A 286,418-nucleotide genomic window follows, 5' to 3' on the forward strand; every position below is an offset into this window, starting at 1 on the left:
ACAGTTGGGGTGTAGCTCAATTACACAAACCCAGAGGTGTAATGAATGTTGTTTTTGCAACTCTTCACCTGGAACGCTTCAGGGGGAATAACATCAATCACTGCCAATAGCAGGTTTATGGGAGTTGTCATGGAGCACGATCTTTTTTGCTCTAGAAAAAGCTGGTTTGAACTATTTTTGTCAGTAGTTTACATACACCTTGCAGAATCTGCAAAATGTTCATTATTTTACCAAAATAAGAGGGATCATACAAAATGCATGTTCTTTTTTATTTACTACTGACCTGAATAAGATATTTCACATAAAAGACATATACATTACATATAGTCCATAAGAGAAAATAATATTTGAATTTATAAAAATGACCCTGTTTAAGAGTTAACATACACTTGATTTTTAATACTGTGTTTTTTTTTGTTGTTGTTGTTGTTTAGTGATAGTTGTTAATGAGTCCCTTGTTTGTCCAGAACAGTTAAACTGCCCGCTTTTGTTCAGAAAAATCTTTCAGGTCCCACGAATTCTTTGGATTTTCAGCATTTTTGTGTTTATGAACCCTTTCCAACAATGACTTTATGATTTTGACATCCATCTTTTCACATTGAGGACAACTAAGGGACTCATATGCAACTATTACAGAAAGTTCAAACGCTCAATGATGCTTCAGAAGGAAAAACTATGCATTAAGAGCCGGGGGTTGAAAATGTTTTGAATTTGAAGATCATGGTAAATTTAACTTATTTTGTCTTGTGGGGAGCATGTAAGTATCTTCTGTAGCTTCTAAAGGGCAGTACTAAATGGAAAAAAAAGATATTTAGGTAAAATAAGAAAAACGTACACACATTCATTCTGTTCAAAAGTTTTCACCCAAGGCTCTTAATGCATCGTGTTTCCTTCTGGAGCATCAGTGAGCATTTCCTTCTGTAATAGTTGCATATGAGTCCTTCAGTTGTCCTCAGTGTAAAAAGATGCATCTCAAAATCATACAGTCATTGTTGGAAAAGGTTCAAATATACAAAAATGCTGAAAAAACAAAGAATTTGTGAGGAATGAAGGATTTGTGAGGAACAGTGGGCAGTTTAACTGTTCAGGACAAACAAGGGACTCATGAACCACTATCACTAAACAAAAAGGTAACAACACAGTAAGAATCAAGTGAATGCAAACTTTTGAACGGGGTCATTTTTATAAATTCAACTATTATTTTCTCTTGTGGACTATATGTAAACGTCTTATTCAGGTCAGTGCTAAATAAAAAATAACATGCATTTTGTATGATCCCTGTTATGTTGGTGTAAATAAACTTTTGACTTTAGCTGTATAAGCATGTTTTTGACATGACAGGCATGCATTTAACACATTAAATGCGTGTAAAGTTGGGCAACGTGTCACATCCTCCTCTGCTTGGTCAGCCATCGCCTGTTAACTGGAAAGAAAATTGCTGATCAAGAAACACTGACTCACATTTTAGAAAGTTTGTGAAATTTGCAACATCCTTTTGGGTGTCTCAACAGTGTTAGAAAAAATTAACTCATAAATGAAGATTCTGTTATTAGTTACTACACCTGTATTTTTTATATTTTTATATTTAGCTTTTTGTGCTGAGTGAGTAAGTGATCTAACATTGTCATTTTTGTGCAAACTGTTGAAGGTATACATGCTTTCAAGTTCTCTTTTAGTGCAGGATAATTCACTTTGTGAGACAAATGTTCTGAGAGAGAATCAAAGTCTGTTCTAGTTCCACAAACACTTCATAAAAGTCCCTCTGACCTAGACCGGTATTGATCTTTGACTATGGTTTCTAGCGTGCCAGTTGAGACCGGACGCCTCCTGCTGTGATGTGTTTAACAAGAGTCCTGCTAGAGTGCCTCTGGAAAACTACAAAGTCAGAAGTCCTGACCTTTGCAGTTCAAACAGGAGCTAATGGGCATCAAACAAAGACCAATATATTTATTTTTTTCTACAGTTAATTCAGGATAGCATCAAAACACAAAAACCAATTGATTTTGAGTTCACAAATAATGGAAGCTATCGTTTCAATGACACTTGAAAGCAAGTCACGTCTATTCAAAAGCGTCTGTGATGTGTTTCATGTGATCTCATTGGCTGACAAGTTCCCCACAAGGTAACGTATGCTTAGCAAACACCACTTCCTCCCGCTACTTCTGCATAATGTGCATTTCCCATGTCGACCAACAACTGTAAGTTTTGCTGTTGTACAACTATACTTTTAGTTTTAATTGAACTGTTTGCAAGTTTCTCGTTTCCAGGCTGAGAAATATGGGGCATTGCTATTTGTGTTGGCACTTGAACTGATTTAAATTTTAAAATAGGCTTTGAGATTCTCAGTTGACCTTTCATGCTGTACGTTTGAAAACAAAGATCATATTATGAGAATGAGAATCCAAGAATCATGTTATGCGGAATATGTAATTGGTTGATGCTTCTTTCATATTGAATTCTGGCTAAAACATGTATTTTTAAGAAGTGAAGACCTTTGTTTTGAGCGTCCCAGGTATTTGCAGGAAGTTGAATATTTTTAAAGCATTATATATTACACCAAATATTGACCAGTCATACTTTGGCCTGGCTGGAAGCTGGTACTGTTACTATGGACAGCATATGCATGTGCAGGTCCACTGTGTTCAAATGCAGTGCCTGGTTTCCTGGCAGCGAGACAGGAAGTGGGGGCTGGGTGCAGTCTGTGCTAGTCCGATAACATGCACAAAAACACTGATTCTTGATGCCCTGGTTTGTATGTCCCACTCGCTCCAAACCTTAGGGAATTATTCATGTGGTTCTCTCCCAAACCAGCCCCCGATCTATGGCAAAATACAGGAGTGAAATTGTCAACACTGGTGGTGTGGTGAACAGGTCTCTCTCAGTCCTCTGAGAGGAAACGTGTTGTTTGGGTCGAGTAGCAACAGCGCTCATTCATCTCCAAGAGGGTCAAAGACCTTTGTTCTGTAAAAACACGATCGCTGGTTAGAAAAATGAGACTGTTGTTTATGGAAAATATTGTAGAAATGTTATCTCACTCCATGCCAGTGTTGATTTTAATCGGTGCCAGTTGATTCTGTAATATTGTTTTGTTTCAAGAACAACATATTTTCCACACATGCTCCTGACATGGACCATTTATCTACAAAATGAGAATTAGGAAATTTTTTATTTGCATTTTTGGAATAAAAAAATAGTCCAAATACAACTGTATTCTAGGGACTTAAGTGGGTCAAAAGCAGGCTAAATTTAGTCTGGCTTTTATGTTGCATTACATCTTTACATATGCCAAATCTACACTGCAAAGGTGGTACAGAGGCACCTCTGAAGTGGCATTTAGGTGTAACAAACTGTTTGCTGCTCAGAGGTGGCATAAATGCATTTACACAGATATAAATACAACTCTGTTTTTTGATAATAGGGACTGAGGCGGGTCAGAGCAAGCATAATTTAGTCTGGTCTTTACAAAGAATTTTGAGCAGGCACAGAGCAGCCTTAACTCAGCTGTGTAAAGATGCAATGCCGCATCAAAGCCAGACTAAATTATGCCTTCTCAGACCTACCTCATCCCCAGTATCAAATTACATAGGATGTTTAGGTCCCTCCTTCAGTGCAAGTATATATTTATTTTCAGATCGCTCTGCCTAATTTACATTGCAAATGTGGCAGAGGGGGACCTCACATACCAAATTACACCACAAAGGTAGCACATAAGCACCTCTGAAGCGGCATTTAGGTGTCTTTACGCAGATTGTTTAATAGTGCTCAGAGGTGGCATAAATGCATTTACACCGATATGAATACAACTCTATTCTTTGATATTAGGGACTGAGGTGGGTTAGAGCAGGCTTAATTTAGTCTGGCTTTTATTTACACTGCAAAGGTGGCACAGAGGCACTTCTAAAGTGGCATTTGAGTGTCTTTACACAGACTGTTTAATGCTGCTCAGAGGTGGCACAAATGCATTTACACAGCAATGATAACGGTATGCTTTAACACTAGGGTCTGAGGTGGGTGAGAGCAGGCTTAATTTAGTCTGGCTTTTATGCAGCATTATGCCTTTACACAGAATTCTGAGCAAACACAGAGCAGCCTTTAAAACTGTGTATAGACACCTAAATGCCACTTCAGAAGTGCTTTCATGCCACCTTTGTGATGTAAATTCGGCATAGAATGTTTAGGACCCACATGTAGTGTAAGTATATTTTTTGAAAATCATAAGTCAGATTGCTCTGCCTAATTTACATTGCAAATGTGGCACAGGGGGACAGTCTTTACACAGAATTTTGAGCAGGTGCAGAGCAGCCTTAACTCGGTTGTGTAAAAATGCCTTTAGGAAAGTAATAGCTTACCTCTACTCAATAGGCTGCATGAGCTGAGCTATCATTCACAACTGTAGCACAGCCTGGGACAAGTTATGTGCTGAAGTTTGATGAGCAGTAGTAATAGTGATGCTTGCTGAGATTTGTTGAGTGCATTTTGGCACTACCACAGACCACGGCTGTTCACAGTAGAGTGTGAGCGCTCTTTGTGCTGTGAAGTGTAGCTGCTCTGTGTGTGGAGTGAGTGGGCCAGAACTGTGGCTCAGAGCTCCTGTTGTTGTGAAGACAGGCCTCAGTGTCATCCAGTACCAGGTCTCCGTATAGTCTGCAGGAATGTCTGCTCGGTGGCTTTGTTCACTTCCTCAATACGGTTTCCATATACACAGGTGGCCGTTTAGCAAGACCCAGCACGTAGCAGAAGCTCAGTGTTATTATTTACTCACTCTTTTGTCATTCCAAGCTTGCATGACTTTCTTTCATCCATAGAACACAAAAGAAGGATTTTGTGGAATGGTACCAGTTGCTGTTTTCCATACAAGTGCAATGAATGTGTGTTGAAGCTTTCAAGCTTTAATTAAATGTCTTTTGTGAACTGAATTGTAACTTTTAGTGAATCAGTTGATCCAGTTCACGAAACTTTGTTCACGAATCAGACTGATTTGGTAATGACTCACTGAACTTAAATGGAAGATTATCAACATTTATGGACTCTTTCAATCACACAAAGCTATTGTATGACCTTACAAGACTTGCAATATTGCACACAAGTCTCATGGATTACTTTCATAATACTTTAATATATGGGCTATTCTACAGAATTCAAATCTTGGATGTTTATCTATTGAAACCCACAATAATATTTAAAATATCAGTAAGCTTAGTATATTTACAATCATCATTTATTGGGTACTTTCAATTGGGAGGTGGCTGTCCTAAACCCTAACCACTACAGTAAATTTCAGGTGTGAGTAGATAGTTTCCAATATTTTGAGGTAAATGTGTTCAAAAGTCAAAAAAATGTGTGTGTAACTTTAAGGAATGTCAATACCGAACATCTTTTTTCTGCAATAAAGCCAATTTTTTGGAGTTATTCCATAACATCATTTAGTTTTTTATTTGTGCGCCACTGTTCAGAACTGTGCTAGCTAACCATTGCTGATTAGCATCTCTGAGCTAGGTTTAAAAGTATCTAAAAATGTCACTACCAAAAACATTTGGTGGAGTTTTAGTAGTGACATCTTTTTTTTTTTTTTTTTTTAAATTGTCGCTACCGAAACAGTCCAAAGGAAACACATATTCCTCATATTTGAGGAAAATAAACAAAATTTTAGTACAGTTACACAAATTTTTAGTATTTTAGTATGTTTATTATGTGGATTAAAATTTTGTAATGTGATTATGGTCGTTACAAAAGCATTACTGTTACTACCAAAAATGTGCAGTCACTACAATAACATGGGATGTTTTGATAAAAATAAAGTATACTGAATGATCAACTAAGATGTTATGATATTTTTGGTCCAGTGTATATTTTAAACTAATAAATCCTTAACTTTGATATCAGTATGATCAACTTTTTGCATTTTACAAAGAAAAATTGGATTCAAAATACAACAAATCTCATAAATTACATTTGAAATATTGTTAAAATGTAATTATTGATTTACCTCTGAAAATGTTTTTTATTGATAAAATAGCAAAAAATATTTTTTGCAACCTAGATGTAAGCCTTCTAATTAAATTATTATTACTGTGTTTCAGTAGTGACAAATTTGGGGAGAGGACAAATATTCCAAAACTTTCTGAAAATACAATATGAGAATTAACTGCCAAATTACTAGAAAATGTGTATCTTAGATATTATACATTTTGCATACATACAAAATTTTTGGAAAAAGCCAAATTTTTTCCCAAGACGTTTTTAACTTAGTACTAATTCTGTAGAATGGCCTATATAATAAATCAATTTTAAGGTGAACTATTCCTTTAAGAAACATTACATACATTTTAAAATAAGTGCAAGTCAGGTCCAGTCCTTTTCTGTGCTGACAAAACTGATTTGTCAAATCAGCAACATGGAACAGTATGCATAATAAATCTGATGAATAGGCCCTGAGGACAGGAGCTTATGTAACTATTGTGGTGGTATGTTTTGGAAAAGGCTTTTTGAAATTCGTTTGAGCTTTATTCCTTTTATCCTTTTATCTGAAATTTATCTAGTTATCAAAGGGCTAATCACAATGGTTTGCACCTTAACAAACATTATTTTTATTGAATGTATCTTGCCTTTGTATTTTTCCCATTATTAAATAACAAAATTTTGACCAGAAGAATAATAATAAGTATTAAGGATAATAAAAGAATAGTAGAAAGTGCCACTAATATTTTTGTCAGCGAAGCTGTTGCATTTAAAACCTGCTAATTGTCAGTGTTGTCCGAATAGGGTATTGCATTTGAATGAATGTTCATAATATTGAGATCATGGGAAATTGAACCAGGATAATACAGTTATTGTGCAGTCTTGTTTTCCCTCACCTGCTGATATAGACCCAGTTAGGACAGACGACTGACCATTGTTTGATGAGCTTTAATGAAATTTTATGTGTACAAAACGCATCTCTCAAATTGTAGATATTGCATGTCATGGTGTTGAGGAACCTTAAAGTAAACACGACTTGTTTCCGGAGCAATCGTGATAATTGTAGATGTTATGCCATGTGTTACCCAATACGGATGTTGTGACAAATCACAGCAGCAATCCTTATGTTTTGTACATTTGTATGTTGCACAAGAGACAAAAGCAGATTTTCCTGCAGCACATGAAAAACTCTCAGTTAGTTCTTTAATGAGACTCTTGTAAACTGAAGCTCTTGGTGTAATGAGACAGCAGGGTAAATAGAGGTGAACGCTACAAAGGAATGTTCAGAAAGGAATGGCCCATTTGGGCAGCCTGGACAATCACCCTAGTCTGTCAAACAGGTGTGGAGTGGAAACAGCCTCAAACACCCTGAAATAAAAATAGTTCTGCTCTGTTTCCCCGTGAAAGAATGTGCCATCTGAATGGGGGTGAGTGTATTTGTTAATTCGAACCATGGGCACATTTAATTTTATCCACGTAAGTCCCTGGCAACAAATACCAGTCTATATTAGTATAGGTAGCATTTTAGACTAACTTTAAATCATAAACATATTTAAAAGATCCATTAAAATGATCAGTTTTGCATTTGCTTATATTTATATCACCTCTGTTCATATAGAGGGTTAAACTTATCACTTTTGGTTAGTTACCTGGATGCACGGCCATATTGACAATACTCAGATGTAAACAATAGCATGGATTGCATGGTTAACTACTACTGAATACGCCGTTCTGCTAATTTATGCTGTCTAAACCACGGAAAAAACATGTAGAAGCTGCTAAATCATACAGAGAAGGACTTAGTAAGCAGGAAAGGGCGCAATATTTTGACAAGCTAAGTTAAAAGGTGGTAAAGATGCGTACGAGCAGTATTAATTAAGATATTAGCCTAATATTTCACCTACCTGACCGGAAATTATAAGAACAAACGTGAATGTTGTCAAGATTCTTTTCCCGGAAATCTTGGTTCAGTTTGGCCAAACACCAACGCCTTTTGTTCCCCAGTTTTTTTTTTGCTCTCTTTTTTTTTGATTTGTTATAACTTTTGCCAGTCTATAGTCTCCAAATGTTTTTTCCCAGTCTGAACGATTAGTACAGCCCAATACATGACAATAATTGACCATTTTCAGCAGCATTAATCAGCAAAATATGTGAGTTTTGTTGTGTTCAGTGACATTGTTTACATTCAGTGGCGCCATTATTGCCAGTTGATGACACGTCATGAAAACACTCTATATTTACATCCTGCATGGCATCTAGTGTTTCTTGTCTGTTGTTTGTAAGCTCTTTCAGAAGCTACGGTCTACTAAAAGCCTCAGAGGCATCAGGGCTAAAGTGGAGAGGAAGTTTTATTCGTCCACAGGCATCTTCCCATTCTTTTCTCCACTTCTTATTGCTAAGAAAAAAAAAGCAGTGGTGATTAAGAAATTAGCGTAAAATTTCACCTACCTGACTGAAAATAAGAACAAACATGAATGTTGTCAAGATTCCTGCCCTGGACCTGATCCTGGTTCAGTTTGCCAACTACAAACACCTTTTGTCTGAAACTTTTTTCCACTCTTCTCCTTAGTTTGTTATCATTTTTGGCAGTCTGTAGTACTCCAAATGTTTTTTTCCCAGTCTGACCGATTAGTACAGCCCAAAAAATGACAATTGACCATTTTCAGCAGCAATAATCAGCAAAATGTGTAAATTTAGTTGGGTTCAGTCGCATTGTTTACATTCAGTGCCGCCATTATGGACGACTGATGACGCGTCGTGAAAACAATCTGTAAATTGGATTGTAAAATTGTAAACAAAATTTAAATTACAATAATGTAGAATATTATATTATAATATATATCGCTATAGTTTAGATTTAAATATATGAAACAAATAACTGGGGAAAACAAAATGTACAATTGTAAACAAAATATGTTTTCTAAGTGGTGGTGTTTTTGAAAAAAAGCCGTTAATTAATTTTCAGACCAGTGTTGCCAAGTCCGCGGTTTTCCCGCTTAATTGGGCTACTTTAACACTGTTGCCGTGGATTAAAGTAATATTTGTCCCCTGTAATGCTAAAAACGTGTATTTTTCCCCCCGGAACGCGATTTTTATCGGGGGATCCCCTTCGAAACTTCGAAAAGAAATTGGGCAGGTTTTTTTGTGAAAACCTGGCAACCCTGTTTCCTACTCGTATCAGAGGAATTCTTGGCCGTTAAAGGGTTAAGCCACTTTTCACCCGTGTGACAACTAGCCCCGGTCTTTCCTTCATATACTTACAGTAATAGTGTGGCTGTGGCTGTGCGTTCGGTGGGCGGAGCCAGTGTCGCCCGCTCTGACTGTGATTGCGTTTCTTCGCGGATCTCTGGAGGGAGCTGCAGGCAGTGAGATCACATCCTCGCGATGCAGCTGCCAGCGAGTCATAGAGCGAATACTAGTTCATAACTCCGGCTCAAATCTGCGACATACGCGCCAGCCTTTCGGGACTACCGCGTAGCGACAAATACACGCTTCGATTTCAGATTCTACACGCAGGTTCTTCCAGTCATTCGTGGCTATGGAATGCGGTTTCACTTAAATACCTCCCCCTCCTCTTCTTGGTGGGCTCTCGCATTTTGTCTCGGCTCGTTGTGTTGGATCTATCGGTTCAGTGTGTGCGAAACCGAGCGCGATGTGGGCCAGGAACGATTTTGAGGACGGATTCGACGCTTATAAGATAGGTGAGAGACTAGCGCTTGTGTAATGACACAATGTAAGCCAGATATATGTTCATAGGAACAGCCATGTTTAATCTTGGACTGGCGCGTGTAACGGAGCGTGTATTGTTGTTTCGCACGGCCAGGCAGTGGGTTATTAGATATGTGGTGTTCCGTTATAAGCGTTCTGATGTTATTGAACTGTGATGGTTTGACAGCATCACTCGTGTCACCTTCAGCTTTGTCTTTGAGTCAGAAATGGACACAAGGGTCTCTAACGTGCTCTGTCTCTTTAATTGAGGGGTCTCTTTAATATATGCAGTGTTGTGGCACCCAGAAGAGATATACATGTGTATGTGTGTGTTTTTTAAATATATATATATATATATATATATATATATATATATATATAAAAAGAAGTCTTTTCTACTCACCAAGCATGCATTTGTTTGATCCAAAGCACAGCAGAAAGAGTAAAATTTTAAAATATTTTTTTACCATTTAAAATACCTATTTTCTATTTGAATATATTTTTAAATGTAATTTATTCCTGTGATTTCAAAGCTGATTTTTAGCATCCTTACTGTAGACACAGGATCCTTCAGAAATCATTGTAATATTCTGATTTGCTGCTAAAAAACATTTATTTTTATTATCATGTGAAAACAGATGAGTAGAATTTTTTTCAGGTTTCTTTGACTAGAAAGTTTTATATATAACTTTTGATTTAAAGCATCCTTTTAAAAAAAAATTATATATATATATATATATATATATATATATATATATATATATATATATATATATATATAGTATAGTGTATAATGTTACAGAAGCTTTTTATTTCAGATAAATGCTGATCTTTGGATCTTTCTATTCGTCGAATCCTAAAAAAATGTGCTCAACTGTTTTAAACTGATCATTTTAATTTCTTGAATAGAAAATAAGCATGTTAGAATGATTTCTATAGGATCATGTGACACTGAAGAGTAATGATGCTGAAAATTAAGATTAAATCATAGGAATAAATTACATTTTTAAATATATTCAAATAGAAAGCAATTATTTTAAATAGTAAAAATATTTTACAATATTACTGTTTTTGCTGTGTTTTGGATCAAATAAATGCAGACTTGGTGAGCAGAAGAGAAAATCTTACTGTTCAAAAACTTTTGACCAGTTGTGTGTATATATAAAATTTAGAAATGCTATATTATTGCATTAAAAATATTTACATATTTACGTAATTGTTTTTTCTCTTAAATGTTGAAATTTAAATGGCTTACATGTATCTTTAGTCCAATCTACTTTCTATTATTTCATAGATTGTAAAGTGGAATCAGTAAAATCCAAACAAACACGTGTTCAGTATTTAGTAGCTTGTGTTTTTACACTTTGTGTGTTGAAAGCTGTCTAAATATTGAACAGTGATGCAACGGATTCTGACAAGTCTCTCTGCCAGTGTTTTTAATAATTCATATCACGTTGCATAACTGTTGGTGGTCTAGAAGTTGCTGGTGCCTCATCAACAACAAGCCCTATGTTTACCCGGGATATTTGCAGTTTTGCTACTCTGTCAGGATGGCTAATGTGGATCACTTTCATATGAACTGGTATGAACTTGAGGTTTTTCCACCCACGAATTACGGAGAGCTAATTTTGGTTTTGACCTTAGTGATTTCAGCTGGATCATGAACGCTTGTAGGTTTGAGAATCATATAAGGAATCTGAAGTATGTTTGGGTTTTCTGTATTATCTGTTCCGTTTATGTGCTGTTTCAGGGAAAAGTGCTTTAAACTATTATAGATATATAGTCAGATTTTGCTGACTGTACCTGAAAGGGAAAGGATAATGTTAATACTTTCTTTATGATCTGCTTGAAAATATATTTATAGTAATTTTTCATTAAAACGTTGTATTATGATTTTTCTTTTCTCCACTGTTTGGAAGCAAATCAACATGTTGAGAGATGTTGGCAAGGGTGATTATGTATTCCACTTTTTTCCCTGTCAGGCATTACTGAGGACAGCCTAAATGGTGATGTCTAAACGGATTACACCTCCGAATAGATTAGGCCAGCAGATATTGGGGACGAGCCCTCTAGGGCAAGACTGACCATTTGGTTCACTGAACTTCACCTTGTTTTGGTGATTTAGTAGTTTTTGGCCCTTTAAATGGGGTGATGGAGTAAGATTTTTAAATGTTTATTTAAAAGAAGTTTCTTATACTTGTTTATTTGTTTAAAAATACAGTAAAAACAGCAATATTGTGAAATATTATTACAATGTAAAATAAAAGTTTATTTATTTCAATATGTTTTAAAATGTAACTTATTCCTGTGATGCAAAGCTGAATTTTCAGCATCATTACTCCAGTCTGAAACCATTCTAATATACTGATTTGCTCCTCAAGAAAAATCTTTTTTTATTTATTTATTTTTTTTATTTTTTTTTTAAAAACTTACTTACCCCAGACATTTGAATGGTAATGCATATATGCACTACCAGTCAAAAGTTTTTGAATAGTAAGATTTTTAATGTTTTTTAAAGAAGTTTCTTCTGCTCACCAAATACAGTAACATTTTGAAATATTTTTTACTATTTTAAATAATTGTTTTCTATTTGTATATATTTTAAAATGTAATTTATTCCTGTGATTTCAAAGCTGTTTTTAGCATCATTACTGCAGTCACATGATCCTTTAGAAATCATTCTAGTATTCTGATTTGCTGCTCAAAAACATTATTATTATTATTATTATTATTATTATTGTTATTATGTTGAAAACAGCTAAGTAGAATTTTGAATAGAAAGTTCAGAAGAACAGTATTTCTGAAATAGAAATCTTTTGTAACATTATAAATGTCTTTATCATCACTTTTGGTCAATTTAAAGCTTCTTTGCTAAATAGAAAAATAAAAATATTAATTTCTATTAAAAAAAATTGAACTGACTCCAAACTTTTGAATGGTTTAGTGTATAATATTACAAAACTTTTTATTTGCTGATCTTTGGATCTTTCTATTCATCAAAGAATCCTGAAAATGTACTCAACTGTTTCAAATATTGATAATAATAATAAAAAATAGACTGATTTCTAAAGGATCATGTGGCACTGAAGACCGGAGTAATAAAGCTGAAAATTCAGCTTTGATCACAGGAATAAATTTTATTTTTAAATATATTCAAATAGAAAGCTGTTATTTTAAATAGTAAAAATATTTCACAATATTACTGCTTTTGCTGTTTTTTGGATGAAATAAATGCAGACTTGGTGAGCTTTAAAAAACATTAAAAAGTCTTGTAATATAAAAAAAGTCTTGTAATATAAAATACCAAAACAAAACCATTAATAATAATGTCTATTAATAAAAAACAAATGCTATTACCATTAACTATTATATCAATATTAAATGCATAATTTTCTTAGCATTTCTGTTTTTTTCTGTTTAAATTCTAGTTTTTTTTTTTTCTGTTTAAATTCTTCTCTCTTTTTTTTTCCCTGGAAAAAGAACCAGTTCTATTTACACAATCATCTTATTTTCTTCAATGTTATGGTGTAAGATTTGCAGCATGAGTTGTCTTATGCAGTATCCGTTTGCCCTTCCAGCTCTTTTTAAATGCTTACTTAACTAAAAGGCTCTCATTGTGAATAAACAAAGTAGTTTAAATGCTGATACAGTTTAAAACCATGTGTTTGTTGGACATGCCATCCCTCTGTTTGTCTCCTCCTCTTCCATGGTAACACTGTTCTGTTTGTCTCCTAGGTTCGAGCACGTCCTCTCCTGGATGGGTCCCAGGCTGCGACTCGGCATGGCAAGCTTCTTCTTCCGCCACTGGCATTAGCAGCCGCGGGCGACGTCACAGCGCTGCCTCGGACAGTGGCGATACCGGCATCGGGACCTCGTGTTCTGACAGCGTAGAAGGTACAAGACGTTTATGACCCTGCCTGCTTTCGAACAAACCACATGTGGCTTAATCTGTTTTGTGAGGTGTGAAACGTGTTATTGATCGGCTGTTTGTAATTCATGGCTGGTTTTCGCAGTCAGACATTTTCTAGCAAGCTCATTACAAAATCAGCCTAAAGTCATGACCCGTCTCCTCATGCTTCGCTTTAGTCAGACAAAACCTCAAATAGGATTGGCTCTAGTTTCGCCGTGACCAACAAATGTACAGATTTTGATGCCTAAGCGAGGTCAAACCAGAGCTTTCTTCCTGATTTTTGAGAAGTTACCCTGAGCAAGCAACGGATTGTAGAAGCCTCTGAAAATAGGTCATGCTTCAGTGTCTCTTAAATATATTTAGGCCAATGTGTGCAGTGGCTTATGGGTAGAGATTATAAGATGATGAGTGATGTGAAATCCATTAGTTGTCTCTCTTTCCAAATGATTGTTTGCATCCAAACAATCTGATCATTGCAGAAAATGATCCTTTTCATTGAGTCAAGCTTTTTTTTTTTAACCTTTTAGACAATATAGGAATTGTAAGACCAACCACTTGCATAATTTTCCAAGTGTTTAGGGCCTCATACATTTAAAACTGTGGTTTATTCATTTGATGGCGAAAATGAATATTGTGTGTAATAAATCTTAGCTTGGAGTTTTGGCAGTAACCTAAATGTGATGTACCTTCAGTTATTGTAATGCTTTCAAGGTTGGGGAGATTGATTTATGGACTAAAGGCTGTTTAGGTTTCACTTTCAAATTGCAATGGTGATTAAATGCTGACTGTCAAAACAATCACACCAGATGATGTCTGCGTATATTTCTTGTATGGGATCTCTGATATAGTCATACATATTTCAGTGTATATAACTACCAACAGCTTAGCAGCTATAATCACCGTAAGGCAGCTTGGTCAAAAAGTAGTACATTTACTGTGAAACGCTTCATGCATTATGCAGGAGAATTCAGTGGAAGGCCGTTCCTTTACAGTTACATTCAAAACAAACCCATGGAATATATTTACAAGCATAAATTGAAAGTCACTTAGATTTAGCAGCACTAATGAGCTTTATTTACTAGATGCTGGTGGTCAGTATCCAGTATCTCAATTCCAGTTCCTAAGAGCACCAAGGCCATGGGTTCAATTACCAGTCAACACATATACTAAATAAGCTGTAAACCTTGAATGCTTATCCAGTTATTTTGGATAAAAATGCCTGCCAAATAAGTTAGTGTTAATTAGCAGTGTTGTTGTTGTTTTTGTTGTTGTTGTTAAATAAAACTATTAAAAAACATTTTTTGTAAATGAAATAAAGCTGAAATCAAATCAAATTTAAGTACTGGATAAAAAACTTTAACATACACTACCAGTCAAAAGTTTTTGAACAGTAAGTTTTTTTCATGTTTAAAGAAGTCTCTTCTGCTCACCAAGCCTAAATTTATTTGATCCAAAATACAGCAAAAGTGATATTTTTTAAATATTTTTACTAATTCAAGTAACTGCTTTCTATTTGAATATTTTTTAAAATGCAATTTATTCCTTGATCAAAGCTAAATTTTCAGCATCATTACTCCAGTCTTCACCATTCAAAAGCCAAGAGTCAGTATCATTTTTAGAAATTATAGAAATTAATACTTTTATTTAGGAAGGATGCTTTGAACTGATCAAAAGTGACGATAAAGACATTTATAATGTTACAAAAGAGTGTTTCAGATAAATGCTGTTCTTCTATTCATCAAAGAAACCTGAAAAAAAACAGCTGTTTTTAACATTTTGACTTTTATTGACATTACGTATTTAAATATTTGATGACTAATCTCCACAACTTTAGCATAAAACCTGAATATTAATGGCTGTCATTCACAAGTTTCCATTAGGTGTGTTTATTAAATATTTTGGCTGATTTGATGATGCTTTTAATAATAATTGCACAGATTTTCCCCAAAAATAACCAAAAAAAGTGCAAAAACATGTTTTGGCATAATATTTGCATTAAAAAATTGTGTCTAGCGTTAAAAAATGGAATTGCAAAAGATGTTTTGTCTGTAGAATGTGCCACTTTTGGTATTTCGTTGGTTACTCGACATTGGGCAAAATGCAATTAATGATATATATATTTTTTTTTTTTTAAATCGAGTTTTCAAATTTAATCAAGGATTCATGACAGCCCTGGTTTCTAGTTTGTTCTGGGGTATTGCTAGGTCAAAAAGCTTCCAAGCCTCCTGTTATTTTGTGGTCACTAGACCAATTACTCAGTTCCTCCTTCAATAGAAATCTATGAGGTTTTGTTCGCCCCTGTTTTATAATCATAACTGATGCCTAGGGCTATGATGGATTTATGCTATGGCATATCATGTCTTTTCCAGTGTGATCTCCCAGCTGGAGGCGCACTGTTCTGCCCTACATTTCGGCAGCCAATAGCCAACATCTCTCTCTCACCATCCTCACCCTGCTTCCTGTCCCATTGCTGTCTAAAGGGAGTTGACGTTTGCCTGGCTCGGTGCCCTTGGAAGACAGAAACAAGCCCGTCCTGCCATCGGGCGGACCGCGGTCATGCTCGTATTGATTACAGCTCAGTGGTTTAATTGATCTCTTTATCATTAGCGCAGTAAATACGCCTCCGCTTAGGGCTCAAGTCAAGGTCAAGCACAGAGCCACAGGTTGTACATTGTGATTTTGGCTTTTGCAAAAACTTGTGATGGTACAAGAGTGAGTCCAAACCGGCTCAGTCAAGCATGATCTCAAGACTTTGTCTCAGTGCCGATCTAGATGCGAGCAGCCGGTGTGAGTTGGCTCCAGAAGTAGGGCAGATCTGCTATGGAAACATCTGTAATCGCTGTGTAGGATGAGAGCCGTGATATCACCGCATGGTAGAGAAAATAACTATAACCACCCCTGCACTGCTAGACGTGATGACTAATCTGCAGAACTTCAGACTCAAAGCTGAATTTTAATGGCTGTCATTCATAAGTTTCCATGACTTGTTTGTTTATCAAACAGTTTGGCTGATTTGTCAATGCTTTCAATAATAATTACACAGATTTTCCAAGAAAAATAACCAAAGAAAGTGCAAATTTCCTGATAATATACTCACACCCATGTCATCCAGGATGTTCATGTCTTTTTTCTCCATTCTTCAATGGGAGCTTCAGTTGAAATGAAATTAATCCCAGCCAAGGAATTTTATCTAGAAAAAAAAAAAAAAAGAAAGTTTTTTTTTTTACCACAAATGCTGATCTTGCACTGGCTCTGCGATGCACGTCCACAACGTAATAAGGTTGGAAAAGTCACATGCGGTTAGTTCTTCACCTGTGTACTTTGGTTCCAAAAACTCATCTCATTTTCTCCTCCAACTTCAGAATTGTCCGATATCGTTGTTTTACCTTTTTTTGGTAAAGGCCTTTTGACTTACTTTATGTTTAGATACAGTTTATAGGGAAATTTGGATATCTTGACTGGTGAAATAGCCTGTTATCCAACATAACAGTATAATGTCAGTTATCGGTGGATACTTTTATTTTATTAATTTATCATATGATAAAAATATATATTGGTATTACAAATTTAACTGTGCTTTCTCATTTCTGTTTCATTTAGATACATTTTAGGTTCTAAACTGCTGTTCAAAAGTTTAGGATTAGTAAGATTTTTAATGTTGTTTTTTTTTTTTTTTTTTTTTTTTTTTTTTTTTTTTTTTTTTTAAGAAGTTTCTTATGCTTATCAAGGCTGCATTTATTTGATTAAAAATACAGAAAAAACTGTAAAATTGTGAAATATTATTGCAATTTAAAATAGTGGTTTTCTATTTGACATCTGACATCCATTTGACTTTCTTTGCACATTTGCTTTGTAAACACTGGGTTGGTACCCAGTGACCTTTCCAGTCAAGCTAGTGCAAGATGAGCATTTGTGGTTAAAAAGTGAGTGTGTGTATGTATATGTATATATATATATATATATTTGTTTTTGTTTTTTTTTTTTTAAATAAAACGACCAATCGTTTCACTAGATAAGACCATTATTCCTTAGCTGGGGTAGTGTAGAGGCCTTTAAAGCTGCATTGAAACAATTGCAATTTGGACCTTCAACTCATTGCTTCCCATTGAACTCCACTATATGGAGAAAAACCCTATTGTCACTGCACTGAGTTTTGTTGAGCCTGTAAACAGGGAAGGTTCTTGTTTGTGGTTTATTTTGTTCTAATAAGAACTGAGTTCCTTTTTTTTGGTCACTTAAATAGTTTAATACAACCAAGCTTAAGTATGACCGTTTCACTGCAGTGAGACCAATGTGATTTTGCCGACAATGCACTGTCGAGCTGTGCAGGGCGAAGGAAATCTGATAAAGAAAGGTTTACAAATGATTCTCCAAAATAAGCCTCTTTGTTTTAATCTGGCCATGTTGTACTGTGCTCAAGGATGGTTTTATGCAGGCCTGAAGTCCTTCTCTCCAAAGTCTTTCTTTCATGACAAATTCTAATGCAGACTTGCTGGCTGTAATCTACATGAAAAAAGAATACTATTCTGGGAGACTCTATAAAATCGCTATATCTAGTTTTCAGCTTACAATTGGCTTATTTCATTTTCACTCTATAAAAAACAGTCTGGTACGTTTAGCCATAATGTACAGACAGCGGCACCCTATAATTTAATAGCTGCTGTCCCATTTTCTTTTTTCTGTGATGATTTAAAGCCTGTGTAAAGGCAATTCAGAGAATTGTTTCTAAACGCATTATAAATGTTAGAAATGTATTGCTGAAAACATTGGAGTTACTGATCTAGTTTCCCTTTTTGCATGTCTATAGCCATGCTATTGCTAATTGCTAGTCAAAGGCCTTAGCTTTTTCTGTGTTTTTGTGCTGGGGTGTGCTCTCCTCATGTGGGTTTCATAATTAGCAGACGGCCTCATTACGGTTCGTTAGAAAGTGCCGTATATCTGTGAGCTTGGGGACATGTCCTGCATTGAGGACATCCTGTCATATTGTCACTTTGAGCACATGTGACCTCAGATGCAGAGTCACCATGCCTCAAGCCATTTTTTTTTTTTTTTTTATATAATTTATAGTTGATATGATATATTTTGGTTTTGAAAAGTTTATTCGTGCTTTCTTATTTCGGACTATTTTTACACTTTAGGATCTACACTGCTGTTCAGTATGGGATCAGTAAGATTTTTAATGTTTTTTTTTTTTTTTTAAAAGGTGTTTCTTAAGCTTATTAAGGCAGCATTTATTTGATTAAAAATACAGAAAAAGCAGTAATATTGTGAAATATTATTGCAATTTAAAATTGTGGTTTTCTATTTTAATATACTTTGAAATATAATTTATTCCTGGGATGCAATGCTGAATTTTCAGCATCATTACTCCAGTTTTCAGTGTCACATTATTCTTCAGAAATCATCATCATGATTTGGAAACAGTTGTGCTGCTTAATATATATTTTATTTATTTATTTTATTTTTTGAACCTGTGATACTTTTTTCAGGATTCTTTTATGAATAAAATGTTAAAAAGAACAGCGTTTATTTAAAATAGAAATCTTTCGTAACTATACACTACCGTTAAAAAATTTGGGGTCAGTCAATGTTTTCTTTCTTTTTTTGAAAGAAATTAATACTTTTATTCAGTAAGGATGTGCTGAAATTGATAAAAAAAAGTGATAGTAAAATGTTTATTATTATTGTGTAATAAAAATAGTTATTGTTTAATGTAAATTCGTTTTCATGAAATTATTTATTTATTCATGCTTTTAATATTTTTTTATTAATAATTTAATAAAAAATAAATATTTTTATTTTTAAAGCTATTTATTCTTTTTTTTAATAACAATCTTTATGTCATAAAAATCTAGAAAAATGTATTATTGTTGAATAAAATGATAAAAGGACTACCGTTCAAAAGTCTGGGGTCAGTCAATGCTTTCTTTTTTGTTTGAAAGAAATTATTACTTTTATTCAGCAAGAATCTTTTAAATTGATAAAAAGTGATAGTAAAGACTTATATTGTTGGGAAAGATTTCTGTTTTGAACAAATGCTGTTCTTTTAAACTTTTCATTCATCAAAGAATCCTGGAATTCTCAGGTTCCCAAAAAATATTAAGCAGCACTTTTTCCATCATTAATAATAAATCAGCATATTAGAATGATTTCTGAAGGATCATGTGACACTAAAGACTGGAGTAATGATTTAAAAAAATTCAGCTTTGCACAACAGTAATAAATAATATTTTTAAATATATTAAAATAGAAAACCAATATTTTAAATTGCAATAATATTTCACAGTATTACTATTTTTTTCTGTATTTTTAATCAAATAAACACTTAAAAAAACATTAAAAATCTTACAAATCCCAAACTTTTGAACAGCAGTGTATCTTCAAAAACATTAATAATTTAATTTAAATTAATTTAATTATACTTATGTGAAACCTAGCATTTAAAACTATTGATTTTATTTTTTATTTATTTATTTATTACAAAGAAAACCCTAAAGTTTCTTCCTTTGATGTATTAAAAAGTTGTGTATGTATATGTATATACATGCATATATATGAAGTAAATGTAACCTGTTAAGTCTAAAGGTTGCTTGACGGTTATTAGTTGTCATCTTGCCCTTCGACCCACTGGCGACTTCTCCCTATAAGACGTCTTCATTCTCAAAACCCTGTCCTACCAAAGTGTCAGGCTTTCCTGTGACACGTTCAACCTTGAGAAAAGTGCCAGAGACGTGTCCTCTTGCAGATTAATTTACCTACTTTCGTCCACCTTGAGGATCAGAATTCCCTCTCTCCAAATGAGCTGCCGGTGGCTGACCTAGAACAAGGCACAGGAAATTCCTTTCGTTTTGAACCAGGACGCCTCATGACCTGAGTCACTAATTATACCTTTCCATGGGCAGCAGCAGCAGCTTCGTAATTACCCCTGGGGGGCCGATGGCTCCTTTCAGAAACTCTTGCATGGGATTGATGTTAAGACAATGACATAGCTAGTCTTAATTCATCAAGAATCTGCCCTACTTGCCTTACTTCTGATTTGTCTGAGTGTTGTTTTTGCTTGGTACTCATGGTACATGCCTATCTGTGGAGCATTTACGCAATGTAGTTCAGGACGGTATAGGTGTCGCCTTGCTGTGTGAGGATCAGCTGTGTCCGAAAGAAACCTGAGTCGCATGACTTATTAGCCAAGAATAAACACAGAGGTGCCCTAAGACTTGCTGGAAGGGATGCCTTGGATGCCACTGGAGCATCCATAAATACACGAGGAGCAAGTGACGTGCATGTCGGTGTATTTGTGCCACTGTGCTGTTGCATTGTTTTTTAACCTTTCGATGGCACACATCAGTGCTTATTTGTAGGGAAGAGCGAAGAAGCAATTATCTGTGTATGACAAAATTATGTGTCTGTATTTAGTTTAAATCAGATGTAGGGTGGGTTTAAACTAGAATATCATTCAAGATATAGCTCTGTTTCTGTATTGTAGCAAATATTTATTATATTATATGTTTCATAAAGAGTGTAATAATAACAGAATACAAGAAAATATTTATTATTTTTGTTCAATATAAAAAATAATTTTGAAGTAATTATTTAATTATTCATGCTTTTAATATTTTGGAATTTTTTATCAAAAGTATGTCAAAAATAAAAATCACAGTTTAGGTGAGCGCTGTTCTATTTATAATTTCTTTACAGAAAATATGCATTATATACATTGAATACAATTATTTATTCTTTTTATAACAATTATTGTTCAACAAACAGCTCATTTTGAAGTGAACACCTTTGTGTTTTAAACCAAAAGTGTGTCAAAAATAAATAAAAATCACAGTTTAGATGTAGCTGTATTCTGTTTATAATTTCCTTACAGAAAATGTGCTTTACGTATATTGCATAAAATTATTTATTCTTTTTTTTATAGCAATCTTTGTTTATAAAAATCAGAAAAATTATTATTATTATTATTCAATGGAACAATTGTTATGAAGTGATTTAGTTATTCATGCTTTTAATGTTTTTGAATTTTAATAAATAAGGTGTAGCTCTATTCTATTTATAATTTCCTTATTGAAAATATGCATATATATATATATATATATATATATATATATATATATATATATATATATATATATATATATATATATATATATATATATATGTATATATATATATATATATATATATATATATATATATATATATATATATATATATATATATATATATATATATATATATATATATATATATGTATATATATATATGTATATGTATATGTATATGTATATATATATATATATATATATATAAAACGTAAATTATTTCATTTCAACTATCTTTGTCATAAAAAGCTAAAAAAAAAAATATTGTTCAATACACAGTTATTAGTTCTGAAGTAATTATCCAGTTATTCATGCTTTTAATATTTTTGCATTTTAAACCAAAATTGTGTCAAAAATAAATAAAAATCACAGTTTAGGTGTAGCTCTGTTTTATTTATTATTTCCTTACAGGTATTATACATTATATATATTGCATAAATTGATTTGTTTTTTTATAATAATCATTGTTATAAAAAGCTAGAAATAATATTATTGTTCAACAAGCAGTTATTCATTTTGAAGTGATTATTCATGCTTTTAATATTTTTGAGTTTTAAAACAAAAGTGTGCCAAAGAACCAAAAAAAAAAAAAACAGTTTAGGTGTAGCTTTATTCTATTTTTAATTTCCTTAGAGAAAATATGCATTATATATATTGCATAAAATTATTTATGTGTGTTTTTTTTAGAACAATCTTTGTTATAAAAAGCTAGAAAAATATTATTATTGTTATTATTGTTCAATAAACAGTTATTTGTTTTGAAGTGATTATTTAATTATTAATTCATTGTGATTTGAATAATATTTTTGGATTTTAAACCAAAAGTCTGTCATTAAATTAAAATGAAACGCACATTTTTAAGGTGTAGCCCTTTTTCATATACTTTAAACAAGTATTTGTTATGGTTATTCAGCTTTGAACAGATCCCCAGAAGTTACTTTATTGTTTTTGTTTGTCTGTGGTTGGATGAAGATTTGAGAGTATTATTGTAATTCACATTTACATTGATGTGGCAATTTTTGATTTTTGACAAATAAATGATCTTTAACATTTTCCGAAACTAGTGAACAATCTTATACAAGTTGCTGCTCTATTAAAAAAAAAAAAAAACTAGTATCAATCTAGTGTTATTAATCAAATCTCTCTGTTCAAATCTGAGTGATCTTCACCGATTATTTTAGTCCCAAGGGAAATCCAGGTCAAAATGTTAGCCTCTATTAGATTTGTGCTGGATTAGCTCCTGGCACTGTCTTATTAGCCAGTTGGGACTAGCGTATTAGCATTTGACTGAGAGTTGGGTAATACATTTAACATGATTAAGGGGGGGTATTGTTTGCTTATGGCCTTCTGTGCCTTGTACCCCATAACCCCACCCCGAAACATATTTCATACGCCAGCTGCTCCCAACTCATCGCGCTAATGACGGCTTAGACTGAATGAGGAATGAGTTTGACACAACGCTCAATTAACATTCTCTTCTTAGTTTACATGAGAGCCAAAACTGTTTTACTCAAGTAACTGCTAGATTTTTAGGTGATTGTAAAAGTAATAAAGATATGAGGTATTTCATCAATGAGTTTGTAATGAGGCATATGGTAGACTAATTAAATTTAGTAAATTGCTCATATCAGCTCATCCATATATGCAAGACGAATTTGTTAATTTGCCTTGCAGATAAGTCCTACGAATGGGTGTGCGTTGCTTCATGGCAGTTCGCCTAATAGCATTTCCTCCCAAAAACAAGCCAAAAACAATTACTTTTTATACCAGTAACAGAGCAGCCAAATGTACCGCTATCAAAAAAAAGCCTTTCACTAAGAGTCCTCAACCTTTGTAAGTATAACAGAAACTATTCTACTTCTCAGCTTTGACTTGCCACACTCTGAATAGCTTAGACTTTGAGTCGTCTTAATAAAAACTAGACCTCTAACTAGGCAATTTATTTAGTCCAAAAAATGAAATGAATAAATGAAATATATGTAAAATGAATAAATGAAATATATGTAAAATGAATATAATATATATATATAATATATATATATATATATATATATATATATATATATATATATATATATATGTATATATGTATATATGTATATATATATATATATATATATATATATATATATATATATAAAAAAAATATATATAAAAAAAAATATATATATATATGTATATTGCTTTAAATTCTTTTTACACATATATTTTATAATGCATACATATGCATATATATATATATATATATATGTTTTACTTTTTATTTATATGTTAGATTAGAAAATCAAAAACAAATGCGTGATTTTATTTAAATATGTAAATATTTACATATATTTTTATAGATTTTTTTAGTTAAATGCATGACATGTACATAGACAAATTGAAATAAAAATAAATGTGTGTATATATATATATATATATATATATATATATATATAATGTATATTATGTATATATTTTTATTGAAATAAATACATAATGTATAGATATACAAATTAAATGTATATAATTAATTGTACTTTTTTAAACTTTTTTCTACATATATATAAAATTATAAATATCAAAGATTAAAAACAAATGAAAACAAATGGAAACAATTTTATTTAAATCTATATTTACATTTGTTCATACATACATGAGATATATATCACTTATCCAATTTATTATGATTACGAGATATAAATAAATAAATATATACATATATATAAATATAAATTCAAATAACTGACAATGACTGAATTATTGATAATTCATGACTGAATTATTGATAATTCATGATGTGGAATATCTTTTAGGAAACTACAATTTCTTGATTAACGCCTAACAATCTGCATATTAAAGAAAGCTTGTAGACTATATGACTGATCCTTTTGGGTCTTTTTTTCCTTTTTTTGTTTTTAAATTGTAATGTATGATGATGTAACTTGTGAAGCCCCTTTACTTGATTTCCCGAGTGATATTTCTCTGGCATCTGCTTTGAGACATCTGGCATCTTCATTTGCTCGTCTGACATATTGTGTTGTATTGAAAACTCCGTGGTGTCAACCAGTGTTAAAAATCCTGCCAGCTTTGGGTCACCCACAGCTAACGCACCGTTTCACCTTTTGGCAGAGTCATCAGGATTTTCTGTGCATGTGAACACCGGCTTAATCAATTCTGAATTAGGGGTCAAGCAGAGCGTTGATTAAATCGCACCCAAATAGGATTTTCCATCACAACTCCATAACTTGGAGAACCAGTCTGCGTAGTATGCGAACGGTTAATAAGATGCTGTGTTTTTATAGATGAGGGGAGCGTGAAAGGATGGAAGTCTGTCAGTGTGAAGCTTTCTAATTACATTTGGAGAGCAGCCACACTCGCACTTGGAAGCTCCTGCCCTGCCCTTTTTAATTAATAATCTCTCTGGGTTTCAACCACACAACCAGGATGGGTTAACTTGCATTTTTGCTCTCTGTTGAAAGCAGATCTGTTTAGTATCCAGCATATCTTGATCGTATTATGGAGGAAAAGGGAAGGTAAGGACTTCCTTATGAAAACCACTTTGACAATATACTATCATAAGTAATAGGGCTAGTTAAGGTCAGTATTAAAAATCACATGGAGGCTGAAGGATGAGTTAACAGAAAGTTACATATCATTAAAATCAACAAGAAACGGCATTCCCAGCCTTTTAGTCTTGCAATATGTTGTATTTCCAAATGATTTGGGATATTCACTGTGGATATTTATATTTCTGAGACCAAATCTTGCTATTTATACATATACAACAATGTTGTTTAGTCAAGAAATGATATGGCTTTGAAGCCTCTAAGCTCCCCATGTTGGTGACCTACATTTTCTGTCATAGCTATTTGCTAGTATTGGCTGTTCCATTTTTTCAGTTCAGTGGAAAGCAGGAAGCTGTGTAAGATCACTGAAATATCTCCTTACCATATCACACATCATTCACTTCCTGTGGACTGATATTTGTAGTTGTGTTTATGGAAACCAAAACCACCTTATTTTTATTTTATTTTTTGCTTTTCTTTGCCTCTGTTTTAATTGGTTATTATCATGAAGACGAATTCATAGGGCCCTAACTAGGTAACTGCAATTAACCACAAGTTTACCACTAGCTTTTTAATGTGCTTTTGTTGTTGTTCTTGTTTTTCTCTAAATTAATCTCTTTTACAGCACCATCATAATCAGGGTAGCACTTGGTAACAAATGTATCATCTTTAACAATACTAAGTCATAACTCATTGTCCAACCAGCTAGTTAATTAGTGAGTTTGACTGCTTCCTCTTGTTTTTCTCTAAATTCATCTTTTTTACAGCACCATCACAATCAGAGTAGCACTTGGTAACAAATTTATCATCTTTAACAATACATGTTAACTAGCTGTCCATCCAGCTAGTTAATTAGTGAGCTTGACTATTGCTCTTGTTTTTCTCTAAATTAATTTCTTTTACACAACCATCACAATCCAAGTAGCACTTGGTAACAAATTCATTTTACAATATGTGTTAATTAGTTGTCCAGCCAGCTAGTTAGTTACTGAGCTTGGCTACTTACTCTTGTTTTTCTCTAAATGAATCTCTTTTCATCATCCTTAACAATACTAATTGATAACCAGTTAGTTAATTAGTGAGTTTGACTATTTCCTCTTGTTTTTCTCTAAATTCATTTCTTTTACAGCACCGTCACAATCAAAGTAGCACTTGGTAACAGCCTCGTTATTTTTAACAATATTAATTGGTAACTAGTTGTCCAACCAGCTAGTTAATTAGTGACCTTGACTATTTCCTCTTGTTTTTCTCTAAATTTATCTCTTTTACAACACCATCACAATCAAAGTACCACTTGGCAACAAAGTCATCATCTTTAACAATATATGTTAACTAGTTGTCCAACCAGCTAATTAATTAGTGAGCTGGACTACTTCGTTTTTTTCTAAATTCATCTCTTTTATAGCACCAAGTAGCACTTGATAGCAAATTAATCAACTTTAACAATATATGTTATCTAGTTGTGTCCAACCAGCTAGTTAATTAGTGAGCTTGACCACTTCCTCTTGTTTTTCTAAATTCAACTCTTTTACAACACCATCACAATCAAAGTAGCACTTGGTAACAAATTTCTCATCTTTAACAGTATGTGTTAATTAGTTGCCCAACCAGCTAGTGAATTAGTGAGCTTGACTATTGCACTTGTTTTTCTCTAAATTCCTCTTTTTTACAACACCATCACAGTCAAGTAGCACTTGGTAACAAATTCCTCATCTTTATCAATAAATGTTGACTAGTCCAACCAACTGGTTAATTAGGGAGCTTGACTACTTCCTCCTCTTGTTCTCTAGATTCATCTTTTTTATAACACCATCACAATCAAAATGGCTCTTGGTAACAAATTCATCGTCTTTAACAATATATGTTAACTAGTTGTCTAACCAGCTAGTTAATTTGTGAGCTTGACCACTTCCTCTTGTTTTTCTCTAAATTCATCTCTTTTACAGGAATATCACAGTCAAAGAAGCACTTGGTAACAAATTCATCATCTTTAACAATATATGTTAACTAGTTGTTCTACCAGCTAGTTAATTAGTGAGCTTGACTATTGCTCTTGTTTTTCTCTAAATTTATCTTTTTTACAGCAACATCATAATCAAAGTATCACTTGGTAACAAATTCATCATCATTTTAAACAATATATGTTGACTAGTTTTCCAACGAGTTTGTTAATTAGTGAGCTTGACTATTTCCTCTTGTTTGACTCTAAATTAATCTCTTTTAGATCAGCATCACAATCAAAGTAGCACTTGGTAACAAATTCATCATCTTTAACAAAAAGTGTTAACTAGTTGTCCAACCAGCTAGTTAATTAGTGCGCTTGACTATTGCTATCATCTTTAACAATACATTTGAAGGCATTTATTGTAAGTTAAAATATTTTTGCAGATTCATGTCTCAGGCTTTTTTGCCTTGTTTTATTTTTTTCTGGATTTTTAAGTGTTTATTTTTTCGCCCTGTGCCATTGCGATTTTAAGAAGTCATGACAAGTAAAAAAAAAAAACAACAACTTTATAATTTATTCAGGGCTTCCTTATGACTAACTATTTGATTAATTGTTCAGACAGCATGCAGACTAATTGATTTTCAACATCTCTAATCATAGATGTTGAAGCAGGACTTTTGTTTACTTCTGCCGCATTGGAACATGAGTCATATCGCCACCCTCATAGAAAAACAGAATGAAATCCAGCACTGCTTTGCAAAAAGGATAATCCTCTTGCCTTAAAGGAACCAGATAAGAGCTTTCAGCTCTTCAAACACTGAGATGTAGTCCTGTGGAAAAACCTCCCCGCTGAGATTAGGTAATTTCTCTAATTACGTACCAAGGGCCAGGCTCAAAAAAGTAGGTTAGCACCTCTAATCGACGACTATAAAATATATAGTTTTTGAGTTCGTGGAAAGATCACTGGTGTGTTTTAACTTTATCCGTAATTTCATAATCATATGAAATGTCACTTGCACTCGCAAAGGCCACACGCAAGTAACAATTCATGTTAAATTTACTAAATCTGGTAGCTTCACCACAGGAAGGAAACTATTTGGGCTTAAGTGCCTCGTTCCACATATCCGGAACAAAGCTTTGCTTGACTTTTCCATCCTCATTGGAAAAGGGAAAGATCAGATCTCAGTTATTTTATGTAATGTTGTTTTGCTGATTTTGGCTTCCCCAAGTCACATTTGAACACACTGTTTAACTCAGCATTTGTGGTTGTAACTCAAGTTGTTTTTTTTAAAGAAGTCTCTTATGCTCACCATAGCTGATTTATTTGATCAGAAATACAGTAAAATTGTGAAATATTATTGCAATTTAAAATTACTCTTTTCTACTTAAATATATTTTAAATTTATTCCTGTGATGCAAAGCTGAATTTTCAGCATCATTACTCCAGTCTTCAGTGTCACATGATCCTTCAGAAATTATTCTAATATGCTGATTTGCAGCTTAAGTAACATTTTGAATAAAATTTAAGCTTTGTTAGTCTGTAATATGTGTAGCTCTTGAATTCATTGGCGTTTAATTGATGAAAGACCGTGGATGTAGAAAAGGAGAGCGGCTTCTCTTGTAATGAATGAGGTCAGCGGCAAATCCTCTCTCGTCTCAGCACCAGACTGGTTTATTCTCGTCTTGTCGGGGCTGTTTCACCATTTTATCCAAACTGTTCCATATGTTTTCTGGCACAGCTCAGCCATAAAGGGACCTTGTACATAGACCTTCCTTTATATTGACCTCCTTTCATCTGTTTGGAATCACATGTAAGCCATTACGGCTGTGACGATGGCCCTTTTGTGGTGAATGTGATCCTGTGCGTTAGGTCTCTGTTATTGTGCTCCCTGAGGGCTGGAACGTCTGTCATCAGGCTCCAGCTGCAGTGCGCTCGAGTATGAGGTCTGGAGTGATGTTTGTGTGAAAAACCGTCACAAAGAACTGTAACTAGCCAATGAAAACTGGACAATTTGAGACGCAAAAGAAATGGATGAGAGGCCGATCGTTGCATATTTAGATTTATCAATTTGAACGACCTAACATTCAAGGCATATTAGAGGAGAACAATTATGCAGGTTTGCTTGCGTTTGTTTCTTAATTGCTACCTAATAATCTTAAGAAATCGTTCGTCTGTGATCTGCAGTGTTTTCAAGTGAAGGTTAAAGTGCTGCATGATGCTTGTGTTGAGAGGTAATTTTCTCTTTTTATCATTTTTTCTTGTATCTCAGTAGAGGAAAAATGTAAATGTCAACCTTTTTAGTGTGATTTTTGCATAGTAATCGATCAGTTAAAAAGTTTTATTGTGAATAGTTGATATTAGAAATGAAAAATATACTATGTATAAAAATATATTATTGGTTAACTGAACTAAGGTGTGGTTTTATCTTTTAATTTATTATTCATATTTTTAATAATTTGTATTTTATTTTGTAAGTGTCACTGTAACCCTGCTGTTGGCATATTTATATCCAGACATTGTATTCATAATAAAATTTAAAATGAATGAAAAAGTAATAATGATTTATTATTACTTTTTATTAATTAAAAAAAAAGAAATCTTTTGATTTATAATAATTTACCTTTAAATTAGTAGAATTAATACTATCTAAAAATAAAAGTATTATTTGTTATTCAATCATTGTTACTATTTATTCATTTAAAGTATTCTTAAACTAAAGGTGTCTTTTAATTCATTTAAAATGTAATTATTTTATTTATACATTAACAAATTAAGTGTAATTTTTAAATAATAATAATATTATTATTTTAAAACTAAATTAATACTTTTTATTAATTAAAAAAATAAAAATATTGTTTAAAAAAATGACAATTTACCTTTAAATTAATAAAATTTATACTGTATAAAAATAAAAATATTATTTTTTTTAAATAGTTAATATTTATTCATGTACAGTAAATTATCATTTTAAACTAAATTATTTTTTATTAATTTAATAAATATATATATATATATATACTTTAAATGAATACAATTAATACTATAATTAATAAAAAGTACTGTATATAAAAATGTTACTATTTATTCATTTTAAGAAAATTATTATTTTCAAAATAAATTAGTTCTTTTATTCATTTAAAATTAATTATTTTATTTATACATTAACAAATTAACAATAATGTAATTTGGTTGTAAATGATTAATTTAACTAAATTATTAATAGTTTTTATTAATTAAAAAACTATCAAATTAACACTATATAAAATACTGTTTATTATATTATTGTTACTTTTTATTCATTTTAAGTAAATTATTTTTAACTGAATTAGTTCTTTTATTCATTTTTTTTATACATGAACAAATTAACAATAATATAATTTTAAAATAATAATAATATTTAATAAATAAATAGTTTTTTATGCATTTTAATTTAAATGTTTTAGTGATTCAGTTTTTTTTTTTTTAGATGTCACAATGTTAACCTCCTTTACATCCATTGACAACATTTGTCTTGAAGAAATTAACTTCAAAAACAACCTTTATTTTGATGTCTTGACAATTTCCTCACCACGTCCCGTAAGGCCCATCCCAGTCTGCATTACCTCAAACTCATGAATGAAACGAGACACGCTGTGCAAAGAGAGAGGCTATGAAAGACCATGTGTGATGAATGAGAAACCGCCACTTGCTAGTACTGTATTACATACTTTATCTCAAAGGAAGAAGGTAAACGAATTACACCGGAGCAGGATGCAGCCTAGGCAGACTTATGTCTACTGGACATGGATATAGATCAATATGGATGCAGCCGTAGTGCTTTAAAAAGCTGCTGATGGAAGGATGTGAAAAACCACATAGGAAGGGATTGTATCATTGATGCTTTTGAGAGGAAGACATTGATCAGTTCTATTACGGTAGTTTGTGAATGACTGCACAGTTGTCATTTCTTTTCATAACAAGATCAAGTGGCATGTTAGCGCTTCACGTTCCCTCGAGTGCGTACAGATACATGCACACAGACACCTCAGCATTTCTGCTCCCAAAGCTGATAATTAGCCTCACCAGTTTGAAAAGACACTCTGCGTCATCTCAGTCCTCATTAAAGCTCTGCTGAGGCTTGTGTTTTTTCAGCTTAGAGTTTAACTGCTGTGCTCCTCCTGGTCAAACAATTGTGACCATGTTTACTACACTGTGGTGAATTCATTCTAATGGCTGGTGGAGATTATACACCGCCATCTGTCTGTCTGCTCACTAACACCATCAACAATGTTACCAAGCTAATACACAAGTCTCCTGTCACTTACCATGGAAGATCGTTTTTGGATGAACTACCACTTTAATGGTGTAGTGATTCTAGATGTGGAGGGGTTTGTGTCAGTAATTGGCTGTCTGGAGCGGTTGAGCTCAGATGACATGTAGCGGTGTTGCTGCAGTGTGCCGCTCGTGTTTCTAGAGGCTCGTCCGTGACCTCTTCTCGGAGTCGTTACATCAACTCTCGCGTGTCGCTGTGGAATCCTGAGCAGCTGGTGATGCAACAGCGAGCGGGAAATACTGACTGCTGACAGAACTGACATGTCAGGAAGAGTTTTCTGCAGCCTTGGCTGAGTAAGGACATCTCCTCTATGTTTCCAAGCACAGACATTAATTATCTATCTATGGTTCTATCTATTGTTCTATCATTCTGTCATTCTATCTATCGCTCAATCTGTCTATATTTATCACTCTATGTCATTCTGTCACTGTATCTATCGTTCTATTGTATCATCCTATCAGTTTAAAGTTCTTTATATATATCTATCATTCTGTCGTTCTAACATTCTATCGTTTTAAATTTCTATCACTCTGTTGTTCTATCGTTCTATCTATCATTCTATCTATTGTTCTGTTGTTCTAACATTCTATTGTTTTAAATTTCTATATCGTTCTGTCATTCTATGATTCTATTGTAACATTCTATCATCTTAAAGTCTAGAATCTATCAGTGTATTGTTCTATCTGTCATTCTATCTATCTCTCTATCATTCTGTCATTCCATCCTCTATCTATCTATTGTTCTGTTGTTCTATCTATCATTCTGTCATTCTGCTTATCTATCTGTCATTCTATGTATTGTTCTATCGTTCTGTTATTCTAACATTTTGTCATTTTAAATTTCTATCTATCTGTCATTCTATCTATTGTTCTATCGTTCTGTCATTCTATCGTTCAATTGTTGTTACATTCGATAATTTTAAAGATCTATCTATCATCATTCTGTCGTTCTATCTATCGTTCTATCTGTTGTTCTATCTATCATTCTTTTGTTGTAGCTATGGCTCTATATATCGTCCTATTGTTCTATCGTTCTATCATTATATTGTTCTTTCTGTCATTCTGTCATTATGTTAATCTGTTGTTCTATCATTCTGTCATTCTATCATTCTGTCGTTCTATCCTCTGTCGTTCTATCTGTCATCCTATTGTTCTGTCGTTCTATCTGTCTGTCTTTCTATCTGTCTTTCGTTCTGTTTTTCTGTCGTTCTGTCATTCTATCTATGTATTGTTCTATCGTTCTATCATTCTGTTGTTCTATCTATCATTCTGTTGTTCTGTCATTCTATCTATTGTTCTGTCATTCTATCTATTGTTCTATTTATCTGTCGTTCTGTCATTCCATATATTGTTCTAACGTTCTATTGTTTTAAAGACTATAAAGTTCTATCTATCATCTATCTATCTATCTATCTATCTGTTGTTCTATCTATTTATCGTTCTATCAATCTATCATTGTCAGTTATATCTGTTGTTCTGTCTATCATTCTATCGTTTTAAAGTTCTGTCTATCTATCGTTCTATCTTTAGTTCTGTCATTCTATCTATTGTTCTATCTATCACTCTGTTCTGTCTGATGGAAATCTGTAGTGTGTTCCAGCCAATCACCTGTGATTGTCATGTGACAAATTTATCAACACTGATGACATCACCTGGTTTGTACAGTGTCCTTATATGTTGTGAACAAGTAATAATCACTCTCCCTGATTTAAACTTCCCATTTTTGTCTGCATATTGCAGTTACCAGAAACCATCACTGATTCAGGAAGCTCCCATCATGTCCTTCTCTATTTTTAATATGTCTGTCTTTTATTAGCCGCATCTTGGCCCGGGGCCCTTACGAGTAAGGCCCTTGAGTTCCATGTTGGTCCCCAGCAACCGTCTTTTTGGCGCCAGACTAATGGTGATAGACGTGGCAGTGAAACCCAAGAGCGGTTGCTAAATATGTGCTAATGTGGTAAGAGAATCGAGTCCACACGCAGGCGGCACACATTTGACAGCAGACGTCACAGTGTGTTGTGATACTCTAGATATGGAGTACTCACATGTACACTTACTCATAGCCATGTGCAGTTGCATATTAATGTTGAGTGTATATGATCATTACGAGCAACAACACTGTTAACGTAGCATAAAAGTGACTCATGTGCTATATTTCAAGTCTTCTGAAGTTGTACGGCTGCTCTGTGTGATGTACAGGACAAGATTCAACCTGCTTTTCGAAATTTTTATCTGAACTGTGAAACCAAATAATTGAGTCATTGAGTCATCTTAAAAACCAGATCAGCCAGAATCAAATGAATCATTCACGAACAAAATCAACTGATTCATTGAACTGAAGTTTTCATGTGAAGTTTCACTTCAAACCAGTGGTTCATTAAAGACCTCAATTATAAATTCATCTCAGTATTCTCCAGTGGGGAATATGGAAAACATGTTCACTAGAGGAATCCTGTGAAAAACGCATTGATCTCATTCTCATTGATCTGTCATGCTGGTTTTCATTGTTTTTTTTTTTTTTTGCTTTGCTGCTCAAAGTTGACTTTATGCTGTTACATAACAATTCTTAGTACATTTGCTTGTTAGCGAGCACTAAATAAAAATAAACCCGTGTGTTCCAGCTGTGAGCAGCTGTGAGGGGTTGATTGACTTGCTGAGAGGGCGGCTGAAATAAAACAACTTTCTGTTTACTCTGGCTCAGGGAGATGATTTAGCTTGAAGACTCATTTGGACACAGATTGCAGATGTTTTCTGACAGTGTCTATATGGACGTCATGCTAAACCATGTTACTGAGGAGGGTGCTGGTGGTGGACAGCTGTTGTGATATGACGTTTGTGGCACAAGGGTGTTAGAATGTTGTGTGTGTTGATGCGACCGAGGCATTCACATTGTCAAGTCAAGAATCTTTGACTCTGTTAGTGTGGCAACAGAGGCTAACCAGAGGCAAATGTATGTATCTGTCCGTCTATTGTTTCTGTAATTTTATCTATCATTCTATCGTTCGTTCTATCTATCATTCAGTGATTCTGTCTGCCATTCTTTTGGCCTATTTATTGTTCTGTTTAACATTCTGTCATTCCATCATGTGTTCTATTTTTTTGAACTGTCTGCCTGTTTTTCTTTCATTCTATTTTTCCTCTAAATTATCCATCTACGCTTCCATCCATTTTCCTCCAACGTTTCCATCCATCTGTGCATTTTTCATCTCTAAAGTCTCCATCCATCCATCCATTTTCCTTCAAAGTTTCCATCTGTCTGTCCATTTTCCTCTAAATTATCCATCCTTTCATCCAATAATTTTTCCTCTAAAGTTTCCATCCATCCATCCATCCGTCAGTCCAGACATCAATCCATCAGCCCATCATTCATTCATCCATTTATTCATCCAACAGTTCATCTATCCATTCATTTTTCCTCTAAAGTATCCATCCATCCTTCCATCCATCCATAAATTTTTCCTCTGAAGTATCCATCCATTCATTCTTCCACTAAAGAATCCATCCATCCATTATCATTCATCCCTTTTTCATCTAAAATATCCATCATCCATCCATCCATCCTTTTTTCCTCTTAAGTATCCATCCATCATCTATCAATTCTTCCTCTAACAGATCCATCCATCCATCCTTTCATTCATATTTTTTTCTCTAAATTATCCATCCATCATCCATCCATCCATTTTTTTAAATTATCCATCCATCCTTGAACAGATCCTTCCATCCATCCATTTTTCTCTAAATTATCCATCCATCTGTCATCCATCCATCCATTTTTCCTCTAAAGTATCCATTCATCTATCCATCCTTCAACAGATCCTTCCATCCATTTTTTTTCTCTAAAGTATCCATCCATCCAACCATTTTTTCTAAATTATCTGTCCGTCCATCCATCCATTCATCCATCAACAGATCCTTCCATCCTTCCATCCATCCATCAACAGATCCTTCCATCCATCCTCCAACACATCCATCCATCCTTCCATTTTTCCTCTAAAGTGTGCATCCATCCATCTATCCATCTTTCCTCTATAATGTCCATCCATTTTTCCTCTAAAGCAACCATTCATCAATCCATCCATCCATCCATCCATTTTTCCTCTAACATATCCATCCTCAATCCAAAGCTTTTTGAGAGAAATTTGTCACAAATAAAGTAGGTAAGAAAACATGCAGAAAATGCAGGTGGTATTGCAAGAAAAAAATGTTTTTGATGATTTATAAATGGCATGATCTCAGTAGGAGGAAGAGCTTTGTAGATTTCGGTGACCCACATTTCAGAATTCCACAGATACAAACACACTGCATTTATCACGACGCATCCGACAGAAACACAGCAAGAAACCCAGATCACATGAAAGTGCACAGAGTATGTTCAACGACCTAAACACAACAATTCATACCTAGGGAGATGTCGACCTGTCACAGATCAGCCCACCCTGATTCCTCCTCACCTCTGCTATCAAGAGCTTCAACACTGAACTGATTTTACTTGAAATGTTTTGAATCTGACCCTGATTTGTTCCATGCTGATCGATTGGCATAGACCGATCTCAAACCCGGTTGTCACATTTATTCAGCACTGATGATAAACAGCAGACGCTCATCAGTGGGTTGTTCCGCACCCCCCTGCTGGGAATTTAGGGACTGGAGCACCCGTAGCCCAAGGCTTCAGCAGTCCTGGTTTGCTCTGCCTCATTCTCCTCCACCCCAGTGTAAATTAGAACCAGATGAGGTTATTCTGGGCAGCTTAATCCAACCTCTCTGGAATGGCCCGTCCGGCCCGTTTTACGACACGGCACTCCAAATTTAAGGAGGTTTGGAGACCACTTGACTATATAAGGATAGAAAGTGAACATGTTGTACAGTAAAATTCTTTTGTCATGTTGAAAACGGCAGGTTTTCAGTATGAAATCATAGCGTGTGCATAGAATAGTTCATTATGTCTGGTTTATGTTGTTCACTTCCATTTTAAAGAGTTGTATGTGTGTTTTCCACATAAACCCCTCAAATTGTAAACAGTCTGTCACATTTTACGCCTCCTCATTTGCTCCTTCAGAAAGAAACAAACTGCATTTGTTTATTTGCATTTGCATCTGAAAGCATTTCTTAGCTGTGCTTTTGTAATTTGTCAGAATTTCATATTGACATAAATATACACTGCAAGAGTATTTTCACTTCTTGCTTTTTGTTTCACTTTACCTTTCCTAAGAGATGAAGTAGTTCATCTCAAAATGACCATTTTCGTGGACTTTTCGTGTGCCTGTTCGTTTACATTGAAAATAGCATTTTGAAGGCTCAGAGAAAACTAGGGATGAGAGAACTCATCTTGTTGGAAAAAATCCTTGATTGCATTTTGCCCGTGACGAGTAACCGGCAAAATACTGGAAGTGGCGCGTTTCACGGATGAGAATTCATGAAATGCATTATTAGACCGTTTTTCCAAGGCTGCATGATATATTAAACCTGTTTAAAAATCATCATAAAGCATTTTTTTGTAACTTCTATTTTAATTTCACAAACGCTACAATTAAATTAATATATATGCGATGCAGGACTGTTACCATTTACATGCGTGGAGCGTCTCAAACTCCATCTCTGACTTTTGTTGTGAGTTTGGGTTTATTACAACATTCATCTGGGAACACAATGTGCACCATTTCATCAGCTTTGTAAGGTAAATTTTTGTCAGTGTGCTAACTGTTCATCACGATTTCAAAATAAAATCTCAAAGCCTCAAGACAAACTTTGAAGCTGGTTTAATAAAGCCTGACCTGAAAGTTTTAAAAGTTTGACAGTTCAGTCTGAAAAAGATTGAAGTTTACAGTAGTTTTAAAGCTTAAAGCTTGAATGTTTTGAAGTTAATGCTCTGTCAGTTAGACAGAGATGGATGGATGGATAGACAGACATATAGATAGATAGATAGATAGATAGATAGATAGATAGATAGGCAGGCAGATAGACAGATAGATACATAGATACATAGATAGACAGACAGACCGACCAACAGATAGATAGATAGACGATAGATAGACGGATAGAGATGGATGGATGGATGGATGGATAGACAGACAGACTGACAGACAGATCGATAGACAGACAGACAGATAGATAGATAGACGGATAGAGAGAGAGAGAGAGAGAGAGATAGATAGATAGATAGATAGGCGGATAGAGAGAGAGAGAGATAGATAGATAGATAGATAGACGGATAGATGGACAGATGGACAGATAGATAGACGGACGGACAGACAGATAGATAGGCAGGCAGATAGATAGACATAGATACATAGATAGATAGACAGATAGATAGACAGACAGACAGACCGACAGATAGATAGATAGACGGATAGATAGACGATAGATAGATGGATAGAGATGGATGGATGGATGGATGGATAGACAGATAGACAGACAGACTGACAGACAGATCGATAGACAGACAGACAGATAGATAGATAGACGGATAGAGAGAGAGAGAGAGATAGATAGACAGATAAACAGATAGATAGATAGATAGATAGACAGACAGACGGATAGATGGACAGATAGATAGACAGACAGACAGACAGCCAGATAGATAGATGATAGATTATCATGTTGCTAACATGTAGTTAGCATGATTTGCATATTGTTAGCATGTTTCTAGAATGATTAACATGTTTCTAGAATGTTTCTAACTTGCATGTTGTTAACAGTTAGCAAGTTACTGCCATGTTGTTAACATGTTCTAGCATGAATAGCATGTTGCTAGGATGTTTCTAACATGATTAGCATATTAATGTGTTGTTATCATGATTAGCATGTTGTTAACATGAATAGCATGTTGTTAACATGAATAGCATGTTGTTAGGATGTTTCTAACATGATTAGCATTTTACTAATTTTGCTAGCATGATTAACCATGGTTAACATGTTGTTAACATGTTGCTAGCATGTTTCTCATGTTCATGATGTTTCTAACATGATTAGCATATTACCAATGTGTTGTTAGAATGTTATGTAGTTACCATGATTAGCATATTGTTAGCATGTTTCTAACGTGTTGCTAGTATGAAAGCATGTTGTTGGCATGATTAGCAAGTAACTAACATGTTGCTAGCCTGTTTTAGCATGATTAACATATTGTTAACATTATTTCTAGCATGATTATCAAGTTACTAGCATGTTGTTAGCATGTGTCTAGCATGATTAGCAAGTTATTAGGCTTGGCTAGATAGATCGATCAGTCTGAAGATGTATGGCTGTAGCATTTGTCGTAAAGAAATGGCCAAATATTAACCTGAATTAAATGTTGTTTAGTCAGTAGTCGTTGTCGCCCTCTGCGGTCATTTGTTATGATACATAATGTACATTAGCTCTACTATTTATAATGCATTATGTATTTGAACGGTTTTGTTTAATAAAACTATATGCTTATTTGCTTTGAAAACTTTATTTGAACTAATTACTATTGCTTCATTGCTATTATTTTGAGGTCTGTATTACCTCAAACAAATGTATTATAATTATCCAGTTACTCAATCGTCAGAAATCCATATTTACACCTGGTGAGCTTTGTGATGCAGTAGTCACAAACACAAGTGAGTGTGTTGCATTGTGCCGCACTTGAAGCAAAAGTGAGAGTAGTCTTGTCAGTCTGGAAAACCAGGTAATTCCCAGGGATTTGTTTGACGGTTTGTTGAGTACTGTATGTGTGTACATTACATGCACATTTGCAAGAGCGCCGTCTCTTCTGTGGAATGTGCTGTCTCAGTTCTCCTCTGTGTCCAGCTGGTCTTCTGTTGGCAGACTCTCTCGTGCCAACAAAGAGATGCATTGTTCAGATCTCTGTATAGATAAGCATAAGTTTACTTTAGCATAAGAAGTTAGTCAATAAGGTTGCTTATGACTTAAAATTGACATCTAGAGTTCAGAATTACTTGATATGATCTCTAAAAGTCAGTCAGGTGTCTCTAATAGGACTGTGGTTTACTAGATCGTTTCACAAGGAGTTTTTGTAACGAACAGGGAAAGTGAGAGAGTAGGTGGCATGTGAATGGAGAGGAAGGGGAATAGCAGAAAGACAGATGACAAAAATAAGTGCTTTAAAGTTAGGTTTGAAGTCTGATGATCTTCTATAAGGCTGGTGTATTTGATGAGTGTTTTTCTCCTGCAGTGACTCACAGTCAGATGAGTTCTGTCACGGTTTATCATGACTTGTTTTCTCGCAGTGTTTGTGGTGTGTTTTTGAAGCTTGAAAGAGAGGCTGTGATCAGGGGAATCTCTAGTGCATGATGGGGTATTGGAGGACTCTGGGTGGGGTCAGTATTAGGTCATCTCTATCCAGTTAGTTTCAAACACTGCTGTCTCTCAGGAAGAATAAGAATGGAATGTGAAATGCTCCGTTTGTGTTCCAGTATGTCTCATTTCCTGTGATCATCAACAGAGGCTTGTGTCACTCCAAACTTCTCGGTGTAATACCTTTGGGACAAGGGCGTTAAAACAGTTCTGAGGGGAAAAAAAGATTTTATTTTATTTTATTTTATTCTTATTTCAGTCTACATAATAATAATAATAATAATAATAATAATATCCAATTATTTTAACAAGATTATTCATGTGTTTATTTATTTTTACTCATTCCAGCCCTTAGCACCTATTTATAATTTATTATATTTTATGTCAGCCTTTATAAGAATAATATCCAATTATATTAAACCCTTATTTACTTATTTGAATCATTCCAGGCCTCTTAAGAATAATAGCTGATTATAATTAGCACTTATTTATAATACTTATTTTAGTCTATTTTATTTTATTTTATTTTTTATTTATTTTTATTTCAGCCCTTATAAAAATATCCAATTATTTTAACACTTTTTAATATTTATTTATTTATTTATTTTTACTCATTCCAGCACATATAAGAATAATATCCCATCATTATTAACACTTATTTATAACACTATTTTATTTTATTTTATTTTATTTCAGCCCTTGTTAAAAGAATATCCGATCATTTTAATAGTATTTATAACAGTTTTATTTATTAGTATGATGTTTTGTTTTGTTTTTTGGACTCTGCCCACATAAAAATAATATCCAAAGATTTTTATACTTTTTCTTAACACTATTTTATTTTATTATTTTATTTTATTTTGTCACTCATTTCAATTCATATAATAATAATAATAATAATAATAATAATAATAATAATAATAATAATAATAATATGCAATTATTTTTAAAAAGATTATTTATGTATTTATTTTCACTCATTCCAGCCTTCATATAATAGCTGATCATAATTAGCACTTATTTATAATTGCTATTTTATTCTATTATATTTTATTTCACTTTTTTTTTTTTTTATTTGCCCATGTAAAAATAATATCCAGTTATTTTAAGACTTATCTATAGCCCTTTCATTTATTTTTATGATGGTTTATTTTTATTTTTTTTTCACTCAGCCCACATAAGAATAATACCCAAAGATTTTATACTTATTCTAAGCATTTTATTTTATTTTGTTGTTCATGGAAACATGTAGTTCATTTCCATTGGATATTTTGTAAAGCTTGTCTGAATTAGTAGCAGAAACCAAAGGAGGTGGATCTTGTGAAATGGTCAATAAATAAAGTCCTCATAATTAATGACCTCTTAAGACACACACTCAGTAGAGGGCGCTCTTTGTTCATCCATAGCAAATGTTTTCCTGCTGAGAGTAAAGCAGTGACACCCAGAATGTGTTTACATTCAAATTAAAGTTCTGTTTTCTACTAACACCTGAAATTAGGAGGAAAATTAACATTGTTAGTTAAGCCTAAAATCTCTCTTTCTGTCTGTCTCCAGACCACTCCAGTTCCAGCGGCACATTGTCCTTCCAGCCTCTGCGCTCGCAAGGTCCCATCCCCACGGCCCACGTCATGCCATCTCCGTCCAGCTCCAAACTCAGCGCGCCCTCTGCCCCCACCAGCCCCTGGAGCAGCTGCCAGCTCCCTTCTTCCCTCGACAGCCCCCTGGACATGAAAGACCCCCGGCCGGTGCGCCGCTGGTCCTCCCTGACCCGTCTCACCGGCCAGGAAAAGTCCACCCCTTCCGGGAGACCGTCGTACCGCATGGACCCTCACGGCTCCCTGGATCGCAGTGTGCTCTACGGCTACCGACAGGACCCTCTTTATTCAGACGGCTATCTCTCTGAGAGCCTGCACAAACTTTCCACCAACTCTGACTTTACTAAATATGACCTGGGCAGCAGTAACACCCTGGGTAAAACGGACTCGTCTTGCTCCTCTCCGCTCAAGCCCAGCACGTTAGACCTCACCTATAGTGCCTTACCAGAGAGCAAAACGCCCACCATCGGCCTGGCCGGGCCTGGGCAGAGAGGTCCCACACTCAGGCACCAGGCCGTGGGAGGGTCGCCCATCCAGCCGGCCGTACGGACTCAGATGTGGCTGAGCGAGCAGATGGAGTACCGGCCCGGACCGGAGGGATGCGGATCGTGGCAGCAGGAACAGCAGCAGCGAGAGCGACTACGACAGGAAACAGAACTCCCACAGGTCAGTTTGCAATTGCTTTGACAAAAATGGGAATGCAAAAATGGCAAAAAAGCAGAATTGGTTCTCCTGTGCAAATGAAGAAATGCCTTGTAAAAGTGGGTTCATAGCGCCCTCTGCTGGAGAGACAGTGGTAGGGTGAATTATCCTTCTGTTTACAGTACAAACCACAGAAAAAATGTCATGGCTAGCCTATGTAAATATGCTTAATTTATCAGACTTGTATATTTATTTTTTTGTATTTTATATTTTTTTGTAACTTGTATTTTTATTTTTTATCAACTTTGAGGGATGGTGTTTGAGGGATGTTACAATTTATATCCACACCAGTATTTAGTATTATTTATATATTATGAGTAATTATTTATTCATTATTATTACTCATTATTAAAATTTTTAGTTTATTGTATTCATTTTATATTATGTCATTTTTCTGTTATTTTCTTATTCAGATTTTTACAAATATTTCTAAATAATTTCTCTATTTGTTAGTTTTTTCATCTAATATTTATATTTAAGCTTTATTTAGATTTTTTTTTTAAGTTTTCATTTTAACTTTTATTTTATTAACTGTTTTTGCCATTTTTATCTTTTACCTTGTTCTAATTTTTTAAAATATTTCAAAATATTTCTTCTTCTATTATTATTATTATTATTATTATTATTATTCATCTCATATTTAAATTTTATTTTATATTTTTTATATTTAATTTTTTTAATCTAATATTTATATTTTATTTCAGCTTTATTTCAAATTCTTACTTGGCCTCAAACATATTCTTTTAAAAGATTTACATGTGAAATTATGAATTTAAATTTACAATTTAATATTTAGATAGATAGATAGACAGACAGACAGAATATTTACATTTTACTTATTTATTTAAATTTAAATTTTAGTTTATTTTATTAAATTCGTTTTTGTCATTTTTACCTTTCACTTTGTCATTGTAAGTTTTTTTTTCAATATTTATAAATATTTCTTCTATTATTATTATTATTATTATTATTCGTTTTTATATTAATAATTCAATTTATTTCTAAATTATTTAAAAAAAATCTAAATATTTTTTTCTTTTTTATTTGTTTTTATCCAATATTTATTATTTCTATATTATTATTTCAGCTTCATTTTTTTAATCTAATATTATTTAATTTCAGCTTTATTATAATTTAAATATTTTGAAATATTTTACTTTCTTTATTATTTTTTTATTGAATATTTATATTTTATTTCAGCTTTTATTTCTTTATTTTTACCTTACCTCCAACATATTAATTAAAAAATTGTCAATTTAAATTTATGAATTTAATAGATGATAGATTTAATATTTCAAAAATTATACATTTAAAAATTAGTATAATGAGGTGAGTGCAGATTATTTGCTGTATTGACCAGCATGTCTCAAATGCCGTAGAGTTGAACTTGTATTGCACTTGCATTGAAATTCATTTGAAATTGAGCTTTAAAGTCAACGTCAAACTGTATTTTCTGAAAACTGTGCATTACCTACCAGAATGGAGGTAATGCACAATGGAGAAAAAAATGTATTCTTGGCGTCAAACGGTAAGAAAAGTCATTTTAGAGACAGAACAAGGTTATGACTGTGCGTTGTTGAATCATGCACAATATGACCAAGAGCATGCATTAACAAATTTTGATTTCATGTTGATTATAGTCTCCTAAGCCAATTGTCTATTTTTAGACGTAAAGACCCAGTGTTTGTTCCAGATTGACTCTGCAGGACTGAAATATTGAGACTCAAAATGTTCTACTCAGCTCACAAAGAAACACAAAAACATCTTGTTATCAGTGGAAGTGTTTTATTTGCAGCGCTCGCTTTCATTGTCTTGTTTCTCAAGTGCCTGCACTGCACACTAATTACTTCCCATTTATGAGTACAATTATTTATAAATACATTCACACAGATATTAACAAGAACACAAGTGATTGTATAAATAATAAATGAAGATTACATTTTTTGATTATATTATAAGCAAACCAGTGTGTATTCTCATTAAAACCATGACTGTGTCCTTCAGTTTATGAAATACATCTTATTCAGAGTGCATATCTACAGCTCTCATTGCAGGAGAAATACATACTGTTAAGAATCACGTCAGTGGTGTGTCATATGATTTGAAAGCTCACCGATGTTTTCAGTTTTAATGCATTTGACTGTACTTGAATTCATTTGTTGTTGTTTTTAAGAGCAGTAAGGGACGGAAACCACTAGAGGGCGCAAAACATGCACTATTTCTACTTCCCGTCACTGTTTTAAAGCCTCATCTTATTTTGAGCTAAAACGTAGCAGCATTTTTGATCCGTTTTCAACTTTTGATTATTGTTTTTTATGAGTGATGGGGTGGAAATCAGTTTTAAGCATTTAGCACTCCTTCATTAAAGGGTTAGTTCATCCAAAAATAAAAATTCTGTAATTAATTACTCACCCTGACATTGTTCCAAACCCTTAAGACCTTCTTTCATCTTCGGAACGCAATTTAAGATATTTTTAATGAAATCCGAGAGGTCTCTGGCCCTCCCATAGACAGCAAGGGTCCTACCACAATGTACCAAATGGCCGACAGAGTAGTCCATGTAACATCAGTGGTTCAGCTGTAATTTTACGAAGCTACAAGAATACTTTTGCGTCAAGAAAACAAAAATATCGACTTTAATCCACATTTTCGTCTCCACTGCGTCACCTGTGGACGCGCGTTCATTCTCATTGCTTCGTAAAAATACAGATGAACCACTGATGTCACATGGACTCTTTTGTCGATCGTCTTGTTACTTTTCTGGGCCTTAAACGTGGTAGTACCCTTGCTGTCTATGGAGGGTCAGAGACCTCTCGGATTTCATCAAAAATATCTTAAAATGTGTTCCGAAGATGAACGAAAGTCTTACGGGTTTGGAACAACATGAGGGTGAGTAATTAACGACAGAGTTTTCATTTTTGGGTGAACTAACCCTTATGTATTGCAAGTTAAAGGAATTATTTAACTGATATTTTTTAACACTGGACTTTCAAAACATCGCTACTGATTCTGATTCAAATGTGTTCATGAGAAATAATAATAATAAAAAAAAATAAAAGTCTCTGTAACAGTGAAACGATAGTCAGGGGAACAGCCCACATCAGAAAACTAGCCAATCAGAAACATTCTTTGCCTGTCAGTCAATTCACACAGGTTTGTCTAGTGTGTAGTTGAAGTCAGAAAATGTATACAGGTCAGTCTAATGTCACGTAAGGCACCTTTAAAATAAAAGGGAGGTAGAAGTCTCTGAAACAAGTGTCCCTCTTATACCCATTCTTCTTGTTTCTGGCCATTTTGGGGTCACATGAGCTTGACAAGGATCAGCATGAGCAGTAGAGCCACTACGATAAGCAGGAAGTTGAGCAGCAGGTTTAGTCCTCGGTTATTGGTCAGATCCATATTGATGGGATGGAGATTTGCAGGGATGTTCAGATTCAGCTGTCTCCTCGTGTAGCTTGAGCGCGTTCGTCCCCAAGTGTCGGTTCTTCTTGTTCGCCAGTGGGCTGGTTACATCACGCCGGTCTCTCATATGCCACGGAAAGAGCTAAACATGATTGACAGACTGACATGAGCTTTGCCGACAGGACAGAGTTATATAATAACACAATAACTTGTTCTCTTAGGTGTTAGGTCTCATAGTAAACCAGTTTAAAAGCTGGTTTGGATTGTTGAACTGAATTAGTACAAGTGGGAGTATCAGTCAAAAACAGAAGCGGCACACTTTTTATTCCACACAAGTGATCTTGTAATGCTTTTATTGAGCAGGTGTTTTTTTCAGTTTGGCACAGTGTGTAACAGAAGACGTGGCTCAAGTCAAAATCCATCCGGTGACATGCAGTGATGGGATAGTGACAGAAACATGGAGAAATACTCGCATGCAGCATAAGTTCACAGTGAAGGCTGGTCAGTTCTTTAAATTGTCCTGTCCTGTCCTGTTTTAGTTGGGCACTGCTTTAACTCTGCACTATTGTTCGAAAGTTTGGGGTCAGTAAGATTTAAAGCATCTTATGCTCACCAAGGCTGCATTTATTTGATTAAAAATACAGTAAAAATTGGAAATAATTTTACAATTTATTATAACAGGTTTCTATTTGAATATATTTTAAAATGTCATTTATTTCTATGATGCAAAGCTGAATTTTAAACTTGTTTGTTTTTAATGAATAGAAAGTTTTTAAAAACCGCATTTATTTAAAATCAATTTTTCGTAACGCATTACAGGAAGGTTTCATTTGTTAACGTTAGTTAACTACATTAGTTAACATAAAGTAACAAAGAAAAATAAAGCATTTATTAATCTTAGTTAATGTTGATTCCATCATTTACTAATACATAATTAAATTTAAAAGTTGTATATATTAATGTTATTTAATAGACTTGAGCTAACATGGACTAACGATATTTATTTATTTATTTTATTTTTCCAAATTTTATTATTTTTTATTGTTATTTCTTATTTTACTAATGTTAACAAATAAACAATAAATACTGTAACAAATGTATTGCTCATTGTTACTTAAAACATTAAATATAGTTAACAAATGGCACCTTTTTGTAAAGTGTTATTTTTGAATGTCTTTACTGTCATTTTTGATCAATTTATTGCATCTGTGCTGAATTAAACTTCTAATGCATTTAAAATTAATAATAATAAAAACAGAACTTGCTGAGCCCCCAAACTTTTGAACAGTAATGCCTTTAGTTTTTTTTTTTTGAGTATTAAATACAATATGTGTGTAGTTATAATCTATATATAAATTTGCCTTATTAATTTAGCCTCCCCTGCTGTATTGGATTTACTTTTTCTGGCACAGTGCATTACGAAATTTGGCTTTTCTCTCTAAGGATACATGGCTGGTGCTTTATCATTTGGCCCAAATTAAATTAAACTAAATTCTATAATTAAACTGTGTGAGACATTATAAAATATATTGGCATTTTAATCATCTGACTCTCAATTGATGTTGGCAACATCCACTAAAGAACTCATATTGTTTAACCACTAGTTTATATCAGTATTGCCTTTCTTGTGTTACTCTAAATGTGCTATTTACTAACACTTTAGATGGAAATCATGCAGTGTGTGACCCAACTACTCAAAACCCTCTATAAAATAATAAATAGCCCAGCCCGTCCCTCCCCTTAACGCGATTGACCCCTATGTACAATCCTTTGCCCTCATTGGCTAGTAGGAAACCCGTGGCCCCTCCCGCTCACATTAGCAAGACAATGATGTAGATGAGCAGCAGGCAGATGAGGATGAGGCAGAAGTTGACGAAGAGATCCTGCATCTTTTGCTTGGCCTGCTGGGGAACCTCCATGGTGGACGCCCGCCGAATGGCCGCCCGCGTCATGTGCTGCACCTTCTCCATGCCGAGGCGGGGTGGGTGGAACGGATTAGTGCAGAGAGAGGGGAGATGTGCGGAGGAGAGAGAAAGAAGGACAGCAGAGAGCCGTGTGGGATGGAAGGAGTACAGGTTGTTGTGGTGATGGAGGAGGTGATCCGTTTGCCAGTGGACACGGACGCTGAGGGAAAGGAGCAGGAGATGAAAGAGTGAATGTGCATGCAATGTTCACACGTGACATGCAGGTTTGGTGGATGCTTCAGAAGATTTTGACACTATATAGTGTCCTTAAAGTGATAGTTCACCCAGAAATGAAAATTCTGTGATACTCACCCTCATGTTATTCTGTAAGACCTTCATTTATCTTAAAATATATATATATTTTTGATGAAATCTGAGAACTTTCTGACCCTGGTTACGTTAAAGAACCAATGAAAGTAGTAAGGACATCAAGCTTCATAACGCTAATGTCACATGTACTATTTTATCAATGACCTTACTCTCTTCTGGGCCTTAAACATGGTAGTTGCGTAGCTGTCTATGCAGGGTCAGGAAGCTCTCAGATTTCATCAAAAATATCTTAATTTGTGTTCCGAAGGTGAACAAAGGTCTTATGGTTTTGAAATAACATGAGAGTGAATTTTCATTTTTGGGTAAACTATGCCTTTAAAGATTTGTCTTGTTTCCAGCCAAAATATCTAAAAATTCTTAAATTAAGAAGTAAATTTTTTTTTGCTTACCCAATTTATAAGTTCATAAAAAGTTAACAGAAGTTTATTTTTAATCATTGCTTGTTGTATTTTAATGTGACAAAATCGTTGCATACACTACTGTTCAAAACTTTGGGGTCAGTAGGATTTTTTTAATGAAAGAAGTCTTTTATTCCCAATAAAGCTGAATCTTGTGAATATTAAAAATATACTAAAAGCAATAATATTGTGAAAAATGGTTACAATTTAAAATTTGAATGTACATTTTTTTTTTAAATGTTTTTTTTTTTAATGTATTTTAAAATGTTGAGAAAAGAGTTTAATATTATTTTTGTACAAACTGGATCTGTTGATGAATAGAAAGTTCAAAAGAACAGCATTTATTTGAAATAAAAATCTTTTATAAGTTTTTCGGCCTTCATGAGCGCACCTGATTTAGTTTGGTGCTTGCACTGCACACAGTGTAAAATTATTATTTTTTTTTAATAAAAAATAAAATAATGAATAATAGTAATAATAGTATTATTGCATTTTATTTAGTTTAAAAAATTAACAAAATATTAAAGACTGATAATTCTATATTTTAAAATAAAAAATAAATATGAAAAATACAATTATTTTATGGTGTACTTAAAAAAAAAACAATGCTAATATTTATATTTTCATTTGTATTTAAATTTTTCATTTACATTTTTATATGAATTTGTAACCTTTTAAAACCTAAAATCAGCAAGCTTTTATTTTGGCAGGTTGCCAGTAAGTATATGCACTGTCGGTTTTAGTGCATAGCCTATATTCATACGCATAGCCTATATTCATGCTTTCTGACCCCAATTTTTTTTTTAACAGTAGTGAATTTTCCATATGAATTTTCTGTGCTTTAAAATGTCATTGGTCAAAGTTGCAATAGTTTGACTATTTATATCATTCAGTGCATTTAATGCAAGGTTTTAGTCCCAAACAGAGCATTTTTATACCCTGAATAGTTTCAGTTTCAGCTGTGTCACCTAAAAGGCAGATGCATGACAAGTTCCTAAAATTAAAACCCCAGGGGTCTCAGTTCCTCCTGATTCTTCTTTCAGACTGGATTTTGCAGTCTTACTCTTGCTTTTTCACCCAAAGATGCACTTGTACAAAGCCTTGGTCTATCGCACTTCGAGCAGAACATCATTAACCTATTATTTTTATTGAGTGCTTGCGAGATGAGACTTCAGCAGCACATATTGTGCGTTTATATAACTGTCTTTGCGGTGTAGGAGTGAGCTTATTTCTTTTCATTATCCCATCTTGGCTCTGAGTAAATAAAAAGAGGTGGCTTCAGAAAGACGTTTTATATTGGTGATTTTACATGTGTACAAAACAGCCCAAATCAGGATTTAGCACTTCGCCTCCGGAAAGATTAGATGAAGCCCTGTTTTCGCTGAAAGATAAAGTGGCCTTGATTATAAATCTCATCTTAGATGAGCTTATCTCTCTCTTTCAGACTGCTGCTCATTCCTGTCTCCTCAAATCTGTAGGAAGTTCTGTCTTACGGATGCACTCGTATGCAGAAGCACCTGTGGCCTGCGTTCTCATTGGCCACTACTTTGCATTATCTGCTTCGCCTGCAGTAACGTTATTCTTAGGAGTGACCTTTGCCGGTCACAATATTCCATTGAAAGCGTGGCCAGGACTTACCCAGAATCCCTCAGGAGCCTAACTCTGTTTTACCACGTATAACTTATCACCAAGAGAGTAATGAAGGCCTGGGATGATGTTATTGTTGGGTATGTAGGCTGTCACTACTTGCCTGATGGGAAATGGTTATATGGAGGATGTCTGGTGTTTTTGGGAGATGTTGGATTGCTTGTTGTGATAGTGACCTGTCTAATCGTACTTGACAGAAACCTGTTCCTTTGCAACAGCTTGTAAAGACATAAAACAGGCCTTTAATGGCGTGCATGCTATGTTCAACAATTTATGCATTTATGCAATTTATGTTGTTTAAAATGGTTTTGAAAGCTTCAAGCAGCAGCTTCCTGTCAGGAAAATGACAAACTTCTTGTTTTAGTCTGTTCCACTTAAAATTACAACTGACTATTTTGTTAGCGAGTCTGACTAGTTTTGGTCTTTTAGCCTTTCCCTGTTTCTTGAATTATTTTTAGCAGCAACTTCAATTATCATGCTTTCAGCGTTTGACTTTTTAGCTAATTTGTGCTGTTTTGAACACCTCACACCGTAAGTTGATTTTTACATTTTAAAAGTCAACTTTAAACTGTCATATAACAAAACAATCCATCTTGTATAAATGCCCCTAACTGGAGTCACATAAAGCCAAAACCAGCCTAATTAAACACTTGTTTACAACTGTACCTCAAAGTCTGGAAACAGTTCATTTCCAAAGTTTAAGTATCAGGAAATTTTAGGAACCATATACAGAGCTTCTTTAAGACTGGTTGTTCAAACTGCTGTAGTTCTGTCATGACAGCTCTCTGAGAGGTTAGCATTGTAATGTACATGGCAGAGAATAGATTTGCTACTGAGACTTGCTACTGCCAATATATCCACAGATATGCGGCTGTGAGCCTGTAAGAAATATTGCTGCTGCACATATAACATAGGACCACAAAACCATCATAAGTAGCACGGTATATTTGTAGCAATAGCCAAAAATACATTGTATGGGTCAAAATGATCAATTTTTCTTTTATGCCAAAAATCGGTCGGATATTAAATAAGGATTATGTTCCTTGAAGATATTTTGTAAATTTCCTACTGTAAATATATCAAAACTTAATTTTTGATTAGTAATATGCATTTCTACGAACTTCATTTGGACTCAACTTTAAAGGTGATTTTCTCAATATGTAGATTTGTTTGTTTTTGTTGTTGTTGTTGTTGTTTTTTTTTTTTTTTTTTTTTTTTTTGCACCCTCAGATTTTCAAATAGTTGTATCTCTGCCAACTATTGTCCTATCCTAACAAACCATACATCAATGAAAAGCTTATTTATTCATACATCACAGTTGACCCTTATGATGAACCACCCATAGCAGATCTACAGTATACAGGTGGAGCTGGGGAGGTGGAGGGATTCTGAAACACGCTGCAACTGCTACAGCAAGCACTAGCCGAGTATTTGAATGTTGAGCAGCTAGCTCATTGGCTGCTGATTTGAAAAGAAACCAATCAGCTGTGCCACGTGAATGATGATGTCATTATATCAGAATGAGTTAGAACCTACTGGCCTGCGCCATCTAGAGTTTCGTGCCTGAACTTTGTATTGTACAGGATCTTATTTAAAATTTTGCACACCCCTACTGGAGTTGGCCATTTGTGTTTAGTGACTGAAGAAAAAAAAACTTAACTCCATTTTCACCATATGTGACCCTGGACCACAAAACCAGTCTTAAGTTGCATTAGTATATTTGTAGCAATAGCCAACAATACAATGTATGGGTCAAAATGAGCAACTTTCTTTCATGCCAAAAATCATTAGGATATTAAGTAAAGATCATGTTCAATGAAGACACTTTGTGAATTTCCTACTGCAAATATATCAAATCTTAATTTTTGATCTGCAATATGCATGGACATCTGTAACGGCAATTTTCTCAATATTTAGAATTATTATTATTATTATTTTTAACAGTTGTATCTCAGCCATATATTATCATATCAAACCATACATCAATGGAAAGCTCATTTGATGATGTATAAATCTCAATTTTAAAAAATTGACCCTTTTGACTGTTTTTGTGGTCCAGGGTCACATTTAAGGAATTTTGAGATGTTTCCCCACCATTAACGGAATTTTCTTGCTTTCCATATTTTTACTAGTATATAACAGTATTGACAAAGTATTGAATCCCTGGATCAAAACATAGCAAAGAAGCAGAAACAAGCGTTCATGTATAGAAGCAAATGCATATTTGAAATAATGCTATCAATTGCATTAAAACTGCAATTTGGACCCGTTGAATGATTGACACCAAGCCATGCACAATAGTGCTTTCATAGTGTTGCTTGCGTCCAGCTGACGGGTGTCACTGAAAAAAGACGTTAAGTATACGAGTGACTGACAGTGAAGCCTGGAGTGGAGCTGTCCATTTAGGCGCCCATCGCAGGCTGCACGTGACACGGAGAGATTGGAGAGATGTTTGTCAACACCACAGGGCAGCAGCATTCCAGCACCCTAGTTAGCTGGTCAGAAGTCATGCCCTCCTTCACCACTGGGAATGATAAGATCATTGACAGTCTCTTTAGGAGGCTATCGAGCAGGTCATATGTTTAAAAGACCCTTCCTCATATGGCTATTCTGAGCAGAACTTTCTCAAGCCATCCTTTGGCAAAAAACGGCAGCACATCTGCTGAAACGCAGAGAGGGAGCCAAGAAAGTTGTGAAAAAAATAGAAGCGGAGCAAAAATAAGATGGAATCGCACCGAAGAAGGAAATCATCTGAAAGGCTGGCCCGGAGATTTCCCAAGCCTGTGCATGTTTATGTGCATAATTTTTTACCCTCTGCTGTACAAATAAGTCGACGTGAGGCAGAGCGAGTGCACTCATTTGGCCTCAACGCTGAACTTTCCATGATGGCATTGTAGAGCAATGCAGTGGGGGTTTTTTGCGGCATGGTGACGCCTTTGAGGGCATGACTCTTGACAGGTAGGACAGTGCCTGCTGAACTGGCTTTAGGGGAGGCATTTTTGGCCATGCACACTAGGGCTGTGCCGATACTGTTGTATATTGATACTTCATTTTGCTACTTCATTGCTTTGAAGCTACAAATCTTTCAGATATAGCATTGGTACAATTTTTTACAGTTCAGTTAGTAAAGAAGCAGGTCATCTAAAATGTGGAAATTAGTGTTTTAGAGATGCAATACTAGACAAAAGTGATGGAAATAAGTTTGAAACTCATTCTGCAGATTCATTCTGTCACTGAGAGAATTTCACATTTATCGCAGTTTAATTTGCAGTACAGTTATGAAACCTTGATGCATCCTTTAAATTGTCACATATACTGTTGTGCAAGTTATTCTAACATAAATTACATTAAACCAACTTAAAAAACTAATCTTGTTGAATTTCAGATAACTAAACTAAAAGCTTATTTTGATGAGTTAAAGTAATATAAAAACATAAGTTGCCATAACTTACTGATCATGTCATTTTTACAGTGCAATATATATAAAAAAATAAAATATAAAAAAAATAGCAGTATTATATAGTTAACAAAATTAAGAATCGTTTGTGACAAAAAAGGTCATTTTTATATATTTTTTATAATTGATATACACAATAAAATATATATAATGTTTGGTGATATATTAAAATGTTTTTTTTTTTTTATATTCCACATACTTATTACATTTATATATTTATTATTTAATAGTGTTAGTATTATAGCTGTATTATTTTTATTATTTGTGATCCAGGGTCACATAACCAGTCGTAAGGGTCATTTTTTCAAAATTGAGATTTATACATCATATGAAAGCTGAATAAATAAGCTTTTCATTGATTTATAGTTTGTTAGGATAGGACAATATTTGGCCGAGATACAACTATTTAAAATCAGGAATCCGAGGGTGCAAAAAAATCAAAATATTGAGAAAATCACCTTTAAAGTTCTTCAAATAATGTTCTTAACAATGCATATTACTAATCAAAAATTAAGTTTTCATACATTTACAGTAGGAATTTTACAAAATATCTTAATGGAACATGATCTTTACGTAATTTCCTAATGATTTTTGCCATAAATGAAAAATCTACAATTTTGACCCATACAATGTATTTTTGGCTATTGCTACAAATAAACCCCAGCGACTTAAGACTGGTTTTGTGGTCCAGGGTCACATATTTATTTATATATTAATTCACTTTTACTATAGTCTTATTTACATTTGAATGGGCAATTCATTTTAATGTAAATTATTTTTTATTTTTTTATTTGAATTAAATTTGCATGTATAAAAATTTATAAACTGTACTTTTTTGTGAGAGAAAGCTTTTAACTTTTTAAGTAATTTTTTTATATATATATATATATATATATATATATATATATATATATATATATATATATTTTTATTTTTTTTTTTTTTTGATCAAATTTTACATTGAAGGCAAATAAAGATAAATTTAAAGACAAATTGGACAATATGGACAAGAACTAATTTTGTGTATTGTAAAAATTTATAAAATTAACTTAATCATTTTTTTTCTTACTTTTTTTCATGGTTTCATGTTTCACTTATTGTAACATGGCAAAAATCGTGCATATTTTATATAAATTATATATAATGTTTGGTGATTATATTAAAATTTATTTATTTTTTTATTAATACGAAACTATAAAATAAATGTTACAAATGATTAATTAACGAATTAATAATAATATAAAATAATAAATAATGCTACATTAATAATAATAATAAATTATGCAATCATATGTAATTAAGAAGTGAACATGTATTTGTAGAATAATAACCCTTTTGCCACAAATGTTGCTGTAAATACGTACAAATACGTATAATGTATATCATTTTTGTATAAGCATAATAATTTCTTTCATGCATATTTATTGCTTCAGTATTAGAATCGGTCCTATGCAAAAGCCAACACAATTGGACGTGTGCAACCTGTGGTGTAGTTCTTGCTTTAACACTCTTCTGTATGCAGTTAACCTTTCCTCCTCTGCAGGGCTGCGGTGAATGCAGCCAGCTCATTTGTGCTAAAATGAAGGGCTGTCAGATCTCCCAGCGGAGTGCAAATATGGGGCGTTGTGTATAGGTTGGAGTCAGTCTAGGTCACGTCTCCCCGATTTGTGTTCGGAGAAGAATGAGTCTGGCTCGCTGTTTATCGTGGGCACACAGAGCAGCGAACAGACCCAAACATCAAAAGTCTGATTAATCTCTGACTCCATGCAGTCGGACACGTCAAGCACTGCTGTGTAAAGTTATGAATATAAAATACAAAGGCTAACTGATGATTAACCCTCCGATTGTTTATCACCAAAATATATTTTCTGCAGTGTTACTGATGAAAATGTATATGCGTTGAATCGTAAATAGCCTTGTCAACGAATTGATCTTAAAGTTCTGTGAACTTAGGCTGGTTTTGGATTTTCCTTACTCTCGTTTTTTTCTACAAAACTTGCATTTTTAAAAGTCAGACTTTTTAACGCCACACGTCGTCATAACAATGCCATGTTATGAAAAGATCCTCATCAACAGCACTAGACACAATAGTCAAATCTAGATTAAACTGATCTTTGATGACTAAGCAACCATTGTGGGCCGTCCTGAAACTTATATACAAGAAAATGTTACCTACCTAAAGTGTAGATGGAGAGTATTGGGGTTCAATCCTGTTGCTCTGGTTTTAGAGAAAGGCAGGGTCTGTGGTAGCAATGTGAAGTTCGAAAGTTTATGGCAGAAAAGTGGAGGGGTGGAGTAGAGGAGGAGAGAGAAAAGAAAAGAGATGCGTAGGAGGGGTCTGAGCTCGCGCTTTCTTTCTTTTATTTTTTATTTGGAAGCAGATTTACAAGGTTTAATACTTGCATAAGAACAGCGTACCAAAATTAGATTCTAATGGATAGTATTTATTTATTTTATTTTATTTATTTATTTGCTGGTCAAATCTTAAATTAAGCCAATTAAATGTATCCATGTCTAAAATAAAGAAATTATTTATTTATGTTATTTATATGTTTATTAGCTGACAGTAATATTTTTTTAAAATAATAATTAAACATTTTAAATTAAGCAAATTGATGTGAATTTATCCAGGTCTAAAATAAATTATTTATTTAATTTATATATTCATTAGTTTATAGTGTATTTACTTATTTATTTATGAATTTTAAATTAAGCAAACTGAAGTAAATGTATCCAGGTATAAAATAAATAAATAGTTTTTTTATTTAATTTATATATTCATTGGTTGAGAGAGTATTTATTTTATTATTTATTTATGCAGGTCAAATTTAATGATTTAATTTAAGCAAATTGAAATAAATGTATCCAAGTCTAAAATAAATAAATGATCAATTTATTTCATTTATATATTCATTAGTTGATAAATAAACTTGTAAATTTGTCCAGGTCTAAAATAAATAAATAATTTATTTATTTAATGAATATAATTATTAGTTGATATTTATTTATTTATTTATTTATATATGTAGGTTTTGTAGGTCAAATTTTAAATTAAGCAAATTGATATAAATTTATTTTGTATATATTTGTAATATTTATATATCTATCTATCTATCATGGGTCCAATTTTAAAGTGCAGGCAAATTTATTTATTAATGTGTAAACCCGATAAATAAATAAATAAATAAATAAATGTTTTAAATAAATAATGAGATTTTTTTAAATTTAGAATTAATTAAATGATTAATTTTGTTTACTATAAACGTATATAAATCTGAATGTACATAAAATAATTTTGCCTACAGTGTACGAAATTAACTTTCTCCTGAGAAAAAGCTTTTACCTTTACATTTTTTTTTTTACTCTTGTTTTTCTTTTTTCCTCATGTACATCTCTTACTTGCAAATAGCTGTATTACAGGCCTTGCCTACAGTAAATTTAGTGTCACATGACAAAAATAGTGCATTTGTATTAACGGTGGTGACACATTTTCCTTAGCTCTTCCCTGCTGCATGTGCAAAATGCGCAAAAAAACGTCTAACAAACTCCCAACATGAGATCATCATTAGACAGAAATATACTAAACAGAAATATTTGCAAACAAAAACTATGCAGTAACTTGTGTTTTCTTGCATTTGCATGTTTCCCCATTACTGAACTGTTCAGGCCTGGTTGAATTTGCTCTGTAACTTTATCCGGCAGCTCTCTGCCTCACTGGTGGATTAATACAGATATTCTCTTGATGTTGCGGCCAGAACAGCATGTGCTCTAAATGACCGGTTCCTTTGAGAAGACTGTCTGTGAGATCTATATCCTAACAGACTACAGTATAACCATCTTCGACCTGTGGTTTAAGAGCATCCCCAGGGGGCTCCGTGAACTTCATACATATTTGAGCTTTTTTCCCCATTGTTTGAGTTCTATTTTGAGATAAAAACATCTCGTAGTTTTCTTCCTTATAAGGAGCTCTGTTCGCTAGTCAGAGAAGCTCTAAGAGCTCGAAGAGGACATGAGGAATGGAAAGGGCACGATGAAGGCATCCGATTTCAGCAGACTCCAGCAAATGAGGAACTGTTTTTGGTGGAGTTTGGATGGCCAGCACTTAACCAAAACCATGTTGTGTCTAAAAAGTCTTTAAAATGCACTCTAGATGCCTAAGTTCAAGGGTTATGTTGATTAAAAAAAAATCATGTATGTGTTTCCACCAGATTTCAGCTTCATCAGAGCCACTTTTTAAAAGGTTTTGGTACAAATTTCATGGTGCCTGTCATTAATTTAAACGTTAAAGAACAGTTAAAATTATAAGGAATATGTTATATGGTGCATGTATTTAGCAAAATGCTCCTCTCTAGGGTTCATTTTTCTAGCTGACTAATGAGTTTATGCTCACCGAATGTTTTTCTGAGATAAACGTGACGTTATTGTTTACAAGCTGTTATACTGACGTCTTTCCATGGTTGAAACACTGATTGATTTAACACACCTTCGGATGTTTATTCATATTTATTTTGTGCTGAAACTGATATTGAAGCGAAGGATAGTCAGTTCAACCACAGTTTGTGTTGCTGCTTCTTTTCCTGAGAAAAATTTATTAACTTTTTCCTTTCTGTTTTTTTTAATGTTTTTTTTTTATATTTAAAATATAAAATAAATTTTATCAATTATATATAATAATGTTTGGTGATTTATTAAAACAGATTATATATACATATGTATATTATATATATATATATATATATATATATATATATATATATGTTTTTTTCACATACTTATTTTTTTACACATTTTTTTGTTGGTCAGATTTTACATTGCAAGGCAAATGAAGGTCTAAATTCGATATATTAAAAAAAAATCATTTTCAAAAATTTATTTAATTTATATATTAATTAATTTTGTTTACTATAATCCTATTTACATTAGTATGGACAAGAACTAATTTTGTATGTATTGTAAAAATTTATAAAATTAACTTCATCTTTTTTAATCATTTTTTAAAGTTTTTTTGTTGTCGTTGTAATTTAACTTTTTTCATGGTTTCATGTTTCGCTTACTGTAACATGACAAAAATTGTGCATATTTTATATAAATTACATATAATGTCTGGTGATATAATAAAATTGATTTTTAAAATATATTTGACATTTACATACTTTATATGAAATTATAAAATAAATGTTACAAATGATTAATTAAATTAATAATAATAAAAAATAATGCTACATTAATAATAATAATTTATGCAATCATATATTATTAAGAATTGAACATGAATTTGCAGAATAGCAACAAATGTTGCTGCAAATACGTTGCTTTTGAACTGAGGCGCTAACGATTACAGTGGTCTGTCACTCGACATTAAACAATGCCAAAATGGCATTTATTTGAATACTGTAAAAACACTGAGAAGATTTGATATCTGAGACTTTTTTGTATCAAAAGTAATAAAGCACAAGTGTATTGCGGTTTATTGGATGTGAGGTACACTGTAATGTTCCGTTCGCTAGCTGAAAACAGGCTAGGCTAATCGATTCTTGAGATTTAAGAATCGACTCATAGTTTCTCAGATCTTTTTGCTTTTTGAACGTACATTAGTTAGCATGTTAGTTGTTCTCACTATCATAATCCCAATGCAGAAGGACATCGTGTGTGCCGTTTGGCTCGGTAGACGTGCTGTTCTTTTTGGACAAGCTCATTAAAATGGAGGAGGTCAGTCCTCTCTGGTGACCTTGTCCACCGTACCTCATTTACAGAGTGTTTATGGCGTATAAATGCCCGGTTGCCATGTGCATGCATACACATTGTCCGTTCGCCTGTGCCATGCCCTCTGGCTAGTGCTGGAAAGTTTGCTTGTTAGGTGCAATACATCCATGTGTCACCTCATCGTTCAGCTTAGCACACTCTCTTCCCGGATCCAACAGCTGTCACTAGAACACACAAACAGAGGTGCCTTTGGGTTATGACAAAGTGTGTGTGAATACAGTGACCCCCAAAAGGTATTCAGACACTCAAGTGATACTTGAAATGTCTAAATGTCATTTCATTACACACAAGTGGCATCTGTAAACAAATGCTGTGTGAGATTTTCTGAGAATTAACTTTCTAAATTGCTATTTAATTGCATGTACTTTTAACCAGTCGGGGCCACAGTTATTTTAAGTGGATGTATGAAGTAATTTCTCCTCAAGTTCGCCTGCATGTTGAATTAGCCAAACAGGTTTTGTGGTTTTCATTTTAAACAATGTGTTTTTTTTGTTGTTGTTTTTTTTTTCAAAAAAATGTTTTCTTTCAGACTAAAATCACTTGGTTTGGTATTTTTTTACTAAATCAAATCTCCAATATATCAACACAATTACATTTTTACACGCTTAAGTGATTAATTTTTTATATTTATTATTATTATTATTATTATTATTATTATTTTGAAGAATAAATAGAAAAAAAATACTCAAGTAAAACTGAATAACAAATTTGACAGAAAACCTGAAATAGTATTTTCTTGTAAAATGTACACCAATAATTAATTAACCGCATTGAAAAATCATTTTTACATTGTTTATTTGCTGTTTTATTATTTGAAATGTTAAACAAACCTTTTTTTATAAATATTTAGCTTAAAAAGTGTGCTTGTGCAGTGTTTCTTTTTTAAATAATTATTTTATTATGTTATAATAACTTTGTTGCCAAATTTTATGCAGTGACATTTCAAGTGTAAATGTAAGTGTAAAAATTTTGCTCAGAAAATACCCTTTCAAATAAATATTGCTTGGTTTGATATTTAGATGCCTAAAAAGCGTGCTTCTGCTTTTTTTCTTGCAAATAAATAGCACTTTGTTTAATATTTTGTAATATTTTTATTTTATCTAATGCCAAGACATTTTTAAGCATGTCTTAAGTGTTTAAATTAATGCTGTCAAATCGATTAATCGTGATTAATCGCATCCAAAATAAACGTTTTTTGAAATTTCTTAAATATACACATTGTATTTGTGTGTATTATATATGTACATATAAATATACACAGTACACACACGTATATTATGTAAACACAAACTTTTATTTTGGATGCGATTAATCGTGATTAATAGATTGGATGGCACTAATCTAAACTATTTTTTGGGACACGGTATATTCAGTTTTATACAATTGCACTGTTTTTACGTAGTGAGTATTAATATATACATATATACACATTACACGCACATTATGTAAACAAACTTTTATTTTGGGTGCGATTACTGGTTTTATGTAGTGAGTATTCTAGATTTAGAATAGCTTTAAGCAAGCACTTCAAGATAGCACCTACCTGTGCTTAATATCAACAGGTGATTCTTATATAACACACTGCTGAGCTCCCCACTGCATTACAAATGGCAACAGCACTTCCTTTATTGGCAATTCTGAGTACCGCCACCTCGAAAGGAGCCAGCGTGTCTCCCTTGTGTTGTCCCAGAATGCCAAGAGGTTGATGGACGGCTGTCTGGAGGGCCTTAGAGAGAGCGCAGTGGCAGGGCGTGATAGAGTTCAGGGAATTGGCACCAGATTAGCTGTGCAATGTGACAGAGTGAAACTGTTCAAGTGCTGTAGCCGAAAGGCATCAGACCTTTCCTGTGCTCTTTCCCGCATTTGAGAGAGTGGATCTGACTTTTATATTCTTCACCAAGGGCGTCCGTCCTCTGTGGAAGAATCACTCTTTTTTAATGACTACCAGCTACGAGTCTTTTTTAGATATTTTAGCTTTTGCATCTTTTTTTCCGTGTCTGTTAGCTTTAAGAAAAATAATATCCTACTCCTAATCACTGTAATTATATAATTAATATGTATCTGATTTACATTTATGTTAAATTCACTAAGAATACATATTTAATACATTATGTATTTAGTGGAATGAACCAATATTACATATTTAATTGCTCATTTCTGCCTGTTTTTATATTTAGATTATTTTTGCCACATCTAGTGCTTACTTAAAGTAATAATTTATGTTTGTTGCCTTGCATTTTGAACTATTGATTTGGTTTTTGTATTTTATTTAATATTTATATTAATATTTTTAAATATTTTTAACAATATATAATATAGCTTGTTTTTTTAATATAATATTTTTACACAAAATTGTTGGAATAATTGTAAGAAGTATTAGAATACCAACTATAAATATAGCTGCAAGTAGCAATTAAGGAGCCAAGCACAAGAGAGGTAAAATGAAGAGCCAAGGAGCTGTCTTTAATTACTCAGTAAGACGAGGGTTCTCAAAGTCCCCATGTAATCAAAATTTAAGTGTTTTGTTTTTTAGTATGAATATGTTAGCCTTGAAGGTTATCTGTGAGCTTATGTGCTCTGAAACAATGACAAAATTTGCATTTAGAAGATATAAGCATTCGAAACATACTGTCTCCAGCTTCCACCAATATGGATCAACAATTTTGATGACATCACCCTGCACTTCAGTTTCACATAAAACTTTCTGTCTGCTCAAATGCTCCTGTCCTCTACACTATAAATAGATGCTGAAGCTGAATAGCACGTACTGCACAATATGGGGGATAGGGAAGGATTCAGACAGTGTAAATATGCTTTCTTTTAGGGTGATTGTAAACCAACTTTATGATTTTTGTTCAGACTATTCAGAAATTATTACAAAAATGTCCCCTTTTTATATCTTTTGACCAGTAGGTGGCGCTGTGTCATGTGCCCTCAGGTCATGCTTGGTATAAAACATACCAAGTTTGGTCCAAATCCGCTAAAGCGTTACAAAGATATAGCCTCATGTCCATTTTTGCGCAAATTTCGTCATGTTCATTAATGTGTGTTGTGAAAGCGGTTTGGTATATCTTGGTAACTTTGCCAGCATTGTGTAAAGATGATCTGAGCCAATTTTGGTGAAAATTGGACAAACCTCAGATCATGACTGGTATAAAACGTACTAAGTTTAATCCAAATTCGTTAAGCACTGTGAATATATATATATATATATATATATATATATATATATATAGCATCATGTCCATTTTTGCGTGAATTTCACCTAATTTTGTTAATGTGCTTTACGCAAAATATGTTCTGAGCCAGTTTTGGTGAAAATTGAACAAACCACAGTACATGCCTGGTGTAAAATGTACCAAGTTTAGTCCAAATATGCTAAACCGTTGCGAAGATATAGCCTTGTGTCCATTTTTGCACAAATTTCATCAAATTCATTAATGTGCTTTATGAAAAGAGTTTCGTATGTCAAAAAGCTTTTGATAACTTTTTGCCAGCAGAGTCTGAAGATGATCTAAGCCAGTTTTGGTTGAAATCTGACAAACCTCAGGTCACGCCTGGTATAAAACGTACCAAGTTTAGTCCAAATTCACTAAAGCGTTGCAAAGATGTAGCCTCATGTCCATTTTTGTGCGAATTTCGTCAAATACATTAATGCGCTTTACGAAAAAGACGATCTGAGCCAGTTTTGGTCAAAATTGGACAAACCTCAGGTCATGTCTTGCATAAAATGCCTCATGTCCATTTTTGTGCAAATTTCATCAAATTCGTTAATGCTCTTTACATAAAAGACTATCTGAGCGAGTTTTTCTGTCAAAAGCGGACAAACCTCAGGTCATGTCTGGCATAAAATGTCTAAGTTTAGTACAAATCCGTTGAAGCGTTGCGAATATATAGCCTCATGTTAATTTTTGCGTGAATTTCATCAAATTCATTAATGCACTACACGAAAACGTTTTTTTGGTAAAGGGCTTTTGGTAACTTTTTGCCAGCCGATTTTGATGAAAATCTAACAAACCATTTAGGTCCATAAGTTTGAAAAAGTTGATTTATTTTTTTATTTATTTATTTTTTTCACCAAATTCAAAATTGTGAAAAATCTTGAAATGTACAAATTAAGATTTTGGTTTGCGTTCGACTTGGTATGAGCCAAGTAATCAGAGGAAAAAAGTATTTTGCTTCTAGATCTTACGGTTAAAAAAGTTATGAGCAGAAACATGAGTGCAAATTTGGCCTGTTGGTGGTGCTAGAGAGCTTGAGATAGAGACCCCAAATTTGATATGATTAATACTGAGTGTGGCCTCAATCTGTGTGCCAAATTTCACAACTTACATCTTGGGCTGCCATAGACTTCTAGAGTGGAAGAAGAAAACTAACAAATACCTGATTGTAGATTCCAGTCTCAACCATAACATCAACATAATTATCAGCTTATTGGTATTGAAGTTTCAGTATATATGCAACTCCTCTGGAAAACTCGTTCCCTGCACTATGTCCTGCCCAAACGTCCTGTTTCAATAGGAAATGCATTTTTGCTTAAGTAATTTATTGGGGTGTTTAATGCGGATTTTCTTCATGGAGTTATTGCGGTAGTAGTTAATAATAGAATCTGCAGAGGAGGTTTCTCCATTCTCAAACGAAGACCTATTCAAAGCTGTTGACTCGAGGGGAACGAGGACCAAAGGGAGTATAAAATTAAAGACGCAGCATTTTGCATTTTGTGGCCTCAGTCTACTGTAATGAATGAGGTTCCTTCCTCAAGCAGCTGTTTTTGTCTTAGACTATTTAAATGGCCGCGTGGAGGGAGACAAACAGTGCTGTCACGAGTTTTGAGGAGCAGGTGGAAGAACAAGTTTAGACAAACTCCTGACTCATAGAGCTTTTAGTTTATATAACAGCATAAAATTTGGTAAACACAGACGTTTATTCCCAGTAGGTGCCCACTTACCAAGAGAACAGGCGCTATAGTGTTTTTGGGCTGTCAGTGGGACTTATCAGCTGTGATGCAAGTTTTGTAGCTTGTTTAGTTATTGGTAAGTAGGCCTATTATTTGTCGTAAAAACAATGACACATTTTGATGTCATATAACAGCCTGCGTTTATGACAGATTTGTGAATGCCTAGGGTATCTTATGTAAGTGTAAAGGTCCTGGTCTTGATAGGAATGGCGTGGTGCTTCTGGCATGTGGTGACAACACCCTCCGAAGAGACAAGCTGGTGGGGAATGACAGCTATGTCCTGGTCTACATGCTCTCGGCTCTTTAACGTAAAGCCTGCTGGTCAGATGCATGGGCTGCTGGGCTGCTGATTTTCATTTGGCTGAATGGTTGACCAACTTCCACCTGCCACAGTTGCTTTAAGGAAGCCAATTAATGTTATTAAACAAAATGAGATCATTAATGTCTAAGGAGTTCTTGTAACCCTCAGATGGTCTGTTAGACTGATCAGACTGCTTTCATGTTTGTGTTAAAGGATTATTTAATTCAAATAATGAACATTTTGTCATTTATTCAACAAAGTAAGATAGATTAATTATGTGCTGGTATGTTTTTTTATGAATATTTTGCTTAAAAAAATATTTCTTTTTGGTAAATATCACTGGGTTTGATACTTTGTTGCCAAATCCATTCCAGTGACATTCATACATTTTTAATTATAGCTTAAATGTCTACACAACATGAACAATTTGTCTGTTGTTTTATCATTTGAACCTTAAAAGAAAGTTTTAAGAAATGTTGCCTTATAAGTGTGCTAGTGCTGTCTTTAAAACACGTCATTTTTTTTTTTAATATCATGTGGAAAAAAAAAAAATTGGGACTTTCAAGCTTAAGAAAGTATGCAAACGCATAATGAAAGAAGTTTATTTAACTTGTGCGCTATATTACACATTTTTTGAAGCCGGTTGATAGATATGTGTGATTAACATATTGAATTTAAGTCTTTTTGACTAAAAACCTTGTCATTCACCTTAGATCTCCTCTTATGAACATTTATTGGACTGTCCAGCTGAGTATATTATTATATCACACATAAAATATTATTATTGATATTTTTATTTTATATGTATATGTATTTTAAAATATTTTCTGAAAAATATTTAAATTATTTTTTTATGACAGGTATATTATTATATTAAACACATTATTATTAATAATATTTAAAAATATGTATTTCAAAATATTTTTCAAAAAATATTTTTCTTAGTTTTTCAGTTTATTTCACATTTATTATTATAAACATAAAATATTATTATTCATACTTGTTTAGTTTAAAATATATTTTAAAATATCTTCTATAAATATTTTAATTACTTTTTAAATGTATTATGACATGTATATTATATTAAACACATAAAATATTATTAATGTTTATTTATTTTAAAATATGTAGTTTAAATATTTAAAAAAAAATAATGACAAGTATATTTTTATATTAAACAAGTTATTATTAATGATATTTGTATTTTATAATAGTTTTTGAAAATATTTTAATTATTTTTTCATTTTATTATGACAAGTATATTATTATATTAAAAATGAATTATTATTATTATTATTATTTGTTTTTATTTTAAAATGTTTTTTAAGATTTTTTTTTTTTAAATATTTGAATTAATTAATGTTTTCAGTTTATTATTACAGGTGTATTATTATGAGAAACCTGCAAATCCTGAATATAGATCTGATTATAGTATATCAATAATGTAGCCACTAAATATATATGTTTGTAATATTTCATATATTATATTATAAAACTATATTAAATATATTGAAAATATATTTTTATATTATTATATGTTTTGTATTGAAATGAAATGAAATGAATTGAAATTTACCCTAGATCTCCTCCTATGAGTATTTATGGGAGATTTAACTGACCAATTAATGGCTGAATCGTTCGTTTGTGATAAATCTTTTTAATGAATCATTTGACTGATTCACAAGACCACTTACTTCAAATCGGTGGTTCTTAACCTTTTTGATTTCAGGACTATATTCAAGTAATAAAAATAAGAAACTCAAAATATGACATCAGTTCAGTGTTTTTAGTGTTTGCTAGGATTTGAACCCATGACCTTGATGTTGGTGGCGTTATGTTCTGCTGTTTGAGCTACAGGAAAGTTTATTCATCTGGAAAGTTGTCAGGGCCCTTAAACTTAAATTTCCGTCTGTTATTTACATAAATGTCCTCGTACTTTTCTGACTTTTTATGGTACTTTTGCATCCTTTTATGCAGAAAGAAAGACAGTCATTCTGTTTTTGATTTTTGTGTGAGCTAATCCTTTAAGAGCAAATAGAACGAACCGCCTACTCAACTTCTCCCCATCCAGTCTCTGTCATCTGCTTCCCAGCCTGTGTTTGTTGTCATTGCTGCCAACCACCCAACTGGTGATGGACTCCTTCTGCAGAGCTCCCGTGTGTAAGTGGTTGGTACTTGGAGAGCACATACTGTGGAGATTTGAGCCAGCTCGTTGTGTTTACCACACACTGACTGTTAAAAATATCCCCAACTATGTGAAGAGTTGAGGGAGGCCTGGCAATGAAAGCGGCACCTGCTTCTTATCACCACGCAGTTTGCTGCTGGGACGAAAACCTCTCCAGAGGCAAATAAAGGCATGTTTGCAGGCTCGAGTGCGCCACTTATATGCACTGCTTTTATAGGGTTGGCATTTGTGAGCTTGGCGGCTGGTCAAGTCTGCAGAGTCAGGTCAGGGAAACAATACGCACTATTTTAAAGAGTTAAGAGATGTACATAAGGTTTATATATATATGATAACTAGATGTGTAACTGGCATCTTTGGTCGCTCCCGCGCAACCCTGTCGGTTGAACACATAGCGCGTTGGTTGTGGAAAAAATGTACCATATCCTATTCAGTGTCCAGTGCGAAACGAACAAGACCCGTAAGAGTTGGTTTGATTGCGAATAGTTGCTCAGTAAGAAAAGAATCAGTAACTATGAACCTTATAATTAAAGTAAGTAAATTATTTAATTTAAATAAATTATAAATTATTTAATTAATTAGAAAATATTACATAAAATAACATTTAAAATAAACATAATTTGGAAAAAAAAACCCTTATTTGAAAGTGGATTTTTTAAAAATAATTATTCATTCTAATTTTTAATAAAGTAAATAATTTATATTAATTGTAAATTATTTAACTTGAAAATAGTAAATAAAATTGTATTTTATACTGTATAATAAATGATTTAATTAATTTAAAAATATTACATAAAATAATGTTTTAAATGGTTTTTTTTTTAAATACATACAAGACTTTACATTTTCTAACCTCATTTAAATGTATGGATTTTTTTTAAATTAATTCATTAGTTAAAAAATATTAATTGTAATTTTATTAATTAATTAAAAAGTATACATTGAGGCACCTTATGATTAAAGTAAATAAGTATTAATTAAATTAAAAAATATTAATTGTATATTTTATTTTAGAATTAGTTTTAATTAGTTCTAGAACTAATTCATTTATTTTTACATTTATTATTTTGTGTATAATTTCTTATATTAAATACATTAAATTACTGTTATATAACAACGTATAAAAATATCTAAATATATTATAATATATTACAAAATTATGTTAATCAAATTATATTATATATATTTAATTTTTTTTAAAGAAAGATTTAGAAAGATCTGAAAATTGAGCAGTTTCACATTAAAGAGGTGACATATCTAACCCCAATCTCATATATATATATATATATATGAGATAATGTATCATAACAATAATGAAAGTCTCAACAGACTCCCTTGTGCTGTAATGTGTTATAGAGTCAGGAGTTCATGTCTGGTGTATATTTAGTGCAAACCCTGGGATGTGACATCATCAGTGAGCTGTTCAGTGATTCTTTCAGCACTCTGATAGCAGCTCAGTGGGCCATTTGCAATGCTTCCTTAATGATCTTTATGTTAAAGAGCCAGGATCTGTCACCCCTCACTCAAACCTGCACTGCTGGTGATTGTGTACATACTAACTTTATTTAGGGACACTGTTATGTCCACCATTATGAGGGCAAAAAATAGTAATAATAATGGATAGATATATTTTATTACATGTATTTGTCATTCAGATCACCTACTTTCAGAGAGTCACGCATCTCCTTGGAAAAACCATGCATGTTAAGTTATAAACAAATGCATAATTAGATTCAGTAGCGCAAAGACTTGCTGTCATCCTCGAGGTGAGAAAAGACCTTTACAAACCCCCTGGAGTTCTTCACCGTAATGCTGCGTGGCTTTGGTGGCAGTTTGTTGCTGATGGTGATTATGATGACAGAGTATGCTAATTACAGTGTGCTTACCATAAGTACACGCTAGCCTGACCCCGCGTGTTCAGCAGATGAGGAGTTCTAATGCTGTAATTATTGTTTCGCGCAGATGCTGGGTGGAACGTCTCTCCCTGTCAATACCCTGGTAAAGATTAAGGAGGGACTCCTGAGGCAGAGGGAACTGGAGATTGACCGGTGAGTAAACAAAGACGCTTTGAGAGTGCTCTTGAAGTTGTATGCAAAAAATGAGACCATTCTCAGGTTATTGGGTCAAATATATAATGAAATGAATGGCTAAATTGGGCCAGAATGCTCCACAACCACTCAGTTCAAAGATAAAAAATCTTATAATTCAGATAATATAATATTAATGAATTAAAAATTGAAGGTTCTTCATGTGGCAAATATGAAATAAAAAAATCAACAATATATATTTATATATATATATATATATATATATATATATAGATAGATAGATAGATAGATAGATATAGATTTATATATAGATTTACCTATTGATTAGGTATATTATGTTTGATATATATGATTATAAATGGATTTTAAATTAATAGATTTTATATTTGCCACATAAACTTCAATTCTTAATTCACTAATATGTAAATATTAAATTATATTTTATTATAGTCTTTTTTATTTATATTCATTAATATGTGTATATGTGTGTATATATATATATATATATATATATATACACACACATATATATATATATATACATACACACATATATATATATATATATGTTTTAACCTCAAATTCATGTCATTAATATGTACATATTATATTTTATTATAATCTATAAAAAAAAAAAAAATATATATATATATATATATATATATATATATATAATATTTTAAAATAATAACATTTTAATATAATTATAAATAGGTTTTAAATTAATATACATTTTACATTAATGTATTTAATATATTATATAAATAAAATAGATCATTTACATTATTAATTACTGAAATATTACATTTATTATGTTTATATATTTAATGTTATTATTAATTGAATTTAAATTATACATTTTAAATGAATGGATTTCATATATTATATAAATAAAATATAATTTAGATAATTAAATACAGAAATATTTAATTACATTTATTATATTTATATATGTAATATTAATTGATTTTAAATTAATACACATTTTAAATGAATGGATTTCATATATTATCTAAATAAAATATATAATTTACATAAATACAGAAATATTCTATTACAGTTATTATATTTATATATTTAATATTATTATTAGTTGATTTTAAATTAATAGATTTTACTTGCCACATGAACCTTCAATTCTTAATTCATTAATATGTAGTTTTATTATATTACATTGTATTGTTATATTCTGTTACATTATATATGATTGTGAATAAATAATAAAGTAATTATATAATTTTATATGTACATTATAAATGAATAGGTATTAAATAATAATAATAATAATAATAGATATATAGATATATATATAATTGACATGTTTTCATTGTATATATAAAATTATATATAAGTATATACATAAATATTTTTTCCCATCAGATAACATGCTTCCAGGCAATAATATGCCTCCTTAAAAAACAAAGACTTTTAGAGTGCTCAGAATTTTTCCAAAGATCATTTTGATCATTTTTCAAGTTGTGGGCTCAAATATTTATAAAGATGGGGTCAAAAGATGTCCGTCTGATGCATGTATACATAGTCTAACAATTTAAAAAAATCACTCACCCTAGACAAAAAATGCTGTGCCACTGCTTCTACGCATAATTTCCTGTCATCTCTCAACTGTCTGTGTCCAAACAAGGCCTATCCTGACCTCCCGTGTATACAAAGTAATGGATTCATCCATTTTTGTCTGTATGTTCGTCATTAGCTCCTGTTTCTGAGGATGTGACAGATGCTTCATTAATAGCGTTTCATTAATTTAACACGACGTCGGCTGTGTTCAGGACTGTGACCCTGTAGTGATTGCTGTGACCTTGAGCGGCTGTAATTATAGTATCATGCCGTCACCCGTAGTGTTGCTTTGCTTTTAGGTGAGATCTGACAGACGGGGAAGTGCCGCAGATGCCACAGAGCAGACGGACACTGTTGAGTCTGCGGTGTCTGTGTTCAGACGCAAACGTACCGCGTTTTCCTGCCAAGAATTACACATGAGGAAAAGCCTGAGAATGCGTTTAGCTAGCTATCAGTCTGGTTTTGCTCAGGGCATCTGCATCACGTGACAGATTAGATGTCTGTTTAGATATCGCGTATTTACGTGTTTGTTTGCTTTATCAAAGGTGCTGTAAGCAATGTTTGGGAACTTCAGCCAGATTTAATCACACCCCCTCTTTTTCCCAAAACCCTGCCGTACAAAAATAACGCTGAAGTCAGTAGAGAGGAACAAAATGGCAAAAACAATCGAAGCAAAAAAAAAAAGCAGGGATTTTTAACCATAACACATAAACACAGATACATATTTTTGTGTGTAAAGATTTATACTGTGTGAGAAATATAGTTGATATTATAAAGACAACAAAATAATTCACTTTTTATGTTGCCATTGTACTAACGGCAAAATAATGTATTCAATTTCAAATAGTATTTTAAATTTTAATTTAAGTATCATCTTTTTATTTGTTACTGTTACTTTAAAAAAATGGGGAAAAATATTATTATATGTATATATTACACTTTTCAGAAATTTCTTATACTTATTTCCTAAATTAAATTTTTTATACCATATGAAAAATATAGTTGATATTATAAATTGTGATATTTTAATTAAAACTAATAATGTATTAATATAATATTTATTTTTATTTAAATGTGAAGTGTATTTATTATTGTTACTTAACAAAATTGTAACAATTTTATTATATATATATAATGTATGTGTTACACTTTTCAGAAATTTTCTCTGAAACAATATCACATTCATGAATTACTGTTTTTATATGTATTATTATATTTTTATACTTATGTCTTATACTTATGTTATACTTTATACCATATGAGAAGTATAGTTGATATTATGAATTGTGATATATTAATAAGTTAATTCATTTTAATGTAAATTGTATTTGTTATTTAAATTTAAATGTTAATTTAAATGTAAGTTTAAATAATTTGTTTGTAAAATTGTAAAAATTCTATTATTATTATTATTATTATTATTATTATTATTTATTTATTTATTTATTTTAAAAAAAATTCAAATTGCATTGTTCTTATATTATTATTATTTTATTATTATTATTATTATTGTGTATTAATCATTTTGTATTTTATTTTATAATAGTTTTATATTTGTTATTAAATTTTTTTTATATTTATAATGTTTTATTTATTGTTGCTGTAAAAAAATATTCTTTTATTTGTTATTTTTATTTTTATTATTAATCTTTAAACATTTATTATATTTTATTTTATAATTTATATTATAAATGTTTTTGGGTTTCTTTATTGTTTTATTTATATATATATATATATATATATATATCTATGATATAATAATCATAGATATGATATGATATAATATAATATAATAATCTGTATATCATATTATTCATTTTTGCAACCCCTCATCCAAAAAAATCAGGTACCACAAGATAGCTCTGATCTTGCTTGTTTGTTCTAGTAATGTTTAACCACACAGCCTCTCTTATTTTGCTCAAAGGCAGAAAATGTCCAAACCAAGTGCAACAAGCCGACTTTAATGTGTCATTACAAGTGTAAAAACATTTCTTACCAAAGTAGTTGTGCCTGCCACATCACAGCGACTGCCTCCAGCTAACATATCCTTCTTTCTCAAAAGGAATTTTTCAGCATGCTTGTTTTTAAAACAGCTTTTCCACAAGGAACCCCGAAGAAGTGCAACAGACTGTGAATGCCAATAAAATCAAAGTGAATATTGAATGTCTTACTGATTTGTGATTTCTAGGCAAAAGCAGCAAATCCTCCAGCTTCACGCAAGGATCAGGGAAAACGAGTTAAGGGCACAGCAAGTCCTCCAAAACCAGAGGGGGCGCTACGATGACTCGTATCTGCTCAAAGCTAAGGTGTGTCTCCTTATAATGAATCAAATATCATAGAAAGCTTCAATAATGGCAGTAAAAAGATTGCTTACCTACCGCTGATGCTTCTTTCCACTATTTTAGGACTCTCCGTATGACAGTCCGGTATCCAGCCAGAGTCCGAAATCCCAGCTGCCGGAGCGCGTGAGCCCACTGTGCTGTGAGAACGGAGAGCTGGGCCGAAAATTAGCCGCGGCAGAGCTGGAGGTCATCCACCTCAGCGAATTTCTCAAACAAAACACACAGAAATACACTGAGGATATCAAGAAACTGGAGGAAAAGGTGAGAATTTTTAATTCAAGACATGTGCATGAGTATCGTAGGTCCGAGGTTATCCGGTTTTGAATAAATGCATGGATTATTTTGGATTTGTATGCACAGAACAACTTCTTACGAAAACATACAGCTAATTCACAACACGTGTGCACGCACATGAATGTGTTCTTAACCTCTTTCTGATGTTAATGAGTTTGGAGTTTTGTAAATGAGCGACCACATGCCTGAAGATCGTTATTTGCATAAAATACGCCCAAACCATCAAAACAGATGATAGACCTATTATTAGCCAGCAGTGCATTATTCTATGTGAGAAATATAGTATGATTATTATAAAGACAGCCACTGTGCTAAAACCAAATGAAGTGTCTGTTTGTTTAGTAGTTATTGATTTATTTTATTTTATTTTCTTTTTCATTTTTAAATATACGTAGTTGTTTCTTAAAGTTAAAAACTACAAATAAAACAATTACAATTAATCTCAATATTTCAGATTGAAATGTCAAGTTCATGGAATATTAATAATATTTGACAATATTTGACAATTTAAATATTTATACTTTTCAGAAATGTTCCCAGAAATAAGAGTACATTCATTCATTCATATATTATTATTATTATTATTATTATTATTATTATTTTTATTATTTTATTATTATATTTTTCTCAGACATTTTTTTTCAAAAATAACATTTTTTTTCAAAAATAAATACATTATCATTTTCAGAATAAATAAATACAATAATAAATAAATAATTATATATATATATATATATATGTGTGTGTGTGTGTGTGTAAATAATATTATAATAATATTCATTACAGCATTTAATTTTATTATACATTTTAATTTTAGGTTTTATGTAATGAATATTTATCAGAAAAATTATTTACCAGAATTCATTTACCGTAAAAATAGAAATATTCAACACAGTATTTCTAAATTATTTTAATTTATTAAAATGATAATTCATTTTTCATAAAATTATTTAGATTTTGATTATTAAAATGTAATGAAACCATTAAAGTGGAATCCAGAAAATAAATAGAAAACAATTTGCCAAAAATAAAACTGAATTTGACCAAAAAAAAAAAAAAAAAGTATTTTATAGCTCCTTAAAAATTCATTTTTGTCAGACTTTTAATAAATTGCTGTTAATTTGTGTAAACTTCATGATTTCAGTTAATTAGACATGATTTTTTTTATTGATATTTTTTAAGTTAACCATTAAAACAGAATCTAGAAAAATTAAAACTGAAATAAATCCAAGAAAATTAAAATGTAAAAAACAGAATTTGGGGGGAAAAAAATAAAACACATTTTATAGGGCCTTAAAATATAATTTATGTCAAACTCCTTATAAATTGCTGTTAAATTTCAGAATTTCAATTAATTAGACATGCTTGTTGATTGATATTTTTTTATTTAACCATTAAAAAAAGTTAAAAATTGAAAATTAAACAGAATCCAGGAAAAGGTGATTACAAACTGATTTCATAGGGGCGTCATAATGTGATTATGTGATTTTGGCGTATATGTGGTTTCAGTTGTTTAAACATTTTCTGTGGAATAAGTTTTGGTAGGAAATTTGAATCATGATTTGTTTGTGAAAACTTTCATGCAGATTTCACACAAATTCATATGTAATGCAATTGGTAAACGAGTAACGAGATACTTTGTGCTTCCGTTCAGATGAAAACACGTGACCGCTACATCAGCAGTCTGAAGAAGAAATGCCAGCGGGAACAGGAGCAGAATCAAGAGAAGCAGCAGCGCATTGAGACGCTGGAGAAGTACCTGGCAGACCTGCCCTCGCTGGACGAGGTCCAGACACAGGCTCAGCAGGTATGGACCATCCTCTAGCGTTATTTTGAAGTCCTAAACTGCAAAACTAGCCGTGTGTTAGCCTGATTATCATTCCAGCGCCCTTAAATGCCACTTTTTCCTAGTTTATCATCATCCTTTTCAACCTTAAATCTGATTGTCAGCCCCCAAAATCAAAAGTGATGGTTGAGTTAATCAGGGCATAATTAACATCTCCTTTCAATGCTAAACCAGCACAGCACAGTCCCCACGGCGTTCTGCTAACAGATCAGCGCAAACAGCTGCTGATGTGTCAGACGCTCTTCATTATGGTTGGGAATATTCTTAATTGTGGGTTATTAAATCATTGTTTTGTACAGTTTACTAGTATGTGCAACTGTAGGAGGATTAATATTATCTGACAGTCAACAACAAATGTTTGGGTCATGTTTTTCTTAGCTTCGTAATGCTTTGGTGCAGTTTGAGGAATTTGTCACTTTGAGCCAGACCCAGATGACATGTATTTTCCTGTATTTTCTATACTGAAATTGGATTAAGTGCAACAGTTTACTAATAAAATCATTTTACTCATTTATATTTTAGCCTACCTTTTCAATACAAATATCAGAAAACCCTAAAACAATGTGTAAGAGTTGTTTTTAAAGAACTGAATTTATTGTACATTTATTAATTTAATTATTAATTTTTATTACATTTTTATTTTATTTTATTTAAAAAATGGAAGTATAGGAATTATGTAGTGACCAAAAATGGCTAAACAAACTAAAACTAACAGTTATTTTGTATTTTATTTTATCTTATTTATTTTGTTTTATTTTATTTATTTTTTTTTTTTTATTTATTTATTTATTTATTTATTTTTTTTTTTTTTTTTTTTTTTTTACAAAATGTAGTGTGGTTTATAGTAAAAACAAGAATTGGATAAGCGAAATAAATTTCGAATGGACTAATATTTAAACTTAAAACTACCCGCCAAATGTAAAACATTTGTAAACACATTTTATTATTTTGTACCTTTTAGAGAAATAGTGAAGTTATCAAAACTAATTATATATATATATATGTGTGTATATATATATATATATATATATATATTATTTATTTTTATTTGTTTGTTTATTACTTTTATTTGTTTACTTTTTAATTATATTTTTTTTTTACAAAATTTATTATGGTTTATGCTAAAAACAAGAAGTGGCTGAGCAAAATAAACACACACATAAAATAACTTATTTCCAAAATACTAATATTTTATCTTAAAACTACCCACCAAATGTAAAACATTTGTAAAAACACTTTAATGTTGTATCAGTATTATATCAGTATCTTGTACCTTTTAGAGAAATAGTGAAGTTATCAAAATGTAAAAAAAAAAAAATTAATTTTATTTAATTGTGTTGTTTTTATTTTATTTATTTTATATTTTATTTTACTTTATATTTTATAATTGATTTCGTTTTTTTTTTTTAATATATATTTTTCCTAGTTCATTGTCATATAGTTTTGTCTTGCTGTAAGCATAAATCTAACAAAACTTAAGAAAGAAAAAAAAGGAAAGAAAAAAAATGACACATGGAAGGATGGAAATTATGTAGTGACCATAAATGGTTGAACAAATCAAAACTAACATTTTATTTTATTTTACTTAATTATTTTAAAAATATTTTTTCCTAGCTCATTGTCATATAGTTTTTTTTCTAACAAAGTCTAACAAAATTTAATAAGGTTTATGCTGAAACATAAAAGAACTACTTGTCAGTTGAACAAGTAAAATTAACACAGAAAATAAAATATACCAAATACTAATTTACTAATATTTTAATAATTCGCTTGTTTCTGAAAACATCATCTCAACTAAATTTTTCTTGACTTTTCTACATATTTCAACATCAATTAGAGCAATTTTCTAGAAAGGCAGAATAAAAATCAACATTACAAAATGGCGTTTATATACATGCCTAAAATGTTTGTGGTGCATTACTGTACTCATCTCTATGTCGTGGCGTATCAGTTGCAGGAAGTGCAGGGCAAGAAGCAGGCTTTGGAGGACACCGTCGCCCAGCTGGAGAAAACCCTGGAGGAAAACCGAGCTCTGCTGCAGGAGAAAGACGCCCTCATCGAGACCCAGTCCAAGCGGGAGAAAGAGCTCGTGGCTGCTGTTCAAAGGTACAGCACTTACACACTCACTCTACCGAGACCAGCTCACAGCCAGAAGCATTGCTTTTGATTTGCTCCCTTTCTGAAAGCCACTTTTTATATTTAAAGTGCTCTGTCCTTGTTAAGTGAGCTGAAGATCAAAGTGCGGTGCGCTCTTATTAAAAACATAGAAAACCTGCCGTAAACACGGGAATGAAATCAGGCCAATCATCCGCTCGGACTGAAAAAATAATGGAAGGCCACAGCGGCTTTGATATAAATAATGAGGATCTGAATGATGAAACTTCTTTTTGCAGCCTACAAGAGAAAGTGGAGAAGTGCTTGGAGGATGGGGTACGGCTGCCCATGCTGGACCTGAAGCAGCTGGAAAGGGAAAACACTCGCCTGCTCGAACAACAGAGCCAGAACAGCCTGGTACTCATCTCCCATGATGCACCTAATGACGCTTAAAAATACATTACTGTAATCATGTGCTGCTTTTCTTTCCAGATGTCTCTGCCTCGGGTGTCTTATAGTATATTATAATCAGTAAATTTAATGGTAGAAATTTTTTCACTAAAGACGGAACATTTCACAGAACATACACTACACTAAAAGTTTAGATTTTAATAATTAGGGTTTTTTATATTTATAATGCTCACCAAAATATAATATAACAGTGATATTGTGAAATATTACGATTTAAAATTGTGTAGGAATAAAAAGACACACGGCCAGATGTTTGGAAACACCTAGTCGTTCTGTATTATTAAATATATCCTATATATCTAAATATATCCGAAGTTATGAAATAACACAAATGGAAGTAATTGAAGATTTTTAAATAAATTGAAAAAACAAACAAACATTATTTTTTCATTTTATTGAAGTTATAGTCCAAACCAGTGTCCAAGTTCTTCCCACACTGCTGAAATAACACTTCAGACACATTAGTTTTTTATTATTTATTTAAAAAATATTAATTTTATTGTATTTTATGTTTTAGTATGAAGTGAAAGTTACCAAAAATTGAAATAAATCAGTGTAAGTGACCAAAAATTGATGAATAAATCTAAACTAATCTAAATATTTTATTTTATTTTGTTGTATTTTGGATACTAGTATGAAATAGCACAATGCAAATAACCAAATGACCAAATATTTTTTTATTTTATTTTATTTTATTTTATTTTATTTTGTAGTATGAAATAACCCAAATGGAAGTAACCAAAAATTTAAATGAATCAGTGGAAGTGACCAAAATTGTATTTTATATTGTTTTATATTATGAAATAACACAAATTGAAGTAACCATAGTTGAAACTAATCAATGGAAGTGACCAAAATGTTATTTTATTTTATTTTATGAAATAACACAAATGGAAGTAACCAAAATTGAAATAATAAATCAAAATATTTTATTTTATCATTTTATTTTGTAGTACGAAATAACAAAAAGTAACCAACAATTTTAATAAATCAATGAAAGTGATAATTTTATTTTATTTTATTTTATTTTATTTTATGAAATAACACAAATGGAAGTAACCATAATTGAATCAATGGAAGTGACCAAAATTTTATTTTATTTTATTTTGTGAATGGAAGTGACAAAAATAAAATCAAAATATTTTATTTTATTATATTATTTTATTTTGTGAAATAAAATAACACAAATGGCAGTAACCAAAAATTTAAATGAATTGATAAAAGTAATACATTTATTTTATTTTATTTTATTTTATTTTATTTTATTTTATTTTATTTTAAATACCACAAATTGAAGTAACCATAATTAAAACGAATCAATGGAAGTTACCAAAATTTTATTTTATTTTATTTTATGAAATACCACAATTGGAAGTAACCAAAAACTGAAATAATAAATCAAAAATAAAATCAAAATATTTTATTATATTATTTCATTTTGTAGTATGAAATAACACAAATGGAAATAACCAAAATTTGAAGTGAATCGATGAAAGTGATAACATTTTTATTTTATTTTATTTTATTTTATGAAATAACACAAATTGAAGTAACCATAATTGAAACGAATCAATGGAAGTGACCAAAAATTGCTGAATAAATCAGAACTAATCAAAACTAAAATCAAAACATTTGTATTTTATTTTATTTTATTTTGGATACTAGTTGGCTGCTTTTCCTTCTTTGCGCATTTAAATTACACAATTAAAACGTACATTTTGTGCACACATACATATATATATATATATATGTACAATTTATGTTTGCCTACAAGACTAATTTTTAAACATTTCATGAAAAATGAAAACATTTTTGAGATCAACTGGAATTGTTTCCAGACTTTTGGCTAATAATGTATATACATCCAAAAATGCTGTCTAGGTAGAAAGTTTTAAGACAAAAGACACCTAAACCAAAGCCGTGTGAAATTGATTAACTTGTGATTTCTTTTGTTTCAGCTGATTGACAATCAGAAGCAGCAGATTGACAAACTCACTCCAGAGATGTCGGTAAGATGTCATTTTCTGCCCTTTGCTATGGAAGCTTTAGGATAAACATTGTGATTCGCTCATTGGCTCTTATTCTTGGATGCGTGCTGATGATTATGTTGAATGATGTAATCAGAGAAGGCTTGCTTAAGACGCACATGCGCTAACCACCGTCTTCTCTCCTCCTCGCAGGCCCTGGAAAAGAAGTTGCAGAGGGAGAGGGGAATCACGCAGGAGCTCCGCAAACAGCTCTTGGAACGCGAGGAAGAACTTGAAACCCTCTCCAAAACTCTTCAGCAGGTACGGCTCTCCAAACCGCCCCCAAAGGGACTCTAAAGCTAAGTCTTTTTCCTCCTAAACCATACAGATGAGCCTGCTAGCGGAAGTTAGAAGCTTGATTGAAGGCTCATTTTTGTGCCCTGCTTTTTCATGGCGGTCGAGTCATGAATAACCCAACCGGCCCTCGGTGCGTTATTAGAATTCAGGACGTCATTTTTCACCGCGCCGTCTCAAGGTGAGCGAGAGCAGAGAGTCTGACAGAGCCGCAGTCATGCGTGATACAGCCGCCCTGATCCACACAGAGACAATGCAGGAGCCCAGCACTGAGGCCGTACATCATAGCGCTGCCACAGAGACACCACATTATTAGCAAGCATGCTCTTGCTCGACTTCTCATGCGAGACCCATGGAGCATTGTAAGGTTTAATTACCAAGTATAAAAAGATCCTGTGTAAAGTATGACTGCGGTGAACAGCGGTTTGGTTCCCTCATAATTCAGTCACAACTGCTTTTAAAACACAGATTCGGGAACCTTAAACGAGAAGTGTTTCATTTCCAAGCAGCTGTTACAGTATTAAAGCAAGCAAATCTATGTTAACAGATGGGTTTTTTCCCCCCTTTTTTTATTTTTAGTATTTTAAGTATTTTTAAAGTCTTGTGTCTTATTCTCACCAAGCCTGCATTTATTTAAAAAATGCAAAAAAAAAAAAAAAAAAAAAAAAAAAAAAAAAACAGTAATTTTGTGAAATATTTAAAAAAAAAATTAAAATAGCTGTTTTCTATTTTAATGCACTGTTTCTATTATTTTATCTATTAAAATTCTGTTCTATTCTATCATGTTAATTTCTATTTTAATTACATTTTAACATATTCAAAAAAAATCTTAATATCATCAAGATTTAAAACAGCTGTGTTGCTTAATATCTTTGACTAAATATGATTTTTGTTATTTTTCAAAATTAAAATCAAAAGTTTATTTTGTTTTGTTTTATTTTATTTTATTTTGTTATCAAGGTTACAGTCCAAACTGTCTAAATTCTTCCCACACTGCAGCATAAAATGCTGAAATAACACTTCAAGATTTTTATTTTATTTTTATTTTTTTATTTACTATTATTATTTATTATTTTTAAGATATTAAAATTCTGTGCATCCCTAGTCACTTAATGTTTAAAATCATTATGTTTAGTGTTATTAATATTAAAATTTAATTTTATATTTCACTTCTCACTTCTATTCTCACCCCAAACACTCCTAAATGTGATTTCAGATGTAGCTTGTTATTTATTAATTTATTTAATACATTATTTGTTTTATGTGTTTATTTTTATTAGATTTTTGTATGCAGTTAGTATCACTTTATTGTGAATTATAATTAATAGGCCTTTACCGTGTGCACAAGTTTTATGAGCCCTAGCAGAATATTAGTTTCATAGCTGCATCTACTAAATGTCACATAACTACATTCTAGCTGTGTAAAATGACTTTCAAAGCTGATTGATGCTGTCCACTATTATTTCACAATGTAAAATAACATCTGCATCTTCTATAAAGTCCGTGTTTTATTATTTCTAATGTACAACGCACAAAACGGTTCTCTTTTGGCTAGATGTGAATGAATTAGCAAGCGTTCTCCCCTGATGTGCAGATTTTATCCCGCCGTCCCTAATAGATGACGGCACACTTTGTCTTCGGCTCTTGCTTTAGTCCCGCTGTGTAAGTGCTGGTAATTCCACCTCTCACTGTTTAATGTGTTGGACCACTTTCACAAACAGCTGCTTATGAATTTGTAGGGCTTGTTTGAATACGCTCTAATAAGTGGCAATGACTTGCGCTGAAAATCTGTATCAGGACGCACACAATCGGTAAGCTTAGTCATCATCGTTACAGTCCAAACTCTGAAAGTTCTTCCCGCACGGCAGCGTAAAATGCTGAAATTACACTTCAGGCACATTCTTTGTTTCCGTAATAGCATTTGAAGGTGAAAATAACCATTCTCTCAAACCTCCAGTGGCAAACGCGACAAGCCGGGTCTTCATTGTACCTCTATAATTTAAAATTAAACTCTGAATGTTCCCTTGAAAGCCTCTGTCCTGATTCACCCTGCTGTGTGTGTAACGTGTTTTTCTTTCTGTATTTTTATCTCCACAGAACCAAAGACGGCCAGACGAGGAGACGCTGAATGTGACCTCCGGGTCCTGTCTGAAGGAGGCCGGACCCCTGTTGAAGGAGATGTCCCTGTGTCTGCTGGATCTGAAGGGCCTGTGCAGTGTGCTCACACAGAGAGCTCAAGGCAAAGAGCCCAACCTGGCCCTGCTGCTTGGCATCAAATGTAAGTACTTACTCAGAACATATTAAACTCTAGCCTTAGCAGCATACTATCTTTTTACTGGGGATGAACTGAAATTTTGACTGCCAAAAATTCAGCTGAAAATGGCATTTTTGGTTTTTGGCTAAAAAAGAAAAACAGACAAAAATATGAGCAGAAATGACATAATAAATGGATAAAAGCTTTGTAGGACTATACATTATTTGGATGATTAAACCAAAAAATAATAAATCAGTTAAATTTGATTCTGTTGCTTAGAACTGAAAAGAAAAATAATATATTGATATTTAATATGACTATATTTTATTGGCTTGAATTTTTAAAATTCTGTGTAATTAAAATTATTGAGTTGAATTAAAAAGTCTTATTTAATAGAATAATAAATAATTCAAAAGTCTTCAGCCAAGTGCATCCCAAATTTTTTGATTTTATCCTTGTTCCTTACTTTTTACAGTAGTCTTTAATATTTTGTTTATTTGCATTATTAGTAATCTTGTTTCTTTAAATTTGATATTAGGATATTACAATTTTGTGCATCTCTAGTCACTAAAAATGTATATAATAGATTAGTATTTTTAATTATTGTTATTAAATGTAATTTCATATTTTAGTTCTCATTCATATTTAAATGTATTTTTAATTAAAAATCAATTGTTAACTCAGTAAAATCCGTCGTTTTAAAATTATACATCACAGTATTGTATTGTACAGTATAAAAAAAAAAAATATTTTTTTTTTATTTTTTAGATTTGTGAAAGATTACATTTAACAGTGTTTTTGATTTGTTTTTTGTAAGTTTGGAGTCAGTAAGTTTTATTTATTAATTTATTTATTTATTCTAAATGAATACTTTTCAGCAAGTAAATTAAAACCGTGAAGACATTTTATAATGTTACAAAATAGTTATATTTTAAATGAATGCTATTCTTCTTAACTTTCTATTTATTAAAATAATTCTGAAAAAGAAAAAAAAAAGTTTCGGTTTTCAGCCAAGGGCATCCAGAATTTTTGGTTTTAGCCCAGAATTTTAATTTCGGTGCATCCCTATTCCCTGTACTTTTTACAGTAGTCTTTAATATTTAGTTTATTTGCATTATTAATAATCCAGAATAAACTTGACTTCAAATTAGATATTAAGACATTAACAGTCACTTGAAACTAGTCACTTGAAATTTGTATTGCAGTTTACTTTTAGTATATTCATTAACCTATTTATAATTTAAATGTAGTATTTTATTTCTCATTTCATGTAAATGTATTTCAATTAAAAATAATATACTAAAAATCAATCATTTTAAATGCTGCAAGTCAAATTATGCATCACAATACTGTAAAGTACGAAAAATTGATATTCCCTTTACATTTAACTGTTTTTAAATTATTGGTGTTTTTTTTTTTTTTTTTGGAGTCAGTAATTTGATTTTTTTTTTTTTTTTTTAAATACTTTTCAGCAAGTGTTCATGAAATTAAAACTGCAAAGATACAAAGTGTGTTTTGTTTCCACAAAAATATTAATCATTGATAATTCGTTTGTGTTAACATTTTCATAAGAGTAAATGCACTTTGTGACACTCAACCCATTTCCTTTTGTTCCAGCTATGAGCTGCTCGGCGGAGGAAAACGAGAAGCCGCTGATGGAGGACGGCTTGCGGGCCAAGCTGGTGGAGGTGTGCCAGCTGAGGAAAGACATAGACGAGCTGCGGACGGTCATCTCGGACCGATACGCGCAGGACATGGGTGAAAACTGCGTGACGCAATGAGGCTTCCCTTTCCACCTTCCCAGAGCTCATAAAGGGAAAATAAAATCAACCTGATGGAAACAAACAAGGTCTTTCTGACTACTAACGGTTGGACCAAGCTGTGAATCCAGTTTACAAGGACGTCTTCGCAACAAGCGTTTTGTTTTTTTGAATTTTAAAGGAGTTTGAATGTTTTAATGTATTTATTGAGACTGCTTCTCCTCACACTGTTCCTGTCAGTCGTCTTTAAGGAGAAAGTAGAGCAACTGGTGTCCTAAAGTGCCTTGTGTTCCTGTTTGTGTACCTCCAAACTTCATGAAGCCAGTGAGTTTTACCCAAAGAAGCTGGTCCATCATCTACCCAACAGCTACAGGTCGCAGGTCGACGTTCAGGACGCTCTACATCGAAACACCGAACAGGAACAGCTTTGAAAGCTTCGAGTTTTGCGTCTGAAGTGTCATTTGTGTGGTTTAGTATATCTGAGCTTCCATAAAAACTAGCAGTGGTTCATTTCAAGATAAACAGCAGAGGAATCCAGGTTAATCTATTCAGGACACCTCATTTTTAATTAGAATAAAATATGAGCTGCTTTTTTAACGCTGCAGCACAGTTCACTTCAGAACAGAAGTTGCACATGTTACGTTCCAAAGGCAGACAGGAAATGGAATGTTATGCACTTCCTGTGACCTCTTAACATGCTTATGACATTTTATATACTCCGGATAACACATACACTACCAGTCAAAAGTTTTTGAACAGTAATTTTTTTTTTTTTTTTTTTTTTTTTAAACAAGTCTTCTGCTCACCGAGCCTACATTTATTTGAGCCAAAGTACAGCAAAAACAGTGAAATTGTAAAATATTTTTACTATTTAAAATAGCCACTTTCTATTTGAATACATTTTAAAATTCCTGTGGACCAAAGCTGAATTTTCAGCATCTTACTCCACTCTTCAGCATCGCATGATCCTTCAGAAATCATTCTAATGTGCTGATTTTATTACTATAACAGTTGAGTATTTTTTTTTCAGCATTCTTTGATGAATAGAAAGATGCAGAGATCAGCATTTATCTGCCATTAAAAAAAAAAAAAAAAAAAACACTGGGTAGTAACCAAAAATGCTTTAATTTTTTTTTAATGCATTGAGATCTTATAGATTTTAACATAATTTTTTTTGCAGTTAAATGTTTGTGAATTAGATTAAATTTAAGTCTACATTTATCCCAATGTTGCCTTTACAAAACAATAAAAATACATTAAAATTAAAATTGGGCAGTTTACTTAAATTAGATTTAAAAATTTAATTAAAATTAAAAAAAAAAAAAAAAAGTCTCAGAATCAAGTTCCTGCAGATTTTAAAATAAATCTAATTCACATTTTAAACATTTAAAAATAAAAAAAAAAAAAAATAGAAAGTCTGTCTTTTAATTCAGTCATTTAAAATTTTGTATACACATTTACACATTACAATAAAAAGACATTTTGAAAATGTATTATGCAAAGATCAGCATTTATCTGAAATAAAAAGCTTTTGCAGTATACCATCTAAAAGCTTGTTTTTTTTTTTGGAAAATACATTTTAGAAATTAATACTTTTAGCAATGACGCTTTAAATTGACCTAAAGTGATAAAGACATTTATGTTGTTACAAAAGATTTCCATTTCAGATAAACACTGTTCTTCTGAACTTTATATTCAAAGAAACCTGAAAATGATTTCTGAAGGATCATGTGACTAGAGTAATGATGCTGAAAATTCAGCTTTGAAATCACAGGAATAAATTACATTTTAAAATATATTACAATAGAAAAGTTATTTTAAATAGTAAAAAATATTTCAAAATTTTACTGTTTTTGCTGTACTTTGGATCAAATAAATGCAGGCTTGGTGAGCAGAAGAGACGTCTTTAAAAAAAAAAATAAAATAAAAAATCTTTTGACTGGTAGTGTATATTCCTTGTTACTGTTAGGAATATGGACAAAATCAATGCAAAACGTGTTCACTCAGGTATTTTAAGCGTTTCTTTTATTCGTTGTGCTTGATCTGAAGGGATTTAAGTGTCAGTAAGTTCATTTTGACCCCAAGCTCAATTTTTTATACAGTAGTTGATAAAGTCCAGCGATGCGGTCATGTCAAGCTGTGCACACGTTATTTGCACCAAGGTGACGAATGTTTAAGATATTTACAGTACAAGCGTTTATATACTGCTTATGTATGGTAACTGTATTCTCATTGTATTTAAAGTATATTAAGCATGTTTTCAAATGTCATAATGTGCTCATAATATCTCGTGCATGTGCGTAGGTTTAGAATTGTCTTTTTATTTAACGAAGGGAGTAGATAATTAGACGTACGCTGCGCTATGCAACCTCACGTTAACCAGCATTTATGACGCATTTCTGCAGATATGTAATGTTATTCTGTGCCTTTACGAATCTATGCAGCATCGAAGGGTGTTTTCTCATAACTGGCAGATATGAGACGTTTCTTTCATAAAGGTGCAGACGAGCTAAGCCATATTTCACAAGCAATGCATATTTATTCTCAGGCGGAGAGCTGCTCATGACCTGATGGAGAATGTACAGGACAGTGATTATTGACAGCTGATAGCATGCGGATTTGTGTATATATGAATACAAAAGCAATGTGCACTGATTGACATGACCCCACTCACTGTGCACTGGAAGCCACTGGTTGGCTTAACAGTACGTTTCTCATTAGTCTATGAATTCTTAAGCTTTTAATTTTCCAGCTAGATTTTACAAATGCCAAAGGTCTATTTATGTACCATTTTTTTCTCAAGAAGTATTAACTATTTTTCCATTTTGTAAAACGCTTCTCATTTGTACAAATGTCAAATAAAGTATTTTTCTACATTGGTTTGTTTAATGTTTTTGATTACAATAACAGTCATTTTAAACAAAGAGGAGTAGATTAACAAGTTTTATTATAAGGGAACCAATGTGCATCTCAAATCTTGGTGTAAATCTATATAGTAAGTGCATTTTTTTTTTTTTTTTTTTTAATGTAATTTTAGAAAAGAAGCATATTTCAGGGACTTTGACCATTAGAAAAAAAAAAAAAAAAATAATAATAATAATAATAATAATAATAATAATAATAATAATAATAATAATAAAAATAAAAATGCTTCAAAAAAACAAAAACAAACAGTTAAGGCATCAATTTCTTGCAGATTTTAAAATAAACATTTACTGTAAGTCATACTGTACACTTTTTTTTAATTGAAATTCTACATTTAAATACATTTAAAAAAAAATCGTATACATTTAACATTTTTCACAAAACAAAAATATATTAACATTTGAATATTGAAATTCTGCAGTTTACTTAGTTACAATAAAATAAGACTAAAATATATATTTTAAAAATAGTTACAGAATGCAGTGCATGCAGATTTTAAAAATTATATATTTATATTTATATTTATATATATATATAAATAAACTGAGAAAAAAAAAAAAAAAAAAGTTATCAGGTTCCTGCAGATTTTCAAATAAACTTTTAATCTAATTCCTATTTTAAACAAAAACAAATTTACATTTTTTAAACATTTTAAAATTTCTAAAAAGAAATGTCTAGTTTTAAAATAAGTTAATTTTATACCAAAAAATATATATTTGAATAACATTAAAGTTCCTGTAGTTTACTTAAACAGAAATTCCAAATTTAAGGGAAAAACAATGAGACTTGCGTGGAGTGTAAAGGTGCTTTTAATAAGTCAGCAACCCTGCAGTTTACCATGGTAAGACTAATTCAAGTAGAAAGTCACATGATAGTTACAATAAAAGCATCTCAAAAAGAGACTAGTGTTCATTTGGCAGGATAAAACCAATACAACATTAAAAACAATTATTGTCGCATACGCACTGCATTTACTCAGACATAAATTGAGAATGAACGCTTTAGTGCAGTAAAGCCTTAAGACTAACAACTTCAACAGTGAAAGTTGTTGGGGGAAAAGAAAAAAAAAAAAAAAAAAAAAAAAAAAAAAAAAAAAAAAAAAAAAAAAAAAAAAAAAAAAAAAAAAAAAATACTAATCTTCGGTATGTTTAAAAAAATAAAAAAAAAAAACATGTTAAAACACTTCAAATGTTGGAGTGAGTGTATGTGGTCTAAGCCACAGGTACTTGACAGGCCTGAAGCGCGTTGAGATGCCCGAGACAGGCATGAGCGCACTGCAGCACCATTCCCTTCAGCGCCTGCAGATAGAGCTCCTGGCCAGAGTTCAGGTACAGCCACATCAGCCGACTGAGCTGCGCCGTCACACAATCCCCGTGCAAACTCTCTGTTCAAACACAACACACACCACAGGCTTGAGAAAGTCTGATGACTATCAGAAAACAAACAAACTTTACCTTATTTATTCTCTAAATGGCCAATTCAGAAATGATATATAGACAGCAAGGTGACTGATATACACAATACAATTTTCATACTAAACAGAAACACAACTTCTGATTTTACAAATAAACAGTTAAGCAAACTCATATCTTAAATACTTAATGTGTAAAATAGACAAAGCATCTCAAAATAAAATAAATAAAAAAAAAATTATATACATTTCCTTTTCAATATTTCTTGTACATTTCAATATTTTTCAGATATTAAAAACTTTATTGTAGTTGCAATTTAAAGATGAAATAATTTTTTTTTTAAAGATAAATTACTTCATCTTAAAATTGTTTAATAATAAAATGTACATACAAATATTTTATTACATTTTATACATGAATAATAGAACATTTTTAGTAGTAGTAGAAAAGATTAAAAAAAAAAAAAAAAAAAAAAAAAAAAAAGTCTTATTTACTTTCAGTACACTAATAAAAGTGTTAATTTTTTCCATGCTATGGTACTTTAATTTATATAATTTTACCATAAATTTAACATTATTGTCTTGTTTAATAATAAAATGTATATACATTTTATACATTAATAGAAATGGTCTAGTATGGTTTAGTTATGGTTTTAGTTTGTTTGTTTTTTTTTAAATGAAAAATATGTGTTACATTTTATTTTATTTATTTTTATTTTTTGTTTTTTTCTTCTTCTCCCCAGTCTTATTCACTTTCATTACACTCATTTCATTAATAAGAGTAAAATTATTTGTAATTTTTTTAATGTTTAACTAATGGACCTTCAAAATTATTTTGTCTTAAAATAGCTTTTTTAAATAATAAAATGCATATAAATTATATAATTACTACATTTTACACATTATCAATATAAATTATTACTACTACTACTATTATCATCATCATTTATTATCATTTTTATTATTATTTTTTTTAAGTTATTTTTATTATTATTGTTAGTTATTTTTATTAATATTATCACAAGACACTGTTGTTTAATGTTTCCTTTCATTACATTGACTAATGCAATCAAATAAATAAATAAATAAATAAATAAATAAATAAAAATAATAATAATAATAATAATAATAATAATAATAATAAAATAAAAAATAAAAAAATAAAACACTTGTAAGACTCTTTGATACGAACGATCCTGCTAATGTAAATGTCATGAACTGTGTGTGGTCCTGACCGCTCGCAGAGGACTGCATTAACACCAACACACTTACAAAAATCCGCTGAACCCAGATGAACTTGGTGAGCAGCATTTAATAAGACAGCATCAGCTAAAAAAAGATGTTAATGAGACGATCTAATTGAGCAGAAATACACTAAGGGCAGCAAAGACAAGACCTGAGGCTCTCAGAAGACTACAAAAGCATCGGCAAAGTTTAGAAATTTAATATGAGGGATGAATACAGGGTCTTTTATGCGTGTTGTTCACATCATGTTAGCTGAACCCACCTTGAGAGATCTTGGTGTCAAACTCCAGCAGCGTGTAGAGCGATTCGGGCAGCAACTGTCTCGCCCAGCTGTTCTCCTCCATGTAAATCCAATCTCGGATCAGCCTCTTTCTACGCAGGAAACCTTGTACGTGATCCAGGTACACCGAGTTACCAGACACCAGATACAGCCTTAAAAAGAAAAAAAGAAAAATAAAAAGATATGCATGAGCTGGAAAACCATTATGAAAGTGGCTACACAAGGCAAGGCAAGTCTAATTATTTGTTTTTTCATTAGCTTGGGAAATAAGGCAACCTTTATTAATAAGCCACAATGAGAATTAAAAACCAAAAACAATATAATAGCTTTTGCAGGGAAAGTAATTTTCCAAGCACTTCTGAACAACAAGGCATGCATCTTTACGGTCTCTGGAGATTTGTTCCTGTAAAATGACTGTTACAGCTTCAAACAAAACACCCTGGAAGAAAAAACACTTAAGGAAACTCAATTTGTTTGCAGCAAACATGCAAACGCATGCTCAGACATATAGCTCCTTGAATGTGGATTATTAGCTAAATTTAAAACCAGCCAAGCAAGAGTAAGGCTTTGAATGCTAATGACCAATTAGAGAGATCAAATGGTAGAGAAGCACTAAACTACACAATTTATGTAAATAAATATTTTATTCTTATTTTTTTTATTATTATTATTATTTTTTTTTGTATTTTATTATTATTATTATTTTTTTTTTTGTTATTATTATCAATCATCAAAACAGTTCTTAAAATAAAACAAGACAATCCTAACATATTAAAAAAAAAAAAAAAAGGAAAAAAGATGTTTTATTTTATTCATGCCATGGCACTTTGAAATTTGTTATTTAAATTTAGGTGACAGGACAAAAAAAAAAAAAAAAAAAAAAAAGACATTAATGAAATAAAGTGTGGGAAAATAAGTGCAAATAAAATGCACTAAACTCTTACAAATACATATTTTTAATTAATGTAAACATTAACAAAATGTTTTTTGAAAAAAAAAAGTCAAAGTAAAATGTAAAGTAAAAAAAAAAAAATCCATATTTTACTGTAAGTTTATTTATGTATATATTTATTTTATTTATGCCAAGTATAAAAAAAAAATACATATTCAATATAATAAAGTCTACTTAAAAATATACAGATTTCTAAAAGAACAAAATGTATTAAAACAAAAAAAAAAAAAAAAAAAAAAAAAAAAAAAAAAAAAAAAAAAAAAAAAAAAATTATATCTAAATATTATATTATATATTTTAATTCTATGGCTCTTTAAAAGAAAAAGGCCCACAGCATGAAAATGCAAAAAAAAAAAAAAACAAACAAAAAAAAAAAAAAAAAAAAAAAAAAAAACAACACACACACACACATAAAATAAATAAATAAATAAATAAATAAATAAATAAATAAATAAATAAAAAGAAAAAAGAAAATACAAGTTTTAAAATAAGTAATAAAACAGCAAGGAAAACAAAAAATGCATTCAAGCTTGGAAAAAAAAAAAAAAAAAAAAATAATAATAATAATAATAATAATAATAATAATAAATTTATACAAATTGTACAGCCACAACATGAAAACGCAAACTTTGAAATAACTTTAGCGTGCCATAGCATTGGAGAGAAAAAAAAATAAAAATAAAATATAAAATAAATAAATAAAATTTTATTATATATATATATATATATATATATATATATATATATATATATATATATATATATAAATAAACAACAACAACAACAACTAAAAGATTTTAAAGTGCCATAGCACGAAATTATTTAATCATCCAGTATTAGTATCTCTGCATGCCTAAAAAGCACTATAATATTGGGCTCTTGTTTGTTCAAGTGAGCACTTTACCTCTTCAATCACTCACACATCTGCTTATGTAAGACGACGGGCCTCAAGGAACATCCCACTTAACTTCTCACACTACTGTTCTCTAATGCTGTGGGATCAGGCTGACTTTAGAGTGGAGTTCAGTCCACGCTCTTTGAGATCAGTCGCCATACACTTCAAAGATGTCATCGACTGGCTGCGGATCTCAGGCCGTAAGTTACTGCAGGCTATTTGTTTGAAGCTGCCAGCGGTGCTCGTATCTCCACCCAGCGCACTCTCCAGGCTTCAAAGCCCGGTCTGAAAGCCAACCACTGCTAAAGCTCAACGCTTTCACCACTAGTTTTTAATGGAAACGACAGCAATTCGAGTAATAGAGCAACATTTACAGTCTGAAAATAGTGGTCGATGGGAAACGATAAAAGCAAAGCTTCTATGAGTACCAGCAAATAAGAGTGTCTCTAATCTAACATAATTGTGATCAGTTCAGATTTATCACCATGTTATAAAAATAAGCTTTGCAAAGCAGTTGCTTTATATTACGACGGCGTTTTAGTGCCACCTTAAAAAAAAAAAAAATCTAAGATTACGAGATTAATCTCGTAATATTTCGAGAATAAACTCGAAACTACGAGAATAAAGTCGAAATGTTACGAGAATAAAGTCGAAATGTTACGAGAATAAAGTCGAAATGTTACGAGAATAAAGTCGAAATGTTACGAGAAAAAAGTCGAAATATTTCGATTTTTTTCTCGTAACATTTCGACTTTATTCTCGTAACATTTCGACTTTATTCTCCGAAATTGCCTCTTTTGTGCAGTCTGAAATGGCGACCAGTGGTCGACTCCACGGATATCGGTGGTTACATCTGTGTGCTATTCGAACAGGATGTTGTTTCTCAAGAGACTTTAGCCGCTTTTCCACTATCGGGCCGAACCGTTCTCTTCGCTTAACCGTTCCGTTCCGTTCCGTGCCGATCCGGGCCAGTCAGCACGGATACGGCTTCATTTTCCACTGTGGTGCTGATAACGGAACTCTTTGGAATGTAAACACAAATGTGTCAGTCGTTGCCTTGGTAACGCAATTGTAATATAAACAGAGATATGGATGATGATCAGATGTTTGTGTTTTTGGGACTTTGTTAAATAACAGAAAAAAAGGACACAACTACAAACAACGCAAAAATAAAATAAACAAAAGGCGACGACAGGTATAAGGTTACCAACAAATGCTGAGGGGATATGCATGCCAACGGAGACGGACAGCGTTTTAAGAACCGTTCGGCACGACAGTAGAAAAACGGCTTCGCCAGTACTTCAGCCGGGGTCCCAGCGCATTGTGGCATATGGATTCATATGATAAACTCAAGCCGTACGGCATTGCAATTAATGGTTGCATTGACAGCTTCAGTCGGTTTGTGTTGTGGGTGGAAGCGTACAATACATTCACGTAAAATACGACTTTCTTTTCCTAATTTTGACATTATTTCTCAAAATACTACGATTTTAATCTCGTATTACTACGAGTTTATTCTCGAAATATTTCGACTTTTTTTCGTAACATTTCGTAACATAACATTTCGACTTTATTCTCGTAACATTTCGACTTTATTCTCGTAGTTTCGAGTTTATTCTCGAAATATTACGAGTTTAATCTCGTAATCTTAGATTTTTTTTTATTTTTTAAGGTGGCACTAAAACGCCGTCGTATTATATTGCCATCAATATTACTATAGCACTGCATAAAATTAGGCTGATTAACTAATGTTAAATTAGTTTAGCAAAATAGATTTAAATATACAGTCAACATTTGACGTGAATCAAAAATGATCAAAGTTGTCCTAAAACCAAAACACCACCCATTCTTGTTTTAGGACAACTTTGATGAACTTTTTTTGATCCAATTCAAATTTTGACTACTGTAAATAATTATTTAAAAGTTCACTTCATTTATAGCTTTGCATTTAATTTTTTTTTGTAAATATAAGTTTGCATTTAATTTTATTTCTATTAAATATGCAAATTAAAAGAATATCTAGCTTTATTTAAATAACGTTAAGCTAAATATATTTTTTTTTAAAGAAAATAACATCTGTATTTGCTTTAGCTCAAATTAGGCTTATTTGTATGTATTTAAATACAAATAAAATCAACGTAAATTTAAAAAGTTAGATTTTTTTATTCAAAATAAAAAAAAAAGCAAATCTAACATTTATGTATTTAAATAAAAATATATTTTACTTATGAATAGATTTTATTTTATTTTATTAATCTAAAATAATGTTGGCTTAATTAAATATTTTTAATTTATTTTAAATTAATATAATAAAATCTAACAAAGTACTTATTTTTTAATATTGTTTAGTTACATAATGTTTGCTTATTTTATTAATCTAAAATAAATAATGTTGGCTTAACTTAATTTGTTTTTTGTTTTTATTTTAGATTAATAAAAATTAACCATAAGTGTTTTTATATGGTTTATTTAAATACATTAAATGTTAGCTTAATTGATTATTAATCAAAAACAATGTTGGTTTATTTAAAGATTTTTTTTTTTTAGATTAATAAAACTGACCATAAGTATTTAATAATGTTTATTTATATACACTAAAAATGGTTTCATTTATTTTGTCAATCTAAAATAATGTTGCCTTATTTGAAGATGTTTTATTTTTTTCATTTTAGATTAATAAAACTGACCATAAGTATTTAATATTGCTCATTTAAATACATTAAAAACATTTACATTATATACATTAAATACATTTAAAAGTTATTCTAAAATAAATAATGTTGGCTTAATTGAATATTTATTATTTATTGTAGATTAATAAAATCTAAGTAGTATTTAATTTTTTAAAGTATTGTTTATTTACATATGCAAGAAAAATGTATTAATGTAAAATAAAAAAATCCTTACAAAATAAGCCAACATTATTTGAGATTAATTGTATTGTATCTAAACAAACAATTAATTTTAAATACTTAAATGTCAGCTTAAAGTTTTTTTTTTTTAATTTTATATAAAACCTTAATATTTCACATTTAATTTGTATTTAAATACATAAAGTCAGACTAAATCTAAGATTTTTTTTATTTTAGATAAATCTTAACTTTAATATTTTGTTTGTATTCAAATAAATTATGTCACCTTAAACTTAACATTTACGATCACTGTAAACGTTTAAAAAGTTAGATTTTTATTTTACACAATTTGAAACAAAATGTTAAATTAAATAAATAATTAAAATTAGTTAATTTAATTTTTCAAGGATTTTCAGTGAGTCCTTCTCATTACATTATACTGTGAAAGTGAGACTGACAGAGTAAGCAAACAGACTCTAACAGGACTGACTTGTAGTAGGGGAGCGTCTCAATCATCTTCCAGTTGACGTAATTTGCAGCAGTCTCCTCCAGCGTACAGACACGGGTCATCTGGACTTTGGCCACCTGCCAGAAGCGCTCGTGCTCGACGAGCGTCTCCTGCATCTCCCGTCTCAGCAGAAGATACACACCCTCCAGTGTGTCTTCATAAACCTGCCAATGACACATCACTCCATCAAACAATATTCCACCTGACCTTGTTCCTGAAAAAGTGCATGCATAAGAGAACAGGATCACATTTGCATAGAGCGCAGAAGGAAAAAAAAATAAAGAAATAAAAGAAATAAAAGAAGTGAAAAAAAATTTAAATTGCACACAAAGTATGATCAAATTAGCATTTCTAAGAAAAAAAAAAAAAAAAAATGCTGATATCAAGCATGCAGGTTACACAATGCACATACGTGAAAACCATGAAACCAAAGAGATTACATTAACCTTGGTTGGAAAACATAAAATGCACATTTAATGTCTCTCTGGTCCTTTCTGTGTCCTTGGATGGTCACATGTGTTGTAAACCAGTGTATAATGGCAGGAGCGTCTGTACGCTCAGACGTGCGATATAATTGACTGGGACATGCACCGATACGTCTATAATCCATTTAGGCAGCCATTAGATAGGAGCGTCTGCTCACGCCGTGACCTGTGAAATCATTTTCCCTGGCTAATGAAATGCAGAAGATGAGCACTTGCGGAATATTTAAGATCACGTCCTTTGAGGAACTTATTCTGCATTTTTTGAGATGGGGAAGAGAGATATCAGCTGGAACAGAACTGGGAACAATCCTGTGTGAAGAAAAGTTAGTCCCTGGAAAGATAGCATGTCAAATTTATTCAAACATCACAATGCACACCAGGGAGAAAGGACTTTGTCAAAGAAAAAAAAATTTGGACTGAAATATTGTTCAGCTTCCTGCATGCATTCCGTAGACGTACCTTTCTTCGCTTGAGTCGGCCCCAGTCCCGGCCCAGGATCCAGGCCACGAGAGACTTGCACATGGAGAAGTAGTTTCCGACAGTCTGAATCCCTGATGGAGAGAAACAAGTAAGAGTCAGAACACAAGATGATATTCCAGGAGACTGGAGGAGTAACATTTGATCTACAGATGGATTTCCTGCCAGAGAACTGGTACAGGCATAGTTCCTCAAGAGAGAGCGCCACACGAGACCAACAAAGAACACAAAACACGATCAAAGACAACAGGTTTTGCTCGACTCTGAAAGGGTTCTCAGACCAAGCCAATTCTCTAGCAGAGGCTGACCAATACAGCAAATGCTAATAACCAAGGTAGGTATGTGCAAATAATAGGCTAATACTTTTGTTAAAAAAAAAAAAAAAAATTATTATATATATATATATATATATACACATATACACACACATATATACATTATAGCTCTAATGTAAGTAAAATTAATCATAGCTTTAACATACTTTTTTTAGAACAAAATATATGCTATTAGTTACACTATTTTCTTATTGAATGTATTTTAGCTTTTAGTTTTATAATTATTTACACACACAGACATAAACAATAGTTAACTTAAATATTTAGAAACTATAAGAAAAAAATAATACATTTATGAATAAGTATGCATTGTTTATAACAAAGACTTAAAATACTTGCAACAGCAACAACAGCAAATTAAATACATCTAATAAGAAAATAGTGTAACTAATAGCATATATTTTGTTATAAAAAAAAAAATAAAAAAATAAAAGTACATTAAAGCTGATTAATTTTACATACATTAGAGCTATAAATTACCATTACAATGTATAAAATAAATAACAGTATGCATTGTTTAACACCACCACCACTACCACTACCACTACTACTACATTAAAAAATACGTTATTAAAAATAAAACTGCTCAAATAGCAATAAACAAAAAGCTAATAATAATAATGCAACTAATTTTATAATGGGATTCATTTTGAAATAATAAAAATACACATTAAAGCCATTTAGATTTTTATAACATACAGAACTATTATTAATAATAATAATAAAAATCATCATCATCATCATCATGTTTATAATAATACAAAAACATTAAAAATACATGCCATTACAAATAAACAGCAACAACAAAACTTTTAAAAGAGCTGATAAAAATGTGTAACTAATTATATAACATGCATTATACCATATTTATTTATTTTATATATATATATATATATATATATATATATATATATATATATATATATTATATATATATATGTAGTAGTTCTATCATATATATATATATATATATATATATATATATATATATATATAAATGATAGAACTACTACATAAGGCTAAAATGGCAATAAAAATAATAACACAATACACATGCTATAAAACTGCTGAAATAGCAACAACAAAATATTAAATAACGCCAATTTAAAAAAAAAAGAAAAAAAAGAAAAGCTACATAATAGCATGCATTTATTATAATAAAAACACTTATTATTTTTACAACAGGCATTAGAGCTATTAAAAGAAGAAGAAAAAAAAAAGAAAAAAAAAAAAGATACAACAACAAAATAATACAACAGTATGCACTGTGTTTATTAAAAATACATAATTTTAAATTCTACCACTACTAATACTACTACTACTAAATACAGCTATACAACTACTTATTATAATTATTATGATTAAACCAAATAACTTACCCAGGCTCTCATCTCCCCGGGCTAATTGGCCTCTCCAGTAGTCTTTGGTAACGGGGTGCAGGGATGCCAGGTACCTCACATCACACAGAGTTTCACCCCAGGTGGCCACTTTTCTCTTGCTGTGCTTTTTCCACTGCAGGAAAATGGATCGCAGCTGCTTGTTGTATGGAGCCGGCTGACGAAACAACCAATATGTGAAAAGCCACTGGAACCGGCACTGGACGTACTGATGGTACATGGACTCCAACTCTGTGTGCTCTAAAAACAGCACATAAAATGGTTGTAAACACCAACAATACTACAGATTGAAAGCTAACAGGCCCAAAACATCTCATATGGAAGTAACACTGTAATAAAATACAGATATGCATTCATAGAGAAATCTGCACAACCTTACAGAAACTCCAAAACTTCCAAAGTTTGAAAGACCTTTAGATCATCACTGAATAGGATGCACTGCATCCCCTTCAAAGCTAAAAGCTATAGAACATAGGCCTTTTATATACTAGAGTATTAAAAGAAACCAGAAATACCAGGTGAGGGTGAACTATGAGTCACAGTCCTTCTCCAGACACATCACTCAAAAACTGTGTGTTATATCCCAACTCCCCGATCAAGGGTCCATCACAGCAGTTTGAAGTGAGCCACCAGAGCAAAAAATTGGATTACTAACATCTTTCTTCAGAAATCCCATTACTTTTAGAGGGGGAAAGGAAACATATACAGCTAAGACATATAAAAGGTCAACCAGACCAACGAGTGCACCCAGAGACCCGTGTCCTTTTGGTTAGGAAGACAACACAATACATCTGCTGTAAACAAACCATAAACTTGTTTGCCATTTTTCAGAGTCTAAACACAATGCACAAGTGCCAGAAATTTAACTGCAGTTGGCTGGATTCACTCCAGCACTCAGAGAGAATTAAAATAAGGTGTTATAATGCATAATATATATTTTTAGCAATATTAAATCACAGTATTTACAGCGTTGGTTATCACACTTCTTATTTGGCCATTAAGCTTCTTAAAGACCAAGTTTCATTAAATGGGATGCAGATCTCTCACCACTGTTTTGGTGCTGGCTGAGAACATGCTGGAAGACCAGAGAGATGCTTCCATGATGCTTCAATGCAAGATGATACAGCTCCCTCCATTCAAACTTGAGGGTGTCACAATCTTCAGTTTTCTCTGAGAAAACAGAATAAAGCATGTTAGGCTAAAAATAAACATGGAAAGTCTGTCTGACAGATGAGAGTATGAACACCTTGGAGTTTGTCCTGGAACAAATCTGCAGTGATTCCCCATAGTTTCTCTACGTCGCTGCAGGGAAGCCTCACTGAAGGCAAGGGAACGCTTTCTTCCAGCACGAGCCACTGGATCCAGTACTTGTGCAGCGCAAAGGGGATCTCCACAAAGAGTTTCTCCTGAAATGCACGGTTACAGTGGATGTTTCTGAAGAGGGACCGCCACATAAAAACCAAGCGGAAGGCAGTTTTGGCTGGTACGGGACACCGGACGTTGGTATATGACAGACTGACCCTAAACGAATCCTATGGAGAGCAAATTTGGAGAGAATTAGCATGTGAGTGACAGTCTGTTAGGACCACTTTAAAAATAAAATAAAATAAAATAAACATAAATAAATATTAAACAAAAAATAAATATGATACAAATAAATAAATATTAAATAAAATAAATATTATATGTAGTAAAAGTGTAAAATAAAAAAAAAAAAAAAAAAAATATATATATATATATATATATATATATATATATATATATATATATATATATATATATAATCATTGTTACCATTTACAAAAAAAGAAATAAAAAAAGAACCTTACTTAAAAAAAAAAAAAAAAAAAGCCTTCATTTTGTTACTTTTACAAAAAAATAAAAAAACCACAAACAAAACAAATAAATACATAAAATAAAAATCTAATTAAAAGTCTTCATTTTGTTAGCCTTGACTACAAAAAAAAAAAAAAAAAAAAAAAAAAAAAAAAAAAAAAAAAAAAACCCAAACTAAAAACAGCCACTCATTTTGTTACACTTTACTAACAAAATACATTTAAAACACTAACTATTCGAATAATATATTCAAAACTTTTAGCTGAATTCAAATCTGTATTTTTTGTTCACTTAAGCTTTCCGCGCATTCAAAGATTGATTATAACAGAAGCTAATGTCATTTGTACAAGTTATTCAATAACTATGGAAGCCCGTTTCCACCACTGAATTTAAAAAATAAATAAATAAAAAAAAAAAATAGAGACTTTTACAATTCTGACTTTTTTTTTCCCCCCTCACCCTTACAATTGCGAGTTTATATCTCACAATTCTGACTTTTTTCTTAAAATTGTGATGCAAACTCAGAATTGACTTTTTTCCTCAACTGCATGATAGTCACAATTGCAAGTTTATATCTCGCAATTCTGAGGAAAAAAAAAAAAAAAAAAAAAAAAAAAGTCAAAATTGCACATTTATATTTTTCATTTCTGACTTCATAACTCAGTTTATCACAATCCTGAGGAGGAAAAAAAGTCAGAATTGTGAGACTTTTTTTTTTAATCTATAAAAATATATTTAATATATATATTCACGACACATCATCATTTGGCTGCACAGAGTTTAAACCATACAAAACAGCATTTTATGCTGATTAGTGCTGACGATAATGATCAGTTATTGTAATGTTTTGGGCTGTACTAATCAGTCGGACTGAAAAAACATTGAGTACTACATACTGCCAAAAGTTATAACAAATCAAGGAGAAGAGTGCAAAAAAAAAAAAAAAAAAAAAAAAAAAAAAAAAACTGTCTGAGGAACAAAAGGCGTTTGTGGTTGACCAAACCGAACCAGGATTTCCAGGGCAAGAATCTTGACAACATTTGTGTTTGTTCTTATTTCCAGTCAGGTAGGTGAAATATTAGGCTAATATCATAATTAATACTGTTCATATTTATCTTTTACCACATATTAACCATTTCACCCTTTCCTGCTCACTGGGCCCTTCTCTAAATTAATTAGCAGCTTCCAAACGTTTTTTCCCGCAGTTTAGACAGCATAAACTAACAAAACAACATATTCTAGTATGTGCAATAAACGCTATTGTTTACATCCGAGTATCTGCCAATATGGCCGCGCATCCGGGTAACTGGGAGCAGCGCTAAATGACTAAAAAATATAAAACTAGAATCGTTTTATAAACGAATCATGCATCTCACTCTTATATATGAATTATCTGACAGATCATTGACGTTAAAACTTAGGATTCTATTTCCTATTTTAACTTGGTTTGACTTGATTCTGAGTGGGGTGGTTGCAAGATTTCACCTGTAACACGCTGTTCACTACCTACTCGCTTAGGTATGTACTGAATTAACTGATAATTGGTGTGTCTAACCATATTATTAGGTATGGGACCGAATTAACTCATTTAAAAGCTTCGAGTCACTGTGATGAATCAAAAATCTAATTTCAAAGCAAATTATAGGCCTACCCGGAAGTGTGTGGTCCAGAGAGAGTTGCAGGAACAAACTCGGAACAATAAGCTACACGTGCTGCCGAGCCTCAGCAGCGACACTGGGTCCAAGTTCCTCAGTATAACCAAGAGAACTTCATCACTTAAATGCAATAAGCCCGTCGTGTCATGGCTTCTTTCTGAAGTAATATCTGCTGTATTCAGATGGGAGTCATCGTCTGTGGCGGCAGTCAGACAGGAGAACTGCTCCAACAACTCACGCTCCCAGGTCGTGCTGAGGTCTGCCATACCTGTGCCGGTGTCACCGCCCTGCTCGGAGCCACCTCTCAGGTGTTAAAGGTTAGGAAGAAACCACCTGAGAGAGGTCACAGGGTGGTGAATCTCAAAGGAGTTGCTCATGAATATTAGTAGCTCATGAATATAAATGAAGTCACCCCGACGTTGCTTGGCAACATACCTGCTTAAACTAATTAACATTCATAAGGCAAGCGTTTAATTCGCCAAGCCAATCGGGTAGGCATTCTTGGAACGTTACGTAATAAATATTCATGAGATAAACACTTCATTTCCCAACAGCAATGACAAAAACGCATTTCTTATTTGCAGTGCGTTTGTAATGCTAATTTATTCTACGATGTGTCTTGAATATCTTGAATTTACCGTTTGAGAGGTGAATTTTACTTTTGATGTTGCTGTTGTCCCGCACGTGAAGTTCCCACTGGGGTCAATATAGTATTTTTGTCTGTTGTAGGGATTATTTGAACGTTTATTAGCATCAAGTTGTTCCAAACAGGCATGAATTTCTTTTATCTCTTTAGCACAACAGACGATATGTGAGTAACCATGCATTATGGAAAAAAATACTATAAAAGTCTGATTGGATACCAACATTTTTCAGTATTTTCAATATGTTTTGTGTTCACATCAACCTTATTTTTCCGGTAAGAGTGGGCGTGGTTATTTCTAAATTTGGACCGGCTTCCGGTCTTATCGGCTTCAAGCTATTTTAGTTGTATAAAACAGCTCGTTTAGCTGCTTGATATTGCAAATTGGTGTGTCTAACCATATTATTTTAATTTATTGTCTTAATTATGAACACAGTGGTTTGAAGTGTAAACAGTTGTACCATTTACTGCAGGTTGTTATTCTTCTCAGCACTTACATGTATGTCGCGATTTGGTCAGTTACCCGGATGCGTGGCGATATTGGCAATACTCAGATGTAAACAACAGCATGGACTGCATGGTTAATGTACTACTGAATACGTTGTTCTGCTAATTTATGCTGTCTAAACCACGGAAAATGTGTAGAAGGTGCTAAATCATATAGAAAAGGATGCAATATTTTGACAAACTAAAGTTAATAGGTGGTAGAGATACATACAAGTAGTATTAATTAAGATATTAGCTTAATATTTCATCTACCTGACCGGAAATGATAAGAACAAATACAAATGTAAATCCTAGTTCAGTTTTTGTCAGTCTATAGTACTCCAAATGTAAGTACATCCCAAAACATGACAATAATTGACCATTTTCAGCAGCAATAATCAGCAAAATGTGCACGTTTTGTTCAGTTCAGTGGCATTGTTTATGTTCAGTGCCACCAATATGGCCGATTGATGACATTGTGAAAACACTCTTTAGCAGCTAATGAACTGGAAGGCTCACCCATGGGCTTACGTCTACATTGAAGAAAAAGGTGGATAGGTTTGGAATGACATAAGCGTGAGTATGATGACAGAATTGTCCTTTTTGGCTAAACTATTCCTTCAAATTGTAGTTTACACCATTACTCATCTGATATGTAAAAGTTTAAATGTGATGTAATGTTTTTTGCGAGGTCAAATACATTTTTCCCAGTCTTTGCCATTCATGTTTTTTGAGTTTAAGACAAATATACTTTATTTTAAGCAAGTCAGACACATTAAGAATTTCCAATATTTAAATGACAACTTAAGAATGAACAAAAAAACAAAACTAAACTCGGAAATCAGTTCAGAATAACTTTACATGTATTGTACTGGATTTCATCCAAATAAGATGATAATTAAGACTGAACTGCTTATAAAACAAAGACAAGTGCCGTAAAATAGTTTACAAGTTTACAATCAATTGCTATTACACAGACTTTTTTATACTTAATACAAATGCATGTACCCTTTTTCTTGGCAGAAGTAAAACAATATGACAAACATTTAAAAAAAAATGAATATGGTATAACAGTTAAAGAAGGGTGTAAAATCATTCTTTTTTTACCCTTTTCATATTTCTGACTGATGAATGGAAATATTTATAATTTTGAGCAGATGATACAATATGCAGTCATGACGTCCAATACTGATGATACTGTTTCTGAGTCATGATTATTTACTGGCTAATGTAACCCACAATAATATTACATGGCAAGGCACTGGCTCAAATCAGCATTGTAAAACTCAGAATGCAGTTTTCCAGAGACGTCGTCAGATAGATGTCATTAAAAATGTAAAATATTGATGAAACTATAATGAAACCTCAAATACAATGAACCCTTTGTGCTCGTATAAGAAAATAAAACATTCACAATTGAGCATTTGGACAAAACAGTCAGCACGAATCCTTCTAAACACTTAATTTGCCGCGGGGGGGGAAGAGGCAATGAGGTGAAATCATCTCTATACATGATGGATCTGATATCTCAGATATACAGAAGTCACTGCTACCTATTGACAGTTCGTGATCACAGTGTACTCGTTTGCTACGTGGTTGATTACATCATTCGGTGATCATTATCATTCGTTTTTCTACAGACTGCTGGGCCGGGCAGTGGATGATTGGTTTCGAGAGACCACGCCCCCCTCAGGCTACTCGTATACGAGGCTCCTCCTCTATTTCCTGACCCAGGCTCGTATAGGTCACTGAAGGCTCCAGCGGCCCCACGGTGGGCGTGTCTGTGATGGCGTTTCCCGCGTTGCGGAACTGTTTATAAACGCGAGGATCCTGTGCCACGTAGGTGGAGGAGGAGGAGTAGAGGATCAGTCCCAGGATGATGATGAAGAAGGACAGCAGGTAAAGCCCTGAAAACTGAAGACAAACAACATAATGAACTTCATATAGTGTGCTTAAAGAGTGACTTAAAATTCAACAATTTATTAATTCTAAATAGAACAGTGATTTAAAACTTCAAATCATAATCGTGGAATTCTACATAGAACACTTTAAATCACAAAGTGAAAATTTTAAATTATAAATGTACTATTTTTAATTAGAACAGTGACTTTAAACTGTAAAACTGTAAATTCAAAACATAACATTGATTTATACTGTAAATTTTCAATATTCAAATAAAATACTAATTTAAAACTTTAGATCATAATTTACTATAAGTTTGAATTAAACACTGATTTAAATAATGACTAGAAACACAGATAATAATAATTTACTGATTTATTTATTGTAAATAGAACACTGGTTTAAAAATATAAATCATGATTTATTAATTTTAAATAAAACACAGCTTTAAACTGTTAATTATTAATTATTACTTGTAAATAGAACATTGATTTAAAACTTCAAATCATATTTTAATTTACTTTTAAATAGAACACTAATTTAAAACTATAAATCATGATTAATTCTAAATAGAACACTGATTTAAAACCTTAAAATAATAATTTACTAATTCTAAATAAAACACTCTTTTAAAACTAAATCATAACTTACTATAACTTTGAATAGAACACTGATTTAAATAATGATTAGGAACATTGACAAAAATAATATTATATTATATTTTTATAATTGATTCATTAATTCTAAATAGAACACAGATTTAAAACTGTAAACCATAATTATTACTCTAAATAGCACACTGATTTAATTATTTATTACTTCTAAAGAGAACATTGATCTTTTAATTCTAAATAGAACAATTTAAATCACAAAATGAAAACTTTAAATGAAAACGTAATACTTTTAAAATAGTGACTTTAAACTGTAATTCATGATTTATTAATTAAATAAAACACTAATTTAAAACTTTAAAACATAATTTACTACTTCACTGATTTAGAACACATACTAAACAGAAACACTGATTTAAACTGTAAGTTATTATTTATACTTCTAAATAGAACACTGATTTAAAACTTCAAATCATAATTTACTTAACTTTTAAATAGAACACTCATTTAAAACTTTAAAAATGTATTAATCCTAAACAGAACACTGGGAAATCATGACTTTGAACTAGAACACTGATTTAAAATTTTAAAATCATAATTTATTCACTCTAAATAAAAAACTAATTTAAAACTTCAAATCATAATTTACTACTACAGAACGCTGATTTAAAACTGTAAATCATTGTACTGTATTTCTAAATAAATTATTTAAAACAATTTAAAAATCATAATTTACTACTCTTAAATAGAACAGTGACTTCTAAATCATGATTTATTCTAAACTGAACCCTGATTTAAAACTGCAAATCATCCCTTATTAATAATAAATCGGATCATTCAAAATCTGCATGCTGTTATTTGTTCTATGGAACATGAAAGAAGAAGAAAAACTTGACAGTCACAGTCACATATGTCTGTATGGAAAAGAGTTATTAAAAACATTCCTTTCTTGTTCCATTGACAAAATAACAACATACAGATTGGAGCTAAATGGGGGTGAGTAAATAATGACAGAATATTCATTTCTGAGCAGATGTTCTTCTCCATATGGTGTAATGACAGTCATTGCAGACATTGTTTGCTCAAAAGAGGAACTATAAATATGTCACATTAGGGTCGTATTTCATTAATGAACATGAGGGAATCAGACATGCAGGCCTGACAGGAGAGATTCCACCAAGAATGAACTAATGAGAAAAAGCAGCAGTTGTAATAGAGATGGAGCGAAGCACGTTCAGATGAACGATTCACTCTCAGTGTGAGTCTACTGTTCAAGGCAGGAGGTCGGTGATTATAATTATGATGGGATGGCATTAATAATTGAATAATGGTTTAAAATTCATGTTGTGAGACCAAAGGGCAAAACATGTGCATTAATGTGATTTAGGGGATGCTTATATTTCCCAGAATACTCTAATATATCCCAAAGTCTTCAGCATGAAGCCAAATTACATGACAGGTTTAGGATGGAAGATGGAAATTTACACTCATCGACTGAAAGGGAGCCATATCTAAAAATCTGAATTTTGCCAACTTTTTTGAATCTTAGAAAGATGCTGGAGTATTTTTACAGACTAAACCTTAAAAAACACTTTAACAGCTAAATTATACCCTGGAATGTAATGCAAAATAAAGTTGCACTACTGACAATGCCATTTTTGAGCAGTGCATTGTATTTCGCTTTGCGTTGTGGTCAAGCAGGGACTCAATGCCTTTGACAGCGCTTTGAAAATAGCACCAACAATCACGACTTTGAAAACTGAAATGCCAAAGCCTCACTCTATTTGCCGTCACTCATTCTCCAAATCACATCAATAGTTTTTCATCCGCAGGGTCTGAGGTGTGGATGAGCATCACAACAATCAGTCGTGCTGTGAACAATGGCCTCTCAGCTCGATCGTGGTCCATTTCTGAGCCACATGTCACCCACCTATAATGCCTGTAATTAAGGGCTTCAGCCTTCAGCTTTGGCCCATATGAGCAGGATTCATTATTAAATTCTTTATTAAAAAATAAATAAAGAAAGAAAGAAAGAAATACATCAGAATAATTTAGGTTAGCAAATATCTGTAATAGTAACTCCATATATGCATGCTTATTTAATGCTGCAATGCATACTGGAAGCTCACATTGTTCAATATAAAAGTGTTTGATCAGAAAACATCATTATGCTAGTTTTGGGACATGAAACATGATTTTTACATATATTCAGAGCAGGGCTGGGCAATAATTCGATAAAGATAATCATTGCGATATGATATAAGTTCGATATCATTTTTGTGTGCCAAAAGCGCACCACACAGACTGTTTATCCGCTCGGGTCAAAGTTCAAATTGCCACGCTGCGCGAGCTCACTAGAGAAGATGCATTTACTCCATCACGTAAGCACTAAATAGCACTGTGAATTCAGTGATGAAGACAAATGACTCTGTGATTCAAACTAGTTTAAAGCTGTGTGCAATGAAACAATCATTGGCTTTTTGATCTACACATCGCCATTATTTACCATGGATTTACTGTAGTAACACTCACTGCACCATGGTATTGTGCCAGAAATGTGGGATATTCACACTGAATTTTATTACAGGAGTAATGGTATATAATTATAGTATGTATGTATTTGTGATTAAGCTATAGCATATGTGCATTTATACTGAATGTTTTTAGACTACCGTTTTTAATACAAATAGGCTACCTATAGAACCATAGTAGTTATATTTTTACCATGGTATTGAGGTACCATTATGTGTGGTTTTAACTGTGTTTATCATGATTTAAAATGTATGCTTGCTAATACAGGAGACCAATGCTTAATTAAAGAAAAAAAACTGGGTCAGAATAAATCATATAAACCATATAAAACTGAGGTTGCTACAATTTTTACAGATTGATAATGAACAAAAATTTACCTCTGCATCCTCAAGCTACTATCAAATGTGCATTTCTAAGAGACAAAAAAGTGATATTATTATTATTATTATTATTATTATCATCATCATTATCAGACAACCCAAACCTGTTTCTTGATTTGAAACAATATAACTCATTAGAACATGCAGAAATTAATTTTTCTGTTTAGATATTTATTTTGTTAAAGAAAATTAATGGTCTGGTTTCTACAACTTTCACTTTGGAGCAAAAATCGGACTTTAAACTTGAAATAAATAAAGATTTGACATCTATCATGATAACTATTGATATTGACTGATATGAAAAAAATTACTGTGATTCGTGATAATTTTTTTGCCCATATGGCCCAGCCCTAATTCAGAGTATCAAAATATCTGTGACTCATTAAGCCTCATTTGCAATTGCTTTTAGTGTTTTTTTAGCTGTTCACATCTCATCTAAAAGCTCTAATAGAGAGGACCACCGTGAGACCATCGGCGTCTACCGCCACACTGAGCTGAGGCGACTCTAGTGTAAAAACGACATGCATGCATAGACTCATAAATATTTGCTAGCACATACACTCCAAAGCCCTGCAGTGATAGACATTAGGCTTTTGAAGTCTAGAGAAACTCCACAGAGAATTTTAAATAAACTTTGACACTTTCTTGCAGTTTGCAGCCCTCTGCTGCCTTTCCCCCCTCGAGCGTCACAGCAGAATAAATATTTCCAATAAATCAATAAAGCCAAGTCACACAACGTCCTGGCGAGGCTTTTGTGCATATCCAGAGTTGCTTTTCATAAAATCAATTCTGTATAAATCTGTCAGCGTGTGCATGGGCACATAGGGAAAATTACTAAATTAAAGACAAGACGTTTAGGATGGCCTTAAAAGATCTTAAAAGAACCCAGAAGGACTTGCTTTTAATCTGAAGATATCTATTCCCTTTCTCAGATGGTATCTAGAACTAATTTGAAGATCTGAGGAACCTGTGATGCAACTTCAAGAACTTTTTAATCTCTAAAACAGCATATAAACAACTTGAGAACTTGAACAGCAAAATGTTTTTGATAAGGAAATGTTTTTTTGATAAAGAACCTTTATTTTTAGAGGTTTTGGGTGTAGGGCTGATTTATGACAGACCGTTTTCACCTCAGAGACAAAATAAAAAGGTAAATGTGAGATAAAGTTTACATTAACATTTGGAGAAAGTCTCAGTTGTGAGAAAGTCACAAATGTGAAAAATTAAGTGACAATTTCAAGACATAAAGATGCAGTTGTGAGAAAAAACAACAATTGTGTGAGATAATGCTGCAATTTTGAGATATAAAGTCTTAATTTTGAGAAATAAAAGTGACCCTGGACCACAAAACCTAAGTAGTTTTAAGCAGCACGGCTATATTTGTAGCAATAGCCAAAAATACACTATATGGGTCAAAAATCATTAGGATATTAAGTAAAGATCATGTTCCATGAAGATATTTTATACATTTCCTACCGTAAATATATCAAAACTTGATTTTTGATTAGTAATATGCATTGCTAAGAACTTCATTTGGACAACTTTTTAGGTGATTTTCTCAGTATTTTATCATAGATTTTTTTTTGCACCCTCAGATTCCAGATTTTCAAATAGTTGCATCTCAGCCAAATATTGTCCTATCCTAACAAACCATACATCAATGGAGAGCAGCTTATTTATTCAGCTTTCATATGATGTATAAATCTCAGTTTTAAAAAAACTTGTGACTGATCACCTTATGACTGATTTTGTGGCCCAGGGTCACAAAATGAAATTGTAATTGTGAGCTTAAAGGTGCAATTATGAAAACTAAAGTAACAGTTGTGAAAAATAATCACAATTATAAGAAAATAAGTTGAAATGGAAGAAATAAAGTTGATTCAATATCACAAGTAATGAAGTTGCAATTGCAAGATAAAAATGCAACTGTGATAATGACAATTGTGTGCTTTTAAATGTTGCAAATCTGAGATATAAAGTTGCAATTGTGAGAAATAAAAGCACAATTGAGTTATAAAGCTGCGAAAAGCCATAAAGTGTGAAAACTAAAGTTAGAATTGTGTTTTTGAGAATCATGAGAATATAAGTTGAACTTTAAAGAAATAAGATGAAGTTTTGATATTTGTAATCATTACAATTAAGTGTAAAGAACTTGCAGTTGTGAGAAAGATGCAATTTTGAAAAAAAGTGACATCCAGTGTTGCTAATTTGAGACACATACGGACCTATGAAATGTGTTTTATTGTTCCCAAATTGTTTTATTTTTTCCTGTTTTAATGGTTAAATGTAAAAAATATTAATACAAAAGCTTGTCTATTTAATTAAAAATCATGAAACTTACACAATTTAACAGCAATTTATTAAAAGTAACAAAAATTAAATTTGTAAGACCCTATGAATTTTTTTCCCTCAAATTAATTTTATTTATTTATTTATTTTATTCTTTTCCATAAATTTTCTGGATTTTATTTTAATGGTTTCATTAAATTTTAGTAATCAAAGGCATCTCTAATTAATTGATTTTATTAAAAAAAAAAAAAAAAATATATATATATATATATATATATATATATATATATATATATTTTTTTTTTTTTTTTTTTTTTAAATACTGTGTTGTGTACTTACATTTTTCTGGTAAATATTCCTAAAAAAAAAGTTTTAGTAAAAATTTTATTAGTAATAGTACTACTATCATTACATTAAGTAACATATTTCTGTCACAGTTTCTTCAAGTTAAAACAAACTTTTTGACAAGTTGCTGTTAAGTTTCTGTGTGCCCTTTAAGTTTCTGGTATATATATATGACGATAGCTTTTCTCAAAAGAAACTGTAAAATGCTAATGAAGTTGTAGAGATTATGTAGGCTGGAAACACTGTGCTTCAGCATGTGTGTATTAAACGAAACCATTGATTCACACAGAGACATGCAGAACATGCAGGATTCATATTTTAATTGTATTTTTGCAGCTTAATATTCACAGACACTAGTCCATACTGCATTTTGATTCAAGTGTACTGACCTACTTCTGATGTATTCATCCAAAATTTGGCAAATTACGTGACATTCCTTGTTATACCGTAAATTCCATTTTTATGACTGGATTCTGCAATTCCGTCTGCATTTTCCACATTGCGGAAATCATAGCGCCAATGTTGCAATTTTCAGAAATAATAATTGTGATATAAGAAAAGATGGAATATTTTTACAATTATCAGAAAATTTGTTAAAATCACAAGAAAATAAAGTTGCAACTGTGATATTTATTCACAATGGCTAGTAATAAATTAGCAGTTGTGATATAAAGATGCAAGTAAAAGAAATAATGACATTGTGTGGTTTTATGTTCTAATTAACAATAAACAGTAAAGTCAAACTGTGAGATTGTGAGATACAAAGCTGCAATTGTGAGGAACAAAGTTACATTATGAGATAAAACAAATATTGGCAATGCTTACTTACTATTTTTATTTTAACTCTAAAGTGGAAAAAGCTTTTCCAAAAAAAACAGAAATACACCTGCCTGTGCATTTCCAGTTGAGTTTTTTTTTTAAGTTAACACACCTGAGAATTCAGTGCAGACCACAAGATAGAAATTAGGCAGATGGTTCTGGCAAATGTATGGAAGATCGAGCACAGCCAGAGTGATTTTCCAGTACTGCAAGGGTATTAGAGCCGGCAAGAGTAATATCTTTTGGAAAGGAATATATTCTGCTTACATCGCCATGTGTCAGGTTGCTCATTTAAATATATCAAGTGGTGCTACGTGCCAGCATAACTATGATAAAGCACCTGCTATTTCAAGCCAGACACATGGTGCCCCCCTTTTCCCCAAGCATTAGGGGAGAAAAGAGTTTTCAACAAGGGTACAGTGATGTAATTACAATCTGTAAAAAAAAAAAATATATGCCATACTCGCAATAAATCACACTGTAATATGCAAGGTGTACTGAGTGTCATATTTCAAAATGAAAGTTATGAACCAAAGATGGATTGTACTGTCCCAGAGACAAACAGCCATGCGTTGCAAAGGGTTGCAAAGAATTTTCACACAGACATAACTTTATAGTTTGTTTACCATTCATTTTCTTTTAATAATTATTGTGATTCTTGGGGATTTTTTCCAACTTTATAAACAAATATTGTATTGAATCTTTCAATAAACTTGTTTTCTTTTAATTTAATTTCCTTTTGGAACTGAATGATCGTAAGCCTCATGGATCTGAGCTTGCGCATCTCAATTTTTAGATGAACATTGCCAAAATAATTCAAATAATGCATTTTTGCACTCAAAAACTGAGGTGCATAAGCTGAGATGAATGAGGCCTATGACTAATCAGATACAAAAATAAATACAAAACCTGTGTTAATTGAAAGAAAACAAGTTGATAAAAAGATCAAAGCCAATATTTGTTTTTTATAAAAAGTATCTTAAATGCATTTGTTAGTACAACAGTTTAGTACAACAGTTACTGTTTGTAAATAACTATTACCCTACTGAAAAACTGTATTTTTCTTACTTATTGTTCTTTAATGTAACTTTTACTTGCTTATCTCCAAAAATCAGTGGCTATATGTGAAAAATGTATTTAAAAAATGTTCTTAATATTTAATATTTAATATTGAATATATTTAATATTTTGTTTAATGTGTTAAAAATAATTAAATGAATTAGTACAGCATCCTTTTTTATATTACTTGAATTTCTATTTTTGTTTACATTTTTGTAAACTTTTTTTATATTATCATACTTATTTCTGTAATTTTATCAAACCAAATATTTTAGAGGGGCACTCAAACTAATAAAAAAAATTGCTACACCAAAAATAAATACATAAATAAATAACGATGGCACTTCCTCCAGTTAAATACATATATAAATAATTATTATTTATTTTTATTTATTTATGTATGTATTATTTATTTATTTTAATTTATTAATATTTTTTAAAAAATGAATATAATTTCAAATTAATTCAAATTAAAATAAAAATTGAATTCATTTTTAATAAAAACAACATTTTTGATACATTTTGATTAGTGAAAGGTGAAAAAAATATTGAAATTTAATGGTTAATGTAAATTTTTATTTCAAATTCTGACTTTTTTCTCAGAATTGCGATTTGGAATCTTGCAATTGTGACTTTTTCTTTTTACATTTTGTTTATCTCACAATTCTGACTTTTTTTTTATAATTGTGAGTTTACATCTCACAATTATTTCTTTCCTCAGAATCGCAACTCAATTCTGAGAAATAAAGTCAGAATTGTGAGATACAAACTCACAATTCCGACTTTTTCTCAGAATTGCTAGTTTTTATCTCGCAATTGTGACTTTTTCTTTTTCTTTTTTTTAACTCATCTCACAATTCTGACCTTAAAGAAATCAGAATTCTGATAAATAGTCACAGTTCTAAGAAATAAAGTCAGAATTGCGAGATATAAACTCAAAATTCGTATTTTTTTTTTCTCAGAATTGCGAATTTAAATCTGAGTTCTGAGAAAAAAGTCAGAATTGCAAGAAAAAAGTCAGAATTGCGAGATACAAACTCACATTTGCAAGAAAAAAAAAGTCGCAGTAAGCTTTATTTTTTATTCAGTGGCAGAGACTTCCATAGAAAGAAAAAACGAAATTTTTGTAAATAAATAAAATAAATACTCAATATAAAATCAAATAAACACTCAATATTTGTTCAAAACATTTTGATTATAAAAAGGCAAAAAGAAAGGAACACTGAAAGAAAAAAAGGAAAGAAAGAAACACTCAAAAAACATTTCCAAATTCAGAAAACCAGTGCCTCCAGAATGCGAAATGCAACATGAAACTACACTGACCATGTTAGTTGTGCAGCGTAGACCGATCACAAAGAAAAGCATGTCTTGACCCAGTAATTACGCTGCAGTGACCTAAAAATGACCGATAATAGGTGGAAAAGGGACTGTGCTCAGCATGCTAGCTTTTGTAGCCACATTCAATTTTCATATTCATTGATTTCAATGAATAAAATTAGTCAGCTATTAACAACTGTCCTCAACAAAGGAGACATGTTTACAGGAGCATTTGAAATCCCACACCGGCCTTGGTGTGCTGCGGGTAATGGCTGATACAGCATCCCTCCCCACCGCTGCTTCGCTCCACCTTGTTGTGAAAGGAAACAGCACAGCCATTAAAGCAGACAAAAAGGAGCTTACAGTAAAAGCGCCAAGCCACGCTTTCAAATCAATGCTAACAGCCTTCATCTGGAGCAGACTAGTATTTCTCATTCATTACTAGACTTAATTATCGGCATAAAGGCTGTTAGTGTAGGACTACTGTACATACTAATGACCAAACATTGATTTCAAACTCAATGAATCATATCTTCATACAATATACAAAGTCATTCCCATAATGCATTGCCTTTTGAACTTTCTACTGTTTTGAAAGTGAATATGCTTTCAGGAAATTTCAGGAAATGTTTCTATAGAAAAATCTGTATCAATATTTAAAACTTATTAACACAATTAGAGTACAGTAAGGTTTGTTTTTATCTTCCTGATTTTTTTTAAATATTATATATATTATACATTTATTTTTATTGTTTGTATTTTTGTAGACTTTTTGGTAACACTTCACAATAAGGTGTCATTTGTTAACGAACGAACATAAATGAACAATACATTTATTACAGTATTTGTTCATTTTTGTTCATTGTTGTAACAAACACAACTTGTGATTTTAATTAATAATGCATTAGTACATGCTTGAAATGAACATTAACTAAATATTTAATTAATAAATGCTGTAGAAGTATCGTTCATTCTTAGTTTGTTAACTAATGTTACCTAATGAATCTTATTGTAAAGTGTTACTGACTTTTTTTAATATGATCATATTCATTTTTTATTACATTTTAAGTCAAAATAAGTACGTTTTATTACAATCTTATCTTTTTTTTATTAAAATATTTGACAGTGACACAAACTAATGAAAATAAACATATATATATATATATATATATATATATATATATATATTTTTTTTTTTTTTTTTTTAATTACTACGTATTTGTTCAAAACATTTTGATTTGAAAAAAGGCAAAGAGAAAGAAACACTAAATTATTTTAAAAAATAAATAAATGACTTGATTTGAGAAAGGCAAAAAAATTTAATTAATTTTTAATGAAAGCAACATTTCTTTTAAAAACATTTATTTCTAAAAAAAAAAATACTCAATATTTGTTTAAAACATTTTGATTAGGAAAAAAGTGAAAAGAAAGGAGCACTAGAACATTTCTAAAACAAAAAATACTCAATTTTTGTTTAAAACATTTTGATTGGAGAAAGGCATAAGAAAGAAACACTATAATATTTCTAATAAATAAATAAATAAATAAATATTTGTTTGAAACATTCTGATTCAAGCAAGGCAAAGGCAAAGGCAAAAAAATAATAATATTGACAATAATAATAATAAATTACTCAATAATTGTTTGACACATTTTGATTAGAGAAAAGCAAAAAGAAAAAAAACACTAAAATATTTCTAAAAAAGAAAAAAAATATTTGTTTAAAACATTTTGATTAGAGAAAGGCATAAAAAAGAAACACTAGAATATTTCTAAAATAAAACAATCAATATTAGTTTGAAACATTTTGATTGGAGAAAGGCATAAGAAAGAAAGCCTAGAATATTTCTAATAAATAAATAACTCAATATTTAAAAATAATAATATTCATTATAAATATATTAATATATATATAATTAAATATTAATAAATATATTAATATTTAAAAATAATAATAATAATAATGATAATAAATTACTCAAGAAACACTAGAATATTTCTTTAAAAATTACTCAATATTTGTTTAAAACATTTTGATTAGAGGAAGGCATAAAAAAGAAACACTAGAATGTTTCTAAAAAATTGAAAAAAAAAAAAAAAAAATGAAATAATAATAATAATAATAAATTACTCAATATTTGTTTGACACATTTTGATTAGAGGAAGGCAAAAAGAAGAAACACTGAAATATTTTTCATATAAACTGTCTCATTTTAAAAGGCAGAGCAGATTGTCTGGAGTCATAGCTGAAATGGCAATATTTGCTCAATCCAAAGTAATGAAATGATCTAAAACTCACCCCTGCTATCACTAATATCTTATATTGTATAAAACAAATCAAACTAATATGATTCATCTTGAAACTGAGTTTAATATTTAATCCAATATATTCAGATATAAACAGGTGGACCCATAACTTCACTCCATCTATATTGATTGGAGCATATCAGTCGAGTCAGGCAGTTCAAATCCTTTCAGTATAATTCTAGCACACAGCTGAAGACATGAATATTGGCATATCTGCTGATTGAAGAGTCTCCATTTCTCTCTGCGGTTTTCAAACGATTTGTTCTGTAACCAGCACATGCGTCCAGTAAAATTCTCATTAACAGCCTAAACAGTTTAATCTGGACCCGACCGCTGCCAATATGAAGATATCCTACATCCGACTATCAAACGATCTACTTTTCTCATGGAACATGCTCCAAACGAGCCACAAAGTGCAAATCAAAGCCTAATTGCAGCGAGAACATGCTTGTGTCACACATCTAGCGGCTACCAAGATTTCAGGAAATTGAGCAACCTGTCAAGATCAGAACTCAGTCATTACAGCTCATTTTTTTCTGAATTGGCTCGGCTGAACTGAACATCAAAGGCTATTGTGGGAATCAGCTCGATTCAAATTTCAAACACACTCTCATCTACTTCTGTCTGACAAGCGGCAAATCACTGTGAAAAACATGCGAGCACGTTCAAAATGGTTTTAGCCAAGAGCGCGTATATGCCAATATCTGTCCGCCGCAGATATGGATTCATATAGAGTGCGGTCCAGAAGTCTGAGACCGCTAGAATAAAAAGGCTTCTATTTTACACTTATTCATAATTTTTAGATTATTGTATATTTTATATAAAACAGATTTATAACACACATTTTGATACAAGTTTTCTGTTATTATTATTATTATTGTTAGTGCATTAACCTTAGTACATAATCAGCAATACGATTTGGGAGAAAAATGACATGAATTTAAGATGTTTTTTATTTTTTTTAAATGTCAGCAGCACTCAAATTGCATGAATTAATCTGATTAGAGTTTTCATTAATAGTTTAAATTTGTTTTTATTTTCTATTTTCACTTCATATTTCTGTTGTGTATTTGTCATTTTTATTAGTTTTTTTGGGGGGGGGTTGTCTACGTTTCATTAATTTTTATTTCAGTTTTAGCTTTAGTTATTTTAGTAAATCAACTTCATCTAAATGAAAATTAAAAAAATCTTTAAAAGAAAAAAAAAGGTTTTTTTATAAATATACATTTTATTCCATGTAATGTTTTATTTTATTTAAAAAATACAATTACATTTTTAATGATTTTATTGGTTTTAGAAGTTATTTTAGTAAAGCAACTTCATCTTAATGAAAATGAACTTTTGTAATAAAATAAGGTTTTTATACAATATATATTTTATTTTATGTAATTCTTATTTTATTTAAAAAATAAACTTATATATTTTTAAATGTTTTTAATGGTTTTAGAGTCAGTAAAAAACTATTATAGTTTGAATTGTTTTGTTTTTTTATTTTCCATTTTTCATTTCATAATTTTGTTGTATATTTGTCATTTTTATTAGTTTTTGTTTTTTATTTGCTTACATAGTTTTTATTAATTTTTATTTGTTTTAGCTTTAGTTATTTTGTTTAAGTTACTTTAGTTATTTTACTTAAATGAAAAAGATATGTAATAAAAAAAGTGTAAGTTTTTATAAGTTTTTTTTATACAATGTACATTTTATTTCATGTAATGTTTATTTTATTTAGAAAATACAATTTTATTTTTAATGATTTTATTGGTTTTAGAATCAGTGAAATACTGTTATAGTTTTTATTATTAGTTTGAATTGTTTTTATGTTCTATTTTCATTTCTTAATTTTATTGTGTATTTGTCATTTTTGTTAGTCTTGTGGGTTTTATATGTCTACATAGTTTTATTAATTTTTATTTTAGTCATTTTAGTTATTTTAACTCAAGTTTATCAATCTTTAACAGCCTTCGTAATAAAATAAGGTTAACTATTTTTTATACAATATATATTTTATGTAATGTTTATTTTATTTCAAAAATACAATTATATATTTTTAAATGGTTTTTAATAGTTTTGAAGTCAGTGAAATATTATTATAGTTTTTATTAATAGTTTGAATTGTTTTTTATTTTTCATTTTTATTTCAGGATTTTGTTGTGTATTTGTCATTTTTATTCGTTTTTGGGGGTTTTATTTGTCCACTTACTTTTTATAAATGTTTATTTGTTTTAGCTTTAGTTATTTTACATAAATAAAAATAAGAAATTTCATTTGCAACTATATGTATTAAAATGTAACGTTTATTTTATTTTTAAAAATACAATTATATTTTTAATATTTTTATTGTTTTAGAATCAGCGAAATACTATTGTAGTTTTAATTATTAGTTTGAATTGTTTTGTTTTTATTTTATATTTTCATTTCTTAATTTTGTTGTGTATTTGTCTTTTTTATTCGTTTTTGAGTTTTTTATTTGTCTACATATTTTTTATTAATTTTTATTTGCTTTAGCTTTAGTTTTTTTTAGTTAGTTTAGTTATTTTACTTAAATGAAAATAAGAAATTTCATTAGCAACTATATGTATTAAAATATGTTTTTTATACAATATATATTTTATTTTATTTTATTTCATGTAATGTTTATTTTTATTTCAAAAATACAATTATATTTTTATATTTTAATGGTTTTAGAATCAGCAAAATACTATTAAATACTATTATTTTATATTTTCATTTGTTGTGTATTTGTCATTTTTATTCGTTTTTGGTTTTTTTATTTACATAGTTATATAGTTTTATTCATTTTTATTTCAGTTTTAGATTTAGTTATTTTACTAAATCAAGCTAATCTAAATGAAAATAAGTTTAAGTGTTTTATACAATATATATTTTATTTCATGTAATGTTAATTTTATTTAAAAATAAAATTATATTTTTAATGTTTTTAATGGTTTTAGAATCAGTGAAATACTATTATAGTTTTTATTATTAGTTTGAATTAAATTGAATTGTTTTGTTTTTTTATTTATATTTCATAATTTTATCTTTTTTATCTATATTTGTCCTTTTTATTCGTTTTTGGGGGTTTTTATGTCTGCATACTTTTTATTCATTTTTATTTTAGTTTTAGCTAGTTAATCTAAATGGAAAAAAAGTTTTTTTTAGAATATATATTTCATGTAATGTAATGTTTATTTTCACTCAAATTTTGAAATATATTTTTTTCACTATAGTGCACACATAAGCTTTAAACATAGCTCAATCTGATTTGAGAGCCTTAACTATTATTTCATAATTTTAAACTATATGTATTTCAAATTAAGATATTTTAAGGGTTTAAAGGGTGGCAGATGAGTAAACCGTCTGTCATATTCCATATAAAGAACATTTTCTATGCTCAAATATTTCATAGTGTTGTTTTCTCGGGTCATTGTACGGTAAACATGAAAGCTAGTGGTTACATCAGCGCGAAAGTAAGCCTGCAGACATGAAGCGCCTCCAAATGAATCTCTCTCCAGCCCTGAACTGAATGCCAGAGCCATTTGTAAGCGCTCTCAGATTCTCTGCACGCTGTTGTTATTGCTGGTCGGCAGTCTGCACCTGCAGTCTCATCTCCTTTATTTTTGTGTCTGGCCTTTTGTCTTCTGAAACCTGGTTTCTGCTCACGACGCAAACTCAAGGTCCTTTTGAGTCTATAGCGGAGCCTAAAAGTCTGAGACTGCAGTCAGGATCTCATATCATTAAATGAATAAGAAAAGGTATGAGAAATATTTTAGATATGAGAAATATTTGCACTATTTCTAGGTCACTAATAAGCACATTTGTGACATTCATCTACAGTCAGTCAGACGTTTTTGCTTTCATGCTCTTTGGATCCTCTTAAATCAGGGTTATAAGCGTTAACTAAAACCATTAGAAGCATTTACAAAAACATTACCTGAAATTAAATTATAGAAATAACATTTATTTAATACAGCTGCTCGGGAAAGTTTCTCATTTTCATTTAGTTTAATTTGATTTACCTAAGTACCTAACACTGAAATAACATTTAATAAAAATTATGTAGACATAAAAATGTACATTTTTTAAATGTAAAAAAGGACAAAAACACAAAACTTTTTAAAATTAAAATTAAAATTGGAAATACATTAAAAATTAAACTATTAATAAAAACTATTATAGTATTTCACTGATTGTACAAGCATTAAAAAAGATATAATTGCATTTTTGAAATAAAATAAACATTACATGACTTATTACTTTACATGAATTATTTTATTACATATATTTGCTAAGAATTTTTTCATTTTAATTTAGATTAACTTGATTTACTTAAATAACTAAAGCTAATAGTATTTCACTGATTCTAAAACCATTAAAATATATATATAAAATTGTATTTTTGAATTGCATAAAGGAAAATTTCTTATTTTCGTTTAGATTAACTTGATTTACTAAAATAACTAAAGTTAAAACTGAAATAAAAATTATTAAAAACTATGTAGACACATAAACCCCCAAAAACTAATGAAAACACAACAAATACACAACAAAATTATGAAATGAAAATGGAAAATAAAAAAAACAAAAAAACAAATTCAAACTATTAATAAAAACTACATGAATTATATTATTTATAAATTATATATATATATATATATATATATAACTATAAAAATATAGTTGCTAAGGAATATGTCTCATTTTTCACTGATTCTAAAACCATTACAAACATTAAAAAATATAACTGTATTTTTTAAATAAACATTACCTGAAATTTCACACATATATATATATATATATATATATGTGTGTGTGTGTATATATATATGTATATATAAACACAACAAAATTAAGAAATGAAAATGTAACATAAAAAACAAAACAATTTAAACTATTAATAAAAACTATAATAGTTTTTCACTGATTCTAAAACCATTAAAACATTTTAAAAAAATAACTGTATTAAAAAATTAAACTTATTTTCCATAGGAACTATTTGTAATTAATTTGTAATTTTATTTAGACTAACTTTACTAAATTTACTAAAATAACTAAAGCTACAACTGAAATTAAAAATAATAATAATAATAATAATATGTAGACTTAAAAAAACAAAAACTAATACAAATGACAAATACACAACAAACTTATGAAGTGAAAATAGAAAACTGATTCTAAAACAAAATACAAAAATCAATAAAAAGATGTAACTGTATTTTTGAAATAAAATAAAAATGCCATGAAATTTAAAATGTATTGTATAAAAACAATCTCAACATGTCTAGCAAACATGAACACTGAAATCCATGATCATTTCTGCAGTTCAGACACAGACAGAGATGACAGCTGTGCTGAGCCTCTCCACACAAGGACATCCAAAACAAAGCCAGAGATGCTTTAGATGTGATTACAGCTTTTGTTATCACTAAAAAAATGCACCTCCGCTCAAACCCAATCTGATTTGGTCGAACTGCTTCTAACGGTTTCCAGCAAGCAGACAGAACAAGCAGGAACCCGGAGCTTTCTGCCGCTGGCGACAGAGATGGAGGCTTGTTTCATATCCATCACTCTAATTGTATTTCATGAATCCTGAAGCTGAAAAACACAATCCTAAAACATTCACCTCAAGAGTCAGTTTTATAGCACATCCGTACTACTTCCATACTTCACTGTAATAGCACCGTAACCATTAAAACTAATCAGTGTGATACTCCGTATAATAATCAATTCAAAAGAAGCACACTGTCTTTTTGTCCTCCAGACAGTGTAATCTGTACTAGACGAGAAACGGGAGTTTAAAACACTGCACTCATTGTACAGTATGACTAATGGCTTTGTTCAGTGATGGCTTTAGTTGTAATGGTGGTGTTTAGAGATGAAGTCTCACATTGTGGTTGGATCCTTCCCTGAAGGCAAAGTGCCTCTGAAATCCCCTGATAAATCGTCTTAGTATTTCGGTGAAAAATCCTTGCTCGTTCTTGTAGAGGCGTTGTATTATTGCATTGTGAATTGGTCTCAATTCAATGCAGCTTTGCAAAGTGGTTCATATTGAAGGATTGCAGCACAAACTACATTGAACCCAACGGCAAAGGGTTTGAAATTAACTTCTTCACTTCTTCAGCCAATTTGGTAACTACATTTTTAAGCTACCAGTCATTCAGAGTTTCTACAGTACAAGATAAAATGGAAATATCAGAAATAAACCAGATTATAAGGCAGAAATCACAGCTTTGATTTAAAGTATATTTATTATTAAACCAGAATTAAAAGTTTTCAGTTTTCAACAGTCAATCATTGTTTGAGGATGCCAGAAAAAATAAAATAAAATAAAATAACATAACATTTAAAAAATATAAAATAAAATAAAATAAAATAATTAAATAAAATATATAGTGCATAGACTTCAGGGCGGTGGGGAATAAATTATGTGCAGAACTTTATGATTTTTTTAATCTCTACAAAAGTAAAATAAAATAAATAAAAAAAAATAATAAAATGAAATAAATTAATAAAATAAAATAAAATACATAGTACATAGACATAGACTTCAGGGGGGAAATAAATGATGTGCAGAAATTAGGATTTTCTAATGTGTTTTTGAGGGCTGTGAAAGCTGCATGTTTCATACTGAATATAATAAAATACTAAAATAAAATAGAAATAAAGTAAAATAAAATAAAATAATAAAAATAAAGAAAAATAAAAGAAAAAAAAGTAAAATAATAAAAAAAATAAAAAAAATAATAAATAAAAATAAAAGACAAAATGAAATGGGGAATTAATGTGCAGAATTTAGGATTCTTTAATCTCTACAAACCATGTTTTTGAGGAATGTGAAAGCTGCATGTTTCACACTGAAAAAAGTAAAATAAAATAATAAAATAAAATAAAAAATAAAGTAAAATAAAATAAAATTATAAAAAAATAAATAAAAATTAAATAAAATATAATAAGAAGAAATAAAAAAAATAAAAAAATGAAAGACAAAATAAAGTAAAATAATAAAATAAAATTTTAAAAATAAAAAATAAATAAAATAAAATACATACTACATAGATTTGGGGGGGGGGATAATAAAGGAAAATAAATAAATAAATGATGTGCAAAATTTAGGATTGTTTAATCTCTACAGACTATGTTTTTGAGGAATGTGAAAGCTGCATGTTTCACACTGAAAAAATGAAGTAAAATAAAATAATAAAAAAAGAAATAAAAAGAAAAGATACAAGACAAAATAAAGTAAAATAAAACAACAAACTTTATTTAAAAAGAAATCAAATAAAATAATAAAGCAAAATAAAAAAATAAAGAAATATACAAGACAAAATAAAGTAATAAAATAAAATACAAAATAATAAAATAAAATACATAGTACATAGACTTGAATGGGGAAAATGGGGAAAATAAATAAAGTGCAGAATTTAGGAGTCTTTCATCTCCGAAAAAACACGTTTTTGAGGATTTGTGAAAGCTGCATGTTTCATACTGAAAACACAGAGGCCTTCTCTGAGAAGGAGAGCAGAGAAATTCTGCTCAAAATTCATGAGAGGAAAAAAATGGCAAGTCAGTAAAATTACAGCATGTGTAATGAGCTGATGGTGGTGTTGAGGAGGTGAGAGGGAGAGGAAGCGAGAGCATATTCTAACCTTGTACTGGAACAGGAACAGGCCGCAGAAGAGGCTGTACAGGTCGGCCGTCAGCAGAGAGAGGTTCACCGCTGTGGCGCTGGTTCTTTTGATTACCACTGGCATGAAGCTGTACAAGCCAAACATGCACGCGCTGAATCCAATGTACAGCAGCCCTGAGAGGACATAAAGAAAAACAGCCACATCAGTCAGTGTAGGGAAATGATAAAAAATGTATAATTTAAAAAGAATTCAAAAGCATAAATGTAAAGTGTATATTTAAAAAATATTATTTTGAATATATAATATAATATAATATAAATTATTTTAATTAAAGTATTTTACATTTTAGAAAATACAAGTACATATTTTATAATATAATATAATATAATACAATATAATAGTTGGGTATGTACTGGTCTATTATTTCTATTATTTCCCAAATATTTATAATATTGCTACATATAATATAACAAATTATAAAAAGTATAAACTAAAAACATATCTTACATTTAAAAAAATACAAGTACATATAAAAATAACTGAATATAATATAATATAATAGTTAAGAATCTATTGGTCTATTAATTTTATTATTTAAATTACTTCATAAATAATTATGATAATGATACGTATAATATAATATAATAAATTGTAACAAAGAATAAATTAAAAAGTGTTTTAAATTTTTAAGTATTTGATTTAAAAAATTAACTGAACATACAATATAATATAATATAATATAATATAATATAATATAATATAATAGTAGTTATGAATGTATTGGTCTATTATTTTTATTATTTCTTTTAAAAATTATACATTTAATATAACATATATACATTATATAAAAATATAAATTAAAAATTATTTTACATTTAAAAAATTACGTTATTAAGTACATATTTAAAAAAAATAACTGAATATGTAATATAATATAATATAATTGGTCTATTATTTAGATTATTTAAAGTACTTCATAAGTAATTATAATAATGATACATATAATAAATTATAAAAAGTGTAAATTAAAAAGTATTTTAAATTTAAAAATAAATAAAATATTTTAAAAAAAATTTAGAAAAAGAATATATAATATAATATAATATAATACAAGTTTGGAATGTATTTTAATCATTATAATTTTATTTTTATTCCACATTACTTCAGTTATAATAATGATATGTTATTACGCAGTTTTCTGGAAAACTTGACTCTGATTGGTCAGTTATGACATTTCGCAACTAAATATTTTTGTTTCGTGACTGCTAAACAGTTTAACAGACTAGTTTATGCCTTTCATATCACTCTGAAATCTTATTTAAAATGCTTAATACCTATTCAAGGCTGTGCTCTTACAAATATAATGTATTATAAGAAAAAGCAAATAACTGTGATTACAATTTGACATGCTATTACAAGTACCTCTATATAATGCATTATATGTACAGGCTTTATAGAAAACACTGTAAACAGCTTCTATTATAATACAGCTTCATATTGTGGCAGAGGATTGTAAAGGCTACGGATAAAGGAAGTGAGGAGTGCAGCGCAATATTCTTCTGTTAGCAGCATTCAGCTGTTTATGTCATAGAGGACAGAAAGTCAGCAGCTGTGATATTCTGCTCATAATTCATCCAGCACAATCGTAATGGAATTGGATGGCACAAAAAAATTAAATTATTCACTTGTGTTTTCTCAGGCCATTCATTTCAAAATGCGTTTGTAAAGGACACAACTCTTATTCCAGCAGATGGAGATGCAGCAGAAATGGAGACAGATAATGATAATTTGTTTTGAAATGAAAAAGCAGACAATGCTAACAAAATCTGCTTCCTGTCTGGCATCCCACCAAGTCACCAATTTCGCTTCTGTAGGTGACGTACACGATTCTTTTATGTTTTAATATGTTTTTCCCATCTCAGATTAGAAAATATAAGGGAAAAGCATAGGGGGAAAAAAACTGAGACCACCAGAATAATAATAATATCGATTATCGGGCATAAAATAAAAATAGAAGTCTCCTCTGCTCACCAAGCCTGTATTTATTCAATCCAAAATACAGTTAAATTTTGTAATATTTTTACTATTTAAAATAACTGCTTTCTATTTAAATATATTTTAAAATGTAATTTATTTCTGTGATCAAAGCTACATTTTCAGCATCATTACTCCAGGCTTCAGTGTCACATGATCCTTCAGAAATCATTCTGATAGGCTGATTTGCTGTTCAAGAAGCATTTATTATTATTTTTATTGTTAGTAGTATTTAAAACAGTTGAGTGCTTTTTTAATTCTTTGATGAATAGAAAGATCTAACAAAAATAAAAAATAAAAAGCTGTAACATATACACTACTTTTTTGGGGGGAGGTGGGGGGGTAAATTATAGAAATTATTATTTTTATTTAGCAAGGATGCTTTAAATTGATCAAAAGTGATGATAAAGACATTTATAATGTTACAAAAGATTTCTGTTTCATATAAATGCAGTTCTTCTGAACTTTCTATTCAAAGAAACCTAAAAAAATCGTCTAATCGGCTGTTTTCAATATAATAATAAATGTTTTTGAGTAGCAAATCAGAACATTAGAATGATTTCTGAAGGATCATGTGACTGGAGTAACGATGCTAAAAATCAGCTTTGAAATCACAGGAATAAATTACATTTTAAAATATATTCAAATAGAAAGTAGATATTTTAAATAGTAAAAATATTTTAAAATTTTACTGTTTTTGTAAATAAATGCAGGCCTCGGTGAGCAGAACAGACTTTAAACGCATTAAAAATCTTTTGACTGGTAGTGTTTACAGTATTTAGTTAGCCCCTTTATATTATTGGTACTATGATATTCATTTACATTGTACTTCAAGATTAATATTAAAAACATGATATTATTATGATACCATGAAACACCGTATCACATGTTTTTGTTCATGACAGTGCAGCTATCAGTGAAAAAAGTGCAGGATACTTTCACTTTCCAGATTCGCGATCATATGTAACGTTCCTCTGTTTATACTACGAAGTGACAGGACTTACCACACATTTTACATAATTGGATGTCTGTCAGTGGTGCTCAGGATCTGCAAATCATTCGCCATCGTCCTATCAGTCACCTTTCCTTACTGTGTTTATGTGGTAAGTGAAATTGAACGTACTGTAGTATGCGGCTAACCGTGTCCCTTTAGTGGCACCGTAGAATGCGTTATTCGATTTCCTATCCGCTAACTCATACCTGATGTCATTATCCATCTCATCTTCTGATACCAATTTGGTAGACATCGCCTAGCCCTAGTACAGGATCAACTCTGAAACCCTTGAGGTAAAAACAAATAATCAGCTTGTACCAAGTAAGGACAAATCAATGTCAGGATTCTATCACACTATATATTTCCGAGCTCGCTGCTGTTCACACGCAGTTGGTTCTCAGGCTATGAGGCTTCGGAGCTGAGCAGAAGGCTTCATAACTTATTCAGATGCCTTGCTAACACTGTTTGGCGATGTAGCACATCAGAGAATTAGAAGTTGTCACCTGCTATTCAAGGGAAGTTCAGATCTATCTGTAGGCGAGGATTTAATGTCACTCTGTTAAAAAAGAAAGCCTGAAATAAACCTGTAAAAAACTCTAGAATTAATTGGAAGTGATGACAACGTTTCTTTCAGCGTGGATCTGACAAATCTAACTAATGATTTTCATCCTGAGCGGAGTAACAGTATCTCTCTCTATATACATAGTAGTGGCAAAAATATTATTAAAGAAAATGATAAATATATTTTTTGACACTTTTGGAAACTTAAAGGGATAGTTCAACCAAAAATTTAAATTCTATCATTAATTACTCACCCTCATGTCATTCCAAACCTGTAAGATTTTCGTTCATAGAACATAAATTAATTTATTTTTGTTGAAATCTGAGAGCTTTCTGACCCTGCATAGACAGCAACGCAACTGACAGGTTCAAGGCCCAGAAAAGTAGTAAGGACATTGATAAAATAGTCTATGTGGCATCAGTGGTTCAACCATAATGTTATGAAATGAAACTACATAAATTCTTTTTGTGTCAGTCTGCACCACCATTCATGAGAGAACGCATGCATGCAGATGTGGCGGAGACTGACACGAAAGAGAAGAAATTGTTGGATAAAGTCGTTATTTTTGTTTTCTTTGCATACAAAATGTATTTCATAGCTTCATAAAATCATGGTTGAACCACTGATGTGACATGGACTATTTTATCACTGTCCTTACTACCTTTCTGGTCCTTGAAAGTGCCAGTTGCATGGCTGTCTGTCTAATTTGTGTTCCAAAAATGAACAAAGGTGTTATGAGGGTGAGTAATTAATAACAGAATTTTCATTTTTGGGTTAACTAACCTTTAAATAACAGTTTAAAATTCATGCATTGCATATTACAACAAATATAAGTTTATTGAGGCATTATACTTGAAAAAGCCTTTATTTCCTTAAAATAAAAAATACTTTTTGACATTAGTTTTCTAATGCAATGACATTCAGACATTTTTAAAGAAACAGTTCACCCTAAAATAAAAAATTGCTGAAAATGTATTCACTCTCAGACTATCCAAAATATAGATTTTGAGAAATGTAGCATTACATCAATTGCTCACCAGTGGATCCTCTGCAGTGAATGGGTGCTGTCAGAATGAGAGTCCAAACAGCTGATCACAGTAATCAGCAAACATCTCAGTAATCCACAAGTAACCCACTTGACTTCAATCCATTAATTACAGTGTTAAGTGAAAAGCTGCATGTTTGTAAGAAACAAATTTATCAGTAAAACATTTTTAACTTAAAACCATCACGTCTGGCCAAAAATGAGTCCATAATAATGTTTCCTCCAGTGAAAAGTCCATCTCGTGTTGTCCTCTCACATCAAAATGCTCCCTCATATTTGTTTAGATCTGTTTTGGACTGTTTTTGTTTGTAAACACATGATTGAGACAAAATGACTTTTCCACTGGAGAAGGCAAAATTATCTGAAGACGACTTGTTTTTAACCGCATCTTAATAATGGATTTGTTTAAGGAATGGAGTCGTGTAGATTACTTGTGATGTTTTTATCAGCTGTTTGGACTTTCATTCTGACGGCACCCATTCACTGCAGAGGATCCATTGGTGGCCAAGTGATGTAATTCTAAACTTCTCTAAATCTGTTCTGATGAAGAAATAAACTCATCTACATCTTGGAAAGCCTGAGGGTGAGCAATTGTTCATTTGTGGGTGAACTATCCCTTTATGTAATGCATGTATTGCATTTTATAACAAAATATTAAGTTTATTGAAGTATTATACTTGTGTGCCTTTATGTGCCTTTATTTCCTTAAACTAAATGCCATTTTTTGACATTAGTTTTCTAATGCAATTACATTCAGACATTTTTAAAGAAGCAGTTCACCCTAAAACAAAAATTTGCTGAAAATGTACTCACCCTCAGACTATCCAAAATGTAGATGAGTTTCTTAATCAAAACAGATTTGGAGAAATTTAGCATTACATCACTTGCTCACCAATGGATCCACTGCAGTGAATGGGTGCCGTCAGAATGAGAGTCCAAAAAGCTGATAAAAACATCACAATAATCCACAAGTAATCCACACCACTCCAGTACATCAATTAACATCTTTAGAAACCAAGAGCTACATGTTTGTAAGAAACAAATCCATCATTAAAACATTTTAACTTCAAACCATTACTTCTGGCCAAAATACAAGTCTATGATATATAATAATGCTTCCTTCAATGAAAAAGTCCATCCCCTGTTTTTCTCTCACATCAAAATCCACAAACATATTTGTTTAGAACTGTTTTGGACTGTTTTAGTTTGTAAACAACGCTTGATCTGTGCACATTTCTCTCCTGATTCAGATATGATGTATTTTTAACTGGAGAAAGCAGATATTATGGATAGAGGACTCATCTCTCAGCTGAAGTTAAAACCATCTTAAAGATTGATTTAGTACAAATATGCATCTTGTGGATTACTTACATTACTTGTGGATTATTGTGATGTTTTAATCAGCTGTTTAGACTCTCATTCTGATGACACCTATTCACTCCAGAGGATCCATTGGTGAGCAAGTGATGCTAAATTTCTCCAAATCTGATGAAGAAACAAACTCATCTACATCTTGGATGGCCTGAGAGTAAATTCTGAGCAAATTTATTTTTTTGAATTTTCTCATAGCCTTTCAAGGACGGCGGCAACATAACTAATGCATTGTCATCAACATGCCCTCGTTATTTTTCAAGGGCATCAGAGTTTTGGCGGGAAAAGTTCCTTCTTCTGGCATGAAACGCGTTACTTGCAACAGCCCTGACAGTTAATGACGTTGCCCCCTCAAGCGACTCTAGACTTGCTAATGTCCCCGTGACAAGCCAGCATCCTTCTGGGATCCAACCCAAATGCTGCCTTTGGCACGGCCTCTCAACACTTCATCAAGCCGCATCAATCTGGATTAAACTTAAATGACTTCCTGGGTCATAAAATACACTGCATTTGAGGACGCTAGTTTTGCCAAGTCTCATCTAAATGGGATTACAAACCGAATGATATTTGTAATGACTTCTAATCAGATGCGTCTAACAGTAACTGTAGTAAAATTACTGTAACGCACTGCCTGGAGTGGCTTATTGCTTTCCTAAAACTGTATTTGTGTTTGTGCATTCATTTTCTAAGAGGACGTGAGCAGGCGTGTGTATTCATACACGGGGTAGAGATGTCACGGACTGCATAAGCAATTAATTTTGTTAATTGCCTTTTGTCAACAGTTTAAATATGCCTGTTATCGTTCACGAGGAAGTCAAATTGAAAGTCACATCTTCTGGTTATTCTGGCGCTCCAGCATCTCTCCCTGAGCTCGGCAGCACGTGCACAGCAATATTTAATCAGCCTCATCCGTTCACAGCTGTCTGTTGTTGGAGGTTTCAAGACCAAACCTCTGTATATTTGAGTGCTGTGCTATGAAAGCTGTTTTCTCAACTCGGTTGCACACAAGATCCCTTGAAAGCGGGCGTCTGGAGTGCGGTTTACGCGCTTCGTGATTTATATTTGCCATGAAAGCTCTCCAGCCTAATTTGAGGAAACGAACCGCTATTGATGATGCATATTTTGTTAGATCTGTCACAAAACATTTCCAAGATAAATGGAAAATGCTTACCGGTTGACAAAGGAAATTGGATTCTTGTTAGAAATATGGGCAAAAAAACATGACTCAATCGATTAAAAAGCATAAACTGTTCTGGTGGTAGGAAGTATAGTTATTATCCTATTTTAAAATCTAATTTATTCCTGTGATGGCAAAGCTGAATTTTCAGGATGATTACTCAAGTCTTCAGTGTCACATGATCCTTCAGAAATCATTCTAATATGCTGATTTGGTGCAAAAAAGACAAAATACACTTATATTCATGACAGAATCAACAAAAAAAGATCCAAAGATTTATACGATTTTTACTGGAAGATAGATAGATAGATAGATAGACTACAACATTTAAAAAAAAACATTTTTGCAAAATGACTAAGTAATACACTTATAAAAAGAACCAAAAATGGTCAAAAACAGACTAAGCATGCGCATCGCAGAGACGAGACAAGACAAGCATTTGAGGTTAAAAAGTATAGAAATGTTTTGTTTTGGGAAAATTTGTTTTGCTAGATAAGAAAATTTTGAGCCATTTGAGTTCAAAAACTCATTTTGGCACCACCATTGAAGTCCACTATATGGAGATAATTCCTGAAATGTTTCGTCGCAAAAAACAAAATTTCTTTACCACTGAAGAAAGAAAGACATGAACATCTTGGATGACAACGGGGTGAGTACATTATCTGTCAATTTTTGTTATGGAAGTGGACTTCTCCTTTAAAGGGGTCATCGGATGCAAAGTTCACTTTTACAAGTTGTTTGAACATTAATGTGTGTTGGCAGTGTATGTACAAATCAGCAGGGATGTAAGTTAGACAAGAATATCTCCGACTGAGCGATTGAGGTGTTGTGTTGCTCGATGTAATAATGAACATAGTGGTCGTCATTTACTCCAGACATCTGAGCCACTGAAGATGCAGTGGATTACGTTTGAATGTGCCTCCCGATCTACATATATCCGTCTATGTTCGCGCGAATCATTCGAGATCCAGCTTTATAGCAAAGTGAGTATAAGGGATTTTTATGAATCTTTGCGATCACCTTTTCTAATAACTTGGTAGTTAGCAAGTTTAGCAACTAAACACGGCTAAATGCGACTAAGGTAAACAGGCTCGTCACTCCACAGAGAGAAGAGAGGGGCGGGGCGAGCAGAGCTCATTAACATTTAAAGCAGCCTCGACCAGAACAGGATGATTTTTGCAGAGCTGATTTTGACAAGGTAAAAAGGGTGTTGTTTTACACTACTTTTCATTAAGACCCTATAGAATCATATCAACTTTTGGAAAATGGGCATCCAATGACCCCTTTAAGACATTTTATGGTCTTCAGTTTAACTAAATGTAAGACTTCTTTTGTTATTTTTGATCTTTTATTTTTTTTAATCTGAAAAATAGACAAACTACTTGCAAAGAATATGATTATTTGCAGTAAAACTGCTTTCAGGTTCAGCGGTGCATTGTGAAAAAAGACCAATGGGAGAGTTAGGATGATTGAATTCAGCTCAGGTTGGGATCAAGCAATCAAACCAAGTGTAAAAAAGGTCAAAATCAGCAGCTTACCGATCTGCCAGTCCCACTGCACCTTCAGAAGTTCCTTGTGCTCCATAATGGCCCTGAAAAACAGAAACACAGCACAACAGCCATCAGCCGCAGCTGAGCTGGGGAAAAACCAGAATGTCAATAAAAGATAAACAGCGACAGCAGCAAAGTCTCGACAGCATGCTTCATTTTGACAGGTGGGCGATTTCGGCAACAACGGGCAGTGTGACAAATCCAGCCAGCCTGAGCAAAGAGCGGTCAATCTCCCCCGAAGCCCTCCTGAACAGTCTGAGGGATTCTAGTGACACGCGGCCGGTTCTGTATGAGCTTTACTGACTTACTAACAATGACAGGTCATCCCATCCCCCCCACGCACACAATTAAAGGCGCGCAGGAAACAATCCTCCGGCCCCGTGTGACACCTCTGTAGAGCCGTTGCAGGGCCACGCTGATGATCTGTTGCCAAGGTTACAAGTCTCATCGGCCGACGGCGTCTAGAGGTGCATCAGCGGGAGACCGTTCCCCCTGAAGCCTGCAGATGAAACTATTTGATGCAGGCAGAGACAGAGAGAATATTCTAGATCCAGTGAGGTTGTCACGCCGCTTCCTCCAGAGCCCTTTATGAAGCAGTCAGACTTTAAGTGGAAGCAGGGTTTGACTGTCGTCCACAATTCCAGCCCGCTGTCAGATACGAATGCCTTTCAGCATAATTACACCCAGCTGGCATGGATAAACAGTGTATTTGGCGTTTATGTAAATACGCCACAAATATAGATGTTAAAGCGCACTGACGCTCCGGCATCGGGGGAAAAAAGGTGTTAGATGAGAATGCGACTCCAGCTGGAGCTGCTGTATGTTTGCGGCCATCCAAATGGGCCTCGTTTGCAGATGGATAAAAAAGACGCAAGACCAGAACCTTCCAGCTGGCTCGCGCCTGGAAGTCGCTGGGATATGTGGTGCTGGAGATCCAAGCGGCTCTGGTGGAAATGATAATTAAACATGCAGGCTGTGTAATTTGTCAAACTGTGAGGAGGATCTAAGGATGACGGCAGTCATTGCAGTCCAACTAGAAAAATCATGAAGTTTCTGTGAAAACTAAGTGAAGGGGACCTCCTGCTAGAGCAGTCGACATGGAATCCTGAAGTAACTTGGAGAAAAGTGTCTTAATTTAGGGTTTAATGGTGATAGAGTGTAGCTTTTAGTTTACATCATAGCTGGGCAAAACTAATGGGGTTGGTTAGCATTGAGTAGTTACTGGTAAATGTTGTAGCTACACACATTTGAGCCAAAATAAAAATTAAATTGGCAGTAGGGATGCAGAGATATTGTGGTTAAAGGATTAGTTCACTTCCACATTTACTCACCGCCTTGTCATCCAAAATGTTCATGTTTTTCTTTCTTCATTTTAAAAGAAATTAAGCCATTTGAAGCTGCATTGAAACTGCAATTTGGATCTTTAACCCGTTGGCCACCATTGAAGTCCACTATATGGAGAAAAATCTTGGAATGTTTTCCTCAAAATCCTTAATTTCTTTACAACTGAATAAAGAAAGACATGAACATCTTGGATGACATAGGCGTGAGTAAATTATCAGGAAATTTTTATTCTGGAAGTGATCTAATCCTTTAATATCAATAAGCCTAGAATCATTTTCACATTATAGCTTGATAACTACAAAACGGCAGATATTAAAATTCTATACTGTTTTGACGAATAAATGTAAAATAGATAAAAAAATAACATAACATTTAAAAAATTAAAAACAAAATCATTCATCTAAAAGCCACAGGATAATTTATGCATCATTATGTAGAGTATGAAAAATGGATAATTATTTTGAGATTATATATAAAAGTGTTATTAAATATAAACTTTAACTGAGTACTAGATAATATAAATGACAATTTAAATATTAAAAACAGGAAAAATGTGCATTAAAAGCTGATATATATCAAATATTATTTAATTAATAAATCAAATATAAATAAAATGCTTTCAAGAAGTTTGTTAAGCTCATGTGCCTGCATTTATGTGATTAAAAATAAAGCAAAACAGTAAAACAAAAAATTATTGCAATTTAAAATTTAAAAAATTATTTTACGTTATTTCAAATTGTTAATTATTTATCAAATTATTTAATATTTTGATATTTAGCATTATAAATGTCTTTACTGTCACTTTTGATCAATTGAATGCATCCTTGCTGAATAAAAGTATTTAAATAAATCATACTCATCCCAAACTTTTCAACAGTAGTATATATTGTGCATCCATAAATTACAGTCATTAAAAACACAGTGTCATGTTGAAGACAAAAACATAATTTTCTTAAGAATATAAGTGTTACAGTTGATTTTGTCAAGTTCTAGAAGTATCCTAGCAAAGCTTAGAGACCTGGACAAAAGTTAAAAGTTCATAATAAGGGACTCACAGTTGTATACCACTGAAGAAGGAGCCAAAGAGACCCATCATTCCCAGAAACTCAACCCGGCTCAGGTTCTTCACAATGAACTCCTCACATACGTTGGAGATGCCGTAGAGTGTCGCCCCGGCAAGAACCAATAAATCCCCTAAAAGTTTATGGTCCCCTATAAAGAAAAGATATGAGGCTTATATTAGATAACAAACTTATTTGATCTATGCTAAAAACTTAAATGAACTCAAAAACAATGACAATGCTGTTAAAGGCAAAGCAATGCATGTGTACGAAATCTCCATTCTCAGGGAGCACTCATGCTGATAAAATGTATACTTGAATGCGCTGTCTATCTATGCAAAGTCACTCTGAATAAAAGCATCTGCCAAGTGCATAAATGTAAATGTAACATTCACTCAGCGGTAGGTAAATTATTCAGAGACAACTCTAACAACAGCAGAATCGCTGCAAATTAGTGCGATTTTCATTAGACCGCCCCGTGGGGGAAGCTGTGTATGAAATTGTATGGACAAGCCCCTACTGTTCATTCATATTTAATAATGGACTCTGAAACTGAATCAATCCGCATGATCCAGGATTCTCAGGAGGTTTAGGCAGTGCTTTACACTGATGTAATGTCTGGACTGTGGCTGCACGTGAAACAAAACACTACCCCGGGGAAACGAGAGAGGGTTATTGTGTGGCTTAATATTCAGGGTGTGCCACGGCATCGTGGAGGGACGAGGACTTACCGAGGCCTTGCTGTCGGCCCACCAGGACGTCGGCGCCCACCATGCAGCCCATGCCCAGGAGACATACGCCCACGCCCACAAAGTGAAGCACTTTATACCTGACTAACAGGAAGAACCACGACAGCAGCAACACCACGGGGATCACGAAGCAGTCCAGCAGCTGTGGAATACATTGAAAAATTGTATTCAATAAAAATGAAAAACATGCTTTCACACATATATCCCATATTCATACAAATGTGAAGATAGTTTACAAAAGGCATTTTTAAATTAAAACTTCATTCCTAAATTTGAATTAAGTAAAAAAAGATAGATAGACAGATAGATAGATAGATAGATACATAGATAGATAGTACAACAGATAATAACAGATAGATAACAGTGCAATAGTAAGATAGATAGTATGATAGATAGTACAACAGATAGTAAAATAGATTGATAGTACAACAGATAGATAGATAGCACAACAGATAGATAAATAGTGCGATAGATAATAGTACAATAGACAGATAGCACGATGGATAGTATGATAGATAGTATGGTAGATAGTACAATAGATAGTGTGATAGACATGATAGATGGATAGTATGATAGATAGCAGGATACATAGTGCAACAGATACGATAGATAGCAGGATAAATAATACGACAGATAGATATATAGATAGTATGATAGATAGTACAATAGATAGTGTGATAGTACGAAAGATAGATAGCATGATAAATGGATAGTACAATAGATAGACAGTATCATAGCAGGATAGATAGTACGATAGATAGACAGCACAATAGATAGTGTGATAGATAGTACGATAGATAGATAGCATGATAGATACCTGTAGATAGTATGATAGATAGTACAACAGATAGTGTCATAGATAGATAGCAGATAGCAGGATAGATAGTATGATAGATAGTAAAATAGTGCGATATACAGATAGTATGACAGATAGATAGCATGATAGATGGATAGTACGATAGATGATAGATAGATAGATAGATAGATAGCAGGATAGATAATACTACAGATCAATATATAGACAGTATGATAGATAGTAAAATAGTGCAATAGTATGATAGTACAGATAGAAAGTACGATTGATATATAGATAGTGCGATAAATAGTAAGATAGATAGATAGCAGGATAGATAGTGCGATAGATAGTATGACAGATAGAATGGCAGCTAGAAAGATAGATAGTTCGACAGATATAGAGATAGTACGATAGCTAGATGGCTAGCTAGATAGATAGATAAATAGATAGATTCAACTTCCTGTTGGATTCAACTTCTTGCAGCATAGAAATTCAATTAAACTCAAGAACCTTTATTCAATTCATTATTTTTCGATGCTGCTTGATAACCTTCACCAGGAACCTCCTTGGATGAAAGTGTGGAATCTCTGAACTCATTTAAATAGCTCTGCCTGATGTTGCAGTGCTCACTGGGGTTATTTGAGTTACTGATCCCATTTCAGAGTCCAATTTTCAGCTCTAACCTGTTCATATTGTTCTAGCGAGGTACTGAGAAGTTTAGAGGAAATACATTTTTCATAAGGTCTCAATGACTGAAGGACACACAAGAGATATAATGAGGTCATAAAATTTATACAACGCCTCCATTTATGCACCAAAATCAGATACATTTGTTAAAACTCCACTTTATTTGACACAGTCGATAAAACGAAAAAGAGAAAAGGAGAGAAAGTAGAGAAAATACAAGCAGAATTAGTCAAGAAATTTGCATTCTGGACCTCAGCCAACACCATGGCCATCTATAACAAGTAATCATCTACTCTTAATGGGCAAATGTTTTAAAGAGCGGCTCCATTGCATGGTTCAGCATGACTGCCTATTAATATTGATGAGCCGTTGTGTAACCTCATTACTGTCTATATAAAAATGTTAAAATACACTCATTGTGAACCACAGGGGAAATGGCACGCAAAAGTTTGGGAGGTAGGAACCATCTCTTCACACGGAGAAGAGCAAAAACATGATGCGCTCCAGTGTGGGATGAGCAGAAACCCAGCTGACCTCATCAAACAAGTTATCATGTTAGACTAGAAAAGTGAGAATGTTCCTTGCTCATTTAGAGCTGAAAATGCAGTAGTTCTTTTAAAGCTTTGGCTTGTATATCAGCTGTTTACCACATTTTTCTTTGTGACTTATTACGAATTTGATTCTTCCTGATTCTTTACTGATGTCCTAAAATCATAATTAATGATTATTTAAACAATTATTTATATTTTTTGATACTTTAGTAGATAGACAGATACGACTCTTTCTGTTACATTGATACGCCAATAGGTGGCGAAAAGCAACGTAATGGGTGAGTTACTGAATCGTTCATTAAATCGAACACTGATTCACAACGGAACTGAATCATTAACTCTAACTGAATCATTCTTTGAAACACCAAATCATTCAGGAATAAAACACAGAGCAACAAAGCAAAAACAGACAAGGTAACGTTGTTTTTAAAATACAACTTACTCAATGTAAACTTCTTTATCAGCTGTTTTATTAGAGCCATATCAATAACTTCTCAGAAGCTCAGTGTGACGTTGAATTACACTTTTGAAACAGCAAGCAAACACTGCATCTTTCTTATTTTTTTCCTTACTTATATATAGTCGAATAAAAGACATGCATTTAATATAATTTTAATACAACGGGAAAGAAAATTAACATGGGTCATTCCAAAATTGTGGGTACTCATTCATATACTAAATCTCAAGTCCGTGAAGTATATTTTTTCATATATTTTCATCAATATAAAGCCCCGATGCTTAATTTTCTAGTACACAATTATATTTTTTCTGAATCACACTTATATGTTGCAAAAGCCATATCTTTTGTTCAAAAATGATATTCATTGCATACAACCCTGGTATTCAGCTGTCTGATTTTGTAATGTTGCTCATTCTACTCTGCATTTAAGCATGAAAATGACCTCAAATCTAAATTAATTTCATAGTTTTGCCTTCAGTTAGATTAGGTTATCAAGACATTTGGTTGTGCACTTTAAAAGTGTTTACTGTGATATCACTTGTTTTATTTGTGTCAGAAAAAAATATTGTCAACTAAGTTACCCACTAGAAAACCCCCACTCAAAAAGGAATGGTTTGTCCCATTCTTGCATAATTTGCACAGTATGATGATATTTCCTCTAGAAGCACATGAAACACTAGAAGTTACGTTCTCTCTCTTTTCCTTAATATTGGTTAAATTAGCAAACCCGTGTCAAGAGTGGATTAATTGACAGTCAACAGTGTTACTCAAGTATTATTGCTGCAAATTTTAACAAGACAGTTTAACTAAAACTTATATTTTGTTTATAAAAATATATTTCTAAACATACCATATATGCTCAGTAGTTTTAGGCTTCCATGTTGAGTATAGGCCCAAAACACTAAACATGTCAACTAAGTTACCTGTCAACTGTGTTACCCAGTAAAGGTAACATGAATGACAGTAGCAAACATAGATGGATTCCTACAGATCACCTTTATTTATATAACACTTTATACAATATAGATTGTTTCAAACCAGCTATGTAAGGTCATTTTTGGGTTTGTGGGAAACAGGATGACTGTTTTCTTAACATTGTCAAATTCTAAATGTACTCCTAATTATAGAATCACCCACATAATATAAACAACAGTAAAACATCACACAAAAATTGTGAAATTAAATGCAAGATTAAATTGCGTAAATGTCTATGCTACTATGGTCTTTTTTTAATATAATTTAAGTGGCCAATAATAATTTTCTGCCCAACTTTGAAACTTTGTTTTGAGCACTTAATTTTAGCTGTAGAGTTCCTCACTGATAAGTCACTTTGGATAAAAGAGTATGTTAAATTAATAAATGCATCTAACATAAAATTTTTCAGGCAGGAGGTTTCAGTTCATTAGAGAGTGTTATAATGAGTGTCAGTGCTGGAATCTAAATGTTTTTAATGTTTTGCTGTTTGTCATTAGTGCGGATCCTGTTATAAATCTGTCAGTTTTTCACTTATCTATTGCTCATCTGCACGCTGTGCTCCGTTCCAAATAAATGTTGCTCATTTTCATCCAATGACATACAGCTGCAGTTTTGGTTTATTTTAATGAAACACTCGACCCAGGAGACTTTGCACTGATGGAAAAGTTACTTCTAACCAACAGTCTTGGACACGACCAAATTTAATGACATAATGGAACACAATATATGCCACACATTTAAGCACCTAAATTCATGGGTATTATTATAAATTATTATTAAAAAACTTTTATAAAAATATTATATAAAAAATAGTGTCAATTTAACATTAATTTAGTGTGATTCCTTATAAATAATAATAATGCGATAAAAATGAACACAATTAATCTGTTCCCTGACTAACCTGTATAAATGATATAAGACATTTTCCTACCATTGGTGCAATTCAAGATTACTATATCATAGAATTAAAAAAAAAAAAAAAAAAAGTAGCTGCAACTTTGTCACAATTCAGATGTTTTACTTGAAATTCTGGTTTTACATCTTACAATTCTGACTTATTTTTCATTGAATTTGCAAGATATAAACTCATAATTATGGAATCCACTGAATGAAAAAAAAATGTAATTGCGACTTTCATCTCACAATTCAGACTTTTTTTCTCGCAATTGCGAGTTTACATAACACAGTTCAGACCGTCATACAAACTGACGTCATTCTGCATCATACAAACTCAATTCTGACATTTTTTCGGACAGGTAAACTCGCAATTGCAAGTTATAAAGTCAGAATTGTGAGATATAAACTTGCAATCTTGAGAAATGAAGTCAGAATTGCATGATATAAACTCACAATTGTGAGTTATTGTAGTAGTAATAGTTTATGTCTTGCAATTCTGACAAGTAAAGTTGCAATTCTAAGAATTAAAGTCTTTTTTTGTCAGAATTGCAAGAAATTCTTGAAATTTTGACCTTATAACATGCAATTGTGAATTTATAGCTTGCAATTCTGACTTTATAACTCAAAATTATACTCAGAATTGTGTGATATAATTGGTTTGCAACTGCGAGTTATAAAGTCAGAATTGACTTTTGTTGATAAAAACTCACAATTCTGACTTTCTTCTCATGAATGCAAGTTTATAACACACAATTTTGACTTTGTTTCTTAAAACTGCGTGATAAAAACTTGCAATTCCGAGAAGTAAAGTTGCAATTCTGAGAAATAGTCTTTTTTTGGGGGGGTCTGTATTTTGTATAGTTTGTATCTCGAAATTCTGACTTTATAACATGCAATTGTGAGTTTACATTTCACAATTCTGAGAAAAAAAGTAAAAATTGCATGATTTAAACTCACATTTGCAAGAAAAATTTATAATTGCAAGAAAAATTCAAAATTGCGTGATATAAACTCCCACTGGCGACAATAATGTCACGATTGCAAGTTTTTATTAAAAAAAGTAAATTCTGACTTTATAACTCACAATTGCAAGTTTATATCATGCAGTTCTGAGAAAAAAAGCCATTCTGAATTTATCATTCGCAATTTTACTTAGAATTGCGTGATATAATTGTTTTGCAACTGCAAGTTATAAAGTCAGAATTGGCTTTTTTTTTAATAAAATTTCACAATTCTGACTTTTTTCTCGTGAATGAGAGTTCATATCACACAATTTTGAACAAAAATTTACAAAAAAAGTCAAAATTGCGAGAAAAAACCGTCATTCCCTGAAGGTGGGAACGGAGAGGTCACGTCCGAAGTGACTCAGAGTGACCGGCTGATAGGGAACTCAAAATTGCATGATATTAACTCGCATTTGTGAGAAAAAAGTCAGAATTGCAAGTTTTCATTGTAATCTTTTTTTCGCAATAACCTTTTTTATTTTTTATTCAGTGGCAGAAACAGGCTTCTAGACACAATTTAGAAAAAATAAAATAAATTGTGAGATTTTTAAAAAAATTGCAGTTACCTTTTTCATTCCATGGTGGAAACAAAAAAACTAAACTTTTTCAGAAAAAAACGAGAGAATTCAAAGAATATAAACTCAGAATTCTGGGGGAAAAACCAATCATTACCTTTTTTATTTTTTCATCCTGTGGCAGAAACAAGCTTCCATAGCTTGCTCATCTAACACCACCTGACCTTCTAAAATAAAGTCTCGCCCATCTATAGTATTCATATTAAAGTTGGTTGCACACCAATGCAGTCGAAATAATTAGGAACTCAGGAGGCGTGCTTCAGGGTATCTGTGTTTGATTGACCCGCAGGAGCGTCTGGCTCCACTGTCTGCTCAGAGACGCTGCAGTCTCCAGTGGCTCTGAGCGGTATGAACTGTACAATGGTGAGAGTCTAATTCTCTTTTGTGCTGGGTAGGGAACACAGAGACAGATAATGCTTTAAAAAGTCAGGGGCACAGGTTGTGCTGCGCAGACACCAGAGAAGTGCTGAACCGCAGGAACCTGCTGATTGGTCGCAGTGGGCAAATTTAAAAAAATGAAAGTCTTGAAAACCAATCAGTGCATGTGTGGAGGAATGTCATGTACCTATTATTTTGAGGCAGTTCTGGCTCACTGGGTGCCCTAGGTGAGATAAAACATGAACCAAACGACATGGTAGTTCAATATATGTGTAAGTTGCCTGCAAGTGGATAAGATTTCGATTCTGAGCTAATATACAGTATTATGTGTTTAATAAACTAAGCTAAGCTGCGACTTAACCTGACAACCAGTGATCATGCAATTTCAAAGTATAGGTAAGAGCAGCTTTGATATTTCCATAATAATTGCCATAATAATGATTACACTGTTCATTTGCATGCATTGTCTGCTTTTGTTTTCCCCCAGTTCACTAAAGAAATTTAGCAAATCAGTATTAAAAAAAGACTTAATTGCAATTCTTTTGTCTGATTAAACTTGATTGAGGCTGGTTTGTGAATAAGATGCACATTTAAGCATTGGAGGACCACATTTAAAAGCTTAGCAATTGTTTGGTGAATTTGCCTTGATATATTTTAGAAGGACACAAATATGTGATGATAAGTGATGATAAATCACAATTTAATTACATGCACTTTTTTTGCTTTTTGTTTGCAAATATGTGCAAATTACCAGAAAAAAAAAAAGAAAATGTATGCAAATTACTTCAAAATACTTGCATCTAGTTAAAACCTGACTGTTGGTGGTTTGTGAATAAGATTCAGGTTTGTGGACAGAAAATATCATGTGCAAAAGCATCATAGGCTCATTGGAAAAACATACCTTAAACTTCAAATACCTTTCAGAGTCATTAAAAATCAATTATTTTACCAAAATAAGTGGGATCATACAAAATGCATGTTATTGTTTATTTAGTACTGACTTGAATAAGATATTTCACATAGATGATGTTTACATATAGTCCACAAGAGAAAATAATAGCTGAATTTATAAAAATGACCCATTTCAAAAGTTTACTTCCCCTTGATTCTTGAGTATGATTTTGAGATCCATCTTTTCACACTGAGGACAGCTGAGGAACTCATACACAACTATTACAAAATGTTCAAATGCTCACTTCTGGAGCATCATTGAGCATTTCCTTCTGTAATAGTCGCATATGAGTCCCTCAGTTGTCCTCAGTGTGAAAAGATGGGTCTCAAAATCACACAGTCATTGTTGGAAAGGGTTCAAATACACAAAAATGCTGCAAACCCAAAGAATTTGTGGGACCTGAAGGATTTTTCTGAGGAGCAGCAAGCAGTTTAACTGTTCAGGGCAAACAAGGGACTCACAAACAATTATCACTAAACAAAAAACAGCTGTGGCTCATTCAGGTAAGAACACAGTATTAAGAATCAAGGGGATGTAAACTTTTGAACCGGGTTATTTTTATAAATTCAACTATTATTTTCTCTTGATGACTAACTCGAAACAACACACAGCACTACCGGATTTTGCTATAAGTTGATTGCAACATATAATTCATTACTGTTAATAGTGTTCATTGTTAGATTATGTCATTAACAGATTTTCATTCATCTCTGCCATATGTACGTCAACTTGACATAGTCACCACTAGTAAGCCACTACTAAATATATTGTAGAAATTTTAATTTTCTGTAGAGCTGCTTTGCAATGATTTGTACTGCGAAAAGTGCTATAAAAATAAACTTGAATTGAATTGAATTAAACTATATGTAAACATATTTTATGTGAAATATCTTATTCAGCTCAGTACTAAATAAACAATAACATGCATTTTGTATGATCCCTCTTATTTTAGTGAAATAATAAACATTTTTATGATTTAACATTTTAATGATTCTGAAAGGGGGATGTAAACTTTTGACCTCAGCTGTAATTTACTGCTGTTTCCAGCTTAAATGAACACTGTTGGCAGTAAACAGCAAAAACTATTATTACTTTTCATATAAATTACAAGGGCAGAATATAGACTAAAAATCCTTTTTATGCAGTTTCTTTCAAAATGCTCTGCTATGACCTTAAAACAGTTTTACCATAGTGCATAATTTGTAAAATAATGCATTTTAATGTTTGCATCACATAACCAGCTTTATGTGCTTTACATTGCACTTGTAATACATAGCGCTCAGAGTCACGTAAATAACCTCAAAGAATTTTAGAAACAATCTTAAATGTCATTTTGCTTCGGCAAATACATTTTTATCTCACATTTGACTCTCTTAACACTATCGGTTATGTTTAAGGTAAGGTTTAATGTAGGAGGCACAATATGGTATTTTCAAACACAAAAGAACATTAATCTTTTAGCACCACTTTTTGACATTTCATTTTCAAAATGCATATATAAACAACCAAAGTCATGTTTGTTTTCTTAGTGCATGAAAAGTTTATTATCATAGCTTCATAAAATGAAGGTTGAATCACTGATGTCTCATGGACTATTTTATCAATGTCCTTACTACCTTTCTGGGCCTTAAACATGGTAGTTGCATAGCTGTCTATGCAGGGTCAGAAAGCTGTCAGATTTTATAAAAAATATCTTAATTTGTGTTCTGAAGATGAAGGTCTTAAGGGTTTGGAACGACATGAAGGTGAGTAATTAATGACAGAATTGTCATTTTTGGTGAACTATTTCTTTAAGGTGTTACAAAAACATGAAACAAGCAATATAATATAATTTCAAAGAAATGTATGCTTTCTATTTAAAACAAATGATCAGTAGAAGGCACATTTCAATTGGATTGACCAAAATTCGCCATGTGAATGGGTGATTTCTGCCCATTTCTTTACAAGTTGCAGAGAGTGCATGGAACTCTGCCTTTGTGGAGTTTGTTTGTGTTTTTTGGGACTTATAAAATCGATCAGCATCTGTATTCACCTGTAGTCCTGTGCTATCATAATGCTATGGGATCTTATCACAAAAAAAAAAAATCAATAACAACACCACACAGTCTTGTTTTTAGACGTGTACTCTTTTGTGCACATTATAAAATCCTTATTGATCAGAGCTGATCCTCTCCATTGCGCCTGTAGATCTGATAAAACCTGTCTGAATGTCTCTTTTAAGTGTCTAATGGTAGGGTGGACTACGCTAATATATGACTGGATGCCAGCACGTTCGCTAACAAATAGCTGATGACAGTCTTTGCATCAACAAGGGCGCTCGTAATGACCATCGGTGGTGGCAATAGAAGAGTGAGGAGTGAAAAAAATCAATCCTTTTCTCTGCTGGAATCTCTAATAATCATTGAGACCTCCTCTGGACACTAATCAAACACCATTAGCGGTGACGTGAATAAGGCTCTTTCAGCACTAGCAGTGCTGTAATGAAGATTAAATGACAAGCACAATGTGAAGCAAACAGGCAAGATTTAACTGCCAATCGCACGGACTCAATAAAAGCCTCAAGCCAGTGTGTTTTTGCTTCTTAGCCCGTTTTCTAAGACTCACAATGACTAGTAAACACATTAATATACCTGAACGCTGGTCAGTGTGGTGTACTGGTAGGCTTTAATGACCAGGTAATTGGCCTCTATATCAATCAATCCCAGAATCATGTACTTCCACCATCTTCTCTTCAGTATCGCCAGCAGATTCTCCTCTCCTGTGGGAAAACATGAAGGTACACAGTGAATTCCCTTATTAAGACAGTCTCCTGTGGTATAATCCATTTTACAGGATCAGTACAAACTTATATGTACAAACTGTTTGGAAAAACGATCAATCGTTTGAAGTGGTTTGAAGTCAAACAGGTTAAGGCAGCTATTAAAATCATCCAAGTTGTTTAATGCCGTTTAAACAAGCAGAACATAATCCTGGATCAACCTTCTTTTCCTGGTAATTCCTAGAAAAGGTTAGATTAGATTAGAGTGGATGGCACCATTTAATAAATCAAAAATACATTTGTGTATACCATTTTTGGGAAGACATTTCTGACATAAATGACAGTAAAATATTTATAGTGTTAAAATATATATATTTATATGAAATAATACTCTTTTGAACTTTTTATTCATCAAAGAATCCTGAAAAAATACTTTAACACAAAAATATTAAGCAGCACATTTGTTTTCAACAATAAGAAATGTTTCTTGAGCAGCAAATCAGTATTAGAATGATTTTTGAGACTGGATTAATGGCTGCTGAAAATGCAGTTTTGCATCACAGAAATAAATTACATTTCAAAATATTTTAAAATAGAAAACAGTTATTTGAAATTGTAAAATGTTTCACAATATTAGTATTTTTGTTGTATTTTTAGGTGTTTAAGCACATAGCGCTAAACCCTATTGTAATCGTTAGAATAGTCAAGGATCCTCGATCTCCACATAAAACTGATTGTGCAGACCAAACCGTAAGTCGTTGAGACTTGAAATTTGGTGGGATGGTAGTACTCACACCGCCAACAACGTCACCAAGGCTTACCCCAATCGGCCTGACGGGGGCGCTACAGCGAACAAAAGTATGAAATCGCTCATAACTCCTAAACCGCCAGTCGCAGGCTCAAATGTGAAATTTTCCCCTCAGATTTGCTAAATTTTCACCTGATCGGAACAAAACCAATGGAGAAAGATTCCCTGGAGAGTGAATATCAATAATTATCCAAAAAAAGTTTATGTTTCGACACGTTCGAAAGGAGCAGGGCCACTTTTAGTAAAATGTCTATAACTCCTGAATGAAATTAGATATCTCCACCAAACTCAGAACACTTATGTAAGGGCTCAATCTGAGGCGATAGGGAAACAATTCCAGAGCTTGGCCACTTGGTGGCGCTATAAGAGGGGAAAAAACATAAAAATGGCTATAACCAATGGGGCAACCATTTGTCCTATCAATATGAAAATCAGTGTGCACGGTCTTAATCCGAAGTGCCACAAGTGTCTATAAGGACATTTGCTTATCTGAAAAAGCATGGCCACTATTGGCCATTGAATTTTGAGCATTAGACAAGGTTAACAGAGGCCCATCAGAACGAAACCTGGGGGGCCTGTTCAACTCACAGACCCAAAGTTCTGAGAGAAATTTGAAAGAAATCGGCCACTCGGCGGTGATACTGCATTTTTTAAGGTCATAAACAATTTGCACGGTTTTTCACATATACACCAGATATTCGTATTATACGATAAAACTCATTCCGGACGACTTTGCCTCTAGAACCACTGCTGTCAATCAAATCGTTTGTTAAATGATGTAGAAGATGTAAAAAAGCTACTATCTGGAAAATACTGCTGCAGTACAATTCTCGGAAGTCTCTTGGCCAATAGTAGTTTAGAAAAGGGGCCTGTCCAAAATTTAACCCAAAATCCTATAAAGCCTAAAGGAAAACTCAAAACTTCATGAAACCTGCTGAGTTGATTCTAAACAAGCATGCAAAGTTTTAAGGAGATTGGACCACAGCTGGTGCTATAACAGCATGTATTTGCCAAAAAAAGCATTGATTTAGGTGGTTACAGACTTGCTAAACAATGCCTTTTTTTCATATTTGCTTAAATCCCTGAAAGTGCTTGAACTCCAGTAATTGCTGCTTGCAGCTATATTTAATCAAATAATTGCAGCCTTAGTGAGCATGAGATACTTCTGATGTCTCCTTAAAACACTTTCCACAATCCACATTTTGTAGGTTTATGAGTTTGGAATGGTACAAATAAGCAAAATACAAGATTTTTAGATGATTTTAAGAAAAGTCCATATAAATAAAAGCTGCAGATTAACCAAAAACAGGTCTACAGACTTGTCTACAGGAAAAAATACAATAGCCAGTTTTCTTTCTGCACAGAGAGGGTTTATTAAAATACTGCAGTAATCTCTTGACACAGCAAAGCTGCTCTTGAAATAAATATGAGTTTTCTATAGGATTATAACAGCAGAAGCACTGCAGGTAAAAAAGCAAGAAGAACATAACAAAAGAATAGAACTTAAGAACAACAGTCTTTACAGACATTCTAACTTTCTTCATTATGCATTTATTTTAAATTTAAAAAAGTAAAAACGTAATATAAGTGGAAATGTAATCTTTTAAAAACTTTTTCTTGCAGATATAGCCATTATAACACTTTACTCAACTGTATTTCTCACTTGTTTGTATTTGTCTATGTGAACATGATCTCTGCAGTGAACAAACTTATTCTTGACATATTCTAGAAACTTTTAATGGACAATGGATTGGATTTTTTTTGTAAGCCTTTATAAATTGATTCATTAGGCATTTTCAACATGTCTCAGGGTCCGCAGAGCAGCAGACTAAGAATCAGAAAATAAAGATAATTGCCTTAATCTAATCGAACACAAAACAAATGCTTTGTTCTTGCAACTTCCACAGTCTTAAATTTAATTAGGAAATGAAAGTTAAGGACAACTGGTAAAGTCAAGCAAACATCTCCAGACTAAACCCCCCCCGAAGATTATTGAATGAGCTGAATATAAAGTATGCTTTCAACCATATGCTGTGACTGTAAAAACTAAAGTTACTGTACTGTAGTCTATGTTAAGAAGTAAACAATTTAATCCATTTTCTACTGAGATCGTAGGACAGTGCAGACTGGTACAAGTAATTATTGTGCAGTTAAAGGGATCAAAAACATCAAATAGCCATTACCTACCATTAACTATGAAGAAATATTACCTGATTTTTTTAATTTAGACTGGGAATAAAATAAAATAAAATAAAAATAAAAATCATGATCCAGAAATCAACATCAAAATAGCCATTAACTACCATTAACTATGGTGAAATATTACGTAAAATATTTTTTTATTTAGACTGGGAATAAAATAAAATAAAATAAAATAAAATAAAATAATCATGATCCAGAAATCAGCATCAAAATAGCCATTAACTACCATTAACAATAATTAAATATTACATGAAATATTTGTGATTTAGACTGGGGAAAAAAAAAAAAAATAATAATAATAATCATGATCCAGAAATCAACATCAAAATAGCCATTAACTACCATTAACAATAATGAAATATTACATTAAATATTTGTGATTTAGACTGGAAATAATAAAATAAAATAAAATAAAATAAAATAATCATGATCCAGGAATCAACATCAAAATAGCCATTAACTACCATTAACAATAATGAAATTTTACATTAAATATTTGTGATTTAGACTGGAAATAATAAATAAAATAAAATAAAATAAAATAAAATAAAATAAAATAATCATGATCCAGAAATCAACATCAAAATAGCCATTAACTACCATTAACAATAATGAAATATTACGTGAAATATTTGTGATTTAGACTGGAAAATAAAATAAAATAAAATAAAATAAAATAAAATAAAATAACCATGACCCAAACATCAAAATAGCCACTAACTACCATTTCCAATGGTGAAATAAAATAAAACTTTGCTAGAATTTTAAAACTGTAAAGTTTTAAATCCTTTTTAATTAAGGTTGTTGTTGTTGTTGTTGTTTTAATCCATTAGCATTATAATGCATTACTTTGTGCTGTATGTTCATTTTAATGTTTCAGTACTGGCTGTTGATCTGTATTCATTCTTCGCTATTCAGTTTCTAAAACCTGTATAAAACTGCAATGACTGAATTAACATCTGTAATTGCGCTTTTAAGTGTGACTGTTAAATGGCTTCAAAGAATAAAATGAATGAAAAATGACACAAGATTCTCATAAGAAAAGATGAAATGAGATGTCACAGGCAAGGGCAGATCTAATTCAACGTCAATGACAATCAAATCCTGCAGATGTCAAATCCTTTCACAAACACGTAAAGAGAAAGCATGTCTCCCCAAAGATAATCAAACGGTTTAATATAGATTACAGTAACCGGAGACCATAATAACATTTGCGGATGCCTCTCAGTGGGATCAGATTTAACTGTCAGGAGAAAAGTAATTTCAATCTGATTCATCTGAAAACAACAACAGGATAAAAGCACTGGAAATATGATAGAAACAGCAGGTATGATCTGAAATCTCTCAGCAAGTAGATATGCAAACAAGTTGTGACCAATACAATGTCATTATTATAAAATATTTGTATAATTTAGTATATAAAGAACAAGAATATGATGCAAGCATACTTCCAATCTGCATGTTTCATGACATTTTAAATTAAATTAAATTAAAATAAATTAGAAAAAGATAAAACATTTAAATTAAATTAAATTAAATTAAAATTAAATTCTGTTCATGCTGCTTTTTCCACACAATGAAAGGAGTTAGTGGAAAAAAAAAACATACAGGTTTTGAATGACATGTGGATGAAAATAATGACAGAATTTTCTTTTCTGAGTACTTGCACTCTGTCCCTTTCAACTTTATACGGATATATGACACTGAACCATTCTCCATGAGGCATATCATTTTGCTTTCGAATCATATTATGTATTCCCACCTCCCATTTGTGAAACTATCGACTTTAACGTGATGACCACAGGCAGCAGCTGTGACAGAGATGTCATCATAGTGCTTGTTAAAGGGACTGACTGCGGAGAGCATGCTGGTTGAACAAGGAAGGGAAAATTACTCTTAAAGACAGGTCATTCTGAGAGACCATATAATAATCCTATTCCCGGGGAGCACTGACAAATCCCACTGTGTTACCAGAGTTTCTGAAGATATAGACCTCTCGACAGAAGACTCTTCCTCACACTGGCAGCACAGAGCCCATATGTCCTCAAAGTTGCGATTGAGACTGGCTGCTGCTTGGTCTCAGATTTAAGGGAAGAGATGTGAAAAATCAAAGATCCATAAAAAAAAACCTGTATACAGTTTAGGTCAAAAGTTTACATACACCTTGTAGAATTTGCAAAATGTTAATTATTTTACCAAAATAAATGGGATCATGCAAAATGCATGTTATTGTTTAAAGAGAAAATAATAGTTGAATTTATAAAAATGACCCTGTTCAAAACTGTGTTGTTACCTGAATGATCCACAGCTGTGTTTTTTTGCTTAGTGACAGTTATTCATGCGTCCCTTATTTGTCCTGAAGAGTTAAACTGCCTGCTGTTCTTCAGAAAAATCCTTCAGGTCCCACAATTTTTTTGGTTTATTAGCTTTTTTTGTATTTGAACCCTTTCCAACAATGACTGCATTATTCTGAGATCCATCTTTTCACACTGAGGACAACTGAGGGACTCATATGCAACTATTACAGAAGATTCAAACTCTCACTGATGCTTCAGAAGGAAAAAACAATGCATTAAGAGTTTTGAACAAAATGAAGATGTGTACACTTTTCTTATTTTGCCTAAATATCTTTTTATTTTTTTCATTTAGTACTGCCCTTCAGAAGCTACAGAAGATACTTGCATGTTCACCAGAAGACAAAATCAGTTACATTTATCCTGATCTTCAAATTCTTAATGCATCATGTTTTCTTCTGAAGCATCAGTGAGTGTTTGAACCTTCTGTAATAGTTGCATATGAGTCCCTCAGTTGTCTTCAGTGTTAAAAGATGGATCTCAAAATCACAGTCATTGTTGGAAAGGGTTCAAATACACAAAAATGCTGAAAAACCAAAAAAATTGTGGGACCTGAAGGACTTTTCTGAAGAACAGCAGGCAGTTTAACTTTTCAGGCAACAACACAGTATTAAGAATCAAGTGTATGTAAACTTTTGAATGGGGTCATTTTTATAAATTCTACTATTATTTTCTCTTGTGGACTATATGTAAACGTCTTTTATGTGAAATATCTTATTCAGGTCAGTACTAAATAAAAAATTACATGCATTTTGTATGATCCCTCTTATTTTGGTAAAATAATTAACATTTTGCAGATTCTGCAAGGTGTATGTGAAATTTTGACTTCAACTGTATGTCACATTTTCTTGGTTAAATAAACATTACTTACACCATCACAAAAAGAAAAATTCTATTTTAGATTTTTACATTAACAATGTAATCAATATTCTGCTAATAAAGCCAAATATAAGTGTCAAGTTAAGCTTAAGTTTTAAGCATTTTACACTGATTCCAAAATAACTCAAGGCAATAACAATATATTTCATTTGTGAACTTATGTTCAGCTATTCTTTTTAATAGATGACTTTTAACTATTTTTTCGGATCATCAGTCATCCAATACTTTGAGTGGACACTGCTTCATGGGAAAAAATACTATAATACTATGGAAGACTATGGAAGTTAATGGCTGCCAGAAACTGTTTGGTTCAACAGAAGAAACAAACTCATACAGGTTCGGAACAACATGAGGGTGAGTAAATGATGTCAAAAACTTCATTTTTGGGTGAACGATTCCTTTAATAAAAATAAAGGTTTGCTACCTGTTGCTACTTAGTAGTAGCTTTCAAACCGCCTAGGAAATCTGTGGTGATGCTATGATGTAGTACACACCCCAAAGTAAAGCCTGAAGCCCTGAGGTAAAGGCATCAACATGCAATGCATTAGTCAAAACAAAACAGCTATACTCAGGAGAACATGAGGCACTTATGATAAAAGCAGCCGTTAAATCAATAAATAATGCAGAAATCCTCTGTGCAGCACATCTACATTTACTTTGGTGATTACTAAAAGCCTCACAGAACTAACATGATCACTCCTGAGACTACAGGACCCGCTTCCAGAGACTCATTAATCTGTTCCTCTGTTAAAAAAGAAAGACTAATACTTGGATCAAATGATCTACATATGGACTACTACAGCATACAATAATGTTCAATAACTCACCTTAGTGTTTTTTAAGGGCTGTCCCCTAATAGTCGACTAACTGTTAGTTGACGAGAAGAGGCTTGGTCAACCAAAATGTTATTAGTCTGTCATTTTTGGTCATACAGGTAAGAGTAATACATCTTTCAAATCTGTAAAGCCTCTACGTTTATTTGTGTGTGCTCACAATAACAACGAAACATTGCACTTTTGTAAAATAATGAAGCAAACAAGATGTACTTTCTGCTGTCTACGTGAACCTGAGAATGAAACTTCGAAACTCTGTGTATACTTGCCTTACAGACTTGAAAAATATATTTAAAGAGAATGAAATGTCTACTTTCAAATGAACCAATTCAAATAGAAAACAAATATTCTCAGATTATGCAATCTCTGTAAAACATGCATACAGACGCATCTACTAGCCACTGTGGAGATGACAAGTCAGTGTCGCCAACTTTATCTCGAGCGAAAACAAAGAAAGCGCTAGTTTAAATTATTAAAACGTTAATGAAGTATCCTTGCTGTTTTTTCCAGACACATTCATAATGATTATATCTGACGGTGCACTGCGGCAAGCTTTTTTTGTGCGCTTAAGTACCTATTAGGCTATATAGGCAATTAAAGGCTCATTATTATGATTTATATGGTTTATTAATAAACATGCGCAGAGCCCAGTTGTAAACTAATACCTAAAATAAACGACTACTAGTTGACCAGAAAAAATCTTTAGTTGAGGGGAGCCCTAGTGTTTTTCACAAGAAAGTAAATCATACAGAATGACAGAGTGAAAAAATAATGAGAAGCTTTATTTTTTGGAGATCTATACCTTTAAGATGCTCCTTAAAGGGATAGTTTACCCAAAAATGAAAAATCTGTCATTAATTACTCACCCTCATATCGTTTAAACCCGTATAAATATATATATATATATATATATATACACACACACACACATATACATATATATATATAAATATATATATAAACATTGTCTTAATATTGTCATTTTGTCTAAAGTCTTATTAAACTGGGGCTTTTTGGACTATTATTTCATGCTCTTCAGGTTTTCAGGGCTAATCCAATTCTGTGTAAATATTTAATATTGCTAAGTGTTAATATTGCTTCCATTTATTGAGCACATTGTAAATGGATGCTCAAGGTGCATTGTGGGATACAGTATGTGCACGCTTATTATATTCAGCACATTTTGGCAAATGTAGTAAGTCTTCAGCAGTGATGGGAATAATGGCGTTAAAAATAAAACAGCATTACTAACGGCATTGCTTTTTTCAGTAACAGGTAATCAAACTAATCACTGTTTACCCCATTACAATGCCGTTACTGTTACTGACAATAAAATGCAGTGTTATTATCATTTTTGCGTTGCGCTCTTCTTCTGAGGTAAATTCTGGCTTGATGAATGTTCACATTTGTTTAGGGAGGTGATGTGGGTGTTTACCTACATTTTGTTTATTTTACAAAAGCACATGTTTTCTTCTTATTATGATGTTTTTCATGTCCGCGGGTTAAAGCGGCCCCAATAATGTGATATCTAGCCCCTGGAAGGCGTCTCTCACATTGTACACTCATCTACAACATTTTAATGTTGCTGTGGAACAATGTTTTATTCATTTACCATATTTAATATTGGGGGCTCCCAAGTTATTTGACATTTTTGAACATTTTTTAAAAAAGTATCACAATAGTTACCTTTTCCTGGTAATTAGTTACTTTTATAATGAGTTACCAACTGTATTTGTGAGAAGTAACTATAACTAATTACTTTTTTAAAGTAACATGCCCAACACTGGTCTTCAAGGTCAGCAAGCTCTCAGATTTCATCAAAAATATCTTAATTTGTGTTCTGAAGATGAACAAAGGTCTTACGAATTTAGAACAACATGGGGGTGAGTAATGACAGAATTTTTGGGTGAACTATCCCTTTAAGAAATAAGAAATAATAACATAGCCATTTAATTATCAGCAGCTGCTCAGTTTGTATGGGATTATTTTTGTGCCAATAAGAATGAACGTAACTTTATAAAACTGAACGTAACTTTCCAAGAAACGATCAAAAATATGCCACTGCAAAAGAAGAAAAACACAATGAAAATGAAAAAATGAACTCAGTCGCACGAATTTAACATGCTCTTCAAATATGCTTCATTCTTTGTTAATGATTTTCAAAGAATCGTTTTCGCGAATCATGGATTCTGAATGCGTTGCCACAGCTTTCACTTACGCTTCGCAAATTTTCGTTTGCTGTTTTGGCACAAACCTCTCGTGGGGGCGGGCTTAACAGCGATCTACTCTGATTGGCTAATGAGCTTTTGATGGACAGTTGCTCTCTGACCTGGAAGCATGGACGGTGACGTCAGTGGCGCACATATTGGAAAGTTGTTGCGGTGTGCAATACGTCGTGCTTTGTTTATATTAAGTATTAATGTTATTAGTATTTCACCTACGGTCGTCTCTTAGTTTCTAAAGATGAGCTCCCAGGAGAGACACGGAGCAGCATCATCTTCCACCTCAGCTTGTCCCCTCAGGGCAGCTTGAAGTAAGTTCGTGTTGCTAAAGTAACGTTAATCAATAACATCGATAAAAGTTTTATTCATGTACAGTGTGCAACAGTTCTGATAGTTTCTATAAACAAAGCACGACGTATTGCGCCACTGACGTCACCGTCCGTGCTTCCAGTTCAGAGAGCAACTGTCCATCAAAAGCTCATTAGCCAATCAGAGTAGATCGCTGTTAAGCCCGCCCCCACGAGAGGTTTGTGCCAAAACAGCAAACGAAAATTTGCGAAGCATAAGCGAAAGCTGTGGCAACGCATTCAGAATCCATGATTCGCGAAAACGATTCTTTGAAAATCATTAACAAAGAATGAAGCATATTTGAAGAGCATGTTAAATTCGTGCGACTGAGTTCATTTTTTCATTTTCATTGTGTTTTTCTTCTTTTGCAGTGGCATATTTTTGATCGTTTCTTGGAAAGTTACGTTCAGTTTTATAAAGTTACGTTCATTCTTATTGGCACAAAAATAATCCCATAAGTTTGGGCATATCAAATAAAATTAAACTGAGGCAGCTTCATATTGTTCTATCATATACTGTATATGAGCCATAAAAGCCAGATGTATCAAATATGACACTCATATACGCAAAGTCACATATATACATTTTTAACATTTTGTCTAAAGGCTCATTAAACTGGGGCTTTTTGGACTATTATTTCCAGCTTTCCAGGGCTAATCCAATTCTGTGTAAAAATCCAGGTTAATATTGCTTCCATTTATTCATCACATTGTAAATGGATGCTCAAGGTGCATTGTGGGATACAGTATGTGCACGCTTTTTATATTCAGCACATTTTGGCAAATGTAGTAAGTAGGTCATCCGTGTATACAGACATACCGTGCTTCGTCTACATTTAGAAGTTTTCACCTAAAGCGAAAACTGACAAAAAGTAAATAAACGGTTACTATTCGATTTGTTGACAGGAAAATTGTCCTTGTGAAATCCTGTTAATGTGCTCTGAATTCATGTTTTAGAGTGCATTTAAGGTACTGTATTCTATCTGTAAGTGTGTTGTTCGCTATAATCAAACCCATGACCTTGACGTTAACCATAGTGAGTTTTAGTTACAAAAATATGGTCGTACAAAACCAGTGTTTGTACCAATGCACACTCACTCCAACAAAACCTCCAAAGAGCTGCGTTGAATATATGCGTGTGTGGCCGTGAATGGCTTATTCACACTCAACGGCGGCCGAGGAGGATACATGCACGCCCCATCATCTTGTGGACACGGTTTATTGATTATCTGTCCATGGGGGGAACAGGATAGAGTCGAGGCGCTGTAGCAATGCAAACAATAAATCTCTTCCCTCACTCCTGCCAGCGCAACACTTCTAATCTGTGTCAGTAAGAAGGAGTGGATACAGCTGGCCTCTAAAAAGCCAATAAAGAAGCTTTCAGAGGTAATCATCAACGCAGAGGACAAAGCACTGACCTCACACATTACCCAGCAATCCTTGCACTCGATTTTGCAGGAGATAATGAAGACGGCGTGATGGATATGCTGCAAACTGACTGAAAACACAAAGCGGAGGCCTCCTCCTAACCTACCATTTCAAAAGTATTACAAAAGGGTGTTGAAACACATTTGAAGGCAGCGTAAGTTTAATGTTTTATGCCTTGGATTTATGCCTTGGTTTTATGCATTGGATTGCCATTTTGATAATAGATTTGTATTAAATCATAAATCTAGAAAAACTGTAAAAATTGTAATAAATTATTAAACTGTTGGAGTTTTATGAATAGAATTTTTTTTTAGGCATGCTTTCTGATGCCTAAAAAAAATGTAGTTAAAAACAAAAGCTTTTGTTAACGCTTTAATACATTGTTAAATGTATCATTTTCATGATTTCAGTAGATTTTTTTTTTTTTTGATTAATAAAATTTAAAGTTTAATTTAACCATTAATACAAAATCCATAAAAATGTAAATGACTAATCAGAAAACATTAAAACGGAATTAGAAAAAATATAAAACATACTTCATGAGGCCCTAAAAAAGTTTTTAATTAATTAAACTTTTTTTTATTAATAATATGTAGCTGAACCATTAAAATGTAATCCAGAAGAAAACAAAAACAGATGGGTCCTAAAAATGTCATTTTTGTTGAATCTTTAATTAACTGTTTAATAAGTTGTTCAATTATATAATTTTCACGATTTTAATTATGTAGACATGCTTTTTAATTACTGAAATTGAATTTAACAATTAAAACAAAATTCAGGAAAAAAAAAAAAACTATTGAAAAAAAATTGAATAATTAATTAATAAAACATAGGGCCCCTTTTTTCTTTTTTCTTTTGATTACTAAAATGTACTTTAAATATTAAAATGTAATCCAGAGAAAAGATGGGCCTTAAAAATGTAAAGGTTTCATAAATTATTAAGTGTACAATTTTCATTATTCTAATTAAGCAGACATGGTTTTTATTTACTAAAATTTAATTTTAATAATAACAAATAAAACAAAAACAAAAAATGTAAATGAAAAAATAAAAAATAAATAAAATGGAAATTAGGAAATAAAATAAAAGAGATTTCATAGTGCCCTAAAAATGTAAGTTTAATTAAATGTAAAGTTAATTAATTGGACATATTTATGATTACTAAAATTTAGTTTACCAGTAACATGTAATCCATGTAAAACATGTAAAACATGTAAAAAAAAAAAAAAAAATTGGGAAAAAAAAAATATAACAGATTTCATACAGCCCTAATTAGGCATCTTTTTTATTACTAAAATTTAGTTTAATAATTAAAATGTAATCAAGAAAAATTAAAAGAAAAAAATAGAACTTAGAGAAAAATACAACACCCTAAAAATGTAACTTTTTAATTAGTTGGACATGATTTTTATTACTAAAATTATGCTTAACCATTAAAATGTACTGCAGAAAAATTTAAACCACAAAAAAAAAAAGAAAAGAAAACATTAAAACTGAATTAGGAAAAAAAGAAAATAGATTTTATAGGGCCCGAAAAAGGTATGTTTTTAATTAATTAGACATGTTTTTTTGATTACTTTGTTTAATTATTAAAATGTAAACCAAACAAAAATTAAAATGGAAAAAAGTGAATTTAGGGGAAAATAAAATATATTTCAAAGCCTACGTAAGTTACACCAGGAAACATTTGAAACAAAAGCATCATATAGCACAGAGTGATTTATATGAACTCGTTCCAACAAAATCATTACCATTCATTACCATTCATGCATCATAATTGGCAAAAGTTGCTTCATTTTAAGATGCAAATTCTTATAAACCCTAATCCCAAGTCATTTTTTACATCAAATGGATGAGACAAGCTGTGAGAAGATAAAACTGACTGATTTTGCTGTTGCAATCCACCAGGAAATCAAGCTCCGAAACATCTCAAAAATAACCGTGTCCTAATATCAGCAATTCAAAAGACTCCTGATGCCAACTCTCTAAACGCGTGTAGATGTCAGCGTAAAAACAAACCGCAGCGGCGTAAAATCAATATCAGGGGCATCACATCAAAATGATTAATTAGCTTATTGAATGCAGCTCTGTAGGGGAGAGTAACAATTGCTTGTTGTACAAAAAGTTGTACAAGTCTGTAATGTCAGATGGCAGTGAGTCTGCCACGCCCCCACAGCTAATGTCAGATGACCTTGCATACAGTCTAGCCATTTTAGTCCAAGAGAATACAGATGATTTCGTCAATATTTCTTCATGTCATATTCAGTCATTTTAGTTTATATTACTTTTAATGAAAATATTCTTTTAAAATACAAAAGATGATACCACTGATCCATTTAAAGCAGGTATAGTTAACTAAGACTTACCGTTAACCACTAAAAACACATTTTTGTCACTTGAAATAAACGTCAAAAAATAAAATAAAAACTTATTTTATTTCCACAAAATGGCATTTAATTTTAGTTGCTAAAATGACATTTTAGTTGATGATAATCTGTAAAAATTATACAAACATGTCAAAAAATAAAATAAAAATAAATAACTAATTTTCTTCCTACATTTAATTTTATTTGCTAAAATGACATTTAGCTCATCATAATCTGTACAATCATAGAAACAAGTCAAAAATATAAAATAAAAATAAAAACTTGTTTTCTTTTAGCAATATAGCATTTAATTTTAGCTGCTAAAATGACATTTTAGGTCATCATAATCCTTAAATTATAGAAACAAGTTAAAAATATAAAATAAAAATAAAAACATGTTTCAGCAGGATGACATTTAATTTTAGTTGCTAAAATGACATTTTAGTTGATGATAATCTGTAAAAGTTATAGAAACATGTCAAAAAATATAATAAATATAAAAAACGTATTTTATTTCTGCAAGATGGCATTTAATTTTAGTTGCTAAAATTACATTTTGGTTGATGATAATCTAAAAAAAAAAAAAAAATAGAAACATCAAAAAATAAAATAAAAATAACTTTTTTTTCTACAAGATGGCATTTAATTTTAGTTGCTAAAATAACATGATAATCTGTAAACATTATAGAAATAAAATAAAAATACAAACATTATTTCAGCAAGATGGCATTTAATTTTAGTTGCTAAAATGACATTTCAGCTCATCATAATCTGTAAAAATTATCGAAACAAGTCAAAAATATAAAATAAAAACTTGTCAACCTGTAAAATACAAAACAGTAAAACTCAAAAAAATTAATTCATTAATTAATTTATTTTATTTCAGTTCCAAGGCAACATTTCTAATTTTATTTAGTCTTAAAATAAATAATACTTTTAATAAACTATTTGAATAAAATAAAATATTTAGTTTAAACTGACATATTTAAATAACAGATACTCAAATAATCAATTATACTTACATGTCAAACTGTAAGAGACAACATCTTCACGTTTAAAGACTGTAAACAATTTTCTGTGCAGGCAATGGAAAATATTTATTTAGTGGATAAACAGTACTTGATTAAATATGGATGAATTTGTTTAATATAACACTTTCAATCTGTACAGACAATGTACATAAATAAACAAATACCCATAAGTCAATTTTGTCACCAAAATAATTTGAGGGTGGCATTCAGGAGAGCACTAAACTTTGAAGAATGGACAAAGCCAAAGCAGTTATAAAACAAGTGCAGTTTTCACACATGACTTCCTCTATTTTCCTACCACGGCAACTGTTTTCAGCGTCGTCTTTTTGTGATTATAACCGTTATTGCCATGCACTCGTTTCCCTTTGCCAGCGTCCACTTGGCAGCCGTGGCGCAGCGCTGACAGATTGGTAAGAAGAATTCTGGCATGCAATTGCATTTGTTTTCTATTCCTGAAACAATGGGAGAGAGCCATATGCTGGGCAGACACGCTCCTGCTGGAACAACAGCTATTTTGACTCACACCGACCAGACAGGCTATTCTCACACGCTAATGTTTCTCCCATGCTTTGGGAGACTATTCTTTCATTTTTATCTTTCAATATCAGCAAACTTGATACTAATGCAGCTTACTTGATACAGCACACTATCAAAAGGCCATTTGTACAATGAAATCAGTGTCTGAGCGCCTCAGCAAACTAAATCTGAAACAAAGAGATCCATCAGAAAAACAACATTCTTTTAAAATACAAAAGAAATACCCACTGGGATCCAAAAATGTTAGCGCTGGTTTATTTTCAAAGGTTTCAGAGCAGGGTTATTATAGTTAAAGATAAAATGATTAATAAATGCATTTTCATTACTTGAAACAAATGAACTAAAATATACAAAAGCCCATTTCCGCCACTGAATGACCTTTTTTCTAAGTGCGATATAATCTTGCAATTGCAAGTTCAGTTTTTTTCTAAGAATTGCATGATATAAAATCACAATTGTGAGTTAGAAAGTCAGAATAGCAGGATATAATCAGAACTGCAAGATAAAAATTCTGAATATTTTGCACAAATTGTGAAATATAAACAAGAAATTGCCAGAAAGTCAGAATTGTAAATAAAAAGTCGCAATTACATTTTTTTTCTTTTTTATTCAGCGGAAGAAATGAGCTTCCACATAAATAAAATAAAACTTTAATTAAAATAAAAAATTATTTTAGTAACATTTAACAGTATTTTATATACTTGTTTTATAATACTAAATATATATTTTATTTCAGCAAGGCAACATTTATCATTTTTGTTTAGTTTAGTTTGATGTATTAAAAAAATACTTTAAATAAATGAACTGGAATAAAATAAAATATTAAAAAATATATATTTTTTAAATGTAATTTTTATTTAGTTAAACTTGATGTTTTAAAATAACAAACACTTGACATAAATTAGTTAACTGTAAATCTAATATTTTAAAAAATATTTACATTTTTATCATTATTTATATTCAGCTAGTAATCATTTTTATTTGATTTTTATATAATTGATCATATTTTATATCTTATATATATTTTAATTTGATGTATCAAAATAGCTAATACTTTAAATAAATTAACTGAAATTCAATAACATGTTTTATTTCAGCTAGTTGCCAAGGTAACAGTAATATGTTTTTACTTAGATTACATTGATGTATCAAAAAATTAATATTTTAAATAAATGAACTTAAATACAATAAAATATATGTTTTTAAATCATTTATTTCAGCTAGCTGTCAATGCAACATTTATCATTTTATTTATATTTGTTTTTATTTATATATGACATATTAAAATAACTTTAAATAAAGGAACTGAAATTAAATAAAATATTACACATTTTTTATTTCAGCTAGCTGCCAAGACACCAGTAATGATTTTATTTCTTATTTATCTTAATTTGAGGTATCAAAATAACTAAAACTTTAAATAAATGAACTAAAATACAATAAAATATTCTTTAAAAATAATTTATTTCATTTAATCTCCTGTCAAGGCAACATTTATCATTTTTATTTATTTTTATTTATATATGACATTAAAGTAACTAATACTTTAAATAAATTCACTGAAATTAAATAAAATATATTACAAAATATTTATTTCAGCTAACTGCAAAGGCAATATTTTTTTTCTTAAGTTTAACTTGATGCATTAAAATAAATAATACTTGAAATAAATTAACTGAAATAAAATATTTCAATATTTTAATTATTTAAAATGATTTTATTTTAGCTAGTTGCCAAGGCTACATTTATAATTTTCATTTAGTGTAACTTGTATCAAAATAACTAACACTTTAAATAATTAACTGAAATACAATAAAATATTTAAAAAAATGATTTCACCCAGTTGTGAAGTCAACATTTATAATTTTATTTAGTTATATATATATATATATATATATATATATATATACACACACACACACACACACACATATATATATATATATATATATATATATCCTGAAATAAAATAACTGAAATAAAATATTTAAATTATTTAAATGTATTTTATTTTAGCTAGTTGCCAAGGTTACATTTATCACTTTTTATTTAGTTTAACTTGATGTATTAAAATAATAAATAAAATAAAAATTATATAGACATAAAAATAACAAAAACACACAATGAAATGAGTAACACCTTAACTAAAATTAAAATCAAAGGAGAAAATACAATAACAAACATTCATTCGGAATACTGTATCTCAGTAATACTAAACTAACACAGCCTCAGAGGTTCGACTGGCTTAAGCAAGTGAAAGCTTTCTAAATGTATTAAAAGTTAGACAAGGTGTTTTTAATATTGGCTCTGATCAGCGGAGCGCAGTGTTCAGGATTTGCCATAATATGAATCAGGCTTAATAACGTACAGCAGAGCAAAACGCTGTCGCTCGAAACGCTCCTGTCAGCCATCAGCATTAACCCTGAGTAATTAATAACTGCCTGGCCACATTAGTACAGGAAACCACATTATGTCTCCACCAGTAAAAAGTGATGCAGTTTTGACTGGAAAGAGAGAAGGAGAAAGACTGATTTCCCTCCCAGTTCTGCAGCGGCGTGGTTTAAATCCAATTTGAGCGGAGCACGAGGGTCACGACAGCTACAAGCTCCACAGAAGAGGTGAGAAGAGACGCCGGAATGGGAAGGAAATGAAAAAAGCAAGTTTCACTTTACCAAGGCTATTGTAAGATGACAGCCTCTACGTTGTGGGACTGTAGAAGATGAGCATCATTGTTTGGCCGGAGCTGGTGGACGCGGACGGGCTGACAGGCAGATGCTCTCGCTGCCCTCTCGTTATCCTGAAAGCACACGTTCCCTGGCCGCTTTCTGCAGCGTGTGGCCGTGTTTACCGAGGCTGCAGACACAACTCCTTGGTCACTGGAGTAGAACAAAGAGACTGCGCCAATTTGGCAGAGGCCGCTGACGGCTCGCTCAGAGCGGCGTGCTCGAAATAATGAGTTTGTACGCTGCCCTTCGCGTGCGGCGTTCGCGTGCTTCAAAATACGCTTCAGCAATGCTTGTCAATTAAAATGATGCATTATGGGTGGAAAAAAGTTGCTATCACAAAAACTTGACAGAATGACCACTAAAGTTATTGGAAAGTCACCCATTAAACCTCAAATGTTGCCATCTACCTAGCAACCTACCATGGTAAACACTCAGAATACCCTAGCAACAACTTAAAACCACTCAGAACACCTTAGCAACCACAGAAATGACATGGCAACTTGTAATTTGTTGGCAATTTGTAAGCACAAATCACATTATATGTAAAATAAAAAATAAACTAAACTAAGGTGATAAATATGTATATGTATATGTAAATCAATATATATTTGCCACGGATATAAAAAATATTGTACATAATATTTTTTAAATATACTGATAAATAATTCACATAATTTACATAATTCATACACAGGCACACACATATTTGATTTTATTTATATATATATATATATATATATATATATATATATATATATAAACATTAACATATGTATATATTTATTAATTATATTATATTAAATTAATTTATATTAAATATTATATCTTACAATTTACACATATATTTTATATAGATATATTAGTATATCAATAAGCATTAATACATTCATTTAATTATTATATTCATTATTATTTATAAATATTTATATTAAATATTACATATTATCATTTATACATATAATTTATTATTATATTATTATATTATATTACTATATATCAATAAACATTAATATATTTATTTATTTTATTTTAATATTTATATTAGAATTTATAAAATATATTATTATATATAAATATATATTTATATATATCAATAGGCATTCATATATGTATTTAAATATTTATATAAAATATTATATTATATAATTTATACATATAATTTATTTTTATATACATACATTTATTTATTTTTCATTTATTTACATTTTATTTATATTCCACATATCATAATTTATACATATCATATATTATTATATATAAATATAAATATATAAATATAGATAGATAGATAGATAGATAGATAGATAGAAAAATATATCAATAGGCATTAATATATTCATTTCTTTAAATATCTAAACTAAATATTATATATTATAATTTATACATATAGTTTCATATATAAATATAGTAATATATATATATAAAATAAACAGTAATATATTTATTTATTTTTTTATTTTTTTATTGAAATTATTGTATATGAAATAATATATATGTTATACTTTATACATATAATGTAATATATATATATATATATATATATATATATATATAATGCATAAAATAATATGCATACATTATTGTACTATTTACACTTATATAAGTTTATTTACACAACTCATACATACACATATATGTTTCAAACTATCTATCTATCTAACTAGTATATATATACAAGTTGACTATCAGGACATGTCCGTCTGACTGTACATATGACATGATTACTTACCAGTTAAATGGATATGAAATCTTGCATTTTCATGGAAATATTATATTTCAAATGACAAATATAGAGCAGCATTATACAAAAGTATTTGCTTGATTAACCAATCTGAATCATATACTCAAGAGAGCTGTGCTTAATATTTATAGTATAAAAGTATGAAAGCTCATGCCAATTTCAGCGCAGCAGAGATTTTCATCCAAAGTAATTTACGGTCTGTTTAGCCTTCAAAAAAATGACTCATCCACTAATGATCTTAAAGGCGCTTATTAGAGCAACCTGATTTCCGCATAAAAAAACGAGAGTGTTAGACATGGAATCACATGTGATCTGTTATAAATAGACCGTGAGTTGGCATATTTCACAGCTCAGAACACGACGCTTTTCCATTTCTATTATTAGCCTGCTGAACGTGTGCCAGAAAACATTGTGTCAACGCTTTCAGCTTGGACACAAGGCTCAACATGAAATCAATTAGGAAATAAAACCTAAGCATGACACTTGTCATCAACATGAAAATGTTTAGAAATATAATATATACTCCTATGTTTCATTTACAACTATAAAATAAACAAAGGACAGAGTATTTGTACATATCTACTTAGTTCAGTCATTGCTAGTCAGTTTACTTCATGGGGGAAAAATGTGACGAAAGTAAAATATGAATTAAAATATAACACGAATAAAAGAATTTGTCTGTAATTTAACAACATAAGATAACCTAAAAATATAACTTATATAAGCATCAAAGGAAGGACTCCTTCTTCCTTTTTTTTTTTTAAAAGCAGCCATTGACACAGCCTGACTGACATATTTCTGAATGGAAACAGGCTAGTAGTTTTGAAAGTTTCTGTCAGAGTCCCAGAAGAGGTCACGCTCGAGACAGAAAAGAGAAATTTAATGAAAAAACTTCAAATAACCTTTTTCTGACAGTGCCTCATAAAAAATGTATGTTTTTATGGTCTTATCATCACCTTGTCTTACAGATAACCTCACGTTATGTTTCCATTTGACAGTGTTTTTATTAAACTGCACAAAAAAACCTGGAGGAGCCACCCTTACCTTGCCTGACCGCGAGTGTGGTGGTGTAGACCAGGAACAGCAGGATGTAGTTGAGAAAGCTCTGAAACACAGGGGTGTTGGCGTGATAATCGTCCGCCAGGTATTTGCTGGTCAGGCCAATCCCACAGATGAGCAGTGATAAGACCTGGCCGAGGGCCAGCGTGAGGAGAAGCTCCCTGTGAATGGAAATCCATGAGTCAGTCCCATATCACACAGATTCAAAGAGAAACTGTACTGTAAGCATGTACTGTGTGACCTTAAAGGACCAGTCGACTTCCAGAACAAAAACATTTACAGATAATGTATTCACCCCCTTGTCATCCAAGATGTTCATGTCTTTCTTTCTTCAGTCGTGAAGAAATGATGTTTTTTGAAGAAAACATTTCAGGATTTTTCTCCATATAATGGACTGATATGGTGCCCCGAGTTTGAATTTCCAAAACGCAGTTAAAATGCGGCTTCCCAAATGGGTTGTAAACAATCCCAGCCAAGGAAGAAGGGTCTTATCTAGCGAAACGATCGGTTATTTTCATTAAAAAAACAATTGAAATACTTTTTAATCTCAAACGCTCGTCTTGTCTTGCTCTCCCCCGATCTCTGTGTATTCTGGTTCAAGACAGTTAAGGTATTTTAAAAATAGGGTTGGGTATCGTTAGAATATTATAAATTCCGATTCCGATTCCGCTTATCGATTCCGATTCCAAAGTGAATAAAAGATGATATCAAGCATATTTATTCTGTTTCTTTTTTTGCTAAACATTTAGTTGCAGCTGAATACCCTGAACAAAAATCAACAGGCTACATAAAAACAAGATTCATTTAAGAGCTGTTTGCAAAATAGAGCTGTGTGATTCTGGATAAATCGGTTATTGTTGTTTTGTTTTTTTTTAATGGAAGTTTTGGATCTCTTACGATTCGGAAAAAAAAAAACATTAGACAACTAAACAAAATCACATGTAGGCCTAATTTAAAAGTAAATGATTCAGTGATTCACTCAAGATTTACTTGCTTCATTACTGGATGAATCAGTGTTTCAAAGTGTTTTCAGTGTTTTCAAAAGTGATCAAAGACAAATACATTATTAACAGCCCCCGTTCGCCATCCACTGGCATAACAACATAATCGATAAATCTTTAACATTATTTGGAATGTCAAATTAACTTTCAAAAGGATGATTTACTCTTTTTTGATCTCTACCGTACATTTTTTATTTTTTATTACACTTTTATCCCAGTACTTCTGTGATTATTTGAATGTAACACTGAAATAATGAACTGTGTGAAAAGACTGTGAAACTGTTTCATTCATATACATGACAGTGGCTCTCTTTAGGTCAGCGGCAGCACGAACGCAGATTTGAATGTACAAATCACACTGGTCGTACGCTGCATGGAGGAAAGGTTGAGGAATCAAACAGATGAATGATTGTAATTTAGGAACAGAATCACATTGGTATTTGAATCGTGGGCTCTTTAACGATCTGTTAAATTAAAATGCTTTGTCATATTGGTGGTGACACATCTATTGCAACATGTTTATCTTATCACAAATATTATAGGCTACTTTGCTTTTTCGACTTCTGATCGCAAGCGTAGCCATACTTTGGAGCGCTATGCGCTTAGATTAGCGAGCAAGGTCCTGGCAGATCACTAGGTCGGGTCCTCACAGATGAAAACAAAGAACCGCATATAGGAATTCATAGGCGGAATCGAAATTTTAATTTCTCAAGAAGTATCCGATTCCTGACCTTAAGTATACGATTCTGGAATCGGAATCAATTTTCGATACCCAACCCTAGTCGAAGAACTCCAATTGTATTTTCTCCCTCAACTTCAAAAAACATTTCAAAATCATCCTACATCACTGCAGAAGTACCAACCAAAGTAAACATGCAAAGAAAATCAAACACCTTTAACAAAAAATGTAAAACAGCAATATAGGGCGATTTTGAAGTTGAGGGAGAACATGAGATGGGAGTTTTTGGACATACACTGTCATGAACCGGAACAAAAAACAGTCCAGGCAGAGTAAGACAAGACGAGCGTTTGACATTAAAGAGTATATAAATTGTATTATTTGTATGAAAATAACCGATCTTTTCACTAGATAATACCCTTCATCCTTGGCTGGGATCATTTACAACCGCATTTGGGATCGTTTGAAGCCGCATTTAAACTGCATTTTGGAGTTCAAAATCAGGGCACCATATCAATCCATTATATGGAGAAAAATCCTGAAACGTTTCCCTCAAAAAACGTAATTTCTTTACAGCCGAAGAAAGAAAGACATAAACATCTTAGATGACAAGGGGGTGAGTACATTATCTGTAAAGTTTTGTTCTGGAAGTAATAAAAGTTTGTTAGTTAATCACATCCGAATCAATGAATCGCATCCAAAATAAAAGTTTGTCCGTTAATCGCATCCAAAATGATTAATCGCATCCAAAATAAGTTTACACAATATGTGTGCACTTACATATATATGTTTTATAAATATAAGTAATATATATTTATGTATAATCTAAATTTGGATTTATATATAATATAATTTTATATATAATATTATATTTATTTATTTATTAAATATATACATGCAAATACACACAGTTCACACACATACTTTGTGTAAACAAACGTTTATTTTGGATGAGATTATTCGCAATTAATCAATTTGACAGCATTAAAAATTAGATTTAACAGGACAAGACTGTTACATACGGTAACGTTGTCAAATGTATGGTTTGGGAAATAAAAAAATGTTGGAATATCATATATATATATATATATATATATTTTTGTATGTATGTATACATACATTCAAATTAATTAAAAATAAACAATCCTATTCTAAATAAATATATATTTTATTATATTTTTAAATATGTTTTAACAAAATATTTAGCTTTTGATATTCAAAATGATATGATGGGTTAATTATAATAATACAACATTTCTGCCCCTCTAAATAATGTTATTAGCTACTTTTTTGTCGGTAACTTGAAGTGCTTCTCATTTTTTTTTTCCCAAAAGAATTGAGTGTATTTTATGATTGGCTGTACTTAAAATAATTAGCAGATTTGCTAAGTTTCAAAGTAACTTTCCAGCACTGGTGACCTCCCATCAAGCAAGCCTTTTAAGAGCTGCTCGCCACATCCTTCCTGTTGGATTTACGTGGCGATAAAATCACACCAGCTGTCACGGTGATAAAACAAACCAGCTTCCTGTAATTCATCAACACAAGTCGTCAGATTTGCCATTCTCTGGGTGGTGCCAGATGGTTAGTTACAGGTGGTGGTTAGTGGGAACCAACTAGTGGAATCCAACGCGATAGGACACGTTTAATTGTAGGTGCAGTATGCGTGTGTGTGTGACTGAGTATGTGACAGTCCAATTGGCGGGATCAGAGCTCTGAAGAGAAGGCAGGAAATGCAGGCGTGTGGAACCGGGTGAGGGAATGAACTGTCAATCAACTGGGCTTAAATGTAGGGGACTTGCCCTCTCTTCAAAAACCCCATCCAGCTCCCCAGTGAACACAGCGCATACGAAAACAGGCAGCGCTCGCTGCACCCACACGGAGAAGAATGAAGCACGCGTACAGGTTAGTTCCAGAAACAACATACAGGGAGATGAAAGAGGAGCCACGTTATCAAAAAACATGTGCTTCTGGTGCGTCAAAGACAAGGTGGAAAAAGAAAATGGGGCAACAAAAAAACATAATGTGTTTTCATAAAAATCCTGCTTGTCTAGTACAACAGAGATAATGAAATGAATGTTACGTTGTAGTAGGTAATTGAAAAATGGATTAAAGGCTACCTAAAAATAAAAGTTGCTTTGATTACAAGAAATCAGAAATGTTTGTAATGCATTTCAAAGCTATATATGTATATGACAATTTTGGGAGGTAGTTTCTCAGCCAAAATGTGTGATTATTCCAACTGTTTTACCGTTTGTATCACTCCTTTTGTGGTATTTCTCACAGCGAGTGTCATAGCAGATACCCAAAACCACTATAATTTTATAAATAATACTGTTTTTGTGTCACAGAATATAGTTTTAAGAGTGTTTTAGGTGAGAATGAACTTGTTTAGACTTTAAATATGCAGTTTGTTAATAAAGATAACATCTATTTGAACATTTTGACATTTTTGGAGATGTTTTTGTTTTATTATAACTGTACTGCATTAATAGTTTAATGTTTTGTACTGTTTAAGGGTGCATTCACACTTGTCATGTTTGGTTCGATTAAAACAAACTTAGGTGCGGTTGATCTGCGGTTTGTTTGAGTAAGTGTAAACGGTGCCATTGAACCCTGGTGCGCACCAAACAAGTGGACCGAGACTGCAAAAAGATGGGTCTCTGTCCACTTTCAAACAAACTCTGATGCGGTTTGAATGAAGTATGAACGTAACACAGACCAAATACTTCTAAACGATTTCACTAAGGGAACAAGCGGTGTATCCAAAACAAAATGAGCAGAGGGCAAACTTGGAGCAACAACGAGGTAGAGTGCTTTTTATGAGCTCTTTGTGAGTTTGCAGGTGGTGAAAATAAAAAAAATACAATTAGTGAATGGGTATTTTGATCTCATATAACCGCAGCGCCGCTTTAAGTCAAGCACACCTTTTCCTTTCCTTTGGAGTGTTTGGTGAGTTCCGTCACAAAATATGTCATTCAGCCCAACCAATCAGGTTATGAACGTATCACTATGCCTTTAGGTTCAGTATCTTTAGGCTCACTGTCAAAAACGCCAGTGTGAATGCTAAGCGGGCCAGGACCAAATGTATCATTTTCCTTTTTGGTCCGGACCAAATGAACCAAGCGAACCGAACTACAAGTGTGAACACAACCTCAGAAAAAAAAAATCTGAAAAAAAAAGATTCTCAAAATCCTGATCTGAAACAAATTACTTGTGAACCTGCCCCATAGTCCCGATCTGAATCAAATTGATCTGATTCACAATCCGTGCTCCAAAGTTCCGATATAATGCAAAAGATTTGCAATCCACCCTCTGAAGTCCCGATCTGAATTTGATTTAGATCAGGGCTTCAAATCACGTATATCGCAAATCATTTGATTTGAACCATTCAATTCGCTAAATGATTCATGAATCTGTTCCGATCTAAATCAAATGATTTGCGATATGCAAAGTTCCAATTTAAATCAAATGATTCAATTAGAGCACTTCGAAATAGTGAATCATTTTGCGACACAATGGTTTAACTGATTCAGAGTTTTAAAAAGTTCAGTTTCACCCATCACTACGTGCTTTTTAAAATCGTTACAAGCAATGTCAAAATTTGAAAATGAATGGCTCTTTTAATTTGATCTGGTTTTTGCTAGTGAATCGTTTAAAAAGAAATGAGTCATGAGTCTGAATCAATCGGAGCAGTTTCAACATAAATGATTCGATTGATTTGGTTCATCTGTTCCTCTTTTTGCATCTTCAACCGCATTTATGACACTGTCAGTACTACTACTACAACTTTTCTGACATTAACTGAAATGAAGCGAAAAAGGTATAATTTTAAATAACAAAAAATATATATATTTTTTTTAAATTAACTTAATGTTCCTTCATTACTAGTTCTAAAGTGATGTTTTTGAATTAGTAACGGAGGCTTGGGCTCAGCTGTTAAACTGTCAAACTGAGATTTGAATCCACAGTGGTAGGAAGTAGTTCGCACAGATGTATCAAAAAATTTAAATCTCTGTATTTAGATTTATTTGCATTATTTCAATGATGGACTGAACATGAATTGACAAACTCACTAACTGGATTCAAACTGCTAACTTGTGAGCTGTGTTAAATCATTCATTAATTCATCAAATTCATTAAAAGAATTAATAAACAAATTCATTCATAATTCATTAAAAGAATCAAATCATAAAAGTCCTTTGTTCATGTGTCAGTCTGCACTGTTTGTGCTATGTTTGTGTTTGTATGCAGCCATTCAAGAGAAAAAAAATAGCACAGATTGTTGCCTTATTTACAGTTGTATTATTATTTACGATAAACAGTATTTTTCATCTTATCACATTTAACTTAGGCTGCAAGCTCATTACTCAGGTAAAATATCATTTCCGTGCTGTGGCCCTGTAGATTCAGTAGATTCAGTGCAGAAAGCAATGCTAAAGGTTAATTAGATGTGCTTACAACAAAAATGTTCATCAGGTAAAATTTCAGAGCCAAGTGCTGCAATTAACAACAAACACAACAGCTTTGAGACTTGGAAAAGGTTACCGAAAACTTTACAAAGCTTTCCTTATTACAAAACAAAAGCTTGTAGTATTGTTTTCATTTAAAGACTTAGTTTATTGATTTCTTTTGTGTTTTTCACATTATGGCATACACTACACAATTAATTGCAGTCTAGGACACCGTCCAGAATGTCTCATGGCCTTTATTTAAAGGGATAGTTCATGCAAAAATAGAAATTTGCTAAATATTTACTCACTCTCAGGCCATCCAAGATGTAGATGAGTTTGTTTCTTCGTCAAAAAAGATTTGGAGAAATTTACAGTAGCATCACATCACTTGTTTACCAATGGATCCACTGTAGTGAATGGGTGCCGTCAGAATGAGAGTTCAAACAGCTTATAAAAACAGAACAATAATAGTCCACATGACTCCAGACCATCAATTAATGTCTTGCGAAGTGGAAAAACTTCATCAAGACATTTTTTAACTAACATGCGAGTCCTCTATTCATAATATTGCTTTCTCCAGTGAAAAATTCATTGTGTTTGATTCAGGAGAGAAATATGCAAAGGTCAAACACCATCTATAATCCAAAATAGTTCTAAACAAATAGATTAAATTAAATAAAACAGATTATTGTAATGTTTTATCACTCTCATTCTGACGGCACCCATTCGCTGCAATGGATCCACTGGTGAGCAAGTGATGAAATGCTAAATTTCTCCAAATCTGTTCTGAAGAAGAAACAAACTCATCTACATCTTGGATGGCCTGAGGGTGAGGACATTTTTAGCAAATGTTAATTTTTGAGGGTATTGTTTCTTTAAGTGTGTCTGGGAAATGCATGAGACTGTAGTAGGGCTGTCAATTATTTTGATAATCGAATATTCCGTTGATTATTTTGATGATTAATCGAGTCATTGGATAATTATAATTAATTTTTTGTAGTAATAAAAGTGAACAATAGCCTTTAAAATTACTTAAAATACATAATAGCAATGAGCAATAATAATTAGTTCAAATAAAGTGCAATCATATAGTTTTATTGAACAAAACTGTTAAAATACATAATGTATTATAAACAATAGAGCTAATGTACATTATGCATTATAACAAATGCCTGCAGAAGGTGCCAATGGCCTGACGATTGTTTTTAAACTTTACTGCACGATCTTATCTGTGTTTAATATTGACTCAACAACATTTAATTCAAATGTCTAAATCTTTAATATTTGCCCTTAATCTTTAGAATTTGAGACGCTCCACACATGTAAATGACATGCAAATGATAACAGTTCATTTTTGTTAAACTTTAAGATGGTTTGTCATTGTAGCCTACTGCTTTAATGTTGTTGTACTTTTTAATTATCAATGAATCTATCTTTTGTTTTAGTCTTAAAACGTTAAAGGTGTTTAGTAGCCTAAGCAAATCAGACAATTATCTTTTCTTGAAAACAAGGCCACGAATTCGTGGCTTATAACATAGCAAAAGAGGAACTCCATTCACAAAATTGAAATCACAAATAATAATACTGATGAAAAAGAACAGGTTGAATGTTAACTAACTGAGAAGGTTAGTCGCAAAGGAGCAACCAGTGGATAAAATGAGTTTAGAGCCCTGACGTAAATGACATGCACTTAATAGGCAGATTAGAAACGATTTCGGGGAAGAAAGCATCGCATTTCTGGGGAGCCGGGGAAACAGTTCATGTTGACAAAATAAATAACCATATAGCAAATAATACGAATAATTGGAAAGTAAATGTAAATGGGAGTGAAGAGCTTGCTCTTGACATGTAAACATCATAATGCAATTAAGTCCTTATTCTGATTATTGGAAATAATCGCATTATTCGTGCGCATGCAATCATAGTCATCGTTCTTTCTTCTGACCGCCGATATCTGTCTCTCTCAATTTTTTTTTTTTCAACTTTGATTGAGAGTCGTGAAAACACTATTGTAAAGTTTTTCTTTTGTTATTTGAGCAAATGTGAATGCAAAAAATATATTTGTGGTACTCTCCCATTGACTTCTCTCGGATTTTACCCAACTATGACGACTTCCACTATGTGAAACCCGTAGTGTGGTTCAAAAAACAAAAACATCAACTCTTTAACAAGGGAAAAATATCAAAGAATATTCAACTAAAGCCAGATAATCACACCATAACAAGGGCTATGAAAAGACGAAATTCTCGCGTTCGAGTTAACAATAGACACTGAAAGAAAAGCATCAAATTCTTGAGGTTAATCCAAGAGCATTTGTTACCAGAGGCGATTTTAGGATTTCAGTCTTAGGGAGGCTCAGCCTTTAATCTGAGCATGAGCTGATGTGGCTCAAAGGAATATTTTGCTTTAAGTGCGAGGGGTCACAAGTTCAAATCTTGCTTGAGCGATAATTTTTAAATAAATAAACAAATTAAAATAGCATCTGTTTGTCAGTAGATGCATATCGGTAATCATTGCCATTTATCTTGTGATTTCACTGGAATGGATGAGAAACTTAAAAAGTCTTTTAATAATGCAATAGCTTAACGCTGTTTTCAGCAAACGTCAAGACGGATCAAATTAGAGGGACTGGCTTATTTAGTTGAAGTCCTAAATAGTGTTGAGCAATGTTTGTTGCCAATTCTTTGTCACGAATTGTGAGGAAATACACATCTCGAGACTGAGATTAATGAACGTCCGATTAGCTCCTCGACTCTTCACCGGTTCTGCCAATAATTGAGCGATGGCCAATTTCAAGATAACAGTATTAAAGTGATGGAGCAGATATCCGACATCTCACATCTCTATCCCCAGGGCTTTTGTGGCCATTTTCTAATTTTCTCAAAGACTACGGGCTTTTGCCAGGAACGTCACGGTCTGCAGGCGAACGCTTTGAGCTCCACGTACTGTAATGGCACTCAGAAATGACAGCGATGATCAATCATGTGTGACAATAATTGTGTGACTTGAGTTCTTTTATTCTTTAAAATATTTCATACTGATTGAAAACTGGTGATAAAAATATTAGAAAAGAAAATAACTTGATGTTTTTCTTATTTATTATTTACTGAAAATAAATAAAATAAGACAAAACAAAATAAAAATCTTATTTATTTTATTGATATGCCTGTTGTTTTTGAATGCTATAATAGCAAAATGACAGCAATGATCAAGCATGTGTGACAATAAATGTGACTTTTTTTTCTCCAAAATATTTCATACTGTTTCACAAAATGTGAAATAAAATAAATAAAATAGTCAAATAAATAACAAAATAAGAAAAATATATATAAAATAAAAAATAAAATAAGACAAAGTATAATACAAAATATTATTTATTTTATGTTGCTGAAATTGCTGTTATTTTTTAGTGCTATAATACCTCTAATTTTAATCATTTGTGCCAATAACTGTGACTTTATGTTTTTCTTTTTTATTATTCACCCAAAAATAAAATAAAATAAATATATTATTTATTTTATTATATATAATAGCAAAATGACAGCAATGATTAATCATGCATGACAACAAATGTGTTACTTGATTTATGTGACTTGATGTTTTTCTTTTTTATTATTTACCAGAATGAAATAAAATAAAATAAATAAAATCATAAGAAAATGAATATATAAAATAAAATAAAGACAAAATAAGACAAAATAAAATAAAAAATATTATTTATTTTATGTTATTGAAATTGCTGTAATTTTTGAGTGCTATAATAGCTATAATTTCAATCATTTGTGCTAAAAAATTTGTGTGACTTGATGTTTTTTCTTTTTTATTATTTACCAGAATAAAATAAAATAAAAAATAAATACAAAAAAAAAGAAAATTAATATATAAAATAAAATAAAGACAAAATAAGACAAAATAAAATAAAAAAAACATAATTTATTTAATGTTATTGATATTTTTGAGTGCTATAATAGCTATAATTTCAATCATTTGTGCCAACTGACTGATGTCTGACTGACTGAAAACAGAAATAATAAAATAAGTAAAAATAAGTCCAAATAAAATATTATTAACTCAAAAAATAAATTGCTGTCGTTTTTAATGCTATAATAGCAAAATGACAGTAATGATCAATCTGTATTTTTTCAAAATATTTCATACTGATTGAAAACTGGTTTAAAAAAATAAAATAACTAATAAAAAAAACTGATATCATACTAACTGAATCATATTACATAAAATAAAATAAAAAACTAATAAATTTTTATATATTAGAATATAACATATAATATAAGACAATATAAAATATAAGATAAATAACAAGAAAAAGAAATGTGATGATTCAGTGATAAAATAATAATAAAAAATGTCAAAATCATATAACAATTAAAAAAAAAAACAAGATAGAAAAAAAAGAAAAAAGAGAAGAAAAGATTTTATTTTATTGACATTGCTGTAATTTCTGTGTGTTGTAATTGCATTCAGATATGACAGCAATGATCACCTTGATCATTAAGCAAAAACAGATAAGTGCGTTAATAGCAAAATGACGCAAAGGTTACATAAAATAAATTCCATGCTTACATTAAAGAAGCCTTATCCATAAAACAGTGGCGTTGAAAGTACCGCATGCAGCAGCCGTTTCAGCATAAATCATTTAAAATCTCTACCGTGTCAAACTTTTTAAGAAAAGAGCCGTCAGTCATTGGAGATTAAATAGTGAAATGTCATACATGATCGAGACCTCGCGCTTGTCTCAGAAAGGTCCAAAACCCACATGCACGAGCTGACTTCACCCAACGGTACCACAGACGTACAAATTTGCATTTAGATAGAAACCAATTTGCTTTTCTCTAAGGCAGTTGTATTTAAGATGAAATATGTAGAGTTTTTTTTTTCTTTTTGGTCTATGTAACATTGCCCCAAGAGGAATTACCTGGCCGAGAGTTGAATTGAATTTGCTTTATTGCTCCTGTAAGAAGCTCTCTTTCATTATGGAGGAGAAAGAGTGACAAGGACAAAAAGAAAACGATATTAACCTCACATACGCTTTACTGTCCTTCACATGTACCTGCTTTGCCTTCAAATATATATAAATGCACGCAGGCTGCCAGCTGCGAGGCGTCTGCACAATAAATGCTCAGAGTGATGGATGATGTTTGAAATGTGATGATTGGTCACTACAGTCCTCTAGAAAGCAGATATCTTCTTAAACTAAGACTATGAAAGAGCTTGTGTGTTTGTACGCTCAGCGTTCACTGCACCCGGTGAAAGGATTCATGTTGATTTCTACTGTTCCTTTTAAGGACAGCGATGCACTGAGGACAAACAGAGGAGCAAAACAACAAGTAAACTATTTATCTGCTGATGCAAACAGAAAAAAAGAGGATAAGACACAATGGGCCTCAGCCTCTGTTACAAAAATGTCCTGTTGTGTTGCACACCTGGGCTATAAAAGACATCGTTTTGAGACAAAGTGAGACAAATGTACGGCCTGTACTTTTCAGGGACATTTTCTGTTCAAAAGAAACATGAAAAAGTCATTCAGGGTTGACTTTTGACTTACTGAAAAGATTAGAAATACTTTTTAGAGAAGTCTTATGTACTGTATATATATTGAAATCAATGTCAATGTTAAAAACAGTTGTGCAGCTTAATATTATACATTTTTAAATGAATGAATTCAAACGAACATTATTTGAAACTGAAAACATTTATGGCATTATAAATGTCTTTACTGTGATTAATTTAATGTGTCCTTGCGGAATAGAAGTATTCCTTAAAAAATAGATATAATTTTTAATTTTTATCACTTTTTTGTATTTATATTTTATTACATTTCATTATTACCATATACCATCAAATTAAATGCAAGTAAAAAATAACAAACTAAAGTAAATACAAAATTAAAAAAAAAAATCAATTAATAAAATAAGGGGAAAAAAAAGATTTTATACTTCAAAAAATAAGCAGCAATGCCACAGAATAATTTTTTTTAATGTATTTTCTTATTCTTACCCTCAAATACAATACAATTTAAAAATAATAATAAAATAGGTATAAAAAATATAAAAAAAATATAAAAAATGTATAAAAAATAAACTAGAATCATTTTGCTTTATATTTTATTTTTTTTATTATTAGCGTATGTCCTCAAATGAAATACAATTTGAAAAAATAATAAAATAAAATATAAAATATAAAAAATAATAAAATAAACTAATATAAAAAAAGAAAAAGAAAGAAAAAAGCATATATATTCCAAAAAATAAGCAGCAATGCCACAAAATATTTTTTCTTTATATTTTATTATTTTTTATTATTAGCTTATACCCTCAATTACAATACAATTTAAAAAAATAATAAAAATAAATAACAATAATAAAAATAATAATAAATCAATAAAATAAGGTATAAAATTAAATAATATAATTAAATTAAATATAAAATAAATATAAAAAATAGTCAAATAAACTAGAATCACTATTTTTTATATTTTATTTTTTTATTAGCCTATGCCCTCAAATGAAATACAATTTAAAAAAACAATAAAATTAAATATAAGATATAAACAATAAACAAGAATAAAAGAATAGAAAAGAATAAAATAAATAAAATAAATAAAATAAAAAAAAATAAAACAAAAAAAGAAAATGCATATATATTCCAAAAAGTAGCAAAGCCACAAAATCATTATTTATATTTTATTATTTTTTATTATTGGCATATCCCCTCAAATAAAATAGTTTTAAAAATGATCAAATTCAGTGAAATAAAATAAAACAAAATAAAATAAAGAAAATAAAGAAAAAAGCACATATACTCCAAAAATAAGCAGCAATGCCACAGAATCATTATTTTTTATATTTTATTTTTGTATTATTAGCATATGCCCTCAAACTAAATAAACTGATATAAAATAAAATAAAATAAAATAAAAAACAAAAATAAAGGAAAAACACATATATTTAAAAAAAAATTAGCAGCAATGCTACAGAATCGTTATTTTTTATGTTTTATTATTAGCATATAGCCTCAAATAAAATACATGTAAACAAAAATAAAATAAAATAAAATAAGCATATATACTCCTAAAAATAAGTAGCAGTGCCATAGAAGAATGATTTTTGGTTCCCGAAATGAACCCTTCAGTGAATAGTTCTGTAAAAAGAATGTTTTTAAATCTAAAAAACCTTTTTCCACTATAAAAAACTTTTTGTGAAATGTAAAAGCTCAATGAATGTTAAAGATTCTTTTTTCTTTAAAGGTCTATCCATACTCCTTCACAGTCCAGAAGCCTATGAAGCAAACTAACCATTACTGACTAACTTCAATTTTACTACTGAAAGAACCACAAACAGCATCCCATAATGACCTGTCTCTCTGGAGCCCACTAGTACCATTAAACAAGCGCTGAAACAATTCAGCTCCAACTTAAGATTTGGACAGAATTATTCCAGAGCCAGAAAAACATCAGTTCTACCAACTTCACAAGAACCAGCAAAGATTTTTTCATACTTTAGAGCGCCTGTGAGTTCAGCGTAATTGGGAGGATTGTAGCACTAAAGTCTGTTATTTTAAAAAAAGATGATGGGAGGGGGTGTGGAGTAGTAAACAACTTCAGATCAAAAATACAAGATAGTCTGCAGGAAGATAGAGCCTGGCAAGTGAGGAATTTATCAAAGGTATCTGATACTTGCTTCCAAGCAGGCTTATTAATCTATGGAACAAATTGGGAGGTGAGGAAACATATCTATCATCAAGCATTTTTGGTCCTCAGTGACTGAGAGCAAGGAAATGAATAAGATTTCAACCTGAAATATGACTTGAATTTATTTTAGAGCCGTGCATGATCATCACTAACATTTTAAACCATGTGATGAATCAGAGGATTTCTAATTAAGGCTTGCTAATTGGTATTAAATTTAGCCAAGCTGTTTGAATTTCTTTCTTCGGTTGAACGCAAAAGAAGATATTTTGAAAAATGTGGGCAACCAAACAGTTGCTGATTTTGAAGAATGTGGGTCTCCGCTGATGGTCCCCACTGACTTCCATAGTATTTTTTTCATACTATGGAAGTCAAAGGGGACCATCAGTGGAGACCCACATTTTTCAAAATCTATTATTTTATATTCAACAGAAGACATGCATATACAGGTTTGGAACAACCTGATGGTAAGTAAATTACAACAAGTTTCACTTTTGGCTGAATTATGGTTTTATTTGACTAAATGGCAAAAAAAAAAAAAAACTAAACAATGTGGCAGTTCTACACTTTTTTAAACATCTTATTCATTTCATTCATTAATCTGTTTAGCTAATAAATCGCATATACAGTCAGTTTGGTGATTCAATAACTTTTATGTATTATATTATATTATATTATAATAGACTCAAAATTGCATACACAATCAGTTTGGTTATTCAACAAATTTTATGTATTTATTTTATATTATATATATTATATTATATTATACATTTAAATTCCATATACAGTCAATTTTGGGATTCAACACTATTTTTATGTATGGATTTTTATTATATTATATTATATTATATTATATTATATTAGACAAAAATTGTATATACAATCAGTTTGGTTATTCAACAAATTTTATGTATTTATTTTATATTAGATATATTATATTATATTATATTATATTATATTATATTATATTATATTATATTATATTATACATTTAAATTGCATATACAGTCAATTTAGTGATTCAACACTATTTTTATGTATGGATTTTTATTATATTGTATTATATTATATTATATTATATTATATTATATTAGCCAAAAATTGCATATACAATCAGTTTGGTTATTCAACAAATTTTATGTATTTATATTATATTATATTATGTTATATTATGTTATATTATATTATATTATATTATATTATATTATATTATATTATATTATATTATATTATATTATATTATATTATATTATATTATATTATATTATATTATATTATATTATATTATTATAGACTAAAATTGCATATACAATCAATTTGGTGATTCAACACAATTTTTATGTATGGATTTGTATTATATTTTATTATATTATATTATATTATATTATATTATATTATATTATATTATATTATTATATTATGGTACCAAATGAAGGTTTATATTATATTGTTAAATCATTTCAATTAAAATAAGATTTTTACTTTCAGTCACTTTTTACTTTCAGTCACATTCATTTCATTCATTAATCTGTTTAGCTAATAAATCGCATATACAGTCAGTTTGGTGATTCAATAACTTTAATGTATTATATTATATTATATTATAATAGACTCAAAATTGCATACACAATCAGTTTGGTTATTCAACAAATTTTATGTATTTATTTTATATTATATATATTATATTATATTATATTATATTATATTATATTATATTATATTATATTATACATTTAAATTGCATATACAGTCAATTTGGTGATTCAACGCTATTTTTATGTATGGATTTTTATTATATTATATTATATTATATTATATTATATTATATTATATTATATTATATTATATTATATTAGACAAAAATTGTATATACAATCAGTTTGGTTATTCAACAAATTTTATGTATGGATTTTTATTATATTGTATCATATTATATTATATTATATTATATTATATTATATTATATTATATTATATTATATTATATTATATTAGACAAAAATTGCATATACAATCAGTTTGGTTATTCAACAAATTTTATGTATTTATATTATATTATATTATGTTATATTTATATTATATTATATTATATTATATTATATTATATTATGTTATGTTATATTATATTATATTATATTATATTATTATAGACTAAAATTGCATATATAATCAATTTGGTGATTCAACACAATTTTTATGTATGGATTTTTATTATATTTTATTATATTATATTATATTATATTATATTATATTATATTATATTATATTATATTATATTATATTATATTATGGTACCAAATAAAGGTTTATATTATATTGTTAAATCATTTCAATTACAATAAGATTTTTACTTTCAGTCACTTTGTTGCATCTTGCAGCATTACATTTGTCAGTATTATTTTTCTTTTAGCTCATCCACACCCGTCACCTAATCGTTCACACCAATTCTTCAGACGTACTTCAAGCTCTAATTTCCAAACGTCTTGGATCAAATGATGGTTAACTCAAACGGATGTCTTGTCAGATCAATAGACTTCATTTCACAACAAAGCCTTACCAGCAAACTCCACCGAAACAATGGAGGGAAAAAAGCTTCAAAGTCAATCCGACAAAAGTGGTCTCTGTCTGGTAATCTATCCTGACAGACTCTTTGAAAGAGTGAAGTAAAACGCTACGTACCTTATTTACAGCGCTACTCTGCACTTCTGAGCTGCTCTGCGAGAAAAGAAGGAATGTTTAAAGATTGATTTTTTTTCCCTCACTTGCATCTCTAGGCATCTCCTCATCAGGTCTACACTCCATGCTAACTCTGAAGGCCCAATCAAACATCATTTTCTCTCAAATTACTCCAGTCCAGATCAATACAGATCAGTGGGATGACCTATACAGACTCTTCTCAAGGGGTAAATATACATCAAGGGCTAATTTCATTCCCATTCAAGGCAACTCCTTGCCTCTTGAAATAAGACCCATGCTAGTTTAAAGGAGGCCGAAATGGAGAGGGAACCAGAGAATTACTCAAGCTCGCTATTATTTTTCTTCTGCAGTGGCTCTACAATAAAAATATGCAGTGGTACATGGAGTTCCTGAAGTGCTACGCCACATAACACAAAATTTAAATCCTCAAAAAAATAGTATTTTAAAAATATTTGTAAAATATTTCTACATTTTTAAACCAATAAAAATATATGTATACATACCTATAAAAATATATTAAAAATTGTAAATGTTTATTTTTCAGTGCTTTGTTTTTAATTATCCAAATAAATGTATTTACTATTTAAAATAAGCCACACTTATACAAAAATAGTACAATCACCTGCCATTTTTTCACAATCCAAAGAAATAAAAAAATAAAGTTATGTCCCACCCATATTTATCATCCTGTTTAACTACATTCGATACAAATACATCCGATTACAGAAGTGAAATGCCTGTCTTTTGATCAAACGTGGTACTTGATCTGAAAAGTTTGGGCTGTCAACTTGAAAAATGATTTCATGAGACATTTCTTTCATGAATATCAGGTTACCATACCACAACCACAAGGGAAACCGCTGTACTGGGAGGGCATAAAGATATTGCTGTTGTCTCCGTCATACTTCTGGAAAGGGCTGGATTGTAGCCTCACGCACTAGAGAAGAGAGATCTAATGGGATTAAATAAACAACAGTTTAATGAGAACTAGGTCATGTCCCACAGGAAAGAGATCACTCCATTCGCATTTGCACAGATAAATGTCGCCCTGATAGAAACAAAACTGAGCTGGCATAGTACATGGATGGGTATAACAGTACATTTATTTACTGACAGGTGAGCTTTCTGTAGAATCTTTAGCTGATAGCTGATAATTATAATGATTGACATGGAAGCCTGTTTCCGCCACTTAATACAAAATAAAAAAAGGTAAATGCAAATTTCTATCTCATAATTTGGACTTTTTTTTCTGAATTGTGAGATACAAGCTTGCAATTATGAGTTATAAAGTCAGTACTGCGAGATAGAAACCCACAATTTTGACTTTTTTCTCAGAATTGTGTGATATAAACTAACAGTTACGAGTTATGAAGTCAGGATTGCGAGACAAAGTCGCAATTCTAAGAAATAAAGTAGTAATTCTGAGAAAATGTCAGAACTGCGAGATATAAACTCACAATTCTCACTTTTTTTTCTCAGAATTGCAAGTTTATATCTCAAAATTGTGACTTTTTTCTCAGAATTGCAAGTTATAAAGTCAGAATTGCATGATACTGTGTGTTATAAAGTCACAATTGCGAGACGAAGTCGAAATTCTGAGCAAAATAGTAGCAATTCTAAGAAAATGTCAGCAGCAGCTTGTCAATAGCAAGATATAAACTCACAATTTGACTTTTTTTCTCAGAATTTCAATTTCATATCTCACAGTTGCGAGTTATAAATTCTGAATTGCGTGATATAAACTCGATTTTGCCAATTGCGGGTTATAAAGTCAGAATTGCGAGATAAAGTTGCAATTCTGAGAAAAAGTCAAAATTGCGAAATATAAACTCACAATTCTAAAAAAAAACATACCAGTGTTTTTTCCTCCTCAAAATTGGACTGTATAACTTGCAATTGCGAGTTTATATCTTACAATTCTGAGAAAAAAGTCAGAATTGTGACATATAAACTTGCAATTGTAAGAAAAGTTAGAATTGGGAGTTTATATTACACGATTCTGAGGAAAAAAGTTTATATCTCACAATTCTGAAAAAAGCCAGAACCGCAAATTTATATCATGCAATTCTGAGAAAAAAAAAAAGTCAGAACTGTGAGATAAAAAGTTGCAATTCTGACTTTTTTTCCATTTTATTATTTTTTTATTCATTGGCAGAAACCGGCTTTCATAGATTGAAGAAGTCGAATATTAAAAAAAAAAAATTCAATCAATTAAAGTAGAAGATTTTAATCAAATTAAATAGATTATATGCTGATTAAATAATACAATTTAAATGTAGTTATTTGTATGTATCTATATTTGCTGAGAAAAGGGTCAGATAATATGATGTATGATGGCCACTGGTCACTATTATAAATACAGTTTTTTTCCTATAAAAAAATAAAGAAGAAACATTTATTATGTTGAAAACTGTTGTTATTAACATTACTATTAGGCGAAAACAACGCTGGTGCTGAACAATTTTGTGGAAATTTGGCAGATTTTTTCCCCTCTTACTTGAAATCACTTTTGAAGCATCCCTGCTATATAAAAGTATTCATTTATAACTTCCAACAATTGTAAATGGTAGAATTATATCAAACTTACAAATATAGAATTTAAAATCAGGAATTATCAAAATATTGTACCAAACTTCAAGTTTGTTGTCCTCTGATCTGTGAATTTGCATAACAAGAAGTAATTTTGAATACTTGTTGTCTAATGCAATGCACCTTTAGATAATCACAAACCAGAGCAGCATGATTAATCATTAAAAGATCACAAAAACACCCATGTGATCTTACTTCTAAGTGACGACGATTTGTCTAAACATTTGACAAAGTCAAATGATGTGCTGCTGACATCATGTTTAGGTATGAAACAGTCTTTTTAACCACATAGTATTATTTCTGTCTTACAATCATGCATATTATCACAGAAGTACTGGAATAAAAGTTTAAAGTTAGGACACTGATGTCTATGGTAGCAATTAAAATAGAGCAAATAATCTTTTAAAAGCAATTTTAGCTTCAAACTGCCACTCCAAATAACATTTGTTGATTATGTTACATTGTTTCAAGTGACAGTTAAAATTTAAATTAAACATCTTTGAATAGAATGAAGAAATTAATATTTTGTCACAAATTGTGATTCTCAATTTATCCAGAATTGTACAGCTCTACTACAAACCACAGAATTTTTTTCTGCTCTGTAGGTCGGCCCATTGCATTCATTTTCCTCGTCCTTATGCAGATGCTAGACCACCTAGTGCAAGTGCTCACTAAAGCATACCACAGAAATCAAATATCCTGCCATGGAGACGACCCTCTGGTGTAATATACAGCGCTTCAAGATGCAATTAAGGATCTAATAGCTGGGTTCTGCTTCTCAGAAATCCACCCTGCTCACAATTTCTAGAGTGTTTCCCGTGATATTTTTCACCCCTCCAAGAAAGTGCACGAAACTAGCACAGACTCCCTGTGGGGTCTCGCTAACCCCGGCTTGCCCTGCTTTGCTATATGTATCAGAGAGCCAAGCTTCATTTAACTAACTCGCAGAGGGATTAGGGAGAGCACAAAAGTGAATTCTTTCTCAAAGGAAGGGAAGTTCTTTCATCTAGGAGTCGTCTTGCTGTGCTGGTCTCACAGAGGGGTTTTACTCAAGGGTTTAGTCACTGAGAGGTAAAGCGACCACGACTTTGATTACATCGTTGGAAAATCTGGGATGGGACACACTTTCAACCTGCAACATCAAATCAGTTTGCTTCAGCAGGACATTCTGCTGAACAGATTAAAATGATTCGATTCTCTTTGAAACGGAGAGTTCAGGTTCTGAAAGTCTATGAAATCTGACTGAATGAGCCATGTTAAGTAGTTTGGGGTCAGTATGATTTTTAATGCTTATGAAACTTAGGCTGCACAGACGCTGAATTTATTTGATCAAAAATACATTACGCTAATATTGTGAAATATTATTACGATTTGAAATAGCTTTCTATTTTCTATTTCAACAAACTTTAAAATTTAATTTATCTCTGTGACAGCAGCGGCACATTTTCTAAGCAGCTTTGGTGGTCTTCAGTGAATCCTTCAGAAATCATTGTAATGCTGATTTGGTGCTCAAGAAACATTTCTCATTAAGAAAGCAAGTCAAAATAAAACATCTTTGTTTCTTCCAATTCAACATTTACATTTCACAATTCTGACTTTTTTCTACAGAACTGGGAGATTAAATGTTGCACTTCAGACTTTTTTCTATAGAATTTCTGAATTCTGAAGTTTTTCTTTAGAAATCTTGTTAAATCTTGTAAATTTGACTTTTTTCTTTCAAATTATAAGTTTAAATATCACAATTCTGACTTTTTTCTTTAATACTGTCAGTTTAAATCCTGCATTTCTGACATTTTTCTTCAGAATTCTAAGTTTAAATCTAGCAATTCTTACTTTTTTCTTCAGAATTGTAAGTTTAAATGTCGCAATTCTGACTTTTTTCTTTTGAATTTTGAGTTTAAATCTCAGAATTCGGACTTTTTGCTTTAACATTGTTAGTTTAAATCCTGCATTTCTGACATTTTGCTTCAGAATTATACATTTAAATGTAGCAATTCTTACTTTTTTCTTCAGAACTGTGAGTTTAAATGTTGCAATTCTGACTTTTTCTTTAGAATTGTTTTAAATGTCACAATTCTGACTTTCTTCTTTAGAATTGTGAGTTTAAATGTTGCACTTCAGAGTTTTTTCTATAGAATTGTGAGAATCTCAGAATTCTGATGTTTTTCTTTAGAACTGTAAGTTCTTTCTATAGTTTGTTCTATAGAATTTTGAGTTTAAATCTCAGAAATCTGACTTTTTTCCTTAAAATAATGAGTTTAAATATCACTGTTCTGACTTTTTTCTTCAATATTGTCAGTTTAAATCCTGCATTACTGACATTTTCCTTCAGAATTGTAAGTTTAAATGTAGCAATTCTGACTTTTTCTTTAGAATTGTGAGTTTAAATGTAGCAATTCTGACTTTTTTCTGTAGAATTGTGTTTAAATGTTGCAATTCTGACTTTTTCTTTAGAATTGTGACTTTAAATGCTGCACTTCTTATTTTGTTCTATAGAATTGTGAGAATCTCAGAATTCTGATGTTTTTTTTACTATTATGAGTTTAAATCCCAGAAATTTTTTTCCCTAAAATTATGATTTTAAACATCTTAATTAATTTTTTTTATTTAATATTGTCATTTAAAATGACAATCCTGCATTTTGTGACATTTTTCTTTAGAAATGAGAGTTTAAATGTTGAATTTCTGACTTTTTCTTTAGAATTGTGAGAATTGAGATAATCTCACAATTCTGACTTTTTTCTTTAAAACTGTGAGTTTAAATGTGAGTTTAATTTTTATTTTTAATTTTGTTTTTGGATTGAATGAGCCATGTTGAGTAGTTTGGGGTTAGTATGGTTTTTAACGGTTATGAAAGTTAACTTTTATGCTTACAGAGGCTGCATTTATGTGATCAAAAATACATTAAAACAGTAATATTGTGAAATATTATCACAATTTAAAATAGCTTTCTGTTTTCTATATCAATATATTTTAAAATGTAATTTATTCCTGTGATGGCAAAGCCGAATTTTTTAATTCCACATCCTTCAGAAATTATTATAATGCTGATTTGGTGCTTAAGAAACATTTCTTATTAAGAAAGCAAGTCAACTTGACAAATATGGTGACTATGAACGCTCATCATATGGAAAAGAAATGTCAAATTCCTTAAAATTATTTTTAAAACATCTTTTTGAAAAAGCACAAATTGGGTTTAGTTTCATTTCTGTGTGAATTCTCTCTTTAAACTATGTTTTGAACTACGACCACTTGATGATAGTTATTCAAATCAGATGCAAATGAAGAAATGAATCACGCTTGTTACAGGTTAAAGGTCCGGTGCCAGATGGTAGGTTGACATTACATGCTTTTTTATGTTTCCAGGGTGCCATACACAGTTAGTGGGATGAAAACTGACAAATATATATTGTTGCAAATCAAACAGGTCAGAGTTTATGGAAAATGTCAACATAAAGTCAAAATGAACTCTACATTCTGATAATATCAACTCTAATTCTAATTAAACATCCTGTTTCACTCAGAAATGCATCACTTGAAATAAAATGGGTTGTTAATGCAATTTAAAGTGTAAGTGCAAAATGCTTTTATACTGAGAAAATTCATCTGATTCTGATAATGTCTGATATCATTGCATGCTACAAGAAGCTGTGAGTAAACAGATTTCAGATTTTGGTTCTCAAACAGTCCTTTCTAACCAAGTAATATCTTTCAAGGACCTCAGAAGGTCAAGAGGCTCAATATTTGAGCAATATTGCAAGATACTATTCACAGAAAAGCAATAACACTCCAAGATATATTTCAGTTAGGGTGCAGATAAGCCTACTTGAGCGAAACCAAAAATATTCAAGCTTCAGTGACAAAAATATTTCACTTAAAAGCAAAAATGTCCTTTTGAAGTCTTTAAAAATACGCCTTTGCATTTTCATAAGCACCTCATACTGAGATGAGAATACAACCAATACATTTTAAGACTTTTAAATAGAGATTAACCCTTTAAAGGAGAAGTCCACTTCCAGAACAACAATTTACAGATAATGTACTCACCCACTTGTCATTCAAAATATATTCAAGTCTTTCTTTCTTCCGTCGTTTTTTGAGGAAAACATTTCAGGATTTTTCTCCATATAATGGACTGATATTTTGCCCTGAGTTTGAACTTTCCAAATGTAGTTTAAATGCGGCTTCAAACGAATGTGGTTGTAAACGATCCCAGCTGAGGAAGAAGGGTCTTATCTAGCGAAACGATCGGTTATTTTCATAAAAATAATACAATTTATATACTCTTTAATGTCAAACGCTTGTCTTGTCTTGCTCTTCCTGAACTCTGTGTATTCTGGTTCAAGACAGTTAGGGTATGTCGAAAAACTCAGATCGTATTTTCTCTCTCAACTTCAAAAATCATTTCAAAATCATCCTACATCGCTACAGAAGTACCAACCCAGTCTTTGCAAAGTGAACATGCAAAGAAGATCAAACACCCTTAACAAAAAAGGTAAATCAGCAATATAGGATGATTTTAAATTTGAGGGAGAACATGACATGGGAGTTTTTCGACATACCCTAACTGTCATGACCCGGAAAAAAAGAGCAAGACAGAGCAAGACAAGACGAGCATTTCACCTTAAAAAGTATAGAAATTGTATTATGTTTCTGAAAATATATATATGGTTTTATATATATGGTTTTCCTCAAAAAACAATTTCTTTACGACTGAAGAAAGAAAGACATGAACATCTTGGATGACAAAGGGGTAAGTACATTATCTGTAAATTGTTGTTCTGGAAGTGGACTTCTCCTTTAAAAGGCAGTAAAAATACTCAATGTTAAGTCAATTATTAAACATATTTCAGAATGAAACAGCATCCCCCAAAAAAAGATAATATTGTCCAAAGGATACAAATTGGAAAGGAGGCAAAACTAATTTAAGCTAAAACAATGTCCAAGCAGCATTATCCAATACAACTAAAATAGCTCAATAACATCTCATAATGATATTAAACACTGCACAATAATGCATATGTCACTTCCGACAAAAGAAACCTGATCGTTCCCTCCCGAAAATCACTCTCCCCACATTTCAGAAAGCCGCAGACAACATGGCCTGTGTTCAGTTGGCATGCTGGGTAGCAGAGAGCCATTGTGAGATCCAACCATGCTGCCAGAAAACAACTCAATGGTCACTTCACTCAGTACAGAGCTGTAGTCATGAAATAAATCATCCTTCATATACTGCAGCACACAAATAAGCACTGTCTCCATGCGCAGAGTCATTACTCAAGCTGAGCGGATGCTTTCAAATCAGTTTCTGGAAAAATACACGTGTCTCTCTGGCGTTTTGTAGTTCGTATAGAGCGAAAGTGCAAAAAGTGCAAAAGTTGTGGTAGGTATTTATGTTTTAAACCTTAAAAATTCATTGTAATTAGTATTCTCTTCAGGCACTTGTGACACATTATTGTCCTATGATTTAAGATCCTAATCTTGTATACTCTTTAATACAGATTTTTCGTAAATTGTGATGCAGTCATTGTTCCAAAGAAGACAGACATTGGCAGGCACTCTTATAACAAAAGTTAAATCATAATGAGCTTCATAGCAGCCTGATGGAAAAAAGATGGTTAAAGCAAAAGACTTGAAGTATAATGGTATGCCGTAGTGCTTCATCAAACTTAATTAGGAGTCTAAAAGACAGAAAAACTTGGCTCTGAACCAAGATGAGGTGTCATGACCAAGAGCAGAAGGCAGAAGACAAGCACATAAAACTTTTATCCAACCATTAACGCATGTCCCGCAGAGACGCCTGTCAAATGGCACAAAAAATGAGTAGTGATCACAGCTATGTTGTCAATCAGAGACCTTCAGCGAGCAGCACGACTACTTAATTGGTACCATCACACGGCATACTGATGAATACATGTGACACCGTACAACTAGTAATTGTTTAGCATTTGCGCTATGCAGATGCATCAAGTTCAAATGTGCAATTTAGCTGACACTTTTATCAACTTTCAGTTCATGAATTACAGAGACAAAACTTGCTAGTACAGTAACTTAGCACTGCTTATGATTTTGTATGAAGGTCTGTTTCTGCCATGGGATGAAAACATAACAGCAACTGTAACTTTTTATCTCACATTTCAGACTTTGTTTTCTCAGAAACATTTTTCTGAGTTTGTATTTCACAATTTTGACGTTTATCTTTAGAATTGTGAATTTAAATATTACAACTCTGACTTTTTTCTTAAAAATTGTGAGTTAGAATTGTGGGATAATCTTGGAATTCTGATGTTTTTCTTTTAAACTGGGAGTTAAATCTCCAGAATAATGACTTTTTTCTTTAGAACTGTGAGTTTAAATCTTGCAATTGTGACTTTTTATGTAGAACTGTAAACTCTAGACTTTAAATATTTTAGAAGATCTAAAAGAAAACTTTTCTTTTGAATTGTGAGTTCGAATTGTGAGAGCAGCACGGAATTCTGATGTTTTTCTTTAGAATTATGAGCTTAAATCTGTGAAATTGGACGTGTTTCTTTAAAAATTATTTTCAAATCTCGCAATTCTGACTTTTTTTTATAGAACTAAGATTAAAGTCACAATTCTGACTTTTTTCTTAACCTCAAGATAACCTCAAAAATCTAATGTTTTTATTTAGAATTATGAGTTTATATCTCTTTATATCTCTATATCTTTTATTCTTAAGAATTGTGTTTAAATATCAGAATTCTGACTTTCTTTAGAATTGTGAGTTTAAATATTGAAATTCTGACTTTTTTCTGAAGAATTGTGAGTTTAAGTCTTGCAATTCTGACATTTTTCTTTAGAATTGTGAGTTTAAATCTTGGAATTCTGAATTTTTTCTTTAGATTTTTGAAAATCTCAGAATTCGAACATTTTTCTTAAGAATTGTTAAGAATTTTCTTAAGAGTTTATATGTCTGAACTGTTTTCTGTAAAATTATGAGTTTAAATATCACAATTCTGACTTTTTTCTTCAGAACTGTGAATTTAAATCTCGCAACTCTGACTTTTTTCATTTAGAATTGTGAGTTAGAACTGTGAAATAATCACAGAATTCTGACATTTTTCTTTAGAATTGTGAGTTTAAATCTCGCAATTCAAACTTCTTATTTAGAATTGTGAGCTAAAATTGTGACATGAATTCATACATTTTTCTTTAGAATTATGAGTTTAAGACTTGGAAACATGACTTTTTTTCTCTGACTGTTTAAATTTCACAATTCTGACTTTTCCACTCGCAAAAAGGAGTTTATAGCTCTCTATTATGCCTTTTTTAGGATAGCAAAACAAATCTGAGGCAAAACTAATCTGAGATATAAACTCATAATTGCAAGAAAAAAGAATTGTGTTTAAAAAGTCGCAATTACCTTTTTTTGAAAATCCCATGGCAGAAACAAGCTTCCTGAATTTTGAGACCAGAAATGAGTCAAAAAGTTTAAAAAGGACACTACTCAAAACTTCTATTTTGTTTTCCACCAAAGAAACAAAATCATACAGGTTTGCCACGACACAAGCATGAGCAAACAATAACAGATTTTATATTTCAAGGTGAACTATTTCTTCAATCTGTTCATACTGATTAGATTTAAATATGATTACTTAAATTAACATGGAAATCCCAGCAATTACCTTCAAGACTAACATCATCATGGTCTAATTAATTATGCATTCACTATCTGCAACAGACACTTACTATCATTTACTAATCAAATAGATGTTCATTAGTGACATCATTCTTTCATAACGAATGCAGAAACTCCAGCAGGGTTCTCCTTGTGAAGTAGAGGTCTGAACTACTAATGAAGATCATGCAAATAAATGTTAATGATAAACGCCACTAAAAAACACATAAGGCTTGATGGAAAGGTTAATAAGGAACATCTAATACACATCAAGTGACTGACTGAAAAATCAATGTGACCAATGATTGCGACATGATTTTGCCTGTGATAATGTCATTCTGATTATTAATGACTGATTTTAAATATTTTTTTTTATATTTTACATTTTTATATAATTAAACTGACATTTGTTTATTAAATTATAAAATATCAGTCCGCACATCCAAATCATGCAAATCATCTTGATCCTCGGTCAAGCAATTACAATAATGGTGCAAAAATTGACAGCACAAATAGACCTGAATCAATTTAAACAACTGACACTCTTTTTTTTTCTCGATTACTTAATTGCAGCAGCCAGCATGCAGCTCAAACTAGCTGGGCCGAATCGTCTGTCACAAAGGTACTATTGAGATCAAAAGCATCAGGCTCCAAAGAATTCAATACAATTCAATGTTTCTGAAGGGTGCATCCACTCCAACCCTCTCTAAAAGACGAGTAATTACCTCAGAGCCTCAGTTCCCAAAAGGCGCTGGTTATGATAAAGACAACCTATCTGAAAAGAAAGATTGAGAATCTCTGTATGTGGACGAACAAAAGTGCCACGATGCTCCTGAATTTCTGCGGCTTCATTTATTTTCTTATTGTCATAGAGAAAGGAGCTGCTCCTAGCTGACAAGAATATCGATGAGCAGGACTGGTACATCCTAACCTAAAATCTATTTTCTTTTTCGCAGGACACTAAATCATAAACCTTATTTCATCTTTTTTCAATAATATAATTCAAGATGTTCTTTTTATGAATAATTTACCTGCTCTTACAAAGTAATAAGGAGTTACTCAGGCATACCGCTCTCATGAATTATTCAAATCAACAGTATAGTTCTTATCCGCGAGAAAGGTGGCCTGATTCTACTAGTTTTTTGGAGGCTCAAAGAATTACACTGAAATAATATATGCTTTTTGAAAGTCGCAGGCACGGTGCAATCCTTGCTGACTGGATACAAGCTAGTTCTGGCTACAATCACTGTTCTCGGTTACACCACATTTACTGCTTCAGTGGTTCTGTGAAACAGTCATCCCAGAGAGGCTCGTGAGATAAGCATAGTTCCCCACACTGCTTACACGTTCAGTCTGACTTCAATGAGGCAGCCCGATTTTCACCCTACAGTCTCAACGCACACATGCAAACCAATTAGTCCATGTGGACTCACGCCCACACACAATATGTGCTATGACAGTGCACACTTAAAGAAACAGTTTACTCAGAAATAAAATTCCTGTCATTATTCATGCATCCTTAATTGGTATGCTGGTCATTTTTTAATGTGAAATACATACATAAGCGTAAATAAATGTTAGACAGCTCTTGATATATAGTAACAGCTTATAATATCCAGTTTCTGTTAAGCTTAAAAAGAATTAGAGGTGTGATGAAATAAGAAACCAAAATTGCCTTGATCTTTTGACATATGTGACCCTGGACCACAAAACCAGTCTTAAGTAGCACGGGTATATTTGTAACAATAGCCAAAAATACATTGTATGGGTCAAAATTATCAATTTTTCTTTAATGCCACAAAATCATTAGGATATTAAGTAAAGATCAAGATAATTTGTAAATTTTAAATTTTAAAGTAATTTTTAATTAGTAATATGCATTGTTAAGAAATTCATTTGGACAACTTTAAAGGCGATTTTGTCCAGGGGGCGCAGAAAGATGTTTTAGGTTGGGGTGCTGTACGCACGGGAGGGTTGGGGGGGTGATTTTATTAAGAAACCATTAGGAAACAATACCAAGTATATAAATTTTTTTTAGTACATCCATGATATTTCCATGATATTTATTTTGAGACAGCAGAAAACACATTGTGTTTCTTTATTTTATAAAAGCACAATGTTTTATTGATATTGCGAGTGCACACAAATAAAAGTAGACTTTTTACAGTTCCGAATGATGTATAACGGCATATTTTAAGTTGTTTCCACTGTGATCGCGCTGGTGCCTCCATGCTGTAAAAAAAATGCTTTAGCCTCCACTCTTGCACAAACCATTGGATATTCACCTAATAGCGCACATTTATATAGGTTGAACGCTTAGCATTGTTATATGCTTTAAATGTTTTATATCTATAGATTTTACTTTAGGCTGGTCGTGATTTGAGAAGACAAAATTGATTAAACATAGACTATGATCAACGCACTGTCTGCTGCTGGCCGCTTGGTTGTTACTTTAAAAAAAACAAAAACTTACATTTAACGAACAAAAAATGCTTCAAACATTTTTCTAAATTAACTTAATAAGAAAACAAAACGAAATATAATCACTTTGCCATTACATACAAAACTGAACTATTTTAATTGCTAAAACAGTAGTATAAGCCATTTTGGGAGAATGAGAAAAAAGACAGGCTCGGGTCGGACTTGGGTCAAGGATTCTGATAAGCTAGGCCCACAGAAAAAAACGGGGGGCTGCAGCACCCTCAGCACCCCCACTTTCCGTCACATATGAGAGGTCATTGTACTATAAAAACCTGTACGTTTCAGAACTCAAAACTTGGAAGCTTTCGGAATGTTATACTCTATGAAGTAATAGTGTGAATAAGCACCGCCTCCACAGAAGAAAATTGACATCGCTGACTGTTTAGCCCCACCCACCGATTCACGCATAGTGTTTACCAAAGAGGCGAACGCAGGTCTACACAGAAACCAAACAATAAAGATGGCTCTGAAAACAACAGGATGCTCTACCGTGCCAATTTGTGGAAAAAAATAGTCTATGCATCGCCTTCCTGCTGATGCCAAAGTTAGGAAACAGTGGATGAACTTTATTTTTAATGAAGTTTCAGACAGCATCAGTAAGAACTCTGTTATTTGTTTACTTCATTTTACTGCAGATTAGTTTACAATTACCCATAGCGTCAGCAATGCAGTGCTCATTCCCTTATCTCAGGGAACCAAGGTTATGCCAGTAACCGGAGCAACACAATTCAACACGGGAAATGGAAATGAAATGGAAGTTGCAATAGTCTTTTCTTCCCTATCAAGACGTACATCTGAACAAAACAGTTTCTGGAATGAAGGGCGGGATTTCAACCTTCACTGGGAGTTATGAATCATAATCCCAAATCTGCCATTTGGTCCAACAGATAACCCAAACAGGAGTTCATTCATGTTTATTTCATGCTATAACTAGTAGTAAAGAAGACACTTGAACTGAGGCGACTGCATTCTCACGCCACACAACATCACTGTGAAAAATACATTGCAGACCAAAGAAGGACACTGACATTTTGATATGAAACAAAGTCATTTTTTAAACAATAAATATAATTTTTGGGGCTCTTTAATAAGACAGATCGCTTTAGCGCCTCAGTTCTAGCAGTTCAAATGTGAATCGATCCTTTTCTGCTAGTTATAGCATGAAATACACATGAATGAACATCAGATGGCATGTTGTCTCAACCAGGTCAATACAAAATTTTTAAGTTTGACTCTACTGTTGTTAATCAAACAAAATGGTGGATTTGACGTTATGATTGGTCAGATCACCTGTCAATCAAACTCTCTCTGGTCATTGGACAGTCAACAGTCTACAGTAGTCCAACCCCTTTTTTGAGTCTTACATCGTTAGAAGGGGAGGGGAGGTTAATGTTTTTGATTAAAGATTACAAGTGAAAATGAATCTTTAAAAATACAATTGTAGCTTTGGTTTTATCATGACTTTAAGGTATTCTTTTTAAGGTCCAGTGTGTCATTTCTGTGACACTACCAACACCAATCACATGCCCTGGTCATCACTACACATTAAACCCAAGCGGAAGAGAATTTTGAACATAAAAAAGATTACACACTTAATCTTTACTGAACAGTCAACTAGCCCCGAGTCACAGGACAGCCACCCATACAGCTGCATCCCATTTAACTGAACTTGCAGCTCAATTCTCATATGAAAGCTGTGCAGACTACTGATGCCGATCGGTGATGTTGCATTATTTATCAAAAACACCAACGAATGAAAACCCAAAGCAGGAGCCGGTAAAGCTGGAGTTGCGTCAGCTCAGATGGGAATTATACGGCCGCAGGTCATCCAGCAGCCCAGGGATAATCATTCTTCAAAATCTCTACAGATGCCTTTGGAATGTAGCCACTTTAGCATCTCTAAAGGGGCATCAGCCAGCAGGAGCCAGGACCGAAGAATCGACCGGCAGTACTCCGGTCTGACGGGAGTACTACCTTATTGAAGATGAAGCAGAAAGGAGGGAACGCATGCAGGGAGGTGCACAGCCCTTGGCATTTTGTCAAACCAACTGAATGTGCAAGAAAATGTTTCTAAAAAACATGCAAATTGAGTTCGGTTTCTTTTTTTACTCGCTCTTAGTTAGCAGAACCTTCAGTTTGGTGACATGCATATCGTCCCCCTAAGAAGGCGGCACATATCTGAGGCAGGAGAAAACAAGATGCAACCATTTCATCTGTCTTCCAGCAAAGGAATCTGCCAGCATTTCCTACAAACAACAACTCTTTCATCAAACAGGAAGTTGCATTCCTTGACAGAGAGGATGCATCAGTGACTCCATGCGCAATAAACACACAGCGGTGGGGCCAAACGCACTGGCTTTGAGCCTAAAACAAACCCTGCAGTCCTTCAATATCCCATCAGTCTTCCAGGCAGGCACTGAGCTGTCAGATATGAGGAGATGTCTATGCTGGCAGAGACCTTCATCTCTCTACCTGCTTCAACAGATGCATATTTAAAGCAAATATTCTACAGCACTCGCAATTCCGCAATGGCAGATCAGAGAAAGCGCATTTATATCAGGGAAATTCAGCAGCTTACACTGCTTTGATTTCTGCAAATCTTAACATTTTGGATCTCAACATTATTTTTCCACATATAGTGTGATGGAAAATGTGTCCACACATTACATCAAAAATATAAAAATATAAATTTGAAATGTTTTTAAAATGTAATTTATTCCTGTGATGCAAAGCTGAGTTTTCTTCAGTGTCACATGACCCTTCAGAAACCATTCTAATATGCCGATTTGCTGCTCAAGAAACAAGTATTCTTATTCTAAAAAAATTACTACTCACACTTTTAAATGGTGTACTGTATATGGTGATTAGAAAACATTAAAATCTTACTGTTCAAAAACTTTTGACTGGTAGTGTTTGGTTTTAGGGGCTGTTTGTACTATCCTAGCATTTGTGGTATATTAGTGTATTAAGCATTATGCTTTGTTTTTATGTTAGTGTACTTCTTGCTGTTTTTTAGCATCTCACTTCATAAGCGCAGCATTTTTAAGAAGTCTCTTCTGCTCACCAAGCATGCATTTATCCAAAGTACAGCAAAAACAGTAAAATTTTGAAATATTTTTACTATTTAAAATAACTGTTTCTGTTTGAATACATTTTAAAATGTCATTTATTCTTGTGATCAAAGCTAAATTTTCAGTATCGTTACTCCAGTCTTCAGTGTCACATGATCCTTCAGAAATCATTTTAATATGCTGATTTGCTGTTCACGAAAAACATTTTTTTATATAATTATTATAAATATTTAAAACAATTGAGTCATTTTTTCAGGATTCTTTGACGAATTGAAAGATCCAAAGATCAACATTTATCCAAAATAAAAAAAAAGCTTTTGTAACATTATACACTATACCATTCAAAAGCTTGGAGTCTGTATAAGAAATTATAGAAATTAATATTTTTATTTAGCAGTGATGCTTTAAATTGATCAAAAGTGATGATAAAGACATTTATAATGTTACAAAAGATTTCTATTTTAAAAATAAATGTGTGTCTTTTAAACTTTCTATTCATCGAAGAAACCTGAAAAAATTATATTCCGCTGTTTTCAACATTATAATAGTAATAATAAATGTTTTCTGAGCAGCAAATCAGAATATTAAAATGATTTCTGAAGGATCATGTGATTGGAATAATGATGCTAAAAAATACAGCTTGGAAATCACAAGAATAAATTACATTTTAAAATATATTCCAACAGAAAACTGTTATTTTAAATAGTAAAAATAATTCCTCTTTTTTTTTTTTGCTGTACTTCTTTAAAGACTTCTTTAAAAATCTTACTGTTTAAAACCTTTAGACTGGTAGAGTATATAGCTTGTGATTTTACTGCCTCTCCATAACATATGATATGATGATTAGCACTCATTGCTTGAGAGTTCATCTCGGGTCAGTCTAATCTGGCGATAACAGCCCTATCCGTTTTCAAATCATGCAGCTAAATAATGTTTAATCAGTTATTGAGGGATTGAGAAAGGCTTTTGAATCATCCTCAGTGATCCAGCTGGAATCTGATGCCCAGAGATAACATGCAATCACCTTGGCATACAAGCCACAGAAACAAAGAACGTGTTTCAGGATGATTTTCCATCATACTGCATTACAGTGCCTAAATATGATCCACACAGCTAATAAACCAATAAAACTTTGTCATTTTACATTAGGAATTAACATTATATGGAAAATGTATATATGCATAGTCAATTATAAGCCATTCATAGGCTGCTTCCCCAGTTTGAGCATAGGTTTGGGCTCCCTGCATGTTCTCCAGCCTAAAAATATCCATAACTGATGGGTCTTGTGTACGATGACATCCTCTTGCTCACATACAGAATCTCTCTTTGTTCCCACATTCGTGACCCCACAAGGAGAGGGCTGATATTTCACAGGATCGCTTCCTCACAAACACATCTATTCATGAACCTTGTGCACAGCATGTCTGAACGGAACAAGCTCTTATTGAACAAGAGGGTGAGGGGCTAATGCCTCGCTCGCTCCTTCCTCTCCATTTAACAGTTTCTTTCTTTAAAGGTGAAGTGTGTAATTTCTGCGCCATTAACATCATCAAATGGCATTGCAAAAATAATGACTGTTTTCATACAGGTCTCCCACTATTTTCCCTCTAGATGCTCTCAACTCAAAATCACTGCACTAATCCAGTGTTGAAGTGAATCAAGCTCCAAGTGGATTAGGTACAGTCATCTCTACATCTCTACAGGCAAAATCAAGCTGCAGTATTTTGCTTCTTCTTTCAGACTAGTGTAAAGGAATTGTACAAAATACACATTAAGTGTTTATTTTATTGCACTTTATCTATTTGCACGTGTAGATTTTAATTACAACACATATTTTTAGTCAGAAGTTCACTTAAATAGCACTTACATCCTGTAAACCAAACAATTTTATTCCCATTTCTAAAAGTATTTTCAGAGAGGTCTGTTCATATATCATTTGCCTGATTTGTATAACATTTTATTCCTAAAAACATGGTGATTTTTCTTTTTTTTTCTGGCAGTCGACAGTATTTTCTGATTTATGGAGTCATAAAAGAGATATATATATATATTTTCCCTCTGCAAAAACCTTTAACTCCAACACAACAAAGTGTCTTTATAGAGTGCTCAGATTTCTGTAAACATATGCAAATTAATGCATATTTAATTAGATAGTGTTGCATTTGCATATTTAAATATAATATTTCAGAAAACTAAATACTGTGATTAATCAGCTGGAGAACTATGACATTATATACAGTATGAGTTGAACATTTTACCATATTTATTCATTGTGTCTTGCCTTATTAAATATTTAAATATAAAGAATAATGACTTTTTTTAGCTTCAATAAAACAAATTAAACTTGGGCCCCATTAAATCTCTGCTCTCTAGCCTGCTTCATGAGGAACAATGATGGACATTATTTTAAAATATGTGACCCTGGACCACAAAAACAGTTTAAGTAGTAAACTACTTATGGGTCTGTATGGGTCAAAATAATAGATTTTTCTTTTATGCCAAAAATCATTAGGATATTAGGTATAGATCATGTTCCATGAAGATATTTAGTACATTTTGTACTGCAAATATATCAAAACGTAATTTTTTATTAGTAATATGCATTGCTTCGAACTTCATTTGGACAACTTTAAAGGCGATTTTCTCAATATTTTGATTTTTTTGCACCCTCAGACTCCAGATATTCAAATAGTTGTATCTCGGCCATATCCTAACAAACCATACTTTACTGGAAAACTTAATTATTCAGCTTTCAGATGATGTATAAATCCCAATTTAAAAAATTACCCTAATGACTGGTTTTGTGGTCCAGAGTCACATATATCCAGAATATTTCATCAAAATAGGCCAATATTTTTACTTTCTGCTCACATAATCGAGGCGACATGGTTGAAAAAAAAAAATATATTAACCAATTATTTTATGGCCTACTTCTGAGACGATCAAATACTAATCAATAGTAATTTACACACTAATTAATAACTGGAAAAATAAAAATTATTGGACTATTTCAGTCTTTCTCCTTTATTTCTTAGTAATTATTTGTGAAATTTACAAGCAATTTCTCAATTAACTGAATGAACTGTTTTCTTAAATCTTTCCCCTTACTTCCCCTTCGAAATAGACGTCTGCGATATATATCGTCTAGGATCATATTGTAATTGTTGTTAAACGATATGCGATGTGACACTATTGAGTAAATCGCAAAAACCAAACAAAAAACACTCCCAGAGATTGCGCATACACTGATGTAGATTAGACTACTGCCCATGCGCATTTACAGTTAACGCTTTCATTCCGTGATTTAGTCTATAAAATACGTTTAGATTTCCCCCAAAATTCAAGATATGGGGGCAAAAATGTTACAGATTCGATCAGCCGTTTGAACGAATCGAATCGTAAGCATATTTCCTCTTTTTCCTCAAAATATTTTAAATATCAGTATTTAACTTTTTTTTATTATTGACAAAAAAAATGAGAGATATAATTTTTTGTTATTATTGCGCACTCCTACTTCCAACATCTACTTTTTCTATTTTTCTTTTTCTTTCTTCCTGTTCTTCCTCAGTCTTATTCTCTTAATCTATACCTTGCGGGACTCTTTCACATTTACTCCTGAGATCAGATGAAGGTCTTTAGCTGTGGCTTTTGAAGCCTGACCCAGTTAGTCAAGCCTAAACCTCATTAACCATTGATGGGAGTACATGGACCCATTCCATCAGAGGCATCAGGGCTAAAGAGAAAAACCACCGAAGAATAATAATGTAGTTTAAGGTTTGCCAGGTGGGCTAATGAGTTCCCACAACTCAATGATCCGACCCCCTCGTTCTGCCCAGAGAGCCCTGTTCATCAGTGAAGCCACGTTCACGGCCCCGCTCCGCTTAGCTTAGCTTAGCTGCTCCGCTGGGACGCAGCTAGCAGAGTCTGGAGTGCTCAGCATGCATGCTAAAAGGTGTCTGCGCATGCTAAGTGCATCTTGGGAAAACTCTCAGGGCCGGTGATGTCAGACAGAAGGGTTTAAACATCAGAATCAACAGTAAAATGCGACTAATGACATAAAGAGAGCAGTATGCACAGAAAAGCTCTGCAGGTCTTTCATTGCATGACATGATACATGCTAAACAGGTAAACAGGTAAAATGCAGTATGCTGGCTCTCTATCAAGGATGACAAGCATGTGATTTAATGAATGCCGGTTAACCCCTAAAACAAACCACTTGTTGAGACTAGCAGCGTGGAGTAACAAGCAATTTGTTTGCCCAAATTTAAAGCAAAATAATAAAAATACACATAATAAAAATACGTGTCAGAAATTATCTGATGTTTGACATACACACAAATACACAAATAGATTTTAAAATATATATTTTAAATATATTAAATATAAAATGTATAAAATAGAAATATATAAAATCATATAAATATACTAAATATATATTATATATTTAAATATATACATTTTTAAATGTAACGTGTCATAAAATGTAGTTAATATAAGCAATAAATATATTATGAAATTTATTTATAATTTGTATATTTATTTTAATACATATAAATTTGTAAAATATATATACATATATTCAATATACTAAATATAAAATATGTATATCATAGAAATATATGAAAACATACACATACTAAATATATATAAATATGAAAAAAATATAAATAATAAATAAATAATCAATATATTATGAAATTTCAATATATATATATATATATATATATATATATGTATGTATTTTAATATAGAATTTTTTATTAAAAAGATATATCAGAAATATATGAAATCATATAAATCGACTATATATATATATAATTTTCATATTTAATTGCAACGTGCATTTCATAAAATGTAGCTAATAATATGTGTTATAAATATTTTATGATATTTATTTATGTATTATATAAATATCTATATATTAATATATTAGTAAATACATTTTAAATATATTAAATATAAATGTATAATATCACAGAAATATATGAAAACAAATATACTAAATATATATATATAAATAAACATGAAAATATATATTCCTATTTAAATACAAAATGCATTTCAAAATATAGTTAATTGATTTTAATATATTGATATAAATATTTTAAATACATTAAATATGAAATATGAATAATATCATTGAAATATAGAAAATATAAATATATTAAATATATTTAAATATAATCTGATATAAAATATTTTAATATATATATATAACGTTATTATATTAATATAATTATATTTAAATATAATATTTTACATCAGCTTATGTACAGGCAAAACCCAATTTACAATTTACTGAATAAAGGGGTAATTTATAAATCAATTTTATGTAAAATGTCTTAATTTTCAGCATTCAAATAAGTAAAAATGAAGCTGCTGGTGTTTTTATTATTTCTGGTTCCTTTGTTACACTGGGAATGAAAGATTATGCATTTACATTGTGGGATATATTATTCTGTGCGGTGTGCTTCGTTGCATAATGCACAGTTTGCCATCTGGATACTCCATGCATACAGAAAATGTACACTTTATGCACAATATGCATACAAAGTAGTGTAGAAATACTAATATGAATGATAAAGTAGCATGCTATTGCAACACAACTTAAACAATAAAAAACACTGTATTAATAAAAAAGTGCTGTCACAATTGGACAAAAAGCAACGATTTTAGCTTTCAGCACTCACAGAATGCTGCATTGCATCTTATTAGGACAGTGTTTCATATATTTTGCAACATACACAAATAATCTAAGGTATTCAATAGATCAAAGATTATTATCAATATATATAAATACATGAACACTCCTTTTCTACAATTCATCATTGAAAAGATTCACGGAAAAGCATTTTCTGTTCTTTCAGTGTGAACTTCTAGTCTGCATGACCCACGGAGGTGTGGAGAAAATGTTCAAGCAGCCCCAGCGCGATCAATGCCTTGATTATGTGCGGATGCTCCTTGCCTTACATCACTCCTTGGCAGTCATGAAGACACCGCTAAATGGTCGAACAGGGCCGGAAAATTGGACTCCTGCCATCTTCAGGGACACATCCTCTCTATAATGACCTTTGACTCCGATCTCAGAATTTCCTGAGAGACTAGACTTGGCAGGGTGTTTTTAGAGCTGATAGAAACGCTCAAATGTGTCTGGCATAAAATCTTTATTCTCATCCAATATACAAGCTATATGGGCACTTTTAGCCCTGTGGACTTTTAGAAAAGTAACTCTTTTAGTTAAACACTTTTAAATGTCACTTGTCCACTAACAAATATTTAGATGATCACAATATGTATATACAAAAAGATTATTAGTGTACGTTTTACAAGAATATGCTTCTACTTTCTACTTCAAATATTCTGTTGTAAAATGTACTAGCTATTTCTGAGTGAAAACTGTTTCTACACCAGTTGATTATCAGTGTTTATTAAGATTGAAAGTCTGGACCAAGGGCACAAAAATTTAATCTAAAAAAATCAATCCTAGGACACACAAGAAACACCTTGATATGCAATATCTTAAAAACTACAGATTAGCGCATTAGAGTATCGATATACACTCTGAATTTGATTTTACAGATCCTCTGCACTGCACTGTTATCTGACACACTTGGATTTTATCAGCGGCGGATATTGACTAATGGCACTGAAATGTCTTTGTCGTAATGTCTGTTTATTGGACACTAGGGGACAGGAAATGGAGTGTGTTCCATTTCAGCACGAGGAAATGAACATGAAATCCTCGTGTCAAGACAAACAGGGACGGTCCGGCCCTTTAATTAACCCCTAAGACATGATAAATCTTGGAGGCTTTCCTTCTCTCTTTAATCTCGCAGAGGTGCTGTTTCTGAGGCTCTGCTTTCACAGCTCGAAATGACCTGATAACTGTTTTCATTATGATAAAAAGAAATTCTGTGTGTTGTCCAAAAAGAACAAGACAAACAAGAAAATATGTGTATGTTGATGAGTCAACACAAATTAGCATAAAGCAGAAAGGTCAATCAATATTTTAAAATAAATTCCTGAATATTCATACAATTAAAGGGCTCATGTTTTAAGTTTTCCACTGAAGTCAGCTTATGATGTCAGTCCAATTTTGCTGTGCCAAAACCATTTTCCACTCTTTCTCTGATCTTATAATTAAATAAAACAAGTTTCCTGTATATGCATCATTAAATAGATAGTTCACCCAAAAATGAAAATTACCCCATGGTTTACGCACCCTCAAGCCATCCTAGGTGTATATGATTTTCTTCTTTCAGACGAATACAATCGGGCATCATGGTTAAAAATGTCCTGTCTCTTTCAAGCTTTATAACACACAGCGAGTGGGTGTTGATTTTTTAAACCTCAAACTTTAAAGAAACAAACTTAGAATAAATAAAGAATAAATGTGTTTTATTATTACTATTTCTTTAAACACTTTAACATTTAAATCATACTATACTATAATGTATTTAAGTCTCATCTTTTCTTGTCTTTACTAGCATTTTAATCCATCTTGTAGATGTCCTGGGAACTGAGGTTCACTTAAAGTGAGAACTAAACTGTCAAGTCTTTTTTCCGACTTGAAATATACAGTCACAAATAATTTGTTATTACACAGAATCTGTGCCAATATCATGGACCATAAGCATCACTTGGCCACTGAGTGTAGTTTGGTCTCCCCCTCAATGCATCCTATAAATGTAGTCATATGTCTTTCACACATCCAGTCAGTGTTGAATTTTATCTTAAGCTTCTTGCATTTTTTCTTTCTTGTCATGTAGACAACAGGTTAAGTAAAAATATGAATATGCAATAGCACATAAATACAGCAAAATGCTTATCTTTATAGGTATTTTTCTAGCTGACGGATGAGCTTTCGGATGCTTCCCCAGCCGAGGATGTCTTATCTAGCGAAACGATCTGTCATTTTTTTTTCAGAAAAATAACATTTTTATACTTTTTAAGCATAAAAGCTTGTGAAACACAGGCTCTGGGATGCACGTTCACGACGCTATGTACTACTGAATCACGTTGAAAGGTCACGCGGCACGTAGGTGGAACTACAGACCCAGTGTTTACAAAGCAAACGCACAAAGACTAAGGAAGTGCAAATAAGTTTGTAAACGCTGTTTAAATTTTTAAAATCTTTTTTAAAGGTTCTGTTTCTAAAGGCTCAATAAACTCTTCAACCTGACCATAATTTGACATGTCAGGCTTTGCAGGGTTAATGCAAAAGTATCATTTCAGGTGCACAATTTCAGGTAGTACAAACACAGACAGCCTTACCGAGAAATGTCCCCTCTAAGTATTAGACTCCACCATAAAAATGCCACTCCAGTGCTCTGAAATAACTCAAGTCATCAGACAGGGCAGTTCAAGTGCTTTCTAGTAGAGGGAAGTGTTGCATGACAAACATTCAAGCTTTTCGTAGCGCCCAAGTCACAGTGATGAAAAGTGGCTGTCAGTGTGGATTATGACCAGCTTTAAAAGTGACGGGACATGTATGGATGTGGCAGATCTGTCACTGACCCCTTGTGAAAATACCAGTGGGAAAAATACAGTTTCTCCCTTTATTTTTGTAGATATGCCACAGAAATCTAAAAGGGGTTGTGGTGTCTTGTTAACCAGTAAAATCCATTACGTTTCATTAATTTAACTTACAAATATCAAAGGTCATATAAAATAAGAGTTTTTATATTAGCAAGGCTGTATTTATTTATTCTAAAATACAGTGAAGATAGTAATATTGTATAAAAATATTGAAATATTATTGCAATTTAAAATACATATTTTCTATTTGAATATGCTTTAAATGTAATTTATTCCTGTGAGGAAAAGCTGAATTTTCAGCACCATTACTCCAGTCTTTAGTGTCACATGATCCTACAGAATTCATTCTAGTATCCTGATTTACTGCTCAAGAAACATTTATTAATGTTGCAAACAATTGCACTACTTAATATTATTGTAGAAGCCCATGATACATTTTTTTCAGGATTCTTTGATGAATATAAAGTTCAAAAGAACAGCATTTATTTGAACATTTATTTGAAAATTTGTAACATTAAAATGTTACATTGTAACATTAAAATGTAACATTAAAAGTAATAATTTCCCTACTGAACCCAAAAGGTAATGCAAAAATGGAGAAGTTAAACTAAAACTTTGTCTTAAAAAAGACTTGTAAAACATTATAAATTCAGGTTATGCTACAAAAACGTATGATATATTCTACTTAAATATGTGACCGTGCCATTGTTTTTGAGTTGGGCAATATGAGTGGAAATTTCAAGATGAAGCACACAAAGATTCTTCATCCTACATTCTTCATCCTATCAAAGCACCTGCTTCCCAGTGGCACATGCTGAGACAAATTGAATCCTGGGCGTCCTTCATTCACCGGCAGACTGACACGAGGCGTCACTCCTGAATTCACCTCGATTAATCACGTTTCACTGGAGGGAATCAGACGTCAAGTGAATGATGATATTTGACTTTGCTGCAATGCTGTGAGGGGCAATTAATTGAGGGGAAAAGATTTTTCTTTCCTTTTTTTTATGGTTATGTTCGATTTGGCCGAATTGTCAAAAGCCAGCTTCCTCGTCACCTCAAAGCACATTCAGAAAAGATGCTTTAATGATGTGAGGTGTTCACATGTCTGGGCAAAACACTGACAACACTCATTGCACACACACACACTTGCAACTCCAGCGCTCCAAAAGAATTACTGGAGAAACCAACTGCTGAGTTTGGAAATGGCAACATTTTCAGACATTTTCCACTCTCTTTAGTTGATGATGGGAGTGTGTGATATTTGATTATTCTTAGACCACCCACAAACACAGCTAAGGGAAAAGAAAGTAACCCAGTCATAAATATGTATGCATAGCCCCGCTCCATAATATACATGGCTAATTAAATGCAATTGAAGACACTGCAAGACATTAAACATTTTAAGTAAAATACACTTTTTGTAATAAAGATTTTAAAAATTCTAATAATATCAAAGTAATATTTGACCAAATTTTTTTAAATTTCTATATACATGCACACACTGAAGACTGGAGTATTGGCTGCTGAAAAATCTGATTTGCATCACAGAAATATACTGCATTTTAAAATATATAACAATAGAGAACAATTGTTTTGAATGGCCATTAAATTTGCATTTTTTATTACATTTTTAACAAATTTTCTCAATTTCTGTTTAATAAAAGGTAGAAAATATATGCAACATGAAGGAGAGTAAATGATCACATACAGTTGAAGTCAAAAGTTTACATACACCTTGCAGAATCTGCAAAATGTCAATTATTTTACCAAAATAAGAGGGATTATACAAAATACATGTTATTTTTTATTCAGTACTGACCTGAATAAATATTTCACATAAAAGACATTTACTTATACATATAGTCCACAAGAGAAAATAGTTGCATTTATAAAAATTACGTTCTTAACACTGTGATGTTACCTGAATGATCCACAGTTGTGTTTTTTGTTTACAAAAGTTAGACTGTTCTTCAAAAAAGTCCTTTAGGTCCCACAAATTCTTTGGTTTCTCAGCATTTTTGTGTATTTGAACCCTTTCCAACAATGACTCTATGATTTTGAGATCCATCTTTTCACACTGAGGACAACTGAGGGACTCATATGCAACTATTACAGAAGCTTCAAATGCTCACTGATGCTTCAGAAGGAAAAACTATGCATTAAGACCCGGGGGATGAAAACTTTTGAACGGAATGAGGATGTGTACATTTTTCTTATTGTGCCTAAACATCACATGTTTTTTCCATTTAGTACTGCCCTTCAGAAGCTACAGAAGATACTTACATGTTCCCCAGAAGACAAAAGTTAAATTTACCCTGATCTTCAAATTCAAAAAGTTTTCACCCCCGGCTTAATGTATAGTTTTTCCTTCTGAAGCATCAGTGAGTGCTTGAAGCTTCTGTAATAGTTGCATATGAGTCCCTCAGTTGTCCTTAGTGTGAAAAGATGGATCTCAAAAATTATAGTCACTGTTGGAAAGGGTTCAAATACGCAAAAATGCTGAGAACCCAAAGAATTTGTGGGAACTAAAGGATTTTTTCAGTTTAACTGTTCAGGACAAAGGTACTCATGATGCATGCATGAATCTCAGTTTAAAAAAATTGACCCTTATGACTGGTTTTGTGGTCAAGGGTCACATATAGGAAGCATAATCATAATCATATGAAATACATTTTTATGCAGCACATCATTCTGCTCACATCACCCTCCTCGCCAAAAAGTGAAATAAATACATTAAACCGCACAGAGGAAGGAGTTAAAGAGTGTCCTGCTAAGCCGAAATAAAGCTGATTAAGACGCCTGGATTAAATTGCTCATAAATGTTCCACAAAGCAATAAATGGGCATTAAGCTGCGAACAAAACTATGAGGCTCATTATTGGAAGAATTTCATAACGGAGACTGAATGTTAACTCAATTTTAACAGCTCCTGCCAAGTCAAGCCATGTGAGTTCCTCTGACCTGATTACCGCCACATGATTAAACAGCCAATTACATTGCGGCACAAGGCCCCGAAATAGCCATTCTGGGAGTAGAAATCAGCAGATCCAGCACTGTTATTCTTGAAAGCAGAAATACTGAATCAATGAGCTCTAGGCTTTAAGCTAAATTTTAGTATTTCTAAATATAGGACCTTACTATTAAAGACGTGTCATACAAAACGACTTGTTTGTAATTACATTTTAGAGCTTATCTGATTTCGCAGAATGAAGATCCAAATTAAAAAGATACTTTGTAACACCTTTCAGAAGATGCCGCCTTCAAATCTTCGCCCCAGAGGGATGAATGGCACGTTTCATTTAACATTTCACATGATTTCAGCTGTCGGCCGTGCAGTAATGCTGCCACAGGAAATGAAAACAAAGTTGCGCTGTTAGACCCAGGAAGTCCTCGCAGCCTTGTGAATGGCTTGGGTGCACCAGAACAATAACATCAGCCCACCCGCTCCTCAATGAGCCATGCACATTCCATGCATTATCTCCTGGGTTGCTAAGAAAAGGAGCCACTTTCTTCCAGGATTACATTACGTCTTAACAACTCTTACAATGTGAAAAACTCAAGTACACATGACTAGAAGAACTTGTCGGGTTCAAAGAGGCTGTGTGATTAAAAAAACATTTTGTGAGAAGGTTTCTGATTATATATTTTCAAATACCCTAACATGTGGTAGCTGTAGTCTACCTGCAAGTGTTCAATGCTGTCTGAAAGGTTGATATCTTTGTTTCAGGGACGTAATCTGAAACACTGTCAGAAAATTAGTTCTTTCTTCAGTTTTAAAAAATATATATATTTAGCATAACACTGAAAACAATTAACACATGCTCTTATTTTAGTATTAGAGTTAAGAAAAGTGTTAAGAAAGTGGCTTAAAGGGAAACGTGTATGAGTTTCTTTCTTCTGCTGACCGTTAAATAATACGTTTAGAAGAATGCGGGTAACCAAACAGTTGCTGGAACCCATTGCCTTCCATAATATGGAATTAAAGTGCCCCTATTATGGATTTTTGAAAATTACCTTTCATACAGTGTGTAACACAGCTCTAAGTGATAGAAAACATCCTACAAAGTGTTTTTTCACTGCCAAAGGATAAGGCTCTAAGGAATCAATGTTTAAAGTTCATTTTTACAGCAAAACCACAGCAGTATAGCCCCAGACGTACTCTGTGCACTCTGGTATAATACAGTAAGGTTATGTCGAAAAAGCTCCCATCTCATTTTTTCCTCCAACTTCAAAGTCATCCTACATTGCTGCAGAAGTACAGACCCAGTGTTCGCAAAGTGAATGTGCAAGGAGGGTCAAACACCCTTTACAAAAAGAAGGTAAAACAGCAATGCAGGGCAATTTTGAAAATGGAGAAGAAAATGAGATGCATTGAAACCACATATTTAACCTTCAATCCGTTGACCACCAATAAAGCCCACTACATGGAGAAAAAACCTTGAATGTTTTCCTCAAACATTGTGTTTGTGTGTGTGTGTGTTGTGTTCACTCCATGCAGTTTATAGATCTCTGACTAACTGGCTAACAGCAATATCTGTTCACTTGCAATTGTCTAGAAATGTGTCAATGAATAATGAATGTTTGTCACTGTTATTACTTAGAGTTATAATAAAGAATAGAGCAATACTGTACAAACTGCAGTGCTTTATTAATACGTTTCCGTGTTTGGCTTACGCATATACCATGGCTGTTTGGGTGTTTAATGTAATGGTGATGGGCGTTCTGTTTCCGACATGCACTGCATGCAGTAGACCAATCACAACAGACGGCGTTATAAATAAATGGCATTACTAATGCCGTTATAAGAATAATAAAATGAATTACTGTTTCCCCGTTACAACACCGTTACCGTTACTGACAATAAAATGTGGCGTTACTATAATTCATTATAATATTATTTTATTTTTCAGTTCATCTGAATGCATGCGCAGCATACCTGTACTTGACGAACTGCAAACTTAAAACACTAAAAAGTTAGTGTGGTGTATTGAATGTATATGCAGAAAATTGTTCCTTGTCTGTAAAAGAGAAAAAAATGGTGGATTTGTGTTTACTGCAAGCCAGACGGTCTATTGCTTTATATCGGAAAAAGGCTGATTGCCCCTCTCTTGGACTATGGCTAAGAAACCTGTCATCTTGTTTGGCTCTTGAAAAGCTTACATATATAACAAAGAAGAAATCATCTGAATTTGCGAACATCTGGGAGGTGTTTCTGAATTTTCTTAAAAATGGAAATATTGAAGATGCATTAGATGTGTGAAGTTTTATATGTAGGAAGAATCTAGCTAATTTTGTAACTTACTATTTTGTATTTCTATATGCCTGCCTGGGGTTTGGTTGGGGATTGAAATGTTTTTGTCCTAAAAATGTGAAAACTCAATAAAGACATGTTAAACAACAAAAAGTTAGTGTGAAGGCACACGACTAGCCGAGCGCGAGAGAATCTTACGCCTATGTACCATGCAGAATTGAAGCGCTACATGTAAACGATATTCTTTGTTGTATTTTCCTGTTAAAATAACAAAGTTCCTTTGGAATTCTTCAGCTTGTAACAACTGCAGTTTTGTCCTGTAGAAGGTGGAACTAATGTGCAAACGGCAATCCCATTGGCTGGTGCTCACCTATTATCAACTTCAGCAAATCAGATTGAGCAAACGCAGACAACGTGATTAATATTCATGAATCCAGCAGCTCATAAATCCTTAGTGCATTTTGTATTGTTATTAGTAGTAGAATTTGTAGTAGTTTTGTTATCTTATAAGTATTATTTTCCCCTTTTTTATAGAAACACTAAATTACAATCAATATCTTAAGCACCACCACCAGTCCTAAGTTCAGTCAACATGACAAATATACCTTCATACATGGTTATTCTAATTACTAAAGTTCTAATTACTAAAGTTTAATGCTAAATTATCATAATGTCATATTATAATGCTTGACTGACTGATGCTAAATGTACTTCCAGGTATTTAAAACAAAACTGTGCCATTAAGCTTATATATATATATATATATATATATATATATATATATATAGCAGACAGCCTATTTAATATTAGTCTGGTGAGTAAACTAAAAAAATATTATTTTTAATAAAATTATTAATTTAATTTAAACTTCATTCATTTAACATATTTAATATTGGGGGCATAGCACTTTTTTTTTAAGTAACATAATAGTTACTTTCCCCTGGTAATTAGTTACTTCTAAAATTATGTAACTTAGTTACTAACTCAGTTACTATTTGTGAGAAGTAACTAGTAACAATTACTAATTACTTTTTTAAAGTAACATACCCAACACTGATCCTCAGACCAATCACCACAGATTAGCATCACGCAAAGGAGGGGTTTGGAAAAATGAATCGTTGAGCAATCCGTTTGGGAGTCATTGAACAAATAAGGTAAAAATAAATCCATAAGACAATGAATCTGATTTTTGACCTTGCATGCATGTCAACCTGTTATTGGGGACTCCCAAAATCAATTATGAACCTTTGGTAATCCATATTAGGGGCTCTTTAAAATTCTAAAAAAAACAGGGAGCAAAACTGCCACATTCCTCAGAATGTTTTCTATTGTGTTCTGCAGAAGAAAGATATTCATACAGGTCTAGAACAATTTGAGGGTGAGTAAACAATGACAGCATTTCCATTTTTGTGTGAATGATCCCATTAATGTTCACCAAGAAGCCCAACCCTTCCATATGCCACAGAACTAGCTGGGACTGCTGGGTAGATCAGTTTCAAAGAAATATAATCCATTGTAAAACATTAGCAATTTCCCCCTAAAACAACTTCTATCCATTTGCAAACACTATTAGCTGTAATGCAAGAAAGACATCTTAAGCAAATCTTCTCATGCCATGTGAAGCGCATGGGTTTTTCTACAGACGAAACATGATTAGATTTAGCTTAGCTGTCCTCACGATCCATGTGTCACTGCTTTCCTCCCAAAAAACTGACTTTTATCGAGTTCACTGTTGACTGGCATAATATTAATTACTAAAACAAAGGATCTGAACACTAACGCACACACATTTTCCCCACGAGGTGAGGACGGAAAAGAGCTCTACCGAAGGTAATGGAGGACAAACTCTTTTTTTTTTTAAATGCCATGGGGAATTACTAGATGTTGCATATTTTATATCTTATTATGTCACATTGTTTCTGCCACCCCGTTGTACACAGAAAAGCAGTAACGTGGCAGGTTTACCCTTGGTACAAGTTTAGTCATTCTTTATCTTTACTCACCCTCATTTTTTTCCATACCCATATGCTGCTTTTTTGCGATGAATTAAACATTTGTGAAAAATCATTGCAATGCAACAATTACCAGGTACTCTATAGCTCCAAAAAGCACAAAGGTTTTGAACAATATTACAGTCATTTTACTTTCTGAGTGAGCTACTTCAAGTGGTTACTATATCTAAACGGAAGATAATCAACCAGGGCAAAAGAACCTTGAGGGTTATTAATGCAATCTGAAAATGTTTCTCCATTCATAAGTCAATTAAGCATTGCTTAAGCACCACAAATGCAATCTGACATCAAATCCCATTTCTTCAGATATAAGATTTTTCATCATAATATGACCTTTTTCATCCAAACTGGATGAAATACTGGAAACAGACACAGAAAACATTAAGCATGATGGATCAGAACAAGCTCATGATGCTGATTATGAAAACACAAATAATGAAATATGCACGTTATATAAGTGCCACGATCCATTTAAGCATACAGAAACTAGTTTATTAAAGGAGAAGTCCACTTCCAGAACAACAATTCACAAATAATTTACTCGCCCCCTTGTCATCCAAGATGTTCATGTCTTTCTGTCGTCAGTCGTGAAGAAATAGTTTTTTGAGGAAAGAATTTCGGGATTTTTCTCCATATAATGGACTTCATTGGTGCCCAGATTTTGAACTTCCAAAATGTAGTTTAAATGCAGCTTCTAAGGGCTCTAAACGATCGCAGCTGAGGAAGAAGGGTCTTATCTAGCAAAACGATCGGTCATTTTTTTTGGAAAATAAAAACTTATATACTTTTTAAGCACAAAAGCTTGCGTAGCACAGGCTCTGGGGTACGCGTTCACGTACTATTGAATCACGTCGAAAGGCACACGGAACGTAGGAGGAACCACAGACCCAGTGTTTACAAAGCGAACATGCAAAGACTAAGGAAGTGCAAGTAAGTCAAACTCTGTTTACAAACAGAAAGGTACAATGATGTCGGACGATTCTGAAATTGTAGGAGAAAAGGAGTTTTAGGAGTTTTTCGACATACTCTACCTTTTTGAGCCAGAGTACACAGACGATGAACTTCGGATCATTTTACTGACTCTGACCTTAGAGTCTCGTTCAGCAAAATGAACTAATCTTCTAAAGTCATTTTGTTCATTTTAGCAAAATCAGCATTACATGACAGCCCCATAAGATGAACGAAGGACTCGGAAAAACCCGAAGACTCGAAACAGATTAACTAATTCCAATACAGAACCTAATAGGATGTTGCGCATGCACGACTGAACGAATCACTCCCCGAGACGACTCATTCTTCCGAGTCACATTAAAGATTCGTTCAAAATAAACAATTGCTGAAAATGAACGAATCGTTCAAGAACGACCCTTGGACGCGCATCCCAGACCCTGTGCAACATGAGCTTTTGTGCTTAAAAAGTAAACATATTTTTATTTTTCTAAAACAATGACCGATCATTTCGCTAGATAAGACCCTTCTTCCTCAGCTGGGATCATTCAGAGCCCTTTGAAGCTGCATTTAAACTACATTTTGGAAGTTCAAATTCAGGGCACCAATGAAGTCCATTATATGAAGAAAAATCCTGAACTTCTTTACGACTGAAGACAGAAAAACATGAACATCTTGGATGACAAGGGGTGAGTAAATTATTTGTAAATTGTTGTTCTGGAAGTGGACTTCTCCTTTAAGGTGATTCTACTGTATTGATTGCATTAGAATTTGTTGAATATATCATTAGTTGAAGATTCAACCCCCAAGTCTTGAGCCCAAAATATATTTTTGGTGCTCGCTTGTAGCACAAACTTTGTGTGACGAGTTGCACGCTGTATTTTAGTGCATAATAGCAATAGTGATGCAGCACAAAATGTTCATTTCTATACAGTGGCATCCAGCTGGTTAAAAGATTCCTCTGTATGAACAAGGCCTTACTTTCACCCTAAGAGCAGATTCTAGATTTGGCAGGTTGACAATGGGCACTGAAGCACCCAGCGTGCAACCCGATCTGCCCCTGCACAGATTCCACCTCCTGGGACATTGTTCTGGGAGATAAAGGCAAGTGGCAGGGATAAAAAGGACCAGCAGATGGCAAAGAGAGAGAAAGAGTGGGCAGCCTGACTCATCTGACCTAGGACTACCAGCTGTCATCCTCTCTGCATAACCACACACACAACTGGAGCTGCTGAACCCTCCCGTTCGGATACTCTTACTCACACACGGACAAACAAATTACCAGACAAAACAACTCGGAGGAACGCTTCTGACACATTTAAAGTTAGAACATCCCAATTACGAGCAAAGATTAACAAGGACTTGAGGCAAAAAACACAAAAAAATGTTCAAAATTTAAAATATGAGAGGAAAAAATGATTTCTGTTTTTTATCTAACAAACAATATACATAATTAAATTCTAAACAAAATCTATATTTTTAAACTCTAATTTCTAGATTTAAATAGTAATAGATTCAGTGACTGCAGAAACACTGACTTTAAAAGCTGAAGTATACTACCAGTCAAAGGTTTTTGAACATAGGGCTGCACAATTAATCGAATTTTTAATCATGATTACAATTACAGATGCCACAATTATGTAATTGATCAAAGGCACAAATACAAAAAAAAATAAATAAATAACTCCTCTTACATTATTCTGCTTTCTTAAAATGTGTGGGTGGGTGTGTGAGAGAGAGAGTGTGTGTATTTTTTCTACAGGTTATCTTAAGGGTCTTTTTTTTATTTTTACTTTTTTATATATATTTAAAGAAGAAACTATATATAAAAATGTGGCATGCAGTTGCTTTAAACAATGGTATAAAGCTATTCAAAACATCATTCAATGCAAATTGTGATTATCGTAATTAATAATTGCAATTACAATTTCAAGGGAATAATCGACAATTATGATTTTTGTCATAATCGTGCAGCCCTATTTGAATTTTTTTAAAGAAGTCTCTTCTGCTCACCATGCCTGCATTTATTTGATCCAAAGTACCGCAAAAGCAGTAAAATTGTGAAATATTTTTACTATTTAAAATAACTGTTTTCTATTTGTATATATTTTAAAATATAATTTATTCCTGTGATGGTAAAGCTGAATTTTCAGCATCATTATGCCAGTATTCAGTGTTACATGATCCTTCAGAAATCATTCTAATGCTGATTTGCTGTTCAAGAAACATTTATTATTACTATCAATATTTAAAACAGTTAAGTAAATTTTTTTCAGGATTCTTTGATGACTAGAAAGATCTAAAGATCAGTGTTTATGTGAAATAAAAAGCTTTTGTAACATTATACACTATATCATTCAAAAGCTTGGGGTCAGTATAATATATATATTTTTTTTGGTGAATTATATAAATTAATACTTTTATTTAGCAAGGATGCTTTAAATTGATCAAAAGTGATGATAAAGACATTTATAATGTTACAAAAGATTTCTATTTACAGATCAATGGTTGTCTTTTGGACTTTCTATTCATCGAAGAAACCTGAAAAAAATCTACTCAGCTGTTTTCAACATAATAATAATAATAATAAATGTTTTTGAGCAGCAAATCAGAATATTAGAATGATTTCTAAAGGATCATGTGACTGGAGTAATGATGCTAAAAATTCAGCTTTGAAATCACAGGAATAATTTACATTTTAAAATACATTCAAAGAGAAACTGTTATTTTAAATAGTAAAAATATTTCCAAAAAATTTTCTGTACTTTGGATCAAATAAATGCAGGCTTGGTGAGAAGAAGAGACTTCTTTAAAAAACATTACAAATCTTACTGTACAAAAACCTTTGAAAAATACTTAGACTCATTTGTGTGACTTGCCATTTCTTTTAATTTACTAGCAATTGCATTTAGACGCTTTGAAGTTTTGTGCCAATCTGATGGTTTTTGATGCAAAAAACTAAAATTTGAAAATGCATGCATTTATAAAGGTAAACAAGCTACTTATAATCTATCCGAAGGGGAAGGTTAATTTCAGACAGTGACTCGCACCCAAACTAAACCTGAATTTAACCACCTTTGAACCTGATCGAGAGTAGATCTTTCACTCCGAGTTGCTCAGATCACAGTTGCATTGAGCCAAATTGTACACAACAGGTTTTCTGTGGCCACACTTGAACAGGCGTTCAATTCCTCTGGTGCCAGCATGCACTTGTGACTGATGGACGCAAACATTACAAGACAAAAAAAAAAGAGGCAAAGTGTGCATTTCTCCTCTCTGTCACCGTGAAGTGAATCCTGACTTTTATAAAAAGAGCACCAGTGATGCTCACTGCAAGCATGCAGAGAGATGTACAACATGTGAGGGATGTTTTATAGGAATCAATTTAAGAAATGACAATACCTGCTATTAGAACATTAATATTTCCTAAATCTAGATATTTCCTAAATAAAGATATAAACCGGGTTTATCATTTGAAGCAGCTATTACAGACATCACATCTGGATGCACTGTTAGGATCGTTACTCAGATGTAAACGCGGTTGAGCACATCAGGTGCGAATGCCAAATAAACATCTTAATAAATGTGCATAGCATAACAAAGTTGAATCGATTTCCACTGGCGTGGAAGAGCAAATCCAGACGCATCCTTGTCGGATATTTCCAGTAGTTTCCCTTACCTGTTAAACACTTTCTTCATCCTCTGAAACAGCGATGGTGATGCGGTGACTGTCTCTGATGGAATGGTCTCAATAGTGGTGACAACATGGTTCTGGTGCTCGGGCATCATCTCTAAAGCTGAAAAACTAAAGCGGTCAATCAGTAAGCAGTGATCATTCCTAAGGCTTTGGTTATTCCGAGCAGCTCTCCATATTGCAGGTGAGAATAAACAGGTGTATTTATTTCCAGAAAAGTGGTGGAGGAGGATGAGGGATGCTGGAGGCTCCTATAAGTCGCTGGATGTTACAGATTCATGCGCGACGATGCACCTGTTCCCCTGTTTGCTTTCTGAGCAGATGTTTCCCGGTGTTCCGGTGCGCATTTTCTGAACGCCAGAGCAGGACTGCCGTGATTACTGGGAGGCGGTGCGTTTTTGAGTGAAATTGACAGTTTGGCCGCTAGAGGCCACTGTTTCCGACGGTGCGCGTCAGCCAATGAGAATGAGTTAAAATGACGCTCATTAAATAAGAAGCTGTAATATAGAAATGTAAACGCGTTTGATAAATGTAATAGTAAGTGCTGTAATAAATAAATGTAAGCATATCTAGTAAATGTAAGAAAAACGCGGTAATAAATAGATGTACGCACATTTACTAAATATAAATTAATATTAATATTAAAATTAATTAATAAACAAACAAATAAAAAAAATGTAAGCTGATTTATTAAATTACAAATAAATACTGTAATCTTATGTAATAAATGTAATCATATTTAAATATAAGAAACATATGTTAATAAATAAATGCACTGTACAGCATGCCAGGCTATAGATTCATGGTCTTCCCCATGGAACATACAGATAAAGCACCAAAAAGTTATTGGAAATCATAAAATCTTTCATGTAATATCACATTAAAATTTTAAATATTTACAAAAAATCACAGACTTGAATTTTGACTTTTGACAGACTTGCTAATAAATATTTGTTTTGAATGTTTAATTTTATTTTGGAATTTAATTTTGTTTAATTTGTTTGTTGTTAATGTGTGTGTGTGTGTGTGTGTGTGTGTGTGTGTGTGTGTGTGTGTGTGTATTTAAGTTAAAATAATTGTTTCATTTAATAAAATATTCAAATAAAAAGAATTCCCTTTTGAGTTAAAAAGAAAAAAAACAAATAAACTTTTTTGCTTTTTTAAAACTTTTTTTATTAACAGATATCAAGACAAGATCAGACTCTCTAAGTCAGTCACAAAATACAATAATGTATATGCTTGCATCAAGATAAACAATAATAATAATAATAATAATAATAAAGTATGTGCAAAAAAATATATATATAAAGTTAAATTATTTTATTTAATAAAATATTTAAATAAAAATAAATCCTTTTTGAGTTAAAAAAATAAACAAATAAAATAAACATATATATAAGTTATATATATATATATATATATATAGTTAAATTATTTTGTTTAATAAAATATTTAAATAATTATTAAGTTAAAAGAATAAAAACCTTTTTTTTGCTTTTTTGTTGTTAATGTGTGTGTGTGTGTGTGTATTTAAGTTAAAATAATTATTTCACTTAACAAAATATTAAAATAAAAAGAATTTAAAAAAAACAATAAATTAACTTTTTTGCTTTTTTAAAATAAACTTTTTTGTTAACAGACATCAAGACAAGATCAGAGTAAGTCAGTCACAAAATACAATAATGTACATGCTTGCATCAAGATAAATGAAAATAATACAAATAATAAAGACAAAATATGTGCAAATAATTATATATATATATAGCAATTCTCACTGCACCTATGCAATCACTACAAACTGACAAATACAGGTTGCTCTCTGTTTATTAATAAATCAGAGACAAAAGGTTAAAGAAGAAATGACTAAAAATTGAAATGTAAAACTTTTATTTTTCCTGCATATACTAGATTCTTTTGCAAATAAATAAATATTCTTCTAGAGAAAAGAGAAGCAAAGAAACAAAGCAACTAAATGAATTCTCCAGCTTTCTCTTCAGAGGATGTAATCTTGCCATAAGGAAACACTGCAGGTACTTCAATTCCCTGTGCAGCAAGATGTCAAAACACAAAGCCCACGATCAGTTACTCATTCCTAAGGGGGCTGAACATCTAAGCCTAGATGCTTGTTAGTGTTCCAAAAGCCCAACAGTTATGGATGCTTCGGTCTAAAATCAATACATGGATTGCATTTACTTGCAACACATCTGTATGTTTATTGGCTGTGCTTAGAACTGTACAACAAGTGCATCACGTTTGCGAGCTCTCTGTCTTCGTTTGGTTTGATACGAAATGCTTTGAATTTAAATCAGCATTCACTTTATGTAATGATAGATTAGTCCCTTCAATATCAGCTGGTGTTTAGGTTGAGAAAGTACTGTTTTCATACAGGCTTTGACCACCCATCACCCCTTAGTTGTCATGGAAACCAGTGGCCAGCATGCTGAACAGGATTGGCTCTCATATTGCATGTGTGCGAAACGGCAGCATAGAGTATATTCTTTGTGGCTGAAGCACAGAGAGAGGTCACTGACTCGTTCAGAGGGACTCTACAGACAGCAGGTGCAATCATAACCTACTGGGAATTCTTGTGTTAGAGAAGCACAGCCTTACAGCGGCACTTTAATGGGTGTTTATCCGCTGAATCTTGACGAGGAAGGAGCTGGAATGATGATGTTTGATCCCACATGTTCTTCCGCCCTTGATCCAGCATCTGTCTTCTTGTTTTGAAGCAGATACAGAAACTCTGCTCTAAAACCTAGTGAGCTGCTTTACTTACTGCCTACATAGACAGCTGCCGAATGCTGATAAAGACTATCTATCCATCCATCCATCCATCCATCTACATGCTTGTCTGTCCATCTGTTTGTCTGTGTATCTATCTATTCATCCATCCATCCGTATATCTATCCATCCATATATCTATCTATTCATCCATCCATCTATATGCCTGTCTGTCCATCCATCTGTTGGTCTGTGTATCTATTTATCCATCCGTATATTAATCTATCCATCCATTTATCTATCCATTCATCCGCCAGTAAATCCATCTATGCATCCATCCACCCCAACCATTCATCCAACCATCATTAATTCATCCGTCTGTCTGTCTGTCTCTGTATCTATCTATCTATCTATCTATCTGTCTGTCTATCTGTCTGTCTGTCCATCTGTCCGTCAGTGTATCCTTCCATCCATCTATATGCCTCTCTGTCCATCCATCTGTTGGTCCGTGTATCTATTTATCCATCCGTATATCTGTCTATCCATCCATTTATCTATCCATTCATCTGCCAGTAAATCCATCTATGCGTACATTCACCCCAACCATTCGTCCAACCATCATCCATCCGTCTGTCTGTCTGTCTGTCTGTCTATCTATCTATCTATCTATCTGTCTCTGCCTGTCTAATCATCCATCCATCCATCTATATGCTTGTCTGTCCATCTGTTCGTATGTGTATCTATCTATTCATTGATCCATCTGTCTATCTATCCATCCATATATCTATCTATTTATACATCCGTATATCCATCTATGTGTCCATCCAACCATTCGTACGACCATCATCCATCAATCCATCCATCCGTCTATCTATCCATCTATCTATCCATCTGTCCATCCATCCATCTATCCATCCATATATCTATCTATCTATATGGCTGTTTGTCCATCTGTCTGTCCATCTGTCCGTCAGTGTATCCATCCATCCATCCACCTATATGCCTGTCTGTCCATCCATCTGTTTGTCTGTGTATCTATCTATTCATCCATCCATCCGTATATCTATCCATCCATATATCTATCTATTCATCCATCTGTATATTCATCTATGCGTCCATCCAACCATTTGTACAACCATCATCCATTAATCCATCCATCTGTCTATCTATCTATCTATCTATCTATCTATCTATCTATCTATCTGTCTGTCTGTATATCCATCCATCCATCCATCCATCCATCTATATATCTATCTATATGGCTGTCTGTCCTTCTGTCTGTCCCTCTGTGTATCTATTTATCCATCCGTATATCTATCTATCCATCCATCTATCTATCTATTCATCTGCCAGTAAATCCATCTATGCATCCACCCACCCCAACCGTTCGTCCAACCATCATCAATCCATCCGTCTGTCTGTCTATCTATCTATCTGTCTCTGTCTGTCTATCCATCCATCCATCTATATGCTTGTCTGTCCATCTGTTCGTATGTGTATATCTATTCATCGATCCATCTGTATATCCATATCCATCCATCTATCTATCTATTCATACATCCGTATATCCGTCTGTGTCCATCCAACCATTCATATGACCATCATCCATCAATCCATCCATCCATCCGTCCGTCTATCTATCTATCTATCTATGGCTGTCTGTCCATCTGTCCGTCAGTGTATCCATCCATCCATCCATCCATCCACCTATATGCCTGTCTGTCCATCTATCTGTTGGTCTATCTATTTATCCATCCGTATATCCATCCGTCTATCTATCCATTCATCCGTTAGTATATCCATCTATGCGTCCATCCAACCATTCGTCCAACCATCATCAATCTGTCTGTCTGTCTGTCTATCTAACTATTTGTCTATATGCCTGTCTGTCCAACCATTCGTAATCATCGCAATGGGTAAAAAAAGTATTGCATTCAAAAAAAAAAAAAAAAAATGTAAATCAGAAAAAGGATTAGGCAGTATACTGTTTCTAATGTTAAATAGACATTGTGGTCTTAGAAAAATCACAGTCTCAGATTACGCCAGCAGGTGGCGGTGGAGTAGCGTGGTGAGTTACGGAACTGCGCTCTCGCTGAATCTCGAGAGGGTTCGAGAGCGAGAGTTAATGCGTGCAAAGCACAAGTGCCGCTACTAAGACAATTGATTCATGTTTTTCAGGTAAGCTGGTGGAAAAGATTTGAGATTAAGTGTATTAATGTTCATTATGGTTGTTTGTATATTTCCCGACACGTTTGAATAGTAAGTGAAGTAAGTATCGGTTAAGTATTAACCGTGTTATGCGTTGATTTATAAGTTTGCACGTGTAACATGAGTTCATGTGATAACACGAATGATGTTTATTAAGAATATAGCAGGAGATGTTGTTCGAAACAACTTTTGCTGAGTACATGATAATATTTTGTATGTTAAAATGTATTGTTTGAAACATATTTTGAATCTCGAGAGAGTTCGAGAGCGAGAGTTAATGCGTGCAAAGCACAAGTGCCGCTACTAAGACAACTGATTCATGTTTTTCAGAATAAAAGTCCACCTTAAATGTGCAGCCACCCTCTGTGAGTTCATTACTGCACACCGGGAAGTGTTACATATTTTGGCGAGCCAACCAGCCAGGAGCTGCAAGTTAATAAGGGAGCTCCAAAGACGAATCTAGTCAAGTAAGCAGTGCAAAAAGGCAAGCATGGACGAGCTGCGTGATCAGATCAGCCTAGCATTACTAAAGCTGAACAACTCTGATCTCTTTCCAGTTTGTAGACACTTAAAATGTGATGAGCCTGTTGGAGGGTTTGAAAACAAAACACGGCGTACTCTCATCAGACTTGTGGAAAAAAAACTGGATGATATTGAAGAAACAGAGGATAAAGAAGTGTTTCTTCAGTGTCTGGAGGAACTGTTGTCACTGATAGACTCTCTGATACAGTCAACCAAAGCTGCATCGAACATTACACCAGATGAGCCAAATGAGTTAGACATGTTGAAAGAGAAGTATTCAAGACTGCAGATGGAACAAGCTCAAGCCCGTCAGACGCTGGAGGGGGAGATTGTCGCAATGGAACAACGGCTGAGGGAGGAGACCAGAGCTGCCACAGTGACACTGCCTGTGCTGCCTGAGGTGACTTTAAGGAGAGAGTTTCGGATCTCTGGACAATTGGTGAAGCAGGACAGCGAGAGAAGCTGTCTTACACAAGCCTCATGAACCAGATGGAGTCCGGACTGAGGAAAGGTCACTCAGAGACAGAAATCATTGAAGCTGTGACACGTGCCGTGAGCCCAGGCCTCCATTTAAGAGATATGCTAGAAATAAAACGGGATCTCACACTTCCAACCCTGAAGACAATCTTGAGGGGGCATTACAAAGTTGACCCGCCATCTGACCTGTTACAAAAGTTAATGAACATTACACAAGACCCAAAAGAATCAGCCCAGAACTTTCTATTTAGAGGAATTGAGCTCAGAGAAAAGTTGCTGTGGAAACTGAGTGAGGAAGATGAAGGTGAGCAGTTCAGCCTAGAACTAATTCAAAGAAAATTCCTACGCTCTATAGAGACTGGACTACTAAGTGAAGCTGTAAAGCTGCAACTTAAACCTTACCTGAGCAACCCTAGAATTAAAGATGAAGAGCTGATAGAGCGAGTGAATGAAGCTTCAAACTTAGAACAAGAGCGACAACAAAAACTGAAAAAGAATGTAATGAGTAAGTCACCGAGACTGAGTGAAATACAAACTAACATATGTCCAGTGGAGTCTCAGCTACATTCTCGAGGTTATATGGATCCCAAGAGCAACGACAGCTCACCTGCAGTGAAAGCTGACTCGACCAGCATCAGCAAAAAGAGTCAAGTCAAGCAGAAGGAGGCAGACCCAAGCATGAGCCAACTGATTGAACAGCTAAGAGCAGAGGTCCTAGAAATGAAAAGAATGGTGAATGAGACCATGGAGACAGCTAAGGCAAAGGGCAGAGCAGAACGAGTAATACCTGTGAACGCCAACAGACTGCGAGGATGTAGAGCCTGTCAGGAAGCTCGAGCCGGTGAGCAATGCAACCACTGTTTTCGTTGTGGACAGGAGGGTCACCTCTCCAGAGGTTGTCGACGACCCAGAGAACAGCAGGGAAATGGGAGGGGGCTACTGCGTCGGGACCCTCAGTAGCCCATAAGATAGAGTCCCCCCACGATTACTCGAAACAGAATATTAAGCAAGATGGTTTGAAAAACATCAGTGACAGTATGGAGTACCCTGGTTGGGTTAGCTGTAAACCAGACTGTTATACCATTCCTGGGCTGGATTGAAGCTGAGTTTAGTTTTGACCAAAACTCAAGTGCGATCTCACCGCTCCTGGTTCCGATGTTAGTATCTGCTGACCCATATGTAGCAGAACAGCCTATCATTGGGTTCAATGTAATTGAAGCAGTTCTTAGTCAGAAGAGGGGCCACATGTCAGAAAGAGATACCATCTGCGAAGTAAGTAGAGCTTTCTCTGTGCCATTTAAGACAGCAAAGTTGGTGCTCAAGCTAATTCAGTCCACGGATTTTGGATGTGAAGCAGGTATTGTGCAGACAGGAAGAAGACAAATTCATTTAGCAGCTAACCAAGTCACAACTGCATTGGTTAAGATCAATACAGGGTCTCAGTTTAAAGGTCACAGTCTACTCTTAGTTCCAAACAAAGAGCCCTCACTGCCAGAAGGGGTCGCTGTTGAAGAAGGATTAGTTACTGTTCCCACTCACAGATTTGCAGTTGTACCAGTGCCGATTGCTAATACCAACAATTATGCTGTTACCTTAGATCGTCGAGTAGTCCTGGGTCAGCTTCAAGTGATAAAATCTGCTTTATCTGTGGCTACAGAACCAGCAAACAGGGATGATTTCACTGACCGCAGAGACCCAGACAACATTCACAACAGAAAGGAGGAGGAGACAATGAATAAAGGTGATTCCATGAAACAGAAACCTAACCAATGGGATCCTCCTGTCTCTTTGGATCACCTGAGCGGAACACAGAAGGAGATTGTCAGACAGCTGTTAAGGGAGGAATGTCAGGCATTTGCATTTGATGAAAATGACGTTGGCTGTATTCCGTCATTGAACCTGCACATTACACTTCACAACACCACTCCTGTGAAAAAGACATATGTGTCGGTCCCAAAACCATTACATCAAGAAGTGAAAGAGTACTTACAAGACTTATTGAACCGGGGGTGGATTGAAAAGTCACGGTCTCCCTATGCTTCACCAGTAGTTTGTGTAAGAAAGAAAGATGGGACGTTGAGACTCTGCTGTGATTACAGAGAACTAAACAGAAAATCAGTACCTGATCGACATCCAATTCCAAGAATTCAGGACATGCTGGACTCTTTAATCGGTAGCTCCTGGTTTTCAGTATTGGACCAGGGAAAAGCATACCACCAGGGGTTCCTGGACAAGGAAAGTAGACCCTTGACTGCCTTCGTAACCCCGTGGGGTTTATACCATTGGGTGCGGGTCCCCTTTGGTCTCAGTTCGGCACCAGCTGAATTTCAGCGGAGCATGGAGGAGTGTCTAGCAGGTCTTAGGGATGTTGTTTGTCAACCCTACCTTGACGACAATCTCGTCCATAGCCCTAGTTTTGAAGACCATGTCAATCACCTACGAGCTGTGTTACAAAGATATCAGCAGCATGGTGTAAAGCTCAGCCCTCGTAAATGTGAGATCTTAAAGAGGCAGGTAAGATTCCTTGGACGCTTAGTGTCAAAAGATGGATATACTATGGATCCTGCTGAAGTGGCTCCAGTGCAGGCCTTGAAAAGTCGAATTCCTGCTACTGTTGGTGATTTAAGAAAGCTGCTTGGATTCATCTCATACTACCGGGCATATATACCTGATTTTTCCAGACTGGCGAAACCCCTTTACCAACTATTGTGCTCACCTTCCGAGGTAGCATCACCTGTGCAGAAAAGTGTGAGAGGAAAAGGTATCAGTGGACGACGCAAAGGTGGTCTCCCATCAAACATACCAATACAGTGGACTCAGAGCCATCAAGAGACATTGAACTTTCTCGTTGACAAACTGACCTCCCCACCAATATTGGGATATCCCGATCTCACCCAACCCTTCATTCTGCACTGTGATGCATCACAAGAGGGGCTGGGAGCTGTGTTGTACCAGAGGCAGAACAGCAAATTGGTGGTGATTGGTTATGCCTCCAGAACTCTAACCAAACCTGAGAAGAATTACCATCTCCACTCAGGGAAGTTAGAATTCTTAGCACTAAAATGGGCAATTTGTGACCGTTTTCGAGATTACCTTTATCATGCTCCACAATTTACAGTGTATACTGATAATAATCCTTTAACTTATGTTCTCTCCACAGCCAAGCTGAACTCCACGGGTCATCGATGGGTGGCTCAGCTGGCAGATTTCAACTTCTCCATAAAGTACCGTCCTGGCAGGAGCAATGCAGATGCTGATGGTCTGTCCCGGATGCCAGTGAACATTGATCAATTCATGGAGCAGTGCACAGGACGAGTGAGTCAAGAAGTCATCAGTCCCTCTATTCAGGGAGTGTTGGTGGGCAAAGACACTCCACTGGCATGGGCTACTACAACCCCAGTACATGCTTTCCAGATGGTGAGTGATACCTCTGTGTCTGTGGTAGACAAACCACTTACTCCAAATCAGATCTTGGAAAGCCAAAAGAACGATCCTGTAATCAGTCGAGTGCTACAGTATAAAGTTACGAACCAGAGACCGACAAGGCAAAGACTCAAAACAGAGCCAACAGATGTGAAAATGCTGTTGAGACAGTGGTCTAAACTGTACATCAATGATCATGGAATACTGTACAGGAAAGCTGGACGCAGAGATCAGCTTGTGTTGCCAAAAGAGTATCATCAGACTGTCTTCAACGAGCTTCATAAAGAGATGGGACACTTAGGAGTAGAGAGGACAATAAATTTGATTCGAGATCGGTTTTACTGGGCCCGTATGCAGGGTGACACAGAGCATTTCATTGTAAATGAATGTGAGTGTTTAATGCGAAAGAAACCACACAAGGCCACGAGAGCTCCTCTTGTTTCAGTTGTCACCACACGACCATTTGAGCTAGTGTCCGTAGACTTTTTACACTTAGAAACATCTAAGGGAGGGTACGAGTACATATTGGTCATCATTGATCATTATACTCGTTTTGCACAAGCGTATGCCACTAAAAACAAAGCAGCCAAGACAGTGGTGGACAAGATCTTTAATGATTTTGCTCTACGTTTCGGATTCCCAGAAAAGATTCACCATGATATGGGGAGAGAATTTGAGAACCAGTTGATGTACCAGCTGCAAAAGTGCTGTGGTGTGCGAGCATCTCATACTACCTGCTATCACCCACAGGGAAATGGACAGGTGGAGCACTTTAACAGAACACTGCTGTCCATGTTGCGGACACTCACAGACACAGAAAAGACAGACTGGAGAAAGTCACTGGAGAAAATGGTTCATGCTTATAACTGTACCCGTAGTGAGGTCACTGGTTTTTCCCCTTTTTACCTGCTTTACGGTCGTTCTCCCCGTCTGCCGATCGATCTGCTTTTCAATTTGCAGCCAACAGAAGGGAACGAGAATTACACAGAGTATGTGGAAAATTGGAGAGAGAGGATGCGTCAAGCTTATGAGATAGCCTCCAGAACAGCTGAAAAGGAAACCTCAAGGAGTAAGCAGGGGTATGACAGAAGAATTCATGAAGTAGCTCTTCAGCCTGGTGGACGAGTGCTGGTCAGAAATCTATCTGAAAGAGGAGGACCGGGGAAGCTTCGATCATATTGGGAAAACAGAGTGCATGTAATCGTCAAAAGGAGGAGTGATGAGAGTCCTGTGTATGAGGTTATACCTGAAGGGGGAGGAAAAATGAGAGTGTTACATCGAAACCTTCTTCTTCCTTGTGATAGTTTGCCACAGGAGAATACAGAAGCAACAGTGCGACCAGAGACAATGACAAAGACCAAGACAAAAGCAAGGAGAAAAGACAGAAAATGCTTGGAAGAAGTTCAGAGTGATGTGTCAGAGAATGAAGATTTTCAAAATGATGAGCTGGTGTTACAGTTTCCTACCTCTTTGAGACAGTGCCAGAATCCTGCTCATCTCAGTCCGGAAGCAGAACCTTTCACGCCAAGTGGGGACCAGCGCTGGGAACAACAGCGGCTTAGGAGTGAGGAGGAGATAACAGAAGGGGTGCTAGAGGAACAAAGGGATGAGGATCCTGGGATGTCTACAGGACAGTCAGAGGTATCAGAAGAACAAACACCGTTTGAGAGTGAGGAGTCAGAGTTATCACAAGAACAAGCATCAGTTGAAAGTGAGGATGATGACTCTCTAACTGTGAATTCGTATCCAAGAAGACAACGCCATCGAAGAAAGATTCTGACTTATGAATCGCTGGGTCAGCCATCTGTGGTGGAGGTTGCAATGGATAGACTAAATGTGAGTCCAGAGACTTCAGTTCAAAGTCTTTGGAGACCGTGGACAGTTTTGGAGTTAACCAGCTAAACTGACACTGTTTATCCACTGTTTATCGACTTGTGGGAAAACAAATGTGTTCATGGATGATGTGAAAAAACTGATCCTATAATTGCTAAACATGGGCAACTAAGGACATTGTTGACTTACTCTGCAAAGTAAACTACAAGGGGTAATAGACTATAGAATTGTCTGGCCGAAATCGAGTCTATTACAAAAGAATGTGTACAAACAAGATAAGTGTTTACTGTTGCTGAAGATGTAATATCATTGTTTGACAATTGACAATGCAGACAGTGGTTATTTTGACCTATTGTAGAGTGTATTTCAAGGGTTTTGAAATTTAAGTCATCAATACTATCATAATGTGTTTGCAAAGAAAGTTAAATTGCCAATTATAGTCAAATCTCAAATGTTTGTAACATTTTAAATTTAGTAGGGGAGAGTGTAACGCAATGGGTAAAAGTATTGCATTCAAAAAAATGTAAATCAGAAAAAGGATTAGGCAATATACTGTTTCTAATGTTAAATAGACATTGTGGTCTTAGAAAAATCACAGTCTCAGATTACGCCAGCAGGTGGCGGTGGAGTAGCGTGGTGAGTTATGGAACTGTGCTCTCGCTGAATCTCGAGAGAGTTCGAGAACGAGAGTTAATGCGTGCAAACCACAAGTGCCGCTACTAAGACAATTGATTCATGTTTTTCAGGTAAGCTGGTGGAAAAGATTTGAGACTAAGTGTATTAATGTTCATTATGGTTGTTTGTATGTTTCCCGACACGTTTGAATAGTAAGTGAAGCAAGTATCTGTTAAGTATTAACTGTGTTATGCGTTGATTTATAAGTTTGCACGTGTAACATGAGTTCGTGGGATAACACAAATGATGTTTATTAAGAATGTAGCAGGAGATGTTGTTCTAATCAACTTGTGCTAAATACGTGATAATATTTGTATGTTAAAAATGTACTGTTGAAAACATATTTTGAATCTCGAGAGAGTTCGAGAACGAGAGTTAATGCGTGCAAACCACAAGTGCCGCTACTAAGACAATTGATTCATGTTTTTCAGAATAAAAGTCCACCTTAAATGTGCAACCACCTTCTGTGAGTTCATTACTGCACACTGGGAAGTGTTACATATGTCTATCTATCCATCCATCCATGCATCTATCTATATGCCTGTCTGTCCATCCGTTCATCTGTGTATCTACCTATCCATCCATCCGTATATCTATCCATCCATCTATCTATTTATCTATCTATTCATTCAACCATCTGTATATCCATCTATCTATGCATCTATCCAACCATTCGTTCAACCTCTCTATCTATCTATCTATATGCCTGTCTGTCCATCCATCTGTTCGTCTGTGTATCTCTATATCTATACACCCACCCATCCATCCATCCAAAATACGTTTCCCTAAAAATGCTGTTTTAAATCTATTTTAGCGCTGAGCATTCACCATGCACCTTATGGGATTTCATGTCAGATAGAGTGTGAATAAATGAAAGTGTCTCTAAGCAAATTCTAGCATGTTTTGTATCTTTAATCTGAACACTGCGCTGCAGACTTGACCTGCATGAATAAAACGTCATTATTACAGTTTTTCTCGATTGGTTTGGCTCATTTCTTGAAACCGAGATGACATTCTCAAAACCATAAGGTCATTTGGCCAAACAGTCTTACAGTTCTGCTCAACATTATAGCTCACTAGCAAAATCAAATATCTTTCCCCAAACTCTTCTTCCATGCTTCAAAAGCAGATTCCTTTCCCATATAAAAGGTCAGTACAGTCAAAATAGCACAGATCCTTCTCAATTGCCTTGGCACATGTGCATTCATTTAGTGCTTTTGTCAAAATAACCTGGATGGTTTAGCACAACACCATGGATCCCCTGCAAAAGCTCATATCTCTCCCAAAACAGTTTATCCATGTGTCAAAACTAAATATCCTTCTCATATAAATAGTCAATGCCCCCAAAATGCATTATACCTTTGGCATTGTTTAAGCACTGCAAGTCAAAATGCTTAGACGTTTTGTCACTGAGGCACAGGTCTAGTAACAGAATACCACTATGAATAAAACTAAAAGATTTTACAGTAAAATCAGCCTCCAATAAACCACTCATACTCAAGGAAACTGTAAACATTTTTATTCGTACAAAGAAATGTTAACATTAGAGAACATACTGTGAAAAGAAAACATATACAGGATTCTGTAAATGTGAACAGTTATAAACACAAACAAAAAACAAAAAAAAAACAAAAAAAACTCTAGCCTACCATACTGTAAATAAAGTTTCAGAACTATAGTACAGTAATATTTTCAGTGGTCGCCATTGTCACCCTCTCTTTCCTGGCCACCATCCTCATCCTCCTGGCCATCGACGCGCTGCTCTCTGTTAGGCCATAAATTCTCATCCACATCGCAACGGATATTTTCTCTTGCGATGCAGCGAGGGAAGAAACGGCGTGAAGGTCTCAACCATCCCCTACATTGATCCCCTGTGATGTCCTCACATGCAGCATCCATTGCATGCAGCAGGGCCCTCTGGTCTTGAGCCTGATGCTCATACACCCTCCACCTCCAAGCTGAAAAAAAACTCCTCAATTGGATTTAAGAAAGGAGAGTAAGGTGGAAGAAACTCCATTAGCATCCGGGGATGGGTGGTGAACCAGGTTCTGATGCGTGGGCCACGGTGGAAGTTCACATTATCCCACACAATGACATAATGTGGTAGCTGAGGTCCTTCTTCACCTCTCTCATTTTCCGGGATCAGATCAGTATAAAGGTGGTCCAAAAAATTGAGGAGCTTTTGTGTATTGTAGGGCCCTAAACTGGGAATGTGTGTGGCCACACCTCTTTCTGATATAGTGGCACACATTGTTATATTTGCTCCTCGCTGGCCTGGGACATCCACAGTGGCTCGGTGGCCAATGATGTTACGGCCACGCCTTCGACCTTTGGCCAGGTTGAAGCCAGCTTCATCAACGAACACTAGGATGTGAGGGGTTTCGTTGCCTTCTAATGCCATTATTCTCTACAATAGAATAAAAATAAATCTAATCAGTCAAGTAGAGACAGATACTGCAGGGAGGATCTAAAGTACTGTAAAAAGAGGGAGTGAAAAACTGAAGACAATTTCTAGGCATAATGCTCTAGTCACACAAAGCTGGATTCTGAAGGTAAAAAGGATAAAGCAAAACAAAAAAAAGTGGTAACCATGTCTTACTGTAATAGTGTTACAATGATAGACAACCAGTAGTTGACTTACATGCACATACTGGTACCGCAGCTCTTTCACTCTGTCAGAGTTTCTCTCAAATGGTACCCTGTAAATCTGTTTCATGGTCATCTGATGTTTCTTCAATACCCGGTCTATTGTGGAGATGCTGATAGAGTTTATATTTTGGAACATTACATTGTCTAGAAGGATTGCATTACGAATCTGTCTCAGTGTGATGGCATTATTTGCAATGACCATGTTGCATATTTCTCGTTCTTGTTGTTCATTTAGAAGTTTTCTTCTGCCACCCACTTGAGGCTGTCGTCCAATCCTAGACATACAAGTCAAAGGTCAACACTGTAAATTTGTTACAAAATGAGTTACCAATGTAATTGTACTGCTGTTTTATGGTACTAAAAGTGTGATGCACTGCACAGTGACTGGAATACTATTCACAGTATTTTCTCCATTTTTTTTGTCTTTGTCATTTTTATAGTATCATATAACATCACATGAAGATATAACAGTACTCTAGGCCTACACACACACCAACACTGAATAGTTCAATAGAATAGTTCTGTACCTGTTTTCCCTGCGAAAGGTTTGGATGATGGAGGAGACTGTAGACCGAGGCACATTAGGCTGCACTCGGCGACCTGCCTCTGCCATTGTGAGGCGATGGTTTATAACGTGGTCAATAAGGGTGGCCCGGATTTCATCTGGGACATCATGGTGCCTCCGTGCTCCTCGGCCTCTTCCCCCTATTCCTCCACGCATTCTCACTCCTCCTCTTCCTCTTCCTCTTCCTCGAGCAGGAAGTTGCTGTTGTACTTGGCGAGGTGCTTCCATGTTCACACTGCAAATGAAACTGGCCCCGGGCCAAGCTCTGTCTATATACTTTTGGCAGCAGTCATAATCATAGACAACACCTGTCAGGTAACTAAACAAACTGTTTGATTGGTCATCTGAGATGTGGGAAACTGCTCCTTCGTTAGTTCTAATTTCACCTGATTGATTGTCAAGTACTGTCATAAATTTATCAAATGTTCCAAGAAATTCTTTCATGGTATTATATCTTTGACTAATTTTGACAGTTGAACAGACAATTGTGCATATGATGACTTACACAATGAAACCATGCTGATATGTTTTGGAGAGAGTAACCATTTCACTGAAAAATCAACTAATCAGTTTAGATCAGCAAGATCTATTTATTTGGAAAATGTGCTAAATGTGGGCTCATTGTGCTAACTGTAGCTACTTGTACATAATCATTTGAAAAAAAGCACAGAGTCACTTGAGACATGTACTAAAGCATTTGCAATTTGATAAAACCAATGAAAAATGACATTCTGTTGTGAACAATTGCAAGGTGGTTTGGAGATTTGTCCATGTTATTTTGAGAATGTCATCTCGGTTTCAAGAAATGAGCCAAACCAATCGAGAAAAACTGTAATGTAACAGAAATGCCATGCAATATTACACAACGGTTCTATTATACAACAAGCACACTGGGTGCAATACTGCAGACCACAATGCAATGCATTTGATTTGACCTTCCTTTTTAACTCTGACAAATGAAATCTAAAAAATATCATGATTTTTCCTATATATTACTATATATTTAATGATCTGATGATTAAACTAGACACATTTAAAAATTTATTTATTTAAATTAACTTGTTTCATTCATCACAAAGGAAATGGAAGGTCAAGTCGAGTGCATTGCATTATGGGATACATTATTCCTGCAAGCATGCTTGCCTATTTTGGTAGTAGTTCTTTATGTAAACAGAAAGGTTTGCGGTGTAAATGATAGTAGTAGTTAGTATGCCATTCCAAAAACAGCCAATATCTTACAATCGATTTCTTGACTGAAAGACTATCAGGTGCGAAATCCCATTTAAAATTTCATGCAGCCTGAAGAATGGTGATGTATAAAGAAGGCTTTATCTTTTTCCTTTGCTGAGGGTCCGTGACTGCAACATGACTGCTTTGTCGAGCGGCAGGAGACAAACACCCTATTACAAGAGAATGACCTGACAATGTCTGTACTATAAATAGGCACAAATTCAAATCAATAAAAACGAGGGAACTGCAGAGCTCATAAAGCAGGTCCTTGAGTGGATTTATGTGTCTGCTAATGCATCCCGACTGTTGTGTGCACCCTAAAACAACCTAATGATAATTTAGACTTTGGCTAATCCACTACGAGATGTTATTTTCGTAGGCAGGTCTGAATTATTCTTTCTAAGCACCTTAGTTCAGTGTGCTCTGGTGATCAATTGATTTGTTTCTATTCAAGGTGTTGGCGTGCCGCTGCAATATTTATCTTATTAGCCACGGGGGGTGGATCACCTAGAGCTGCGGTCGATGCCTTTCTCTGACTGACTGAAGGTCCACGCGGACTTGTGTTTTATTGGAAACACGTGCAATATAAAGAACAAAGGATTTTTAACAAAAAGCTCCATATAACACACTCTAAAGGTCATTCTGACTTACACAGATAAGGTCTTAATCCACTATCAGTAAAAACACTCATATCATTCTCAATGAAATTTTGTTGGCTGGTTTGTGTATTTATTTTTTTAAATTTTAGTAAAACGATGGGACCAAAAAGCCACAAGACTTAAGATTCATTTAAATACTGTATTGCTTGACTAAGCAAATTGTTTACATTTCATTAGATGGTGTAGAAATTATTAATCAGGGAGTGATGCAATCTGCACCGTACTACTGAAATTATATTCACGTTATAAATGTTTAATGTACAATAAAAAAAAGACTAAAATATTTTATTAAATCAAAAAATATATGTAAGATATTAAACAAATAATTAAACATATTTTATTGGTAACATCATTTAGCATGCAAGATACATTTTACTGTGTAATGCCTTTCACTATCTGTAGTTTTTTCTCAAGAGAAGAGTTCAACCCCGTAATGACAATCTGCCCTTTAGAATAAGAGTTGACCTTTCTGACATCATATTTCATCATATTATGTATGATATTTGCTAGTAATGCTGTTATTAGCTATTTTTGCACTGACCTTCAACCCCAAAGCATTTTGAAATGTCCTGGTACTTAGGGCCTGAGGAAGAAAGTATGATTTTCTGAAATTCAGTTTTAACCTTTTAAAATAAAATAAATTAAAATAATAAAAAACATATATATTAAAAGGCTTTGCCTTTTGTAACTGCTTTTAGGCCTTAAAGGAGTAGTTCCACCAAAAATCTGCTGAAAATGTATTCACCCTCAGGCTATTCAAAATATCATATGAGTTTTTTCCTTCATCAGAACCAATTTAAAGAAATGTACCATTACATCACTTGCTCACCAAAGAATCCTCTGTAGTGAATGGGTGCCGTCAGAATGAGAGTCGACAACTGATAAAAATAATCCACATGTAATCCACATGACTCCAGTCGATCAATTAACATCCTGTCAAGCAAAAAGCTGCATGTGTGTAAGATACAAATCCATTATTATGGTGTTTAAACTTTAAAATGTTGCTTAGGGTCAAATTACAAATCCATAATCTATAACAGTGCATCCTCGTCTACATCTCAGATTGCCCGAGGGCACATTTTTAGCAAATTTCTATTTATGGGTGAACTATTCCTTTAATATGGAACTGTTCATTTAACTGGAAAAAACTTTATATAGGCCTAACTGTATATAAAACTATATAAAATGTCAGTTACCCGGATGCGCGGCTATACTCGGATAAACAACAGCACTGAATGCATGGTTAATGTACTACTGAATACGTTGTTCTGCTAATTTGTGCCATCTTAAACACGGAAAAAAAACGTGTGGAAGCTGTTAAGTCATATAGAGAGGGACTTAGCAAGCAGGAAAGGGCGCAATATTTTGACAAACTAAAGTTAATAGGTGGTAAAGATACATAGGAGCATTATTAATTAAGATATTAGCCTAATATTTCACCCACCTGACCGGAAATGATAAGAACAAACATGAATGTTGTCAAGATTCTTGCCCTGGAATTGATGATGTGTCGTGAAAACACTCACAAATATGGAAATCAACAGTTTCTTTTCCCTCAGTGTTCACAGGTAGGTCATGACGACTTCTTCAGATACTCTCAAACATCTTGACAAACTTAAAAGTAAAAGTCGTCAAGTATTTTTCATGTTCAGCCACGAACATGAAATTTTTAAAACGAAACTCACACCTTTATTTCCTCTTTAGACAAAAAACAGAGATAGACTAGATTCTGGAAGATGCTTTAGGCAATAAACCCTTCTTGCTTGCAATTGCATGTTGTAAACCAAACACACTGGTTATAAATCCATGTAGAGGAAAAAATATGAAAAGAAATCTAAGTGATATGAAAAATTGCAATAAATAAGGAAAAGCTTTTCCAAATAAAATATGTAATACATTAAAGATGACTAAGGACATGTAAGACCGAATTAGTTTGTACATTTCAAACTGCATTGAAAATCTAAAGCCTTGCAGCCAAATTTATGTTAATTTCCAGCATTATTCTGTCCTCCTGAGGCCGATATGCTTTTAAAAATTCAACCTGATGTATTTTTTGATCCCGGCAACAATCCATAATGAAACTTCTCCTGTGAGAATGTGGGAATATAAAAAGCAGATTTTAGTATCTCTGAACATAGTCATAGATATCGAACCATCAAATGAGGAGTAAAATTCATAAGCAACCTGGTATGCTTTTCCTCCCAAAATAGTCATTTTCATAGTCTTTTACCTCGGAAGGGGAAGTAAATGACACTTGACAGCGGCAATGAATAAGTCTCGGGATGTAATCTGTGGCCCAGATGTTCCTAACACCTCCTGTCCTCACTGACCTAAATGTGTGAACTACTTCAGAAGCTGCATTTTTGGACATGGAGGTGTTTAATAAGAACAGGAGGAATTTATGACAACCCCCATCCTTCGGCTTTGATGTTCCAATTACATCTACTACTTATGAATGTGAAGTTAAAGTTACAGTTCAGGCAAAAATGTATATCAATCTACTCACCTTCATGCCTTTCAAACCCACCTTACTTATTTTACTCTGTAGAGCTTGAGGAGTTATTCATTTCACTAAGTTCAAGCTGTTTTATGTATAGTGAAAGTGAATGGTGTCCATATCTGTCAGGTCAGGATTTTCAATTTTGGATAAGTTTAATTTCAGTCAAGATATCGTATGGCTTCAGACGAGTTGAAACAGAGTGCTTGAGTCATATAGACTACATTTGCACTCTTGTTCAAAAGTTTGGGATCAGCAAGAGTTGTAATGTTTTTAAACACGTCTTTTATGCTCATCAAGGCTGCATTTATTCGATCAAAAATACAGAGAAAAACAGTAATATTGTGAAGTGTTATTGCAATATAAAATAACATACAAAACAATTTATTCCTGTGATGCAAAGCTGAATTTTCAGCATCATTTCTCCAGTCTTCACCTTTTAGAAATCATTCTAATGTACTGATTTATTACTTTTATTATCAGTGTTGGAAACACTCCAAATATTTTGTTTTTGGAACGTGTGATACTTTTTTCAGGATTCTTTGATTAATAAAATGAGCATAAATGAACAGCATTTATTCAAAATATAAATCTTTTCCAACAGTACAAGTCTTTGCCTTTTTTTTTACTTTAACACATGCCTGCTTGACAAAATAATTAATTTCTTAAAAAAAAAGGCAGAATAAAAATGTTCTGACCCCAAACTGTTAAGATTTCTATTTTAAAAAGAATGCCAAAAAATAAATAATTAAACTGCACAACTGTTTCCAACATTATTAATAAATCAGCATATTAGAATAATTTCTGAAGGATCATGTGACACTAAAGAGTGGAGTAATGATGCTAAAAATTCAGCTTTGATCACAGTAATAAATTAGATTTTAACGTATATTACAATAGAAAAATCATTATTTTACATCATAATAATATTTCATAATATTACATTTTTGTTCTGTATTTCTAATCAAATAAACACATTGTTGATGCATTTAACTTATTTAGAAAACACATTACAAATCTTACTGATCCCAAACTTGTGTCAGTGTATGGTGGTAAGTACTTTTTTAATACATTCTGGAGATTGAGATCATCATACTTAGATATTCTGGTTAATGTCTCCTTTCGTGTTTCACACAAGACAGTCAAACAATACAAGTCATACAAGTTTGAAACAACATGAGAGTGATTAAGGAGGACAGTTCATTCTTTGCCTTTGGTTATTCCCCCTGGTTTTATATTTTAACACTACCTAACATGGTTGATGTTACCATTGTAACCAATATTATAATTCTGTCTTGTTATTGTCAATAATTGGTAAATGGATTGGATTAGATATTAATGAATATTAAGTTCATTAAAATTACAAATATATTGTCTAAATAAAGTAGAACACAAAAATAAATGTTTTAAGTGAATTTACCCATAACATTATAAAGAACAGTATGAATTTAATTTCAATTTTATATTGTTAAATATTACATTTAATAGTGCTATTAAATTATTAATAGTGCTTTTATAGATTAGCTTTAAGAGTGCAATAACAATGGAAATGAGTATTAATGGTTGTATCTAATCTCGGTTGATTTTGGTTAAAAAAAGTGTTGCAATATATTGTGTATCAAAAATATTTTATGGTTGTTTTTTTTCTTTTTATTCAACAAGGATGCATTGAACTGATCAAAACTGACAGGAAATACATCTATAATGTTACAAAACATTTCTATTTCCAATAATTTATTTAAAAAATTAATATTCATTAAAGAATACTGTAGCAAAAAATATATCATGGTTTCAAGAAAATTATAAAACAAAAACTTTCAAAATTGATATTAAGAAATATTTCTTGAGCATCAAATCAGCATATTAGAATGATTTCTAAAGGATCATGTGACACTGAAGACTGGAGTAATGATGCTGAAAATTAAGCTTTGCATCATGGGAATAAATTACATTTTAAAATACACTGCTGTTTAAAAGTTCGGGATCAGTAAGATTTTTAATGTTTTCTAAAGAAGAATTTTTGCTCAAAAAGGCAGCATTTATTTGATTAAAAAATTTTGTGAAATACTATTGCAATTTAAAATAGTGGTTTTCTATTTTAATATACTTTAAAATAGAATTTATTCCTGAGATGCAAAGCTACATTTTCAGCATCATTACTCCAGTCTTCAGTGTCACATGATCCTTCAGAAATCATTCTAATACGCTGATGTATTATCAATGTTGTAAACAGTTGTGCTGCCTAATATTTTATTTTTTTGCACCAGTGATACTTTTTCAGGATTTTAGATGAATACAATGTTAAAAAGAACAGCATTTATTTAAAATAAAAAAATGTGGGTGTTTTTTGTTTGAAAGAAATGAATATTTTAATTCAGCACGGATGTGTTAAATTGATAAAAAGTAATAGTAAAGACTGTTAGAAAATAATTCTATTTTGAATAAATGCTGGTTTTTTTTTTAAGTTTTTATTTATCAAAAAATCCTGAAAAACTATAACAGGTTCCAAAAAAATATTAAGCAGCACAGATGTTTCCAAAATTGATAATTCAGCATATTAGAATGATTTCTGAAGGATCATGTGACACTGAAGAATAATAAGAAGTAATAATAATAACAAGAAGTAATAAAGCTGAAAATGTAGCTTTGCGTCACAGAAATACATTATATTTTAAAGTCTATTAAAATAAAAAGCTGTTATTTTAAATTGCAATAATATTTCATAATATTACCTTTTCTGTATTTTTGATACAAATACACTAATGAGCATAAGAGACTTTATAAAAAAAAAAAACATTAAAAATCTTACTGATCTTAAACTTTTGAATGGCATTGTACTTTTAAATAGAAAATTATTTCATCATGTTTACTATATTACACTATGTTTTAATCAAATAATTGCAGTCTTGGTGAGCATTCTTTCAAAAAAACTTTTGCGCAGCAGTACATGTTACCCTTATATACAAAAAGCTGAATTATTTAGGCTGTAGCCAATACACCAGCAGAGTTCCTGTGACTGTTAAAGCATGTCACTAGAAATGCCAATGCCATGAGTTCAATTCCTAGGACGCGTAGTGATAAAATATATAGCCTGAACGCAAGTCACTTTGGATAAAAGCGGCAGCCAGATGAAGACCTGTCAGATGAAATACCCAGAAGTTAAAAGAAAAACAGCACACCAGTCAGAAGCAGGAAGTGCGAGACTGAAGCTGCAACAGAAAATCGTTCCTCTTTTCATTTTGACTCCACCGCAGAAGAATCAATGCCAGTCTCAATACAACTACTGTTAAAGGATTCAGTAACGTTTATTGTACATTCACGCTGGACACTAGCAAACCAACCCTTCCGACGGCAACCCATGAATTACACATTTAAGACTTCGTCTTTTGGTGAGCAGAACGATGAAAAGCCTGTGGCATTTTATAAAAAAACAATCACGGATCTCACGAAATATTAATGCGAAGCATTTCTGATCCATAGAGATATCGACAGAGGAAAATAACAGAAACAATATTTACTGATGACAAATAAAAATCAAATAAAAACATAATTAGCGCCACAAGCCATTACAAACAGCGAGAGCTTTCGGGGGAACGACGTAGAGCAATCAATTTACGCACTTAGAATTACAAACTTCAGGGTTTAATGGTAATTACTGTCATTTGTGGCACGCACGCGCACATTCGAACACAATAACAAGTAAACACACACACAACCATTTGCAGCGTGCTTGTAAAGCCTTAATGGGAGCGTGACGTTACAGCAAGACAGATTCGGCATGCAGAAGATTCGTCGAATAGAAAACTCTCGCACGTCTGAAAGCAGCTGTGCAACTACAAGCGCATTGACCTCGTTCTCCATAAAGAGTTCAGTGCACTTTTACGAACTGCCACCAATCCAAAGTGTCCAAAGATATGGGAAGGTGTTAAAAAAAAAAAAAAAAAAAAAAAAAAGGGGGACGGTAAATTTACACCATATGGTTAACCAAGTTCATCGAGCGACCGGCTTGCTGGTGGGCGCATCGCAGGGCAGTGCTTGCGTCCTTTTCTGCGTGTGGTTACTCACGGGAGACTCACACATACACAAACGCACAAGTATAATCACGCACACATACACACAGAGAGAGATGCCCGGCAGGCCTTGGCAGAGAAGAGCAGAGATGATCCGGGCGGAGAAGAGCAGCAGCAGCGGGTTGCTGGCGCTGAGGCTCCAGTGCTTATACTGTAAACATTAAGAGAGGGACGGACCCTCTCCATTCCCTCTCGCTCGTTCAGGTCCTTCTGTTCTGCTCTCTGTGGACTCTTCCTCATTTGCCCAACCGCTGCTCGCACACCGCGTAGCGCTGCAGAGCACCGAACAGGTCGTCGTAAGAGACGTCTACGTGGGACGGCATGGAGCTACAGGTGGAGAGGAGAGAAAAATGGGATGAGAATAAAAGAAACATACTAGTAAAAATATTAGCTTTTAATTCATTTTAATGATGCCTTTTATTTTCTTAAATATACACTACCCGTCAAAAGTTTTTGAACAGTAAGATTTATATTTTAAAATGTAATTTATTCCTTTGATCAAAGCTACATTTTCAGCATCATTACTCCAGTCTTCAGTGTCACATGATCCAGATTTGCTGTTCAAGAAACATTTTTTTAATCAATATTTAAAACAGTTGAATATATTTTTCCGGATTCTTTGATGAATAGAAAGCTGAATATCTGAATATATATCTGAATATCTGAAATATAAAAGCTTTTTGGGGGGGATATTACAGAAATTAATACTTTTATTTAGCAAGGATGCTTTACATTTTTCAAAAATGATGCTAAAAACAATTATAATTATACAAAATTATTAAATTATAATTATACAAAAGATTTCTATTTTTTCTATTCATCAAAGAAACTTGAAAAATTCTACTCAGCTTTCAACAACAGTTATTTTAAATAGTACTGTATTTACAAGAGACTTCTTTAAAAAAAAAACATTAAAAATAGTACTGTTTAAAAACAAGTAAAACAGTTTTCATTTTTGTTGTGTTTGAGGAAAAAAACAATTAAAAACCCCTGTTAATTGTGATTTAGAAAATATTTCTTCAGCTGCAGTACAGAATAAAATAAAAAATACTTTTTAAAAATTTAAAGATTTAAAAAAATGAACCTCTCTAATGATCACTAAGGCTGCATTTACTACATTGACCCAAAATACACAAAAAAAAAATCATAAATATGTTAAATATTATTGCAATTTAAAATGATGATTTTCTATTGCAATATATTTTAAAAAGTAAGTTATTCCTGTGATGCAAAGCAGAATTTTCAGCATCATTACTCCAGTGTCACATGATCCTTCAGAAATCATTGTAATATGCTGATCTGCTGCTTAAGAAACATATCTTATTATCAAAATTGGAAACAGTTTCCACAAAAATATAGCATACTATAACAGATTTGTTTTTCAGGATTCAAGTATTTAGTTAAAAGGTTTTACAACATTATAAAAGTCTTTACTGTCATTCTCAATCAGATTAATGTGCCCATACTGTATAAAAGTACTAACTTTTCTTAAATAATAATAATAATAATAATAATAATAATAATAATAATACCTGATTTCAGTCATTTCCAAATGCACACATTTCATTTTAGTGAAATGAGCATGATTAGATGTGGTTAGGTTATCTAAGTTTCCTCAGGGTAGTTGAGCTGATATAATTAAAATGTAGCTAATTATATACCTGAAATGTAGGTGCATAATTGTAGATCCATTTTGTGCAATCACTTCAACTTTTAAAAATTAAAAAAGCAATTTTAATTACTTTAAAACAACCCTGATTAACAGTCTTCAGAAGTGCACCAGGCAATACACCATCCAAGGCTTACAAGACTGAATGTGTTGTGATACATGGAAAGGAAACTAAACAGGATCAGGTTTGCAAATAATGCAGTGAATCAGTGCAATCACACACTGCCATCTAGTGGAACCATAGAGAAACACAACAATAAAACCATTCAGGGTTGAACAATGCACATCTACATTCTCTATTATTTCTGTAAGCCTGATTAATAACATAACATAACTTAATTTACTTCTCTTTTAAAATGTTTATCATCAAGTTGAAGGGATAAAAAGTCCATATTTATATGCTTTTACTTAGAAAATATTATATATTCTTTTTTTTCTTTTTAAGATTCTTGTTAATACACAATATTATGCAATTTTATTACAATTTTAAAAGTGGATACATATGAATTTGGATTTTGGCTGAAATGTATATAGGTGCATCTTTAGAGGTTCTATTTACAAATACCTTACATTGTATAAACCTTTAATGAAATTAAATTGCAGTACATTTATCGTTCACAATCTGATGTGGTAAAAACTCCATGTATATTAATTAGACAAGAAACTGGCATTTAAAACAGATAAGATGGAGTCTGTCTCGCTGCAAGACTCTGACGATGGTTGCATGATGCAATGTGCTGAAAGTCTGCATGTGTGCAGTGATCTCACAGAGGTTTACACGTCATCACACACGCTTGGAAGGCTTCCAGAGATAAGTGTGCCAGCGTGGACAGATTCAGCTGTTAATCTGTGCTGATAATCACGCGAACGGATTTAAGTAAACTCTCCAGGCAGAATTCTGTGACGTGTACTCACAGAAAACAAATGTGAACACAATTTTGTCAAAGCACACACTTTCTTTTTTATTTCTTTGTGCATTTTCACTTTATTTCAAGGTTTAAATTTGATTTTAAATTCTAGACATCTATTGTTGACTCTTGAAGCCCATTGTACTTTAACAAGAATACCATCTTGTTCTAAGTTTTATGCATGGACTCACTTTATTTTGTTCAATGTCTTAAATTACAAAACTTCATTTTGCATCTAAAGTACTTTTATTTAGATAGTAGTACTTTTTAGATATTTGTATTGCAAAATGACAAAAACACTGAGGCAATGCATGCAACATTTAATGCAATGACATTCTGTTCCATCTTAAGAACTTTAAGGCCTTAATTGGTGGAAGAACGAATTAAGACTTTTTAAAATGTGCAGAAACCCAGAAGAAATGCTTAAAATGTCCTGTCCAAAGCAAAATGTGTTTTATGGTTCAAGAACTTGTATTCTGTAGAGTTCGTGCTTGCTCAGTTACTCTGACACATAAACATACTCACATGATCTCCGTCAGTCTGATGTGCCAGGGAAGAAATCCAAGTGTACTTTCCACAGGGCCGAACTTTAGCACCAGGTCTGGGTCTGGTATGTTCTTTGACTCTGCACAGAGGGGGAAAAAAAAAAAAACACAGGCATCAGTGGAAAATGTCTGAGGGGTTTCTGAAGATGAATACTGAGCACACTACAGGCTCTTTTAGTAAGTGAGAAGATCCTGGAGACCATAGAAACAGCGAAAAAGGTCCTGAATAACAGATCTGTCTCTCAGCGCAACATATCCTCCAGGATGAGTGAGCTCAGCGAGCTGCAATCACAGAAATGCAATGATGCTCTTATTGTTGCAATCCGAGGTTGTGCTATAAATATTCTTTCTTCATTCTTTCTTCATCACTTTGTGCATCTTGTTATCTGACATTACCATGTTCCTTATACAGATATACTGTATGCTTTTCTATTTTTATAAGCGGATTTTGGTTTGATACAACCAACATTATTGTAACCAATATAAACAATAAATAATATTAATATAAATATCTCATCCACCGTATTTTTCCCGTATAAAATGTTGAAGCCATTTGTAAATTGAATGTGTCTGGCTTCTGGTCTCATCTGCTTCCAGCTATTTTTAGCTGTACAAAACAGCTTGTTTTGCTGCTTGATATTACAAACTGTTGTGTCTTACCATATTATTTTATTGTATTATCTTAATTATGAACAATGGTTTGTAGCGCAAAGAGTTTTACCATTTACTGCACTTCGTTATTCTTCTCGTTATTTTTCTACAGCGGCTTACGAATGCAAAGAGGAAAAAAAGCAGAGCAAGATCACGGTTCACAATGTACGAAATATTGGACATATTACCCTACATATTAAAACGGGGGTTTATATGAATGTTTATATGAAGTTTACATGGCGTTTTCTTTTCATTTGCCTCTGTATGATGCATTAAAACTTGCATTCATAAGCACTGGGCTGCTTTGTTTACAGCAGTAACCAAAGAAACGTAATATCACTGTTATTCCATAAGCTCCACCTGCTGGCAAAGACTGAGTTTGCATTCTTTCAGTCTGCATGCTGTTTTTCCCTAAAGCATCTTTTCATTTATAATAAAATATTAATGACAAATTAATTTTTGAACCAAAAAATAATGTTTGAAGTTTGTATTTGTTCAGCTAGTAGGCTTTGCTGTGGTACCAAAATTGGAATTAGGAATTGTACAATTTAATTGGTACATAAAATTTTGGTGTCATATAGGCTTATTTATTAAAATAAAAGATAACATGAGTCAAAAACAATAATGACAGTAACTATTTTACTTTTTTGAGTAAGTAAAAATTTGAAATTTAGAAAAAAAATCCTTAGCGTTTCACCCTGGCTTACTTCCACATTGAAAAATAAGGTGGATAATACAACTTAGTATAAATAATAATTTATATTATTAATATTTAATATTATGACTCACTCTTTATTCCAATTTTAACTCACAAGAGTGAGTTTGGAAAAACAAAGTTTTATTGAATTAATTCAGTCAAAAATTAATTCAGTTAAACCATTACATCTATAAAAAAAAAAAAAAAAGTCAAATTACCATATAAATGGTCAGTAAAATATATTGTTTGGTATTTTCAATGTGTGTTCAAATTTCATAGCTCTAAACGTTGTTGCTGAAGGTTTCTTTTTATTCTGCTCTTCTATTGTGAAAAAGACAACACAAATACAATACAGCACAAATCAATATCCTATGAATTATTTCACTGGCCTCCACTTGAAATCTCTCAAAAGGCACTTTGAAAACTTAATTCTCCTTTTCTTTCTCATCCCTATCGACATTCTTCATTGGAGAAAGGAGAAGAATTGACCAGATCTTTTATTTTATTTGTTTGTCAAAATAATAGAAAGCATTTTCAATTATGCAGAAAAGCATAATTGAAAAGACTAACACATATTTGTCCTTAACTGTATATTATGATACACAACTGGACCACAAAATTAGTCATAAGGATACATTTATAAAATTGAGATTTAAACATCTGAAAGCTCAATAAATAAGCTTTCCACTGATGTATGGTTTGTTAGGATAGGACAATATTTGGCCAAGATACAAATATTTGAAAAGCTGGAATCTGAGGGTCCAAAAAAATCTTAGCAGTGCATATTACTAATCAAAAATTACGTTTTGATACAGTTACGCTAGGGAATTTACAAAATATTTTATGGAACATGATCTTTACTTAATATCCTAATGATTTTTGACATAAAAGAAAATCAATAAATTGACCCATACAATGTATTTTTGGCTATTGCTACAAATATACTCGTGCTACTTAAGACTGGTTTTGTGGTCCAGGGTCACATATAAGTCTCAATGTGGATTGCTCTTTTGACTGGAATCAAATTACAGGACTAAATCCACATATTATACAGCTAGTTTGTGCTTGTCAGCTGACAGACACACTGTAACCTCACCTCTGAGTAATGAGTCCAGCACAGTGACATTAATGTCTTTGGATGTCTTTTCCCTTTGCTCGACGTCCCGGCAGAGCTGCTGGGCTGCCTGGACGATACTGAGCCGCCCATCGTCGGGAGATAAGACCTTCACCATTGACTGACAAGATAACACTATAAAAGATAGGAAAAATAAGTTTACAAAAAGCGTGGACAACATTTAAACAGATTTAAAGAATCAGGAAATGCACAGACATGGGTCTATGTTCCATTCAGAAACTCAGTAACACAGAACAAGTGAGTAAATATGAAGTCACAGTCTTCGCGTTATAGTCGGACGTGTGAAGAGACTGAGATTAAAACAGCAATCACAGTCGCATCTTGCGAACAAGCTCATATAAAGTTACGAAGATATTTTAATCACAATTTGAGGGATAAAATTAGCAGCAGCATATTTTATATATAATATAAAAAAGTATTATAATTTATCTAGGACAGATTTTTGGATGTTTTTGAAAGGGTTATTAAAGTTCATAGCTTTATTCTGTTAGAAATCACTCTAATGTGCTGATTTGCAACAAACGTTAATGATTATTATCAGTGTTAAACACAGTTGCTTGTCAATATTTTTTGTGCAAAGGAATTTTTAGGAATCTGTAATGAACAGAAATGAACAGCACTCAAAATAGATATCTTCTGTAACATAAATGACTTTACTGTTGTGTTTGATCAATATACTGCATCCCTGCTGAATAAAACAAACATTCATTTCTTTAAATAATGCTCACTGACCCCACACATGTAAAAAGTATACACTATCAGTCAAAAGTTTTTGAACAGTAAGATTTGTAATGTTTTTAAAGTCTCTTCTGCTTACCAAGCCTGTATTTATTTAATCCAAAATACAGCAAAAACAGTAAAATGTTGAAATATTTTTACTATTTAAAATAACTGCTTTCTATTTGAATATAATTTAAAATGTAAATTATTCCTGTAATTAAAGCTACATTTTCAGCATCATTACTCCAGTCTTCAGTGTCACATGACTTTTCAAAAATCATTCTAATGTGCTGATTTGCTTTTCAAGAAACAGTTTTTATTATTATTATTATTATTATCAATATTTAAAGCAGTTAAGTACATTTTTTCAGGATTCTCTGATGAACAGAAAGATCCAGTATAATGAATAGAAAGAGTCAGTATAATTTTTTGGGAAAGTAATTATAGAAATTATAGAAACTTTTATTTAGCAAGAATGCTTTAAATTAATCAAAAGTGATGATAAATACATTTGTAATGTTACAAAAGACTTCAATTTCAGGTAGATTCTGTTCTTCTGAACTGTCCATTCAAAGAAACCTGAAAAAAATTCTACTCAGCTGTTTACATCATAATAACAATAATAAAAGTTGTTTTTTTTGAGCAGCAAATCAGAATATTAGAATGATTTCTGAATAAGAATGATGTGACTGGAGTAATGATGCTACAAATTTAGCTTTTAATTCAAAGGAATAAATTACATTTTAAAGTATATTCAAATAGAAAACAGTTATTTTAAATAGTAAAAATATATCAAAATTTTACTGTTTTTGCTGTACTTTGGATCAAATAAATGCAAAAAAGACTTCTTTAAAAACATTACAGACCTGTTCAAAAAACTTTTGACTGCTAGTGTAAATATGTCTGCAGGGCAAAATCTGAACTACTAGTCCAACTGTATCAGTAGAAAAAAAGAGAAGAAAAAAAAAAAAGTGTCCTTATTGTTTAGCGCCATAAAATATATACAGCCTAGAAGTAAAACAATAAGCAAAGAGGGTTTTTCCATGTATCACAGTGTCACTCTGGATTAAATTCCAGATGGTCCTCAAAAGATAACTTGCTCAAGGCATATTTAGAAAAATAAAACCAGTTTCCTGATCTACAGAGGTTAGCAACAATGAATCTTTTCCCCAAAAAAACTGCATCTGTTTAACATGTGCATTGTGCATGTGTTTCCAAACCCAAGCCATGAAAACAGATAAAAAGTGTAAACACTAACTACTATGATCGATCGCAGAGTTCAAAAAGGAACAAAACCAGCGTTCATCCTAGACTAAATATTCTGATCCAACCTGTTTATACAGGAGTCCACCCACAATGTGCGTCTCAAACAAAAACCAACAGTCATTTTCTCAGGTTTTGAGCCTCACCTTGATGCTCTTGTTTATCTGTACCGTTCTTCATAAACTCAACCGAGTATTTGGAGCTGTCCATTCCCAAAAGCTCCTGCTGCTGTTTTAGGATCTCCTCCATGAGTCTGGAGTTATTCCTCCTGAAGACACCTGTAAAACAAGATACATGAGATGTCTTACGCCCATTACACACCACAGTTTCAGAGAGAAACTCATCTATGAAAGTTAGAAATTAGCATATAAAAAAACTGCCTAGACTTTAACATCTGTTATGTAAGTAATATCAATCTAAAGATGTTGTCAGCAACCTCACACTTTCAAAAGACAAATTTAGACTCTCAACATCTGAGGCTATTTGAGGAACGTGTCACAACAGCAAATTCAATTTGCTGAACTTGAAATGTGGCTTTGAACTGGTGGGACGCAGTTCTGTTCTGACAGTGAATAATCACTGTTAAATAGTAAAATAAAGCAAAATAGGATCATTAATTTTTAAAAGAGAAAAAGAAAAATAATACTTAAAACTAAACCAGTTGCGAAATCCTGACGTCTTGGTTTCGTCTTCAAATTACTTGGTCCATAGTGGCATTAATGAATAAAGAAGGGAATTTGTTGGCCAAACAAAGATTACGACCTTTAAATTAGGAAATCACTATTAACAATGTGATTCTGATCTCTGTTCACCTTTATCACATATTTGTTAGTTATGAAATATCTGTCAAAGGTTATAAGTAATATATGATATCAGACACTGCCCTAGAAAAATACGGAGCTGTGAATGTTTTGAAATATAAACAAGACAGATAATTCCAGATGAGAATAACAGATTGAGTAACAAGCATTTTAGGGTTCAAAGTCAATTACTCATGCAAATAACGGTATTATAAAGTCTAGCATCATTCTTCGAAACAAGGAATAGGAAGTTTTGAAGCTTGTCACATACCGTTTTCCTGTACACTACTAGTCAAAAGTTTTTGAACAGTAAGATTTTTAATGTTTTTTTTTTGTTGTTTTTTTTAAAAAGAAGTCTCTTCTGCTCACCAAGCCTACATTTATTTGATCCAGCAAAAACAGTACAATTTTTAAATAGTTTTAATATTTAAAATAAATGTTTGCTATTTGAATATATTTTCAAATGTAATTTATTCCTGTGATTAAAACTAAATATTCATCATCATTACTCCAGTCTTTAGTGTCACATTGTCCTTCAGAAATCATTCTAATATTCTGATTTACTGTTCAAGACACATTATTAAATTTTTGTTTTCATTATCAATATTTAAAACAATTGATTACATTTTTACATCAGGATTTGTTAATGAATAGAAACATCCAAAGATCAGCATTTATCTAAAATAAAAAAGCTTTTGTAATAATATACACTATACCATTCAAAATCTTGGAGTCAGTATATTTTTTGAGGGGGAAAGAAATTACAGAAAATTATAGAAATTATAAATGAATACTTTTATTTAGCAAGGACGCTTTAAATTAATCAAAAGTGATGATAAAGACATAATGTTACAAAAGATTTCTATTTCAGATAAATGCTGTTCTTCTGAATGTTATATTCATCAAAGAAACCTGAAGAAATTCTACTAGGCTGTTTTCAACATAATAAAATAATAATAATAAATGTTTTTGAGTAGCAAATCGGAATATTAGAACAGTTTCTGAAGGATCCTGTGACTGGAGTAATGATGCTAAAAATTCAGCTTTGAAATCACAGGAATAAAATGCATTTTAAAATACATTCAAATAGAAAACAGTTATTTTAAATAGCAAAAATATTTCAAAATGTTACTGTTTTTGCCATACTTTGTATCAAATAAATGCAGTTTTCATTAAAAACATTTATCTTACAGTTCATACTGTTAAATATTTGTTAGCAGGACATTTAAAAAAAAATTAAAAATATAATACAACTTTAGTATAACTTTTTTCTCTTATATATTTTAATAAGTACATCAGAATAAAATAACTTTCATTTTGAAATAAATATTCCTGTTACGCTGAAAGACGAAAGAACATTATATCACCCATATTTTGTCATTTTATTTTCACAAACATTATTTTAAACATTAAAGCAGACACTTTAATTTATATAAAGTCACTTTTGTACATTTAATTTGATGCAGAAACCAAAATGGGACGTCCCGTATTTGACCCATATATAGAAAACCATACTATCTGACATCAACATGAGCAAAAAATAAATAAATAAATAAATAAATAATAAGCTCTGTCATAAAGGGAATCATATCTAAACACTCTGTCAAATGAACTCTGCTCAAGTCATGAGTGTTAAAGAAACAGCAGGTGACTGAATGCATGTGACTGCCATTCACTTCCCTTTATTCAATGCATATAAATCCCAATCAGTCTTACCTTGATTATCATAAACACTGACATATGAGATGCCCACTGCCATGCACCAGACCACTAGATTGGCGATGTCAGTGAAGTGGATCTCCTCCTCAGTGATCAATAACCCCACATGAAGTGGCAGCTTCTCTAACGTCCTTCCTTCGGCTCCAAAGCGAATACGGCGGCTTGTCCGTTTGCCTATGGGTCCCGTTTTTTTCGGATTATGAAAGCCGAGGGCAAGGGGCAGTAATAAGCCCACCACGGCCCGTTTCCATCTCCAGATGTGGACTCGGAACCAGGCGACCAGCGTGCGTTGGACATACAGCAACGCATGCAAAAACCGCCACACCATCTCATAGAGTAAAGCCATGCCTTAAAGTCTTTGAAACGCGTTTCTAGTTGAATGAATCTATGGAACTCTTAGGTAACTTCCTCATATTAACGTACTCTGTGTACGTGCGAGGGGTGGTCTGTCGAGAAATTTGTCATTTTGGTTACTGCCAACACCGCAGCGCGCCGGCTGCCATTTCTTTTTCCTGCCAACCTTTCCACTCTGAACCCGCTGCTGTGTGACATGGAGCTCTCTGATTGGACGGCTGACGCGTTTGCGCGTCATTCTAACCGCTGGTCTGGGATCGGTTGTGACGTTTACCCGGCAATTGCTAGAGAAGGAGGAGAACATTCGACGGCTGATCTCAGATTAAGTTTAAACTAAAATTCAGCCTTACGCGAGATGCTGCAATGTGATTGGCTGCTTACCTTTAAATGGAATGTGTGTAAATCCTATTATTGAAGTTATTAATTTGATCTGTGAATATAAAAAGCTCAACATTTTATGTTTACTTCAGATATACATTTTAGATTTTACTCACTCTAACAGAACATATAAAACGTTTTATTCGAGGACATCTGTTTGATAATAGGATTAAACCGACTTTTAACACGTATTTAACACGTGCTAAATGGATCAACGTTGCAACTATAAAACCACATTTAATATATATTTAAATTTAATATTAATGTATTTTAAATAAATATTTGTATGCTTTATCTTATAATATATCATCAATAGAATACATTTATTTACAATATTAAATTAAAATCCATATTAAATCAATACATTTATTTATATATTATATGTTTATATGCATGTTATTGTAAAAGAGTAATTAGTTAGAGTTACTAGTTACTTCTCACAAATAGTAACTGAGTTAGTAACTGAGTTACATGATTATAAAAGTAACTAATTACTAGGAAAAGTAACTATTGTGTTACTTTTTTTTAGAAAAATGCTCAAATATGTCAAGTAACTTGGATGTCCCCAATATTAAGTATGTTAAATGAATGAAATGGACACTAAATAGAATAAATTATTATTATAAAACATTGTACTCTAATCTACAATCTATAATATATTTTAATGTTGATGTGAGAGACACCTATCAAATTAAAAAAACATATATTGTAAATATTATCAACCTTCTATGGACACCTTGGCAGTAGAATAGCCATTGGCTAGTACATTTTTTGTTGTTGCTAGTTTTTTTTTTTTTTTAAATATCTGAAAGTACACTTTTGCTGTCAAGCAGTATAATATGATATTATGATAATTTAGCATTAAACTTTAGTAATTAGAACTACTAGAATAACCATGTACGGATGCATTTGTCATGTTGACTGATCTTAGGACTGGTGGTGGTGCTTAAGATATTGTTTGTCATTTAGTGTATCTATAAAAAAAGGTTTGTCATTTAGAAATGCACTAAAGATTAATGATCTGCTGGATTTAGTGTGTGCCTATTATCAAATACAGGTACGCTACACATCCATTCATATGAACTGAAAAATAAATGATAAGTTATAATAAATAATAGTAACGCCGCATTTCATCGTTATTCCCATCACTGATTTATATAACTCCGTTACTATTTCACCCCAAAATATCACCAAAATTCTTTTTATCGGTCTGTTTCTGATTCCTTTCTGGAGGTTAATGAAACGAATCCATCTGAAAACCATCTTTTCTAAAACAAATACAGTTTATCAGTAAATATCACTGACGGTGACCAATATTAGACAAAACATTATCAAATTTAAGTTTATTCAAAATGAGATGCCAGAAACAAAACATGCAGAGAGGCAGAACAGCATTAAAGTTATGTTTTCATATGTAAGGATTGCATTTACAAATCATAATCATCATATTCGTCATTGTCTGTGTGTTCAGTTTGGCTCTCTAGTAACAAATCCCTGGTCTGCTTTTCACAGATATCTTGTGCCAGTACATAAGCTCGCCATTCGTCAAGAGATTCATGGACAGGCTCGGTGCAGAAATCAGGCCTGATTTCCACATCCTTTGCTACAAGGGCTTTTTTGACCTTGAGGAGTTCACAGCTGCACTGCCATGGGTTTCCATCCAAATACAGAAGTTTTAGTTTTGGTAGGTTCAACGCAGGCAGGGTGGAGAGTTTGTTGCTGCGCAGATTTAACACCTGCAGTCGCCGAAGGGGCTTCAGCTCATGTTCATGTATCGTGTCAATGTTGTTCCCCTTCAGATCCAAACGGACCAGTGTCTCAGGAAGCCTGGGATAAAAAGAATATTAAAAGAACTGATTAACAGAAACAATTATCAAGAGATTCTTTAACATGATCACTTAATCACATCATATTCAGTCTGATAAAAGCATAAATAAACAAATCCGTTGTTTAATACAGTAAATGTATGCAAATGCATAAATAAATGTGTTAATAAATGAATAAATAAATGTGTAAATAAATGCACAAATAAATTCATAATTTATTTAAATAAATAAAAACACATTTCATTACTTGAAATAAAAATGAACACTATAGACAAAATAAGTATGTAAAAACTATACAAAAAAGACATACCAATATTACTAAAACTAACTGAAATGAAAATGAAACTGGAAAACATGAATATTAATTCTATTAATTCATATGAATCATATCAGTTAATATCAATATCAAAATGTTAATCGAAACTATGATATTATTTCAATGATGCTAAAAAACACAGATTGACTTTTAGTTTATGTCAGAGGAAATCAAAGGAATAACTATGGAAGCCTGGTTCCACCACTGAATAAAAAATAAAAAATGTAATTGCAACTTTTTATCTTACAATTCTGACTTTTTTCTCACAATTGCTAGTGATTAAGTAAGAATTGTGACATGTAAACTCACAGTTCTGAGAACATACCAGTCTTTTTTTCCCCTCAAAATTGGAATTGCAAGTTTATATCTCACAATTCTGAGAAAAAAGTCAGAATTATGTTAAAAAAGTCTGAATTGCAAGAAATAAACTTGCAACTGTGAGAAAAACAATTGTGAGATACAAACTCACAATTGCAAAAAAAGGCAGAATTGCAAGAAATAAACTCACAATTACAAGAAAAAAGTCAGAATTGTATTAAAAATCATAATTGCGAGAAATAAACAAAATTGGGAGAAAAAGGCCAGAACTGCAAAACACGAACTCGCAATTGAGAGGAAAATGTATAAATATTGTATAAATAATGTATAAAGAAATAAAAAATATATTCTGAGTGAAAAAAAAGTGAGAAATGTGAGAAACAAACTCATAATTGCAAGATAAAAAGTGAGAATTGCGAAATACAAACTCAAATACAAAAAGAAAAATGATAAATATTCTTAAAAATACAAAAAAAAATATTTCTTGCAATTCTGAGTTCATATCATGCAATTCTGATAAAAAAAGTCAGAATTGTGTTAAAAAAAAGTCAGAATTAGGAGAAATAAACTCAAAATTACAAGAAAAAAGTCAGAATTGCGAGATAATATTACAAATATTTATAAAAATAAAAAATAAATTCTGAGTGGGAAAAAAGTAAGAATTGTGAGATACAACCTCATAACTGTGAGATAAAAAGTGAGAATTGCAAGAAAAATTATAAATATTTGTAATAACATAAAAAAAATATTTCTCGCAATTCTTTGAGTTTATATCACGTAATTCTGAGAAAAAACTTTGTGTCTCGCAATTGCGAGTTTATACTTTGCAATTCTGACTTTATAACACAGAATTGCAAGTTTATATCTCAATTCTGAGAAAAAAAGTCAGAATTCTGAGATTTAATCTGCAAGAAAAAGCTAGAATTGTGAGATAAAAAGTCACAATTACTTTTTTTTTTGGCTATTTTTGCTTTTAGTTGGTAGGATAGTGAATATTGACAGGAAAGCGTTGGGAGGAGAACGGGGGAGCAGGATCAGCAAAGAACCCTGGGTCGGGATTCGAACCCAGGCTGGCCGGAGCCGCAGTTGCGCCATATGTCAGTGCGCTAACCACGCAATCAGGCTATAGGCACTGACTGCAATTACCTTTTTAATTTTTTTTTTCAGTGGTGGAAACAGGCTTCCATAAATAACAGTATGTTAAGTAAAGAAAAAAAACAAAAAACACTCATACCCATGAGGAATAGCTGAAAGCAGATTCTGTTCTAATGCTAGGTTGGTTAGTTGAATGCAGTTTCTCAGGGCACTGGCTTCAAAGTTTTGGATGGAGTTGTTTTCCAAAAAGAGATGTTTCAGTAGTTTCATCCCTGCTAGCTGTTGGAAAGTGATTTCCTGGATATTGTTTTGCCTGCAGTCCAGTTTCTCAAGTTTAGAGGTCAATCTACCAGGCAGTATTTGTAGCTGATTTCCTGCCAGCTCACACACTGACAGATTAGGCAGGCGGAGACCCCCGTCGACTGATACTAGTCTGTTAGAGCTGACAGAAAGGGTAATGAGGTTGTGCAGCTGGGACATGTCACGAGTCCTCAGCGATCGGATCTGATTCCTGTCCAAGTTCAGATGAACCAGAGACTGAGGAAGATCATGAGGGACTTTGGCGAGGCGGTTTGAAGACAAATCTAATGTTTTAAGAAGCTGCAGTGAAGAGAAGAAAGTTGATGATATGGAGGAGATCCTGTTGCTGCCCATGCTAAGCCAATTTAGGAAGGGCAACCTGGGGGCGCTATGTATTGATTCAATTTTATTTCCATCCAGATAAAGACACTCAAGCTTTTGAAGTAATGTTAGGGTGTTTGCACGCAAGGTGCTGATCTGGTTATTCTGGAGGTTCAGGACCCGCAGCTTCTTGAGGCCCTCCAGGGCTGACTCTTGCAGGCTGTGTATCCTGTTGTGGCCCAAATGGAGGATCTCCAGGCCAGAGGGCAGGCCACGGGGAAGCTGTCTCAACTTGTTTTTTTGGAGGTCCAGAGTTTTTAACAAAACGTGAGATCTAAACGTATTGGCATCGATCTGCTCGATCCCACAAGATGACAGAACTACTTCTTCAAGGCCTGGCAAACCAGAGAAATCTCTGACCTATAAAGAACACAATCTGTTTAACAATAACCAATAATTAAAACTTTAATTAGAGAAAGATTGCATAGTGTAAAAGTGTAAAATAAAATACGACAATGGCATTCTCAATCTGTAATGTAACACATTTCAAAGTAAAAACACGATATAAACAAAGGGAAAAAAAAGATGTCATCTACTGGGTAAAAGAAAGAAAGAAAGAAAGAAAGAAAATAATAATAACCATAAACATAAACATTTTAAAATTTTCAAATTTACTACCAATTTTATCTCTGTAATGTGACACATTTAAAAGTAAAACAGGATATTCCAAAAAATAAATAAATAAATAAATAAATAAAATTAATTAATAAATAAAATAAATAAATAAATAAATCACATTACAAAAGTCACATTATTGATTTAATAAATCGATCTGTTTAAAATCAACAAACAGAACAATAATAGGATATTCAATTAAAAAAAAAAAGATTTCATTCACTGTGAATTTATTAATAAATAAGCAAATCGGTTTAAAACCAACCAATTCTGGCTAGTAAAAGCAAACAAACAAACAAATAAATGAATGCATAAATAAATAAATAAAAATAGGCTAAGAAAATAAAAATAACATCCTAAAATTTTAAAATTTACTAGTTCCAATTTTACTGCAATGTGTAATGTGTAATGTGACACATTTCAAAGTAAAACAGGATATTAAAAAATTGATTTCATCCCCTGGGAATTAATTAATAAATAAACAAATCTGTTTAACACCAACCAATATAGGCTAGGAAAATAAATAAATTACATTACAAAAGTGTAAAACTGAAATCAAAGTAAGAAAAGACTTTCTGGAATTACAAATTCACTACCAATTTTAGCTCTGTAATGTGGCACATTTCAAAATAAAACAGGATAATCCAAAAAAATTTTTTTTTGATTTAATAAATTGATCTATTTAAAATCAACAAATAGAATAATAACAGGATATTCAATAAAAAAAAAGATTTCATCCACTTTGAATTAATTAATAAATAAGCAAATCAGTTTAAAACCAACCAATTTTGGCTAGGAAAATAAATAAACAAACAAAAAAATTAATGAATGAATAAATGAAAATAAAATAGGATCATTAAAAAAAAAATTGATTTCATCCCCTGGGAATTACTACCAATTTCACCTCTGTCATGTGACACATTTCAAAATAAAACAGGATAATACTAATAATAATAAAAAAATTGTGATTAGTGAAACATTAATTAGAGATACATTGCATAGTACAAAGGTGTAAAAAAATAAAACACGAATCCACTGGGATAAATAAATAAATAAATAATATTGATTTAATAAATTGATCTGTTTAAAATCAACAAATAAAATAGGCTATTTGAATAAACAATAATAATAGGATACTCAATATGAAAAAAAAATATTTCATCCACTGGGAACTAATTAATAAATAAGCAAATCTGATTAAAACCAATCATTATTGGCTAGGAAAATAAATAACATTACAAAAGCGAATGGAATTACGAATTCACTACCAATTTTACCTCTGTAATGTGGCACATTTCAGGGTAAAAGACGACAATTAGCAAGAAAAATATTATTATTTCCTCCACTGGGACTGAATGAATGAATGATTAGATAGATAGATAGATAGATAGATAGATAGATAGACAGATACTGAACAGCAAAATAACATCAATTAAGAACAAACAAAAATTACCCTCAGCTCTTTGAGGTGATTGTATCCCAGGTGTATTTTCTTCACGTTGTTTGAGATGACCGGTGGTACAGACTGAACCCTGAAACATTGCACTGATGTTTCTTGCTCACAGATGCAGTTTTTTGGACAGGCGTGGCTGCAGTAGGTATATTGACTGTAGAGTATGACCCACAGAAAAAGACAGAATATCATCATTCTGAGAAAACAGCTTTACACGCCTCTGTGCTGAAGCAGCATTTTGAGTGTCAGAGGCTTAAATAGCTGAGGCAGATTCAGGCTTGTGAGAATAAGACTCTCCTCTGCTTTATTTGGAACAATGGCTGAGATCATTATCTTGGTTAGAAAACAAAATTCGACACCAGCAAGGAACTGGCATATCAGCAATAGAGTCCTGTCTGTTTAACTTGCTGATGAACTATTTACAACCTATTCTGTTAAACAAACGCATTTCTTCTGTATAAATGCTTTGGCCTCTCCTTGCACTCTGTAATATTAACTTGTCGAAATGAAGCTTTAAAACATAAAATGTAGAAAAAAAAAACCCATAACATTATTTATGCATTTTGTAAGTGCAGCGTCAATACTTGTGCTAAAAAAATAAAGAAAATAAAAAATAAGCGTATAGAACCCTGCATGGTTAATTAGGCCTAAATTGGTTAATTTGTGTCATTAATTTCACATAAATAAGCCAAATTTTACTTGCTCTAAATCTCTCCTTATTCAAAGTTGATCTAGACAAGTATATGGAGACTATCTAAAGTTTTGTTAATCCTAAATCCTGGTTTGGTTTGATGGGTTATAGGCCTAATGTTTCATAAAAAAAAACAACAAAAAAAAACAAAATTGATATACGTGCTCCAAATCCTGATCTAAATCAAGTGATTCACGAACCTGCATAGTTCCCATCAGAATCAAATGATTTGTGATTCACACTCCAAAGTACCAATCTGAAATGATTCACCCACCCGCTCCAAAAGCTTGATCTGAATCAAAAGATTCACAAACCTGCTCCGACGTTCTGATCTAAATCAAAAAAGATCAGCAAACCCGCCCCGTAGTCCTGTTCTGAATGAAATGATTTGCGAACCTGCTCCGAAGTTCCCATCTGAATCAAATGATTCACGAATCTGTTCCGAAGTCCCAATCTGAATCATATGATTTGCGATACACTCTCCGAATCTCGATCTAAATCAAATCATTCGTGAACCTGCTCTGAAGTTCCAATCTAAATCAAATTATTCGCTATACGTGTTCCAAAGTTCTGATCTGAATCAAACGATTCGTGAACCTGCTCCGAAGTCCCGATCTGAAAGAAATTGTTTGTGATACACGCTCTGAGGTCCTGAATAATGATTCACGGCGCGAACCCACTCTGAATTTCCGATCTGAATCAAATGATTTGCGATATGCGCTACCAAGTTCCGATCTGAATCAAATGATTTGCGATACATGCTCCTAAGTCTCGATCTGAATAATGATTCACGGACCGAAGTTCCGATCTGAATGAAATGATTTTCGAACCCACTCTGATTTTTTTCCGATCTGAATCAAATTATTTGCGATATGCGCTACCAAGTTCCGATCTGAATCAATGATTTGCGATACATGCTCCTAAGTCTCGATCTGAATAATGATTCACAGACCGAAGTTCTGATCTGAATTAAATGATTTGCGAACCCACTCCGAATTTCCGATCTGAATCAAATGATTTGCTATATGCACTACCAAGTTCTGATCTGAATCAAATGATTCGTGATAAATGCTCCTTAATCTCGATTTGAATAATGATTCACGGACCAAAGTTCCGATCTGAATTAAACGATTTGCAAACCTGCTCCGAAGTCCTGATCTGAATCAAATGATTCGACATGCGCACTTTGAAATCCCGATCTGAATCAAACGATTCACAATCCGCTTCAAAACAGTGAATCATTTTGCTATGCAATGGTTTAACTGATTCAGAGTTTCGAAAAGCTCCCTTTCACCCATCACTATGTGCTGTTTAAAATTATTACAAACCGAAATTCGAGAATTAATGGTTTTCTTTGAACTGTTTTTCTATAGTGAATAATTTAGTGAACTAAATGTTTAAAAGTTTGAATCTGTTTTTCTTTTCCTCCGCTTTACACAGCACTGTCAGTACTATTACACGCTTACCTCGCTAGTTTTATGAGACTGACTGAAAAAAGATAGAAGATAAATGTTTGTTTTTTAATTAATAAGTGTATCCCTTATTGCATTCTGACACATTCACTTTGGGCTAAAAATATTATTATTTTTTCATCATACTCTCTAAATCAGACTTAAGATTTTCCTAAATATTACAACTATTAAACAGTGCAAATATTAAATAATATTAATAACGGAAACCAAGCATTACAAACAATACAAACCATCAACTTTTACTATTAAAACCATTAAAAAATTATTTTCTGTAGTGTGTTTTGAGACATATTCCATTAGGATTTAATGGTTTTAACAAGCCACCAATAGAAGGTGACCAATTACCAGCAGAGACCAACAAGGTCCATTACAGTTTCCATTAAAACCAATACAAGTCCCATTATAACCAGTAAAACCATTAAAAATTTTGTGATGGTGTCTATTGTTTTTATTTTTTTTCAGCAGGATAGGCATTATTAAATTTACAAATATATCATACAGTTCAACAACTAATAAAATAATAATAGCTGTATTTATATTATGTCACAGATGGTCTAACAGTTGTAAATTCCCACGAAGCAAATTGAGGAAATCTGACGTACTCACTAATCGATTCGCTCGTCTATCGACTGCCTTCTTCATTGACGGGCCTCATCGTGTGGCAGACCAAACTAATCGATCCACGCTGTTGACTTGTGCGATCTCGGATTTCCTGGTCAGATGAGAGCACGGAAAACACGTCAACAGAACATCACCCTCACTCTCTTTCACATCAGAAGTTGTTAATATAACTTAAACAGCCAGGCGATCGCACCGAGGATAGGACTAAATTCAAGTTATCTGTACGTTGTTCCTGTATCCGTGTTGAATATGTCTGCGTCCGCTGGCGGTGCTGTATCTCCGGGCTCGGCCCTCTCTCCCGGTCCCGCTGCGGCTCCCGGCTCCGGCATGTCCATGTTCCGATGGCTGGAGGTGCTGGAGAAGGAGTTTGACAAGGCGTTCGTGGATGTGGATCTGTTACTGGGAGAAATCGACCCAGATCAGGCTGATATCACATATGAGGGCCGTCAGAAGATGACCAGTCTCAGCTCATGTTTTGCTCAGCTGTGTCATAAATCCCAAACCATCTTTCAGCTCAACCACAAACTAGAGGTGAGGAAATGAGATTGATATTCTCCTATAAATTCTCCAGACAAAGTTTATGTTCTTTTGTTTACTGACAGAACTGTATGTATTTAATTCTGGATGTTTCAATCTAAATGTTTAGGACTGACCAACTAGTACTTTTTGTTAGAATATATTATTTATGTATTATGGCTATAAGTCGTTAATAACTGGTATTTTATTTTATTTTACAAAACCAGAATATAAATAGATTATGGATGTTCTCTGAATTTTCAGCTACATATTTCAGATAGATTTCAAATTACAACCAATCTGCAATAACAAAAAGTAACATGCAAATATAGCACTCATCATAAGCAACCAGTCATAAGGGTAGTTTTTTTTTTTTTTTTTTGTAAATTGAGAATAAACAAGCTATCAATTCATGTGTGGTTTGTTATGATATAGGACAATATTTGGCTGAGATACAACTATTTGAAAACCAGGAATCTGAAGGTGCAAAAAAAAAAAAAAAAAAAAAAAAAAAAAAAAAAATTAAAAATACTGAGAAAATCGCCTTTAAAGTTGTCCAAATGAAGTTCTTAGCAATGCATATTACTATTAAAAAATTAAGTTTTGATACATTTACGGTAGGAAATGTACGAAATATCTTCAGGGAACATGATCTTTACTTAATATCCTAATGATTTTTGGCATAAAAGAAAAATCGATAATTTTGACCCATACAATGCATTGTTGACTATTGCTACAAATATACCCGTGAACTTGGAAAAATGAGGAAATTTTTGAAGTGTAATTTCCAAGCATGGAAAAGGCATGGAATCTCAGTGTAATGGAATTTTTGGAACATAAATGAAACATTTAATTGGTTGTAAATTGTTCTTTTTGATTGTAAAATCGTTTTAAAAAAAAAAACAAAAAAACAAAAAACAAGTGTGAATCCTGGAATAAAAACTGCTGTGTGTATAAATGGCAACGGTGCATCTTTTGCATTCTTAATTATTAATTTGAATCCTGCTATTCTGTTTCAGTAATGTTCTTGTTGCATAAACATGCACTTTTCATTCCTTGTTGCACATTGCAAAGATTACTTTAAATTCGGGACGTAATTACAGTGCGGCACTTTTGGCGAATAAGTAAGGCGTACAGTACAGTTAATCTGGTTATTTTTGCACAGTAAACCCAACAGAGATCAAAACCCCTACGTAAAAGCAAGATGTCATGATGGACGTGCATCTTGTACATATTTAGAGCAGAAGTTTTACATTTAAATAGGTAGTCTAAAATTTGTTTTGTCAAAATAAACTGTATAGGCTGAGTAACTTATGTCACAGAATAACCTGTTATGTTGCCTTTGATCTACTCGTCACTTGTAGGCTGATAAACATTGCTTATGTGCATAAAAATTAATGCACTTGTTGTTGTTTTTCTTATTTTTTTGAGACACACAGATGGCAGTATTTGGATGTCAGCTGCGTAAACAAGCATAAAAAGTTGCCAGTTTGTTAGCAAGGAAATGCTTTGCATACGGTGCAAACCGTGTTGGTGTAGGCATTAAAAAAAACCTGTTAAACCTGTATACCTAGTCAATACCAGACACTGGTCATTCTTCTGTTTAAACTGACTGCAGTGCATCACATTAATGATTCCTTAACTTCAACAGCACGCACTCATGTGCCAGGTCATGTTTTCATTAAGTATTGTTGCTGTTGAGCTCCGCTGTCTGTGATTTTTCTGTCACACAGACTGGATAATTGGCATCTTGTCTGTGTGTTGGCAGTTTCAAGCTTCTCGGGAGACAAGCTTGGGTAATCTGCTTTTCCTACCACTTTTCAAATCTGTTAATGGCTCTTTATCAAAGCTCCCAGTCCAATTTGAAAAGCAGTATTATCTTCCACAAGGGAAATATATCTTTGCCATGGAGGAATCACTTGAGTCCAGGAGATAAAATTCAAAATAACAGGTTCTGAAGTGTAGTGAGTCACTGGTATATTTGTGTGGGAGACTGAATTTCTTTCTGAAAAGGTAGTTAGGAGGTGAAGAGGTCGCACATACACCCACATCTTCACCGGCACTGCTGAGCAGAGCAGATTAACACACAGCTTGATAAAAAACTCCCTGCTGTACAAGAGGAGAATTGGATGTGACAGTGAAGATAGCAGCTTCCTGTCTTTAAAAAAGTACTGTGGCGGTACTATGGCACAATGATGGCCTCTTTTTCAGTATTTATATACATGGTAAGATACTATTTAGAAGGTGTCCCCTGTAATACCATAGTACATCTTTGTTAGTAAATACACCAACATCACATTGTTCAAAACCCGTAAGACCTTCATGCATCTTCCGAACACAAATTAAAATATTTTTGATGAAATCTGAAAGCTTTCTGACTCCGCAACGCAACTGACACGTTAAAGTCCCAGAAAGATAGTAAGGACATTGCTAATATAGTCCATGTGACATCAGTGGTTCAACCTTAAAGGAGAAGTCCACTTCCAAAACAACAATTTACAAATAATTTACTCACCCCTTGTCATTCAAGATGTTCATGTCTTTCTGTCTTCAGTCATCAAGAAATTATGGTTTTTGAGGAAAACATTTCAGGATTTTTCTTCATATAATGGACTTCAATTTTGAACTTCCGAAATGTCGTTTAAATGCAGCTTCAAAGGACTCTAAACGATCCCAGCTGAGGAAGAAGGGTCTTATCTAGTGAAACGATCTGTATTTTTTTTTTTGAAAAATAAAAATTTGTATACTTTTTAAGCGCAAAACTCGCGTAGCACAGGCTCTCGGATGCGCGTCCACGGGTCGTTCTTGAACGATTCGTTCATTTTGATGCTTTAATGTGACTCGCGAAGAACGAGTCGTCTCGGGGAGTGATTCGTCGAGTCACAAATGCGCAACATCCTATTAGGTTCTGTACTGGAATTAGTTATTTTCAAGTCGTTCGTTCATCTTATGGGGCTGTCACGTGATGCTGATTTTGCTCAAATTAACGAAATGACTCCCAAAAAGATTAGTTCATTTTGCTGAACGAGACTCAAAGGTCCGAGTCGGTAAAATGATCCGAACTTCCCATCACTACTATGAATCACGTCTAAGTTCATCATCTGTGTACTCCGGCTAAAAAAAAGGTAGAGAACGGTGAAAAACTCCAACTTATTGTCTCCTACAACTTTAGAATCGTCCGACACATTGTACCTTTTTGTTTGTAAACAGTGTTTGACTTACTTGCACTTTCTTTGCGTGTTCGCTTTGTAAACACTAGGTCTGTAGTTCCGCCTATGTTCCGCGTGACCTTTCGTCATGATTCAGTAGTATAATTTTATGCTTAAAAAGTATACAAATTTTTATTTTTCGAAAAAAAAAAAAAAAAAAAAAAAAAACAGATCGTTTCGCTAGATAAGACCCTTCTTCCTTAGGCGGGATCGTTTAGAGCCTTTTGAAGCTGCATTTAAACTACATTTTGGAAGTTCAAAATCGGGGGCACAATTGAAGTCCATTATATGAAGAAAAATCCTGAAATGCTTTCCTCAAAAACCATAATTTCTTTACGACTGAAGACAGAAAAACATGAACATCTTGGATGACAAGGGGGTGAGTACATTATTTGTAAATTGTTGTTTTGGAAGTGGACTTCTGCTTTAATTTTATAAAGCTACGAGAATATTTTTTGTGTGCAAAGAAAACAAAAATAATGACTTTATTTAACATTTGTTTCTTTTTTCTGTGTCTTTGGCACATGTTCACTCTCTCTGAAGGCTGCCACTGTATGAAAGTTCTTGGCCTGCAACAACAAGGCATTTTTCTCTAGTTATAGGCTGCATTACACATACTGAAGTCCCTTGAGGTGCCTTTGCTTCGAGTCAGATTCAGTTACATTGTTAAGTTTAGAGAAGATACTCGGTTTTGCTAGTAGAAGTGTTGTTACGGAGTATATACACTACCAGTCAAACGTTTTATATATTTTAAAATGTAATTTATTTCTGTGATCAAAGCTGAATTTTCAGCATTATTACTCCAGTCTTCAGTGTCACATGAACCTTAAGATATCATTCTAATATGTTGATTTGCTATTCAAGAAAACATTATTATTATTATTATTATTATTATTATTACTATTATTATAAATATTTAAAACAGTTGAGTATATTTTTTTTTTTTTGATGAATACAAAGATCAGCATTTATCTGAAATAAAAAGTTTTTGTAACATTATATACTATTTTTATTTTTATTTTTTTGGGGGAAAGAAATAATATAAACTAATACTTTTATTTAGTAAGGATGCTTTAAATTGATCAAAGGTGATGATAAAGACATAATGTTACAAAAGATTTCTATTTCAGATAAATGCTGTTCTTCAAAACTTTCTATTCATCAAAGAAACCTGAAAAATTCTCCTTAGCTGTTTTCAACATAATAAATATATTTTTAGCAGCAAATCAGAATATTAGAATGATTTCTGAAGGATCATGTGACTGGAGTAATGATGCTAAAAATTCAGTTTTGAAATCACACGAATAAATTACATTTTGAAATATATTCAAATAATAAACAGTTATTTTAAATAGTAAAAATATTTCAAAATGTTCCTGTTTTTGCTGTACTTTGGATCAAATAAATGCAAAATTTTGACTGGTAGTGTAGACTTACTAGCATCTTAAAGTAGACTGTCATTTTTTTTTTATTGGGAGGGGCTGCAGTGGGAATCTAAAGTATTCTGAGCAGCTGTAGGCAATGGGTTCAGATTCACCATTCTCACTGTACTCGTTCTAGAACGACTCCTGACAGATAAATGAACCTTCTCTGCTGTGTTACTGCTGAATATGAGAGTCCCTCAGCTAACCTTGGCTATCTAGCAGAGATGGGGCGTATAAATAAATGAGTAGTTTTTTCTATAAGAGGACTTTTATTTCAAACCTTGATGCATCTTCCTTATTTAAAAGGCTGAGATGCTGGTTGAGCTGCTTTCTAATGGCGGGGAGTTTCGTTGGGAGACCGGATGTCATTACTCACCACGGCTGTGGTTGCTGATGAGTGTGTCAAATGGGAGTACGCTCTTCTGAAGGGAAGCGGAAACAGTAGAAAGAGGAAGATGAACAGTTGAACAGTTTAATGAACAGTTCTGAACAGAAAAGCTTATTTATGTTTAGGATAAACGGATGAATTAAATCTGATATGGTCTATGTACAGTTTTTTTTGAGATATCTGACTCTTAGTTATTTGTGGCTTGAAAGGAAAATCCAATCCAAACGACTTGGTTTGAAATCCAATTTTTCTAATGAAATCCAAAAAGATTTAATGTGTTATTCAGGACTGTAACATCATACACAAAGCCTCGATTGACGTACTATGCAGTGAATGTGCATGCATGAATGTGTGAGATTAGCAAAATATTCTGTTTTCCGTCTTGTCTTTTAAAAGGAATAATTCACCCCAAAAATGAAAATGTACTCACCCTCTGGCCATCTAAGATGTAGATGAGTTTGTTTCTTTGTCAGAACAGATTTGGAGAAATTTAGCATTATACTTGCTCACCAATAGATCCTCTGCAGTGAATGGGTGCCGTCAGAATGAGAGTCCAAACAGCTGATAAAAACATCACAATAATTCACAAGTAATCCACACCACTCCAGTCTATCAGTTAACATGAAGTAAAGTGAAAAGCTGCATGTTTATAAGAACAAATCCACCATTAAGATGTTTTTCCATGAATTTTTGTTTTTTTGGGGTGAACTATTCCTTTAAAATGAATAGAGTCGCTCACATAGAGAACATGGCTCAACATGCCAAAAGACTTGCACTAATTGCTAGTCCAGAGTCTGTTTCCTCAAAAAGCCATAGTTTACAGCTTTGGGTCTGTTAGAATAAACATTTGTTTTCATTTTCATATTTTTTCATTTTCCTTGATCTGTATGTCTGCTCTATTTTGGATTGGAAAAGGATAGGTCAGTACTTCATACACAGACACTACTTGAGTCAGCATGTCTGAGTATGATTCATGATTCTTGGATAGCAAGTTAATACTATGTGTGTGTGTGTTTTAGGCTCAGCTGGTGGACCTGCGGTCGGAGTTGACAGATGTCCAGGCGGAGAAGGCTGTGGTGGAGAAGGAGGTTCATGAACAGCTTCTGCAACTTCACGCAATGCAGCTCAAACTCCAAGCCAAAGGCGGACAGGCGGTCGACTCGGACTCCATCAAGGACAGGATGGTGGGCACAGCATCAGATTCCTACAAATGTAGCAGAACCAAGACTAGATTTAATGCCTAGTAGAGTTACTGAAAATTGGCTAGATATAACATGTTAGCATTACGGCCACCCAGATCTTCAACTCAATTAAGTGTCAAAAGTATGTGAACACCTAATCACTCAACATCTCATTCCAAAACTATGGGAATTAATGTAGAATTGGAACTGTTATAATGGCCTCTACTCTTTTGGGAAAGCTTTTTTGACAAAGGAATTTGGGGTGTCAGGCCTGGAAGTGATGTTAGACTAACTAGTTGAGTGGGATTTCCAGCAGGCCAATCGAGTTATTCCAGACCCATCTAAAAAGCATTACTTAAGAGCGAACCAAGAGCCTGTTTTGTGTACAGGACTATTGTCGTCGTTTAGCAAACAAACCACAGACTATCAATGTGTGCTGTAGGTTTAGTTTTCCATTCACTGGAACTGATGCCTAGAGAAAACCATCCTTATTTACGACTTTTCGTATTCCATGTTACAAAGTATGCAAATAGAAGATAAGCAGATAATTATGTTCTTGTTACAACCAACAACCAATGAATTCCATATTATTTTGTCTAAATAAATTCAAAATAAAACAGTAAAAGCTAACCTAACAGAATGAAAAATTATTTAAAAATTATTAAAATTTGAGAATTGAAAATTTTGTATATTAAAGATTTTTGTAGCATGTAAAGTTATTTTTGAGTTTATTAATTTTTGCTGAAGATTACATTTAACAGCAGTATATATACTGTTCAAAATGTTTGGGGTTGGTAAGATTTTTAAAAATGTTTTTGAAAAAAGTTTCTTATGCTCACTAAGTCTGCATTTATTTATTAAAAAATGCATTAAAACAGTAATATAGTGAAATATTATTACAATTTAAAATAACTGTTTTCTATCTGAATACATTTTAAAATGTAATTTATTCCTGTGATCAAAGCTGAATTTTCAGCATCATTATTCCAGTCTTCAGTGTCACATGATCCTTCAGAAATCATTTTAGTATACTGATTTGCTGCTCAAGAAACATTTGTGTCCTTGCTAAATAAAATTATGAATGTATTTCAAAAACAATCTTACTGACCCTAAACATTCAATATAAGCTAATACTAGGGCTGCCCTCGACTAAACATTTGTCTGGTTGACTAGTAGTCATTCATTTTAAGCATTAGTTAACTATTAGTCGCACATTCATTAATAAACCATATAAATCATAATAATGAGCCTTTAATTGCCCACATAGATTAAAAAGCACTCAAGCGCACACAAAAAAGCTTGCCACAGCGCACCAGCAGATATAATAGTTATAAATGTGTCAGAGAAAATAATTTATCTTATAATTTAATGATAAACTTGCACTTTTTTTGCTTTCGGCTTAAGAGATGAAGTCAGCGAAACTGACTCGTCATCTCTGCAGTAGTGGATGCGCCTGTATGCGTGTTTCATGCAGATTATATAATCGGTGAATATTTGTTTTCTGTTTGAATTGGTTCATTTAAAAGTAGACATACACTGAGTTTCGAAGTTTTGCACTCAAGTTTGGAGAGAAAGCAGAAAGCACATCATGTTTGCTTTAATTATTTTACAAAAGCACAACGTTTTGTTGTTATTGTGAGTGCACACAAAAAACGTAGTCTTTACAGATTTAAAAGATGTATTTATCTGTATGACCAAAAATGACAGAGTATTTTAAGAGCAAGAGACCGCACCGACGCCTACATCTGTCATGCAGTGAGCTTGCTACTGTTCAGCTTCCACACTCTGCACAGACGCTTCAATAGTGCACATTTTTCTCGGTTAACATTAGATTGAGCGGCCATGTAAAGTTGCTACTACTTAGATATTTCAGATCATAAGCCATATTTGAGGTTGATGAATGATAAGTGAGCATTTGGAGGTCCAGCCCAATGTACTATATTACCACAAAGACCAGCTGTTAACGATCTGCTTGTTTTGGACTGCATGACTTCACCACTTCCTGTGGCATTTTGTTTTTCTGCGACTAAGCAACTTATAAATTTTGGTCAACCAAGTCTCTTTTTATCAAGTAATGGTTAGTCGACTATTAGGTGGCAGCCCTAGCTAATACCATTAAATTAAAAAACACTATTTAAAAACCTTTCAGCTCAAGCTGATGTTGCTTTCAGAGGCAGTTTGTAACTCGACAGTGGGTGTTGAAGCTGCAGACAGTGTTTGTGCACTTTACACTTCAGCACTCACTGTCCTATTCTGTGAGCTTCTGTGGCTGACCAGCCATTGCCCCTAGACTTTTTCACTTCTCTGTAGGATCAGTAGAGTAGTCAAGGGCACAAATCTGACAAACCGACTTGTATGTCTACATGGCTGTATGCTTCAGTTTATCCAGCCGTCACTAATTAGTACATGTGTCTACATACTTTTGACTGTGTAGCGTAGCTGTGACATTTAACAGTGTTGTTGTAATAGCAGTATCTCTTTGTATAATCAGCTGTAATGAACACTAACAGGCTGTGGTTGGGTTGGCACTCTGCTCTGTGTCTTCCTGACTTAACCCTCCTGATGTATGAATGAATGATGATGCTTCTGTAACCGGCCTTCCTGTTTAACCCTGCCTCTCTAACCTTTGACCCTCTGTTTTTCTTCTCAATCTTAAGCCTGTTCCTTCAGTGGAGGACAAGGTAAGGTTTGCATTGTTTTGAGTCTGTGTGTGTCCCGTCTAACTCTACTTTTTCCTTCTGTTATTGCTTCTGCTGTGTTTAACCATCCATAATGAACAGATATGAACTTTTTGTGTACTAGTAGATTAACTACTAGAGGTGAGTGATATATATTGGTAGCCGATACATTTGAACCAACTGATGGGGTTAAAATAAAAAAGTAAAATGATCTGTATCGACCACCACAAGCTGTTAAAGGGATAGCTCACCCAAAAATCACCCTCAAGCCATCCTAGGTGTATATGACTTTCTTCTTTCAAACGAATACAGTCAGAGTTATGTTAAAAAATGTCTTGGCTCTTTCAAGCTTTATAATGGCAGTGAATGGCTGTTAAGATTTTAAAGTCCAATAAAGTGCATCCGTCCATCATAAAAAGTGCTCCACATGACTCCGGGGGGTTATTAAAGGACTTCTGAAGCAAATTGATGCATTTGTGTGATAAAAATATTCATGTTTAAAACTTAATAAACCATAATCTCTAGCTTTCGCTAACTGTTGCATGCCAATCAAATGAAATCAGTATTAACAAAATTAATTTGTACTACAGAGGTGGCACAGAAGAACACAAAAGAGGCTTGTAGGTGTATTTGTATGTTTAATGAGGCTCAGAGGTGGCATGAGTGCAATCAAATTCATAAATTCATGTTGAGATTAATGTTTTAAATATAACATTTTGAATATAGAAATATTAAATTGTTTAAAATGACTGAAAAGATACTTTAAAAATGAAACTAAAACTGCCAGGTGGTGGAAAGTCACTGATTTAATTACTGAATCATTAATTTCTTTGATTCGTTCGAATGGCTGATTCACTTAGGAATGAAGCAAGTAACTGTCTTTATGAATGGGAAATTAAATCACAGACTCACTAGATTAATTTAAAAATGCACGTTCATTCATAAATGAAACACCGCTGTGTTTGAATGGAGATGCGCAGCAGCTCAGTTGTGACTTTCAAACTATTTTTGACAACGAAATAGAGAAAAATCAGGCAATAGTGTTATAGTCACACAATGTAAGTCACTTAATATTAACTTCTTGTTTATTTAACCGTTGTATTAAATCAATATCTCATTTACAAACTTCCTTAAAAATCATTAAAAGCTGTCACTCATCTTAGTTCATTGCGATCTCACAAAGGTTTATTATAATCAACGAAGCTCTCTACACTGCACAATTAATCTCTTATTTACACTCTCTACACTTTGTTTATGAAAGGGTTTGTGAGATATGTCAGTAATCCATTATTCAACATTGCAAAACATAGAAACCTTTGAAGCTCCTCTCAGTACAAATACAAATATGCTGATCGGTCAGTATTTTTTCATAATCGCATGCTGTAGTTTGACTGAAATGGTCGAACTGTAGAGCCCTGGCGGAAGCTAGAGATTACAGTTTATAGCGTTTTAAATAAAGATAATTTCTTTCACAAATGGATCAGTTCACTTCAGGAGGCCTTTATTAACCCTCCAGAGACATATGGAGCACTTTTTATGATGGATAGATGTACTTTATTGGGCTTTAAAATCTCAACAGCCATTCACTTCCATTATAAATCTTGGAAGAGCCAGGACATTTTTTTCATATAACTCCGACTGTATTTGTCTGAAGAAGAAAGTCAGGGTGAGTAAATCTTGGGGTTATTTTTATTTTTGAGTGAACTATCCCTTTAAGCTGCGGTCATTTACTGGTGTTGGGTGAAATTTTGTGGGCAATATCCAGTATTTAAAATAGTAAATTCACATTGACCAAGAGAATGCTGCTTGGTATACACATTTAATAGACATTTTTTGCCTGCAAAATGCCACTGAAATATTGGTAATATGACCGCACATTTAATTACTGGTACAAGTTGATCAATATCAGCCCTGAAGTTCAGTATCGGTACATAGCTAATGCTAGATGTGCCTTTTTCACTCCAGGGATTGTAACAAATGAAGAAATGCCATTCAGCTGGCTTCATTTCACAATATTGGCAAACTTATTTATGACAATGTTAAATCTACGTTTGTTACAATTCTATAGTATGTGCACATATTTAGTGGTGGGTCATTCTGCGTCAACTCAACCAGAGGTCCCAGGCTCAAATTTTTGATTTTGCTAATGATGAAAGCCAAAATATTAAATGTCATGGATGAATATGCACTGCGTAATCCACTATTGTGTAGAGAGGGGTCAAAATGGCAATTTTCACCTGAGATTGGGAGCCAAATTACATGGGGTTAAAAATGACTTAAGAAAGATGGCAACATCATGATGTTATTTTTACACAGAGATTGGTAGTTCCGTTAGTAAAATTTTTCGCCTTTAGCAAACTTTGTTGTGCCAATGGTGACCATTCAAAAATGGGGAAACAGCACTTTTCAAGTTTTTAATCCAAAGTTTGCATGTCTGGAACTCAAGAAGTATTAAAGATATCTTAATGCCCTTTTAGATATTGGGTCTTAACAAACTTTCCTTTTGGCATCATCATTTTTTAGGCCCTACGCGGTTCGGTTCCAGAGATATTAGAATTTTAATATGGCTCCAGGAGTAAATCGCTAAATTGTACACATTTTCAGTGGTCAAAAACCAAATGTGGATAAATTTGCAAAAATATGAGACGATTTTCTTTTAAAGAGGAATGTCTGAAGAGCAATTAATGTTGAGCTAGAAATGTATCTTGTTTCCTTCTGTCAAGACAAGTGCATGGAACAAACCTGAGTGCCACAAATATTCTTTTTCCAATCTTTGCGTGCCTATAACTCTAAAAGTACTAAAGATATCGCAATATGATTTTAGATTCTAGAACTTAGATTTAGAACTTTTCTTCTGGAATCTTCTGGAATCTCTGGGATGTCATTCAGTCCCAGAGATATGGGGATCTCAATGAGGCTCTATGTTCAGACTGTTAATTCTACCCATTTTCAGGGGTCAAAAACCAAAAGTTGGTCACTTTGTAAACAGCCGATACTAATTTTATTTAAACAACAATGTCTGAAGAATAAAAAATGTTGAAATTAGAATTGTATCTTGTTTCTGAAATTTCCTCTATCAGGGAAGTTTCTTAAGTTTGGTTGATTTGACACAGAATGACCCTGGTACGTTTAAGCTAGAGTGTTTGTTTGTCCTGTGATCTCACCTCACTGTTGTGAAGTTGTAGTTTTTGTGGTGACGTAGGTTTTCTGTTCTTGTCCTACTGGACAGCACATTGAAAAAGCTGTTAATGACAGTGTTTTGGTGTGACTCTTTTGCGAATTGCATCAGTATACATACATAATCAGAGGTTTGCGCTCAACTGCTCACCTTTGGTCTTTGTCTGATTACATGTCACAGGAGAAAGAGCTAGAGGCCAGTAAGAAAGAAAAAGTGAAGGAGGCCAAGTTGGAGGCAGAGGTGAAGATGTTGAAGAAAGAGAACGAGGCCCTCCGCAGGCACATTGCGGTATTACAGGCTGAGGTGTATGGAGCCAGACTGGCAGCCAAGTATCTGGACAAAGAGCTGGCTGGGAGGTAAGAGACTGCATTGTTCCTCTGCCCTCATTGACCATTATGTATATATCAAGATTGGCACCGAGTACTGGGTGTCAGTTTATACCTGAATGCTCTTTTTATTTTATTTAGGGTGCAGCAGATTCAGTTGCTCGGGAGAGACATGAAAGGACCGGCTCATGACAAACTGTGGAACCAGCTTGAAGCTGAGATTCACCTGCACCGCCACAAAACGGTGATTCGAGCCTGCAGGGGGCGCAATGATCCCAAAAAACCCTTGCCATCACCTGTGGGGCATGTAAGACAGCATATTTAATTACAAGTTATTTTGCGTACAGAAGGTGAACTAGTTTTCTTGAGGTATATGAGAGTACACTTTGACTAGACAAGAGAAAGATTTGCCTTTGGTGAATTTTACCCCAAAATAAAAAGGTAAAAATTTTATTTAATATTTATTTATTTATTTATTTTGTGATTATTATTAACTAAAAATAATTATGAGAAATAAACATTTAACTTAAATAAAACAAAATAGAAAAAATGTAAAATGTATTTCAGCTAGTTGCCAAGTCAGCATTTTCAAGTAAATGTTGAATTAAATTTTTAAAAATTAAAATGCAAACAAAAAAACTTAAACAAAACAAAAAATTAAATTAAAATGTAAAAAATATAAAAACAAAATATAAAAATAAAACTGAATTCAGAATATTAGCAACAACTATAGTAGTATGAAAGTATTTTTTATTTGTTTTTTTTTTTGTATAAAATAAAATTTTGCATTAAATAAAAAATATTTTAAAATAAGATTTAACATTTAATATAAAATGTATATAATATATAAGTATATAATATTTAAAGTAAATATATTTTACATGTTAAAAATAAAATTCAGATTTTTTTATATTTAAGTATTAACAATGACTTAAATATTAGTCTTTCAAATTATATATTTTAATACATTTAATTGAAGTATACTTTAAATATTAAATATACGATATACTGTCACGAAAATGAAAATTTTCTGCAGTACAGCTGATACTACTATAAATGTGAAAATAACGCCACAATATAAAAAAATATATATGTAATAGTCTTTATTCAAATATAATAAATAAAATCAAATTTAAAACTTAAACAAAAACTAAAATTTAAATGAAAACAGAAAATATAAAACTAAAATTGAATTCAGAATATTAGCAACAACTATAGTAGTATGAAGTATTTTTTATTTTATTTTTTTAGTATAAAATACAAGTTTGCATTAAAAATATTTAAAAATAAGATTTAACATTTAATCTGATTTTTGCACTGACATTAAATCTTTTTAAACTCTATTTAAATATTTATTTTTTGTACTTTAGTATATAGAATGTGTATAATATAGTATATAAGTATATAATGTATTTAAATTAAATATATTTTAGATATATTAAATATAAAATTCATTTTTTTTTATATTTAAATATTAATCAAAAATAAATTAATAAATAAAATAAATAAATAAATAAATAAATATATATATATATATATATATATATATATATATATATATATATTTTTTTTTTTTTCATTTATTTATTGTTTTTTTTTTTTTTTTTTTCTGTTTGATTTTGTTAAAAACTATGAATGTTTTCATATGTCATTTATGTATTCACCTATCCAGGACACAGATTCTCTGAAAAAGACTCAGGGAGTCGGCCCTATACGCAAAGTGGTTTTGACCAAAGAAGATCACGAAGGACTTGGCATCTCCATTACCGTGAGTTCAACCTTTTCATTTCATATGCAGGCTAATTCATCTACTTTCAGTGGATGAATCACTGTATGTTCCAAGATCAAAGTCCTGATTCGATGTTTGCATTGCAATTACCACAGGGCGGTAAAGAGCACGGCGTTCCCATCCTCATCTCCGAAATCCACCCCACCCAGCCTGCAGAGCGCTGCGGAGGACTGCATGTGGGAGATGCCATCTTAGCAGTCAACAACATCAACCTGAGAGATGCAAAGCACAAAGAGGCCGTCACCATCCTCTCACAGCAGGTGAGAGATACGCACGGTTCAGTGTGCAGCTCGACCAGGGGGCTGTCAGATCAGGATTAGCATATGACCTATAACTTATTATTAGAACCATGTTTCAATCCCATCCTAACACCTGCTGAGAACCTCCCAAAGGTTAAGATGCTCTTTGGGCTTGTGAAGTCTAATTACGAATGGTTTGAAGAGAACATACTTGTTACCCGTCATCCTCATATTGTTTACAAACCCATTAGATTTCTTTTCTGTTGGAAAAGGACTTGGACTGTCAGGCACTGAAATTACAAAAATACCCCATAGACAAATCATAAGTGGTTTATATGACTCACGCACAAGCCTCTGAAGTCGTACAATAACAAAGGTTATATTTGCTTACCAAATGTAACTGGCTTGTTTACACACACCTACTCTTCCCAGATACTCACGTAGTTGTTCTTTTCTCTGCAGAGGGGGGAAATTGAGTTTGAAGTGGTTTACGTGGCTCCAGAGGTGGACTCTGATGATGAGAACGTGGAGTATGAAGATGACAGCGGACATCGCTATCGGCTGTACCTGGATGAGCTGGAGGAGGGATCAGGAGCCAGTCACAATAATGGCACTGCTGACCCCGCTTCCCTACAAGGCAAGTGCATTCGACAGGGTTCATACAGATAATGTGTAATGAAATAGACTTTTCAAGCGCTATTTATTTTTTTAATTTCAGGGAATTTAATCAGAGATCTCACTTATCAAACAATGTCTGATCTTTCACATTCTAAAAAAGATAAACAGATAGATAAAAATATAGTATATAATAAAATTGCAAAAATAAAGCGAAGCAACAAAGAGAGAAATAAAGCACAAAAAGCAAATGGACAGTTATTCTGGCAGCAACACGTGCGATACCAATTTAAAATGTACAATATATACAATTATATACATTAAAAACAAGGGTATAGGTTTGATTTTGTATATATAGATACTTTTTTTTTTTTTTTCTAAAGTTCTGTTAATCCTAAAAAATGTATCTCTATATTCATCCTATGTGTCTTCTAAGGTGTAAATGTTTTTTTTTTAACCTGGCAACACATCCCTTACTCCAAAAAAAACCCCACATGGTTACTATTAGTTAAATCATGGTAACCACAAATTAACCATAACCTTTTACTAACCACAAAACCACAGTTAATTTTCTTAAGGGATTTTTATTTGTGTATAATTTTTTTCTGTCTTTTTTCTGAATAATGATCTGCAAAGTCCCGATCTGAATCAAATGATTCACCAAATGCGAACTTACAATCTAAATCAAATGATTTGCGAACCCGCTCCGAAGTTTCGATCTACATCTAATGATTTGTGAAAGGCAATTCGAAGTCCCGATTTAAATCAAATGATTTGCAATACGATTGGAGCTCTTGGAAATGATTTGCCTTCCAAAGTCCCGATCTGAATAACGATTTGGGAATCATCGGATCAGGACTCGGAGTGCAGATCCCAAATCAATCAATTTGCGAAATGATTCACGAACCCGCTCCAAAGTTCTGTACTAAATCAAATGATTTGCATTATGCGCTTAAAAATCTTAATCTAAATCAAATGATTCACAAACCTGCTCCAAATTCCCGATCTGAATCAAATGATTTGCAATGCACAATTTGAAGTCCCAAACTGACTTTGACTGATTTTTGAAAAAATCAAATAATTGGAGATATGCGGATCCGAACACCTGATCTAAATAATGATTTGCGAACCTGCTCTGAAGTCCCGATCTGAATCAAAAGATTCACAATACGCAAAGGTTCAGTCTAAATCAAATGATTTGCGAACCTGCTTTGAAATCCTGATCTGAAACAAATTATTTGCGATACACGCTTTGAAGTGCCAAACTGAATCAAATGATTTGTGATACAGGGTCCAAAGTTCCAATCTGAATCAAAAAAATTTGTGATGCGTGCTCCAAGAGACAATCTGAGTAATGATTATCGAACCCGCTCTAAAGTCCCGATTTGAATCAAATGATTCGTAATGCAATTGGAACGCTTTGAAATGATTTGCAGTCGCCATCATTCAGATCAGGACTCAGAGCATGGATTGAGAATCATTCAGTTCGCGAAATGATTTGCAAAACTGATCCAAAGTTCCGATCTAAATCAAATGATTCGCAGTACGCAATTTGATTGGAGCGCTTCGAAACAGTGAATCATTTTGGGACGCAATGATTTGGAGTTTTGAAAAGCTCAGTTTCATTCATCACTGTATGTGCTTTTTAAAGTCATTACAAGTGATGTCGAAATTCGAAAATGAATGACTTTTTTAATTTAATCTGGTTTTTGTTAGTGAATCGCTAGAAATTAATGATCGAAGTCAGTCGAAGCGTAAATGACTCGCTAAATTGATTCAGTTCATCTGTTCCTCTTTTCACGTCTTCAGCCATGTTTACACAACATTGTCAGTAGTACGACTGGTCTGAAATAAGCTAAAAAAGATGTTTTTTGAATTTTGTGTGAATAGGAATGTTAGAAATAGGAATAATTTTCAAGGGTTTTCCAGGCCTTACATTTTAAAAAGTCAAATTCAAGTACTTCAAGCGCCTGGTACAAACCCTGATTTAATGAATTCATTTAAAAACAGCATTCATCAATATCTTATTGTTTTGATCAATTTGATAACAGTATCAATTTTCTTAAATGGGAAAAAACATTTTTTTGAATGTAATCATATAATTAAAGTCTATATACCATTCGTTTTCTTTCTCCTTACAGCTGTAGGGAAGCATTTAGTGAACAACAGAACAGAGAATGGAGATGCCGCCTTGTCCAGTGAAAGCCCTTCAGACGACAAGACCTCCAAGACAGCAGCAGAGTCTGCAGAAAGTTCGTCCTAGATCTCCAGACTAGCAGAATGATCCTGGAGATGACAGAGAGGGAGAGGAGCGTCAGACGCAGAGACGGAGACCAGAAAGAGATTAAGACTGCACATGTATAATATGTAACATACCAGATTCTTCTTGTTTTATGCCGTTTGGAGAACAGACTGCTTCGACGTCCACTGGAGATGGATGAACCACTGAGAAGGGAAGAGGACATAATGTTACTCAGTGGCCACAAAGGATTGTTTGCACGTCACCATCTTGGTTTATAGTTGTAACGAAACACTTGAGGGGACAAAATGACGATCTGCGTAATTGAGTAAATTGAGTGGATACAATTCTATGGTAGAAGAGTTTTGATTCTTGACTTCCTCTTTTGTGTAACCCTCTGTAGGTGAGCTCAGTATGAGCTCAAATGTAGGGCTTCTACTTTAATGATTCACACGTCTTCTCTTGTACTGAAGTAGATGGATATAGCAGTGAGTTACTGTTTGCTCAAAATGTATGCACATTGTTTTTAACGTCTCTGTTTTAGCTTAATGTGATCCTGTCCTGCTCCAAAGCAAAGGCAAACAGGATGATGCTACTTCCTGTTTTGCACACAGGGTGGTCAGTAGGTGATGGGAAAAGAAACGACACAGTGCACATCCATGTGCTTTCATTTTTTTGCTTACTTCACTAACAATCCAAGAACAGAAGTGGACAGGTGCCATTTAGTTGATCTAGAATGGCTTTGGGGTGAACTTTGTAGAAGAGATTTCCAGGTCATATTTTACAGCAAAGAAAACAAAAATTATATATTTTAGAATTTTAATAATTCTAATAACTTAATTCTCTGTGGCATTATTTTTTAAATAATAAATACGTTTCCCCCATGTTGTAACATGCTAATTTGGCTGTTATTTCAAGTTAATTATATAATTTTGTTTAAATAAATAATAAAATAACACCAATAATAATTAATAGTACTAAATTAGTAATTAATCAATAATTTGGTTTAAATACTAAAAAATAATACCAATTATAATTAATAGTACTAAATTAATAATGAATCAATTTTCTTTTTTCTCACTATATTAATCTAATTTTTTTTGTATTTTCAGAACAATGAATCACATTCCCCCAAAATTCCTCAACATTGTAATCATTGTAACATGTGATTTTATTTTTTTTAATTAAATTTATTACAAAAATGTATATGTTACTGACAGTTGGTTAAAGGGTGAACGTGCTAATTATCCATGAAAAATAATATTTTGTTTATATTGTCACAATGCAAAAGCAAAAAAAATTGTAATAACCACTGCCCTTAATGGAACATAATTTTCTTTCTTTAATATTATATATATATATATATATATATATATAAAATTTAGTTTAAATAAATAATAAAATAATACCAATAATAATTACTAGTACTAAATTAATAATGAATCAATTTTCTTTTTCTCCCACTATATTATAGTGTGGGGGTTTCAGGACAACGAATCACATTTCCCCTAAATTCCTCAACACTGAAATAATTGTAATGTGATTTTTATTATATATTTTTTATTAAATCCATTACAAAATATATACGTTACTGACAGCTGAATAAAGGGTGAATGTGCTAATTATCCATGAAAAATAATATTTTTCATGAAAATAATGTCAATGCAAAAACAAAAAAAATAGTAATAATTACTGCCCCAAATGAAACAGAATTTTCTTTATTAAAAAATTGTAATAATGAATTATTACAAATATTTTATAATAATGAATTATTATTTATATATAATAATTTGTTTATTTATTTATTTTTAATAAAGAAAATTGTTTCATTTGGGGCAGCAAGTTTTTTAAAGGGTGAAATATGACCTAGACATTTTATGATATCCACTCTTACATATCTGTAACATGTCCATCTACACCTGATAGTGCCACTGAACCTACTGTATTAACAGTGTCTTTGAAAAAGATACTGAAATGAACTGGTTAGGGAAGTGTACTTGCATTTTTACACAGTAATGTAGCATAGCGTATTTAATCCAAGCCAATTTACTCTATATATTATGTAAAAAAAAAAAAAACAAACAAACATAAAATTGTACAGAAATTGAGGATGAGGATTCTCACCAACTACCTTGCCCTATTCAGTCTCTGTAGAGTCGGCTGTAGTGCCTCAAAATCTGTGAATTGTAAGATCATTACTGTATAGATCACTAGAAGAAGTTCCTATAATGATCAGTGTTGCTTTACTACCATCGAGTTATTTAACATATCACTGCTCTCTCAATCTGTTCTCTCACTAGCATTTTCCGAAAGGTTTTTATCACATTATCACCATCTAATGCTCCAGTCTGAATGCCTGATTGCTCTACTGTATTTAAATGAAACATATGGGCTGCATAGCAATAACACATTCGCTAAACAACTGCTTTTCACTGTTGAAAGTAAAACAGATTGGTGGTTAGACGGTCTTAGGTTTTTCAGCAAGGAAACATAGCTTAAATATGAAATAAGTTATTTGTTTATATCACACTTAGTCTGTTATTTAACACCCCACTGTAATGGCCACAGGTGTTTGTAGATGTCAGGCAGATGAGGGCATTCGGGACAATCAGCTTTTGACAGTTCTGTCTTCTCTTATCAGTATGTGGGCTGGTTCAGTGGACTGTTGTTGCTTTTATTTTCTAGTTACTGATTTGTTGATCTGGGAGAAGATTTATTTGTGTGAGACAAAATTCTTCCCACACTGCCAGTGCATGGCACTGCACAAATGCAACTTTGACGTGGAGGAACATTTCTCCTTTTTATAGCCAATTCTTTTTGCCTGATTACTTTTTCTGTTCACTCTGTTTTTCCAATGTCATAGGATTTGTCATAGGGAGACTGGGAATAAATGTTCCACTTGTAGTTATTGTACGACATGAAATGTTTCAATAAACTTAAATTTATTTGCCCAGAGCATCGTGTTTTGTTGGGGTGTGGTGGATAACAGGGTTTTATTGTAACAGGTTGCAGTAACTCATTTAAACATGAGGTGGCAGTACGGCTTGACAGAAGGAATACAAAACAAAAGCCCTACGCTATCAAAAACTTTCCTGTAAAAGGACTTGCTACAAAATATTTACAGAACCTAGTTTTTACATTGTTGGTAATATTTCAAGATTAACACTTCCTCAACGCAACTCAAATCTCAGGAAGGATTTTGTTACTTTTTAAATATATATATATATATATATATATTCCTAGGATATACAAATGGAAATCTTCTCTTGTTATTTCTAGAATATGATTAAATAAAACGCTATATCCTGTCATCATCGCTGAAAAGTGTGATTTTATCTGTCTATCCTGACTAGCACTGAGAAAGTAACGTACTGTACCATGTAACGTTCTGGTAACGCCGCTCTGGTTTCCTCCACATCTTGGCTTCAGTAAAGTTCTATTAGATAATGCTACAAAAAGGCAATATAAAGTTTAATACATACTACATTAACCATATAAACCGTAAATACCAGAAACAACAGTTGCTACAGAAGAGATGCACTCATAAATATTAATAATGTGACGTTCGCCCAAACTGCTTGACTTATTTGTTAAAAGGCAAACGCTCCACAAATAGCCGCGAGGCAAATAGAATATTCAGGGTAATTTTTATTTCTTTATTTTATTTTTAATATTAAGTTAATGAAAGCAACGTAAACCGACCTTATTAATATTCATAATGTAGCAGGATTCGTTATGTAACGCGCAGGTGTGAACAAGGATATATAAATGTAAATCTCTAGAATATGATTCAGTAAATTTCTATATCCTGACATCACTGAAAAATGTGCCTCCACCTGTCTGACAAGCACTGAGAAAGTTAATGTACTGTACCATGTAACGCTGTAGTAACGCTGCTCTGGGTTGCTCCACACACTGGCTTCAGTCTGGATTATAATACTAAAAAACATGGAGTTCAAAGTTCAATACACACTAAATTAACCATATAAACAGTATATATTAACATATTAGAAACAACGGTTACGACAGAAGCGATGCGCTCATGAATATTAATTACGTAATATGACGTTCGCCCAATCGTCTTAACCGAAAGGAAAACGATTATAAACACGCAGGTGTGAACAAGGATGTATGAACGTAAATTTGCTCTTGTTATCTCCAGAATATGATTCAATAAAATCCTATATCCTGTCATCTTTGAAAAATGTGCCTCCACCTGTCTGACTAGCACTGAGGAAGTTAACGTACTGTACCGTGTAACGCCGCTCTGGGTTGCAACATTGGCTTCAGAAAAGGTCTAGATCACTGATCTATATATATGACTGGATCGCTCATTGCGTTCTAAACTGCCATGAGGCAGTGAAGCCACCGGAAGTGTTCGATCCGCCATCTTACTATTCCCTACCGACAGAGAGCACCATTGACGCACAGCTAAACCACTGACCTGAAATCACCCGATTTTAAGCGTATCAGTCACACAGGACTAGTTTTTATGATATGTGTATGTAAATTAATTTTTACTTAAAATCTTATCTACAGTATTTATCGTCTTTTCGAACAGGATAAGCGATGTTTTGAAATCGTTCAGGTGGGTGTGTCAGCTGCGCATTTGCCGACACAGTTCTGATCTTAACACAAAATATATTTCTTAACATAAGGAATTACGCAGGAAATAGTAAACATGAACATATATCTGGAATTAGTATCTAAAATTGATTCGAACATATAATAAAAAATACAATACAAGCCTGTTATATTGCTCTGTGTTGTATTGAAATTCAAATCTTGGAAATAAAGCATGATGTCTTTAAATCCGTACCAAATGAAATTAGTCAGCGTTATTCCTCCAAGTTATGATGTGCATATTTTAATGTCCCTAAGTGAGCAACATCTATTTTAAACTCTTAAAGATTGCGCAAATTTTATTATATTAAGTGCCTTAAATTACATTTATCTGACTATAACACAACCTGATTTTGCTCAATTTCGTCAATGAAAATAGTCTGAAACAAAGTCACAACAAGCGGCATCTCTATTCAAACACAGCTGTGTTCCGTTTATGAATGAACGGGCGTTTTTAAACGAATCTGAGTCATTGATTCAATTACCCATTCCTAAAGAGAGTCGCTTCATTCCTGAAAAAATGATTCAGTGATAAAATCAGTGCTTAACGCCATCTGCTGACAGTTTTAGTTTCATTTTTAACGTTTCATTTTCATTTTATCTTTTTAGTTATTTAAATCATTTTAAAATGTTATATTTAACATTTTTGCTTTATTAACGTTTATTATTAACTTTTATCTCAACACGAATGTTATGTAGGCTGAATTAAACGTTTAAATCATTACCTGCTTCAGAATGATGTTAACGAAATCATTGTTGAAACATGCATTTAGCCTGTAACGTTACGAATAAAAATACTATAACAAAACAGCACAAACTGTGCAAGGCAAATTATATGTATACAAAGCATATTTTTTTCAGTTTTTAGAATGAGCATTTTGTCATTTGTAAACATGGTGAACGTCCGATGTTTATCATGTTCATGATGTTCGCTACTGTAATGTATATTTTTAATAAGCAGAGGGAATTCCCGACATTAAACAATAAACGTTTACATGCTTAGGACGTTTGAGCTGTGAGAATGTACAGTGAGACGTCAGATATGAAAACGCTGACTTGTTAGGTTAGGTTTTCTCATTAAAGTCGTATTATTTCCCATTCATTCAATAGAATGTTTGCGAATACTAGGGAACAGCAATATGGCGGCGCAGTGGCTTCACTTCTATGACGTCATGAGCTATCCAGTTCTCTATTATAGATCAGTGGTCTAGATGATAATACCACAAAACAAGTAGTTTAAAGTTTAAAACACACTAAATTAATTATATATATATATATACATATATATATATATATATATATATATATAAACATACCAGCAACAACAGTTGCTGCAGAAGCGATGCGCTCATGAATATTAATTACGTAATATGACGTTCGCCCAATCGGCTTAACTGAAAGGAAGACGATTATAAACACGCAGGTGTGAACAAGGATGTATGAACGTAAATCTGCTCTTGTTATATCTAGAATATAATTCAATAAAATCCTATATCCTGTCATCTTTGAAAAATGTGCCTCCATCTGTCTGACAATCACTGAGAAAGTTAACGTACTGTACCATGTAACGCTGTGGTAACGCCGATCTGGGTTGCAACATTGGCTTCAGAAAAGGTCTAGATGATAATACCACAAAACAAGTAGTTTAAAGTTTAAAACACACTAAATTAATTATATAAACTGTATATATATATATATATATATATAAACATACCAGCAACAAGAGTTGCTGCAGAAGCGATGCGCTCATGAATATTAATTACGTAATATGACGTTCGCCCAATCGGCTTAACTGAAAGGAAGCCGATTATAAACACACAGGTGTGAACAAGGACGGATGAACGTAAATTTGCTCTTGTTATCTCTAGAATATGATTTAATAAAATCCTATATCCTGTCATCTTTGAAAAATGTGCCTCCATCTGTCTGACAATCACTGAGAAAGTTAACGTACTGTACCATGTAACGCTGTGGTAACGCCGCTCTGGGTTGCAACATTGGCTTCAGAAAAGGTCTAGATGATAATAACCAAAAAAAGTAGTTTAAAGTTTAAAACAAACTAAATTTATTATATAAACTGTATATATATAAACATGCCAGAAACAACAGTTGCTGCAGAAGCGATGCGCTCATGAATATTAATTACGTAATATGACGTTCGCCAAATCGGCTTAAACTAAAAGGAAGACTATTATAAACACGCAGGTGTAAACAAGGATGGATGAACGTAAATCTGCTCTTGTTATCTCTAGAATGTGATTCAATAAAATCCTATATCCTGTCATCTTTGAAAAATGTGCCTCCACCTGTCTG

At 32.6% G+C, this 286,418-nt stretch overlaps 8 protein-coding genes across 9 annotated transcripts; 2 read left to right on the plus strand and 6 right to left on the minus strand.

Annotated features, from left to right (window-relative positions):
- Window positions 1-9,276: 9,276 nt before the first annotated feature.
- On the plus strand, window positions 9,277-86,345 carry cep85l (centrosomal protein 85, like). The gene is given in 15 exon segments (XM_051138132.1): window positions 9,277-9,529; window positions 9,532-9,599; window positions 9,602-9,659; window positions 13,402-13,560; window positions 41,318-42,024; window positions 68,424-68,509; window positions 72,273-72,390; window positions 72,490-72,687; window positions 74,375-74,527; window positions 76,518-76,672; window positions 76,960-77,077; window positions 79,090-79,140; window positions 79,312-79,419; window positions 81,550-81,730; window positions 83,324-86,345. Coding segments are annotated over 15 exon segments (2,352 nt in total). The 5' UTR covers window positions 9,277-9,501; the 3' UTR covers window positions 83,488-86,345.
- Window positions 45,398-55,543, minus strand: pln (phospholamban). Its single transcript, XM_051138133.1, has 3 exons — window positions 55,435-55,543; window positions 47,278-47,586; window positions 45,398-45,604 (listed from the first exon to the last, which is right to left on the minus strand). Exons 2-3 carry the CDS (start codon window positions 47,430-47,432, stop codon window positions 45,586-45,588), a joined length of 174 nt encoding a protein of 57 aa, XP_050994090.1. The 5' UTR covers window positions 47,433-47,586; window positions 55,435-55,543; the 3' UTR covers window positions 45,398-45,585.
- Window positions 86,346-87,182: 837 nt separating the features above from the next.
- si:dkeyp-114g9.1 (uncharacterized protein LOC555399 homolog) lies at window positions 87,183-101,079 on the minus strand. Its single transcript, XM_051137979.1, has 8 exons — window positions 100,716-101,079; window positions 98,475-98,760; window positions 98,276-98,398; window positions 97,211-97,468; window positions 95,479-95,570; window positions 94,517-94,698; window positions 89,310-89,479; window positions 87,183-87,775 (listed from the first exon to the last, which is right to left on the minus strand). The coding sequence occupies exons 1-8, from the start codon at window positions 100,983-100,985 to the stop codon at window positions 87,603-87,605; spliced, it is 1,554 nt and encodes a 517-aa protein (XP_050993936.1). The 5' UTR covers window positions 100,986-101,079; the 3' UTR covers window positions 87,183-87,602.
- A 1,501-nt stretch (window positions 101,080-102,580) lies between these two features.
- Window positions 102,581-218,601, minus strand: slc35f1 (solute carrier family 35 member F1). The gene is made up of 8 exons (XM_051137778.1): window positions 218,230-218,601; window positions 165,473-165,648; window positions 144,827-144,954; window positions 134,904-135,063; window positions 134,167-134,323; window positions 131,756-131,808; window positions 123,053-123,207; window positions 102,581-103,762 (listed from the first exon to the last, which is right to left on the minus strand). The coding sequence occupies exons 1-8, from the start codon at window positions 218,337-218,339 to the stop codon at window positions 103,538-103,540; spliced, it is 1,164 nt and encodes a 387-aa protein (XP_050993735.1). The 5' UTR covers window positions 218,340-218,601; the 3' UTR covers window positions 102,581-103,537.
- Window positions 218,602-231,785: 13,184 nt separating this feature from the next.
- LOC127183494 (uncharacterized) lies at window positions 231,786-233,414 on the minus strand. The gene is made up of 3 exons (XM_051139573.1): window positions 233,280-233,414; window positions 232,745-233,027; window positions 231,786-232,510 (listed from the first exon to the last, which is right to left on the minus strand). Exons 1-3 carry the CDS (start codon window positions 233,363-233,365, stop codon window positions 232,040-232,042), a joined length of 840 nt encoding a protein of 279 aa, XP_050995530.1. The 5' UTR covers window positions 233,366-233,414; the 3' UTR covers window positions 231,786-232,039.
- A 7,575-nt stretch (window positions 233,415-240,989) lies between these two features.
- On the minus strand, window positions 240,990-252,408 carry nus1 (NUS1 dehydrodolichyl diphosphate synthase subunit). Its single transcript, XM_051139565.1, has 5 exons — window positions 251,878-252,408; window positions 249,508-249,639; window positions 247,340-247,492; window positions 244,876-244,975; window positions 240,990-242,100 (listed from the first exon to the last, which is right to left on the minus strand). The coding sequence occupies exons 1-5, from the start codon at window positions 252,224-252,226 to the stop codon at window positions 242,010-242,012; spliced, it is 825 nt and encodes a 274-aa protein (XP_050995522.1). The 5' UTR covers window positions 252,227-252,408; the 3' UTR covers window positions 240,990-242,009.
- A 1,592-nt stretch (window positions 252,409-254,000) lies between these two features.
- LOC127182548 (nephrocan) lies at window positions 254,001-259,108 on the minus strand. Its single transcript, XM_051137869.1, has 3 exons — window positions 258,917-259,108; window positions 256,307-257,208; window positions 254,001-254,439 (listed from the first exon to the last, which is right to left on the minus strand). Exons 1-3 carry the CDS (start codon window positions 259,106-259,108, stop codon window positions 254,040-254,042), a joined length of 1,494 nt encoding a protein of 497 aa, XP_050993826.1. The 3' UTR covers window positions 254,001-254,039.
- Window positions 259,109-261,740: 2,632 nt separating this feature from the next.
- On the plus strand, window positions 261,741-282,437 carry gopc (golgi-associated PDZ and coiled-coil motif containing). Of its 2 annotated transcripts, XM_051138839.1 has the most exons (9): window positions 261,741-262,231; window positions 268,257-268,421; window positions 271,076-271,099; window positions 274,455-274,630; window positions 274,742-274,907; window positions 276,273-276,368; window positions 276,485-276,649; window positions 277,091-277,265; window positions 279,385-282,437. In XM_051138839.1, the coding sequence occupies exons 1-9, from the start codon at window positions 261,950-261,952 to the stop codon at window positions 279,504-279,506; spliced, it is 1,371 nt and encodes a 456-aa protein (XP_050994796.1). In that variant the 5' UTR covers window positions 261,741-261,949; the 3' UTR covers window positions 279,507-282,437. The 2 variants fall into 2 exon arrangements, with proteins under 2 accessions (XP_050994796.1, XP_050994797.1); XM_051138840.1 differs by lacking the exon at window positions 271,076-271,099.
- The last annotated feature ends 3,981 nt before the right edge of the window (window positions 282,438-286,418 follow it).

Source organism: Labeo rohita, chromosome 20, assembly GCF_022985175.1.
Source record: "Labeo rohita strain BAU-BD-2019 chromosome 20, IGBB_LRoh.1.0, whole genome shotgun sequence".
Classification (NCBI taxonomy): Eukaryota; Metazoa; Chordata; class Actinopteri; order Cypriniformes; family Cyprinidae; genus Labeo; species Labeo rohita.

Excerpts from the sequence above, each read along its gene's own strand:
- pln (XM_051138133.1), bottom strand. The coding sequence starts at position 47,432 with ATGGAGAAGGTGCAGCACATGACGCGGGCGGCCATTCGGCGGGCGTCC.
- si:dkeyp-114g9.1 (XM_051137979.1), bottom strand. The coding sequence starts at position 100,985 with ATGGCAGACCTCAGCACGACCTGGGAGCGTGAGTTGTTGGAGCAGTTC. Across the intron at positions 98,761-100,715 it reads TCTGGACCACACACTTCCGG|GATTCGTTTAGGGTCAGTCT; the intron begins GTAGGCCTATAA and ends TGCTCTCCATAG. Across the intron at positions 87,776-89,309 it reads TGACACCAAGATCTCTCAAG|AGAGTTTGCACGGGGATTGT; the intron begins GTGGGTTCAGCT and ends GTGTTTGAACAG.
- slc35f1 (XM_051137778.1), bottom strand. The coding sequence starts at position 218,339 with ATGATGCCCGAGCACCAGAACCATGTTGTCACCACTATTGAGACCATT. Across the intron at positions 135,064-144,826 it reads CCACACTGACCAGCGTTCAG|CTGCTGGACTGCTTCGTGAT; the intron begins GTATATTAATGT and ends TGTATTCCACAG. Across the intron at positions 131,809-134,166 it reads TTCTTCAGTGGTATACAACT|GGCCATTATGGAGCACAAGG; the intron begins GTGAGTCCCTTA and ends TCTGTTTTTCAG.
- LOC127183494 (XM_051139573.1), bottom strand. The coding sequence starts at position 233,365 with ATGGCAGAGGCAGGTCGCCGAGTGCAGCCTAATGTGCCTCGGTCTACA. Across the intron at positions 233,028-233,279 it reads ACCTTTCGCAGGGAAAACAG|GATTGGACGACAGCCTCAAG; the intron begins GTACAGAACTAT and ends TTGTATGTCTAG. Across the intron at positions 232,511-232,744 it reads TGCGGTACCAGTATGTGCAT|AGAATAATGGCATTAGAAGG; the intron begins GTAAGTCAACTA and ends ATTCTATTGTAG.
- nus1 (XM_051139565.1), bottom strand. The coding sequence starts at position 252,226 with ATGGCTTTACTCTATGAGATGGTGTGGCGGTTTTTGCATGCGTTGCTG. Across the intron at positions 249,640-251,877 it reads CAGTGTTTATGATAATCAAG|GTGTCTTCAGGAGGAATAAC; the intron begins GTAAGACTGATT and ends CTTGTTTTACAG. Across the intron at positions 244,976-247,339 it reads GCTGGACTCATTACTCAGAG|AGTCAAAGAACATACCAGAC; the intron begins GTGAGGTTACAG and ends CCCTCTGTGCAG.
- LOC127182548 (XM_051137869.1), bottom strand. The coding sequence starts at position 259,108 with ATGATATTCTGTCTTTTTCTGTGGGTCATACTCTACAGTCAATATACC. Across the intron at positions 257,209-258,916 it reads ATCACCTCAAAGAGCTGAGG|GTCAGAGATTTCTCTGGTTT; the intron begins GTAATTTTTGTT and ends TGTTCTTTATAG. Across the intron at positions 254,440-256,306 it reads CTTTCAGCTATTCCTCATGG|GCTTCCTGAGACACTGGTCC; the intron begins GTATGAGTGTTT and ends TTTTTATCCCAG.
- gopc (XM_051138839.1), top strand. The coding sequence starts at position 261,950 with ATGTCTGCGTCCGCTGGCGGTGCTGTATCTCCGGGCTCGGCCCTCTCT. Across the intron at positions 268,422-271,075 it reads ACTCCATCAAGGACAGGATG|CCTGTTCCTTCAGTGGAGGA; the intron begins GTGGGCACAGCA and ends CTCAATCTTAAG. Across the intron at positions 276,369-276,484 it reads GACTTGGCATCTCCATTACC|GGCGGTAAAGAGCACGGCGT; the intron begins GTGAGTTCAACC and ends CAATTACCACAG.